We start from the raw sequence: 288,358 nt of genomic DNA on the forward strand, positions 1-288,358 counted from the left end.
AGTCTCCAGCAATGTGTAATAAATGTTGGTGGAACTCAGCAGGTCAGGCTGCATCTATGGAAGATAATAGTTAGTTAATGTTTTGAGATAAAACCCTTCATCGAGACTGGAAAGAAGTCATAATAAAGGGGCATGGGAAGAGGAGGAACATAAGGTGACAGGTGAATCTAGGTGAGAGGAAGCTGGAGGGGGACTAAAAGGAATGATGCGAGAAGCTGGGGGGTGATAGGTGGAGAGTTAAAAGGATGAAGATGAAGGAATCTGATAGGAGAGGGCAACAGATCACAGAATAAAGGGACACACATCAAAGTTGCTGGTGAGCGCAGCAGGCCAGGCAGCATCTCTAGGAAGAGGTACAGTCGACGTTTCGGGCTGAGACCCTTCGTCAGGACGAAGGGTCCTGACGAAGGGTCTCGGCCCGAAACGTCGACTGTACCTCTTCCTAGAGATGCTGCCTGGCCTGCTGCATTCACCAGCAACTTTGATGTGTGTTGCTTGAATTTCCAGCATCTGCAGAATTCCTGTTGTTTACAGAATAAAGGGAAGCAGGTGGAAACCAGAGGGAGCAAGATGTTCAAGAGGGTGTGGGAGGGAAAGAGAATGGATAAGGAAAAGCAAAAGTAGGTCGGTGGGTTACATAGGGCAGAGAAATTGATGTTGATGCAACTAGGTTGGACACTACCAAGATGGATGGAAAGATTACTCTTCCAATTTGCATCCAGCCTCAATGTATGAGTAATGAAGACCAAGGACAGACATGTTAGTGTGGGAAATGGTAGTGGAATTGAAATGGCTGGCCATCAGCATATCCTGGCCTTTAGAGCAGATGAAGAAAACATACCCTTTAATCTGCATTGGGCCTCACTGATGTAGAAGAGGCCGCACCAGGAGCACTAGATTCAATAAATGGCCCAATGAATTCGCATGTAAAGTTTTACCTCACTTGGAAGGACTTTTTAGGACCCTGAGTGGTGGTGAGGGAGGAGGTGCAGGAGCAGGTATAACACTTAGCATAATTGCAGGGATAAGAGCCTGAAGGGTAATTGGTAGGAGGTACGAGTCAGAGAGAGAAATGCCCACAGAAAGTAGAAAGGAGAGGGGAGATGTGTCTGCTGGTGGGATCCTGTTGGATGTGGCTGGAGTCATAGACCAAGATGTCTTGGATGCAGAAACTCACTGTGTGGTAGATGAAAACAATGAGAGTTCTATCCCCATTATGTTCAGAGGGGAGAAGTGTGAGTGTGGATAATAGCTTTTCTTTTTTTACCTGACCATTGGTTATTCTGATCTGATATTGTAGGCTTCTTTAATGACAACTTTTTCTTGTAATTGGTTAAAAATCTAGAGAATAGAGGTGATAAACTTGCTCTGTGCTTCAAGCTCCATCTGGATTCTAGAGTGCTGAATACCAAAAAATAATTTTCCAAATACAAATAAACACCAAAGGTAAGAACCTTGATCTTGTATAAGAACTGCCTATTGTAAGTAAGAGTCCATGCTAACAATAAATGAACATTCTACCTTTCATGTTTACACAGAAAATGGTATATTTGTCATAACTCCTACTTGAATCCTTCAATCTGCATAGACACTATTCAGGTTAGAAACACTGCTGTTAATTTGAAACTATACTTTAAAAGTCAGATTCAAAAGAAAGGCTGATGTGATTGTTTTTAGTCAATTTATCCATTCTACCTTTCATTCCTTTTCTCTGTAACCCTCTGTTCCATGTCTCACCATGCATCAAAATCTGAATAAATCCACAAATGATTCAAATACTTTCTAATTCTGATACATTCAACTTTTTTTTTCTTTTAAGATCAAACATTTTTATTTATTTTGTTTCTAAGATGAAACAGGAAGCAATTGAATGTGGCAGAATGTGGATTTCTAACACCTGCATTTTGTTGTTTTGTATTTACATTTCAATTAAATTTAATTCAATGGTTTAAAACCAAAAGCTTTGCAAAGTTCAAAGGCTGAGCAATTCCCTGTTGCGATGTGGAATATAAAATCTTTGAGCCATGGAATCACTGTGAAAATTAGGACCAGATATGAAAAGAATTTAATCTTTACCCATGGAGTGGTGAATTGTTGACATTCCCTGGCCGAAAATTCTATGGAGGATCTGTCACTGAGGATATTCAAAACTGAGATTTTTAAGTTTTGAGATACAGAGGGAAGCAAGTGATATGGAATTAAAGAAGGAAAGATGCCTGAGCTAAAGCATTAACCATGATTGGGCATAAGGAAACAAATGGCTTCTCCAAGCTTCGCCTAGCACCTACGCTCCGTCTGTCAGAAAAAGAGGGATCTCCCAGTGGCCATCCATTTTAATTCCACTTTCCATTCCCATTCCAGCATGTCCATCCATTGCCCCCTCTACTGTTGTGATGAAGCCACACTCAGGTTAGAGAAATAGCACCTTATATTTTAGCTGGGTCGCCTCCAAACTGATGGCATGAACATTGATTTCTCAAACTCCCGGTAATGCCCACTCCCTCTCTCTCTATTCCCCATTTCCATTTCCCGTTCTCACCTTATCTCCTTGCCTGCCCATTCCCTCCTTCTGGTACTCCTCCTCTTTTTTCTTTCTTCCATGGCCTACTGTCCTTTCCTATTAGATTCCCCCTTCTCCAGCCCTGTATCTCCTACACCAATCAACTTCTCAACTCTTTACTTCACTCCTCCCCCCCACGACAGTTTCACATATCACCTTGTGTTTCTCCATCCCCTCCCCCAACCCTTTTACTCTGTATCCTCATCTTTGTTCTCCAGTCCTGCTGAAGGGCTTCGGCCCGAAACGTTGACTGTACTCTTTTCCATAGATGCTGCCAGGCCATTTGAGTTCCTCCAGCATTTTGTATGTTAAATGGTTTCTCCTGCCCTATTTCTTATTATCTACCTATATGTTAAACCAGCATCAAAGAATGAACAATGATGTATTTCCAAATCAGAATGCTATGCAAAATGCCACAACAGATCTACAACATTCATTATCTTGCTGGCTCTTCTTTATGCTTTGGACCATCTGGACAACTGGAATACATATGGAATGGTTCATTGACTACAGCTTATCATTCAACACCATCATTCCCCCAAAACTTATTATCAAACCGCAAGAGCTCCCTCTGCATTTGGACCCTCAGCTTTCTTACTGGGAGACCACAATCAGGTAGGAGGTACAGAAGCCTGAAGGCACACACTCAGTGATTCAGGAACAGCTTCTTCTCCTCTGCCATCTGATTCCTAAATGGACATTGTACCCTTGAACAAACAACAGGAATTCTGCAGGTGCTGGAAATTGAAACAACACACATTAAAGTTGCTGGTGAACACAGCAGGCCAGGCAGCATCTCTAGGAAGAGGTACAGTCGACGTTTCAGGCCGAGACCCTTCGTCAGGAATAACTGAAGGAAGAGTGAGTAAGAGATTTGAAAGTGGGAGGGGGAGGGGGAGATCCAAAATGATAGGAGAAGACAGGAGGGGGAGGGATGGAGCCAAGAGCTGGACAGGTGATTGGCAAAGGGGATACGAGAGGATCATGGGACAGGAGGTCCGGGAAGAAAGACAAAGGCGGGGGGAACCCAGAGGATGGGCAAGGGGTATAGTCAGAGGGACAGAGGGAGAAAAAGGAGAGTGAGAGAAAGAATGTGTGTATAAAAATAAATAACAGATGGGGTACGAGGGGGAGGTGGGGCATTAGCGGAAGTTAGAGAAATCCATGTTCATGCCATCAGGTTGGAGGCTACCCAGACGGAATATAAGGTGTTGTTCTTCCAACCTGAGTGTGGCTTCATCTTTACAGTAGAGGAGGCCGTGGATAGACATGTCAGAATGGGAATGGGATGTGGAATTAAAATGTGTGGCCACTGGGAGATCCTGCTTTCCCTGGCGGACAGAGCGTAGGTATTCAGCAAAGTAGTTTCCCAGTCTGCGTCGGGTCTCGCCAATATATAGAAGGCTACATCAGGAGCACCGGACGCAGTATATCACCCCAGCCGACTCACAAGTGAAGTGTCGCCTCACCTGGAAGGACAGTTTGGGGCCCTGAATGGTGGTAAGGGAGGAAGTGTAAGGGCGTGCGTAGCACTTGTTCCGCTTACAAGGATAAGTGCCAGGAGGGAGATCAGTGGGGAGGGATGGGGGGGACGAATGGACAAGGGAGTCGCGTAGGGAGCGATTAAACTGTTGTTGCTAAGTTGAAAACTTTCATGACACATGCCAGTGATATTAAATCTAATTCTGATCAGTACAGTTCAGAAATCCCAACTCCTTCTCACTGATCATCAACACAGGTGCAGCTCAGGTCTGCCTGCTTAACCCCTGTTCTACTCATTCTATATCTAAGATTGTGTGTTCAAGTATAGCTCTAATGTCATCTACAAATTCACTGATGAAACCACCGTTGTTTTCAGTTGCAAAGAGGTGCACTGGAATGACATAGGTCAGCTGGTTGAATGGTGTTGCACTCAATGTCAGCAAAACCAAGGAAATGATTGCAGTCTTTAGGGAGATGAAGTCAGGTGAACTAACACCAGTCCTTATTGAAGGATCTGCAGTGGAAAGGGTGAGCAGCTTTAAGTTACTGGGTGTCAACATCTGTGAGGACCCATCCTCGACAAGGCTCATGGATGCAACTATGAGGAATACAAGCCACTTTCACAGCTTTCTTAGAGGTTTAAGGAGATTGGCTATATTACTGCAGACTCAGGAAAACTTTGAAAGATGTACAGAGGAAAGCATCCTGACTGGTTTTATCATGGCCTGGTAGGGACTCAGGGACTGTGGTGGAGGAGTCTGCCAAATTGTCTGTAAGATATGAAACCATAAATGTGACTATGTCAAGCTATTAATTGACTGGCCTGTGAGGCATCTCTCCCAATTATACACATGTCCACTGACTGTTTAAGAGGAAGAATTTGTAATGTCAATTTGGCTAGGATCAACTTCCATTTCTAATTTCTAATTTATACATCAGGGAGTCATAGCATTATACAACATGGAAGCAATTTGCTTAGATCTATTCATTGACGTCAACCAAGATGCCTAACAGAGTTAGTCCCATTTGCTTGCATTTGGCCCATATCCCTCTAAACTTTTCTTCTGAATGTACCACATGTACCCATCCAAATGTCAGATGGTCCATTCAATTGTATTCTTTCTTTCTTTCTTTGAATTTAACAGTAAAAGTACAACTGAGTGGTGCACCAGGCTGTGTAAGAATCAACTACATGTGTGGACTGGGAGGTCATTAGTGAATTGGATATTTTTATGACTGCTCATTAGCTTTCATAGTTTCATTGCAGGTTCTAAATTCCAGAATATGAATTGGAAAGTTGCGTAGGTACCAGGCTGGTATTTGAATTCATGTCTCTGGATTGCTGGCTGGAGTTTCTTGATTATTAATATGTAATTTAACAACTGGGATTCTACTGTAATGTTCTTCCAACACCAGGACATGTAATCTGATAATTGTCATACTACCATGTCTTGGTTGGCATTTGAATGGATAGTGAGCTGGCTAATCATTATCATGAAAGGATGTAGAGCTGGTTTTATCAAACCCTGTGGAAAATGCCCAGGTAAAAGCAAAGGTGGTGGTGTTTGTCCCCCATGAGCTCAATGCCTTTCACGCATACTTTTAAATGGAGAATAAAGTTGCACCTACGCAAATTCCCTCTGCATCTGGCAATCCTGTGATTTCTGTCTCAGAAGCCAATGTCAGATCATTTTTTAAGATGCTGAAACCTTACAAGATGTCAGGCTCAAATTGTGTACAAAGCAGAGTGTGCTGAAAACTTGTGCTGACCTTTTGGCCAGAGTATTCATAGACATTTATTTATTTAACGACAGAGTGTGGAGTAGGCCCTTCCAGCCCTTTGAGCCTTGCTGCCCCAGCAACCCCTAATAACCCCAATTTAACTCTAGCTTAATCATGGGACGATTTAAATAACTAATTAACTTACCCTCAGTGCCCAGAGAAAATGCACGAAAGTGGATCCTTGATTTTCTCATTGGGAAAGCACAGTCAGTGTGGACTGGTAATAAATCTCTTCCCCAATGGCAACCAACGCAGGTGCACCTCAAGGATGTGTGCCTAGTCACTGCTCAACTCTTTCTACACCAGTTGTTGAATTCACGTCATCAAGGACGGGTGTGGAGTACCTAGTTGACTAGGAGAGGTACGGCCCAGAGGAGGTGGTCTTGGGTGCCGTCCAGTTTCATCTTGGAACCATCACTCATTGAGGAGTTCCACCGAATCCATCTGAATTGTCCTGGGCTACTGGGTACCAGCCGTAGGAGGGGAGTCCTGCCAAGCCTGCACAGGTACCTACCAGTCTCCACCCAGCTTGCAGGAGTCACCTGCCACTCATTTTCAACTCATCACCTGCAGCCTATTTAAACCCAGGGCTCATTCACAAACCTTATTCACTCATTGAAGTAGCCAGTCTCAGTCAGTTTCTCCTAGCCTTTAGTCACCTTGTTCTTTGTTGTGCTAAGTATCTGCTCTCTTTGTTTTGTGGCTGCTTATAGCTTGTTACTTTGCAGTTTATTAGGAAAATATCATTTACTGCTAAACTATCTCTGCTGCACTGCTTTTTGGGTTAAGCCTCCTCCACATTTCCTGATAGGACGATAGTACCAATGATTGACCAACAGAATTGCTTGCCTAAAGGAATTCATCCATTGACGGAGGCACACAAACCTAAAGCAGCATAAAACCATTGACCATCTTCTTGCTACTCTCAACCAACTCTCCATCTCGATACAGCAATACCACACTAGTCAAACTCTTCCCTTGGAGCTCAGGACTCCAGTGCCCAAATGCATCAATGCATCCTCAAACCAATGCCACAAACTTCTGTTTCAGTACGTCTTGTACTTCAAGATCCAGCTATCTTTGTATCCTGCGGACCAAGTCCAAGATTGCCTTCATCATCTCTCTGCTGACTGGGCCACCATTACCTGGGAAAATAAAACCACCACTTGCAATAAATATAGGGAATTTACGGCTGAGATGTGCCAGGTTTTCAACCATCCGGGAAGGAGAAGTGGGGGAAGAAGTAGATCAGATACATCACCTGCATCAAAGGTCAGCTTGGTGCTAGATTACACTGCAGAATTCAGGACACTCGCGGTGAAGTGCACCTGAAAAGCAGAAATGCTGCTGGCCCATTACCATCATAGCTTCTCATAGTGGTCTACCCAGGAGATGCCCACTGACTTGAAAGTCTCATTGTGCTGGCTCTCCAAATTGACAGGCATCTTATGGCATCATCATCCAGATCATCAGCTGGAATTCCAGTTCTGTTGCCAGAACCATTTCAGGCTGCAGAACCCCCATCGGTAAAGCTTCCAGGACCCATGCAGTTAGAGTGAGATCCCTTGGTGGAGAAAGAACTTGTGCACTTACTGTGGAACTAGCAATTACTCACACTTCGAATGCCCACTGTGTCAGGGAAAACAGCACCACCTGGTAGAGATGAGGGGCCTTCTGTCTGGTAAGCTCCCAAACACTTTTTGTTTTTTCTGCACCATAGCCCGACTCACTTTCTCTGTCCTCCTTCACATCCTGATGGCACTACATACACGGAGGCTCTGGTAGATTCCAACACAGCAGGCAACTTTCTGGACCAGACTCTGTGTGAAGCTTGCACTCCCTACTGAGCCTGTCCATCACCACTTCTGCATCACGGATATCCTGTGGGGTCGGGGATAGTCAGGGCAAGCAGATAGCCTGAGAATATGAGCATTGGAGAGCACTGCAAGGTCATCCAATTCTTCCTTATCAACTCACCCAACACTCTTCGCATCTTGGGTTACCCTTGTCTCTCCAGTCACAACTCTTACTTCATCTGGTTATCTGGTTCACTGCAGAGTTAGGGACCCACCTGTCTAACCACCTGCATGCAACATCAGCTGAATTCACCCTGTAAATCCATGGAGATGGATGAAACTCTCAACCTTACCAAACTTCCATATGAATACCACAACTTAGCCATTGTCTTCAGTAAATGGGAATCCGGAGCCCTGCCGACTCACAGATCTCACAACTGAAAAATCAACCTCCTCCCTGAGATAATCTGTTCGCCTCTTCTTCTCCTGAGACCCAAGCCAGCCATGAATATCTACATTGCTGAATTGCTACAGGTCTTCATTTGGCAATATCAGTCCTAGGCCAGTGCAGAGTTCATCTTTATCAAAAAGAAAGATGGGGATCTTGGTACCTGTGTTGACAATCATGAACTCAACAAAATCACCATGAGGAAATGCTAATCTCTCCCCTCCATGGATAGCACATTCAAACCTCTCTGTGTAGATCAAACTGGTTTTACAGAGTGTGTACAACCTGATGTGCATTCGCAAGGGATATGAGTGGGAGATGGCATTCATAACACCCACTGGCCACTACGAGTAATTGGTGATGCCTTTCAGACTTCCCAGCAGTCCAGTTATTTTCCAAACCTTCATCAGAGAAATCCTCCAAGCCAAGCTACACAGGTATGTGTTTGTCTCCCTCGATGACATCCTCAACACCTCCAAGGACCCAAGACCCTTGTCTGTCATGCCCATTCAGAATTTCAGCATCTCCTTGAAAACCAGCCGTATTGCAAGTGAAAAATTGTCTGTTCCACACCCTAATAATTTCCTTCCTGTCTTGTGTAGCTTCCCCCGAGGCATAACCAAGTACCCAGAGACAGTGAGTGCCATTGTTGATGGCCCCAACTGTGTTCCCTGAAATATGTGCATCACTTCTTGGGCTTCTGCAAATTCTGCCACTACATCAGCCTGGGGATCATGCCTGGCTGTCCACCCAAGATCTGCCTGCGCACATCGACTCCTCCAAGCTCTTGCCCCAGTTTATTGGTCTCTTTAAGATTACCCATCATATCAACCCAGCCACTTACCATCAGCAGCTGCCACTGTCCCTCAGAATTACACCTAACTTCTACATACCCTGCCTCAAGCCAGTTGTTCATTGACCTCTCAAACCACCTGGATCTGCACCTGCAGCACCAATGATTCAGTCATGCAGACTTACAGCTCTTATTCCCAACCTGACTACAAGAGTTCAATTGCAATGAAAAAATACTCCATATTTTGGTTGATTAATTTAGCTGCTGTCTTCATTGGGAGGTCACTCCTGAGATCAGAGATACCGTCATCTTCGGAGTGCCAGCCTGGCAATTTGTCATCTGAGGAATTCTGAAGAGATTAAAGCTTCAAATTTGGCCAAGAATTTTCTGGTGACTTAAGCAGCAGTCATTTCTGCACCTTCATATGCTTCTAAGACAATAACAACATACAGTGGAGTGGTACCACCATTGCAGTCTCTGTAAAATCCTTGTACTCCAGGAAAAATGTCAGTGAAGGACAAAGACCCTATTTTCAGAGGACTATGTACATGCAGCCAGCTCCAGTGGGCAGCCATATTGTGCACTTGCCCTACAGCAGAATCTTGAAAAAGGCACACTATTCCAAGCTTTGTTATGTTGAGAGATTAGTAAGTGGACATGGGCAACACTTCAATTATGTTCTCATAGAATCTTTGAAGCAGTGCAACTTTTTATGGGAAATCTTGGCCCAAATGTTTTCAAAGATGAAAAGGGGCATTCATGGTGAGATTGAAATCTTTTTAACCTTCTTTATCTGGAGAACACTAAAGTCCAGTGATAACAGGAGTAGAACTATACCACCTCCAAAGTACTATCTACCTGTTCTGGCAGGCATCTGTGGCAGAGACTGTAGATCCCCTATTAAACTCAACAGTCAACTTACAATGCTGAAAAACCTGGTGTGAAACCAAGTCATCCTCAATCAGAAGGAAGAAACAGAAGACTTTATTCACTTCTTTAATTAATACTATATATTCAAAAGACCAGTCAGTTGTGCCAGTGCCTCTGTGCAAATAACTCTAGCTTTTCATCTCACCAGCTTGATTTAAGCATTAATTTAAATGTTCTATTGTTTTTTTTGCAGTTATTAGCCATGGTAATTTTTTATATGTGAATACCACAAAATTGCCTTTAAATTACAGCCACCTGGCTCCTTTAATTTGATCTCTCTATCTGTAAGCCTGTCTACAGGCAACCATTGTTCATGCTGTTGCTGGAGAATCCTATTTCTGTAGTAGTGTGTTGTATTAAATTTGGTAAAACATTGTATGAATGTCTGAACAGTTCATAATGACAATTTAACTCTTTTTCTGCTTGCAGCATGTAGAGTGTCTGTACAAGGGAAACACTGCAGGTTTGTTAATGTCTAATGTTTGTTGATAGCAGCTGGATTCCTCCTTAGTCTCAGGTCCCATTAACATCAGGATGTTTGTTAATGACCGAATGTCTGCTGCTCACTTTGAGAGCTAGGATGATGGATCCCTTCTTAGCATCTATCAATTGGCTTAATGGATTTTTTTTTGATTCAGGCTTGTCACTTATATGTAATATTAATGTTCTTTTGTAACTAAAGGAAAGTTAAGTCCAAAACATTGGGACTGATAGAAAAGGAATGAAAGTGTCTATTTGATTTATAAGGGTATGCTGAACCCTGTGTTAATGAACGCAGGTATTGTTTGAATGAAAGGAACCAGACTGAGTTAATGGCATAAAAACAAAAGATCAAAGATTTTATATCTCTGTGTCTCTCTCTACACTTGCAGAACTCATATTTATTGTGGTACCTTCCCTGGGTTTGTTGGACTACGCCTAGATCAGAAATCATGGTAAGTGCCTACAACCCAGGGTTAGTTTCATGAGTAAATGGGAATTCGGAGTTCCCCCAACAACAGCAACAATCAAGTGCTGACTAAGAATCATGAGCCCTGAAATTTTCTGGAAACAGAAACCATGGAAAAACTACAGCACAGAAACAGGCCTTTTGGCCCTTCTTGGCTGTGCGGAACTATTTTCTGCCTAGTCCCACTGACCTGCACACGGACCATATCCCTCCATACACCTCCCATCCACGTATCTGTCCAATTTATTCTTAAATGTTAAAAAAGAACCCGCATTTACCACCTCGTCTGGCAGCATTCCATACTCCCACCACCCTCTGTGTGAAGAAGCCCATCCCTCCATGTTCCCTTTAAACTTTTCCCCCCTCACCCTTAACCCATGTCCTCTGTTTTTGTTTTTCTCCCCTTGCCTCAGTGGAAAAAGCCTGCTTGCATTCACTTTATCTATACCCATCATAATTTCATATACCTCTATCAAATCTCCCCTCATTCGTCTACGTTCCAGGGAATAAAGTCCTAACCAATTCAACCTTTCTCTGTAACTGAGTTTCTCAAGTCCCGGCAACATCCTTGTAAGCCTTCTCTGCACTCCTTCAACCTTATTAATATCCTTCCTGTAATTTGGAGACCAAAACTGAACACAATACTCCAGATTCGGCCTCACCAATGCCTTATACAACCTCATCATAACATTTCAGCTCTTATACTCAATACTTTGATTAATAAAGGCCAATGTACCAAAAACTCTCTTTACAACCCTATCTACCTGTGACACCACTTTTAGGGAATTTTGTATCTGTATTCCCAGATCCCTCTGTTCTACTGCACTCCTCAGTGCCTTATCATTTACCCTGTATGTTCTACCTTGGTTTGTCCTTCCAAAGTGCAATACCTCACACTTGTCAGTATTAAACTCCATCTGCCATTTTTCAGCCCATTTTTCCAGCTGGTCCAAGTCCCTCTGCAAGCTTTGAAAACCTTCCTCACTGTCCACTACACCTTCAATCTTTGTATCATCAGCAAATTTGCTGATCCAATTTACCATATTATCATCCAGATCATTGATATAGATGATAAATAACAATGGACCCAGCACTGATCCCTGTGGCACACCACTAGTCACAGGCCTCCACTCAGTGAAGCAATTCTCTACTACCACTCTTTGGCTTCTTCCATTGAGCCAATGTCTAATCCAATTTACCACCTCTCCATCTATACCTAGCGACTGAATTTTCCTAACTAACCTCCCATGCGGGACCTTGTCAAAGGCCTTACTGAAGTCCATGTAGAGAACATCCACTGCCTTCCCTTCATCCACTTTCCTGGTAACCTCCTCAAACAACTCCAATAGATTGGACAAACATGACCTACCACGCACAAAGCCATGTTGACCCTCCCTAATAAGTCCCTATCTATCCAAATGCTTGTAGATTCTGTCTCTTCGTACTCCCTCCAATAACTTACCCACTACCGACGTCAAACTTACCAGCCTATAATTTCCCAGATTACTTTTCGATCCTTTTTTAAACAACTGAACAACATGAGCCACTCTCCAATCCTCCAGCATCTCACCCGTAGACACCGACATTTTAAATATATCTGCCAGGGCCCCTGCAATTTCAACACTAGTCTCCTTCAAGGTCCGAGGGAATACCCTGTCAAATCCTGGGGATTTATCCACTTTAATTTGCCTCAAGATAGCAAGCACCTCCTCCTTTTCAATCTGTACAGTTTCCACGATCTCACTACCTATTTCCCTTAATTCCATAGACTTCATGCCAGTTTCCTTAGTAAATACAGATGCAAAAAACCCATTTAAGATCTCCCCTATTTCTTTTGGTTCCGCACATAGCCGACCACTCTGATCTTCAAGAGGACTAATTTTATCCCTTACAATCCTTTTACTCTTAATATACCTGTAAAGGCTCTTTGGATTATCCTTCACTTTGACTGCCAGGGGAACCTCATGTCTTTCTTTTAGCCCTCCTGATTTCTTCCTTAAGTATTTTCTTGCACTTTTTATACTCCTCAAGCACCTTATTCACAATACTTTGGACTTACTGTGCAGTATTTTGTGTGGCTTATTTGTGCTTTCTATTTTTATGATAAGTTAGTCTTAAGTTATTTTGTTGTGCTTGTACACCTATTACCACATCTCCTGGACAATTGAATTACCAAGGTCTGATCAATAAGTAGTGAGATCTCATCAATGTAACAAGTATTGAATCCTTTTATAAACCATGCAGATCTTTTAGTCAAATAAGTCACAACACATAATACATCTTGTTCTTAAAGATATATATGCTGCCAATATATACAGAAAACATAAATCATTGATCAAGGGGCTAAAATCAGAAACAAGCAGAAGACCACAAAATGGAAATTTTACACAAATTGCAGGAACTCTTTGTCATACATCTGAACATTTAGTCATCAGAAGCAGTTCTTATATCCTTTTTGATGTCACAGATAGTATCACACTTCACAGCTTCCCTTCCCAGCATAATGCTGTTTAAATATTCATTCCATTTCATCAAAAAATCTACCAAACATTTTTTGAAGCTTAGTGTGAAATCTTACTGAGTTTTTTCACTAATACCTATCCTACCCAAAGGTATTCCTTTTGGCTGCCTGACAGGAGGCAAGGGGTGGGAATAAAGAGGCCTTTTTCTAGTTGGCTGCCTGTGATCATTGGTGTGCTGCAGGGGTCGGTGTTGGGAACACGTCTTTTCATGTTATGTGATTGTAATGATGACATAGATAGCTTTGTGGCCATGTATGTGGATGATACATATGTTTGTAGATAGGTGCAGAGGCAGAGAGTGTTGAGGAAGCAGGGAGTCTGCTGAAGGAGTTAGACAGATTAGGAGAGTGGGCAAAGAAGTGGCAGATGGAATATAATGTATGGCCAAGCACTTCTATAGAAGGAATAACGGTGTAGGCTATTTTCTAAATAGGTAGAAAAATCAAAAAATGTGTAAAGGAACTTGTGAATCCTCAAGTGGGATTCTCCAAAGGTTAACTTACAGGTTGAGTCTGTGGTGAAGAAGGCAAAGAATAAGAAAATCAAGAATGTAATGTTAAGGGTTTATAACGTATTGGTCAGACCGATTTTGATAATTGTGAACAGTTTTGGGCCCCTTACCTCAGAAAACATCTGGCATTGGAGAGGATCCCGAAGAGCTTCACAGACATGATTCTGGGAAACAAAAGGTTAATGTATGTGTAACCAGGTGACTGCTGATTTTTTTTTATTGCTAAAGTGCACATATGGCATGGATAGCAGATTGTCTGACAGGCAGGAGGCAGTGAGAATGAATAAAAGGGGCCTTTTCTGGTTGGCTGCCAGTGACTAGTGGTGTTTCTCAGGGGTCAGTATTGGAACCGCAATGTTGAGAAAGGTGGGAGGCTTATTGATGACTTTATTGAAGAAGTTAAACATGTGCTTTGTGCTAGAAATCAGTCTGACCAGGGTCAGTATGACTTTGTTATGTCTCTGTTCAGGGGTGCAGCTCTAGAAGAAGCACATATGTGCAGGATTCTGAGGAAGACCAGGCTGATGACATGTTCACCTATCTCAGGAAAGCTTTTAGTGATAACCAGAGTGCACACCAGCTGCCGCATAGCTTCTATAGCCGCAAACAGCGTGAGGGTGAAGACATAAGAGAGTTTCTTCATGCCCAAGGCCAAGCTATTAACGTGCTACTGAAGCATTCCCCTGAGCTGTGGCCATTAAGAGGTGGTGCTCACAGATCAAGGGGATCAGATATCCTACCCATAGAAGGGAGCTTCGCAAATATGTGCAGAACAACCCTGATTCCTCAATGATAGAAGTGCAAGAGAAGGCTCATCTTTGGTTTTTAGAAGAGTCCTCCGGAAGTACAAAGGCTGTAAAGTCATAGTGTAGCAGTAGCCAGGCACAGTGCTCAACTCTTAAAGCTCAGGAATCTCTGTCACTCTAGCTGATGTCCTTCTAGTAGTCACAGAGCAGGACAAAGCCATGACTGAGCTGACTCAAGCAGTGAAAGATCTTGCTGTGCAGAGAGGTGGTGTACGTGCTACCCGCATTAGACCTAAGTTACAGCCAAGGCTCTCAGAGGATGGGCAACCAATATGTTTCAACTGTCAGGTGGGAGGGCATGTGGCCAAGAATACTCCACAGAAGCAAAGTGCAAAGGATGTAGAGCCCACATCTTACAGCCGTCAGGTTGCTGTGAGTCGGGCAATTTGGAAAAACGTCATAGACTCAGATATTGTAAAGTTATCCCGTGACCAGTTGCTGCAACGTGCCATAGGAACATGTCCTGTTGTTGAGCTTAAGATATCAAGTGTTGCTGTTTGTTGTCTGTTGGACACAGGTAGCCAAGTGAACACCATGACAGAGCAGTTCTTTTGAGAACACCTGAATGGAGAGGATGAGGATATGTTGTCCATTGCTGGCTGGCTTAGCTGATGTTCCTTTCCTTGGGTATCTAAAGCTAGAGGTGCAAGGGATCAGCATGGAGATACTCAATTGTGGTAGTAGAACAGGATCCTGTTAGCATTGAACAACCCGTCCCATGCATTATAAGCATGAACATTATAAACCAATGTAGACAACTTGTCTATAGAGAATTTGACATGGCCCTGGAAGAAATGTTGGGTTCAGATTGGAGAGATGCTTTCCAGAAAGTGAAAATGTGCACAACCGAAAAGAAAGCCGTAATCCAAGTATCAAGAAAAGATACCTGATGAATCTGTAGTTGCCATGATGAGGAAGGCCGCTGGAGATGCTGATTCTGACCATACGATGTTACTTGAGCCACTCAGCACCCCTCTACCGGGTGGTCTTGTAGTTATTCCAATGCTTCTTGACTCTCATTGACATACTGTACCAGTAAAGGTTTAAAACCTCTCTCGAGAGGATGTATGGCTCTCACCTGGGACATGGCTGGGTATACGGTCAAAGGTAGAGTATGCAGAGACAGTGATCAACAATGTGCTGTAAGATTTCAGCGGATCTCAGCTGACATTGAACAAGTGACAGTTGGTGTAAAGAAGGAGTGTAGTAACCACAAGTTAAAGTCAATTCTAGACAAGCTTGACATTGGGGGTGGTGAAGAACACCAAGGTCAGCTAAGCGTTTTGCTGGCTATGTACCTGGATTTTTTTGCAGCTGAAGATGAAGACCTTGGGTACACTGACAACATCAAGAATGAAATTCAGTTTATTGATGATGAGCCCGTTTCACAGCCTTACAATTGCATTCTGCCCAACCAGTACCGTGATGTGAAAGAGCACATCTCAAAGTTGTTGAAGAAAGGTGTGATTCAGGAGAGCAATAGTGCGTATGCTTCTCCTGTGGTGTTGGTACGGAAGGCTAATGGTAGCATATCAGAAACTGAATTTTAAGACTAAAAAGGACGCATTCCCGCTCCAGCATATTGATGAAAGATGTGATGCTCTGCAGGAGTGCAATATTCCTCAACTATAGACCTCGCAAATGGTTACCATCAAGTGGCAGTAGAAGAGTGTCATAGGCATAAGGCTGCTCTTTCGACCCCATTTGGTCTATATGAGTATCTTCACATGCTGTTAGGGTTCTGTAATGAATCGGCAACTTTTCAAAGACTCAAGCAGGCAACCATGAATGACTTAGTCTTCCAAATTATGCTTGTGTACTTGGATGATATTCAGGGGTATTCACAGACTTTCCAGGAACACTTGGAGAGGCTTGACACTGGTGCTTCAGCACCTCAAGGAGACTGGTCTGAAGATGAAAATGGAAAAATGTCATTTTCTGTCTGCAGTCAGAGGTCAAGTCCTTAGGACACCAGATATCAGCCAAGGGCATAAGCATAGATCCAGAGAAGGTTTTGGCTATTCACCAGTGGCCAGTATCATCTCTGGTCAAAGGCTTAAGATCATTTCTCGGTTTTTGTAGTTATTATAGTCGGTTCATTCAGGGATTCTCAAACTTTGTTGGTCCACTGCATGATGTAGTGTATTTGTGTCTTAGCGTAGGGAGTCCTAGTAAAGCTAACTAGCTGCTGAAACAGTCTTGGACAGAAGAATGTCAAACTGCCTTTGATTTGCTCAGAGAAACTGACCTTTTCACCCATCCTTAGCTTTGCTGATGTCACACAGCCTTTCATAGTGGACACCGATGCAGGCAGTCATGGACTAGGAACTATTTTATACCTGCAACAGGCACAGGCAAAGAGGGTTTCGGCATATGCAAGCAAGCAATCGAGAAATGATGAAAAGATTTATAGGAATTATAGCAGCATGAAATTAGAGCTGCTTGCACTTAAGTGGGCAGAAGTAGAGAAGTTTTGTGGTTACTTATTGGGTTCCAAGTTCTCCAAAATTACTGACAGTAATCCGTTATCCCACTTGAAATCTGCCAAGTTGGGACCATTTGAGCAGAGATGAATCTCACGGCTGTCAATGTTTGACTTTGATGTTCAGTATTGTCCAGGTCAGAGCAATAGCATAACTGATGCTCTCTCTAGGCAGCCATTCGCAGGACAGCCTGAGCCTATCTCAGAGAATGCTGACTTTGACGCGTCTGTGGCGATCAGTAGTCTGATCAATCGCAGCACTGCTCTTGACTTGGCTCTGGTTACATCTGATCTTAAAAGCTGTAAGGTTAAGCAAATTTGAACTTTTGAAGCTGGTACTAGTGATGTAAGTGATCTGATGCAAGGAAACACCCCAGCCTTCCTGGGTTACTCTGCTGGGGACTTGAACATTTTTCACCAGCAAGACCCTGTGCTAATTGTCTTCAGAAATTTATGGGACAAAAAAAGAAAGTCGAATGGTAAGAGACGTTGAGCTCTGCCTAAACCTGTTTTGACTCTGTTAAAGTACTGGGACAGTATCAAAGAGAGTAAGGAGTTACTGTATTGTGTAGTTGAGGATGAGAAGCACGGGGAGTGCTTTCAGCTTCTGCTACTTACTGACTTGAGGAGTAAAGTGTTAGGATATGAACATGACTCTATGGGCCATCAAGGCATAGATGTTTTTGGGTGGGCATGCACGAGGATGAGGCATAGTGAATCAAAAATTGTTTACATTGTATGTTACCTAAGATTCCGCACCCTAAGATCCATCCCCTCATGAAATCATTTCTTGCTTCTAAGCCCCTCAAAGTTGTTTCTGTAGATTTCACTATGCTTGAGCTGGCTGCTGGTGGATATGAGAATGTCTTAGCAGTCACAAATGTTTTTACAAAATTCTCCCAAGCATTCTCAACAAAGGTGCTCTTGAGGGAATGATTTATGAAGTACAGTATTCTTGAGAGGTTGCATTCTGACCAGGGTTGTAACTTCAAAAGTGACTTCATAGCTAAGCTTTACAAACTGTACAGGGTAAAGAAAAGCCATACCACACCCTATCATCCCACTGGCAACACTCAGTGTGAGCATTTCAGCAGGACGATGCATGATTTGTTGCGTACATTGTCCCGGAAAAGTAACACAGGTGGCCAGAGCATCTACTTAAGTTAGTGTATGTATATAATGTGACACGTCATGCAACCACCAGATATTACCCCTATTAACTACTGTTTGGTGTTGGTCCCCATTTGCCAGTGGATGCTCTGCTGGGCTGAGAACAGTCTGTAGACTGGAAAGATGACTGGTTAGCCATACACCAGCAACAACTGAGTGATGCTCATGCCAGAGCAAAGGACTACTCTGAACAGAAGGCTGCAGAACACATTGCCTTATAGGAGGATAAAAATCACTGTCCTAAGATTGACACAAATGCACTGGTAAGATTGAGGATACTTGGCAATCAACTGCCTACAGGGTGATAGCAGTGCTAGACAACACAAACAATGTGGAACCTTTGGAGGGAGGGCCTATCAAGAGGGTAAACTTTATACTTTATACTTCATTGTCACCAAACAATTGATACTAGAACGTACAATCATCACAACGATACTTGATTCTGCGCCTCCTGCTCCCTGGATTACAAATCGATAGTAAATATTAAAACTTTAAATTATAAATCATAAATAGAAAATAGAAAAATGGAAAGTAAGGTAGTGCAAAACAAAACCGAGAGGCAGGTCCGGATATTTGGAGGGTACGGCCCAGATCCGGGTCAGGATCCATTCAGCAGTCTTATCACAGTTGGAAAGAAGCTGTTCCCAAATCTGGACGTACGAGTCTTCAAGCACCTGAGCCTTCTCCCTGAGGGAAGAGGGACGAAAAGTGTGTTGGCTGGGTGGGTCGTGTCCTTGATTATCCTGACAGCACTGCTCCAACAGCATGCGGTGTAAAGTGAGTCCAAGGACGGAAGATTGGTTTGTGTGATGTGCTGCGCCGTGTTCATGATCTTCTGCAGCTTTGTCTGGTCTTGGACAGAACAACTTCCATACCAGGTTGTGATGCGCCCCAGAAGAATGCTTTCTACGGTGCATCTATAAAATTAGTGAGGGTTTTAGGGGACAGGCCAAATTTATTTAGTTTTCTCAGGAAGTAAAGGAGCTGGTGGGCCTTCTACAGGGTAGCCATCGGGCCCTGTGAGAACGTTCCCACCCTAGCTCCTCAAAGGAGACTGCAAACTCCTGTAATTCAGGATAGTCCTTCCCTAGGACATGAATCAGATTCTGAGGATTCAGAGAATGGTCTGATATTGGGAGAAGATGTATCAGAACAGGGTGTACAGAATCTTGACCCTAGCCTAGACAGCAAAACTTCTGGACCTGAGACTACAGCACCTGTGAGTGCTGATACAGGGTCAGATTTTGGTAGTCTTCCTGTTGCAGCACCCCACAGGAGTAAAAGAGTAAATGCTGGACAGCACTCTAATCCACATCCCAAACTAAGGTCTGTTTTAGATGTGGCCTCCATAAGTTCTGCAGCAGTATCATAGATACTGGCTAGTCCAAGTTCAGTTCTCTTCAGAGAAGCAGTTGAAGAGGTTAATGGTACCTTTGCAGTGAGTGAGTAATTGAGAATGCCTACTTGTATGCAGGGGAGAATGCAACCAGCTGACTATTGAATATCAATATTTTTATTGTTAAAGTGACATATATATTCACCCTGGTAATGCTAAAATCGCTGCCTGTGCCTTTAAGAGAAAACGGTGTTGTCGTTATGCATGTGTAGAGTAGAAAAAAGAGTAACAATGTTCTAGAAAGAATGTCAAGTTCTGGTTGTATGGTGAGGAAAAATTTTCATCAGTAAGGTATTGGCACTGGATAGCATGGCTGTGCGTAGTTCCTTTTTGGCCTAATAGTGTGAGCGAGAAGAACTTGTTTCAGGGTCTATCCTATATGTATTTGGAAGTTAAGCATGTGTGTGCAAAAGTGATTAGACCTTGTAGTTAAGATGAGATGTACTTATTCATGTTTTTGATGTTGTGTATAAGGTACGGGGTTGGTGGGATTCTAATGTTTATTTGTATTGTATTTTTTAGAATTGCCACGACTGTATTGGGTTTGTATATTTTGTTTAATTTATTTTCATACTGCATATGTAACTAGTTGATACACAAGAGTGTGGACAGTAATTAAGCTCAGATTGTACCAGCAGGAATTGTGTTTTTTTTAAATTTATTTTGTTATTTTTATTTTGATACCCTCTTTCTGCATTAAAATTTCTGAAACAGATAAAGGAATTAAAGACCCAAAGAAAGTATTTTTTGTCCTGAGTGTGTATTTTTCTCTGGGCTACATATTGATGCATTTGTTTGCTCTGGGCCTATACTCACTGGAGTTTAGATGAATCTCTCTGGCCCTCATTGAAACTTATCAAATATTGAAATGTCTAGATAGAGTGGATGTGGAAAGCATGTTTCCTGTTGTGGAGGAGTCTAGACCAGAGGGCACAGCCCAGAATAGATTACATCCATTTGGAACAGTGATAAAGAATAGCTCCCCCCTCCCCCAGAGGGTAGTGAATCTGTGGAATTCATTGCCACAGACAACAGTGGAGACCATGTCTTTGGGTATATTTAAGATGAAGGTTCTTAATTGGTCAGGATGTCAAAGATTACAGGGAGAAGGCAGAAGAATGGAGCTGAGAGTGTTAATAAACGAGATATGATGGAATTGTAGAGCAGACTCGATGGGCCAAATGCCCTAATGCTGCTTCTATGCCTTAAACTCTTAAGGTCTAAAGTTTTTCTTTTACATTTGACATTCTTTTGTATGTCTGTTTACTGGGCTACTACATTGCAACTTCCACCAAATGGATTTTTGTGGTGCATCTGAAGGAGTTAAACTATTTCCTTAGAATCCCACCAGTAGAACTGAATCTTCATCTCCACCTGACTACTCGCTACACACCTCTGAGCTCCGGAAACCACATGATCTCACTTTTTCCAGGGGCGACTTCTACATCTCTCAAGTTACATTCTCCATGCATATTCATGTGTATCTCTTCACCAAAGACACACAACTGATGACTAATCTAAGCAGGATGTGTTTTGACTGATTTGAAGAGATGTAGGAATTATAGTCGACCTGGTGCCTTTCTCTCTAGACTTGCCCTGCTCTGAAATTGGTGGTTGAATCAGGTGGCAGGCATCGGTATTGAAGTCCTCACAGAAGAGCAAATGTTTCAGCAATTTAGGTCATGTATTGCTCACTCCCTTCCCTTTCCTTCTCCGCCCTCTTTTAGCTTTTCTGAAGCAGATTTTGAGGATGGCTATCAAGATAAGAAAAAAGGGACAGATAAAAGCATTGAAGAACAGTTAAGAGTTGTTACATAGAACTGAAACTGACAAAAGAGCGTTAGAAATGTCCAGGAGAAATAGTTATGTCCATGGGAAAAGGAAGACTGTTAATGTTGGAGATATATAACAAAGGTAGACCTGTTGCGTTCTGATACAAACAGACACGGCAAGTATGTGAAATTGCTGAATTAGATTAGAAGCTTAAAGGTTGAATCATGACCCAGCAGAAAATAAGGTGCTGCTGTTCAGGCCTACATTTGGTTGTATTTCAACAGAGGAGAAGGTACCAGACAGATCTGAGTAGCTGTTGACATGTATACCACCTCACTCTTTCTTTCTGCTCTCTTCAACCAGAAGGTTTTTCTGAACAGGTAATTCTGTCCACAGCATATCACAGCTATTCATTTTTTCCTCTTTGCAACTTAACCCTAACATCAATCAGCAACTGAGCTGCATGTCGTCGAGATTCTCTTTAAGCATTGCTTATTAGTTGACTTTTCTGCTACTGGACACATTTTAAGGAACACTAATGGACCAAGAACCACTGTTTGAAATGCACTGACTTATCAGTTTGGTGGCCCAGATTTCACTGACTTTTGGTACAATCTCTGCAGAGAATGCACTCACTCTGTCACTGCATGGGTTTTCTCCGAATGCTCTGGCTTCCCCCTCATTCCAAATGTGTGCTGATTTGCTTGGATATTTGGCTTCCTAGTATAGGTAACATGTGGGAGAATCAGTGCATGTTCATAGGTGTGTGCAAGTAAATAGACTGCAGGTAAATGACTAGGGGGATGTAATTGATGGGGTGCTCTGACAGCCAGCATAGACCTAATGAACTGAATGGGCTTTTCCTATCAGTGCAAAGTATGAAATATCTAAAATATTAGCTGGAATGCAAGTTCAAAAATGGCAGCCATAATTATCAGTGTAATCTGCATAGGCAATATACAGTATCTGCAGTGACATAACAGATATGCATTCACATACCCACCAAGGGAGAGCACAGCTCAACATCTACCCCAAATTTGTACATGGGGTGGATACTATTTACAACAGCAGATATCATGGGGTTAAACTTTGCATCTAACAGATTTAGCAATTTTCCATTAATTAAACTAAAACTTTGACTGTTTCTATATTCACAATTCCTGACCTGAACTGCTGAATATTTCCAGTTATTTTCTATTAAGCTATGGAAGTTGCCTGTATGTTTTTCATATTATTGTGGTAATACTTTAAAAATATACAACTGGCTGTGGAATAAATAAATAAATAGATAGATAGATAGATAGAGAGATAGATAAGATAGAGAGATAGATAGATAGATAAATAAATAAATAGAAACCAAAGAAGTCCACCCCCCCCCCGCCCTACAATGAAAACATGCAAGAAATAGCTCAGCTCTGCAGAAGATCTGGTTATGTCAATACCTTCAAGTTTTTTGTCAAGGGCCATCTGCATTGTGGAATTATTCATCTTGCTATATAATTATACACCAATGATGTTGGTTGTCTGAAGAAACTGTTGACTACTAATACATTCATCTATCTAAGTGTGTCTTTTCTTTTAGCAAACTAAATATTGAATGAAGGAAGGAGAATAGATTGATTTTTACTGCAAAATACAAAGTTCAAAGTCAAAAAGTTCAGACATTTATTATTGAAGTATGTATACTATATATAACCTTGAGATTCAGCTCCTTACGGGCAGCCACAAAAAAAAAAGAATGCCAATAGAACCCATTAAAAAAAGATCAAACAACCAATGTACAGAAAAAAGCAAATTGTGCAAACAATTAAAGTAAGAAAATAACATCCAGAACTGAAGTTCAGGAAAGTCAGTACATAGCCACGAAGCCAATCATTACTGCAGCTAATCCAGGAGACCAATAGTTGCAGGACACAGCCTCAGTTCAGAGCAGAAACAAGTAAAGCTTGTGGAGCAGCAAGCTGTACACTGACCCATCCCTTGCCTCCATCCCTGATACAATCTAGCCTGGTGCTTAAGCTGGCAAACCTCGGGTTGTTCCTTACTCTGGGACCTGGGCCCGGGTACCACCATCTCAACTCTGCCTTACCTCCACTCACCCAGCTTCAGTTCTGCGGCACCAAATTGCCTCTAAATCCACTCCAGCAATACCCAAACCTTGGCCCATTTCCCCCTCTCAGGCCCAGGCTCTACCATATTGAATTGGCCCTTACTCGCTATGCTGTAACAGTCCAGCACCTTCTAGACTTCAGTCCACACGGCAAAAATGTCAGCTTATACAGGCAGGGCAGAACCTCAGCTCCAAAAGGGAAATTACAGACCACTGACTACAATGATCATATCCGAGAAAAAGTGCGATTAATACAGTAATTTATAGCACCATTTTAAACTGCAGAATTGTCAAGATGCTGAAGCAGGGATCCAATCGCAGACACAATATTGTGCACACAGTGATATTAATTGAGTAACAAATCCCAAGGTGCAAACAAAGTCAGCGTCAAAGTTCAGGCAGAGATCAAAACATCCAGAGAAATCCAAAAACCAGAATCAGGGAACAAGCAGAGTCAATATTAAGACAGACAGAGTACAGACACAAATGCTGGAAAGGCTCAGGAAAATTCACTAGCACAATCTGGCAACAAACAGGTGAAAACACAGGACTGAAATACACTGAGCAATAAACAGAGAGGCAGATGATGGGTAGGACACAATGAGACACAGGTGGCAGCGAAACAGGTAATAATGAGAAACGGATGAGAGACGGAGAAGAGCAGGAGCAGGGACAGGAGCACATGGCAATACAAAACCACAGACTGATACCTACGGGGAAACACACAAAAAGACAGAGTTCAACTGGAGGTACTGACAAGGATCAAACCGAGCTTCTCAGTAGCTGTCATTGAGAGATTTGCCACAGTTCCTTATTTTTCAACTCACTTTTGCTCATTGCAAGCAAGCCAGTTTTGAAATTTAGCTGAGAAATTTGAGGCCAGTTGGAAGCCCATAAGTGCATTAAGATGTCAAGCTGTGCAAATCAGCAATATGTGGGTCTGATGTCCAGTTTAGCTTCAGTTTGGGACTTGGAAGAAAATGCTTGCATTATTGAAATCATGGCCAGCTGTATCATAAGATGGGTGATGGCAAACAGTTATGATAGTAAGTGGGTAAGCCCCTTCCCCTTGTAATGTGAATTTAGAGGGATGTTTTTTGACTCACACAAAATACTCAAGGAACTCAGCAGGTCAGGGAGCAAACAGTCGACATTTTGGGCCAAAACTCTTCATCAAGACTGGGAAAGAATGGGGAAGAAGCCAGAATAAGAATGTGTGAGGAGTGATTTAACAATCTTTGCCTTTGAATCTTGCTATATAAAATGTTACCTTATGAAGGGTCCAATGGCAACAGCTTCCAAGAGACTGAAGGTGTGGATGTAAACTGGATACAGCATAGCAATCCAGGTCACAAGGTGTTGTTATTATATATCTTTATGTATGTTGGGCATAGGGAGTCAATGTCCATTTAATAATCAAAAGAGTGGGCATCTTGGTTGTACACTTAGCAGACCTGAATTTGACCAGACATAATGTACAATAAAACTTACCATGTAACATAAATGATTACAACTGAGACTTGGTCCTTCCAGTAGTTCAGCAAAGTTGGAAAAAATAATCAGTGACCATTACAAAAGACGTTATGATATCTGTTTCATTTTTCCTCCCATGCCTTGCACATAACAAATAATGATAATTGACTAATTTTACTCAACAAAAAAAATAAATGGGCACACAAAGGGGCTAATCAGCCCTTCATGCCTGCTTCTCTGTTCAACAAAGAAACCTTTTGCCTTAGCACCAGTCTTCTGAGCAAACTCCTGTACCTTTGTTTCACTTACTATCTAAAAATCTATTAAACTCTGTCTTGAATATTCTTTGTAACTGAGTCTCCATTGACCTCAAGGGTAGATAATTTAACCTTCTACCTGAAGAAATGCTTCTCTCTATTGATTTTCTACCAAAAACCTACCAACATTGCACCAACACTGTGACAGGAGGCTAGAGAGAAGAAAGAGTCCCTTTAATGTTCAGATCCAGATCATTTGGAAGTGTCTACTGCTTTGAGGTAAGCTTTGACATTCAAGAAGTAGAAAACTAGATGAAAGTAAAACATCATGTGGTCTGTTTCAAAGGCTCTCATAGGAATACTAAGAGCTCTTTAATATCTCCAGGTTGAATACAGAACAGAGTAGTGACAAACATTTGATTGACATTCAATCACTTTGGGATTACGTGTCAAATTTTTACCTGTGTAACTGCTTTGTTATTAGAATGTCTCCAAAGAAAATAATTTTCATTACCATCAAAGCATCTTCTTGAAGTTATGTTATCAAATTAACCTAGCCAGCAATAGAATGGAACTTTTTTCAATTCAATGAGATACAGTACAGAATAGGCCCTTCTGGTCCTTCAGATTGTGCTGTGCAGCAACTGTTGAATTTAAACTTGCCAAACCATGGGACAATTTACATTGACCAATTTACCTCCCAACCTGTATCTCTTTGGACTGTGGTAGTGTCCTGTGAGGGGCATGACTTATTTTGGTCAAAAGCCACCTCCGCTGTGTTGATCAGGAACTTCCACGTCACAATACACATTTCCATTTCCGGGAGCATTGGTGGTTATAAAATAGCATGTGCAGGAAGCTTCATCTCTTTCCCCTTTTTCCAAGGCACACTGCATAAAACCTTTGGGAAGGTATGCTCCATGTACGTTTTTAACTCAGTATCTGTTTGTTGAAAATTTAGTTCAGTAGTCTGTGAAACTTGGGGGGACAAATGTTTGGTCGAATTTTTTACTGTTTGAAATAAATGATTATTATACTTAATTGAAGTCAGTGTTTTCTCATCAAACCTCCAAACCTTATTCAACATTACATTTCAGTGCAGCAAACAAGATTTGTAGTTTGAGGACTGGGTTGGACAGAAAATAGCGCATGCTTTAGAAGTCTTGTGAAACTACTGATGGCTTATGGGATGCCAGTAGATTGGTCAGACGAGTTAGATTTCACCAGGGTTGAAATGGGACAACACATTGTGTCCATAGTTAAAATGTTAGCTTTTCCCAGGAGAAAGGATAGCTGCTGGGATGCTTTCTGGCTGTTTGCATCTGTCTTACAACACCAGAATATAATGATTGTGGTTCTTAAGAATGAGTTGGAGGAACTGAATCAGCGCTGTATCATTATGAGAGAAACACTGCTGTTAGCTCAGACTCAGGCTGCAAAGCTAGGCATCAGAATATAGAGGTAGCTTGCCAGCTGATGAAGTTACAGCAATTGGAGGCTGCTACCGGGCTAACTGGCGGATTGATCCTGTTAAGCTGCGAGCTTTAATTGGGCAGAGTGATGATCCTACTGTGGGGCTGTCTGGCAGATGATGAAAATGAGGGAGAGAGGGTAGCATGGACCCCCATGGTTTATCCCTCAAAATGATCGACTTCACCCCTTCATACCCAAACAATGTGGCCCAGGCCAGTGATCACACGCTCCCACACCCACAATGGGGGACATGGCCTGCAGCTTCTTCCTCTCTGCATGGAGAGGAGGAAGAGGATCAGGAATATGTGGGTGATGGTACAATGGGCCCCTTTGAGACAACAGGGATAACGGAGTTCTCTGCTAAGGAATTAACGAGTTTGGATGATGGGTAGAAACAGAAACCTGGAGAGTCTCTGGCCCTGTGGTTGTTGAGGATATGGAGGCGTGGTACTGGAGTGAGCCTAATTAACAGAGAGATGGGTGTTTTTAGGGAGCCTGTCGTCCCAACACATGATCAACAATGCCCTGAGAATGCTTCTTGCTTCCCCTGAGCATAATGCATCACAATGGGATTGAATAGTAGCAGTGGTTAAATTCAGGTACCCTCTCTCTCTAAGTGGAATGGAACACAGTAGATGGAGGGCACTAAAGTTCTATGCCAGTGGGCTCTTATTACAGAATTATACAGCAATAGTGATAACCCACCAGAGGATGTAGAATTGACTTCTGAAATGATCGGACATGTGGTTAAAGCAGCAGCTTCCCAAATTATGTGGGCAGGGCTGTCTTTAATAGCACCAGCTGTTGGTCATCCTGTAAGTACAGAGGTTCAATTATTATAAGGTTTGGAGTATGTATTGGGGGGGTACATAGTCATGTACGGAAGTTGAATTAGCAGATGGGGCCCCCATATCCTGCCCCCTCCCTCTATGCATGAGGTGGGAGTACTGCCAGGGGATGCAATAAAGAGTGCAATAAGGGAGAAGAGTCATTCTTCAAGCTCTCTCCTGTGAAGGGCTCCTTCTTCCCTCTGCCAGATTCCTCACATTCTATTTAGGATTCCCTATATTCCATGCTGGAGGCATAATGAAGGTCTGGGGCTGGCCTTCAGCAGCAATGAGAATTGGAGGGTAGTGAGCGTCTCATCATCATAGGAAGGGGATCGTTCAACCTGCAGCCCTCTTTCACTGTAAATAGTACCAATGATTTGAATGCAAGGAAATGTAACCTGTGGCTACACATGTCATTTGCTTTTGAGAGAGAGAGAGAGAGTGTGTGTGTGTGTGTGTGTGTGTATGTGTGTGTGAAGACTTTGCCTTAATGAGACTGCATAAACGTGCTGGGTCCCACCAAGTTGCTATTTCATTCTCTTTGGTTCTCCAATAAGTGTACTATTTCCCTATGGGAAATTAACTGCCTGTTTTAAGTTTTATAGTTCTATGTGAAGTTTTTAAACGAGAGGAGTACAGCTTGCGTTTTGTGTCCTGTTTTTCTAACCTGTAACCTTGTTTTTGTGTTCTAATCTGTTACTTTGCTTACTGCATCTTAATATGTTATTTTGGCTCTTGCGATTTTTGTTACTTGTTTCCAATGCAATTGGTTTTAGCGATAACTCACATTCCACACTGGCTATATGAAATTTGAGTTGCTGGGGTAGAACTTAATTCTGGATATGAGATGCCCATGTTTCAGAGGGACATAGCATCTGGAGAACAAATTTAGAAGTTTCTGTTTTTGTGTTTTTAATATAACCAGTGACTAATCAGGAGCAAGTGAAATAACATCTCCCTGCATTACAGAATTGCAAAGTGGTGGATGCTGACATGTGGTGGGAGATCCTGTGATACAGTCATGATACAGCCCTGGGAATGTGCAAACCATCACAGATTACTAAATTTGTATTATGACTCATGTCACGTGACCAGCAACAATGAATATAGAATTGAGTCAGGTTTTATAAAAACAAACAAATACTTATTAGACTCTGCTCAAAAATAGCAAAATGTATTTAAGCGACAAACTTAACTAGAAGTTAACTGTTATACGGCAACTGTGGAACAGTTCTCAAAAGGGTAAATGCAAAAACTGTTCTTAAAGTGGTAAATTCAAACACAGTTCTTAGAATGGTAAATTCGAAAGTCCAAGCGATTTATACAGTCAATTAGGAGAGACTTTCCTGAAGTAAAGAATTCCTCGAAGATGTGACATTACTGCTGATCGCAGCCGGAACCTGCCTTGTCCGCAGGATTCACGACGACAGAAATAAAATGGTTTAAGGGAACTGACCTTTTCCTCTGGAGAATAGACAGTGCACAATCCTTCCTGCTTTAGCAGAGGATATCTCATGCAGGTCATTATTTCTTGAACGAAGATTCAATAAAGGTGGATCCTCTCCAAAACCGCCAAATGATATCAGCTTTACTTGACTCGGCGAATTCCTGTACTTTGGGTAAGGTCTTCACTCTCCAATACTACTCTCAATAGAAAGTAGAACTCCACTTTAAAACGAAACTGCATCAGAAGACGAATACGCAGCATAACGGAGTATCTGATGAATTAAATAACGAACTGAACTTAAAACTTAACTGGAAAAACTAACTGCATCACACCAGGGGTCCCCCTTTATATACCTGGTGAGAACATGTCATCACATGACCTTACATCGGCGGGAAAATTATATCATGTGACCGCCACAAGACCATTATAACATGCTCATCAGATGCTCAATTACATCATGGTCATAAGACAGTCACAAGATACCCATGAGGTATGTAACACTCATTACTACATTGTGAAAGGGATGCCACTAATATTGATCCCTTTTGCTGACAATGAAAAACGCTGTTGGCTTCTTGGGGTTTGGCATTCTGTTTTGAGGGGAGCAGGTGGGAGTAGTCTATTCTAGCTGACCTTGACCCAGAGTATGGTAACAGCCTTAAGGGACTCGAACCTTAATAGCCTCTGTGGAGTAAGTGTTTTAACGCCTGGTATTTCCCTACATACCATTCGTTTAACTGACCGGTCCTGACACTAAAAGTGAGTTCCCCAGCTGTCAGGGAATGTTGCTATAGTAAACACAGATACAAGCTTGATGGTTAGTCTCAGGAGGAACAGTATCCTGACACATCTGTGTCTATGCCAAATGGTGTTGTGAAGAAGGCCATTTGCTGGACATTTACTGGATATGCAGTTCATAGGCCTATCCATGGTTCCCACTGAGTGGTGTGGTTGATATATGGTGCCATGCATCTGCCACCCCAGTGCCCTAGGTGAGCAGCTTGCCCATGCTGGTCAGTGTAGTAAGGGCAGTTACAAAGGAAGGAGGGTTTTGATGATAGCCTTTCCCAGCATGGTACAGCCAGACTGTCCCGGGAACTGATCTCAATGGCCTTAGATTACCTGCTCATGAAGGAAAGTGGCCCTTGTACTGTCACTGGCCAAGGATGCTGCTCCTACATTCCTGACAAGTCGGGGGACATCACTCACCAGGTTGGTCACATCTGAGAGTCGGTGTATAAGATTAAGTGGAGAACCAGTTCATTGGCTATGACACTCCGGGGGAGGACTTGTGGCTTTCTGGGCCTTTTGATGCTTCCCAGGGTTCAGTATTGGAATTGCTACTTTTCACATTGTCAATGATTTAGACAGTGGAATTGATAACATTGTGGCAAAGTTTATGGATGATAAGAAGATGGGTGGAGAGGTAAGTAACGCTGAGAAAGCAATGCATTTACAGCAGGACCTAGACAATTCGGAAGAGTGGCAGATGGAGTACAGTTTTAGGAAATATATGATAATGTATTTTGATAAAAGAGATAGTAGTGCAGCCCATTATCTAAGTGGGGACAAAATTCAAGCATCAGAGGAGCAAAGGGACTTAGGAGTCCTTGTGAAAGACTCCCATAAGATTAAATCACATGTTGAGTCTGTGCAACATTGGCATTTATTTCAAGGGGAATACAATATAAAAACAAAGATGTAAAGCTTCAGCATTATAAGACACTAGTCAGGCCACACTTGAGGTATAGCCAACCGTTTTTTGGCCCTTTATCTCAAAAAAGATGTATTGTCATTGGAGTGAGTCCAGAGGAGGTTCACGAGAATGATTCAGGGAATGAAGGGGTAACATATGTAACAGTTTCTTCTTTTATGTTACTGCTAAGGTGAATAAAATGGCTTCTCTGTACTGTTAACTGCTGAGACAGTGGTTCTCTATAGCTGCATGTTTGGGTTATAATTAGTGATAATGGGACTTGCATTCATTTGCTAACCAATTGAGATAGATATTATTCTTTCTGCCTCTGTGAAATTTGCTAGTTTGTGCAGGTCTGGGGGAGAAGACGTGAGGAGGATGAAGAGAGAAGACATGGCTTGAGGAGACAGTGGCCGAACCCGCTGGGCCTGGGCTTGGGGCGGGAGCCCAGGGGCTGACTAGCGAAGGAGGATCAGCGACAGGGAACCCTTGAGCTCCAACATTTGTACACTGAACATGTTTATGAGATTACTGGCACCTTTTATTTGTTTTCCTTTTCTTTTGTTTCTCTACTAACCCTGTACTTGAATATAAAATCTTAATCGTTCAACCACACGTTGTGGACTGAATGTTATTTCGGGGTACTGATGTTATACAGGGGACACAACACACAGCATCCACCCAAACAAGAGTGCTAAAGATTGGTCATGGAGGGGGCTCCACCCCCAAGATCATGCCACTAGATACAATGAGTCTTACACATGAGGACCATTTGGCAGCTTTGGGTCTCTACTCACTGGAATTTAGAAGAATGCGAGAGGATCTCATTGAAACCCACCAAATGTTGAAAGGACTAGATAAGGTGGATGTTGAGAGGATGTTTCCCCTGGCAGGGTTATCCAGAACTAGAGGGCACAGCCTCAAATTTGAGGGGTGACCTTTTAGAACAGAAGTAAGGAGGAATTTTTTCAGCCAAAGAGTGGTGAATCTGTGAAATGCTCTGCCACAGACTGTGATTGAGGCCAAGTCTAGGGGTATACAAAGTGGATGTTGATAGATTTTTGATTGGTCGGGGCATCAACAGATATGGTGAAAGGGCAGGTTGAATGGGATCTGCAATCAGCCATGATGAAATAACAGAGCAGACTCGATGGGCTGAATGGCCTAATTCTGCTCCTATGCTTATGGTCTTATTGTCTTTGTAAGTAGACTGGTGGACTACTGTAGTACATTGGGGGTGACTATTGGGTTTTCAGTACTGAGTATTGCACTTGTGTTTTACAGTATATGTAGCTTATTTGGAAGTTCACGAGGGTCATACTAGTCTGAAGGTTGGATTGTCATGGTGTCACAACTTTTGAGGGGTGATATGTCCTGTGGAGGGGGGGAGGGCATGGTTTACTTTGGTCACAAGCCGCTTCCATCGTGTTGATTAAGATTGGTTCAGTTCAAGTCTACAAGGCTCTTTTCCCATTGGTTAGCTTTCACACCATGATGCCCATTTCTATTTTCAGGAGACTTAGACATTATAAAATAGCACGGGCAGGAAGCTTGCTCTCTCTCTCCTGTTTGTCTAAGGCACACTGCACAAAACCATTGGGAAGGTGTACTCCACGCAAACTTAGAACTGAGTGTCCATTTGTGCAATATTTAGTTCTCTCGTTTGCGTAACTTGGGGAACAAATATTTGGTCAAATTTTTTACTGTTCGTAAATAAATGATTAATATCCCTTTTCACAATCAGTGCTTTATATCTGACTCACCAAACCAGTGAACTTGATTCAATGTTACAAGGAGGAAACCAGAGAACCAGGAGGAAATCCACCCGGTCATGAGGAGAACGTCCAAACTCCTTACAGGCAGTGGTAGGAAATGAACCCGGGTCACTGTTACTGTAAAGTGTTGTGATAACCGCTATGCCACTGTGCTGCCTGAATTTTCATCCTGGATGAGGCAAGCGGATAAAATTGAATTTCATTTAGAACAGAAGAACCATTTCACTAGTTATATGCACATTAAAGTTTTCAAAAGTAGAACATAATGACAAGAAATATAGAAGAGACTTGATCCAAATCTAGAATAATGAAGATAATTTAGTGGTGAACGATAAATTTAATAACAAGCCACGAGGGGCCACAAAACAAGAGAGAACAGGTAGTTAGCATGACAAGGCAACAAAGTAACTAAAGGCAAAGAGCAACTGGTTAAGTCTAGCTGGTTTGTATGAGTGGAGAAGGATTGTGGATGAGAGCAGGGTTTAAATGGGCTGCAGGTGATGAGTTGGAAATGAGTGGCATGTGACTCTTATTAGGTGGGTGGAGACTGGGAGGAGCCTGCATGTGCAGAAATGGACCCCCCACCACAACAGGTGGCCCCAGAGTGCCCAGAAGTACCAGATAGGTCTAGTGGAACTGGATGGCACCAACAATCTCTCCTCCAGGACCTACACTTGTCACTTGACCAGGTATTTCACACACCATCCATGTTAAAGTGAATCCAACAAAATGTGTATGCTGAACCACATACCACTATCCTTGGTTCTGGAGGCGCTGGCTCAGGTAGGTTGAATGCTCCATGGACAACAGGCTTGAGACAGGACATGTAAAAATTAGGTGTGATTCTGAGGGATGGTGGCAGCTGGAGACAGTAAGAGTCTAGATTGAAACAATGGATAATCTTGAAGGTACTAATGAGCCAGGGTGAGAACTTACGTTAGTCAGTGTGCAAAGACAGATATCTTGTGGAGAGCCTGAAATGGTTCCCAGCCTGGAATAGTCTGGCTGGGCACTAACAGTGGTTAGCCTGGCAGCAGTAGGTACGATTGACAGTTAGGATATCCCTCCAAGCCCTCTTCTAAGCATTCTGGCAATGGTGAACCAGGAAAAGGCAGACAGGACCTCCACTGTTGACTCCTCTGTGGAGAGCAACAGGGACTGGTAGCCATGAATACTTCAAAGGGTAGCATGCCTATGACAAGGGAGGCGTGAAGATTTTGGGACAGCTCAGCCCAGTGCAGACACTTCTTCCATGTGGAAGGCTTACAGATGGCAAAACATAGCAGAAAATTCTCCACTTGCTGATCGGCTGTTTCTGACGTTCCATTGGTCCGTGGATGATAGCCACAGGACAAGCGCACCTAGGTGTAGAGGAGGGAGCGGAAAGCTTGTGAGGTGGGAAACAAATTGTTGGCCCTGGTCCGACACAAATCATGGAGGTGAATTACATGCTGACGAACCAAGTACACCAACTCAGCAGCTGCAGAAGTTTGGAGACTGCAGTGATTTGGGCCGCCTTGGAGAACTGGTCCACCACTGTCATGCTCACTGTGACCCAATTGGAAGGTGGCAAGTCCGCAATGAAATCCATGCTGATGCAGGACCATGGCTGTCAAGAGACTGGAGTGAGCAGCAGGAGCTCGGTGGGCTGTTGGAGGAAATGGACTGGGCACATTGAGGGCAGTGATGAACTGGTGTACATCTGAGATCATGCTGGGCCAGCAGAATCAGCATTGCAGAAAATCAGGCTGATCTCAGAGCCGCTTGAATGCCCCTATTACATTTGCTTCCAACGTCATCCCAGGCAGCACATTCCAGGCACTCACAGATTCCAGGCATCTGTAAAAAAAAAACTTACCTTGCATATCTTCTTTGAAATTACACATTAACAAATCCTCTCCACTAAATTCACTACCGCTAATGTGAAACTCACTGGTCTGTGGTTTTCAGGATAATCATGTTTTCCTGTTTTGAAAACATGAGCTATATTAGATGCATGCCAGTTCTCTGGGACTTGCCTGTGGCAACAGAGTATATGAAGGTATTTGTCAAGACCCCAGCAATCTCATCTTTTGTCTTTCTCAATAACCTGATGTATATCCCATCAGGCTACTGGGGACTTAACCACCTTAAAGATCTTTAAGAGGCTCCACATGGCCTCTCCTTTATCTCAAAATGCCCTAGCAGATTTGACCTTTCCATACTAATCTTCTTATCTTCCACATCCTCCTTGGTAAATACTGACACAAAGTACTCATTTTATACTTCACCCACATTGCCTGCCTGCAAGCACATTTTCTCTCCTTTTTCCTTGAGTGGTGCTACCTGGTAGATAGTTATCCTCTTGGTTTTCATCTAGAAATTGATAGTCTTGTGATTCTCTTTAATCCTACTTTCCAAGGAGTTTTCATAGCCCCTTGTGACTTTTCTACTTCTCACCTTGAGTACTTTTCTGGCTTCTTTATAATCCACAAGATCTTGGTTTGATTTTAGATTCCCAAATCTTACATAGGTTTCTTTTCCCTTCTTGACTAAATTCATCATTCTTTCAACATCTAAGGTTGCATTACATTGCCATCCTTGTCCTTCCTTCTTACTGGAGCATACATTTCATAGAAAATAGGAAAATAGGTGCAGGAGTAGGCCATTCGGCCCTTCGAGCCTGCACCGCCATTTATTATGATCATGGCTGATCATCCAACTCAGAACCCCGCCCCAGCCTTCCCTCCATACCCCCTGACCCCCATAGCCACAAGGGCCATATCTAACTCCCTCTTAAATATAGCCAATGAACTGGCCTCAACTGTTTCCTGTGGCAGAGAATTCCACAGATTCACCACTCTCTGTGTGAAGAAGTTTTTCCTAATCTCGGTCCTAAAAGGCTTCCCCTCTATCCTCAAACTGTGGCCCCTCGTTCTGGACTTCCCCAACATCGGGAACAATCTTCCTGCATCTAGCCTGTCCAATCCCTTTAGGATCTTATACGTTTCAATCAGATCCCCTCTCAATCTTCTAAATTCCAACGAGTACAAGCCCAGTTCATCCAGTCTTTCTTCATATGAAAGTCCTGCCATCCCAGGAATCAATCTGGTGAACCTTCTTTGTACTCCCTCTATGGCAAAGATGTCTTTCCTCAGATTAGGGGACCAAAACTGCACACAATATTCCAGGAGTGGTCTCAGCAAGGCCTTGTACAACTGCAGTAGTACCTCCCTGCTCCTGTACTCGAACCCTCTCGCTATAAATGCCAGCATACCATTCGCCTTTTTCACCACCTGCTGTACCTGCATGCCCACTTTCAATGACTGGTGTATAATGACACCCAGGTCTCGTTGCACCTCCCCTTTTCCTAATCGGCCACCATTCAGATAATAATCTGTTTTCCTATTTTTGCCACCAAAGTGGATAACTTCACATTTATCCACATTAAATTGCATCTGCCATGAATTTGCCCACTCACCCAACCTATCCAAATCACCCTGCATCCTCTTAGCATCCTCCTCACTGCTAACACTGCCACCCAGCTTCATGTCATCCACAAACTTGGAGATGCTACATTTAATTCCCTCATCCAAGTCATTAATGTATATTGTAAACAACTGGGGTTCCAGCACTGAGCCTTGCGGTACCCCACTAGTCACCGCCTGCCATTCTGAAAAGGTCCCGTTTATTCCCACTCTTTGCTTCCTGTCTGCTAACCAATTCTCCACCCACACCAATACCTTACCCCCAATACCGTGTGCTTTAAGTTTGCACACTAATCTCCTGTGTGGGACCTTGTCAAAAGCCTTTTGAAAATCCAAATATACCACATCCACTGGTTCTCCCCTATCCACTCTACTAGTTACATCCTCAAAAAATTCTATGAGATTCGTCAGACATGATTTTCCTTTCACAAATCCATGCTGACTTTGTCCGATCATTTCACCGCTTTCCAAATGTGCTGTTATCACATCCTTGATAACTGACTCCAGCAGTTTCCCCACCACCGACGTTAGGCTAACCAGTCTATAATTCCCCGGTTTCTCTCTCCCTCCTTTTTTAAAAAGTGGGGTTACATTAGCCACCCGCCAATCCTCAGGAACTAGTCCAGAATCTAACGAGTTTTGAAAAATTATCACTAATGCATCCACTATTTCTTGGGCTACTTCCTTAAGCACTCTAGGATGCAGACCATCTGGCCCTGGGGATTTATCTGCCTTCAATCCCTTCAATTTACCTAACACCACTTCCCTACTAACATGTATTTCGCTCAGTTCCTCCATCTCACCGGACCCTCTGTTTCTGGAAGATTATTTATGTCCTCCTTAGTGAAGACGAACCAAAGTAATTATTCAATTGGTCTGCCATGTCCTTGCTCCCCATAATCAATTCACCTGTTTCTGTCTGTAGGGAACCTACATTTGTCTTTACCAGTCTTTTCCTTTTTACATATCTATAAAAGCTTTTACAGTCCGTTTTTATGTTCCCTGCCAGTTTGCTCTCATAATCTTTTTTCCCCTTCCTAATTAAGCCCTTTGTCCTCCTCTGCTGAACTCTGAATTTCTCCCAGTCCTCAGGTGAGCCACTTTCTCTGGCTAATTTGTATGCTTCTTCTTTGGAATTGATACTGTCCCTAATTTCCCTTGTCAGCCACGGGTGCACTACCTTCCTTGATTTATTCTTTTGCCAAACTGGGATGAACAATTATTGTAGTTCATCCATGCAACCTTTAAATGCTTGCCATTGCATATCCACCATCAATCCTTTAAGTGTCATTTGCCAGTCTATCTTAGCTAATTCACGTCTCATACCTTCAAAGTTACCCCTCTTTAAGTTCAGAACCTTTGTTTCTGAATTAACTATGTCACTCTCCATCTTAATGAAGAATTCCATCATATTATGGTCACTCTTACCCAAGGGGCCTCTCACAACAAGATCGCTAATTAACCCTTCCTCATTGCTTAAATCCCAGTCCAGAATAACCTGCTCTCTAGTTGGTTCCTCAACATGTTGGTTCAAAAAACCATCCCGCATACATTCCAAGAAATCCTCTTCCTCAGCACTTTTACCAATTTGGTTCACCCAGTCTACATGTAGATTGAAGTCACCCATTATAACTGCTGTTCCTTTATTGCACACATTTCTAATTTCCTGTTTAATACCATCTCCCACCTCACTACTACTGTTAGGTGGCCTGTACACAACTCCCACCAGCGTCTTCTGCCCCTTAGTGTTACGCAGCTCTACCCATATCGATTCCACATCTTCCCGGCTTATGTCCTTCCTTTCTATTGCGTTAATCTCTTCTTTAACCAGCAACGCCACCCCACCTCCCCTTCCTTCATGTCTATCCCTCCTGAATATTGAATATCCCTGAAGGTTGAGCTCCCATCCCTGGTCACCCTGGAGCCATGTCTCTGTGATCCCAACTATATCATAATCATTAATAACAATCTGCACTTTCAATTCATCCACCTTATTACAAATGCTCCTTGCATTGACACATAAAGCCTTCAGGCGCTCTTTTACAACTCTCCTAGCCCTTATACAATTATGTTGAAAAGTTGCCCTTTTTAATGCTTGCCTTGGATTTATCGGCCTGCCACTTTTACTTTTCTCCTTTGAACTTTTTGCTTCTACCCTCACTTTACACCCCTCTGTCTCTCTGCACTGGTTCCCATCCCTCTGTTGTGAACTAACCTCCTCACGCCTAGCCTCTTTAATTTGATTCCCACCCCCCAACCATTCTAGTTTAAAGTCACCTCAGTAGTCCCCGCTAATCTCCCTGCCAGGATATTGGTCCCCCTAGGATTCAAGTGTAACCCGTCCTTTTTGTACAGGTCATGCCTGCGCCAAAAGAGGTCCCAATGATCCAAAAACTTGAATCCCTGCCCCCTGCTCCAATCCCTCAGCCATGCATTTATCCTCCACCTCATCGCATTCCTACTCTGTCGCATGGCACAGGCAGTAATCCCGAGATTACTACCTTTGCGGTCCTTTTTCTCAACTCCCTTCCTAGCTCCCTATATTCTCCTTTCAGGACCTCATCCCTTTTCCTACCTATGTCATTGGTACCTATATGTACCACGACCTCTGGCTCCTCACCCTCCCACTTCAGGATATCCTGGACACGATCAGAAATATCCAGGACCCTGGCACCAGGGAGGCAAACTACCATCCGGGTCTCTGGACTGCGTCCACAGAATCGCCTATCTGACCCCCTTACTATCGAGTCCCCTATTACAACTGCCCTCCTCTTCCTTTCCCTACCCTTCTGAGCTACAGGGCCAGACTCTGTGCCAGAGGCACGGCCACTGTCGCTTCCCCCGGGTAAGCTGTCCCCCCCAACAGTACTCAAACAGGAGTACCTGTTGTTAAGGGGCACAGCCACAGGGGTACTCCCCAGCACCTGACTTTTCCCCTTCCCTCTCCTAACCATGACCCACTTGTCTGCCTCCCGTGGCCCCAGCGTGACCACCTGCCTTCCACTCCTCTCTATCACCTCCTCACTCTCCCTGACCAGACGAAGGTCATCGAGCTGCAGCTCCAGTTCCGTAACGCGGTCCCTTAGGAGCTGCATCTCGATGCACTTGGCGCAGATGTAGACGTCCGGGAGGCTTGGAGACTCCAGGGCCTCCCACATCCGACACCGAGAACAGCAAACTGCCCTCACACTCATAATGCCCCTCTCCTCAAATAACAACAGAAAATGAACGTCAAACCTTCCTCGCCTCGCCCGCTTCCGCCTAAGCCCGGTGAGCCGAAGCCCTTAGGTCTTCACTCTGCTCCCGGCTCACTCCGCAGCCCGCAAACTATGCTGCCCACTCTATGAGGCTTTGTTCCTTTTAAATCTGCCGCGCTGCACAGCCCGACGTCACACGCCTGCGCAGTCCCGCCTCTCAGAATTTCCCTAGTCTTTGCCTAATAGTCTCATTAATTTCCCTGCTCCAATTTAGAACTTTCCCGTGATGTTCATACTTATCTTTATATATACACTCAGTGGCCACTTTATTAGCTATACCTCTAGATTGCTCGTTCATGCAAGTACCTAATCAGCTAATCATGTGTGATCAACTCAATGCATAAGAGCATGCAGACATGGTCATGAGGTTCAGATGTTGTTCAGATGAAACATGAGAATGGGGAAGAAATATGATCCAAGCAATTCTGACCAAGGATTAATTGTTTGTGCCAGACAGGGTGGTTTGAGTATCCCAGAAACTACTGATCTCCTGGGGTTTTCACACACCTGACCCCAGGTTCAGAACCCCTGCTCTCGAATTTAAAGGGAATATTGTAAAAAAAAGTCATCCAGTGAGTGGCAGTTCTGTGGGGGAAAACACCTTGTTAATGAAAGAGGTCAGAGGAGAATCAACAGACTGTTTCAATCTAACAGGAAGATGAAAGTAACTCAAATAAATACATGTTACAACAGTGCTGTGCAGAAGAGCATCTTTGAATGCACAACACCTCAAATCTTAAATTGGTTGGGCTAGAGCTGCAGAAAACCACAAAAGTACACTCAGTGATTACTTTATTAGTCACAGAGGATACCAAATAAAGTGACCACTGCATGTATATCTGTCTTAAAATTTAAGGAGTTATGAACACCATTCTCTGGCCAGGTTCGTTATCCATTCCCAGGTCTAGTATGGCCTCTTCTTTTGCTGGACTATCTACAGTTGATTTAAGGAACACTTTTTTATGCATATTGCAAATTCTGCTCTATTTAAACCTCTTGCATTAAAAAGGTCCCAGTTGATATTAGGAAAGATGAAGTTACCCGTGACAATTTCCTTGCTGTTTTTACACTTTTCCCTAATCTACCTGCTCCTGAGTGTTCTGGTGGAGTGCAACCCTGGAAGAGTAAGCACTCATAGCTGTCCTTCTCTCAGTGAAGTTTCTGTCATAGACTCAACACCAAATTAATTTTCAAATCACATAATTACAAGTTATGATATCCAATTAGCTCGCAATGCCGCAATTCTTTGGGATATGGGAGGAAACTAATGTTCCTGGAGGAAACCCTTTCAGTCATAGAGAGAACACGTAAAGTTCACAAAGACAGCTCTGGGGTGTGGGGATCAGAATTGAACCTAGGTCAATAGGGCTGTGAGAAAACAGTTTACTATCTGCACCCCAAAATCTGGAATTAAAACCTGCTGGAGTAAGGATGATCCAGGAAACTACTATTTATATTATAGCTGGTTAAATGATATCAAAATGACAAAGAAACTGCATGGTCTGGTGTTCTGATGTTCTAATGTTTTAAGAACCTGGACATTTTAATCTTAGCGGCCCTCTGAAAAGGCACAAGGTCTTGGTGAGACCACACCTGGAGTATTGTGTGCAGTTTTGGTCCCCTAATCTGAGGAAAGACATCCTTGCCATAGAGGGAGTACAAAGAAGGTTCACCAGATTGATTCCTGGGATGGCAGGACTTTCATATGAAGAAAGACTGGATGAACTGGGCTTGTACTCGTTGGAATTTAGAAGATTGAGGGGGGATCTGATTGAAACGTATAAGATCCTAAAGGGATTGGACAGGCTAGATGCAGGAAGATTGTTCCCGATGTTGGGGAAGTCCAAAACGAGGGGCCACAGTTTGAGGATAGAGGGGAAGCCTTTTAGGACCGAGATTAGGAAAAACTTCTTCACACAGAGTGTGGTGAATCTGTGGAATTCTCTGCCACAGGAAACAGTTGAGGCTAGTTCATTGGCTATATTTAAGAGGGAGTTAGATATGGCCCTTGTGGCTACGGGGGTCAGGGGGTATGGAGGGAAGGCTGGGGCGGGGTTCTGAGTTCGATGATCAGCCATGATCATAATAAATGGCGGTGCAGGCTCGAAGGGCCAAATGGCCTACTCCTGCACCTATTTTCTATGTTTCTATGTTTCTAAAAATATATAAAATTGTTAATACCATAATCACATAAACTGCAGTAGTTCAAGAAAGCAGCTTACAGTCATCTCCCAAGAGAGATGGGCAATCACTTCTCAGCTTTCCGGTAAAACCTATATCCTGTAATAGAATAAAAAATGAGAAGATAGCAGCATAATTGAATAATTATTAATTTCCTCCATACTTTAGCTACATTGCTTTCATGGCTTTTGCAATCTGATAATGATTGATGTGCTTTATTGACTATTTTATTCCAATTATCTATTTGAAAAAGTAGTCTAAAACATATTGAAATTGGTGAAGATTGTTTTGGCTCATCAGGTCAGAGAGAGAACTCAAAGAACTGCAATAGTCAATTGCTTCACCTTTCAGGAACATGCAGTTTTTAAAGATACAGAGGTTCAACATAATGTTCCTGCGAAACTTTAAGAATTGTTAGCAAATAAGTGAATCCGGGGAATAGGAATATACAGGCATGAGAGTTTTGGAATAAGGAGCAGAAGAAACTTGGGAGTAAGGCACCAAGTTATTATAATTTTAGATTTGGCTATTTGTATTGTGACAAGTGTTGATAGTTGGATACGGACCTCCCCACTTTCCACCAATATTAAAGGAGTCATGAAATAATGTTACCAGTGGAACTCCACCAGGCCCCAGGCTGGAGACGAGTTGCTGTAAAGTCCAGAACAGCAAGAACTTGTTTAGCCTTAACCTGAGTGTTTGCATCGAAGAGACTATGGATGAAGCATGGGAAAGTCAGAAGAAATGCATTGATCTCCATTCCTTTCCATTGATGGACTCCATCAAGACGTGATTTTGATGTTTGTCATTTACTTGGGAGTTTGATTTTATTACATCCAAGTTCCACCATCACAGTTCTTTTCTGACTTGCACCTGTATCCAGCCACTATAACTGCCAGTCAAACACTCTTTTTCATGTCTTTACACTCACACCAGCTCCAAGTCAACATTATCTTTGTGCTGACTGACACTTAATTCTGAGCAAAAAGATGGCTCAGGTTTAAATTTTTTCTTTATTTTTTTGCTGTACATGAAACCTTACATAGCATCAACCTCCTTTAATCCTGGCACTGTGAGACTATAATCATGGCCTCTAATGCAATTTAGTTTAGCTTAGTATCACTGCTACAAATCCCAATCTCTGAAGTTTCCAGTGTAACCTTTCTTCCTCATTCTCCTTCCATCACTGCTTAGTTAACCTTCAAATTTAGAGTATGCTTTTGATCATTACAATCAAATTTTGTTTGGTTTTATGCTCTTGAAAGTTTTAACAGATTAAAGGCTTCACCTAGATACAAGCTAGAATTAATCTTTATGTTGGCATTTTTAAAACCTTGGTCTTGAGGTTCAACAACCACTGAAGGACTTTTGGGGGTGAAGCAGAGACTGCAGAGTTGGGATTCCAGGCAGTATTAAAAGATCAGTTCCTGGTCCTTTTATCCTCTTACTTATCAATCATCTATGAACCTTTGACTTAAAAGTATTCAGACACTGCTTCTGTCACCTGAAAGAGAGAAAAAGAGAGAAAAAGAATATACCTCAGCTCTGTTTTAAACAGGAAACCACTTGTTTGTAAACAGTGACTCTCTACAAGAAAAATCAACTCCAGATATCCCTGTCAACTTGCAGTGCCATCCAGAAGGGTGCCTTGCTAGTAGAAAGTACTGAATGGAGCCTAATACATAGTGTTCAGCATACAAAGAAAATAGATGCCGCATTGTAATGTCAATTAGTGTGGAAACATGTCCTTGCACCCATCTAGTCTCCATCAGCCATCAGTTGCCTACTTCACATTATCCATTTCATTCTTTGAATGCTTACATGATTTTCTTCAGATACTACCACTCACTGATACACTAGAGGTAATTTACCATGGCCAATTACCCTAACCACCCACCTGGAGGAAGTCAACAAAATCACATGGAGAATTTGCAGACTTCACACATTCTAGATCCAAGGGGAGGACAGAATATGGTTTGCTTGAGATATGAGGCATCGCTTCTACCAACTGCATTACCACCCTATTTGATGTCTGATCGATGAACACCTAAGTTTATATATGGTTTCAATATGAAAATGGATTTTGAAATGTAATAAACATTCCTGAGAAAGACATTGATGCAATTTACAAAATGGTTAGGAGAAACTAAGTGCAATAAAGGAGCTTGTTCACCATTTTATTTATTCTCCCTTCTAAACTGAAGGTGTTACCACTTGTTGTGTCATGTCTATGCAGACAATTGCATCATTCCTTTATTTTACCCAAGTAGCCATTTTCTGCGAACATGGCCGCAAAAGGTATGTGCAAGTAACTGATTATGTGGAGGTGAAAGGGCAGCAGCCGAGCCAATATCCGATAACCAAAGCTGCCCATTCCAGGAAGAGAACCTAAACACTGAATAGGAAGCTTTTCAGAACCCGAAATAAACACAGTGGTCATAAGCCATGGCCTTTCAATCAATAGTGTTATCATCGCAGGTTTCAGCATTCTTCATCTATATGGTGATTTATACACCATCCAGTGGACTTAGCAAATGAAACCGAGGTCAGACTGAAACATTTCACGAGCCCAGCCTTTAACTATGCATACAGGCTGGTATTAGCTGAAGCTGGTAAGTAATGCCTGTCTGCATATCAGCCTGAGGGAGGAGTCTGATCACTGGAATAAAGGGAGATTAGTGGTTTCAAAGTGGAAATGTTATCACAGATTGCCCTCCAGAGACTGAAAATGTATCCCAGCAGTCTGTACATTGCTTGAAATATTTTCAGTGACAAAGAGCTGAGAGCCTATAAGAAAAAAGAATGGGACTGCACATCTATCAGAAGAAACCTCTGCTGCCGTAGTTAGAAGAAGATGGTTAAACGTAAATAAGGAAGAAAGTGAAATGTCGATAAGGCAAGACAGCAACTTGGGCCAAGAAATTAGAAAAATGAAGAGGTAGCAAGTGGAGTACGTCACTGTTATCTGCGACAATGGAAAGGGAATACAAAGCCAGGCAGCACACTGTGTCATCAGAAACCTAATACCATTCTAAGAGCTGATGACCTGACACTGGTAGCTGAGAAATTCACCGTGAAATTGGATGCAAATAGTCTCTAAATCCGAGAAAAGTCTACTTTCATTGGAAGGGCCACAGATTTCTAATTTTCCTTGAACTGAATTGATTGATAATGGAGAGAAAAGAGTCAGTAATATTGTTCAGATCTTGCGGAAAGCAGAAACTGAATGCATTAAGTTTGTCAGTTCTAGCCATGATCCTATGAGTTTTCCCCAGGTGCTCTGGTTGGCCTCAACCATGCCATCGAAAATAAGTCTACAGAGACTGAAATTATGTTTTACCACTTTTTTTTTACCATCCAGATCTTCACGCAGTTTGTGATCAAAGATGATAGCCCCTAAAGAAGTTTAAATAGGGTTATCTTTCTTCCAAATTATTAATTGAACCTGTCAAATCCTGATGAAGGGTCTCAGCCCAAAACATCATTCACTCTTTTCCATAGATGCTGCCTCTCCTGCTGAGTTCCTCCTGCATTTTTGTGTGTAATGTTTGGATTTACAGGATCTGCACATTTATTCGTATCTGTCAAATATTTCGACAGGAGGACCAAATTATTCCAAGGTAAAGTTCAAATAACAGAACAAATTCTCTTTTATCAAAGGTTAGATTCCTGGCTGTTAGGTTCCTGGCAGGGTGACTTAATTTATAATAAAGGTATCTGCATCTGAACATTAAGTCAATTTCTTTACGGAACTGTTTATGATAGGTCCTGCTGCACAAAGAAAAACACTCAAAGTGTCAATAAGCATTTTCAGGCATGTTTGGTACACAAAGCAAGATTGATATTTTTCATAGATGAGCCATGTGACGATAAGAGCAGGAGATTGACAACAGAATCAATGCATTTTTTAAGTTGTGTATGAGAGTTAGAAAGAACCAGCAGTCACAAATGTACCAGAAGAGTTGAAGAAGGAGCATCAAGTAGAAATGATACAAAGCTGTTTCCATTATCTCACAAAAGTCAGAACTCCAATTCCAACCATCATGCAGAAGGTCCTATAGCATTCGGATAAGGACCTAAATTTTCCTCATGAGACTACTGAACCCCATGTCAGCACACAGGTTTCTATACATATGAAGTGCCACTGGAGTTGTACTGTTCACTTCTTAACTTGTGTCATAAATGCACCTTGTGCTAAATTTCAAACTTCTGGAATATACTTTATTAGCAGCCAGTTTACTTGTGGTAATATTACTTTATGTGTTGTCTGTGAGTTATATGCACTGTGTTGTGCACCTTAGTCTGGAAGAATGTTGTTTTGTTTGGTAGTATATACGTGTGCAGGCTGATATATGGCAAGATTGCAACCAGTGGGATGCGACTAAGTGTAACAGGGGACCAAATACCCAAAAGGATGATGAATACAAAAATGAAGTTGTTATATTTGAATGCATGCAGTATATAGAATAAGATGATCTTGCAGCGCAGTTAGAGTTTGGCAGCTGTGATGCTCTAGGCATCTTTGAATCGTGACTGAAAGAAGATCATTGTTGGGAGCTTAACAGTCAAGGATGCATATTATATCAGAAGGACATGTAGGTAGGCAGATTAGATTAGACTAGATTATGACGACACGCAGTTCTCTTTTATTGTCACTTAGTAATACATGCATTAAGAAATGATACAGTGTTTCTCCAGAATGATGTCAGAGAAACACATGACAAACCGACTGAAAAACTGACAAAAAACACATAATTATAACATATAGTTACAACAGTGCAAAGCAATACTGTAATTTATAAGGAACAGACCATGGGCATGGTAAAAAGTCTCAAAGTCTCTCAAAAGTCCCATCATCTCATGCAGATGGTGAATCTCCAGCGTCACAAACTTGCCGATGCAGCATCCTGGAAGCATCCAACCACAGTCCGACTCCAATTCCGTCCAAAAACTCCAAGCCTCCGACCAGCTCTCCGACACCGAGCACCGAGCACCATCTCTGCCGAGCACTTCGACCCCGGCCCTGGCAACAGGCAATAGACAAAGCTGAAGATTTGGGGCCTTCCCCTCCGGAGATTCCCGATCGCACAGTAGCAGCGGCAGCGAAGCAGGCATTTCAGAAGTTTCTCCAGGTGTTCCTCTGTGCTTCTCACGGCTGTCTCCATCAAATCAGGATTGTGCTCCGCCCCCTAGTTAACACATACGATATCGTTCGGAACGGTCAGGCGCACTGCGTCACGCGACCATCTTCTCCTCCCTCCAGGCAGAGGGAGTGTGGTGGCTCTGTTGGTAAAAAAATTAATCAAATCCATAGAAAGAGGTGACATAGCATAGGAAGAAGTAGAATACTTGTGGATCAAGTTAAGGAGCTGCAAAGGTAAAAAGACCCTGATGGGAGTTATATACAGGCCTCCCAACAGTAGCCAGGATGTGGGCTACAACAGTGGTCCCCAACCTTTTTTGCACTGTGGAACGGTTTAATTTTAACAATATTCTTGCGGACCGGCCGACCGGTGGGGGGGGGCGGGGGGCGGGGTGGTGTTCAAGTAGGGTTAAACTCACCTCAACATGTCTTTTACTGTTAGTGTTGCCAACTTTCTCACTTCCAAATAAGGGACAAAAGTAGCAGTCAAATACAGGATACTTGTGTTTACCCCGAGAAAGACTATCACGACGATGAAGCCTTCGCGCGGGTACCTGTGTGTGGGTGCGTGCCGATTTTTTTCCACAAATCGGTTTTGGCTTAATCTTCCCGACTATACTGTACATACATTTTTTCTACTTTATATAGGCTGTGTATTTATCATATCATTCCTGCTTTTACTATATGTTAGTGTTATTTCAAGTTTTATGTGTTATTTGGTATGATTTGGTAGGTTATTTTTTGGGTCTGGGAACGCTCAAAAATTTTTCCCATATAAATTAATGTTAATTGCTTCTTCACTTTATGCCATTTTGGCACAAAAGGTTTCATAGGAACGCTCTAACTTAGTGGGGGAAATACGGAACATGGGCGGTCCTGTATGGGACAAACCAATTTAGCCCAATATACGGGATGTCCCAGCAAATGCATGACAGTTGGCAACCCTATGTTCAAGTTCAACAGTGCGTGATAGGGAATGAGGAAAGGTGCAGCTGACTCATATTGGTACCTCGCGACCCGGTAGGACATGCTTTGCGGCTCGGTACCAGTCCACGACCCGGTGGTTGGGGACCGCTGGGTTACAAATTACAACAGGAGATAGAAATTGCATGTGAAAAGGGCAATGTTATAATAATCATGGAGCATGTCAATATGCAGATAGATTAAAAAAATCAGGTTGGTGTTGGATCTCAGGAGAGAGAGTTTGTAGAATGCTTATAAGATGTTTTTTTAGAGCAGCTTGTGGGTGAGCCCACTAGGGGAACAGCAATTCTGGATTGGGTGTTATGTAATGACCCAGAATTGATTAGGGAGCTTAAAGTAAACAACTCTTAGGAGACAGTGGCCATAATATGATAGAACTCACTTTGCAGTTTGAGAGGGAGAAGCTTAAAGGCAGATGTATGAACATTACAGTGGAGTAAAGGGAATTACAGCAGCATGAAAGAGGAGAGCGCAATGTTGATTGGAAGGGAACTCTACCAGGAATGATGGCAGACAAAAATGACTGGTGCTGAAGATGAAGAAGTATTCCAAAGGAAGAATGAAGCAAACGAGGCTGGCAAGGGAAGCCAAAGTCAGCAAAAGAGCAAAAGAGAGGGTATAAAATAGAGCAAAAAATAGTGGGTAGTTAAAGGATCGAAAAGATTTTAAAAATCAACAGAAAACAGCAAAAAAGCCATAAAGAGAGAAAAAAAATGAACTATAAAGATAAGCTAGATAATAATATAAAAGAGGTTACAAAAATTGCTTTCAGATATATAAGGAGTAAAAGAGTGACATGAGTGGATATCACACCAATGGAAAATGACTCTGGGGAAGTAGTAATTGGGGCACAGAAATAGTGGACGAACATTAAGTATTTTGTGTCTATTTTTACTAAGGAAGTCACTAGCAGAATGCCAGAAATGCGAGAGTGTCAGGAGGCAGAAGTGAATGCCATTGCTATTACCGAGGAGAGGGTGCTTGGGAAGCTGAAAAGGCTGAAGGTAAGTGAGTCACCTGAACCAGAAGAACTACAACACAGGGTTCTGAAAGGGAAAGCTGAAGAGATTGTGGAGGCATTAGTAGTAATCTTTGAAGAATCACTACATTCTGGAATGGTTCCAGAGGACTGGAAAATTTCAAATGTCACTCTATTCTTTAAGAGACAGAAGAAAGAAAATGATAAGCCAGATAGCCTGACGTTGTGGGTAGAAAGATGTTGGAGTTCATCCTTAAGCATAAGGTTTAGCCATACTTCGAGGCACGTGATAAAATAGGCCAAAGTTAGCATGGTTTTCTAAAGGGTACATCTTGCCTGACAAATCTGTTGGAATTCTTTGAGAAAATAACAGTAAGGATAGGCAAAGGATGGTGCTCATTTGGATTCTCAGAGAGGGGGCCCTCTTGGGTTTGCTGCTGACGTCTAGTGGTGTTCTTGCATGGGTCGGTGTTGAGATTGCTTCTTTTTATTTTATATGCCAATGACTTGGATGAATTGATGGCTTTATGGCCAAGTTTGCGGATGATACAAAGATAGGCGGAGGGGCTGGTGGAGTAGAGGAAGTGAGGTGTCTGCAGAAAGACTTAGACAGATTGGGGAATAGACGAAGCAGTGGCAGATGGAATATAGTGTAGGGAAGTGCACGATCATGCACTTTGGTAGAAGCAATAAAGGCGAAAATGGGGCAAAAGTTTTAAAAATCAGAGATGCAAAGGAACTTGTGAGTCCTTGTGCAGGTTTCCCGAAGGGATTAACTTGCAGGTTGAGTCAGTGGTAGGGAAGAAAGTGAAACGTTAGCATTCATTTCAAGTGAACTAGAATACAAAACCATGGATGTAATGCTGAGGTTTTATAAGGTATTGGTCAAACCATACTTGGAGAATTGTGAGCAGTTTTGGTCTCCTTATTGAAAAAAAAATGTGCTGACATTGGAGAGGGTATAGAAGAAGTTCACGAAAATGATTCAAAATTGGAAAGGTTATTGTATTAGTGGCTTTTGAATGCTCTGGGACTGTACTGGTTGAAGTTTAGAAGAATGAGAGGAGATCTCATTGAAACCTAACAAATATTGAAAGACCTTACTAGAGTGCTTAAGGAGAGGATGTTTCTTATAGTGGAGGAATCTAGGAGCCGAGGTCACTGCCTCAGAATTGAGGTATATCCATTCCCAAATGGACTAATTCTGCTCACATGTCTTATGGTCTTATGGTTAGGTCTAAAGAAGGAAAAAGGCCAGAGCGAGGGGGTTCAAGGGACTGGGAATTCTGTAGATAAAAGAGAGAGTCTATAATCTCAGGGAGATCCTGCGCAAATCAATTACAAAGTCACAAAATATGCGGCAGTTTTATAAAACTCCGGCCATTTTGCATCTGGAGTGTTACATAATTTCTAGTTGTCCAATTATAGGGAGGATGTGAAGGCTATGGAGAGGCTTTAGAAAGGTTTTACTCGGATGCTTCCTGGTTTGTAGGACATGTGTGATAAGGAAAGGTTGGGAAAAGGGTTGCTATCTCTGGAACAGCAAAGGCTGAGAATAGATCTAATAGAAGTTTATAAAGTTATGAGAGTTATAATTATAATTAAAACTATAGTAAAGACAGATTATCTTTTTCAAGGATCAAAAATTACTTCAGATACATAAAGTGCAAAAAAAAGAGGCGAGAGTGGATATCAGACCATTGGAAAACAATTCTGGAGAGCTGGTAATGGGGACAAGGAAATGACAGATGAACTGAATAAGTATTTTATATCATTCTTCGCTGTGGAAGACACTAGCAGCATGGTGGAAGTACCAGGTGTCAGGGGTCATGAAGTGTGTGAAGTTACCATGAGTAGGGTGGAGGTTCTTGGGAAACTGAAAGGTCTGAAGGTAGTTAGGTGGTGTACACCCCAGGGTTCTGAAAGAGGTGGCTGAAGAGATTGTGGATGCATTAGTAATGATCTTTCAAGAATCACTAAATTCTGGAATTATTTTGGAAGACTGGAAAATTGCAAATGTCACTTCACTCCTCAAGAAGGGAGAAAGGCAGAAGATAGGAAATTATAGATCAGTCAGTCTGACTTCAGTAGTTGGGAAGATGTTGGAGTCAACTGTTAAGTATGCGGTTTTGGGGATCTTGGATGCACATGATAAAATAGGCCATAGTCAGCTTAGTTTCCTCAAGGGAAGATCTTGCTTGATAAATCTGCTGGAATTTTTTGAAGAAATAACAAGCAGGATAGATAAAGGAGAATCGGTTGATGTTGTGTACTTGGACATTCAAAAGGCCTTTGACAAAATCCCACACTACAAGCCCGTTGTATTACAGGAAAGATTCTAGTATGGATAAAGCAGTGGCTAATTGTCAGGAGGCAAAAAGCGGGAATACAGGGAGCCTTTTCTGACTGGCTGCAGATGACTCGTGGTGCTCCACAGGGGTGTCTGTGTTGGGACTGATTCTTGTTATGTTATATGTCAAAAATTTGTATGACGGAATTGATTGCTTTATTGCTGATGATATGAAGAGAGGTGGAGGGGCAGGTAGTTTAGAGGAAGAAGAGAGGATACAGATGGACTTAGATTTGGGGAATGGGCAAAGAAGTGCCAGATAGAATACAGTGTCAGGAAGTGTATGGTTATGCACTTTGGTAAAAGAAATGAAAAGGTTGATTATTTTTAGAGAAAATACAAAAAAATTACTGAGGGGCAAAAAGATTTGAAAGTTCTTGTGCAGGATTCCCTAAAGGTTAATTAGCATGTTGCTTCTGTGGTGAGGAAGGCAAACACGATGTCAGCATGCATTTCAAGAGGACTAGAATATAAAAGCATGGATGTAATGTTGAGATTTTATACAGCACTAGTGAAGCCTCACTTGGAGCATTATGAGCAGTCTTGGGTCCCTTACCTTAGAAAGGATGTACTGAAACTGGAGAGGGTGCAAAGAAGATTCATGAAAATAATTCCATGATTAAACACTTGCCATTTTATGAGTGTTTAATGGCTCTGTGTCTGTGTTTACTGCAATTCAGAAGAACGAAGGGTGACATAATTGGTGAAATACCCTGATAGAGTGGGTGTGGAGAGGATGTTTTCTGCGGCAGGAGAATATAAGACCAGAGGCACAGCCTCAAAATAGAGGGGCCTCCTTTTAGGAGGGAGGTGAGGAAAATTTCTTTAGCCAGAGAGTGGTGAATCAGTGGAATTTATTACCACAGGCAGTTGTGGAGGCCAAGTCTTTATGTAGGTAGATAAATTTTTGTTTGGACACAACATGAAGGGATATGAGGAGAAGGCAGGAGATTGGGGCTGAGAGGAATAATAGATCAGTCATCATGAAATGGCGGAGCTGCCTCGATGAGCCAAATGGCCTTATTCTGCTCCTATATCTAATGGTCTAATTGTCTTAAGTATCTAAAATCAGAGGGCATGAATTTAAGTTGAGAAAAGGAAAGTTCAAAAGAAATGTATGGAGCAAGTTTTCTAGGAGTGGTCAAAGCCTGAAATGTGCTGCCAGGGGTGATGTTAGAGGCAGATACAATTGAGGCTATTAAATGCTTCTTAAATAGGCATGTGACTTTACAGAAACTGGAGGGACATGGAGAATGGCCTGGCAGAGGGGATTAGGTGTCATTAGCTTAACTAGCTTAACTAGTTTAGCAAAGCACTGTGGGCTGAAGAGCCATTTCCTGTGTTACACTGTTCTATGTTCTATGAATGAGCTCAGAGGCAGACACAGCAGAAGAAGGTTTCAGCATCATATCAGGCTTGGAATTCATGAAGGTGGGATGTAAAAGGGGAAGAAACTGAGGTCTTTGCTGAGTATTGATCAGGCAGGGTCAGAGTGAAGAGCACGGGGATGATGAATGGCTTTGGAGGTAAAGACCTCTGTGTTACTCCATTACAATAATTTTACCACAGAGAATGTTCTTCGTTTTCAAGTGTTCTGTATCATTTCCTTGATGATTGGCTCCATGCAGAAAAAGAACACCATCAGCTTCATTATAAACTCAACTGTTTTGTGTGAAAGAACTCACTTTGGCATTTCAAGAGCTATATAAAAATTTCATAAATCTAGTTTTTAAAATGAGCAGTCATGGTAAATCATTCCATGATATAATTTTTTTTTTCTTCAGGGAAGCATGTTTTGATGAGTGATTCCAAGAAAACATTTTGCTTAGAAATTGAGAGGTAAAAGGAATCACCTTACTTATCTTTTTTTTTTGTAATTGAGTCCTTAGCAGCCACGTAAAATGCTACATTAGATTTCAAATCTGAGAGATCTCTGATGTATAGATTTTAAAATGGGCAAATCCAATGGAATCCAGCTTTAATACTGCAAATCCAATGGAAGCCTCTGAGTACACCTTACATATTGAGCCATAATTAAGCCTAAAATAATATGATTTTACAAAATCTAGCATCTTCCTCAACTATTGGATGTCTCGGAGAGTTGCTGATAGAACATTGGAAATGCAGCGGTTACCTTGCAGACAACAGAAGTTTCAAAATAGCAGAGTGATCTCATAATATATTTTAGTGAGTTTCATTGAGGGGTAGATACTAGTCAGGACATCATGGTCAAATTAGCTGCAAGTAATAGCTAAGAATATAAGAATGTAAGAAGAAAAAACGGGGGATCTATCATCTTCCCCTCTCCGCTATACCATTCCATTATATCATGGTTCACTTTTATCTCAGTACTACTTTATTGCACTAATCATATTTCCTTTGATTCCTTAATATATAAAAATGCAACAATTTTGAATATATTTAGTTACTGAGCCTCCACAGATTTTTGGATCGTAATTGCAAAAATTCACTACTCTCTTCACTATTCTTATCTCTATTCTGAATGGAGAACCAGTACTCTAAATCTGCAAACCGGGAGAAACATCAGCTCCACCATCTACCCTGCCAAAACCTTCAAGAATGAAATGCTACTAAAGTGCTGGCATGTGCATGAAGTTAAAGTCTACCAGATACCACAATACATGTCAACTTTTTACTGTAAAAAAACTGAAGCTGAATTGGGCAAAGAATAATTTGATTTTAAAAAAAAACAAAGAAAGATAGCTAACTGAAACCCTGAATCATCTTCAGCCACTGGATGTTGAGAGACATTGACAGAATGCTTTCTACATTGGTCTCATAGCAAAACCCCATAAAACCTGAGTGAAGCAAATCCTCTTGAAACTAGAGGAAATTTACGTAAGAAGTTGAACTTCTGCTGTCAATCAGTACACACTAACAAGAGCAAAGTGTACAAACAGTAAAATGATTATATACAACATTTTACTAAATTAGGCTGCTCTCAGAATTGCTTCGCCATCAAAGCATTATTCTAACCAATGGATCCACAAGAGAGCCAACCTCCAGATGAATTTGTGCCAGGCAAGGCTGTATCAATGCCATAGCTTTTTTTCAGTCTTTGCCCCTCTGACAAATCTCACTTCAAGGACTGTATATTATGCAATGGACTGGAACTCTTCTGTGCTTTCCATCTTGTCATCATGAGTCACTTCAAAATTGGCTGTTGAAACAAGTCATCCCTGAGAAAACACACTCCTAAGGAAATTTCCATAAAGTAAAGTGTAAATAATGGAGGCAAATAAATATTTGATGCAGAGAAGGAAAATTCTTGATTTCAATCTGAAGGAAATGATATTGTCAGGCACTCTGTAAGGATTTATTATTTGTGTTTTGATGGGAATAAGGTACTTCACATTCCAATCATAAAACTGAAGAAGTCACAGGAATGTAATGCAAAGATAGTTGAAGTTAGGAGGTTGTGGTTAAAAAGTATATTTTATAGGTCACATCACAGTCGAGGCAAAGATGAAAACCATTAAAATAATATTCATCAGTTTGGAGGTAATAAAATTTAAGTCCATTTCAGAAAGTACAAATATCTACAGCAAAGTGAAACTAATTTTCAAAGAATTTAGTCTAATATAATACAAATCAGGAGAAACATTCTCCTAAGTCATTCCATGATAACCTTATTATATATTTGCCAAGATCGTATTCTGCTTCAATAAAAGGAAAGGGGAGAAAAATGTTATTAATATATCCCCTTGGCATTATAAACCATATACTCACCACAGCACTCTCTCCTGAAGAGAAATATTAATGAAACTAGACAATAAGAATATTCACATATTTCACTTGATCAAACTGTCAGAATAACAACTGTGGAACAAAAAAAGATCTTTAGAAGTGTTCAAGCTCTAAGCCCATTTAGCTCATTGAGATTCATTGTAAAATCCTGGCTTCATGACTTGAGAGAGTATTCAAGGTCATAAGGGACCTTGTTCAGATTAGCTTTATTAAACAGCATAAGCTCATGGTTTTGTAGGTTCTGTACTTACGCACCAAGTACGGACAATCATTGAAAGTAATCAGCGGACACATACAAGAAAACATTTAGAGATTATATAAGCCTTTCATGATGTCAGGATTTACCAGTATTTTATATTCAATCAAGCAGATTTTCAAGTATAGTTACTTAATTGCTGTAATTTAGAAAAAAAAGCTGTCAATTTGCACACAGCAAACTCCACAAACAATAAAGTTGCAAAGAGCAGATAATCTACAGTTATGCTAAATGTTAGCCAGGACATTGGAGGCAACTTTCCTTTTGTTTTTTTGATTATGCTATGTGATCTGCTGCATCACCGATGAAGACTGACAGAATTAGAACATAGAACATGAAACACAGAGCAATGCAGAACAGGAACATTGGCCCACAATGTTGCACCAAATCAATTAAATTAGTGATCAAATAGCCAACTAAACTAATCCTTTATGCCTACACAATGTCCTTATCCCTGAATTTTCAACACATTCATGTGCCTAATGTATCTGCCCTTATCACAACTTTAGGCTATACATTCTAGGCACTCACCACTCTTTGTGTAAAGAACTTGCCTCTCATATCTCCTTTAAAATTACCCCCCGTCATCTTAAATGCATGCCTTTTGGTATAAGACATTTCAATCCTGGGGAAAAGATACTACTTGTCTACTCTTTCTGTGCCTCTCATAATCTTATAAACCTCTATCAGATTTTCCCTTAGCCTCTGCCAGTCTATAAGTAATAACCCAAGTTTGTCCAACCTCTCATGAAAGCACATGCCCTCAAACCCAGGCAGCAACATATAAGTCTTTTCTGCACTGTCTCCAAAGTCTCGGCATCCTTCCTATAATAGGGTGACTGGAACTACATGCAATACTCCAGATGCTGTCTAACTAGAATTTTTATAAAGCTGCAATATAAGTTCCTGATTTTGGAACTCAGTGCCTTGATTAATAAAGGAAAGCATGTCATAAGGCTTCTTAACCACCATACATATCAACCACTTTCAGGGAGCTATGAACTTAGACCCTAAGATCCCTCTGCTCATCAACGTTGTTAAGGGTCTCGCTCTTAAAGTATACTGTTTCTTTACATTTGACCTAGCAAGGTGCAACACTTCACATATGGCTGGGTTGAATTCCATCTACCATTTTCCCACCCATTTCTGCAGATGATCTATATCACACTTACTCTTTGTTGGCCATCTATTCTATCCACAGCACCACCAATCTTCATATCATCCACAAACTTACTAATCCACTGATATGTACTTTCACCCAGTTCACCTACACTATTTACAATACAAATAGCAGAGTATATGGAAGATAGAATTTAACTCACTGAAGTATGAGATTATGTATTTTGGAAAGTTAAAGCAGGACAGGACATGCATGATGAATGACAGGACCCTGGGGAGTATTGTTCAACAGACAGTCTTTGGGATACAAGTACATAGTTACCTGAAATTAGTAATGAAGGTAGACAGGGTGGGGCTGAAGACGAGTGACATGCTGTCATTCATTGGCCAGGACACTGGATTCATGAGTTGGAACAACATGTTACAGTTGCACAAAACATTAGTTAGGCCTGGAAAAATATGGAACTAATGTATGCAAGTGGGGTTAGTAAGGGTAGGCATGGTGATAGGCATCTGTGCAGTGGGCTGAAATGTCGTAGTAACTGTCATCACCAATGATCAAATAACATAAAATAACTGGGCCCAGAGCACATGTTCTCTTATGTCACAGGCATTCTTTTTATTTGCTTGTGCACAAGAAGAACAGGATGGTCCCTTGACCCTCACTGCTCCGAAGTCATAAAGCCATGGGATCATAGAAAAGCACAGCACAAAAACAGGCTTTTAGGCTCATTTAGTCTGTTCTGAACCACTTAAAGTGCCAACTCCCATATTCCTGCTCCCAGACCATAGCCTCCATACCCCTACCATCTATGTACCTACCCCTACACAAACTTCCATCACCTGCCCTATCTCAAACCCTAATAGCAGATCAAGTATCACAGAGTCTCTTATTGGGACTACTACGTACTGATAAAGTGAACTTTCCTGCTCACGTTTGACAAACTCCTTCTTATCTAGTCATTTTACAGTATGGGAGTTCCAGTAAATATGTGGAAAGTTAAAATCATCTGCTATAACAACCTTATCTTTCTTGCAACAGTCTGTTATCTCTCTGCAAATTTGTTCCTCTAAATCTCACAGACTGTTGGGTTTTGTATAATATAGCCCCATTAACATAGCAATATCTTTCTTATTCCTCATTTCCACCCATAGATCCTCATTTGACGAGTTCTTCAGTCTGTCCTGATGATAATCCGGAATATTAAGATGCCACTCCTGCTGCACCTGTAACCAAGTCTCACTAATGGCGATAGTATCATAATTCCATGTGTTGATCCATGCCCTGAGCTCATCTGTCTTTTCTACAGTACTTCTTGCATTGAAATATGCAGTATGTGCCTCAGGACGTTAGTTTGCCGTGCTCACTTTTTGATTTCTGACTTTGTCTGAGGTCTTAACATCTGTCTCCATCACCATTGCAATATCTGTTCTGGCATTCTGGTTCTCAACCCTACGCGGCTCTAGTTTAAACCACCCCTCCCCATCCCATTGAGCCCTAGCAAACCTTCCTACTAGGATATTACCCCCCCCCCCCACCACAGTTCAGGTGCAAACCATCTCTTTTGTACACATTCACTGACGAGAGCCAAAAATCTGATGCTGTCCCTCCTGCATCAACTCCTTAGCCACATGTTAAACTGTATGATCTTCCTACTTCTGGCCTCCCTAGCATGTGGTATGGCTATCAATTCTGAGATCACAGCATTGACCATCCTGTCCTTTAATCTAGCACCCAATACCCTGAACTTTTTTTTATCGTGTCGCACCAGACAGTCAGCCATTCTTGTCTGGCGCGTGGTGTCAGGATTGGTCTCCTTTCGGATTAACGGGGTCACGATATGAACGTTTCTGGCTCAACCTTCCTTTTCTTTACGAGGTCGAGTGGCTAGCTCGACCTGCAACCTGGCTCAGATGGAAAGCGTGCCTGGTGGGGGGGCGGGGTGGGGGGGGCGGCGGTGGATTCAAACTCAGGAACTTTCGCTCCGGAGTCCGGCACTGATACTGATATCATTGCACCACCAGCTGGCCATCTTGAACTCACTTGACAGAACTTTGTCACTCTTTCTAATTATGTCATTGATACCTACCTGGACCACAACCTTTGGCTCCTCACGCTACTACTTAAGAATACTGAGGACATGAACTGAGATATCCCGGATCCTGGCACTCAGGAAGCAAAATACCATCTGGGAATCATGTTCTCATCCACAGAACTTCATTTCAGTTCCCCTAACTAATGAATCTCCCATCACCACTTGCTCGTCTCTCCTCCCTCTTTCCCTTCTGAGTCACAGCACCAGATTCAGTGCCAGAGACCTGTTCACTGTGACTTTCCTCTGCTAGGTCATCCCCCTAAGAATATCCAAAGTTGTATATCTATTGTAGACGGGGATGTCCACAGGGGTACTCTGCACTGGTGTTTCCTGTATCCTACATCTTGGGTGTAACTACCTCTCTGTATGTCATATCTATCACCATTCTGCTATTCAAATTATCTGGAGTTCATCCATTTCCAACTTCTATTCCATAACACGGAGTGTTAAAAGCTGCAGCTGGATGCACTTTTTGTTGATGTAGTCTTCAGAGAAACTGGAGGTCTCCCTGCCTTCCCACATCCCACAAGAGGAGCATTCAACTACCCTGCCTGGCATCCCTACTGTTCTAACTGTGCAAATATAAAGGAGGAAAATGATAAATAAAGTGAGGAAAAGATCTACCTCCAGCTTTTTCACCTTCTCTCACTCAACCCTCTCCTTGCCGATGCCTCAAAAATCCGCACTTTTAACACTGTCCACTCCAACAATGGCTGCTCCAACAAAGGCCATTCTGTTTGCTCCTGATTGGCCACTGCTCAAAACATCAAACTGACACGAATTGATGCCTTATGAACTAATTTGGTGAACCTGAGTGAGTTACATCTTCTCATGCTTCAGTTCACTGATTGGCTGATGCTTAAAAACACCAAACTGCCGTGAATCACTGCTTATACACTCAATAGGTGAACCTGAGTGATCTACGTATTCTCACGCTTCAGATCACTGCTATTTTTATTCATAATTGGCTTATTAGTTACAGATATTGATGATTGTAAATTATATATGTTTAAATTCCTTACTCACAAGATCAATTGCCATTCTCAATAGAGTTGTTAAAGTCAATCAAAACTTCAAGCAGATAGTTGATGATGTTTTGAAGTTAGAAAGGACAATTATTCATTTGTTACGTGCCATATTGTATGACATAGTCGATATTGGTCTTTCCGTGACCATGATTGTTCTTGGCAAATTTTTCTACATAAGTAGTTTGCCATTGCCTTCATCTGTGCAGTGTCTTTATAGGATGGGTGACCCAAGCCATTATCTTCAGAGATTGTCTGCATGGCATCACTGATTCCAAAGCCAGGACTTCTGATGTGCTCCAGATGCTATTTGGACCATCCACCATCCACCCCCGACCCCCGTGGCTTCATGTGACCCTGATCTGGGTGCTACACCTTGCACAAGGGTAACCTGCAGGCTTGCAGAGCGAAGAAGCACTTTACACCCGCTTTGGTAGAGACGTATTTCCACCCCACCACCCGAGTAAGGACAATAAAGTTAAAAGTCAATCAAAACACCAAGTGGATAGCCGATGATATTTTGAAGTTAGTAACGACAATGGACCCTTAGTTTTTGGGATCTATTTTCTTTACTAACTTCACATCCTTCTGTTACCTTGTCTGTCTCCAACACTGCCTTTTGTCTAAGGTGATGTTATGTTTTATGAAGACCTTTCTCACTGCAGTGGCCTCACTCGTTTGGCTCGAGTACATACTGCCGCAGTCTATTTGGTCTGTAGTCAGCGGAGGGGTCTTTGGTAGTCTCACTTCAAAGGCCCAACTTGACTACAAATGCCCCAGGCTATCTTTGCCTTACTGCAATTTCCACACTCCTTCCTCTTTGCCCTGCTGAGGACAGCATAAATTATACAGAATTCCAATAGCACTGAGTCACTGAAACTCTGAGTTTTGTCAGGGGCGATTAGCTGTACTATTATGATGGAGGCTGCTGCTCTGTGGGCTAACATTCCGCAGAGCAGTCTCAGACAAGTGATGAAAAGGAATATGACAAATAACAAGAAAGCAGCTTCCATTACCCATTGTACAATATATTTGCCATATTGCCCGAGTAAAGAGTGAAGCCAGTTAAATGATCACCAAGGTGAGGATGAATTTTAGTGCAGCTCTTTCTCAATCACCTGTCATGGTTCCATTTGGCTGTTCCCCTTTAATGGTCCTTTCTTCCTGATTATGCCCTAATTTCAGCCATTAGATTTCCAATTGCTGCTAGTTTACTTAATTACAGTACACCTGGTTTGCATCAGAGACTGTGAAATAAGTACAATGGCCTCACTGCACGAGTTGCCAGTTTGTTGGTCCATTCTCAAGTAATACTTTGTTCTCTTATCTGATTAGAACCGTTAGTTCTAAGTTTAGTTCCAAGTTCAGTTCTAGTTTCCAGATAGTCCCTGTAAATCCCGTCTCGTTGTCAAGATTCTTCCGGGTTGCTCGTCTACGTCTACGTCTACGTCTACGTCTACGTCTACGTCTACGTCTACGTCTACGTCAGCATCCCCAACTCATTCGACATGCCGGTGTCCTGCACTTGGGTTCTCCTCAGTCGCCCCGTGCAACAGAACGAACTGGCAACCCGTGTAGTGAGGCCATTGTACTTATTGCACAGTCTCTGATGCAAACCAGGTGTACTGTAATTAAGTAAACTAGCAGCAATTGGAAATCTAATGGCTGAAATCAGGGGGAAAGGAGCGTTAAAGGGGAACAGCCAAATGGAACCATGATAATAACCCTCCCTCAACGGGAGCCTCCTGGTGATCCCTCAGTCTTGTCTAGATGGTCCTGATGGAAATCCCGGATGAGGGGAGGGTCTAGAATGTAGGAGCGGGGAATCCAGGAATGTTCCTCCGGGCTGTACCCCTCCACCCCACCCCCCAGATCATCAACGACCATCCGGTGTACACTGTCCGACGGTTATTGGATGTCTGCCGTTGGGGCAGGGGTCTCCAGTGCCTGGTTAGCGGGGGGGACCTGAATGTACTGAATGTACAGGACCTCTCTGGAGCCTGCCCTAAAACCTGACTGGTCAGTAATCAACGTATATTCAGAACTAAGGTGAAGTGTGTTAGGAGTATTAGTGTTGTGGGATACTTCCGCACTTAGGCAGAAAACAGATGTCCAGTGTTATGTTTTGTAATTTTAAAACATTAAACTAATTCAAAGCAACACGCGGGTGTCTGAAATGCAGGTCTAGCTTCATCTTTTCTTTAAGCAAGGCATGCATGTATCACTTGAGAGCTCGATGACATGTGCAATTAATGTATTTTTACATATAACCTGTAATTAATGATTTAAACAAACAAGAATGCTTCATCAAATAATATATATACAAGATTACTCAAATATTATTGAAATATCAAATATACAATATTACTCCCTTCTTAGCTAAAACTACAACTCAATAGAGAATGCGTCAATTACTATACAGTGATCTTCATCATAGCAAATCTTTAACTTGCCCCATTCAGGCCTAAAGACTTAACCACTGTGGAGGATTTCTTACTCTTGTAGGATATCATCTTGCCTAATAAGGGGGTTCACTCTGCTTGGTAGGTGAGACGTGGCTGTGAAACAATCTGAGGTTCTGGGGTCTCCTCCATGGTATTGGTAGGAATTGATTCTGAGACTGCAGGAAATGGATCTGTCAGCAGTATCCACCTTTCTTCTTCTTCTTCTTCTTCTTCTTCTTCTTCTTCTATTTTCTTCTTCTTCTTCTTCTTCTTCTATTTTCTTCTTCTAGTTTGCGTATCTGGTCTTAGGAAGGTGCATTTAGCTCTTTGGAGTATTCTCTTATTAATCCTTCATTTCTCCCATTACAATTTCATCTTTCCTCCTGTTTTCCTCATCCACATCATCTGACAAATCCTCTGTTTCCATTTCTCCATTGACTCCTTTCTTTTTGGCCTTCCATTCATCCGGCTGGGCTTTGGTCTTTGCACCTACTTTTATGAGCAGCTTTTTGTGTTCCACTTGAACTTCATGCAGCTTAATACACACAGAGTAGAACCTGCTTCTTTATACTCATAAAGTATGGTGGTCTACCAGCTCTCTCACTTCGGCCAGCAGCTTAATATAGGGGATGGTAGCCCCCTACCCAGCTAAACTTAAGAAATCTCATTTGGGTGGGTGCTGCGCGATGTGTCCGCTGTTACAAATCAGTACCCCGAAATAACAAACAGTACACACTATGCGATTAAATGATTGAGCTTTATAATTCTTACTTTGACTATATGGCTAGTAAAGAAAATAAAAAGAAAAATGGCCCATTTTAAGAGAAAAGTCAAAAGTCCATGTTGGTAGCACACAAATACAGCTATTCGTCAACCATTGACCTTCTCCGAGCATCACTGACCTTTGGACCCTTGCTCCCGGTCCACCCCATCCGGTGGTCTACCAGCTCTCCCCACATGCGTCTTCCTTCTTCTCCTCTCACTGACCAAAAAAAATCGGCAAAAATCTCTTTCAGACTTACAAGAAACAACAGCATATCTCTTATTGGATAGCCCCCCCCCCCGTGCATTTCAAGTCCTGTTCCCTCCAGTCATAAACCAAACATTGCTGCTACAGAGAAACCATTACATTAGCAGTGAAACCCTAGAGAGAGACCATTACATGAGCAGTGAAACCTTACGGTGCATTACACCCACAAAAGCTGAATGCTTGCAATTTTCCTGAAGCTCCTTGTATGCTCTTCCATCTTAAACTCAAGCCACATTTCACAAGTAACTGTCTGATTAAAGGATCAGAAGCATTCTTAGATATGTCACCTACAAAAACAGTTGCAGTGGGACCACTACTTTTGTCACTTCCACTCTTCTTCTGAGCAGCATGGTTCTTTCTTGATCCAAAATGCTCTCCAACCAGAGTCACAGAGGTTGGCATCAACACCTGTTTGTCCTCAGTTGAATAACAGTTCATGGTGCTGGGCATGGAGACAGTTGTACCTTTCTTAAGTAGCTTTCAGTTGATTTTATTGTAGGGAATTTGACATTATTGCAATTCGTAGGTGGATCTTCAGTCAAGTTGTAGTTGTCTCAGCCAATTATGCCCCCATAATGCTAGTTATTCTGTTTTTACCACATAAATGCCCAATGTGGCTTGTTGGTTGTTCTATTTCACTGTTACAAATGTCATTCCCACAAGAGTTATCTATTCTCCAGTATAAGTTCTTAGTTGGATATCTGCAGGCTTCAGTTTGGTATGTTTGAAATGCCATTGAAACTCATTTTGTGGAATGAATGACACAGCCAAACCACTGCCAAATTCCATTTTAATTAATTTTCTGTTCATTTCTGGCATAAGTCATATTGCATATCTATTGTTAATTTTACACTCAAGGCTACAAAATTCAGTGTCACCTTTATCATTATCAGATTTTTTTTTTCAACAACAGCTTGCAGTTTAGTGTCTTTTTGAAACCCTAATTTGACTTTTTAGCTGCATCTCTTCCCTGAGCAGTCCATTTATTTTTGTCTTCCCAACATGCTTTTTTGTATGTGTCCTATTTTGTTGCATTTTCTACAAGTTTCAACTTTAAATCTGTATTTGTTTGGTGTATATGCATCCCTGCCACGTTAGTAACAGAATTTGTTTGGCCAGGCCAATTTCTGTTTAGACAAAGCAACTTTATTCACACTCACTTTCATTTCTGTCTGCAACTCAATTGAGTCCCTGTCTGTGGTTTCCATCGAAATAGTAGTTTCCACTGCTTGCTTGAATGGAAGCCATGCTTCAGTTAGGAGCCATTTTTTAATTCTTTCTGAAAGATTCCACAAACTAAACAATCGCTCAGTACATTATTAAGCCTATTACCGAACTAACAATGCTCAGGCAATCTCTTCAATTCAGCCACGTATGTTGAAATACATTCCCCTTCCTTTTGATTCCGCTTTATGAAACCTAAAGTATTCAGCAATCAACAATAGCTTTGGTTCTAAATGTTCCTGCATCACTATGACAATCTCAGGAAAGCTAATTTCTGCAGGTTTCGTTTGAGCAGTCAAACTTTGAAGTAAAATGTATGCCTTTAAACCTAATGAACTCAGCAAAACTGACACTTGCTTCTCATTTGTTATTTCAGTTGCTACAAAATATTGTTCTAATCACTCAGTATACATGAGCCAAATAACTGTTGTGTAATCAAACTCATCAATTTTTCTGACTTACCCAGCCATTATTATCACCTGGTACTCACTCAGAATACACCCTGAATTCTTCTGTTTGTGGTTTTTTTAAACAAATACCTTGATCATGTCTTCACTTCCAAAGAATATGTGCTGGTTGCTTCAGTTTTAAACTCGTCTATCTCTCCATGTGCTGGGCTTTTAGACTCAACCATCCCTCATAGCATTTTTTTTCAGTTCGAATGGCCCACTGCACTTTAATAGGTTGGTAGCCGTGTCAGGATCATTTAAAAAAAAACACCATGCCAATGTTGTTTTGTAACTGTAAAACAATGAACGAGTTCAAAAGGACACATGGGAGTCTAAAATTCTGGCCCAGCTTCTTTTTCACTTTAAGCGAGGTGCACATGTATGGCATGGTGGCATGATGATGCATGCAATTAACATATTTTTACATGTAATCCATAATGAATTACTTAAACAAATAATATACGTATGTATGTACAAGATTACTGAAATATTATCAAAATATTAATGCACAACATCCAGATTACTCAACATATATTATGCATGCTGGTTTCTTAAGGTGAAAAATAGCAAAGATCAAGAGTTCAGTCCATCTGTCCTTATCATTAAAGTTCTTCTAAACTAGTCACTTTTTGCTTGGTCCGGTGCCAGCTTTCCTTTGATCTTTAAAATGGTGTATGTGGCCAGCAAAACTTGAGATTGACCTTCCCAATGAGGCTCAAGGCTGTTGTTTCCTTGGTAAACTCTTACCCTACCCAATCTCTCAGTTGGTAGGTATTGCACTCTGCAGTTGTCATGACTTTTTGGGTTTCTGATACCCGGTGATGGAACCCGTTAAGAGTTTGCATTAATGCCATACAAAATGTACCATATTTTCACACGGAGTAGGGATGTCCACCTGTTTTATCAAAAAGGAAGTACAGACTGGCAAGCACATGGTACATCACAGTAATATTTCATGTAGACATAGTCCTGTTACATGCTTTAGAGCACAGCACATTGTCATGAGGGCCAGTGGAAGTGTCACTGGCCACTTCAGTTCACGTCGCTCACACAATTTGCCCAGCTTGCTTTTCAGGGCCCTATTCTGTCTTTCAGCTGCCCAAGTGGAGGCTGGTAAGGACAGGTGAAATGGCACTTACACTGTAAGGCTTTCATTAGTTCCTTTATGACCGTGCCTGTGAAGTGTGCGCTGTTTTCACTTAAGATCTTTTTGGAAATTCCAAACCTAGGAATAGATTCTTGCAATAAGAGTTTAGTGACAATAATAACTTTGTTTCTATGAGCTGGATATGCTTCTACCCACCAAGAAAACAAACATACAATGAAGAGCACATAATTATAACCTATACATATGGGTAATTACATAAAGTCCATTTGGAAATGCACGAGTGATCCCCAGGGCAAGGGTCCAACAGTGGCTGCTACCGGCAGTGTTTCTCCAGGACTAAGTCTCTAACAAATCATACAGCTCGCCACTACTTTTCTTGCTAAGGCCAGAAATCCTGGAGCATACCACTCATTTTCAATCATAACCAGTGTTCCCCATTTTCCCACGTGTCAAATCATGTGCTGTACGGGCAAGCCAGGGGAGGAGAGCAAAGAACGCAACAGAACAACCATTGGGGTGATGCCAGAGGCCCTTAGAGTCCTGTACATAGTGTGCTTTAGTCCATGAATGTTTTTATGGCCTCAGGTGCTTCAGACTGAAATTGTATAGGGTCATTAATCGAATTTGTAAAAGAACTGACAGCCTGACTCAGTGGGGTACCTTATGCCCATAAAGATCCACTGCTGCCCTGGTATTGGAATCAGCCCATTTTTTATATTTAGATATTTCATCACTTCTGTCAGTGTGAGCCCTCCACTTAATAACTGCAGTACAAGAAGGTAATTGAATAGCGGAGAGAATCAACTTTCCATGTTTTTTTTTGAGTTCCCCAAGAGTTTAGAAATCTACATAGCTCCATAATTGCCCACCATCATATGACACTTTGAAGGCATAACAGGAGCCTGTATAGAGTAATATTGGCTGAAAGGATGCAAGCTCTTGTTAAAGCAAAGATCAGGAGGAAGAGTCATCCATAAAGAAAATTAAATCCATGTTTTGCAATGGTTTATCTCGTAGGTTTGGTCATGGAAGGCTGGTAGTTTGAATCACTCATGTAGTGTGAACCAATCATGCGGTTCCCGTTCATCTTCAATTGGCAAGAGCGTGGCCAGATTCAACATCATGTGGTGGATGATAGCAATGCAGTCTCATAATAAGTCACTAGAGCAGCTGAACGATTGAGTAAAGAGGCAACAGCATGAGGCACATAAAACACAACTGGGTAGGCCAAGGCCAGATTTGGAGATGAATTTATTGCATGGTAGGCTGCAGCCTCAGCTTTTGTGCAACCAGGATAACCATGAGCTTCTGGGTCCAGGTAAGTACTGTAAATAAGGTACCGGACGATAGGTGTCGCATGTCATCGAATAAGTACTGCTTTAGAAAAATCTCTGATTTCATGTATAAACAGATGTTATAATCTGGGAGTCCAAAGGTTGGTGCAGACGTGCAAGCTGTTAAGGACCTGTCAGCTTCAGTCGACCAATTCAATTGTTTTGCTGCAGACAGTGAAGCGAGGTCCTGAAAGGGGTCAACTAAGGTTGTCATAGTTAAGAATCTACCATTAGCAGCTTTAGTACATTTTCTCTACTTTTTCTACCGGATTCATCTAACCGTTTCTGCATTAAACAAACATACAGCACCCTACGGTCTTCTCACATTTTACTTTCCCTGACACATGTCTGCAGACACTCACATAGTCCACACAGTTCAGCATACTTCTGAACATACTAGATACTTACTGGTATAGACATGCATGTGACTGGAGTTATTTAGATGTCTGGGACAGCAGACTTTCTTGCTTCCATTCACGCACACACAATCAGGTTGCGTACACAGACACACACATTTTAGAATTACTTTTTTTTTAAAAACGCACTTACCAAATTTTCCTGTGCCTCTTGTAGGATGCCAACAATGGCAACACCTCATGCGGGATTCCAACGAGGCCTTTGACAACCTCACCATATTCTTTAACATTGCAGTTATCCAATGTCGACAATTAAGGTGGCATATCTTGACTACTCCACACAAGAGGGAATAAGCGTTTCAGCAATAGATTCAGTCCCTTGCTCAGATTTAAACAGCCTAGGATTTAGGACTGATCAGCTACCGGGCATGAACCCCTTTCTCACGCATAACAAAGCTAAGCGTTAGCCATTCCACTGGAACTTGCAAGTAACTGTCGAAGTAAATATCACTGCCAATAGTAAAATAAAAGAACTAAAATAACTGTGCCCAGATCACAGGCACTCTTATAAATCAAGCATCCTTCCTATTTTAGTTGGGCCCTTGTCACCCATTCTGTTCTGAGGTCTGAACAGTAAGCTGCTGATATTTTTATACAGAATTGGCTTCTCAGTTATGGATGTTAATTATTGTAAATTGAAGATGTTTGAATTCCTTACTCACAATATAAATCAGCATTCATAATAGAGGTATTAAGGTCAATTGAAACCCCAATGGCCACCTGATGATATTTTGAATCAGTAAAGACAATAGAGCCTTACTTGTTGGGTATGTTTCACATCCTTCTGTTATCTCGTCTGCCTCCAGCAACCCATATTGTGCAAAAGTTCAAGGTTCAATGTAAGGTAATTATCAAAGTACATATATGTCAGCATATAAAACCCTGAGATTCATTCTCTTGTGGGCATGCTCAATATATTCATAATAGAATCACAAGCATAATAGAATCAATGACAGTCAATCTGAGAAGCTAAACATGAGTAATTCTGCAGATGCTGGAAATTCGAGCTACACACATCAAAGTTGCTGGTGAATGCAGCAGGCCAGGCAGCATCTCTATGAAGAGGTACAGTCGATGTTTCGGGCCGGGATCCTTCGTCAGGACTAACTGAAAGAAGAGCTAGTAAGAGATTTGAAAGTGGGAGGGGGAGAGGGAGATCCAAAATGATAGGAGAAGACAGGAGGGGGAGGGATGGAGTCAAGAGCTGGACAGGTGATTGGCAAAAGGGATACAAGAGGATCATGGGACATGAGGCCCAGGGAGAAGGAAAGGGGGGAGGGGGGAAAACACAGAGGATGGGCAAGGGGTATAGTCAAAGGGACAAAGGAGGGAGAGAGAAAGAATGTGTATATATAAATAAATAAATAACGGTTGGGGTACGAGGGGGAGTTGCCCCAGAGAAAGCAGGATCTCCCAGTGGCCACACATTTTAATTCCACATCCCATTCCCATTCTGATATGTCTATCCATGGCCTCCTCTACTGTAAAGATGAAGCCACACTCAGGTTGGAGGAACAACACCTTATATTCCGTCTGGGTAGCCTCCAACCTGATGGCATGAACATTGACTTCTCTAACTTCCACTAATGACCCACCTCCCCCTTGTATCCCATCTGTTATTTATTTATATACACACATTCTTTCTCTCTCTCGCTCCTTTTTCTCCCTCTGTCCCGCCGACTATACCCCTTCCCCATCCTCTGGGTTTCCCCCCCCCCTTTTCCTTCTCCCTGGGCCTCCTGTCCCATGATCCTCTCATATCCCTTTTGCCAAACACCTGTCCAGCTCTTGGCTCCATCCCTCCCCCTCCTGTCTTCTCCTATCATTTTGGATCTCCCTCTCTCCCTCCCACTTTCAAATCTCTTACTATCTCTTCCTTCAGTTAGACAAAGGGTCTCTGCCTGAAACGTCGACTGTACCTCTTCCTAGAGATGCTGCCTGGCCTGCTGCGTTCACCAGCAACTTTGATGTGTGTAGTGAGATGCTAAAGATGGTCCTATTAGGGTGATTTCTCACAGTTCATCTGCAAAACTGTTTAAATTTCCTGCTCTCATGTTTCTTTATTCCTTTCCAAGGTGGCGGGGGTCCTATCTGAGTCCATGATCTACAGCTGCTCTCAAATTACGTTCTCCACGGACAGTGGGTTCTTGTTCTTCAGAATTTGCTGAGCGGCCTGCATTTCGGTATCTCCAGGAGTGGCTTGGAAGACGTGCACTTTTGGGGTGAGGCCCTGAAATGACCTAATTCATCGCCGATGCGGCTGACTTAAGCATCATGGGAGATTGAAACATTGAGACAGCAGGTGCAGCTGTTGGTGGCCTCTGCACTCGAGTGGTCTCTATCTCTCTCTCTCTCTCACACACACACACACACACACACACACACACACACACACACTTGATGATGAGAGAGAGTCTGCTGGTTCTTGTGTCTGGGGGACTTGGACAAGAAACACTGCAGTCTGTAACATAGAAACAGAGACCTTTTGTCCTCCGCTCTCGCTGTGGTGGGAGCAATATCTCTCCCTTGTTAGTGAGAGAGAGGGCCTGTTGGGATATCAAATTGTGAGGATGGACAGTAGTTTTTGATGGTCTATAGATCATGGTCTCTGGGAGCCTACAATTACATGGTAGGTGGTGTGGGGGGGCTGACAGTTTTGCTGAAGTGATTAGGGGAAGGGAAGGGGGGAGGTTTGATGCTTTTGCTGCTACCTGTGTATGGGAGGGGGAGGGGTCTTTGGGGTTTTAACAGTTTTCTGTCATTCTTTCTTCAGGTTTTTTTTTCGCTCTGTTTTGTGGATGTCTGCGAAGAATAAGTGTAACCCCCTGGAAAAGGTTTCACTGCTAACGTAATGGTCTTTCTGTAGAAGCAGTGTTTGGGTTATGGTTAGAGATAACGGCTGCTTTGGAATGTGAGGTGTCCAATGAGGGGAGTGTGTTTCTGTGCCTGACACTGGTGTGAGCAGGGTCCTTTGTTCAGTAGGACATGAAAAGAGAAGACACAGGAGAGAACCGGTCGTAGGATTCAACCCGGTGGGGGACCGTGATTCAATGGAGCAAACTGCCGGGGTCTACTGAGGATCACTGAGTATGTATGACCTTCGGAAGACTTGAGCTCCAACTTGTGCACATTTGACTACTGAATTATTATGGGCGTTTTTTTTTGTTTTTTTTTCTTTTCTTTATTAATTCTTTAGTTAAGATTCATAAATATAATTCCTTTAATTGTAGGCAGTATGCTGTCTGTTGTTTCTTGGCACTGAGTTGTAACAGTGTAACAACTCACACAACATCAACACAAACCAGGGTGTGAGACAGAACGCCGTCTCCATCTCACTGGTTTGGCAGGACCGGAGTGTGTATTCCCTAGACTTACACAGCTAAGGAAACCAGGTGGTTTCATAAGGACTTCAGGTTGTTTACTACATACATTCCCTGATATTAAATTGAGCCATTGACCCATTGAAGTTGGCATTCAACCAGTATGCAAAACACAACAAGCTATGAAAATACAAAAAGAAAGAAAGAAATATCATAAATAAATAAGCAATAAATATCAAGAACATGAGATGAAGAGTCCTTGAAACTCAGTTCATCGGTTGTGGGAAGGTTTAGGCAAGTGAACTTGAGTGAAGCTATCCTCTTTGATAAAAGAGCCTGATGGTTGAGGAGTAATAATTGTTCCTGAACCTGGTAGTGTGAGTGTTGAGGCTCTTGTACCTTCTTCCTGATTGCAGCAGTGTGTTGGGGGGGTGGGCGCCATTGATGATCGTTGCTGCTTTTCTGCAACAACGCTTCATGTAGATGTGCTCAATGATGGGGAGGGCCTTACCCATGAATGACTGGGCCACATCTGCTAATTTTTGTAGGAAGTTCCATTCAAGGGCATTGGTGATTCCATTGAAGGCTGTGATGCAGTCAGTTAATATACGCTCCTTTGCACATCTATAGAAATTTGTCAAAGTTTTAGATGTCATGCTGAGTCTACACAAACTCATAAGGGAAAAGAGGCTCTTCTATGCTTTATTCAAAATTCCACTTATGTGCTAGGTCAGGGTAGGTCCTCCGAAACAAATAACACTGAGGAACTTAAAGTTGCAGACCCTCTCAAGCTCAGATGAGGACTGGCTCATGGATCTCTGGTTATATTCTTCTGAACTCAATAATCAGCTCCTTTGTCTTGTTGACATTGAGTAAGAGGTTGTTGTTTTGGCACCACACAGCCAGATTTTCAATCTCCTTCCTATATACTGATCCGTCATCACCTTAGATTTGGCCTACGGCAGTGGTGTCGTCAGCAAACCTGAATAGGACATTTGGGCTGTGCTTAGCCACAAAATCATAAGTGTAAAACGAGGAGAGCAGGGTGCTAAGCACATAGGCTCAAGCTGCACCCGTGCTGACGGAGACCATGGAGCAGAAGTTGTTGCCATTCCCAACTGACTGGGGTCTGCAAGAGAGGAAATTGAGGATCCAATTGCACAGGGGGTATTGAGGCCTACTTGATACCTTATTAAGGAAGTAATAAGGTATTGATTACCTTATTAATAATATTAAGTTTATTGATTAGCTGAGGGGATGATAATGTTGAATGCCGAGCTGTAGTTGATAAAGAGCATCCTTTAGTATGCATCTTTGTTGTCCTGATGTTCCAGGGTTGAGTGAAGAGCCAATAAGATGGTATTTGCTGTGGACCTGTTGTTCTAGTAGGCAAATTGGAGCATATTCAAACACTTCTCAAGAAGGAGTTAATATGTTTCATTGCCAACCTCTCAAAACATCATCACAGTGGTTGTAAGTGCTAATGGACATTTTTCATTGAGGCAGGTCACCAGGTTCTCCTCAGGCATCAGTATAAGTGAAGGTTGCTTGAAGCAATTGGGCCTTCAGACTGCCAAAGCCAGAGGTTAAAGATCTTTGTGAACACTCCAGCCAGTTGATCAGCACAGGTCTTTAGTACATGGCTAGGTATCCCGTCTTGAATAGATACTATTTGTGTGTTCACTGTCCTGAAGGCTGCTCTCACATTAATGTCAGAGACTAATTCACAGGATCATCGAGGGCTGTAGGAGTTTGTGATGGCTCCTTTGTGTTTCGACGATCAAAGTGAACATACAAGGCATTGAGCTAACCTGGAAACTAAGCCCTGCTGTCACCTATGTCAATTGTTTTAACTTTATAGAGGTAATTGTATTGAAGCCCTACCACAATTGGTGAGCATCCTTTGTTGATTCAAGTTTAGTCCAGAATTGCCACTTTTCCTGTGAGATACCTTTCTAGAGAATGTACCTGGACCTCTTGTAACTTTCTTGGTTACCAGACTTGAATACCTCTGACTGGCTATCAGCAGATTGCAGATCTCATGGTTCATCCAGGGTTTCTGATTGGGGAAGACGCCGAATGATTTTGTGTGGACACACTTGTCCTACAACTGTTTTAATAAAGTTCGTGACAACCATGATGTATTCATTCAGATTCACAGATGAGTCCTTAAACATCGTCCAGTCCACTAACTTGAAGCTTCCCCATAGCCACTCCTCTACCTCCTGCAACCACTTCTTTGTTGTTCTCATCTCTGGAGCTTTGCTCGTTAGCTTCTGCCTATATGCAGGTAGGAGAAGAAAAGCCAAATGATCAGATTTACAAAAATGCAGTCTGGACATGGAATAGTAGGCATTCCTTATCTTAGTATAACAGTGGTTAACTGTGTTGGGACCTCTAGCGCTACAGGTTATGTGCCGATAGTAACTGGCAGGGTTTTCTTCAAACAAGCCTGGTTGAAATCCCCAAGTATGATTGAAATGCATCGGGATAGACTGCTTCTTGTTTGAAGATGACATCATGCAGTATCTCAAGTGTTGATTATAGCTGGACATTAGTGGTGCATAAACTGCTCTCAGGATTATGGAGGAGAACTCCCTAGGTAAACAAAACAGTTGACATTTGACCGTTTTTTGTTCTGGATTGGGAGAACACGGGTTTGACAAAACCACCACGCACTTCAAAGATTTCTTCTGACTACAACTATCCCAGGCTATCTTTGCCTTATTACTACTTCCACAGAGCTGTACTACTCTATGACTCTGTTAAATTTTGAAAAATGGCAAGAAACAAAAATCTTTAGACTGCCCATAAAATAAGTCATCCAGAATTCTGCATTCTTTGTTGGAGATGTTTTGAATGAGACCTTTGGATTACTATTGACTTATGGATAATATTGAACAAAAATAGGAAATAAAAACATAATACCTTTCAAATATCAGCATATCTTGAAATATTCTGTTGGCTGAGTTCTAAATATTAGTCAGGATCGTGACCAAGCCTTCAGAGACATCGGACTTCTTGCATGCAACCAAAAGGACATGTTCAATGTCTCATCCACAATCCCAAGCACTAAACTGAATTCTCAGCCTAGATTTTGTACTAAAGTCTTTGGAGTGGAACTTCTGATTTACCACCAAAGAAACTCAATTATAGTTGGATTGAATCCCAAGGGATTAATAAACTGTAGGTGTTTAACTTCTTAACTGGCATTAAGTCCAGGTTTAGCACTCATCCAATGTCAAAAGCAGAAGTGAAAGACTAACTAATTGTTTCACAGCACTGAATGATCAGTTTATTTCTTCAATGGACTTGTTACTGGATTCTATGTCTTATAATTCACATGAAGTCCAGTGGTAAAGTTTGGATTTGCTGTGATCCCACACCATTAAAAAGTACAACTGCCTGATAGACCCCTGGTCCGGGTAATAATAGTGTGGGAACAAAGACCTCATTGACGACAATAATGATAGAAAAGCTGTGCATCTGGAAGCAAAAGGGAAGATTTTGTTTCTGAAGTATACTCTATTGTTGCCAAACAATTGATACTGGAACGTACAATCATCACAACGATATTTGATTCCGTGCTTCCCACTCCCTGGAGTACAAATCGATAGTAAATATTAAAAATTTAAATTATAAATCATAAATAGAAAATAGAAAATGGAAAGTAAGGAAGTGTAAAAAAAAAACGAGAGGCAGGTCCGGATATTTGGAGGGTACAGCCCAGATCCGGGTCAGGATCCGTTCAGCAGTCTTATCACAGTTGGAAAGAAGCTGTTCCCAAATCTGGCTTCAATTGAATGTTTTACATTTTTGTGTGTCATCAGATTATTTTGATTAACTGGTTCAATAACTTATTATAATGACTACTTTCAACTCTATTTATTTATTTTGTTCAGAGACAGTGCAAAATAGCTCCATCTGACCCTTTGAGCCACACGGCCCAGCAACCCCCCAACAACCTTGACTTAACCCTAACCTAATCATAGGACAACATACAATGACCAATTAACCTACCTGGTACATCTTTGGATTGTGGAAGAAAACCCACACGTTCTATGGGGAGAAGGTACTGACTCCACGATTGAACTCCGAACTCTGAAGCCCTGAGCTGTAATAGCATTGTACTAACCACAACACTAGCGTGGTGCCCCACCTTAGGTGTCTCTGAATGCCAAAAGTTTTTTAAAAATCAAACTACTTTTAGATTCTACAAACAGGTTGTGGGTTTTTTTCACTGGTAAAGCTTTCAGGAACATTTCAGTGCTGCAGTAACTCATGCCTCTGTGGGACACTCTGGTACTTTGCAGACATCACAGTTTGAGGCCAGGATACTGTGGTTCAGCAAAGCTAATTCTCCACAGTCAGACCAGGCAAGTATGTGCCTGATGCCCGTGGGTAGAGGTAACAGGTGGGAGGATTAAATTGGATTGGCAAGATATGATGTCTTTAGGAATCTTGCCCACTGCTGTATCCAATGATTCTATTAGTTCTGCTGCGGAGCCAAACAAGCCAGAACTACCATGCTGAAAGAGTGGTTGCAAAATCTGGCAGTTGTGTGCAAGCATCCGTTTCATAATAAGCAGGATACACCATGTAGTCATTGCTAAGGCCAAATCATACAGTGACTGGGATGCGACCAGGATGGATGAAGTAGAATTATGATTCAGAATTGAACAAGGAGGAAGGAAATAGAGGAAAGTGGAAGCACATATTCAGAGGAAGACCTGCAAATAATCAATGTGAACAGATTATAGGAAGGAAGAAAGAAATGGAAGAAATTTTTAAAAAGTCTTCAGTCTTGAAGACAATGATGTAAAGCTGCTGACACCTGGGATAAAAGATAGAAAAAGGCAGGAGTTGGTGTTATTAGGATAGAAGCTAATGGTTTACATTATGTGGAGGGTGTGGCAAAGCAGTCTGTAGTGTTTCCATGTTACCAAAGTGCACCCTGCAATATATAGTCAAATTCCATTAGATCAACAAGACTGAAAGCACTTCCCTCAGAGAAAATTAATCACTCTTTGATCTTTGTTTTACCAACCCATCAATGCATGACTATACTATGCCAGAGGCCTCTATGAATTATTTTCCAACCAGTTGAATACATTTTGATGTTGAAAATATTCTAAATTCTGAGGGAAGGTAGCTATTTGGTAAGTTAAGGGGTGAAAAATTGTGAGTAGATGGAGTTCAGGTTGCAATTGGAACTCCACTCCACCCCCTGCCCTGTCTTTATAAGTTAAACTGGTGAGGCAGGCTCAAGGGGTTGACTGGATTGGATGCACTGCTGGATATGGTCCATTCAGTGATTATGTACTTATAGCATAACTTCAAGATGTCTTGAAATAAAATCTACCATTGAGCTGGTACTTACTGACATTTAGGATAATGAGGGAGTCACAACGAGAATTCACACAGGGTTAAACAGAACAGATGCAGAGAGGATAGTTATCCCGTCTGGAGTGTCCACAGGGTTCAAAGCTGCCATTGAAAGAAGAGCCTAATATCAGACACTCATCCCTACTCAGGCACCTCTGAAATCTTATTGCTATCAAATTGACTTTCGTTGAGTTTTCAATGATACTCAGTGGCATTTACCACCAGCTAAGGCATGGAGTCATAGAAAGGTATAGCACAGAAACAGGCCTTTCAGCCCATTTAAACACTTTTTTTTACAATAATACTATCCTAAATCCATTTTATTCTCTTCATATACCCATTAACTATCCCCAGATCCTACCAATCAGCTACACATAGGGACAAGTTAAGTTCAAAGTTCAAAATTCAAAGTAAATTTATTATCAAAGTACCAAAAGGTTACCATATATTATCATGAAAATCATTTTCTGCAGGCATTTAAAGGAAAAAAGAAGTAAAATTGAATTTCAAAAACAAAGAGATATAAACAGACAAAGACTGTCAGACAACCAATGTGTGAAAGAGAGCAGACTCTCCAAACAAAAATAATACTGAGATCATGAGCTGTAAAGAGTTTCTGAAAGTAAGTCTGTAAGCCATAGAATCAGTTCAGAATTGTGGTGAATGAAGCTATCATACTGTTTCTGGAGGCTGATGGTTGCAAGACCAGAAGACCATAAGACATACAAGCAGACTCTGCCCATCAAATCTGCTCTGCCATTCCATCATGACTGATTTATTTTCCCACTCAACCCCAATCTGCTGCTATCTCCTTGTAACCACCCTTACATATCAAAACCCTATCAATCTCTGCTTTAAATTTCCCAAACGATTTAGCCTTCACAGAGCCTTAACACAGAAACAGGCACCTTGGCTCGTCTAATCCATGCCAAGCAATTGTTCTGTCTATTCCCATTGTACTGCACCTGGACCATAGCCCTTCATACATCTCCCATCCATGTACTTATCCATGCTTCTCTTAAATGTTCCACCACTTCCATTGGCAGCTCGTTCCATACTCTCATCACCCTCTGACTGAAGAAGTTCTTCTCATATTCCTCTTGAACATTTTACCTTTCATCTTTAACCCATGACCTCTAGTCCCAGATTCACCCAAACTCAGTGGAAAAAAGCCTGCTTACATTTACCATATCCTATCCATTCCTCAGATAATATTGTATATCCTTATAAAACTCCCCTTGTTCTCCTTTTCTCCAAGGAATAAAGTCTTAAACTATTCAATCTTTCCTCATAACTCATGTCCCGACAACATTCTTCCTAAATTTTCTCTGCACTCTTTCAATTTTATTGATATCTTTCCTATAAGTAGATAGGTGACCAGAACTGCACACAATACTCAAAATTAGGTCTCATCAATGTCTTATACAAATTCAACATAATATTCCAACTCCTGTACTCAATACTTTGAAATACAAAGGCTAATGCGCCAAAAGCTCTTTTTATAATTCAATATACCTGTGATTCCACTTTCAAGGAATTATGTGTCTGTATCCCCAGATCCTTTTGTTCTGCCATGCTGCTCACTGATCTGCTGTTCATCATGTACGTCCTACCCTAGTTTGTCTTCCCAAAATGCAACACCTCACACTTGTCTGCATTAATTTGCATTTGCATATTTTCAGCCCAGTATTCCAGCTGGTCCAGATTCCCTGCAAGCTTTCATAGCATTCCTCACTGTCCATTATGCTCCCAATCTTGGTGTCATCCACAAATTTGCTGATCCATTTTACCACATTATTATCTGGATTTTTGATATAAATGACAAATCGCTATGGACCCAGCACTAATCCCTGTGACACACCACTAGTCATAGGCCTGCAGTCAGAGAAGTAAACATCTACAACAACTCATTGGCTTCTCCCACAAAGCCAATGTCTAATCCAAATTTCTTCCTCATCCTGAATGCCAAGCAACTGAACTTTCTTTTCCAACTCCCAACTGGGGCCTTATCAAAGACCTTCCCAAGGTCCATGTAGACAACACCCACTGCATTTCCTTCATCAACTTTTCTGGTAATTTCATAAATCTCTATAAGAATAGTTAGACATAACCTACCACCTCAAATCCACAACCCATTTATGTCTATCCAAATATTTATATATCTAGTCCCTTAGAATACCTTCCAATAACTTATCCACTGCTGATATCAGACTGACTGGCCTGTAATTTCCCAGCTTACTCTTCAAGCCTTCCTTAAACAATGGAACAACTTTAGCTACTCTCCAATCCTCCAGCAACTCACTCATGGCTAAGGACATTTTAAATATCTCTGCAAGATCCCCAGCAATTTAAGCACTAGCTTCCTTCAAGGTCCAAGGGAATTTATCCACCCTACTTTGGCTGAAAAAAGCAATGATCTTCTCCTGTGGAACCTGCATATGGTCCATGACCTCTCTGCTGCCTTGCCTCAGTTTTATAGATTCTGTGTTCATCTCCCAAGTAAGTACAAATGCAAAAATTCCATTTGAGATCTCTCCCCTCTCTCTTGGCTCAATGCATGGATGATACATTCAATAGTTTCACCAGCATCTGCATAAAGAAATTCATTCTCAACCTAGTTCTAAAGGACATCCTTCTATTCTGAGGCTGTGCCCTGTTTTCATATTCTCTCCCAATAACAGAAACATCCTTTCCACTTCCACTATATCCAGGCCTTTCAATATGCAGTAGGTTTTAACCTGATGCTCCCTTCAATCTTCTAAACTCCAGCAAGTATAGGACCAGAGCCTTCAAACCCTCTCCTTTCCTGTATCATTTTTGTAAACCTCCTCTGAACCCTCTCCAGTGCCACTACATTCTCTCTTAGATATGGGCCACCAAACTGCTCATAATACTCCAAATGTGGTCTGACCAATATCTTTAAACCCTCGGCATTATATCCTTGCTCATGTTCTAATCCTTGTGAAATACATGCTCAAGGACCTCCAGCTTCAAATTCCCAAAGGCGAAATTTAGCTCTTTGATTTTTGTAGCTGTTATGGCATCACTCAACCAGATTTTACATCGCCTTCCTATATGCCGACTTTTCACTGTCTTGGATTCAGCCAACAACTGTGGTGTCATCAGCAATCTTATATAAGGCATTGGAGACTAATTAACAGACCAATTAACTTAACAGGCCTCATATATTTTTGATGCTGAATGAAAGTAAAGCACACAGATAAACTAATATTATCACAGAGCACACCTACAATATCTACAGCTTACAAAATTGAACCATAATTGCCAGAACTGAGAGGCAACAGCCCTACCTGCAGTCGCTATGATAAATTAAAATATTTTCCAGAGAATTTAAAGACAATGCAACTAATTTACTTTAATACAATGGATTGCTCTAAAGGGATTTGTTTTATATTGCTTACAACAATAAGTTTCTGTAGACTCTGTTAGCTTCATCATAGCAATAGCATCCTCACCATTCAGCACATCTTCAGAAAGCAAAGCTTCAAGAAACCAGCATCAATCATTAAGGACCCTCACAAACCAGGACATACCCTCTTGTCATTACCATCATCAGGGAGATACAGGACATACCCTCTTGTCAATACTACCATCTGGGAGATATAAGACATGCCTACTTGTCATTACTACCATCAGGGAGGTACAGGATATGCTTACTTGTTATTAATAACATTAGGAAGGTTACAGGACATGCCCACTTGACATTACTGCCATCAGGGAGGTATAGGAGCCTTAAGCAACACAACCAATATTTTAGGAACAGGATATTCCCCTCTGCTTTCAGATTTCAGAACAATTCATGGACCAATAAACACTGCCTCAATATTTTCCTCTGTTTTTACATAATTTAAATATTTTAATATTTCTCAATGTAACTGATATTAATCTTTACGTATTACAAACTACTGCTGCAAAACAACTAACTTCATGACATAGGTCAGTTATATAAATGGGGGATTGTGTTTTTGACATGCGTATCAGTTGAAATGAAAATATCAGAAAAATATTTCAACTGAATCTCATTGTTAATGAATATCTATGCCCATTTTAAATCAATGGGAGTTCATACTTGCATACTAGCTGGGTGTAAAGCTAAGGGGACTTGTTCCAATTTTATCTGACCTTTCAACATGTTTCAGGACTAGAACTGTACTCCATTGTGAGTCCAAAAGCAGAGCAATAGTGTTGGTGTGTTGGTGTTTATCATCTACAGTGCTGCCAACATCTGCATTATGGCACCTGGATACAGAAATGCGCATAGGAGGGTGAACGTGAAGACGCTGCTCAGACGGGAGCTCAGTCCAGTCCTCAGTGCTTAACTTCAAAACAGATGAGTTCCTGCTTCTCAACACTGAATTCTATCTGTCAAGGCCTTGCCAACCCATTGTAAGTATATCTTGGCAATTTTTTTGCTCTATTTTAAATAAATGATTGAGTCATTCAACTTAATGCTTGTCATCATTCTGCCATCCATATTTGTCGGTGGAAGCTCACCTCCCATGTCGAAACAACTGAGCACAGCTTCAGCTTTAGCACGTGCGTTGAATGCTGGCTATTGATTGAGATAAAAGATCTGCAGGCTGAAAGGGCCACAAAAATAACTTCTTTTATTCACATAGAGAAGTAATTTATTTCATGCTGTTATGCAGTTCAGTAGGTTTGCAACACAATAATTCCCATGGACTCTCATCTCTAATGGTTGCATGCAGGGAGATGTGGATAGAATCCGTATTACTTCAGGTCAGATAATATTGGGCACTGCTATGGGAATCCATAGGCATTGGTCATAGCATCAGTGGAGTGGTTCTAAATAATATATACCATGGTATGAATGTGCATTTGTTCCCCACTGTCCACATATCCCAGCTGAATTTCACCATTATCACATTCTTCCTTAGGTGTATTAGGATGAATATCTCTGTCAGTTGTAAAATCATGTAATATGTGATGAGCTTCAATAAGTAATGATCCCATATGATTGTGTGTTGAAAGGTCATTGAATCTTTAGACTGGCAAATGCAATTTCTTTCTTTCATGCAAGACACAATTGTTAATAAATAACACTTCATATTACTTGGTGTGATAAAACATTGATGCATGTAGCACTAGGCTAGATCAGGTCCCCATCTACAATGGCTGTAAGGTTGGCTAAAACTAGTATGCAACAGAATTAGCATGGCGTCTGGCCAAAATAATACAATAATGTGATCCATGTGTTCATGGCTGAGTGTTCCAATTTATCACAGCTGCCACCTGTTTGCTGTGCAGAACTCAGAAAAGTGCATTAGCAAATGGTGACCTCTTAGAACTCAGACTTCAGCTAAAGTTAAAGTAAGCTGGAGAACAAAATCTAGAGATTTTAAAATAAGCTCGAATAAACAGAGATGGAATGGTGAACTGATACAATGAAGCATTAACCAATATCAGCTCTCAGACATAGACAGTGATCTGCTGAGGAATGCAATACATGAGAACATTAGAAGCACAGGAGTAGCAGTGGAAGGCCATGGCGGTCGGGTCTATAGAGCTGAGTCTGGCTCTGTGACGCAGAAGGGAAGAGGGGAGAAGAGGGGAGCTGTGGTGATTAGGGATTCATCAGTTAGCAGAACTGATAGGAGTTTCTGTGGACAAGAAGAAGATTCCCAGATGGCATATTGCCTCCTGGGTACCAGGGTCTGGGACATCACAGATCAAGTCCACAGCTTTAAGTGTGAGGGTGAGCAACCAGCGATTGTGGTCATGGTCCATATCATTGGTCCACCAATGATATGATATAAAGGGTGACATTGCTTGCAAAGTGATTTTGGAGAATTAGGTGCTAAGTAAAAGGACAGGATGTCCAGATTTGTGATCTCAGGATTGCTAGCCATGCCATGTGCTAGTGAGGCCAGAAATAGGAAGGTCAAACAGTTTAACACATGGCTAAAGAGATGATGCAGGAGGGAGGGCTTCAGGTTTTTGGATCATTAAGCTCTCTTCCAGGGAAAGTGGGGCCTGTAGAGGTGGGACAGTTTGCACCTGAACTAGAAGAAGATTAATATCCTTATGGGATGATCTGTTAGTGCTGAAGGTGGGGAAGGGGGTGGGATATTTAAACTAGAGTTGCTTGGCGATGTGAACCTGAGCATCTGAGCAGATGGTTGTTGGGAAGGATGTTATTAAACCTACACACAAAGTCAGGAATTGAAACGTTGAGCATGGTGAGACAAATGTTTCAAGATGTGTATATTTCAAACAAGGAGTATTACAGGAAAGGCGAATGAACGTAGGTCTTGCACATGGAAGTATGGTATTGTAACCATTGGTGAGATTTGGTTGGATGAGGGGCAGGACTGGCAGCTCCATGTTCTGAGTTTCCATTGTTTTAGACATGGTAGGGCAGATGGGATTAAAGGGGAGGAGTGGTATTACTCTCAGGAAAAATGTCACAGCAGTGAGCTGTCAGAACAGATTATCTACTGAGCCAATATGGGTGGAATTGAGGATTAAGAAAGGGATAACCATTCTGATAGGATCCTGCAATATTATAAATCTCCCAATAGTGAGTGAGATTTAGAGAAGCAAATTTTTAACAGACAATTATATTAGGTTGTAATTGGAGAGATTTTAACATTTTGTATATTGACCGTGATGCTCATATTATACAAGGGCTGGATGGGAAAGAGATCCAGAAAGTTTCTTCAATCAGTATTTTATGGTCCCAGCTAGAAAGAGTAGAAAGAGTACTTACTTACTTACTGCCCCTTACAACACTGGCATTTAGGGCGGCAATGACGGTCATCCATCTCTGACAATGTTCAGGGCTTCCTTCATCATGTTAGTAGATTCCTCTTGGGTTTCACTACTGTCAGTCATGCAAGTCCTGGGTAGAGACTCAGGAATACCATTGCACTCAGATATAGAAGGATACTTCATTGCTGTTTCTGTAACTAGTTTGTTTTACCAGTCAGGGTTGTTAGCCTTGAACTGAACTTCCGAACCTGGAGGACCAGTTCTTAGTTTGTCCTCTAGCTTTCGACCTGTTTGGCTTAGGTGACCCTTCCAAAAGCCAAAGCATAAAACCCTGACTTCAGCTAATATAACTCTCTGGGTCAGTGAGGCACGCAAGCCTTCAAACCATGACAAGGTTTTTGTCCTCTTGGAGGAGAGAGAGTGTACAATGCTGAGTTACAGAGTCACAGAGTGATAGAGCACTACAGCACAGAAACATGCCCTCAGGCCCATCTGGTCCATGATGAACTACAATTCTGACTAGTCCCATTGACCTTCACCTGGTCCATAGCCCTCCTTAGCCTTACCGTCGCTTGAACTTGCATCCACAACTTCTGCTGACAGACCATTCTACATTTGCACCACCCATTGAGGAGAAAAAGTATCCCCCACCCTCCTCCATGATGTTCCCATTAATAAGTTTTGCATCTCTATTTACTCAAGAGACAGACACAGAGTCAAGGGAAGTGAGGCAAAACAGCAGTGAGGTCATGGACAGTATACAGATTACAGGGGAGGAGGTATTTGCTCTCTTCAGGCATATTAGAGATTGTAAATCCTTGGGACTTAACAAGGAGTTCCCTGGGACCCCATGGGAGGCTAGTGAAGAATTTACAGGGCAGGGGCTCTAGCAGAGATATTGAAGACCCTTGAAGTACCTGAAGATTGGAGGATAGATAATGTTGTTGGGTTGTTTAAAAAACGCTCTATTAATAACATAAAAATTATAGGCCAGTGCGCTTGACATCAGTAGTAAATTATTGGAAGGTATTCTAAGAGACCAGATATATAACTATTCGGATAGACATGGATTGATTAAGGATAGTTAGCATGGCTTTGTGCATAGTAGATCATGCCTAACCAATCTTTCAAGGATTTGATGAAGGTAAGGCTGTAGATATTGTCTACATGTTCTTTAGCATGGTCTTTGACAAAGTCCTATCTGGGAGGTTGGTCAAGAAGGTTCAGTCACTTGGCATTCAATAAGAGCTAGTAAATTGGATAAGACATTGGATTCACGAGAGAAGCCAGAGGGTGATAGTAGATGAATCCCACTTTGACCGGAAGCCAATGACTAGTGATGTGCCACAGGGATCACTGTCAGGTCCATTGTTGTTTGTCATCTATTATCAACAAGAGGAAGGGTAAGCTCTGAGCTGGACATCCTGCTCACTTAGGGAAGTTGAAGCGTCTTCCATAGCCCCTCCTTTCCAGGTGTAGTGCTTGCTGCAGGACCACTGTTTGGCTTGCCATGCAGGAGGTCATTCACATCTGGCCTCTCCTACACTACTATAGTGCATAGCCACACCTCCATGTGGTGCCCTGTTCTTACTGAGTTTGTAATGTCATGTTGCGACCAAGTGTCCAGCAGTATAACTGGGTGAGCTGTGTGGGCTCATCAGCCTTGGTTAGCAGCCAGCCTAGGAGAAGAGCAATCCTGATTCCAAACCCGGGTAGATGGGACTCATTAGCATTGCCTGGCAGTCTGTCAAGGAAAAGGAAAACTCCAATACTCAACCTATTGCTTTGCGGTCGCTGCAGTCAGTGCAGCTTGCTGTGCCATTGTGGAATGTCCCCGGGCGAAAGAGTGGAATCAGTCCACACACTATAAACCTATGCAGTACAGGCAGGAAGAAAAGTCCTACAGCGATGGAGTTTTCCCTCCTGATCTTCACAAGCGAAGATCGGGCCATCATTATCAACATCTGGATGATAATATGGTAACTGGATCAGCAAATTTTCAGATGACATCAAGAATAGGGGTATAGTAGACTGGGAGGAAGACTATCAAAGCTTACATTGGAATCTGGAGCAGTTCAAAAAATGAACTGAAAAATGGCAGGTGGAATTTTATGCAGACAAGTGTGAGTTATTCCACTTTGGGAGGACCAACAAGGGTAAGACATACACAGTGAGTGGTAGGGCACTGAGGAGTGCAGTAGAAAAGAGGGATCTGAGAATGCAGATCCATAATTCCCTGAAAGTAGTGTCACATGAATTCAGGGTCGTAAAGAAAGTTTTTGGCACATTGGTCTTCATATTCATGATCCATCTTCCAAGCCTTCCATGGTAACACTCCACAACTCTCCTTCTGCTACATTGATGACTATATTGGTACCGTTTCATGCACCCATGCTGAGCTCATCAATTCATCAACTTTGCTTCTAACTTCCACCCTGCCCTTAAATTCACCTGGTCCATTTCTGACACTTCTCTCCCCTTTCTTGAACTCTCCACCTCCATCTCTGGAGACAAACTGTCAACAGACCTCTTTTATAAACCTACTGAATCCCACAGTATCTTGACTATACCTCTTCCCATCTGGTCTCCTGTAAAAACGACATTCCCTTTTCTCAGTTCCTTCGTCTCTGGTGCATCTGTTCCCTGAATGTGGCTTTCCTTTCCAGGACATCAGAGATGTCCTCCTTCTTCAATGAACAGGGTTTCCCTTCCACCACCATTGAAGCTGCCCTCACTGCACTCACCCCATCTTCCCACCACTTTAATAGTGACAGAGTTCCTCTAGTCCTTACCTGGCACCCATGAGCCTCTGCATCCAACAAATCATTCTCCACAACTTTCACCATCTCCAAAAGGATCCTACATCATCAACTACATCATCGTACGATCTCGGGACCAACAAGATGTACCGATGGCAAGAGTTGTTACTGGTGCCGATGAGTTCTGGACATCAACTCATCTCGTCCACCATGAGAATGAAGATTCGGCCCAAAAGGAAACACCAAATTCAGAACACTATTAAGAAATTTAATGTTGACATCCTTCAAGACATCAATCGTGTACAGAAGTTCCAACAAAATCTTCAAGAACAATTGCCTCAACAAATCCCACCATCTGTAGAAGAACACTGGAATCAATTGAAGAATGCTATCATCACCTCCTGCAAAGAAGCAATTGGGTTCAAGAGGAAAAAACATCAGGACTGGTTGGATGATAACGACAAACTACTCCAACAGCTCATTGACGAAAACAGAAAAGCTTTCATTACCTTACAAAATGACCAACAATCGGCTACCAAAAGGAAACACTATCAGGAATGCAAGGCTGCACTCCAGAAGAGCACCTGAAACCTGAAAAACCAATGATGGAGGAAGAAAGCTCAGGAAATCCAACAACTAGCAGACGCCAACGACACTCGAGGCTTTTTCAACGCAACTAAAGCTATTTTTGGCCCATCCACGCACAGTCAAGCCCCTTTCAAAAGCAAAGATGGTTCAACCATCCTGAAGAGCAGTGCTGATATTAATTCGAGATGGAGGGAGCACTTTGAAGATCTTCTAAATCAAACCATCTCATTTGACAGGAATGTGATTAACAACATTCCAAAATGCAAACGTGAGGAAATCTGCAGATGCTGGAATTTCAAGCAACACTCGTAAAAGTTGCTGGTGAAGGCAGCAGGTCAGGCAGCATCTCTAAGAAGAGGTACAGTTGACATTCTGGGCCGAAACCCTTCGTCAGGACTAACTGAAAGAAGAGCTAGTAAGAGATTTGAAAATGGGAGGGGGAGGGGGAAGATCCGAAATGATAGGAGAAGACAGGAGGGGGCGGGATGGAGCCAAGAGCTGGACAGTCGATTGGCAAAAGGGATATGAGAGGATCATGGGACAGGAGGCCGAGGGAGAAAGAAAAGGGGGAGGGGGAAGCCCACAGGATGGGCAAGGGGTAAAGTCAGAGGGACAGAGGGAGAAAAAGGAGAGAGAGAAAAAAAGAAAGTGTGTATATAAATAAATAAATTATGGATGGGGTACGAGGGGGAGGTGGGGCATTAGCAGAAGTTTGAGAAGTCAATGTTCATGCCATCAGGTTGGAGGCTACCCAGACGGAATATAAGGTGTTGTTCCTCCAACCTGAGTGTGGCTTCATCTGTCCCCCATTTTACCATTGCTGCATCGACGACTGCATTGCTGCTGCTTCCTGCATGCATGCTGAGCTCGTTGACTTCATTAACTCTGCCTCGAACTTTCACCTTTCCCTCAAGCTTACCTGGTCCATTTCCGACACCTCCCCCCCCTTTCTAGATCTTTCTGACTCTATCTCTGGAGACAGCTTATCTACTGATGTCTACTATAAGCCTACTGACTCTCACAGCTATCTGGACTATTCCTCTTCTCACCCTGTCTCTTGCAAAAATGCCATCCCCTTCTTGCAATTCCTCCGTCTCCACCGCATCTGCTCTCAGGGTGAGGCTTTTCATTCCAGGACGGAGGAGATGTCCTTTTTTAAAGAAAGGGACTTCCCTTCCTCCACTATCAACTCTGCTCTCAATTGCATCTCCCTCATTTCACGCACATCTGCTCTCACTCCATCCTCCTGCCACCCCACTAGGAATAGGGTTCCCCTTGTCCTCACCTACCACCCCAGCAGCCTCCGCGTCCAACATATAATTCTCCGTAACTTCCGCCACCTCCAACGGGATCCCACCACTAAGCACACCTTTCCCTCCCAACCTCTCTCTGCTTTCCGCAGGGATGGTTCCCTATGCGACTCCCTTGTCGATTTGTCTCCCCCATCCCTGCCCACCGATCTCCCTCCTGACACTTATCCTTGTAAGCAGAACAATTGCTACACATGCCCTTACACTTCCTCCCTTACCACCATTCAGGGCCCCAGACAGTCCTTCCAGGTGAGGCGACACTTCACCTGTGAGTCAGCTGGGGTGATATACTGTGTCTGGTGCTCCCGATGTGGCCTTCTATATATTGACGAGACCAGACGCAGACTGGGAGATTGTTTCACTGAACACCTATGCTCTGTCCGCCAGAGAAAGCAGGATCTCCCAGTGGCCACACATTTTAATTCCACGTCCCATTCCCATTCTGATATGTCTATCCACGGCCTCCTCTACTGTGAAGATGAAGCCACACTCAGGTTGGAGGAACAACACCTTATATTCTGTCTGGGTAGCCTCCAACCTGATGGCATGAACATTGACTTCTCAAACTTCTGCTAATGCCCCACCTCCCCCTCGTACCCCATCCATAATTTATTAATTTATATACACACTTTCTTTTTTTCTCTTTCTCCTTTTTCTCCCTCTGTCCCTCTGACTTTACCCCTTGCCCATCCTCTGGGCTTCCCCCCTCCCCCTTTTCTTTCTCCCTTGGCCTCCTGTCCCATGATCCTCTCATATCCCTTTTGCCAATCAACTGTCCAGCTCTTGGCTCCATCCCGCCCCCTCCAGTCTTCTCCTATCATTTTGGATCTACCCCTCCCCCTCCCACTTTCAAATGTCTTACTAGCTCTTCCTTCAGTTAGTCCTGACAAAGGGTCTTGGCCCGAAACGTCGACTGTACCTCTTCCTAGAGATGCTGCCTGGCCTGCTGCGTTCACCGGCAACTTTTATGTGTATTGCTTGAACAACATTCCAAAACAGCCCGTTGACAACTCCCTAAGCAAAATACCAACACTTGAAGAAGTCAAGGAAGCCATCAAAAACTTGAAAAACAATAAGGCCGCTGGACTCGATGGAATACCAGCCGAGGTCTACAAAATTGGAGATAACCTGCTTCATTATCAACTGCATCAACTTCTCATCAAGATCTGGATAAATGAAGATGTGACAGCAGACTTTAAAGGCTCTGCAATAGTTACCATCTACAAAAGGAAAGGTGATTGATCCGAATGCGGAAGCTATCATAGAATTTCCCTGTTAGCAACAGCAGGAAAGATCCTTACCCACATCATGAACAACTGTTCAAGCCTTTAGCTGAGAAGATCCTTCCGGAGACACAAGCCGGTTTTAGACCATCACGTGGAGCAAATGACATGATCTTCACAATGCGATAACTACAAGAAAAATGTTGTGAACAACTTCAACCTTTGTACATGGCATTCATCGTCCTAACCAAAGCCTTTGACTCAGTAGCTAGGGAACTCCTATGGGATGTCCTATCCACCTATGGATGCCCTGAAAAGTACATTCGAATCATGAGACTCCTCCACGATGGCATGCTTGCCATAGTCATGGTCATCAACAGTAACTGTGAGCCTTTTCAAGTTAGATCAGGAGTAAAACAGGGATGCGTGATTACCTCAACTTTGTTCACCATCTTCATTGCGACGATCATCCACATTACCAAGGATGACCTACCCGCAGGACTCAAAATTGTCTACAGAACAGATGGTAGACTTTTCAATATTGCCTGTCTCAAGTTCAAAAACAAGACATCCACGAGTTTCCTCATGAAGTTCCAATACGCAGATGACAACAGTGTTGCAGCTCTTTCAGAAAACCACCCACAACAGATTCTGACTGCCTTCAACCATGCATACACGAAACTTGGGCTTGCCATCAATTCCAAGAAGACTCAGATCATCTACCAACTGTCACCAACTGAGACAAATCAGATAGAACCATCAATTCAACTTGGCAAAATAACCCTGGAAAACGTGGACCACTTTCCATATCTTGAAAGTCACCTCTCCTCCAATGTCGACGTTGATGAGATCCAATGTCGTCTTAAATGCGCTGGAACACTCTTGCACGTCTCTGAGCAAGAGTCTTTCATGATCGTGACATCCGAACAGACACCAAAATGTTAGTATACAAAGCAGTGGTAATCCCAATACTCCTGTATGCATCAGAAACCTGGACAACATACTTTATACTTATACTTTATACTTTATTGTCACCAAACAACTGATACTAGAACGTAAAATCATCACAGCGATATTTGATTCTGCGCTTTCTGCTCCCTGGATTACAAATATTAAATATTAAAAATATTTAAAATAGTAAAAATTAGTAAATATTAAAATTTTAAATTATAAATCATTAATAGAAAATAGAAAAATGGAAAGTAAGGTAGTGCAAAAAAACTGAGAGGCAGGTCCAGATATTTGGAGGTTATGGCCCAGATCTGGGTCAGGATCCATTCAGCAGTCTTATCACAGTTGGAAAGAAGCTGTTCCCAAATCTGGCCGTAAGAGTCTTCAAGCTCCTGAGCCTTCTCCCGGAGGGAAGAGGGACGAAAAGTGTGTTGGCTGGGTGGGTTGTGTCCTTGATTATCCTGGCAGCACTGCTCCGACAGCGTGCGATGTAAAGTGAGTCCAAGGATGGAAGATTGGTTTGTGTGATGTGCTGTGCTGTGTTCACGATCTTCTGCAGCTTCGTCCGGTCTTGGACAGGACAACTTCCACACCAGGTTGTGATGCACCCTGGAAGAATGCTTTCTGTGGTGACTCTATAAAAATTAGTGAGGGTTTTAAGGGACAGGCCAAATTTCTTTAGTTTTCTCAGGAAGTAAAGGCACTGGTGGGCCTACTTGGCAGTGAACTCTGCTTGATTGGACCAAGTCAGGTCATTTGTGATATTGACCCCGAGGAACTTAAAGCTTTTGACCTGTTCCACTTGCTCATCCCCGATGTAAGTTGGGTTTTTACGGTCCGTGTCTCCTTCTGAAGACAACAACCAATTCTTTCGTCTTGCTGAGGTTGAGGGATAGGTTATTGTCTTCGCACCATGCCACTGGGTTCTTAATTTCCTCTCTGTACTTAAACTCATCATTACCCAAGATACGACCTACCATTGTTGTGTCATCAGCAAACTTACATATTGAGTTTGATGGAAACTTGGCTACACAATCATGGGTGTACAGTAAGTACAGCAAGGGGCTGAGTACACAGCCTTGTGGGGCACCGGTGCTCAGAGTGATTGTAGAGGAGAGCTTGTCCCCTATTTTTACAGCCTGGGTCCTGTCTGTGAGGAATTTGAAGATCCAGCTGCAGATCTGAGTGCTAAGGCCCAGGTTCCGGAGCTTAGGAATCAGTTTATTTGGAATGATGGCATTAAAGGCAGAGCTGTAGTCAATGAAAAGGAGCCTTACGTATGCGTCTTTATTCTCCAGGTGTTCTAAGGAGGAATGTAGGGCCAGAGAGATGGCATCTGCCGTTGAACTGTTGCTCCAGTAGGTGAATTGCAAAGCATCGAGGTTGACCGGTAGGCTATGGTTAATGTGTGCCATAACCAATCTCTTGAAGCACTTCATAGCAATTGATGTCAGAGCCACAGGTCGATAGTCATTCAGGCATGCCACCTTGCTCTTCTTTGGCACTGGGATTATCATTACCTTCTTAAAACACGAGGGGATCTTAGACTGAAGCAAGGAACAGTTGAAGATGTTGGCAAACACTCCAGCTAGCTCACTTGCACAGGCCTGGAGAACCTGTCCCGGGATGCCATCTGGGCCCATTGCCTTCCTTGGATTTATCTTCAGGAAGGCCCTTTTAACGTCCTCCTTGGTGACGATGAATCTTGATGCCACCAGGTCCGGTTCATTCGGAGGGAGCGGGAGGCTCCTCTTCTGTTTGAATCTTGCGTAGAATACGTTTAGTTCATCAGGAAGAGAAGCGCCACAGTTATTGATATTCCCTGCCTTTTCCTTGTGCCCAGTGATCTCATTTAGACCCTGCCATAATCTACTGGCATCCCTCTGGTTAGCGTGGACTTCCAACTTGACTCAATATTGCCTCTTGGCACCCTTAATGGCTTTCCGGAGTTCACGCCTGGATTCCGTGTAGTGACTGGTATCCCCAGACCTAAAAGCCGCAGCTCTAGTCTTTAAAAGGGACTTGACCTCATAACTCATCCAAGGTTTCCTGTTAGGGAATACTCGGATCGTCTTGCGAGACACACAGTCCTCCGTGCATTTCCAAATAACGTATGTGACAGCTGAGGCATACTCATCGAGGTTAGCTGCCGAGTCCTTGAATACTAACCAGTCCACCGATTCAAAGCAGTCACGGAGGACCTCATCCGTTTCCTCCATCCAATGCGACACTACCTCTGACACCATGACCTCCCGCTTCAGTTTTTGCTTGTAAGCCGGGAGGAGGAGTACGGCCTGATGGTCCAATTTTCCTAAGTGAGGTCGTGGGACGGAACGGTAGGCATCCTTGACTGCTGTGTAGCAGTGGTCAAGTATACTTGGGCCTCTAGTGGGGCAGGAGACAAGTTGGTATAACTTCGGCAACACCTTTCTGAGGTTGGCCTGGTTAAAGTCCCCGGCTGTAATGAGCAAAGCCTCCGGATACCTGGTCTCAAGTTCACTGATGTTGGCATACAGTATGTTCGGAGCACACTCCATGTCCGCCTGGCGGCGGATGTAGACTGCTGTCAGTATGACCGAGGTGAATTCCCGTGGCAGATAGTAGGGACGACAATTCACCAGCAGGTGTTCCAGGTGCGGGCTGCAGGAGCTTGTCAGTGCCACTGTGTCTGAGCACCACGCAGTGTTGATCAGTAGGCAGACACCACCTCCCCTTGTCTTGCCCGAAGATGCCGTGCGGTCCATCCGATGGTCCATACGGTCAGATGGCACAGTCGGGGGTGGCAGGGGTGAGCCTGGTCTCGGTGAAACAGAATACACAGCAGTTCTGAATCTCCCTGCAATAGGTTAGTCTCCCTTTAAGATCATCCACCTTGTTCTCTATGGCTTGCACATTAGCTAGTAGGATGGTGGGCATAGGGACCCTGAAGCCCCTCAGCTTCAATCTGACCAGCAGCCCAGCATTTTTCCCATGCTTCCTCGGTAAATAGTGCATCTTTCCAGGTTTCCATGGATGCAGTGTGTTGTTGTCAGCTGTTTGAGGTTGGTGGATGCATCCTGCGGGGATTGATCAGCGGGTCGCGTCGTCGGGCGCTCCAAGTCAGGCTGAGTGACAGGAGAGGCTCCACTGCCACTTCTAGCTGCCGGGGGCCTGGGCTGTCGATTGGGTCAGGCCCCTAAGCCAATACTTAATCCCGGATGGCCGGGCTCCTGGCTGAAACAAGTCCTTAAGCTGAGTCACGGTTGTGGAGGCCTGCGCTCCAGCTGAGCATTGGGCTCGATTTCTGAGGTCAGCGGCGGAGGCCTCACTTCCAGCAGCTGTGGGTAGCCACCAACGGGGCTTTATGGTGGTCGCTCCGGGGAAGTGTCTGGGGAACCTTGAGGTCTCTGTCGTCACTTCTGTGTGGTCATCTGCTCCGGAGAGGTACTGGTTGGAATGGGCCGTGTCTCCAAGCTGTCTGGCACAGTAGCAGACCGCGGGTCTCCGGGAACGTGGTGGGCCTTGCTGGTCGGGTCCAGGAGGGGTCCGGAGTTTAAGAAGCAATTCTGGCGCGGTGGTCTCCAGCTGGGTCAGTAGCTTCACCAGGGCGTAGTTGATTTTGCTAGAGGTAGCAGATTGGAGGTTTAGAAGGGTTTCTCGGGTATAGGATGCCGACAACATCTGAAGCCACTTGAGAAGTTCCGTCAACGCTGTCTTCGAAACATCTTAAGTATCAGCTGGGAAGATAGAAGAACCAATGTCAGCATGATAAATGAAGCAAAAACAACAAGCATTGAAGTCTACGTCATCAAGAACCAACTAAGATGGAGCGGTCATGTTGTTCAGATGAAAGACGAACGTCTGCCGAAACAAATCTACTCCCAGCTTAAAGAAGGCAAACGTAAAAGAGGCAGACAACAGAAGAGATCCAAAGACATCTTAAAAACCAACATGAAGAAATGTAACATCGACATCAACAATTGGGAAACCAATGCCAAGGACGGGAAACTCTGGCAAGCCATCATCCGAGAAGGAACAGCAACTTTCGAAGCCAACAGATGTGCAGAATTAGAAGAAAAAAGAAGAAAATGGAAAGAGAAGCAGCAACAACCAAAGCTCGATCTGCCATCTGGAACTACCTGTCGTGAAAGTGTAAGAACTTTCAAAGCCAAGATTGGACTCATAAGCCACTTGAGAGCCCATAAGTAGATCAACAGAATGAAGACCATCATCCTCGACCTCGAGGGGTAGCCATGACGACAATGACCTACCACTAAACATAGCTTTACCTCAGCTCCTCTCTCCACTTCCTGCAGGGATCATTCCCTCCATGATTTCCTTCCCACTAATTTCCCCCCTGGCACTCAACCCCGAAAGTGGACAAAGTGCTACACCTATCCATTCACCTCCACCCTTATCTCCATTCAGGGCCCCATGTAGTCCTTCCAGGTGAGGCAACAGTTCACCAGTGAATTTGCTAGGGTGCTTCTGATGCAGCCTCTTCTACATTGGTGAGATCCACCATAAATTGGAGGGCCGCATCATTGAGTACCTCTGCTCTAACCGCCAAAAGCGGAACTACAGGTCATCAACCATTTTAATTCTGATTCTCCTTCCAACATGTCGGTCCACGCCTTCTTTTGTGTCAAGATGAGGCCACCCTCAGGGTGGAAGAGCAATACCTTATAAGAACATAAGAAATAGGAGCACGAGTAGGCCATCCGGCCCATCGAGCCTGCCCCTCTATTCAATAAGATCATGACTGATCTGTCCGTAAACTCAGCTCCATCTACCTGCCTTTTCCCCATAACCCTTAATTCCCTTACTATGTAAAAACCTATCTAACTGTTTCTTCAATATATTTAGTGAAGAAGCCTCAACTACTTCCCTTGGCAGATAATTCCACAGATTCACCACTCTCTGGGAAAAACTGTTTCTCCTCATCTCCGTCTTAGATCTTCTCCCCTGATTCTTGAGGCAATGTCCCCTAGTTCTAGTCTCATCTACCAATGGAAACAACTTTCCTACTTCTACCTTATCTATCCCTTTCAAAATTTTGTATGTTTCTATAAGAACCCCTCTCATTCTTCTGAACTCCAGATAGTATAGGCCCAGGCGACTCAAACTCTCCTCATAGGTTAACCCCTTCATCCCTGGAATGGACCTGGTGAACCTCCTTTGCACTGCCTCCAAAGCCAGTATATCCTTCCTCAAGTATGGAGACCAGAGCTGCACACAGCACTCGAGGTGCGGCCTCACCAGTACCCTGTATAGTTGCAGCATGACCTCCTTGCTGTTAAATTCAATCCCTCTAGCAATGAAGGCCAACATTCCATTTGCCTTCTTAATAACCTGATGTACCGGCAAGCCAACTTCAGTGATTCATGCACAAGCACTCCCAGGTCCCTCTGCACAACAGCATGCTGCAATCTTTCAACATTTAAATAATAATCTGCTCTTCTATTATTCCTTCCAAAGTGAAGGAAATCATGCTGACTTTGCACCATCTTGTCCTGTGTCACCAAGTACTCCATGACCTCATCCTTAACAATTGACTCCAACATCTTCCCAACCACTGAGCTCAGACTAACTGGCCTATACTTTCATATCTGCTGCCTTCCTCCTTTCTTAAAGAGTGGAATATCATTTGCAATTTTCCAGTCCTCTGGCACCATGCAAGAGTCCAATGATATTTGAAAGATCATTTCTAATGTTACCACAATCTCTAACACTACCTATTTCAGAACCATCTGGTGCAGTTCCTCTGGTCTGGGTGACTTATGTAGCTTTAGGTCTTTCAGCTTTTTGAGCACCTTCTCTCTTGTAACAGTAACTGCACCCACTTCTCTTCCTTCACACACTACAGCATCAGGCATACCGCTAATGTCTTCCAGAGTGAAACCTGAATCAAAATACTCATTTAGTTCATCAGCCATCTCCTTGTCCTCCATTAAGCTCTCTAAGCATCTCCAGTTCATTACATAATTCCTATCCAGTTTAGCTGATCCCCTAGTACGCTGAACGACGAACTACTCTAAAAGGCTATCTCTTAGGCATTCAACAAACTCACTTTCTTGAGATCCATTACCAACCTAATTTTCTCAATCGACCTGCATGTTAAAATCTCCCATGACTACCATAACATTGCCCTTTTGACTCGCCTTTTCTGTTTCCTGTGGTCCACCTCCCAGCCACTGCTGGGAGGCGTGTATATAACTGCCATCAACACCCTTTTACCCTTACAGTTTCTTAGCTCAACCCGCAAGGTTTCAACATCTTCCGATCCTATGTCACATCTTTCTACTGACTTGATGCCACTCTTTACCAGTAGAGCCACAGCACCCCCTCTGCCTACCTTCCTATCCCTCTAATCTAACATGTAACCTCGGACATTCAGTTCCCAACTGTTCATCGACTGATTACTCTTACTCTGCTTGGCCTGCTGAGTTCCTTCAGCATTTTGTGTGTGTTGCCTGGATTTCCAACATCTGCAGATTTTCTCATCTTTAAGAGACAATCAATTTGCCTTACACCAGAAGTGAATGGAAAATTAATTAAAATGGAATTGGACACTGACTTGGCTGTTTCAGTTATTCCACAAAAAGAGTTTGAATGACACTTCAAAGATACTGAACTGAAGCCTACAGATGTCCAATTAAGAACCTATAAGGAGATAAGATAATTCCTGTGGGAATGACATTCGTAAAAGTGAAATACAACAAACATCAGCCACATTGGGCTTGTATGAGGTATAAATAGGGGGCACAGCATTGTGAGGATGTGATTGGTTGAGACAACAACTTGATTGGAGGTCCATCCACCCTTTGCATGCTAAATTCCCTACAAAAGGGTCAATTGAAATTGAATTAAGGAAGTAGCGGATGATACACAACAGTGTTCAAGAATAGCATTGGAAAACACAAACATATCAAGGGTAAAATAGTGCTAAATGAAAATACCACAATGAAGATTTGCAAAGCCTCTCAAGTTCCTTATACTATCCATGATAAATTAAGCAGTGAGCTAGATTGCATTGAGGCTGAAGGAATGCTTTCCAAGGTTGAGTGGAGCATACGGGCAATGCTAGTGGTCCCAGTAGCCAAGAAGAATGGGTCAGTCAGTATTTGTGGTGATTTTAAGGACACCATTAACCCAGTACTAAATGTCGATCAATACCCACTACCTAGAATAGAGAATATCTTTAAAAAGCTTTCTGGCGGAAACCCTTCAGCAAAGTGGACTTAGCTGAAGCCTACCTAAGATGGAGATGGAAGAAGAGTCCACCATAAACACTCACAAAGGACACTATTACTATAATAGATTTACATCTGGAGTTGCATCTGCACCTGCACTCTGACAGAAATCTATGGACCAGGTACTGCAAGGCTGTCCATGAACCCATTGTTACCTGAATGTCATCTTTGTTACCAGTATGGACGACAAGCAACATCTCCAAAAAGTCAAGGCAGTCTTATAAAAATTAATAGAATATGGGCTTAGGGCATGACACAACAAATGCAAATTCCTTAAACCAGGCATCACTTACAGTGGTTACACCATTTTTCGCAAGAATGCTGGTGGTGGATGACCCACTGCCAAAGGATATGTCACAGTTGGTGTCCTTTTTAGGATTTGTTAATTACTATAACAGGTTCAAGCCAAACCTGGAAACTGTGCTCCATCCTTTGAAATCATTGGGAAGAAATGGCAATGAGCAAAGCATTGTGAGGTGGCTTTCCGAAAGGGAAAGGAAGTGGTGACATTGGACACTGTACTCACACGTTATGATCCACATTGTCCAGTGTAGCTTGTCTGTAGCTATGCATTATGGGTATAGCTGCAGTCATTTCACACGTTATGAGTGATGGAAGTGAATGTCCCATCTGCTAGAAAGAAAACTTACACAAAGATTGACAGAGACCCCTTAAGTCTGGTTTGGAGTGTCAAACATTTCAACCAATATTTGTCTAGAAGAGAGTTTACTCTCATTATTGAACATCAAGCACTAGTGTCCGCTTTCAATCTACAGAAGAGTTTTCCACTAAAAGCAGACACACATATGCAAAGATGGTCTCTGTTTCTTGGAGGACACAATTACAAGATCAAATTCAAGGCAACATGTAATCATAAAATTGCTGATAGATTGTCCTGCTTACTTTTGGAAAGGAAATACCTGAAAAATTTACAAATCGAAAGTTTCCCTATTACCAAAGAGAGATCCAAAGAGGAAGTGGAAAAGACTCCATACTGGTTCAGGTGTATAAGGCCACCCAATAGATGTGGGAACATGCAGCAGAAATTCCAGGTCCCCTATTATTACCAGTGCCACGATGAACCTCGCCCTGAAGGGGGCTGCCTTAATTGGGGATTGAGAGTTGGTGTTCCATCCAAGCTGAGAGCTAAAGTGTTGGGGGAGCTGCATGCCAGTCATCTAGGTGTGGTCAAAATGAAAGCGTTGGCTCGAAACTTTGTCAAAGCCATGGAGGAGGTGCCAGAAACTGAGATTGTTTCACAGCCACGTCCTACCTGCTAAGCAGAGTGAACCCCTTGTCAAAAAGGTAATATCCTACAAGAGTAAAAAGTCCTTCACAGTGATTAAATCTTTAGGGCTGAATGGGACAATTTAAAACGTACTATATGGTGGATGTCTATGTAGTAGTTGTATGATATAGTAACAGCATATGTAAGTATATATATTTATTTATTTATTAATAGAGTGCAGACCAGGCCCTTCTGGTCCTTTCAATCCAAGCATGGGAAAATTTACAATTATCAATGAACCTACCAGCATATCTTTGCACTGTGGGAGGAAACCAGAAAACCTGGAGGAAACACACATGGTCACAGGGAGAAGTAAATCTTCCTTACCAGCAGTGGTAGTATGCATGTATGTGTTGAGGTTCATTCTGTCTTGAGCTTTGGTGTTTATAGCTAAGCAGGAAAGAGTGTTATACATTTAATCTCTAGGAAGAGGTACAGTCGACGTTTCAGGCCAAGACCCGTCGTCAGGACGAAGGGTCTCGGCCTGAAACGTCGACTGTACCTCTTCCTGGAGATGCTGCCTGGCCTGCTGCGTTCACCAGTAACTTTGATGTGTGTTGCTTGAATTTCCAGCATCTGCAGAATTCCTGTTGTTATACATTTAATATTTCCATAATATTTGAGTAATTCTGAAATATATTGCTTGGTTAAGCATTGTATGTTGCTTATATAATTCATTGCATTTATATGGAAAAGTATGTGAATGGCATAGACATCATGCCACTACAGTGTGTGCCTTATTAAAACAAAACAAGACTAAAGGAACACACTTCTCCTTGCTCCATGCCTTCGTTTTGATTTGTTTTGGAATATCACAGCATCCACTACGTTACCTCTAGTCTCTATCACTGACATCTTTATGAAAGAGTTCAATTTCTGAAACTCAAGGTATATAAACTGTTCACAAGATGTTTGAGCAGACAAGAGAACACCTCAGAAAGAAATCAGGAGGAGGCTGCTCTATCAGATAACGTGAAGGTGAATCCCAAGGGCTTCTACAGGTATATTAAAAGCAAAAGTACAGCCAAGGGGTCAGTGTGGACATGGTGGAGGATTACAAGTACCTGAGGATACGAATTGACAATAAACTGGACTGGTCAAAAGACACTGAGGCTGTCTACAAGAGCCGTCTCTATTTCCTGAGGAGACTGAGGTCCTTTAACATCTGCAGGACGATGCTGAGGATGTTCTACGAGTCTGTGGTGGCCAGTGCTATCATGTTTGCTGTTGTGTGCTGGGGCAGTAGGCTGAGGGTAGCAGACACCAGCAGAATCAACAGACTCATTCGTAAGGCCAGTGATGTTGTGGGGATGGAACTGGACTCTCTAACGGTGGTGTCTGAAAAGAGGATGCTGTCCAAGTTGCATGCCATCTTGGACAATGTCTCCCATCCACTACATAATGTACTGGTTGGGCACAGGAGTACATTCAGCCAGAGACTCATTCCACCGAGATGCAACACTGAACATCATAGGAAGTCATTCCTGCCTGTGGCCGTCAAACTTTACAACTCCTCCCTTGGAGGGTCAGACACCCTGAGCCAATAGGCTGGTCCTGGACTTATTTCCTGGCATAATTTACATATTACTATTTAATTATTTATGGTTTTATTACTATTTAATTATTTATGGTGCAACTTGTAATGAAAACCAATAAAGTATGACTATGACTATGACTATGACAATGACTATGTGACAAAACTGGCCCTTTTGAAGATCAGAGAATTTATCTTTACATGGAGCTGAAAGAGATGGAGATCTTACATGTTTTTTTTGCATCTGTATTTATTCGGGAGAAAGGCACGGTATCTATAGAAGTGAGGGGAAACAGCAATGAGGTCATCAACTGTTTACAGATTATATAGGAGGAGATGTTACTGTCCTAAGGTAAATTAGGGCAGATAAATCTTTGACAAGGTGTTCTGTCAGACATTGTGAGGAGCTAGTGCAAAAATTGCAGGGGTCCTAGCATAGATATTTAATAACATGAGAAAACATGTAGATGCTGGGAATCCAAACAAACACACACAAAATGCGAGAGGAACTCAGCAGGCCAGGCAGCATCTATGGAAGAGAGTAAACAGTCGATGTTTCAGGCCGAGACCCTTCTTCAGCGCTGGAGAGGAAATCAGAGCAAGCAAATGTGGGAAGGGGCCCTAAATAGTAGTGAAGGAAGAGATGTAGGGACAGGTGTGACACTTGTTCCACTTGCAAGGATAAGTACCAGGAGAGAGATCGGTGGGGAGGGTTGAGTAGACAATGGAGTTGTGGAAAGTGGAAAGTGGAGAGGTGGGAAAGGTGTACTTGGTGGTGGGATCCTGTTGCAGCTGGTGGAAGTTATAGAGAATTATGTGCTAGACGTGGAGGCTAGTGGGGTGTTCATTATCCAAGTTCCTAGCCGACATCAGCATCACTCCTGAACTCTACCTACGCAACATCAACGATTGTATTGGTGCTGTTTCCTGTACCCGAGCTGAATTTGTTGATTTAATCAACATTTGCTCTGACTGCCACCCTGCCCACAAGCTTACTTGGTCCATTTCTGATAGCTCTGTCCCCTTTCATGATCTCTCTGTCTCCAACTCTGGAGTCAGTCTATCTACTGATAACTTTTATAAGTCCACTGTTTCACACAGCTATCTGGACTATACCTCTTCCCTTTCTGTCACGTGTAAAAATTCCTTCTTCAAAGAAAGAGGCTTCTTCCCTTCATTCACAAACAATGCTGCCCTCACCCACATTTCTTCTATCTGCCCTCACTCCATCCTCCTACCACCCCACCAGAGATAGGGTACTTCTTGTCCTCACCTACCACCCCACTAGCCTCAACGTCCAGCACATAATTCTCCGTTACTTTCACCATCTCCAATGGGATCGCACCACGAAGCACATCATTCCCTTCCCCCCTCCACTTTTCATTTTCCATCAGGATTGTTCCCTACATGACTCCCTTGCCCACTTGTATTGCCCCTCTGATCTCCCTCCTGGCACCTATCCTTGCAAGCAGAACAAGTGCCACATCTGCACCTACATCTCCTCCTCCCTCACTACTATTCAGGGCCACAAACAGTCTTTCTAGGTGAGGCGATGTTGTACCTGAGAGTCTGTTGGGGTCATATACCGTATCTGATGCTCTCAGTATGGCCACCTGCATATCAGTGAGACCCGAGGTACATTGGGAGACTGCTTCACCAAACACCTTCGCTCCGTCCGCCCCAAAATGTCAGGTCGCCCGGTGATCACATATTTCAGTTTTACTTTCCATTCCTATTCTGACTTTCCCATGGCCTGCTCTACTGCCAGGATGAGGCCACACACAGGTTGATAGGAGCAACGCCTTATATTCCATTTGCATAGCCTCAAATTTGATGGAATGAAGATCGAATTCTTGAACTTCTGATAATGCATCCCCCCACCTTCAGTATTCCCCATTTACGTTTCCGTCTCTCAGCATATCTCCTTACCTGCCCTTCACCTTCCTCGAGCACACATTCCTCTTCCCTTTCTTGCATGGTCCTCTCCTATCACCCCCTTTTCCAGCCCTTCTTCTCTTTCACCAATCAACTTCCCAGCTCTTTACTTCACTTCTTCTTCCTCTTCTGGTTTCACATATCACCTGCCACCTTATACTTCTTCCTCTCTCCCCCAGTCTTTTTACTTTGACTTCTCCCCTTCCATTTCGGTCCTGAATAAGCAACCCAGGCTCGAATCATAGATTCTTTTCCATAGATTCTGCCTGACCTGACCTGTGAGTTTCTCCAGTATTTTGTCTATGGTTCTAGTCAAAGTCTGGAGGATAGCTAATGTTGTTCTGCTGTTTAAGAGAGACTTTAAGATTAATCTATAAAATTATAGGCTGGTGAGTCTGACATCAGTACTGTATAAGATAATAGAAGGTTTTAAGGGACTGTTTATATAAGTATTTGGATAAATATGGACTGATTGGAAATACTTTCTGTATCTCCAGAAAATATTGATTGGAGATTAGAGATTGGATTACTGGAGATGGCTTTCTGCGTGGCAGGTTGTGTTGAACCAGTCTTAGCAAGTTTTTCAAGGTTACCAAGAAAGTTGATGAATGAATGACAGTGGATTTTTTCTACATGGACTTTAGCAAGGCCTTTGACCATGTCCCACAGGGAGATTTGTCAAGAAGAATCAGTTGTTTGACATTCAGGATGAGATAGCAAATTGGGTTCGACGTGTATTTCATAGGAGAAGCCAGAGATCGAGGCCTGTGACTAGTAGTGTCTCATAGAGGTCAGTTGGGTCCTTTGTTGTTTGTCATCTGTATCAGTTATCCAAATGACAATATTGTAAAATGGATCAGAAAATTTGCAAACGACACCAAGATTGGTGTTTAATAGACAACGAGGAAGGCTATCAAAGCCTGCAGCAGGATCTGGACCAGCTAGAGAAATGGGCTAAAAATAGGAGACAAGTGTGGGATGTTGCACTTTGGAAGGACAAATCAGGATAGGATTTAGACAGTGAGCAGTAGAGCACTTAAGAACGTGCTGGAACAGAGTGATCTGGGAATACAGTTGCACAATTCCTTGAAAGTGGCATCACAGGTAGATAGGGTCAAAGCGAGAGATTTTGGCTTCAAGATTCAAGATTGCTTAACGTAATGCGTGCATGCGAGCATGCGAGCCTGTGCGTGTGTGTCTGTGTGTGCGTACTTGCGCGTCCATGTGTCTGCGTCTGCGTGTCCACGCGTGCATCCGCGATGATGTCTTTTTCATGGCTTTTACAAGGTGCGGAGTGAGAAAGAGACTGTGTGGCGTGCCACTCCACACAGACATTTTCGCAGTATTTTCCCTTTATTTTACGAGGTCGAGCTGCGTTCTCGACACTCAACCCGGCACGGATGGAAAGCGTATTCGGGGGTGGACCCGACTAGTTTCGAACCCGGGAACCTCCGCTCCCAGGTCCGGCACCGATGTCGTTGCACCACCAGCTGGCCCGCTTAATGCAATTTCTAGTGCACAAGTGCAAAAGAGAACAAAATAATTGTTACTCTGACTCCAATGCAGCACAAAAATAATGCAATAAGATAAACAAAACAACAATAATAAATATATGAGGTAGCTTATATAGTGTATATAGTTTGATTGCACGTTCACAAAGTGACAGACAGGAACTGATAAGGTAATGGTGGTTGGGGGTGTGGAGGGATTTGTTAGTGGGTGGAGGTGTTGATCAGCCTTACTGTTTGGGGAAAGTAACTGCTTTTGTGTCTGATGGTCCTGGATGTTATATGCTCTTCTCCCTGATGGGGAGGGGACAAACTGTTCATGAGCAGGCTGAGTGAGATCCTTCATGATGTTACTGGCCTTTTCTGGCATCTTTCTGCATATACTGTATGTCCTTGATGTGGGCAGGGTGGTGCTGGTAATGCAATGGGCAGTTTTGACTATTCATTGTATAACCTTTCTGTTTACTGCAGTGCATTCTCCATACCATGCAACAACGTATCTTCTTAGGATGCTCTCTATTGCACATATGTAGAATGGTATGAGTATGGACATGCATAGACCAGCTCGCTCCAGCCTCCTTGAAAAGTTGAGACGTCGGTAAGCTTTTCAGACTGTATAGAATGTGTACTGGGACCATAAGAGGTTGTGCGAGCTGTGCACTCCCAGGAATTTGAAACTGCTCACTGTACCGCCAAGGCAAAGAGGGGTGTGAGTAGCGCAATGTCTCCTGAAGTCAATGACCAGCTTTTTTGTCTTGTTGACATTGAGGAAGAGGCTATTAACCTGGCACCAGGCCTCGAGCTCTTCCTCCTCCTCTCTGTAGGCTGTTTCATTGTTGTTGGTGATAAGCCCCACCACTGTCATGTCATCTGTGAACTTGACAATGTGATTGCTGGAATGTTTGGCCGTGCAGTCATGTGTGAGCAGAGCGTACAGCAGTGGGCTCAGCACACAGCCCTGGGGGGACACCTGATGGGAAGGGAGGAGTTGTTATGCATTCTGGCTATCTGAAGTCTATTGGTCAGGAAGTCTAACACCCATTTGCACAGTGGCATATTTAGACTGAGGTGTAAAAATTTGTTCACTGAAGTCTGTGGACAATAGTATTGAATGCCAAACTGAAATCCAGAAGCAGCATTCTAACATAGGTGTCTTTGTTTTCTCTGTGTGTCAGGGCCAGGTGTATGACAGATTAGATTAGATTAGTGCGCCAAGGTTTAAAAAGCAGACCACCATATACAGCGGCCATCGTCGGAGTGGACTGAGTCAGAGTGGGACGGCTTTGGCTCAAACAGGCTTCGGCGAGAACAGGCAGAGGCCAGGGTAGGTTCCGATAAGTTTTTTGTTCAGATTGTTTAGTGCAGTGAGAATGCCAGGCGGGATGTTGGAATGCTCCTCTTGCAGGATGTGGGAAGTCAGGGAGCCCTCCAGTGTCCCTGACAACGAGACCTGCAAGAAGTGCATCCAGCTGCAGCTCCTGGCAAACCGCGTTAGGGAACTGGAGCAGGAGCTGGATGACCTGCGGATCATTCGGGAGAATGAGGAGATTATAGATAGTAGCTACAGGGAGGTAGTTACGCCAAAGGAGCAGAGGACAGGAAATTGGGTCACTGTCAGGCGAGGTAAGAGGAAAGGGCACGCAGAGCAGGGTTCCCCGGTGGCCATTCACCTTAACAACAAGTATACCGCATTGGATACTGTTGGGGAGGATGACTTACCTGGGACTAGCTGCAGTAGCCGGATCTCTGGCACTGAGTCTGGCTCTGCAGTGCAGAAGGGAGGGGGGAGAAAGAGGACAGTGGTAGTGATAGGGGACTTGATAGTTAGAGGTGCAGATAGAAGGTTCTGTGGTCATGACAGAGAATCCAGGATGGTTTGTTGCCTCCCAGGTGCCAGGGTCAAGGATGTCTCTGATCGATTGCATGACATTCTGAAGTGGGAGGGTGACCAGCCAGATGTCGTGGTGCACATTGGTACCAATGACATAGCAAGGAAGAGTGAAGAGGTCCTGGACAGTGAGTATAGAGAGCTTGGTAGGAAGTTGAAAAGCAGGACCTCCAGGGTGGTAATCTCAGGATTGCTACCTGTGCTAGGTGCCAGTGAGGGTAGGAATAGGATGCTCTGGAGGAGGAACAAGTGGCTGAGGAACTGGTGTAGGGGGCAGGGTTTCAGATTTCAGGATCATTGGGACCTCTTCTGGGGCAGGTGGGACCTGTACAAGAGAGACGGGTTACACTTGAACCACAGGGGGTCCAATATCCTTTCAGGGAGGTTTGTTAGTGCTGTTGGGGAGGCTTTAAACTAGATTTGCAGGGGGATGGGAACCAGAGTGCCAGAGCTGACAGTGTGGCTGGGGTGAAAATAAATGATGTTGAAAGTTTAAGCAAATCCGCTGATAGAAAGGTTGTGAGTGGTGGTAAAAATCTTCTCAGGTGTATAAATTTCAATGCTAGGAGTATTGCGGGGAAGGCGGAAGAGCTGAGGGCGTGGATTGACACGTGGAATTATGACATCATAGCAATTAGTGAAACTTGGCTACAGGAGGGGCAGGACTGGCAGCTTAATATTCCAGGGTTCCGATGTTTCAGATGTGATCGAGGCAGAGGAATGAAAGGTGGGGGAGTAGCATTGCTTGTTAGGGAAAATATTACAGCAGTGCTCAGGCAGGACAGATTAGAGGGTTTGTCTACTGAGTCCTTATGGGTGGAGTTGAGAAACAGGAAAGGTATGGCCACATTAGTGGGATTGTATTATAGACCACCCAATAGTCAACAAGACTTGGAAGAGCAAATCTGCAGAGAGATAGCAGGCAACTGCAGGAAACATAAAGTTGTGGTGGTAGGGGATTTTAATTTTCCATACATTGATTGGGACTCCCATACTGTTAGGGGTCTAGATGGTTTAGAGTTTGTAAAATGTGTTCAGGAAAGTTCTCTAAATCAATATATAGACGGACCAACTAGAGGGGATGCAATATTGGATCTCCTGTTAGGTAACGAATTAGGGCAAGTGACAGAAGTCTGTGTAGGGGAGCACTTTGGTTCCAGTGATCATAACACCATTAGTTTCAATTTGATCATGGACAAGGATAGATCTGGTCCTAGGGTTGAAGAAGGCCAAATTTGAAGAAATGAGAAAGGATCTAAAAAGCGTGGATTGGGAAAGGTTGTTCTCTGGCAAAGATATGATTGGTAGGTGGGAAGCCTTCAAAGGGGAAATTTTGAGAGTGCAGAGTTTGTATGTTCCTGTCAGGATTAAAGGCAAATTGAATAGGAATAAGGAACCTTGGTTCCCAAGGGATATTGCAACTCTGATAAAGAAGAAGAGGGAGTTGTATGAAATGTATAGGAAACAGGGGGTAAATCAGGTGCTTGAGGAGTATAAGAAGTGCAAGAAAATACTTAAGAAAGAAATCAGGAGGGCAAAAAGAAGACATGAGGTTGCCTTGGCAGTCAAAGTGAAGGATAATCCAAAGAGCTTTTACAAGTATATTAAGAGCAAAAGGATTGTAAGGGATAAAATTGGTCCTCTTGAAGATCAGAGTGGTCGGCTTTGTGCGGAACCAAAGGAAATGGGGGAGATCTTAAATAGGTTTTTTGCGTCTGTATTTACTAAGGAAGCTGGCATGAAATCTATGGAATTGAGGGAATCAAGTAGTGAGACCATGGAAACTGGACAGATTGAAAAGGAGGAGGTGCTTGCTGTCTTGAGGAAAATTAAAGTGGATAAATCCCCGGGACCTGACGGGGTATTCCCTCGGATCTTGAAGGAGACTAGTGTTGAAATTGTGGGGGCCCTGGCAGAAATATTTAAAATGTCGCTGTCTACGGGCGAAGTGCTGGAGGATTGGAGAGTGGCTCATGTTGTTCCGTTGTTTAAAAAAGGATCGAAAAGTAATCCGGGAAATTATAGGCCGGTGAGTTTAATGTCAGTAGTAGGTAAGTTTTTGGAGGGAGTACTAAGAGACAGAATCTACAAGCATTTGGATAGACAGGGGCTTGTTAGGGAGAGTCAACATGGCTTTGTGCGTGGTAGGTCATGTTTGACCAATCTGTTGGAGTTTTTCGAGGAGGTTATCAGGAAAATGGATGAAGGGAAGGCAGTGGATATTGTCTACATGGACTTCAGTAAGGCCTTTGACAAGGTCCCGCATGGGAGGTTAGTTAGGAAAATTCAGTCGCTAGGTATACATGGAGAGGTGGTAAATTGGATTAGACATTGGCTCAATGGAAGAAGCCAGAGAGTGGTGGTAGAGAATTGCTTCTCAGAGTGGAGGCCTGTGACTAGTGGTGTGCCACAGGGATCAGTGCTGGGTCCATTGTTATTTGTCATCTATATCAATGATCTGGATGATAATGTGGTAAATTGGATCAGCAAGTTTGCTGATTATACAAAGATTGGAGGTGTAGTAGACAGTGAGGAAGGTTTTTAGAGCCTGCAGAGGGACTTGGACCAGCTGGAAAAATGGGCTGAAAAATGGCAGATGGAGTTTAATACTGACAAGTGTGAGGTATTGCACTTTGGAAGGACAAACCAAGGTAGAACATACAGGGTTAATGGTAAGGCACTAAGGAGTGCAGTGGAACAGAGGGATCTGGGAATACAGATACAAAATTCCCTAAAAGTGTCGTCACAGGTAGATAGGGTCGTAAAGAGAGCTTTTGTACATTGGCCTTTATTAATCAAAGTATTGAGTATAAGAGCTGGAATGCTATGATGAGGTTGTATAAGGCATTGGTGAGGCCGAATCTGGAGTATTGTGTTCAGTTTTGGTCACCAAATTACAGGAAGGATATAAATAAGGTTGAAAGAGTGCAGAGAAGGTTTACAAGGATGCTGCCGGGACTTGAGAAACTCAGTTACAGAGAAAGGTTGAATAGGTTAGGACTTTATTCCCTGGAGCGTAGAAGAATGAGGGGAGATTTGATAGAGGTATATAAAATTATGATGGGTATTGATAGAGTGAATGCAAGCAGGCTTTTTCCACTGAGGCAAGGGGAGAAAAAAAACAGAGGACATGGGTTAAGGGTGAGGGGGAAAAGTTTAAAGGGAACATTAGGGGGGCTTCTTCACACGGAGAGTGGTGGGAGTATGGAATGAGCTGCCAGACGAGGTGGTAAATGCGGGTTCTTTTTTAACATTTAAGAATAAATTGGACAGATACATGGATGGGAGGTGTATGGAGGGATATGGTCCGTGTGCAGGTCAGTGGGACTAGGCAGAAAATGGTTCGGCACAGCCAAGAAGGGCCAAAGGGCCTGTTTCTGTGCTGTAGTTTCTATGGTTTCTATGGTTTCTATTAGATTATGAGGACATCAGTCCTCTTTTATTGTCATTTAGTAATGCATGCATTAAGAAATGATACAATTTGTTCCTCCAGAATGATATCACAGAACACAAGACAAACCAGAACTAAAAAAAACTGACAAAAACCACATAATTATAACATATAGTTACAACAGTGCAAAGCAATACTGTAATTTGATGAAGAACAGACCATGGGCACGGTAAAAAAAGTCTCAAAGCCTCTCGAAAGTCCCATCATCTCACGCAGACGGTTGAAGGGAGAAACTCTCCCTAACATGAGCTTCCAGCGCTGCAAACTTGCTGATGCAGCATCCTGGAAGCACCCGACCACAGCCCGACTCTGAGTCCATCCGAAAACTTCGAGCCTCCGACCAGCCCTCTGACACCGAGCACCGAGCACCACCTCTGCCGAGCGTTTTGACTCCAGCCCCGGCAACAGGCAATAGGCAAAGCCAAAGATTTGGGGCCTTCCCTTCCAGAGATTCTTGATCACACAGTAGCAGCAGCAGCAAAGCAAGCATTTCAGAAGTTTCTCCAGATGTTCCTCTGTGCTTCTCATGTCCGTCTCCATCAAATCAGGATTGTGCACGGCCCCTATTTAACAAATATGATATCAATTCGGAGTGGCCATGCAAGCTGCAACGCGCCGCCATCTTCTCCTCCCCTCCCCTCTCCCAAATGCCATGGTATCTGCCATGGAGTGGTTCAGCCCCTAAGTACTGTAGCCTTCATAAATGGAAGTATTGAGTACTGGAAACAACAGGAATTCTGCAGATGCTGGAAATTCAAGCAACACACATCAAAGTTGCTGGTGAACGCAGCAGGCCAGGCAGCATCTATAGGAAGAGGCGCAGTCGACGTTTCAGGCCGAGACCCTTCGTCAGGACTGAAGTACTGGAGTTGGGATGTTATGGTTGAAATTGTAGAAGATGCTTTTGAAGCTTAATTGGAGACTTGTGTGCAGTTCTGGTCACATAATGACAGGAACAATATCAATGAGGTTGAATGAGTGCAGAGGAATTTTAAACGAATGTTGCCAGGACTTGAGGACCTAAATTATAGGGAAAGGCTGAATAGGTTGGGACTTTGTTCCCCAGAGCGTAGAAGAACAAGGGCAGATTTGATGGAGATGTCCAAAATTATGTGGGTTATAGATGGAATAAATTCAAGTAAACTTTTTCCACTGAGGTGGGATGAGACTAGAAGAAAGGGGTCATGGGTTAAGGGTGAAAGTTGAAATGTATAAGGGGACATGAGGGGGATTTTCTTCACTCTGATAGTGGTGAGAGTGTGAAACGAGCTTTCAGTGGAGGTGGTGGATGCAGGTTCGATTTCAACATTTAAGAGAAATTTCGATAGATTCATGCACGAGTGGGGTATGGAGACTGTAGTCTGAGCACAGATCCATGGGACTCTGTAGATGAATAGTGTAGCATCAACTAGATGCACCAAAGGGCCTGTTTCGGTGATGTAGTGTACTATGACTCCATGATGCTATAAGTCTATTGTGCTCATGCAAGGTACCAATGACCCACATGTAATGTACTGACCAGTATTTCATAAAACCTTCATGGATGGGGTGCACTACTAGGATTACACAAAGTCGAATTTCACTGATGATGTCATTATCCCAATTAGCCACCAATCAGATCATAATTTGTACTGATTTTGGTTTCCTTGAATATTTGTTCTGAGGGATACATTATATACTCTGAGCTATAAGTCATTACTTTTTGTTCATGTATCAAAGTCACTCATTTTTTTTCATGTGGAGTAAAGTCATGCAACTTGGAATTTTTCAATTTATGAATCTTTTGTTGATGAACTGAAACAGTCTTGTGAGAATCTCAGATTTTTAATTCCATAGATTTAATTTCTAGGAAACATTTTTAATGAAAATGAAGGATCCTGGACAGTATTCTGGTGGCACCAAGTGAAGCGGATCTTTGCCCAGCAGACAACATAATAAATAATGAATAGGCAAATGATGTCTGATTCATCTACACATTTGCCATTCAGGCCTGGGTAGACAGCAGGAATGCAGCTTTGAAATTATTTCTAATGTACTATTTATTATTGATATATGTAATACTGTATTAGGTTTGAACTTCTTTTTAATCACAGATATACCAACTTGGATTTCATTCAGCAAGGATGTTAAAGGATGCTTTCGAGTAAACCCTTTGGCTTTAAAATAACATACATCAAAGTTGCTGATGAACGCAGCAGGCCAGGCAGCATCTATAGGAAGAAAATAACTTGGATTTGTAGAATTCATAAAATCTACATACAGTGGTGCTTTTTTACTAACACAGTTAATAACAATGGAACATCTAATCAAATATCCTTTACTGAAGGTGAGCAACATGTAATGAATTGACTCAACTGCATGACTAAATCAGAAATCCTTCCATATTATCCTTAAAAGTATATATAACATCAATATATCACAGAAATGTGATGTTTGTTCTGAGGAATTAGGAAATTTGTGACCTAATTGCCTGTCACTTTGACAAATTAAATTTATAGATTGAAACTTTATCTTTGTGTAAGAGGGTTAACTGGTCATAGCAATTAGTGAAAGAGAATGAAAGAAAATGGGTAAACTGAAAGATAAGAGCAAGAAGGGGAAAAACAAATGGAAAAATGTCAATAAAAAATTCCTTGCTACAACTGATAATCTCTGGGAATATGGCTCAGATGTTTTAAATATTCTTTTGTTTTGGGTTTGAGAGACCAATTGCTAAAAATGCTCTTTGTTAATACTGACACCAATTAACCTAATTTTCTTTGGCATTTAAGGACAGTTAATAGGCAAGTTCAAGAAGTTTTAAAACACAATTACGTGTGAGAAAACAGATTTGTGGTGCAGTGTAAATTAACTAACAGCTCTGAAGTCATGCTGTCTCTGTCTTTGAACTTGTGACTTTCACTGCTCATTAATAAGATGTAGAATTGTTACACTCTTACTTATTAATCATGTATGTGACCATGGCAGGAATACAAGACATCTTATCACCCATAAATATAATATGCTTTTGTTCTCATTGGTTGAAGTAATCCCTTCATTTGATTGTAAGAGCAACTGGGCCAAATCATACTGAAAGTCATCGTTAGAGCTCTCCATGTGAATCAGTAAACAAAGACTAGGTAGAACAATTTAATTTAAGTTGTTAAATTACAGGAATATGGGAAAAGACAAAGAGGAAAGATTTCATAATTCTTGAGTCATAAAATCACAGAGTCACATTAGGCTTTTCGGGCCATTGTGCCCATGATGACCATCAAGAACCCAGCCATGTAAAACCCATTTTCTTGCCCACATATTCTATATCTTGGAGTTCATTTGTTTGTCCAAATACTTCTTAAATGTTGTGAGATTACATGCCTCCATCATCTCTCAAGGTCATTGAAACTTTGAAATGAAATAGAAACATAGAAAACCTACAGCACAATACAGGCCCTTCGGCCCACAAATTTGTGCCGAACATGGCCTTACCTTAGAAATTACTAGGGATACCCATACAAAATGCTGGTGGAATGCAATAAGCCAGACAGGCATCCATAGGAAGAAGCACAGTCGACGTTTTGGCCCAAAACGTTGACTGTGTTCTTCCTATGGATGCTGCCTGGCCTGCTGTGTTTCAACAGCATTTTGTGTGTGTGTTGCTTGAATTTCCAGCACCTGCAGATTTCCTCGTGTTTGAGGGTTACCCATAGCCCTCTATATTTCTAAGCTCCATGTACCTATCCAAAAGTCTCTTAAAAGACCCTACTGTATCCGCCTCCACCACCGTTGCCGGCAGCCCTTTCCACGCACTCACCACTCTCTGCGTAAAAAAACTTACCCCACCCATCTCCTCTGAACCTACTCCCAAGCACCTTAAACCTGTGCCCTCTTGTGGCAGCCATTTCAGCCCTGGCAAAAAGCCTGTCACTATCCACACAATCAATGCCTCTCATCATCTTATACACCTCTATCAGGTCACTTGTCATCCTCCGTCACTCCAAGGAGAAAAGGCCGAGTTCACTCAACCTGTTTTCATAAGGCATGCTCCACAATCCAGGCAACATCCTTGTAAACCTCCTCTGCACATTTCTATGGTTTCCACATCCTTCCTGTAGTGAGGCGACCAGAACTGAGCACAGTACTCCAAATGGGGTCTGACCAGGGTCCTATATAGCTGCAACATTACCTTTCAGCTCCTAAATTCAATTCCATGATTGATGAAGGCCAATACACCGTATGCCTTTTTAACCACAGAGTCAACCTGCAATGCTACTTTAAGCGTCCTATGGACTTGGACCCCAGGATCCCTCTGATCCTCCACATTGCCGTCAGTCTGACCATTAATACTATATTCTGCCATCATATTTAATCAATCAAAATGAACTACTTCACACTTATCTGCGTTGAAATCCATCTGCCACTTCTCAGCCCAGTTTTGCATCTAATCAATGTCCCACTGTAACCCCTGACAGCCCTCCACTCTATCCACAACACTTCCAACCTTTGTGTCATCAACAAATTTACTAACCCATCCCTCCACTTCCTCATCCAGGTCATTTATAAAATTCACGAAGAGTAAGTGTCCCAGAACAGATCCCTGAGGCACACCACTGGTCACCGACCTCCATGCAGAATATGACCCGTCTACAACTACTCTTTGCCTTCTGTGAGCAAGCTAGTTCTGGGTCTGCAAAGCAATGTCCCCTTGGACATTCGCAATCAGCCTTGCATGGGGTACCTTATCAAATGCCTTGCTGAAATCCATATACACTACATCTACTGCTCTTCCTTTATCAATGTGTTTAGTCACGTTCTCAAAAAATTCAATCAGGCTCATCAGGCACAATCTGCCCTTGACAAAGCTATGCTGACTATTCCTAATCATATTATACCTCTCCAAATGTTCATAACTCCTGCCTCTCAGGATCTTCTCCACCAACTTACCAACCACTGAAGTAAGACTCACTGGTCTATAATTTCCTGGGCTATCTCTACTCCCTTTCTTGAATTAAGGAACAACATCCGCAACCCTCCAATGCTCCAGACCCTCTCCCATCCCCATTGATGATACGAAGATCATCATCAGAGGCTCAGCAATCTCCTCCCTAGCCTCCCAGAGTAGCCTGGGGTACTTCTCATCCAGTCCCTGCGATTTATCCAACTTGATGTTTTCCAAAAGCTCCAGCACATCCTCTTTCTTAATATCTACATGCTCAAGCTTTTCAGTCCGCTGCAAGTCATCACTACAATCACCAAGATCCTTTTTCATAGTGAATACTGAAGTAGAGTATTCATTAAGTACCTCTGCTATTTCCTCCGGTTCCATACACACATTCCCACTGACACACTTGATTGGTTCTATTCTTTCACCTCTTATCCTTTTGCTCTTCACATACTTGTAGAATGCCTTGAATGCTCCTGCCCGCCAAGGCCTTTTCATGGCCCCTTCTGACTCTCCTAATTTCCTTCTTAAGCTCCATCCTGTTAGCCTTATAATCTTCTAGATCTCTTACATTACCTCTCTGAACCTTTTGTGAGGTTTTCTTTTCTTCTTGACTAGATTTACTACAGCCTTTGTACACCATGGTTCCTGTACCCGACCATAACTTCCCTGTCTCATTGGAACGTACCTATGCAGAACTCCACACATATATCCCCTGAACATTTGCCACATTTCTTCTGTACATTTCCCTGAGAACATCTGTTCCCAATTTAAGCTTCCAAGTTCCTGCCTGATCCCTCATAATTCTCCTTACTCCAATTAAGCACTTTTCTAACTTGTCTGTTCCTATTTCTCTCCAATGCTATTGTAAAGGAGATAGAATTATGATCACTATCTCCAAAATGCTCTCCGGCTGAGAGATCTGACAACTGACCAGGTTCATTTCCCAATACCTAATTAAGTACAGTCTCTCCTCTTGTAGGCTTATCTACATATTGTGTCAAGAAACCTTCCTGAACACACCTAACAAATTCTACCCCATCAATTAAGTGCGCATGCGCCGGTCGTGCATGCAGCCTGGTACAGCCGTTCCGATCTATTCTTACTTTTTTCTTGTTACTTTTTAATTTACGTTATTTTTTGTATTTTTTTTTCTCATGGTAACATGTCAAAGCTGCACCCTCTCTAACATGCTGGTAGAGAGAGTTTTATTTGGGTTTTCTTTAGCGCTGGAAATGGTTACATCCTGACATGTGGGACAGAAGCAAGGTCGCATTGTGTATTCCGGGGACCAGCCAATGCCGGCCGGTTTAGTGAGCAGAGTGGTGGACACCCCTGCTGAAACCTGGAGGAAAACACACAGAGGGTGCAGAGGGGGAATCACAAGGTCAAGGAAAGAGGACCGGGTCGAGACAACAGAGACTTATGGAGAAGAGGAGTTCGGTGGGTAATACCGTTCCGGCTGACCGGAAGTGCACTGAGAGCGGTAAGCGTAAAGGAGTTGGGTGCTTACTGATCTGGTTAACAATGGATGGTGCAATCCGGGTCATATTACAATCGAGGAACGTGTTTGCAGACTGGATATTGAACTTTTTACTGTTGGACTTCGGCCACATTCCACTGTGATACAACACTGGGCGGCACGGGAGGTTGTTCCTGCCTGTGGCCATCGAACATGCAGCTCCTCCCGTGGAGGGTCAGACACCCTGAGCCAATAGCCAATAAACTTATTTTCCATCTGGCATAATTTGCATTTTGTTGTTTGGTTGTTGGTGGTTTTTGTATTGCTATATTTACGCTCTATTCTTGGTTGGTGCAGCTGTAACGAAACCAAATTTCCCTCGGGATTAATAAAGTATATCTATCTATCTAAACCCATTGCTCTTGGGAGATGCCAATAAATATTTGGGAAATTAAAATCTCCACCACAACAACTCTGTTATTATTACACCTTTCTAGGATCAGTTTCCCTATGTACTCCTTGATATCCCTGTTACTATTGGGCAGCCTATAAAAAACACCCAGTAGAGTTATTGACCCCTTCCTGTTCCCAACCTCCACCCACAAAGACTCCGTAGACAATCCCTCCATGACATCCACCTTTTTGCAGCTGTGACACTATCGCTAATCAACAGTGCCATGCCCCCACCTCTTTTGTCTCTCTCCCTGTCCTTTCTGAAACATCTAAAACCCGGCACTTGAAATGACCATTCCTGTCTCTGAGCCATCCAAGTCTCTGTAATGGCCACCACATCACAGCTCCAAGTACTGATCCATGCTCTAAGCTCATCTGCTTTGTTCACAATACCCCTTGTGTTAAAATAGACACATCTCAAACCGTCAGTCTGAGCGTGTCCCTTCTCTATCTCCTGCCTATCCTCCCTCACACACTGTCTCCAAGCTTTCTCTATTTGTGAGCCAACCACCTCTTCCCCAGTCTCTTCAGTTTGGTTCCCACCCCCCAACAATTCTAGTTTAAACTCTCCCCAGTAGCCTTAGCCACAAACTAAGAATCCCAGGGATATGAATCCCTGCCCCCTACTCCAATCCCTCAGCCGTGCATTTATCATCACCTCATTCTATTCCTGTGCTCACTGTCACGTGGCACAAGCAGTAATCCCGAGATTACTACCTTTGCAGAAATACACAACATATTTCAGGACTTCACAAAGTTCTATGCAGTAGACGGTATGTTTTTAAAACCTAATGATTGCCAAAATGGATTAAAACATAACAGCCAATTTTCATACTATAAGGAACTAATAGTAAGCACTGGAAGAATAAAGTAGCACTCCTCTTCAATCATGATAGATGTTCAGAGGTGCAAGATGCAGCCATGGTTTAGCATTTCCAGTTTAGTATTTCAACAGAAGGATCTGGTCATGCAGCGTTCTTTCATAAATGCTAGGTTCAGTGGTCAAATCTCTGGTGTGGAACTTTAGCTCACAACTCTGAGGCATACATAATACAGCGGAGAGATTCCATGTAAAATCTACAAGGAATTAAAATTTCAATACTTAATTGTATTGTAATGAAGTACTGAAATTACAATTACTTTCAACTACTGTAAGTATTTTTTAACCAAGTTAATATGATGCAAATCACGAGCAGTAGATAATTTATTCTGGTAAAATACACAGTAAATTGTTTATGATTGTCCTTTAGGCCGGTTACCTGACACACAATAGCAATATGTAATATAAAGACTATCTTTTCCATCATTAACTATTGGCAAGGTCTTTCTCTTAACTTTTGTCAGTTTGTCAATGGCACATTACACAGAGGAATAAGTTATGCTTTGAAGGCAGAGGTTGCACTACCTTTCTCTGAGAGCATTGTGACACTCCAACATACGCAAAACTACCTGATCTTTGAATAAGGGAACACATTACAAGTTTAATGCCATTAAAAATGGTAATTTAAAAAAGTGAATTTCTTCTCACAGACTGTGCTGGTCCTTACTGTTATGAGACAATGGCACAAAACAATGTAACAACAGGTTATCGGCAACCTACAGTGGTGTAGCAAATAAATCTGTGGATGGATGCTCAAGATGTCCTTTTGATGCAGTTATACACAGAGCTCCACCATGCTTCCCAACCAACAATTGTTTTTACTTCAGATTCCTGGTATTTCTATTATTTTCCTTTGATCATTCCAGATTATGATTGATTCTGTCAGCTATTGATCCTCAAGAATGCTATCATTATCTGTTCCAGTGCCACCCGCTCTCGTAATACACCATTATCTCTTTAACTCATCATAAACCTTTCCTCATGACCGTTTTCCCCTCTTTCTTTTCTCTGCATCTCTCTATCTCACTTGTTTCCAACTATTTGTGGTTAAAACAAAAGGTTTTTGACACAACTATTAACTCTTCTTCTCTCCTCATCAATGCACTTTGACCTGCTGAGTTTATCATTATTTTCATTTGGGATTTTTAGCAACAGTAGTATCTTACTTATGTATACTTTATAAATGGGTCCTGACCCCTTACAGTTTACAGTGTATCTTGGGTGGTATGAATGTACCTTCTGTGTGCAGAAAACTGAATGAAATTAAGAATCACTCATTTAAAATCAGCTAATATTGTACAGCAGTGTTTGTACTGAAGAGATCACAGCCACGTAGCTTTCAAAGTCAGGGGACACCTTTAACAACAGTGGATACCAAAGATTATAGAAAATCCCTCTACTCCCTAAGAATGGAGATGGCATCAAATGTGTTTATTCTCTTTTTTTTGTATGCTATTTTAGCAGATTTACAGTAGATGCTTATCTTCAGGATCTGAGCAGTAACCTGATAGGGGTGTGAGATTGTGATGCCGATGATGCTGAAACAATAATGGATTGAGAATACCACACTTTCTGGTTTTCATTTAACTTTATGATAATGTTAAGGTCAGCTCTGGTGGATTGTATAAAGGTGGGGGTGACTAGTTCTCAAAGCAAGTACCTGTCCTAAAGTATTTGTGTTCAAGCTTTACTCAACACACTGATGTGACAGGAGCTGATGTTTGTCTAAAAAATCCACTATAATGATTTCTCTATTAAGTCAGATTACCAAGCTTTCACGGATGTGTAGACTGAAAATTTAGCCTCATTATTTTCTGTCTCCCATTTTTGTTGCTTCATTTCTTTAAAGAATCTCTTCAAAGTAATAAATAACCTTATCTTTGTGTGAAAAGTTCAGATTTTGTTTAATGTGTAACTATAGCCAACTTAATGCATTTTGTTCTTCTCACCGGTCACACTGGAACAATAATATTGGTCAGTGGCACTCTTATTCCTCTTTACCGATCCAGGATGTTGTTCATCTGTTAAGCTACACAGATAGATTTATTTAATTATTGAGAAACACAGATATCACAATTATAATCTTAAATACTATAATATCCAAATAACAGCTTAATTAGTTCTTCTAGATGTTACTGGTGGGATAGCTGGAGTCAAGCATTTGCTTTATATTCAAGCAGAAAGGTGTTGGGGCTAAATGCAATTTAACACTACAATGATGGTATCTCTCAGTATTATACAGTGGTTTGTTGCAAGATGCATGAGATAGAAAGCTAAGTCATTGAGATATTCCCCTGCATGTTCTAAGTCCTCTATGAATGCCATTTAGTATATAAGTCACTCCAATTACTTATTCATATTACCTGGATGTCACTGGTGGAACCAAATTTTCTGACCCATTCTAATTACCTTGCCTCACATAGAGTCAGTTAGGAGTTAACTACAAAGCTGTGTGTCTGGAGCTGCAGATGGTGTCCTTCTTTCCCTAAAGGGAGTTAACGAATCAGCTATCTATTGTAAGAACATAGTGGTTTCTTTGTAGAGATCATCTTTAAAACAAAACATTTCAGTTTGTTTAATTAACTGAACTTAAATCTTCCATATGCTCTGATGGCATTTAAGCCTATGTTTCCAAGATTTGTGTCCTCATGTTAATAGTCTAGTAGTTTAACTCAGACTAACAGCAAGTTCCAACTGAGTATTTAGCCTCTTGGGTTCTTACTGTTCCTTTAATTCCCACACTTGCTTTGTACATATATGGATGGACTAACATTACACCATTGGCTTAAATGAGCCATCCCATTAGATAGTGTTTGTTAGAGTGAGTTTTTGGGCAGATGATTCATTTACCAAATGACTTTGGCTACCAGCCCTCTGTTTGACAAAGTACTGTGGATTGAGTTCACAACAATTCATTTCCTAAAAGCTGTGAATACCAGATGCTGCTGACACCGTAGTTTGATCAGATGCTGTAGTTTTGAAGACAGTAGTATCTATACTTTATAAATATGAATTGTCCTCTATGTTAGCATGCAAAATACGGAATAAATGTATTGTAGATTTAACTTGCATTCCTGAAGACTGTGAGTACCAACCCAGACATGCGGGTGTCAGGAGGAAAGGATGAAGTCAGAAGGTGTGATGTTTTGTATGTAACTTCAAAAGAAAGCATTGTCTATAACTTTGTAAATAGGGATTGTCCTTTGTGTTTAGCAAATAAACATCAAGCCTACGTTGGGCTAGCAGACCTTTCCACCAAAAGGTCTCCGTATGATGCTTGCTGTAACTTGTTGTGTTGACTAAAGAAGCTGCTTTGTATCTACCAGTAACTCTGTCTCTCCAGTGATTTCATCCACGCTACAACAGTGTTTATTATTCCAGTTTTCTAATCTGCTCATGAATTGGACACAATAATGGATGGGTTGAGAAATTATAGCTCAAAATTTCCTGAAACATAAATCACGTTAAATCTGTACATGCCAATATATATATATACGCATATCAACATTATTCTTTAAAGAACCCAACAATTCTTAGAAGGAATATACTAATTTAAAATCACTTGTCACAAATCTCACAAAAGGCTAGAGGTTTCAATGTAACAGTAGTTTGCATGGTGATTAACAGTTATACCTTCCTGCAGAAAATGGGCAACACGTCTTCACCAAAGCCCTCCTTTGTGGCTCAAGGAAACAACCCTACCTCTCCAGCCAGGGAGCAATTAATTGTATTTTAACAAGATATGACCATTACCATCAAGATGCGGCAATTATGAAAACTCAATCAGAAAGTTAATAAGTTGGTCATAACACATTTTATTTAGTTTTTTTCTTTGTATTTACTTTCTGTATCTAACCAATGTAGATTAATTAGTTGAATGATTTATTTTTGTGCTACATGTTCTTTGTCATTTGATTCAAATTCGTCTTTTTCTTTCTCAACAAAAAGCAATTAGAATGCTAGATGTCAAACCATGCTTCTTTCTACTGACAAATAACTTTCAAAAACAAAAGTTTTTAAGCTGAAGGATGCCAGGAATATGTTGCCCGCTCCTGCTAATTTTTGCCTACAAGCAGGGTTTCTTTTTAATACAACTGCAATGTGTGTACAATGTGCACTCACAATGGAAGAGGAAGGGATGAGGAAAACTGCACTTGTGTGACACAAGCTATTCAATGACGGTGTGGCCAATATTCATTAATTTCTTATTCTTGAAAGCACACAGGCCAGGACAAAATAAATTTTATACCTTTTAGTATTGATTGTTAGGAGGTCGAGCATCATCATGGTGCCATATTGGGTTATTAGGTATCCTTGTGTTCTTAACACAAAGCTGAGAATTTCAGTCCAATTAAATAGGACTTAATCTGTGACAAATTCTTCAGTCCTGAAAATAGAAAAGGCTAAATAAACCTCTCAGCAGTTTTCCAATTACTGTTATATATTTGTTTCCCAGCAGGAGGAACATCATTAGGACTCTCATTGTTTGAATTTAAGCCCAAATAAGTTAGCCAAGCAAAGGTCTGCCCTGGGCACAGGAAGATGTAGACAGAAATCCTCAGAGTATGGGCTTTGGTGAGTGTGAGGGATGAGAGTAAATAGGTTCTTTGGGAACTTTTCAACTCTGTCTGAGAGTATGACATGGCACCAGACGGATAGGTGGGTGGTGAGATAAACAACAAAGGACAGAGACTCACAGAGGTTACACATAATGAAGTCTCAGTGGCTGTGTATGATGTGATAGTTATTAGAATCGGATAAGCTTTTAATATATTTTACTAGTGCAGTTTATTATACAAAGTAAAGGCAAAGTTTTGACATAATAGTTGGCAGTACTGGATTGGATCTTTAGCTTCACTGAGATTTTTTATTTAGGGAGCAAAGAAGAGATTAGTTTAAACCATGGGGGGTTATGATGAGAGCTCAGTTTGGCTGCTACACATCTTGCAGCAAGGAGTTTAGAGATACCTTGATGGCTAAATCTGCAGAAAAAACAGCTTGAGTGCTCACTTTCAAAAACTGGGACTCGCTGCAGGCACTACAGTTCACTGGTAAGGCTGAGAGCTATGTAGACAGCTGGGGTAACTACAGGTCTCTGATCAACCAGCTACAGGGAGACATGGGTATGAAGTCAAATCAAAGAAGTTTAAAATATAGTGTTAAAATAGTCACGGATTTCAATTTCCTCAATATTAACTGGGATCAGCTTAGCTTGAAAGCCTTAGAGGTGGTTGGATTTTGAAGTGCATCCAGAAGAGCTTTTGGAGCCAATATACAGACAGTCCTACTGCAGACATGGCAATACGGGGCTTACCGTTTAGGAATGTAGTTGGGAAAATAACAGGAATGCCAGTGGGAGAGGATTTTGAGAACAATGTACAACGCAAGTTTTAAGGTAGCTATAGAGATGAACAAGTACAGATTGATGATTAAAGTTCTTAATTGAGGAAAGTTGAAACTTCACTATGATACAACTGGAATTATTGAAAGTGGACTAGAGTTATTCAAAACTGAAACAGTGGGAGTTTAGGATACAGGTTCCTACAAAAGTGAAAAGTGAGGCCCAAAAGACCAAGGAACCCACAATTATCAAGGGATGTTTTGAAATGAATTTTTAAAAAATTGGTTAACAAGGACTGTAGGATATTTGTCTTTATAGAGCAGGGACAGTATGTTACAACTATTAAGTTAGAGCGTAGTAGGAGTACTGAGTGCAGTGGAGGTTCACAACAATGTTGCTTGGGATGAAACATTTATGGCATAAGGAGAGACTGGATAGAGGAGTGTTTGTATTCCGTTGAGCTAAGATGACATATTCAAGGTAAAGAGAGAAGACTGAGAACTTTTTCTCACAGCAAGAGGTGTCCAGATTCAGAGGGCATAGATATAGAGAGGATCCAGAGAAGAAATTTTTCACTTTCAGGGTTGTTGAACTTTGGAGGAATGGGTAGTGGAGGTAGGTACTCCTACAATATTGAATGGGTACCTGGGACAGCACGTGAATAGAACTGTTTTCAGTAGTATTTGATCTTATTTATAACCTGAGCATTTATACTACTGAGTAAAGACAAAATGTAACAGTACATGCTTTCAAAAGCAATCACATTTATGTAATGACAGACCAGAATTGGGAATAGACAAAAGAACATAACATGGCTGATCATTTACCTCTGTGTCACTTTCACAGAGTAACCACATCCCTTGATTCCATCCATCGCCAGAAATTCTTTCATCTCTCTTGAATCTATCCAGTAACAGAGCCTCCACAGTGCCCTTCACTAAAGCATTCCAAAGATTCATGACCTTAGGCTGAATAAGTGTTTCTGATTTTTTTTTCCCTCTATGACTGACACTTTATGTTGATGCCTGGTTTTAAATACCCCAGGTAAAAAAAAGCACATCGACCTTGAAGCTACCTTATTGAGAACTTCAGGAATTTTATGTTTCAAAGTTCGAAAATTTGAATTCGAAGTAATTTTCTTATATGTGACCATATATACCGATGTCATTTGGTTTTTTGTGGGTGTACTCAGTGAATCCAAGAACCATAATACAATCAATGAACGACCACACCCAACAGGACGGACAATGAATGTGCAAAAATAATAGTAATTGTAACACGCTGTTAAGGTTTCACTGCTAACGTAATAGCCTCTCTGCAATGTTCCACTGCTAAGGAAATGGTTTCTCTGTAGCAACAATGTTTGGGTTATGACTAGAGATAACGGGACATATTAGCCAATGAGAGGGATGTTGTTCTTTCTACTGAGTCTGGGAGCAGCAATTCCGCGGACTTTTGCCAGGGAGAGATGAGGAGAGAAGACACGAATGGAGAGAGTTGGTAGACCGCTGGACGAAGTGGACTTGGAGCGAGGGTCCGAAGGTCAGTGACAATCTGAGGAGGTTGATGGTGGATGATCGGTCTTATCAGTGAACTCCAACATTTGCGCTTTAGACTGTTTCATGAGAATGGGCTCTTTTTTAATTTTAGTTTCTTTACTAACCATATAGTCAAATTAAGAATTTAGAAAATGGTTCGGCACAGCCAAGAAGGGCCAAAGGGCCTGTTTCTGTGCTGTAGTTTCTATAGTTTTCTATAGTTTCTAAGAATTAGCAAGCTCAATTGCTTGCTTGCATACTGTGTACTGTTTGTTATTTCAGGGTACTGATTTGTAACAGGGGACACATCACGCGGCATTTACCGAAACGAGATTTCTTAAGTTTGACTGAGCCGGGGGCTATAATCCCCTATATTAAGCTGCTAGCCAAACCGAGAGTCACATAATAAATAAACAAACAATCAATAGCAAGAACATGAGATGGAGAGTCCTTGAAAGTGAGTCCATAGGTTGTGGGAACAATTCAGTGATGAGGTGAGTGTAATTATCCCCACTGATTCAAGAGCCTGCTAGCTGAGGTGTAATAATGGCCCTGAACTTGGTGGTGTGAGTCTGGAGGCTCCCTGTTGGCAACAGTGAGAAGAGACCATGACCTGGGTGGTAGGGGGGTCTTCGATGATGCAAGCCACTTTCTTCTGACAGTGATCTGTATAGATGTGCTCAATGGAGGGGAACGTTTTACTCGTGATGGATTGGGCTATACCCAGTACTTTTTCAAGGAGTTTCCATTTGAAGGCATTGGTGTTCCTGTACTAGCCTGTGATGCAGCCAGTCAATATACTCTCCACCACACATCTATAGAAACTTGAAAAAGTTTTAGATGTCATGTTGAATTTTTGCAAATCTACAAGGAAGTAGAGACACTACCATGCAACACACACAAAATACTGGTGGAACGCTACAGGCCAGGCAGCATCTATAGGAAGTAGTACAGTCGACGTTTTGGGCCGAGACACTTTGTCAGGACTAACTGAAAGAAGAGATAGTAAGAGATTTGAAAGTGGGAGGGGGAGGGGGAGATCCAAAATGATAGGAGACAGGAGGGGGAGGGATGAAGCTAAGAGCTGGATAGTTGATTGGCAAAAGAGATACAGAGCTGGAGAAGGATCATGGGACGGGAGGCCTAGGAAGAAAGAAAGGGGGAGGGGAGCCCAGAGGAAGATGGAGAGCAGGCAAGGAGTGATTGTGAGAGGGACAGAGAGAGAAAAATGAGGAAAAAGAAAAAAAAAGGGGAGAATAGTAGATAAATAAGGGATGGGGTGAGAAGACCAAGTAGTTAAGGCATTGGTCTCGAGATCTGAATGTCGCTAGTTCGAGCCTCAGCTGAGGTAGCATGTTATGTCCTTCAGCAAGGCACTTAACCACACATTGCTCTGCGACGGCACGGGAGCCAAGCTGTATCGGCCCTAGGGCCCTTCCCTTGGACAACATCGGTGGCATGGAGAGGGGAGACTTGCAGCATGGGCAACTGCTGATCTTCCATACAACCTTGCCCAGGCCTGTGCCCTGGAAACCTTCCAAGGTGCAAATCCATGGTCTCATGAGACTAACGGATGCCTATATAAGAAGGGAAGGAGGGGCATTAACAGAAGTTAGAGGAATCAATGTTCATGCCATCAGTTTAGAGGCTACCCAGACGGAATAGAAGGTGTTGTTCCACCAACCTGAGTGTGGCTTCATCTTTACAGTAGAGGAGGCCGTGGATAGACATATCAGAATGGGAGTGGGACTTGGAATTAAAATGTGTGGCCACTGGGAGATCCTGCATTCTCTCGCAGACAGAGCATAGGTGTTCAGCGAAATGGTCTCCCAGTCTGCGTCGTGTCTCGCCAATATATAGAAGGCCACATCGGGAGCCCCGGACGCAGTATATCACCCCAGCCGACTCACAGGTGAAGTGTCGCCTCACCTGGAACGACTGTCTGGGGCCCTGAATGGTGGTAAGGGAGGAAGTGTAAGGGTACGTGTAGCACTTGTTCCGCTTACAAGGATAAGTGCCAGGAGGGAGATCAGTGAGGAGGGATGGGAGGGACGAATGGACAAAGGAGTCATGTAGGGACCAATGCCTTGTGGAAGGCAGAAAGGAGGGGGAGGGAAAGATTACACTTCCTCACTCACCACCATTCAGGGCCCCAGAGAGTGAATCACGCAGCCTTTGTTGTTTTTCTGTGTTGATGGAGACCATGGAGGAAATGTTGATCCGAACTGACTGGGGTCTGTAAGTGAGGAAATCATGTATCCGATTGCACAAGGAGGTATTGAGGCCAAGGTCATGAAGGTTATTGATTAGCTTTGAGGAGACGATAGTGTTGAATTCTGAGCTGTAGTTGATAAAGAGTATCCTGATGTATACATCTTTGCTGTCCTGATGTTCCAGAGTAGAGTGAGGAGCCAAGGAAAGGTTTCTGCTGTCGACCTATTGTGCTGGTAGGATTATTGGAGCATATCCAAGTCACTTCTCAGGCATGATTTGATATGTTTCATTACATACCTCTCAAAATATTTCATTGCGGTGGATGTAAGTGCTACTGAATGATAGTCATTGAAGCTGGTTGCCATGGTCCTCTTAGGCAATGGTAAAATAGAAGGCTTCTTGAAGCAAGAGGTTAAAGATATTGGTGCAAACTTCTGCCAGTTGCTCAGTTTATGTCTTTAGCACTTGGCTAGCTACCCTTTCTGGGCCGGAAGCTTTTCACCCTCCTGAAGAATGCTCTTACATTTGTCTCAGAGACTGATATCACAGGGTCATTGCGGGCTGTAGGTGTTCCTGAAAGTTCCTCCATGTTATGACAGTCAAAGTGAGCAGAGAAAGCGAAGGCTTGTTGTCACCCATGTTGCTTGCTTTCACTTTGTAAGAAATAACAACGTTCAAGCCCTGCCACAACAGCTGGGAATCTTTCAGTGATTCGAGTTCAGTCTGGAATTGCCATGAGAACACTTTAATTATTAACTTAAAATGCTTAATCTTTCTTCATAGTGCAACCTAATCTGAAGAACTCTTCTTGCTTCCCTCTATTTAAGTATATCTTTCCTTAGGCAGGAAGATCAAACCTGCAGATAATACTAGGTATGCTGTCTTACCGGAGCCCAATATAATTGGAGCAAGACGTTTTTACTTATATTGAAATTCTCTTGCAATAAAGGCCAAAAATCCTCACTTTAATGACCTCTCACTTCATTTGCACATTAAATTTCAAAGGCCCATGTACAAGGACACAAAGGCACATCTATTAAAGTTACTGCCTCACAGCTTCTGCTTTCATGATTCAGTCCTGACCTTGTGTGCTGTCATATGGTACTCTTCTTGTGACTGTATAGATTCAGTTTCAGAGTCAGACTTATTCGTCAAATGTACTTCAAAAATATAGTGAGATGTGTCATTTACATTAACAACTGACAGATGCAAGGATGTGCTGGGAACAGTCCGCAAGTGTTGCCACGGATACTGGCCGCAACATAGCATGCCCATAATGTTCAACACAACACAACACAAGCAACAACAACAACAGAACAAATGAGACAACAAATGCAAAAGAAACTCCTTTCCCACCCCTGACATACCCAGGTCTTCAACCCCAGGACATGCCACATCAAGCCCTCCAGTCCTTGCCCCTGGACTCTCAAACTTGCAGATATCAGACCTTCAACCTCAGGTCTCTGACCTCGACTCCCAGTCTTACAGGCATTGGGCCTCCAGCCTCCAGTCTCTGGCCCAGTTTCCTCCTCCACATTGGGTTGGTAGATTAATTGGTCATGACAAATTGCATCTGGTTGTTAATGAGTGATATAATCTGATGATTAAATAAACACTGCATAGTAAATTAACTCTACTTGCTACAGAGCACACAGAAGCTCTCTTCATATGGATGCATTTTGCGCAAAAAATGGATTGCAAGATAAAGCTTTGCTCTAAATTTTGTCCCACCTCCAATTTATGGACTGAAATTGACCAAATTATGGGCTGCCACACTGATGCTAAAAAAATCACTCTGAATGTACAGTTTGAAAGAATATTAAACATAAAGTAAAAGAAGGGAGCTTGTTTTTGACCTTGCTCGGTCAAAGTATGCTAATTAGAACTTCAAAAATCCCCAGCTCATCCTTTTCATGTAAATTACAATGTAGTGGCCATTATAATTTGAAAAGTAAATTTACATAAAGCCAGCTGTCAGTAATCCAGTGATCAGCTTTCAGCACCTGGGAAGTGCAATGGTACAACAATCCATATGTGACATCCACTCTCCTATTGTGGTTTATTATCTCCCTCTGGTTTTCTGACCAGAATCTCACATGTTCTTACCTCTGGTTATAGGTGCACATTATCATTTGCACTGCTTCCCATTAATCCCCTGTGTCTATTGGAACACAGTTTACTCTTCTCAAAGGAAAGTAATTTTTCGCTTGAGAAAAAAAATCACATTATCCTTTAGTGCCAATTAAGTCATTTTAATGAAACAGTACATCACAGAGACTTCAGAAAATGCCACAAAAGATCAAAGCAACTATTCAACTATAAGTGATGGGCAAATTGTAGCATTTCCAAGCTACAAAGGGCATACATTTCTCTACTCAATGATAATAGTTTGCTACTTAATGGGTAGAACAGATAACTGCAAAATCAGGTGTTACAGCATAAAGAAATATTTTATCAAAATCTGATTGCTCACCACATCAGCAGTAATTATAGAGAAGTCACCCATCAAACAATGCCAATGCTGTTTCCTCTGCTTGGTCTGTTTGATGGAACTACTTAAACAAGGGAAACAAAAGTAGGCCATTCAGCAAATCCTGCAAGATCTGTTGCTTAATAAGGTCATTCCTGACCTTCTACAAAGGTGCCACTTTCTTGTATTGATTGTATATCTCTAAGATTCTATCAGCATTTGTAAGAATATATTCAGTAACGAGGCATCTACAGCCCACTTGTGTCCTTTACACTATGTGTGAAGAAACTTCCATTTCTCTCTTGAATGATCAACACTTATTTTAAGCTGTTAACACTTTGTTTTGGGAATTATACATCAGTGATTTTTACATCAGGATGTGTTTTCTTCTTATTACTACCATCAGAGAGGAGGTACAAGAGCCTGAAGACATGTACTCAATGGTATAGGAACAGCTTCTTCCCCTCTGTCATCAGACTTCTGTGCAGACAAAGAACCAACCCTTGAACACTACCTCACTATTTTCGCTCTCTTTTTGCACTACTTATTTAATGTATTTTTGTACGTATTTCTTAATGTAATTTATAGTACATTTAATATCGGAAGCTCTGATACAAAACTCTGCATGTTCTACTAGTCAATCCTTGCACAAGGATTTCAAGGTGGCAGTTTGAGGAGCGAGAAGTGGAGGTACAGAGGGCTGCTATTTTCCTTCTCCTGCCTCCCTTACCGAGTTGTAATATCATCACTTCTACAAATGGGTGCTGGAGAGGGGCCAGTGAAGTGTCAGATTTCTGGATTTTTATCGTGGACCACCAGCTGCAATTGGATACAATTTGTGCAAGGAGTATCCTCTATTGAGGATGCTCCCAAGCTCTTATTTTACATAGCAGGATTGCCATCTAAATTCAGACAGTATTACATGCAGGAATCAGTTCAGGTGAATGGAGTGGGACCGGTTAAATCTCCAAAGACAAAGGCGATGATAGCTTTCCAATTTCAATAAAGTTAAATTTGGATTGGTTCACTGCTGCTAGATGCAACAAAAAAATTTAAAACCAAACTGGTCAATGGTTTTGGTTATCAGACCACTGACCTAAATAGCGATAGCTGCGCAGCAGCTTCTACACTTTTTGAGGACATTTAGGCATTCCAGGCTCCCCATCCTCATTCTAACAATTTTCTACAGGAGCACCATTGTGAGTGACTACCCAGGCTGCATCACTGTGTGGTGTGGAAGCTGCAAGATTTGAACCACAACTCCGTACAGAGGATGTGATTTTTTTTTTTGTAACTCCAGAAACGAATCAAATGAAAAGCACGGTAACCAGGGATACTCGTGTAGTTTGTTTTTCTTTAGTGACGCATACACATGTGATGCAGCGGTGGAATGATGTATGCTGATCACCTACTTCTTAAATATACTGTAACGGATCATGAATTATGTGAACAAAGAATGCTTGATCAAATAATATATTGACGAGATTACTCAATATTACTGAAATATGAAATACACAACACTCCTCCTTGCTTAGCAATAAACTCCCTCAATAGAGAATGTTTCTCAAATCAGATATGTAACATATTGTCTCCAGTTATCCAGTCATATATATATACACACACATCAGGATATATATATATACATACACATATGCACGGTATACTATATAATGCAACTACATTACAGACATCCATAGCATAGTAAACATTAAATTGTCCCATTCAGGCCTAAAGATTTAATTGTCATGGTGGATTGCCATCTTTTCTGATGTCCTAGCACCTCTACTTCTTCAAGAGATTGTGAAGATTCAGCATGGCATCTAAAACTGACAAACTTTGATTGATGTGTGGTGAAGAGTATATTGACTGGCTGTATCACAGACTGGGATGGAAACACCAGTGTTCTTGCGCAGAAAATCCTACAAAAGTAGTGGATATGGCCCACTCCATCATGAATAAAGCCATCATTGAGCACATCTAAACTGAGCGTTGTCATCGGGAAAGCAGCATTCATTATCAGGGACCCCCACCACACAGGCCATATACCCTTCTTACTGTGGCCATCAGAGAGAAGGTATAGGAGCTTCAGGACTCACGCTACCAGGATCATGATGAGTTATTACCTCTCCACCATCAGGCTCTTGAAGCAAAGGGGCTAACTTCTCTCAACTTCATTTGGGCCGTCACTAAAAGTTCTCACAGCCTATGAAGTCAATTTCAAGGACCCTTCATCTCATGTTCTTGATATTTATTATTTATTTATTTATTTATTTTTCTTTTTCTATTGGAACAGATTATTGTCTTTTGCACACTGATTAAATGCCAAAGTTAGTGTGGTCTTTCATTAATCCTATTATGGTTATTATTTTATTATTATTACTATTAGGTGTCAAAATGGTTGTTGTGACACATCTAGTGTGGTAGTGTAGTGGGTAGTGCTTGTCACTCTCACTTTCAGCTCCCACTGCTGGCTAGCAGTCTGGCAAAGAGAAGAGCTGAATGCGTAAGTCTCTCCTTGCCGGTATATACCTCTCCAACAGCAATCCTCATGTAGTGTCTCCTCGATGGCGACACATGGAAATTGAACTCCTTTCAGATTCAGGCTGAACTGCAGAGGATAGAGAGGTCTGGCTCTTGCACACGTAGCATGCAGGCCCACTGGTGTGAGGACATGCCCTGGTGCTTGTGAACCAGATCACCGGTTATGGGTAAATAACCCCACTGCCTTGTGGGAAACCTCAGGAGAGACAAAAGCTATGGGAGTAAACCCAGTTAGAAGATCCTGAGTGGCTCTCGTAAGACGGCTAGACAAGAAAATGAATCTCAGTGTTGTATATGGTGATATACATATTGATAATGAATATACTTTGAACTTTGAACTATGGCAAGGGAGCCACTCTGCGTTGCATTTAAGACTTGTAGCTATGAAACAATTTCAGGTTCTGGTGTCTCCTCTGTAGTGATTGTAGGACTTGACTATGGGACTTCTAGCAGTGGTTCTAACAGATCAGGATGCCTTTCTCCTCTAACAATTGACTTTGTTCTCTTCAACTGATCGATGCATCATCTTCACATGACATCAGACACAATCTCCACAGTATAAGTGAGTGGTGCAGTTCTATCCCTTATCTTTCCAAATACCCACTTTTGATCACCACTATAGTCCCTTGTCAGGACTGCTTGTGCAGGAGTGAAACATTGAACCTGGTTATTTGAGGAACTCTCAATTTGTCTCAGCTGTTTGTCCTGCACACTGCTTGTGAAATTGGGTTTGAGGACATCCAAGCATGAACACAAGGGATGAACCTGGAACAGCATAACTGGTGAGTTGTTGGTTGTGGAGTGTGCTGCATTGTGATGTGAAAGGAGGAAATTGTTGAGTTTCTCATTACTACTTGAACTTTCTCAGCACATTTGTGTGTAATCACAGTGTGTCTATGGTGTGATCACAAGAAGTGATGCTTGGTTTGAAGAATTCACACTTGCTGTGTTGTGCTCTGAGCCTATTATCTTCTAATCTTTTTAATACTGTCTTGAAATATGAAGATGATCCTTGTCATCCTCACCAATAATAGTGATGTCATCCAGGTAAGACTGCGTGCCTGGGCAACCTTGCATCACCTGGTCTGTACCTTTCTGCCAGAGTACTGGTGCAGACGCTATTCCAAAAATAAGACCATTACAGCGACAAAGTTTGTTTTGAGTGTTTATGGTGAGAATCACTTTGGACTCTCTTTCCATTTCCATTTGTAGTTAGGTCTCAGCTATATCCACATTGCTGAAGAGTTTCCTTCCAGATAGGTTTGTAAATATATCCTCCTTCCTGGGTAGAAGTTATTGATGCACTTTCAGTACTGGGTTGATGGTGACTTCAAACTCCCCACCGATCCTGACATCCTTCTTGGCTACTGGAACCCCTTTTATTACCTATGGGCTCCACTCAGCCTTGGAACCTTGGAAAGAATTCCTTCAGGCTCCATGTGATCAAGCTCGCTGATTATTTTATCATGGATGCTTTAACAAACTGAACAGGTTTTCTAAGTCTAGGGTGTGACATTTTTATTTAGCACTATTTTACCCTTGATATGTTTGAGTTTTCTAATCCCATCCTTGAACACTGACTTGAAATCATCCAACACACATAAAAGTTGCTGGTGAACGCAGCAGGCCAGGCAGCATCTCTAGGAAGAGGTGCAGTCGACGTTTCAGGCCGAGACCCTTCGTCCTGTTGTTTGCGTCTTGAAATCATCCAGTACCTTTTTTAATTCACTTTCAATTAACATTTTGCAGAGGATGTGGCATGCAATTGGCGGCTGGATCTCCAATCAAGTTGTAGTCTCAGCCAATCATGATCCACAATGTTGGGCCTTCTGTTCTGGCCTATTAGTTATTGTATTTCACTGTTACAAATGTAATTCCCACAGGAGTTATCTTTTCTCCTGTATAACATCTCAACTAGTTACCTGCTGGTCTCAGTCCAGTATCTTTGAAATGGCATTCAAACTTATATTGTGGAATAACAGAAACAATTGAACCAGAGTCCAATTCCATTTTAATTAATTTCCCATTTACTTCTAATGTAACCCAAATTTTCTGTTTCTTGATCGTTTTCACATTGTAAATCTCAGTCCTGTGTCACTCTCATCATGTCATCGTCCGGTCCGTGAAGTCTGTGTTCCGGTTCACGGTCTGGTCCATGGTTCCTTGTTCCGGGGTTTCTGGTTTTCACCTGTTTCTGTTGTTGGCAGATGATTCTCGTTTCGGGGCTGAGATATAAATACCTCTGCAAACCAGGGATTCCCTGCTGGACTGTCCTGTTCCCCTCCCTGTCTTTTTCCTCCTTGTCTGACTCTGTGCCTGGATACTTAGCCTGACTCTCTGCCTGCTCACCTAGCCTGGATACCCTGCCTGTATTGCTGAAGTTTTACTGCCAGAGCAAGACCAGAGCCTTGTTAGGTCAAGATAAGGAACTGCCTTTCGTTGTGTGGAATTGTCTCTCTGTGTCCATGCCTTCGCTAGGTAGGTCTGGCTGTTTGCCACTACCTAGGGTTGGGAACTGTCTCTGTGTCCTTGCCTTCATTAGGTGGGTCCGGCCACTTGCCGCCAACGTGTTGGGATCTGTCTCTTCATGTTCAGTGTTCTGTGTATGAGTCCCGGCCCCACGTCCTGTTCCCAAGGAGGGGTCCCGGCTCTGTTCCATGCTCCTGTCTCTTCTAGTCCAAGGCTCCGTGCTCCTGAAGGCCCTCATCCAGTCCGTGCCTAGTCCAGTCCTATCTGAGTCCTGTCCTTGTGTTTCGCCCTACCCAGGAGTTCCTCATCCAAGCCATGCCAGTCCTGTAGCCTCATCTTGTCCTCGCCTAGTACTGGAGTCCGAGCTCGAGTCAAGTCCCAGGTTCTGGGTTCTTGCCCAGTCTCTGGCTCGGAGTCCATACACCAGGTCTATCTCCAAGCCTCAAGACCCCAGCCTTCAGTCCTGCAGTCATGTCATGTCCTTGCCTGGTTCTGGGGCCTGAGCCCGAGGCAAGACCCAGGTTATAGGTCCTTGTCCAGTCTCTGGCTCGGGGTCCAATCCCAAGTCTGCATTCTTGTCCCTGCTCCTTGTCTGTATCCTGTCACGTCCCCACTCTAGTCAAGATTTGTTCCTTGTACTTCAGTGTCTGTGCCTTGCATTTGGGTCCGTTCCCAACTGTGACACATCATTATCAGAATTTTCATCAAAAGCATGCAGATTGGTGCTATTTTTGAAACTGCAACTTGATTTTTTTTATCTTTTTCTCTTTCTTGTGCAGTCCATTTATGTTTGCCTGCCTAACATGCACTTTGTATGTGTTCGACTTTGTTGCATTTTCAGTTAGTTTCTCCTCTAAACCTGCATTGGTCCAGTGTATTTGAGCCCCTGTCAGAATGGTAACACAATTTGTTCAGCCAGGCAGTTCTCCGCTTAGACATTGTAATTTTGTTCGTGTACACTCTCATTGCTGACTGCAACTCTATTGCATCTCTGGTTGTTGTTTCCAGTGATACAGCAATTTCAACTGCTCTTTTAAATGTAAGCTATGCTTCAGTTAGGAGCCATTTTTGAATGCTTTCTTGTAAGATTCCAAACTAAGTGACCTTTCAGTGCATTGTTAAGCTCATCATTGAACTGACGATGCTCAGACAATTTATGAAATTCAGCCACGAAAGCTGAAATGAATTCCCCTTCCTTTTGATTCCACTTATGAAACCTAAACTATTCTGCAATCAAAAATGTTTTGGGTTCTTAATGCTTTTGCATTATGTTCATGATATCAGCAAAACTCATTTTGGCTGGTTTGGTTGGAGCAGTTAATCTTCTAAGTAAATTATATTGTGACGGGATCCTGAATTATCCCTTATGAACTGTGCTTTTAGAAAGAGAGTGAGAGCTGTACAGCACAAACACTTTGTTATTAAGAGAGCTCACAGTTTGTTTGGAATTTCTGCAATGACATTGCCAGCTTGAGTTCCTACAGAGTGAGAAGGGCGGGGCTACTTGATGGACAGCTGGTGTTCAGCACAACAGTGTTTAAACCAGCGTAATTGCTTGTTTTGCAGGACATGCAGACACACTACGGTGTGGTGAAGTTACCACCATTCTGTTCAGGTGCCCACGAGTGTGGGACTCGGGATCGATTGTGAGGAATCGATCTGCGATTATTGCTGTGTGAAAAAGCGACCCTGTGGAGTCTACTGGTGTGTCTAACCTTTGCCTGGGTTGGTAGGCTATCACTTGAAGACGGTGCTGTTAAGTTGGTGAAGTTTGGCTAACTTGGAAGTTTCGGAGGACAACGGGAAGAATCGACAGCATCGTCTTACTTGGACAACCACAACACCTCTCTCTCTCCACCACTACTCAACTCAATACCACACACGGAACTGAACTGAACTTTACCCCTCATCGTAAGACTGTATCCATTTACCCCTAGGCTTGATGAAACTTGTTTTTTTATATTTCCACATATATAATCTTTGCTAACCTGTTTAATATATCTGAACTTATATTACTGTATTGCGTAGTTACTAATAAATAGCATTAGTTAACAGCAATACCAGACTCCAAGGTGTTTGCCATTTCTGCTGGTTCTTTAACCTGTCACGGGGTACTTGACAGTATGCTTTTTCACCTATTGTATTCAGCAACACTGGTGCTCATTTTTCATCAGTTACTTTTTTCTTTAAAATACTGCCCAGCTTGTTCAGTACAAAATCATTCAGTTATCTGTTCTGCAATCAAATGCATCTTTCTTTTTGATATAGCAAGACATTTCTACTTTTATTTATTTTTTATCTTTATCAGCCGGTACTCAATGTTCATGAACCATGGCCAAACTCGTTTGCTAATTTTTCTCCATTTTCTGCCTTTTAAAAACTTAACTGTCTCTCTCTCCCCTTCCAATGAAAAAGGTGCCATGATTTTTGGTTATATACTTGAAAAATCTCTCTCTGCATTTACCAAAGAAAAACATGCTGTGCTTTTTTTTAAACTCGAACATCTCGCTGCACTTCATCAGGTAGGTAGTCATCTCAGGTTCATTATAAAACTACCTCATCTTCACTGTTGTGGTTCTAACTCCAGAACTAATGGAAAGAAAATCAGACGAACCAGGTATTCTTAGTTCTGTTAGTTTTACTTTAGTGAGGTGCTCACATATGATGGGATGGGCATATTGACGTATGCTATTCATGTACAGTACTTCTTACGTATAACCTGTAATGAATTATGTGAACAAAAATGCTTAATCAAACAATATATTTACAAAATTGATCAAATATTACTGAAATACTAAATCCACTACAGAGGATAGTAAACACAGCTGAGAGGATCACTGGGGTCTTCTTCAGCCCTACTTGTGACATTAAACAAAAGTGTTGTATACCAAGTGCCCAATTCATTGTTGAGGATCCCTAGTGCCTATGCCACCATCTCTTTGACCCATTACCATCAGGAGGCAGCAAGAGGAGCATCAGGACTAGGACTGCCAGACTGTGTAACAGCTTCTCCCTTCAGGCTGTGAGAATAATGAACACACTGCCACCACAGAGATCTCATCACTAGGACACCGAGCTGTTTATTGTTTAACTGCGCTGTGCACTACATGCAGTTTGAATTATATTTTATTAATTATTTGTGCTAGTATTTTGTTTTATGTGCTGTGTGTGATATATGTGTTTTGTGCGGGGGGAGGTGGGGTGGTAGAAGGGGTACCATGGTCCGGTGGAATGTTGTTTCATTTGGTTGTATATATGGACAGTCAGAGGACAATAAACTTGAACTTCAACTTAATAACTTTTCAAAGTTTCCTGCCAGTATAGATGAATCTGAATGTAAAGAAATTCAAGTCTTCTGCTGACAGAGATGAGCAGGATAATGTTAGGGCTATCCAGATGGGTTAGAAAATTTTAGTTGCAGGTTTAAATAGAGGGAGATTTATGAGATGCAAGACTGTTCCTCGATGTTAGGCTCTACAAGAAAATTGCTCAATTGTGCTCCAGTTAATGATGTAGGTCTGGTCTGTCCTAAGGGATGAGGGGAAAAAAATGAAAAACATGTGATTGAAAATTAATTACTGTTTAAATGAAGAAAGAGGCAAAGTAAAGATCATCTATATTAGGAAAGAAAATGGAAAGGTGAGAGAAATGAGTAAATTAGAGAAATAGAGGCATTATTTAATGCATTGGACTTAAGAAATCCAGATCACGAGAAGTTAAAAAACTACTCTTCTATTTCTTTTGGGGTGTCTCTAAATGCCTTAAGGCCCTTAGTATATATTAGAGGGGATGCTAAAAACTGAGCAAGATATTTGTGCACAGGAATCTCCATTGTAATACAAAACTATATGCTTTTATCAATTGCATGTGAGAGATAAATATTAGCCAAGACAGAACAGTGGATATCTTTTCTTTAAACAATCATTACCTTGTGTCAGTGCTGTAAGCGATGATAACTGTTGGTAAACATCTCAAATATCCAGTTTAGTAAAAAGTATAAAAAATTGAAATTAATGATTAAGATCAAAATTGTTGAGAAAAATCTAAGTAAAAGTAAGTAATTAATTAAAATCACACAGAACACCTAGACGTTGAACTAAAGAAACACAACCTTTAACCCAGGCAACCTGTTCATATTCTATACCTTCACAGTATGGTCCGGGTCAATATTGACCCGGCCCAAGGATCCCTTCATAACATGTGTCTATACCAAATTTTGAACCACAGATCTATTTAAAATGCATAAATAGCCTATCTGACATTAATAAATGGGTGATTAATCCATAATTAATGTTTCAGAGATCTAAAATCCATTTCAATAGATTTGGGTCAAATTTGACCCATAACAGCCTCAATGTACAAACATTTGTAGCATCTGTACAAAAGTATAAAATTTTTAAATATTTTCATTTTTGACATTTTTGGTCACTTGAAAAGTCATCAAATTTCAGCTAAAAAAAATGGCATTTAGGGTTTTTTTACTGCTGTCAAATGTCAAAACGGGTCAAATTTGACCCGAACAGTATGTAAGGGTTAGGAGGATTACTTATATGCTTTCTCCTTGGTCTCCAAACAGCAGGCCTATTAAATCCCTATTAATATCAATCATGTTTCCAAGTCTCCTTCAAGTCTGACCTTTGACCTTGGAATGGTGACTTACAGTATCCAGAGAAATGATGTGAAATCATACCATGACTTAGCTCTGCACGGAGACCAACAGCAGATTACAATTATACAGGCTGTAGCCTCTGTAACTCAGGACACATATAATTTCTGTGGATTTTGTATGTGTTGGTCCGGAACTTTCCAGCAGCTGAAAGCTAATAGTTCTGATCAGAACCATTAGTTCCAGCTGTGAAGATTTATCACAATGGTTTGTTTAAGAGAACTTTTTTTTTGTAACAACCTTCAATAGTCATGCTCCAGATGACTTAATGAAGCAAGTCCTGCAAAATTTCTGGTAGAAGCTCTACAACAGGTGAAAAGATAATTAATTGTATTAACATCTATTGGTGGTGCTTATAATAAGAACATAGACCCAAAGGCATATGAGCAGAATTAGGCCATTCAGACCATCGAGTATGCTTTGCCATTTCATCATGACTGATTCATTTCCTTCTCAACCCCATTCTCCTACATTCTTCTTGTAAACTATCACGCCCTGTCTAATCAAGAACCTATTAACCTCTGCCTTAAAGACACCCAATGACCTGACTATGAATTCCATAGATTCACCACCTTCTGCGTAAAGAAATTTCTCCTCATCTCTGTTTTACGTGGACATCCTGCTATTCTGAGGCTGTGTCCTCTGGTCCTAGACTCCCCCATTATAAGAAACATCCTCTCCACATTCATTCTCTCTTGGTGTTTCGCCATTCGATAGGTTAAATGCAATCCCCCCCTTCATCTTCTAAGTTCCGGTGAGCTCAGACCCAGATCCATCACATGCTCCTCACATAGTAACCCTTTCAATCCCAGAATCATTCTCATGAACCTCCTGTGTACCCTCTGCAATGTCAACACATCCATTCTTAGATAAGGGGCCCAAAACTTCTCACAATACTCAAAATGCAGCCTGACCAATGGCTTAGAAAGCCTCAGCATTATATTCTTGCTGTTATTTTCTAGTCCTCTTGAAATGAATGCTAACATTGCATTTGCCTTTCTCACTAATGACTCAACCTGCAAGTTAACCTTCAGGGAATCCTGCATGAAGACTCCTAAATCCCCCTGAATCTCAGATTTTTGAAATTTCTCCCCATTTGGAAAATAGGAAATTTATTCCTTCTTCCAAAGTGCATGACGTATATTTTCCGGCACTGTATTCCATTTGCTACTCCTTTGCCCATTCTCTTAATCTGTCTAAATCCTTGTGCATCCTTGCTTCTTCCTCCACATTACTTGTTCCTCCATTTATCTTCGTATTGTCTGCAAACTCAGCCTCAGAGCCATCAATTCCATCATCCCAGTCATTGAGGCACAATGTGAGAAGAAACAGTCCCAATACCTAACCCTACAGAATACCGCCAGGCAACAACAGCCAATCAGAAGTGGTTCCCTTTATTCCCACTCTTTGTCTCCTGCTAATCAGCCAATACTCTGCTTATGCTACACACATCAAAATTGCTGGTGAACGCAGCAGGACAGGCAGCATCTCTAGGAACCGGTACAGTCAACGTTTCGGGCTGAGACCCTTCATCAGGACTAAGTGAAAGAAGAGCCAGTAAGAGATTTGAGAGGGGGAGGGGGAGATCCGAAATGATAGGAGATGACAGGATGGGGAGGGATGGAGCCAAAAGGTGGACAGTTGATTGGCAAAAGGGATATGAGAGGATCATGGGACAGAAGGCCCAGGGAGAAAGAAAAGGGGGAGGGGGAAAACCCAGAGGATGGGCAAGGGGTATAGTGAGAGGGACAGAGGGAGAAAAAGGAGAGAGAGAAAGAATGTGTATATAAATACATAACGGATGGGGTACGAGAGGGTGGTGGGGCATTAGCAGAAGTTTGAGAAGTCAATGTTCATGCCATCAGCTTGGAGGCTACCCTGACGGAATAGAAGGTGTTTTGTTCCTCTAACCTGAGTGTGGCTTCTTCTTTACAGTAGAGGAGGCCATGGATGGGAATGGAACGTGGAATTAAAATGTGTGGCCACTGGGAGATCCTGCTTTCTCTGGCAGACAGAGTGTAGGTGTTCAGTGAAACGATCTCCCAGTCTGCTTCGGGTCTCGCCGATACGTAGAAGGCCACATCGGGAGCACTGGATGCAGTATACCACCTCAGCCGACTCACAGGTGAAGTGTTGCCCCTCCTGGAAGGACTGTCTGGGGCCCTGAATGGTGGTGAGGGAGGAAGTGTAAGGGCATATGTAGCACTTGTTCTGCTTACAAGGATAAGTGCCAGGAGGGAGATCGGTGGGGAGGGATGGGGGGGGACGAATGGACAAGGGAGTCACGTAGGGAGCGATCCCTGCGGAAAGTGGGGGGGGGGAGGGAAAGATCTGTTTAGCAGTGGGATCCCGTTGGAGGTGGCGGAAGTTACAGAGAATATTATGTGGGACCTGGAGGCTGGTGGGGTGGTAGGTGAGGACAAAGTGAACCCTATTCCTAGTGGGATGGCAAGAGGATGGAGTGAGAGCAGATGTGTGTGAAATGGGGGAGATGCGTTTGAGAGCAGAGTTGATTGTGGAGGAAGGGAAGCCCCTTTCTTTAAAAAAGGAGGACATCTCCTCGTCCTGGAATGAAAGCCTCATCCTGAGAGCAGATCCTCCCTTACCACCATTCAGGACCCCAGATAGTCCTTCCAGGTGAGGCGACAATTCACCTGTGGGTCAGCTGGGGTGATATACTGCGTCCGGTGCTCCCGATGTGGCCTTCTATATATTGGCAAGACTCGATGTAGACTGGGAGATCGTTTCACTGAACACCTACTCTCTGTTCACCAGAGAAAGCAGGATCTCCCAGTGGCCACACATTTTAATTCCACGTCCCATTCCCATTCTGATATGTCTATCCACGGCCTTCTCTACTGTCAAGATGAAGCCACACTCAGGTTGGAGGAACAACACCTTATATTCTGTCTGGGTAGCCTCCAACCTGATGGCATGAACATTGACTTCTCAAACTTCCGCTAATGCGCCACCTCCCCCTCATACACCATCCGTTATTTATTTATATACACACATTCTTTCTCTCCCTCTCCTTTTTCTCCCTCTGTCCCTCTCACTATACCCCTTGCCCATCCTCTGGGGTTCCCCCCTCCCCCTTTTCTTTCTCCCTGGGTCTCCTGTCCCATGATCCTCTCATATCTCTTTTGCCAATCACCTGTCCAGCTCTTGGCTCCATCCCTCCCCCTCCTGTCTTCTCCTATCATTTTGGATCTCCCCCTCCCCCTCCCACTTTCAAATCTCTTACTAGCTCTTCTGTCAGTTAGTCCTGACGAAGGGTCTCGGCCCAAAACGTCGACTGTACCTCTTCCTAGAGATGCTGCCTGGCCTGCTGCGTTCACCAGCAACTTTGATGTGTGTTGCTTGAATTCCCAGCATCTGCAGAATTCCTCGTGTTTCTACTTATGCTAGTATCTTTCCTTTAATGCCATGGGCTCTTAACATGCTAAGCAGCCTCACATGTGGCATATTGTCAAAATCCCAGTACTTCCACTGATTCTCTCTTCTCTATCCTGCTTGTTATTTCCTCAAAGAATTCCAACAGGTTTGTTAGGCAAGATTTCCCATTAAGAAAACCATGCTGACTACAGCCTATTTTATCATGAGCCTCAAAGTACCCTGAAATCTTATCCTTAACAATCAATTCCAACATCTTCCCAACAACTAAGGTTAGGCTAGCTGGCCTATAATTTCCTTTTTTCTGCCTCCCTTCCTTCTTGAAAAGTGGAGAGATATTTGCAGTTTTCCATTTCTCTGGAGCCATGGCAGAATCTCGTGATTCTTGAAAGATCATTACTAATACCTCCACAATTTGGGAAGAACTAAGATGACGCCAGAGGGCAACTTCTTCAAGCTCATTTACAAAACAACGTAAATGCCTCTCTTTAATGTCTCCTTTCTTCTTTTTCAAGGTGGCTGTGGTCATGTTAGAGTCCATGATCTACAGATGCACTCAAACTGCAGTTCTACATGGTGGGGGTTTCCCAGTTTCAGAGATGCGAAGGAGCATTATGTTTTTGATATCTCCAGGAGTGACCTGGAAGATGTGTGCCTTTGGGGCTGTTGGGGTTGCAGCCTCAGGTGGCCCTTAACAAAAGTGGGTGTCTCTATTGTGTCCAGAGAATCTCGTCTCTACTTCACTAACTGTGGAATCTCCTTTCACCACTGCAGCACGCTTCGTCCCCCTTCCATTCTGAGCCAGAGCACCAGACTCAGTGCCAAAGAGCCAGTTATTGGAGATCCTCCCCCCCCCCACCCCCCCAACAGTGTCCAAAATGGTACACTTATTGTTGAGGGGAACAGCCACAGGGGTAACCTGTATTGCCAATTTCCTTTCAGTCACCTGACAGTCACCCAGGTACCTGTCTCCTGCAACTTAGAGATGACTTCCTCTCTTTGGCTCCCATCTTTCACCTCCTCAGTTCCCAGTATGAGCCAAGGATATCTCGAGCTGCAGCTCTATATAGATAGATAGATACCTTATTGATCTCAAAGGAAATTACACTGTCACAGTGATATTACAAGTACACAGATATAAATATTGGAAAAGAAGTAGAAAAAAAATCAAAAATGAGTTACTTTAAACAGTCTAACAGGTGGGGGTCATCACTTTCCCGGCTATAAGTTGACTCATTATAGAGCCTAATGTTCAAGGATAAGAATTATTTCATATAGCACTCCTTAGAGCAACGTAGATGTCTTAGTCTATTATTGAAAGTTCTTCTGTTCAGCCAAGTGGGCCATGCATAGGGTCAGAAATATTGTTCAGAATTGCCAGGAATTTCTGTAGGGGCCTTTGTTCTACCACAGCCCCCAGTATGTCCAGTTTGACTCCGATAACAGAGCCAGCCTTTCTAATCAGTGTATCGAGCCTGTTGGCATCACCCATGTTGATGCCATTGCCCCAGCACACCACCACATAGAAGACTGTACTGGTGACAACAGACTGGTAGAACATGTGAATGAAGGGCCTGCATACTCCAAAGGACCTCAGTCTCCTCAGGAAGTAGAGGTGACTCTGACGCTTCCTGTACATAGCCTCTGTGTTGGTGCTCCACTCGAGTATGTCTTTTAGGTGCACCCCCAAGTAAATGTAGGTCCTCACCACATCCACATCCTCACCATCAATAGTAATAGGGAGCGATGCAGGCTTAGTCTTCCTATAGTCCATCATCATCTCCTACGCCTTACTGATGCTGAGCTGCAGATGATTCAGCTTGCACCATTTGACAAAGTCCTCCACCAGGGCCCTGTATTCATCCTCCCATCTTCCCTTTATACACCCAACTATTGCTGAATGATCAGAGAATTTCTGCAGATGACATGACTCAGTGAGCCCATTGCTGCTTACATCTATGTCTGACACACAGCTCTGAAGCCACACAAACTAGTCTGCAATTCAGTTTCTTAACACGTTCTCTGAGATGCTGCACCTGGTGCAAATGTGGTTATCTGGGAGGCTGGAGGTCTCCCTGAATTCCTACATCTCACACAAAGAACACAACATGGCCCCTGGATCCAGTCTCAGCGTCCTAACTATACATGAACAGATGAAGAATGAAGAACGAAGAAGAATCATACCAGAAAGTTATCTCACTCAAGCCTGTACTCATCAAAGCCTGATAAGCCAAAACCTTCCCATCCTAAAACTGGTCTGCTCCAACAATGGACCCACTGCTTGTCCCTGCATTATTTTTATTTGTCCTTGCTAATGAATTGCGATTTGATTGGACTGCTGGAAAACACTGAAAGCCCATGAATGCTCTTTTTTAAATGTCTCTCACTGAACTGAGTCACTTCCTCTCTTGTTCCCAAATGTGATTGGAACACTGGAACTGGAGTTGTCACAAGTACACTATATGAGCTAAAGTTATGGCAGAAGTATGTCAGAAGTATCTGGGACAACAGGACCCACTCAGTCCTTGAAAAAAAGAATGTGCGGATATCTGGTTATTTTATCTGGTGGCATAATGGTATGATGGATCACAATGTCTATCCTCTCTACAAATTAACACGATTGCCTTCACACTTTTTAGTTCTGACGAGGAACTCTTGCCTCAAAACTTCAATTCCATTTTTCTTTCCATGCTTGTGCTCCACCTTCCAGCATTTTGTACTTTTGCATCTGGTATTTGGAATAGTGATTCGATGGTACATGTTTTAAGCAATGGAGAGAGTGTTGAACATGTATTCTGTTAAGAATCAAAGATTGTATAGCTGAGAATCATAATGTAAATAACACACAACATAACTGTTTAATCAAGATGTATTTTTAAGAAAAAGAGATTTTATTAGAGAATATTTTGTGCAAATCTTCACTTAAAGCTATACACATTGAAAATAATTTGGAATCCTGTTATTCATAATGGGTTTGCACCAGGATATTACATATTTTATTTCAGTAATCCATTGTTAGTATTAATTAAATTTATGAAGGCTATATTCCAGTAGTTTATCTCATGAAAACACTTCAACTTGACGTGTACCAGAGTGAAAATAAAACTGCTGGGAGAACTCTGCAGGTCAAGCAGCGTCTGGAAAGACAAAGGGATGGTCAATATTTCAGACAGATCCTGCATCAGGACTGATGGTGTAAAGGGAAGATAGTCCATATATAGAAGTGAAAGAGAGGATGTGAAAGGGGTCTGACATGATACTTAGAACCCTTAGAATACTTAATGAAAATAATAACTAGAGATGGGACAGAGATAGGAGAGAGTTGAGACAGAGGTTCATGAGTGATAGGTGGAAAAAAAGAGGCAAAGACAAATGGAACTCTGTTGGGCAAAGGATGAAGAGGATAGAGACAAAGGCAGGAAAGTGATAGGAGGAACCAGATAAGGAAGAGATAATGAGTAGGTTGCACCAAGCAGTAGAGATAGAAAGGAAAGAAGAAATCCAGGATGATATAGTTAAGAGAATGACACAACTGTTGCGACAGCATCTCAGATAATGACAGGGAGGGGTACAGGAGTGAAATAGATCAGCTAGTTGAGTAGTGTTACAACAACAACCTTACACTCAATGTTGGAAAGAGCAAGGAAGCGATTGTAGACTTCAGGAAGGGGAAGTAGGGAAAACATACAACAGTCCTCACTGAAGGATCAGCAGTAGAAAGGGTGAGCAGCTTTAAGTTCCTGAGGTGTTAACATCTCTGAAGATATATCCTGGGCCTGAGATATTGATGCAGTTAAAAGAAGGTGCACCAACAGATTTGGTTCATTTGGAGAATTTGCAAGTCACTAAAAACTCTAAAAAAGACCTACTGAAGTTCCATAGTGAGCAGTTTTTCTGGTTGCACCACCATTGGTATGGAGGCACCAATGCACATGAGGGTTATAAACTCAGCCAGACCCATCATGGGCACTAGTCACCCCACTGTCGAGCACATCTTCAAAAGGCAATGTCTCAAGAAGGTGGCATCCATCATTAAGGACCATCACTAGCCAGGACATATGGTTACAAGTTGGGATGCTTGAGTACTCAAAGAAATTGCCTTTGCAACATTAATTGTGGATGATTGGAATCTCTGTCACCAGAAGCTTTTAAAACCATCTGTGTCAGTTACTTTGTCCCAGCAAAGATACTGAAAATATGCAAATTATGTCAATTAGTCAAAAATAATATTGGAGATTATTAGGAATGACAAGGAGAACAACAAAAAGTTGGGGTTCCAGAACGGAAAACTAAAATTCATTCTATAATCTTTGGTTTCTACAACGGTCGATTCATTCACCTGCAGCTCATTGGTATGTTCTTCTAGTTCATAAGAATTGCACTTATAAATTGTTTGTGGTTTGTAAATATTTTGTAATTCAGAAATCTTCTGTGGGCATTAGATGTGCATTAAATAGTACTCTAACTTTAAATGTGTATCATTAAAAATACAATAACTGTGTCTAAACTGCTTCATTAGCTTCAATTATCACCTCCTCGGTAGTGAGGATGAACCTATTACTCAAGTAGTGGGTATGTCGGCTAAACTTTGCTGCAGAGCCTAACTGGGAAGTAAGCTGGTTCTTGAAGAGCAGGTGGATACAGAATATCTGCCCTATATTGAGGACACCCATAGATATCAGTATCGAATTGGGTTTAAAATCTTCTTTTGAAGTTTCAGGTTTGTCAGACAGGGAGCCCTATAGCATCACAATGCCTGCACAGTACTGCTGCCACAAAACAAATTAACAAACTGCAAGTCATATAAACCTGATTCTGTTTATGAAACAAGGACAACTAAATGTATGAAAATAACAAACTTCCTAGACTTGACAGTGTTTGATTTTTACTTTTTTTTTGCTCATGTCTATTTATAGTACTGAGGACACTTTAAATATAACGTTCCATGAAAATGTCAAATTCTCCTCTGATTTTCTGTAAGGACAATGCCCTATTCAGTTTTCTCAAGGGTTCATGAGGTCAGCACTCTGCATACTGCAGTTACATGTATATACCCACACAATATGGAACTCATCTTTCGACAAAGTCAATAAATAGATAAATAATACAAGCTATCAGTCAGTGAAATCATAAGGTCATTATTCCTGGCTCCAGTACAAGGTGTTACGAGAATACACATAAAATTAAGATGTTTGCTGGCCTGGGCTAGCATCAGTGGCATCAGCAGTTGGTCTGCCACCTGCCCTCAGGGGAAGGAGAGATAAGGAACAATGGAGCAGCGTCTGGAGATGTGTAATGAAGGGATGTGGGAGGGAGAGCTGTCTGGAGCGGCTCCCCCCTTTGAACCCTGAACTGTTTGAAGTGATGGACAGGCGATACCCCAGCAGGGGGATAAAAAGGGACAGGTTCGCTAAGACAGACACACACGCCACCCGAGGTAACGAGACCCTGGAAGCGGTGCGCCTCTCACGAGTGGTGAGAAGTACCGGACAACGCACAGGGTGGAAAGGTACGATCAGCGGGAACCCGGTGTGTGTCCGCCCTTGCCTGGGTGCCGGGTTCACTGCAGAGGATCGACCGCATCTGGAGGAGGGGTCACAGTCGGTGACCTCAGGTGACATCACCAAGGACCTGCCCAAAAGTTGCTCGTGAGCAATCTCGCTGGTCTGTGAGTGAAGCTGTGCTGAATGATGAGTTGTTCTCTCTGTCTCTCTTCCCCCACCTTGTCCATCGCCATGGCAACGATTACTGCGAACTGAACTTTGAGTCATTTTGAAATTGGTCATTTACCCCTAGACAACGATAGAGCTTGATTGATGCTGTTATCTTAATTCTGTGCATATGTGTGTTTATCATCACTGAACTGTTGCATTTATTATCCTTTCGATTACTGTGTTGCTTGTTTCCTTAATAAAACTTTCTTAGTTCTAGTACTCCAGACTCCAACTGAGTGATCCATTTCTGCTGGTTTGGCAACCCAGTTACGGGGTACGTAACAAAGGAAAGAGTAATTAGTGAGTTACATTTATCCTGCTACATTTAGGTTCACATTGGTCCCTTTATTATCTGGTAGTTTATAAACTTGCATTTGGTGGTCAGTTGTTTAATACCCTGGTATTTTCATTGTGCATATCATTTGCTTATGATACTCCTATAGCAATGCATTTCTTTATCTTTCTTAGAAGGAATAGTATATCATCAGTTCTCGTTCCCTCTTTCAACTCACTGGACAATCCTTCACCAAAACTTTCAACGCAGCAGGGCAAACCTATGGCATGCAGGCCCAAGATGTGAAATCATTCTGCTGGCACACAGCATGCAGTGCCACCCCTTGATTCTTTAAACACCACCGACAGATAATATAAAGATACATAATGATTATCTTTACTGCCAAATGAAGCAGTAAATTATTTTTACAATCCAAGAGCAATGGAATGTTTTCACAGGAAACGTCTCATGCTGGCTTGGCGCCAGCTAGATGGATATGGTAACAAATGATATTGAATGATATATTTTGAAATCCTTGCCGACCTGGTGTACACACCAGTATTTGGATAGTGAACTGTTGAGCCAGATGGCATTGACTTATATTTTTTATTCTGTCATTCAGGAGTGAACAGTGATCATTGTGGTAAATCCTATATCTAGTTTAACACCTCCAGGATTTTTTTTGTTTGCAATAAACTTACTTTATTTGTATTAGTAAAACTATGTTATGTCAGTTTATTGGTGAGATATTAATTGTGTTCACCCTTTTCAGCTTGTTCGGAATGTCAGATACAGCAGCAAAGGAACACAAGGCGTGGAGTGAAAAGGGTGATTAAAATGGGTGATAAAGTATGATGTATCTTCTGTTCTGAAACTGCAGTGTGTAGGACTTCCTCCATAAAGCAGCATTAAGAAGCTGTTCGTAAAAGGCTCGGCAATAAAAGTGAGCAAGAACGAAAAGAACACATTTCTTCAGAAATTAGCAACAAAAATGTGTCAAATATGATAATTTGATAATATTTATTTCAGGTAGTTCTAACTTTGCCGCTGCTACTTTTGAGGTCTGGAAGATTATTGCTCAACATAGAAAAACACTCAGTGATGGGGACTATATTAAAGAATCATGCCTTGTATGTATGCCTTTCCTTTTTGACACTTTTCCAGATAAAGATAAAAATATGCAGCACATTAAGGATTTGTTAGTGAGCAGAAAAACAGCAAAATGTGTATTAATTATGTAAACAAACATAGCAGAATAACTAACATAAGATATGAATTCATGTAAATTTCTTTGCATGATGAGAGCACTGATCACTAGGCTAGCCATTAATGCTCGATTTTATAGGGATAATGATAATGCAAAGAATTGGTTGATTTGATAACTTTTCCTGAACTTACCACAATGGTTGAAATATGTAAGGCAGTAGTAAAAGAATTGGCTGGTTGATAGGTTAATCTTTCAAAATGAGTTTCTTTGACAACTGCTTGTGCACCTAGCAAGATTAGGAAAGAGGGAGGTTTGTTCAATCTCATTGCAAAGTGTGTTGATAGTTTTTCAATGTATACACAAGGAGCCTTTGTGTGCAAATGTTGGCCTTGAGAAACTTGAAGATGAGAATGAAGAATGCAAGGTAATTAATTTCATTTCTGTTATGTTTTGAAATGAAAGAATTTCAGAATTTACTGAGAAAAGTGAATTTATTGTACAGGGGGCTATTTATACATAACAATAGTTCATTGGCTTAGTAGAGTTTCTGCTTTTAAATGATTTGTTGAATGATTGGATAAAATTTGCTTGATGCTGATAAAAGAAAAATATTCTTGTCAAGAATAACGTTGGTCTGTAGACTGACGATCTTTTGCAGATTTCTCATCACATTTAAATGACCTGAACACCATATTACAGGGATCAATTGATCATTTTGATATTATGTTTGACGATATAAAAAGCTTTGAAATCAAACTGGAAGTATTTAAGCACAATGCTTAAGTGACACTAAAATATTTCCCAAACTTAAAAAAAACACGTGCCAGATACTTAAATTCCTGAAAAGATTTTAGAGCCTTCCAATGCAATTTTTGAGTGTCATTGGTTCAAATACTGAAAAAAATTCTCTAAGATTCACTAAGTTCAGGTCATTTGAAGAAAATGCTAAATTCATAAAGTGTGTGACTGTAACATTAGAAAATCTGAATTTGGAAATGTTGCAGTGGATTGATTTGGATACTTTTGAAATGCAATTGATTACTTTATCAAGCAGGTCAATTTGGAGGCAAACATTTGGCAACTTAAGAACTGAACTAGAAAATATTGGTTAGTGGCTAGATCAAAGCATTAAAATCAAGACAATGACATTCTGATAGGCTGGACTTCCATTCCTGAAGTTTTTAATTGTTTGAAAAATGTTGAGATGCAATATTAACAATATTTCCACTGATATATTTATGTGGATCAATTGTATTCAGTGATGGACTTGGTCAAGTCTAATTATAGGAGTAGACATTGATGAAATTCATGCTACCTGCATCACTCTTAATATAACCAAATACAAGCTGGATATAAAATATTTGTCATTTTTATTGCAGCAGCAAGTCTCACTGAGAGTGAAGTGTGTTTATTTTCCTTTCCTTGACCTTTATTTATTCAGCAAAGTCACAAGTTTCACATTCATATTTCTATGTTATATATGAGGTACAATACTAATTCTACTTTAGAATTAATGATATTTTTAAATTGTTAAAAGATTAATATTTCAAATTTTTGTACAGGCTTTTAAAAGTTCGTCTTTTACTTCAAACTATCTCTGTAATACTTTTACTAATAGGAAAGCAATGAATAAATGTAGATAAGCAACAGAACTCATCATTTTTTCTTAAAAATATTTATAATTATTGTTACTAATTCATTAAACAATGATAATCTCTGCTCAAAGTTACCATGGCATGTGAGAGAATTTTTTTAAGAGGTGATTGCCAATTTGGGCACACAGCATCAAAAAAGATTTGCCACTTCTGAACTAGTAAATAAAATACTGAGTTATAGAGCCTTCGTAGAGTGAGGAACAGAAATTAGAGGGTTGGTTATCATTACACCAACCCCAGTCCTAAGTGTTTTACCCTGTAGCCTGAGACTGAGATCCCTTATTTTGGACCCTCAGTTTTGGGAAATAATATCTCTGTATTCAGTAAGTATTGCCTTGAGAGAACATAGTATGTTTCAATGAGATCTTGTCATAGTCTCCTAAACTCTGGTGAAAACAGATGTGGTGGGCCCAGTCATTTCTTATCCCAGGAATAAGTCTGGTGATCTCTTATTGCTCTATTGAAGGCAAGTATAACCTTTCTTACAAAACAGCAGAACCGTGCATAATAGGCCATGCATGTTCTCACTGTATATTTGCAGTAAGACATCCTTGCTCCTGTACTCAAAATCTTTTGCAATGAAGGCATTATGCCATTCGTCTTCTCAACTACTGGCATACAAGGATTGTTAGATCACATAACATATTAACATTTCGCAATCTGCCATCTCTGCAATAATACTCTTCCCTTTTGCTTTTCCTACCAAAGTGCATTTGCCAAATATTGCCCATTTACTCAAATTGTCTAAATTACATGAAGCTTCTTTTCATGCTTACAACTCACTATCTTATCCAGTTTCATGTCATTTGAAAATACAAATATATTACATTTTGTTATTTTATCTAAATCATTCATGTCTATTGTGAACAGTTACACCACCGAAGGTCCAAGGATTCTTCATTACTGTTTCTGTAACATTTTTTTTAACCAATCAGCATTGTTAGCCTTGAGCTGAACCCTCAAACCTGGAGGGCTGGTGGATCACTCTTAGTCTGGTGTCTCCCCTTTGACCTGTTTGTCATGGGTGACCCTACCAAGAGACAAAGCATAAGGCCCTGACTTCAGCCAACATAGCTCTCTAGGTCATTGAGGCATGCAAACTTCCAAACCAAGGTTGTGGTCCTTTTGGAGCATATTGTGAACAACCTGAACTCAAATACTGATCCCTGCTGTACCACACTAGCCATTACCAGTCACCCCTGCAGATAAATACTTATTCCAACTCTGTTTCCTATCTGACAGCCAATTTTAAATCTATGCCATTATAACTGCTTTAATATTACATACTAAGCTAAAATATACCACATCCATAGCTTTTCCCATATCTTTTCTCACAGTTATGCTTTGAAAATTGTTGTCACATACAATCTTCCTTACATATTGTAAATCCACTTTGCTTCTCTCTAAATCCATTTTATGAAATCCTTATCACAAATCCTAGCATTTTCCTCCCAACTAATGCAGAATCCAATACCCATACCATAAAGAAGAAAAGATTCTGGCCTAACCTCAAACGAAGGAGTTGATGAAAATCCAAAGCAACACATATGAAATGCTAGAGGAACGCAGCAGGCCAGGCAGCATCTATGGAAAAGAATACAGTCAACATTCATTGTTTTTGAGGATCATTTTAAACAATTTATGATGTTAAATTAAAGTTGAGCCACTGGAAAGTTTCACAATTCGAAGTTATCAACTCTGCTAACCTTCATCTAAAGTAAGCTCTGTTTGATTAATTTCACAAGTTTATTATCTCAGCATCTGTTCATAATAACATTGATTCTCAGTATTTTCAAGAGCAGAATTACCATAATTTCCTTTATGAACTCTAAACATAAAAAAGGAGATTTACTGCTACAAAGTTCAGTCAGCTCATTTGCTGGAGCAAAACCCGTTCATCAGATCCCTTGATTGAAAAAACACAGTTTTCCCATCAAAAACCAAATTTATTTAACCCAGTATTATGTGTGTGATAATGATTGAGCGTCAAATCAGGAAAGTTTTCCCTTAAGTGGGCAATGGGTTACATCGTTGACACAGGAGAGACCTCACTGTAAAGGATGTGTAACATCCCAGAGTGTAGCTGTAAATTTTGAACTGGAAGGACTCTGGAAAATCCAAATGTCTAAGGAAGTGGTATGCGACAAGTGTTGGGGAAATGGGCTGGCAATTTTCCACAAAAGCAAATGGAGATGCAGAGATGAGTTTGCAACCAACATTAGACAAGATCATATTAAATGGTACTGCAGGCTTGAGGGACAAGTTGCCTATTCCTGTTCTGAATTTTATGTTTTCATGGGCCATTTTATAGACGTATAATAGAAAGTCAAGATCAAGCTCAAGGCATAGGAATGAGAATAACTGTGAGAGCAGGTGCATACATTGAACAGGAGAGAGTGGTGAAGACAGAAGGACGTTCTTTTGAGTATTCACCATCTCATGGGCACCACAATTAGAATATTCCACAAAGTAATACACAGTGGTGGCAGAGGCACGGTGAGTAGGTGAAAATTCCACTACTATTACAGTTTATTATTTTAAACTAAAATAAGTACAGGGAGATTTGTCATGGGATTTGTTTGACTTAATTAAGAGGGCAACTCAAAGGATTGAAATATTCAAAGCACATTTATTATCAAAGAATGCATAAATTAATGAAGTACTTCACAAGTGCCATCAACATTTTAATTTAAAACTACAGTTGTTAATTTGGACACACCAATCTTCCATGAGAGTCAGTTGATCAGAACTGGGTAATGATTTAGTGTGGAAGAGACATTGACTTGGAGAAAGTGGGAAACTACTCAAGTGTTATTTGAAATGGAAACAAAGTGCTTCTGGGGAGAGAAGATGGGATCTTGGTTTCATCCGTAGCATCCAAGACATCTTCAAGGAGGGGTGCCATAGGAAGGTGGCATCCATCATTAAAGATCTCCTCTACCCAGGACATGCCCTCTTCACAGTGTTATCATCGGGAAGGTACAGAAGCCAGAAGGCTCAGCTATTCAGCAACAGTTTCTTCCTCTCTGCCATCTGATTTCTGAATGGACATTGAACCATTGAACACATCTTCACTACTTTTTTATTGCTGTTTCTTTGATTACTTAGTTTATGTTAACTATTTAATAGACATATATACTTAATGCAACTCTATTATTTTTTCTCTATATATTCCTTTATCATGTATTACATTGTACTGCTGCTACAAATTTAACAAATTTCATGACATAGCCAATGATTTCAAATCTGATTCTGCTTCTAATACTTACAACTGCGCAGTACTGGCTCAGTAATCCACTGGACAGCCAGCACAGAAGTTTTTTGTCTCTTTTAAAACATTTTCTCAGGGTTGAGGATGATGTTCTTCCAGTCAGCTTCTGTGGATTCTGAGTTAACTAAATAAGCCAATGTTGGAATGGCAAACTCAACCAGAGATGTGGTTTACACCAGAACCATTCCCTATGAGTGGATACAGCCACAAGGCAGCAGAGGTTTGAGATCAGAGTTTTCCTTCACCTAGATGAGCTGCCAACCACGGCTGATGATCCAACCTGCCTGAAGTGACTGCAACTGATTATAAGGCACCAATAACATGCCTTTGCCTCTTCTCCTGACAGTAGGAATGGTTCCACCAGGCTCAATAGCTAAGCCACACTTGAAGGCCAAGAGGTGAACTTAGTTGTCAGAGGCTATTTGAGATGCACGCCATTGGGAGCATTTAAAAGGTTGTGGGAGCTTATTCCTGCTACCTCCTCTAGCTATGACAACCTCAGGGAACTAGGACAAGTAAATAATGCCAAACAGAAATTAGGCATCAGTGATTAGGTATCGGTTTGGGAGAAGACATTAATATGGTTCACTTAACCTATCAGTGAGGTTGAAGGATTTGGCGGGGAGATGATGCTGTGCAATGGGGCAGGCTACTGTGTTCACTTGTTTTGAGGATATTTGTACAAGGGATTTGAATCTACTGAGTCAGACATAGCAGTACTACCAATCTAGGACAGCTGTTTGGCAATGGTTCATACCAGGGAAATTCCTCCTCATCTCTATTTTAAATGGAAGTTCTTCTATCCTGAGGCTGTGCCTTCTGGATCAAGACTCCCCCACTCCCCCAAGAAAGGAAGCATCCACTCGATCTAGGCCTTTCAATATTTGATAGGTCTCAATGAGATCACTCCTTATTCTTCTAAACTCCAGTGAGTACACGCCCAGAGCCATCAAACACTCCTCATACATTAACACTTTCATTCCCAAGATCATTCTTGAGAAACTCCTCTGTACACTCTCGAATACCAGCACACACTTTCTTAGGTAAGGGACATAAAACCACTCACAATACTCTAAGTGCTGTCTGACCAATGCTTTATAAAGCCTCAGCACTATGATACTTCCTTACATAGTCTAGTCCTCTTGAAATGAATGCTGACGTTTCATTTGCCTTCCTTATCACCAACTCAACCTACAAGGGAATCTTGCACAAGGAGTTCCAAGTCTATTTGCACCTCTTATTTCTCCCTGTTTACAAAATAGTATACGCTTTTATTCCTTCCACCAACATGCATGACCATACACTTCCCCATACTATATTCCATCTGCCACTTCTTTTCTCATGCTTCCAAATCTGTCTAAGTCATTCTGCAGCCTCCTGCTTCCTCACCTATCTTTGCACCATCTGAAAACTTGGTCATAAAGCCGTCAATTAGTTAGTAAAGGCAGGAGGAGAGAGAGCAGCGCGCCTGCACGTGCGCAGCACTCCGGTGAAAAATGATATCGTATCTTTTAAGTAGGGTCCGTGGACAATTCTGATTTGATGGAGAATGGTCGTGAAAGCACAGAAGAACATCTGGAGAAATTTCTGAAACGTTCGTTCGCTGCTGTCGTTACTGCGTGGTCGGAATCTTTCGGAGGGTAGGCTTCAAAATCCCTGGCTTTGCCTGCTGTTGGCAACCAAGGTTGAGGTCGAATAGTTCGGACAGAGATGGCGCTCAGTACTCGGTGACGGAGAGCTGATCAGAAGTTTTCGGATGACTCAGAATCGGACTGTGGTCGGCATGGCAGGGAGAGTTTTTCTTCCTCCTCCTGTCTGCGTGAGATGTCGGACATTTGAGAGACTTTGAACTTTTACTGTGCTCATGGAATTCTTCATCAAGTTATGGCATTGTTGCACTGTTGTAACTATATGTTATAATTATGTGGTTTTATCAGTTTTTCAGTCTTGGTCTGTCCTGTGTTTTGTGATATCATACCGGAGGAACTATTGTATCATTTCTTAATGCATGCATTACTAAATGACAATAAAAGAGGACTACGTGTCTTCATAATCTAATTCCATCATCCAAATCATTGACATATAACGACCCCTGTGGAACACCACTAGTCACCTGCAGCCAAGCAGAAAAGGTTCCCTTTATTAGAACTCTTTACCTCCTGCTGGCCAGCCAATCTTCTTTCCATGCTAGTACTTTTCCTGTAATCCCATGGGCTCTTATCTGGTTTAGTATTCTCTTGAAGACCCTCTCAGCAGAATCTCCCCAAACTCAAATTCATCAAATTCTTACGTTCCTAAAAACAAGGGTAACAGCTGTTAATTGAATACAATTTTAATCACTGCAATGACATTGCTTACTTCAGTATTTTGAGTCTGACTAAAGTTTCCTCTGAGTTAAACTGTATATTTACACTGGGAGCACACTGTATTTGCAAGACACCTCTGAATGTTCAAAATATGGGAGGAACTCGGCAGTTTGCTGTATCTATGAAAAAGAGTAAAGAACTGATGTTTCAGGCCAAGACTTTTCTTCGGGTCCCCACTGAGTCCTGAAGAAGGGTCTCAGCCGAAAATATTGACTGTTTACACTTTTCCGTAGATGCTGCCTGATCTGAGTTCCTCCAGTGATTAGTTCTATAGTTTAATGGTTCTATTTAATATTAGAGTATAATAACAACCTGAAATTTTTACTCTTTGCAGACAGAGTTGTGGGTATTGCTGTGGACTTCCAGCATCTGCTGACTTTCTTGTGTTTCTGGTTGTTTGGGCATGTCAGTTGGGACTACGTTATTCATATGGATGATCTAAAAGCTTCTGAGCACATAAAACCCAGATACCAAAAATTGCAGCTTTCCATACATTCAACAACTGCAGCTCCATTGGTCTCCTCTTAATCAATGATGTGCTTTGCTGTGCCTGAAGCACAGCTTCCCCTTGCACTTCATTCACATGCCTTAATGTCCTTTTCTCACAGGACAGAGTTTCCCATCACCCACCATACCCAATTTGAATAGTTTCCACTTACACAATCTCACACAATATGTGATGTGCAGGGACTTTAGTGCCCTTAAACAAGCCACAAGAAATTTATAAACATTTCATCTGGCAGTGACAGGCAGGTTGGCTCAAGGACATCAAAAATTCCATACCGTTCAACCTTTAGTTCAAAATCTCAAATTAACTAGAAAATAACTTTGCATCTTTTTGACAATGTTAAATCTTTTTGTTAAAGACCTTGGTCAGACCCCACCTGGAGTATTGTGTTCAGTTCTGATCACCTCACTACAGGAACGCTGTGGATGCTGTAGAAAGAGTGCAGAGGAGATTTACAAAGTTGCTGCAACACACGCAAAATGCTGGTGAAATGCAGCAGGCCAGATAGCATCCACAGGAAGAAGCACAGTCGACGTTTCGGGCCGAGACCCTTCGTCAGGACAAAGTTGTTGCCTGAATTGGAGAGTGTGCCTCATGAGAATAGGTTGAATGAACTTGGCCTTTTCTCCTTGGAGCAATGGGATGAGAGATGGTCTTATAGAGGTGTATAAGATGATGAGAGATATTGATTGTGTGGATAGCCAGAGGCTTTTACCCAGGGCTGAAATGGCTAATAGGAGGGGGCATAGTTTTAAGGTGCTTGGAAATAGGTACCGAGGAGATGTCAAGGATAAGTTTTTCACACAGAGAGCGGTGGGTGCCTGAAATGCATTGCTGGTGATGGTGGTGGAGGCAGATACAATATGGTCTTTTAAGAGACTCTTAAAAGAACTTAGAAAAATAAAGGGCTATGCACTAGGGAAATTCTAGGCAGCTTCTAGAGTAGGTAACATGGTCAGCACAGCATTGTGGGCTGAAGGGCCTGTAATGTGCTGTAGGTTTCTATATTCATGAACATAATTCCAGCCTTCAGGAAATCTAGCTTTACTTCAAGGGAAGACATGCCGGCTCCAGCCAATAGGCCTTTGTGAGTCCCGACCCTGTCCAGTTCGGGGTGTGCTGGAACTAGATCTCTAGTTCAGGAGAAAATCAAGGAGGTGCCCAAGAAGTATGAAATTCTAACAGCCAAACCAAAAGGTTCCAGTTGCCACATCCCATCTAAGGGGAAGACTCCACAATGGAGACTCTTGGAGCCTAGTCTCAGAAGCACAAGGACCAGTTGTCGCATCTTGCTGCTGATGTCTGAGGAGATGGACAAGGAATTGGACTGTAATGTGGCCTTTGTCTTCACTAAAGACTCTTGTGGACCTATGGGGAGACTGGATTCTGCCAAATCACCCCCACTACCAAAAGAGGCTCAGGTGTAGTCCTTGGAAGAAGGTTCGGGGTACTTGCCGTATCCAGGCCGGTAGAAATCCCTTCCATCCACAAGAATTTGGAAGAGGTCTTCAGTAAGGGAAAGGCTCGACTCTTCCAACACACCGAACCTACATTTGCGCTATATATCTACTGCCTGGTACATGTCCTCCATGGAGTTAATTATACACGCTCTCAGGCCCGGAGAGAAACGTTATGCTGGAATACAGTATATAAAGGAGGCTCTTGCTCTGGGATTCATTCGGCACTCCACCTCCCCAGCTGCTGCTGGCTTCTTTTTTGTGCAGAAAAAAGCTGGGAGCCCGCAGCAATGCATTGATTATAGAGGGTTGAATTGCTTAATAGTCAAGAATCGTTACTCTCTTCCACTCATTAACACTGTCTTCAGGATTCCCCAAGTGGCAAGAGTATTCTCGAAGCCAGACTTGTGGAGTGCGTACAATCTGGTTTGCAAAAATGAGGGTGACGAGTGGAAGATGGCATTCAACACACCGACAGGGCACTATGAATACCTGGTCATGCCTTATGGCCCTGTGAATGCACCAGCAATTTTTCAGGCCTATACAAATGACGTGCTCCAGGATGTGCTCCATAAGTACATCTGCGTTTATTTGGATGACATCCTAATTTTCTCCAAGTCCATGGAAGAACATATTACCCATGTCAGAGATATTCCAAAAAGGCTTCTTGATCATGGACTTTGTCAAGCTGGAGAAGTTGGAATTTTATGTAACTATTTTGAGTTTTCATCATCCCAAATGGCAATCTCAAGATGCATCCTGGTAAGACATGGGGAGTCAGAGCTTGGCCACAACCATCCAGCGTGAAACAAGTCCAATAATTCCTTGGATTTGCCAACTTCTCTGAAAGTTTATCAGAAACTTCAGCTCAGTGTCATTCCGCTAAGACAGTGGTCCCCAACCACCGGACCACTGACTGGTACCGGGCCACAAAGCATGTACTACCGGGCCGCGAGGAAATGATATGATTTGGCGATATGAGTCAGCTGCACCTTTCCTCATTCCCTGTCACACACTGTTGAACTTGAACGCATGCGAGGTTATTATGCATGCGTCATCCATGTCAGCGCGGGAAGAAGATCAATTCTTCGAGCTTGCAAATGACGACAGGCTGAAAAGTATGTTTGACGTAATATCTCTGTGGGCATTCTGGATCAAAGTCAAGGCTAAATATCCTGAGATAGCCACAAAAGCACTGAAAACACTGCTCCCATTTCCAGCGTATCTCTGCAATGAATGCAATGAAAACTGAATTGCGGAATAGACTGGATATAAGGAACCCCATTCGAGTATCGATGTCTCCCATCACCTCTTGATGGGACTGTCTTGTTGCAGGGAAACAAGCCCAGGGCTCCCACTGATTCAGCGATATTGGTGTGTTGTCATGATTTTATATGTTCATACGGGGAAAATATGTGCTGTGTGTTTAATATCCAAATGTTACTTAAAATGTTATGATGCTATTGACTTATAAATGATTTATATAACCATATAACAATTACAGCACGGAAACAGGCTACCTCTGCCCTTCTAGTCCGTGCCGAACGCTACTCTCACCTAGTCCCACCGACCTGCACTCAGCCCATAACTCTCCATTCCTTTCCTGTCCGTATACCTATCCAATTTTTCTTTAAGTGATAATACCGAACCTGCCTCTACCACTTCTACTGGAAGTTCGTTCAACACTTACTTCAAGCTCCCCTGTCCTCCCCTAATAATTGACTTATCACTATATTCATGCGAGGAAAATATGCGCTGTGTGTTTAATATTAAATTCGTTAGATAAACCCTTTTCGAAACGAAATTGAGTGTATTAGCCACTTATCACCTATATTCGGGTCATGATTAACAACACTCCCCCCCCCGAACAGAATCGCCAAAAACGATTTGTAGGAAAAAAAATCGGCATTTACACGCATGCGCAGGTCACGCATGCGCAGGTCACGCATGCGCACAGGTGCCCGCGCAAGGCTTCATGGTCATTGTAGTCTTTCTCAGGGTAAACACAATGTATTTGACTGCTACTCTAGTCCGTTGGGAACCCAACCCCCCCCCCCCCCCCCAAGGGCCAGCCAGTCTGCAAGAATATTGTCAATAATAAACCGGTCGGCAGTGCAAAAAAGGTTGGGGACCCCTGCGCTAAGAGCGCTAATGAAAAGATCCATGGGTGCTTTTGTTTGGACTACCAAAGTGGAAGCTGCTGTCGTAGAGCTCAAACAGTGGTTCACAACAGCTCCTTTTTGGTTGCACCTAACCTGGACCTTCCCGTCATCATGGAGATGGATGACTCAGACATTGGAGTGGGTGCAGTGTTGTCTCAAAGGACACCTTCGGACAATAAACTGCACCCTCATATCCATTCTTTTCCAGGCGGCTATCCCCAGCAGAGGTGAACTACGATATTGGAAATAGAGAGCTGCTCTGGAAGAAAGGCATCACTGACTTGAGTGGGCCAAGAACACATTTATCGTATGGACAGACTGCAAGAACCTGGCTTATATTCAGGAGATCAGGACACTGAGTTCCAGGCAGGGCAGGTGGTCTCTTTTCTTTAATCACTTTAATTTCGTCCTGACCTGTCAACTGGGATCAAAGAACCAGAAGCCTTGTCCCTTCAGTTTGACAAACCTGAGTGAGAGAAGCAGCCTACCACTGTTTTGCCCCAAGCCAAGGTGACAGCGCTAATTTATTGGGGAATCAAAACACTTGCTTGCAAGGCCCAGGCGCAAGAGGAGATTCCTCAGAATGGCCCTCTGGGTCAGCTGTCCGTTTCAAGTTTGGTCCGATCTCATCTTCTTCAATAGGGAACTATGTCCAGAATGATCACTTACCCAGGGATTGCCAGGACCCTGGAGTTTATTTAGAGAAGATATTGGTGGCCTGGAATAGTGCTGGAGGACTGTCAATATGTGCAGGCATGCGGAATGTGCACCTGGAACAAAGAGCCCTGCATCCAACCTCAAGGAATCCTTCATCTTCTACCTGTTCCAGACAGGTCATGGGCTCAACATCTCCATGGAATTTGTCATTGGCCTTCCTCCTTACAAGTGGAAGACCATTATTATGGAAATTGTGGATCATTTTTTGAAGATCTGCAAAAGCATTGCCTTGGACAGCCTACCATCTGTGGTGGAGACGGCCAAAATTGTCCTGCACCAGATCTTCAGGATCAACGGTTTTCTGGTGGACATTGTTTCGGATCACGGTCCACAATTCGCATCATGCTTTTGGAGGGTGCTCTGTAAGCTGACTGGGGCAACAGTGAGTTTTTCTTCTAGGTTTCATCCACAGTCCAATGTCCAGATGGAGCAGGTGAGCCAACATTTGGAACAAACCCCAAGGTACCTGTCCAACCTCTGAAAGACAGGATAAGTGTTGCGCCCATTTGATGTGGACAGAGGTCGCCCACTACCCATTACAGCATTCAGCGCATGGGATATGACCGGTTGAATGCCATTTTGGGTATTTTCCATCGTTCTTCCCTGAGCAGGAGACCAAAGTTGGGATTCCTGCAGCCAAAGATCTAGTCTGACGCTGCAAGGAAAAATGGACTAGGGCAGGGGAGATTTATTTATCTTGTACCCGGAAGGCTGAAGTAAAGGCTAACTGCAAGAGAAGACAGGGACCAGTTTTGTGCCTGGGCAACAGTCCTTGCTGTCGACTCAGGACTTGCCTCGCCAAGTGGAGTCCAGGAAATTGGCACCCAAGTCCATTGGATCCTTCAAGATTCCCAGGAAATCTGATGGCTTACATCTTGCAGCTCACCAAGACCCTCATGATCAATCCCACTTTCCACATTTCCAAATTAAAATCTGTGAACACCAGCCCGTTAGCCACACCACCATCAGTCCTGCCACTGTTTATTGATGGGGCAAAGGTCCTCATGGTGAGAAGATAGTACCTCATGGACTGGGAAGGATTCAGACTCGAGGAGATGTATTGGGAGACTGAAAGAGACATCTTGGATCCAAATCTTATCCATCACTACCACCTCCATCTTTCCAAGGAGCCAGGGCCATCAGGAGTCGGCCATAGGGGAGGGGGTTGTCTTATAAGGCATTCCCAAACATGCCACCTTCAAGGAATTAGACGATCTAACTCTCCAGAGTATGGATAGCTGGTGCAGTCGCTTTAAGAGTGCAGGATGGTCCAACTAATTGGCATTCAAGTTTTGGGTGCCAAGAATTGGGTACCTAAAGAGCACCTGAACTACGGTTCAGCACTCAATCCTAAGCCTAATAGTGATATTGTCTAGCGTTTATTTTATGCTCAGTTCTTGATCCAGTTTGATGCCTTCTCTTGATCCTTGCTTCGGATACTCAAACTTTTGGGTCCAACCATCCTCGCTAAGGACTCTCATCACAACACAAGGTTTATTAGGGGGCTGGCAATGTGAAATGTTAGTGGAAATAAGCTCATCAGTATTGATAACTGATCGACTCTTGCCCGTGACTAGACTGGTACTCACAATGCCAGGACAGGAGGGGAAACAATGAGGGCAGAAAGAAGTCTGCCTGAAATACTTGAGATTGAGGGAATGCAGTTTCCTGTAGATTTCTTGGTGTGCCCAAACAATGAAGGTACTGTCCTGGGAATAGACACACTGAATAAGGCAGGTGCGATCATTGGCTCAGGAAAAAGAGAAATAACATGGACAACAGGGACATCATCGAACATGTGTGACCCACAGAGCAGTTCACATGGCCCACAGAGAGGCAACAGTCCCAAGCAGAGAGGAGAGATAGAGTGATGTGTGGCAAAGATGTCAGGATATCCCAAGGGTAGGGATCAAGCACAGTCAGGAGGTGTTAGAAGTAGTGCAGCTGTCTGAGGAGGTAGCAGTGATTAAAGTAAGGGCTCACCAGCAAGGAGATGGTAAGGAGCAGAAAGGGAACAAATGGACAGACGTCAGTGTGAGGAGGGGGGCTGGATGAACAAGAAGCATCAGAAATTATGAGTGTACAGAAAGAAACAACAACTGCCAAGTTAGTAAGATTACATGGAGATGTGAAGGACCACTGTAACCATGGTAATACATTGAGGGATCGAGCAAAGCAGCAGCAGCATACCGCTGATCAGGGAGAGCCAGAGGGAGAGAAGGTGATCCTCCCACAGGCAGGTGAGCAAGTCATGGTAAGGGAGCTGGCTGAAAAGACAGGTTTCGCTCCCAGCTGAATAGATCCCCAGGTAGTGCTCCAGACGAGCGATGCTTGTGCTGTTGTACAGTCCCAGCGAGGCAGCCAATGGAAGTATTGGACTCAAGTTAATCTGTACGGCTCAGATTCTTGTTGCCCCCACAGATAGAGCGAGAGATCAAGTGTACCCGGTAACAGTGTCATCACAGAGGACCTAAGTGATGAAAACCATCCTGCTGCATCTGACTTGACCACACCTGATGGAAGAGGACCCACAGTAAATGCAAAAGCAGAAGACACTGACAGACCATGACAGCTTGCTGTGAACAACATGTTAAAATCTAATAGTTACTGTACTCTAATGAAGGCTGGTTGCTGAAGGTAGGTGATTAGTTGTACAGCATAGAATAGAAGATACTGGGGAAAATAGATGGGAAGGGATCCAAGTTACAGCAGAGGCATCAGGTTCCACAACTTTGATAGCATGGCAGACTGAGAAAGGACAATATGAGTGAGGTTGATGTTCTGGAGCATGTTGATAATAAGGGAGAGGAGGTGTTGGAGTTGTTAAAATACATTAGGACGGATAAGTCCCCGGGGCCTGACGGAATATTCCCCAGGCTGCTTCACGAGGTGAGGGAAGAAATTGCTGAGCCTCTGGCTAGGATCTTTATGTCCTCGTTGTCCATGGGTTTGGTACTGGAGGATTGGAGGGAGGCAAATGTTGACCCCTTGTTCAAAAAAGGTAGTAGGGATAGTCTGGGTAATTATAGACCAGTGAGCCTTACGTCTGTGGTGGGAAAGCTACTGGAAAAGATTCTTAGAAATAGGATCTATGGGCATTTAGAGAATCATGGTCTGATCTGGAACAGTCAGCATGGCTTTGTGAAGGGCAGATTGTGTCTAACAAGCCTGATAGAGTTCTTTGAGGAGGTGATCAGGCCTATAGATGAGGGTATGCAGTGGATATGTTCTATATAGATTTTAATAAGGCATTTGACAAGGTTCCACAAGGTAGGCTTATTCAGAAAGTCAGAAGGCATGGAATCCAGGGAAGTCTGGCCAGGTGGATTCAGAATTGGCTTGCCTGCAGAAGGCAGAGGTTCATGGTGAAGGGAGTATATTCGGATTGGAGGGTTGTGACTAGTGGTGTCCCACAAGGATCTGTTCTGGGACCTTTACTTTTCGTGATTTTTATTAACAACCTGGATGTGGGGGTAGAAGGGTGGGTTGGCAAGTTTGCAGATGATGCAAATTTGGTGGTGTTGTAGGTAGTGTAGAGGATTGTTGAAGATTGCAGAGAGACATTGATAGGATGCAGAAGTGGGCTGAGAAGTGGCAGATGGAGTTCAACCCGGAGAAGTGTGAGGTGGTACACTTTGCAAGGACAAACTCCAAGGCAGAGTACAAAGTAAATGGCAGGATACTTGGTAGTGTGGAGGAGTAGAGGGATCTGGGGGTACATGTCCACAGATCCCTGAAAGTTGCGTCACAGGTGGATAGGGTAGTTAAGAAAGCTTATAGGGTGTTAGCTTTCATAAGTCGGGGGATAGAGTTTAAGAGTCGCGATGTAATGACGCAGCTCTATAAAACTCTGGTTAGGCTCGTTGGAGAGAAGGAGGATGAGAGGAGACATTTTAGAGGGATACAAGATATTAAGAGGAATAGATAGAGTGGATAGCCAGCACCTTTTCCCCAGGGCACCACTGCTCAATACAAGAGGACATAGCTTTAAGGTAAGGGGTGGGAAGTTCAAGGGGGATGTTAGAGGAAGGTTTTTCACTCAGAGAGTGTTGGTGTGTGGCATGCACTGCCTGAGTCAGTGGTGGAGGCAGATACACTAGTGAAATTTAAGAGACTACTAGACAGGTGTATGGAGGAATGTAAGGTGGTGAGTTATATGGGATGCAGGGTTTGAGGGTCGACACAACATTGTGGGCCGAAGGGCCTGTACTGTGCTGTACTAGTCTACTACACACATCATCTGAAGGCAGTCACCCCAGTCTGCATGAGGAGTGAACGCAAGTGAATTGGGCCTTTTCAGTGGTTAGGCCGGTGATCATCTGGATAGTCTGGAAGGGATTGTCATTGGAGTGAGGTCCTTGCAGTCATTCAAATAGAGACCATGACAACCCCTCATGTACATTGAAGAGAGAATCTGAAAAAGTAGTTGTGAAGATTCTGTCATGACATAGAGTGTGAACTATTGCCTGTGAGCCTGATACAGTCACTGTGCTGGTGCCCTGACCAGACAGTGACCTGTCTTTGCTAACAGAGAATACAAGGGTGGACAATGAGTTTTTGCTACCAGAGAATACAAGGGTGAAAATGAACATGACTAAAACACAATCAGCCAGCAAGGAAGGAGACAACGGGCATATACATGACAAAGCTGTATTTTAAAGGCAATTGGTCAAATTTCTGGAACAGTCTCTGTTTAAGGTCTTGTAGGTAGACATTAGGGATGATAGCATAGATACATAGAGGGATATGATAGGTAATTTGGGAAAGGGGTCCAAAGTACAGGGCATCTTTTCTGCAGTATTTACTTAGATCCTTCTTTCAGTTTGGTCTTTCCTGAAAAAAAACTCATTTTTGTCCAGAAGGCCCAAAAGGATGAGCCTCTGTTAGGGCATATTCTGGAGATATGCATTATAGCAAATATTAATTTCAACAGCAACCAGTCTTAAGATCTGAATATGGATTGCAGATTGAATTTAAAATGCAGCTTGATACAATGGTCTTCCTGGAGCTGCAGTTTAGAGTAAATTGCAGACTAGGAAATAGGTCATTGACCTGAAATACATGAATGCAAACAATACCCCATTTTTTTTTCAAGCAACACACATAAAAGTTGCTGGTGAACACAGCAGCCCAGGCAGCACCTATAGGAAGAGGTACAGTCGGCATTTCAGGCCGAGACCCTTCATCAGGACTAACTGAAAGAAAAGCTAGTAAGAGATTTGAAAGTGGGAGGGGGAGGGGGAGATCTGAAATGATAGGAGAAGACAGGAGCGGGAGGGATGGAGCCAAGAGCTGGACAGGTGATTGGCAAAAGGGATATGAGAGGATCATGGGACAGGAGGCCCAGGGAGAAAGAAAAGGGGGAGGGGGGGGAAAGCCCAGAGGATGGTCAAGGGGTATAGTGAGAGGGACAGAGGGAGAAAAAGAATGTGTGTATATAAATAAATAAATAAATAACGGATGGGGTACGAGGGGGAGGTGGGGCATTAGCAGAAATTTGTGAAGTCAATGTTCATGCCATCAGGTTGGAGGCTACCCAGACGGAATATAAGGTATTGTTCCTCCAACCTGAGTGTGGCTTCATCTTTACAGTAGAGCAGGCCATGGATAGACATACCAGAATGGGAATGGGACATGGAATTAAAATGTGTGGCCACTGGGAGATCCTGGTTTCTCTGGTGGACGGAGCGTAGGTGTTCAGTGAAACGATCTCCCAGTCTGCGTCGGGTCTCGCCAATATATAGAAGGCCACATCGCAAGCACCGGACGCAGTATATCACCCCAGCTGACTCACAGGTGAAGTGCCGCCTCACCTGGAAGGACTGTCTGGGGCCCTGATTGGTAGTGAGGGAGGAAGTGTAAGGGCATGTGTAGCACTTGTTCCACTTACAGGGATAAGTGCCAGGAAGGAGATCGGTGGGGAGGGATGGGGGGGGACGAATGGACAAGGGTGTCGCGTAGGGAGCGATCCCTGCGGAAAGCAGGGGAGTGGTAGGGAAAGATGTGGTTAGTGGTGGGATCCCGTTGGAGGTTGCGGAAGTTACGGAGAATTATATTTTGGACCCAGAGGCTGGTGGGGTGGTAGGTGAGGACAAGGGAAACCCTATTCCTAGTGGTGTGGCGGGAGGATGGAGTGAGAGCAGATGTGCGTGAAATTGGGGAGACGTGTTTGAGAGCAGAGTTGATGGTGGAGGAAGGGGAGCCCCTTTCTTTAAAAAAGGAGTACATCTCCTTTGTCCTGGAATGAAAAGCCTCATCCTGAGAGCAGATGCAGCGGAGTCAGAGGAATTGCGAGAAGGGGATGGCATTTTTGCAAGAAACAGGGTGAGGAATAGTCCAGATAGCTGTGAGAGTCAGTAGGCTTATAGTAGACATCAGTAGATAAGCTGTCTCCAGAGAAAGAGACAGAAAGCCCTCTCCCTCTCCCTCTCTCTCTCTAAAAGAGATTCACTAAAATAAATGAACTCTGTTTAAACTACATTGTTAGCTGGAAGTATCTCCTCCTTGTCCTCTTTGGCATGGGGTGGGGCACTGTTCGAGTAGAGAGAATACCCATGTCACAGTCAGCGAACCCAGTACCATCACAATGGAGGGAGGATGATTAGCTTATGTTAATAATGTATTAGGGAGTGCATGTTGAAAGAAATCAAAGAAGCACATCTGATATATGTATCTAATAGAAACGTAGAAAGCTACAGCACAATACAGGCCTTTCGGCCCACAAATCTGTGCCGGAGATATCCTTACTTTAGAAATTAACTCGGGTTACCCATAGCCCTCTATTTTTCAAAGCTCCCTGTACCTAACCAGGAGATTCTTAAAGACCCTATCATATCCACCTCCACCACCGTCGCTGGCAGCCCATTCCATACACTCACCACTCTCTGCGTAAAAAATTACCCCTGTCATCTCCTCTGTACCTAGTTCCAAACACTTTAAAACTGTGCCCTCTCATGTTTAGCCATCTCAGCCCTGGGAAAGGCCTCTGACTATTGTTACGTACCCCGTAACTGGGTTGCCAAACCAGCAGAAATGGATCACTCAGTTGGAGTCTGGATTACTAGAACTAAGAAAGTTTTATTAAAGAAACAAGCAACACAGTACTCTAATCAAAAGGATAATGAATGCAACAGTTCAGCAATGATAAACATACATGTACACAGAATTAAGATAACAGGATCAATCAAGCTCTATCATTGTCTAGAGGTAAATGACCAGTTTCAAAGTGACGCAAAGTTCAGTTCAATTGAGTTCAGTTCAGTTCACAGTAATCACTGCCGTGCCGGTGGACGGGGGGGGGGGGTGGGGGGAGGAGAGAGAGCAAGAAAGCAAATGAATATTCAAAACGGCTTCCACACAGACCTTCGATATTCCTCGCAGTCAGCTTTCGGGAGAGCCCTTTGTAATGTCTTCTGAGGTCACCGACTGTGACCCCTCTGTTTCAGATACGATCATTCCTCAGCGGTGACCCCGGCACCTAGGCAAGGGCGGACACACACCAGGTTCCCGCTGATCGTACCTTTCCACCCTGTGCGTTTCTAGCTTGGTCCTGCGACCAGCCCTCCAAAAACTCCCACCGACTTGTGGGAGGCGCATCGCTTCCAGGGTCTCCTTACCTCATGGTGTCGTGTGTGTGTCCTGCCTTAGCGAACCTGTCCCTTTTTATCCCCCTGCTGGGGTATCGCCTGTCCATCACTTCAAACAGTTCAGGGTTCAGAGGGGGAGCCGCTCTTGACAGCTCTCTCCTTCTGTTACTCTCTCTCCCGTCCCTTCATTACACATCTACAAATGTTGCTCTACTGTTTTCCTTATCTCTCTCTCTCCTGAAGACAGGTGGCAGACCAACTGCTGATCCCACTGGTGCCAGCACAGGACAGCTACATCTTAATCTATGTGTATTCTCGTCACACTATGCACAGGATCAATGCCTCCCATCATCTTGTACACCTCTATCAGGTCACCTCTCATCCTCCATTGCTCCAGGGAGGAAAGGCTGAGTTCACTCAATCTATTCTCATAAGGCATGCTCCCCAATCCAGGCAACATCCTCCTAAATCTCCTCTATACCCTTTCTATGGTTTCCACATCCTTCCCGTAGTGAGGCGACCAGAACTGAGCACAGTACTTCAAGTGGGGTCTGACCAGGGTCCTATATAGCTGCAACATTACCTCTCAGCTCCTAAACTCAATCCCACTCTTGATGAAGGTTTGCGACCAAGTTCTGTATTAATAATACAGGGTCGTCTTGAAAGTTTTCAACAATTAGCTGTGGTCGGGCAATTTGTTCTATCTTTTTTTATGATGCTTCAAAAGGAATGATGTTGTCTCATATGGTACTGCTGTAGAAATTGCACAAGTTTTGTAACACCAGAAGAGCTTATTTAAATTTCATGGTGACATGTAAAGCCTCAGAAACTTTCATTATTCCACTTAATTCAAGGTAGTAATATTAGTTACATATTGCTGGGAAGAAATGTTATACAATTGGATTCCTATTCCATGGTATATCATTTCACTATATGTGGGTTCTGCTTTAAGAAGACAGGAGATGGAATTATACTGAAAAGGGAGCTGGATAAAATGTCTCTGCAAAGCAAATGGCCAAAAAGGTGTTAACTTTATCACAACAGGATTTCTGAACCAAGTTTCTTTGTTCTCTCAAGTGAGCGGAATGGGAAAGATTAGAGGTGAACGAAGTTCACAGAATCTTTTAAATTTAATGTCAGTGTTTTTTTTCCCATTACTACAAGGGTTTTTTCTTAAACACTTCATGGATTATCTGATGATGAAAGAGCACTTGAGCTGGTACCTTGTGCTTTCCTTTACATTTGCTTGGCAGAGACTATTTGAATTAGAGAACTGGAGGATAACAACACAATCAGGTGATGTTCATTCATTGTTTAAAAGGCACAACAAAACGTTTGCAAGTCAGTGCTAATGATATGGTAATAAAATCAAATCTAGTAAGCATGGAAAGAAATAACATATTTAGTGCTTTTTAACCCTGAGATTCTGACTATGAGACTTTGATAACTCTACCAATAACTGCAAGGAGCCACAACACAATTCCAGACAAAGTAAACCTCAGAATGTGCAAAAATAAATTATTGAATTAATATCACAAAAAATGTAATTGAAACAAAAGTGCTCTGGTTTTATGGGTCACTGAGGGAGAGGTGCCAGACTCCAGATGTGCCAATGGGCCAAAGGCTTGCTTTTATCTTCTTTGAGTCTATGATTCTATTTGGGACGTGTGGGAGGGTTAACAGGAAGTGGAAGGAGGAGCAAGGGAAACGAGGTTTTAGGGTGTGGATGGCCAAGAGAAGGAGGAAGAAACTTCGTATGGAGATGGGAGGGATTTAGGTAGGTTTGGGGAAAAGATGTGTATGAGAAAAGGCGGTCAAGAGAGAGTATGAATGCATTTCATGTGGCATAGTGGCATAGTACGTAGAGCTGTTGTCTCACAGTTCCTGAGAATTTGGTTCAATCCTGACCTAGGGTGCTATCTGAATGAAGTTTGCACGTTTCAACTGTGACCACATTGTTTTCATTCAGTGTCTCCATTTCCTCCCACAGTCCAAACAATCACAGGTTAATAAGCTGATTGTCCATTATAAATTGTACCTAGAATTTGGAGACAGAGAATGGGAATGTGATGAAAACAACATTCTCAGAGAGAGTGTGTAACACTTGATCTTCCATTAAGAAATGAAACAGGGCAGGTGACAGATTTATGTGGGGAAGCACTTGGCATCTAGTGATCACAATATTATTAGCTTCAAAGTAAATACAGGTGTCCCCAGCTTTTTGAACGTTCGCTTTACGACACCTCACTGTTACGAAAGACCTACATTAGTTACCTGTTTTCGCTAACAGAAGGTGTTTTTACTGTTACGAGAAAAGGCAGCGCGCACCCCGAGCAGCCAAGCTCCTCGCCTGGAACTGAATTCTAGCTGGCATTGCTTAAACACATGCCTGTGAGCATCTGTGCTTTATGTCGATTTATTTTGAGCATCTGTTAGCAAGATGAGTTCTAAGGTATCAGAAAAGCCTAAAAGAGCTCGTAAGGGTGTTACACTTAGCGTAAAAATAGACATAATTAAGCATTTTGATCGTGGTTAGCTAAGTAAGGACAAAGTGAGTTTGGCTTGTGGAAGTTGACGAAGATGATGTTGAAGAGGATTTGGCATCCCGTGACCAGGAACTGGTATATGAAGAGCTGATGCAATTAGAAGAGGAAAGGATTTCAATCGAAACCGAATGTAGTAGCGAATGGACTGAAAGTGAACTCATCCAGAAACTGAACATGAAGCAACTGTGTGAGATTTTTGCTCCAATGATTGCAGGAAAGTATGACTTTAATTTTGAAGGGGTACATAGGTTTAGGGTATATTTTCAGGATGGTTTGAGTGCTTACAAAGAACTGTATGATAGAAAAATGCACAAGGCTAAGCAGTCAAGCTACTGTAATTTTTCAAGCCTTCCACATCAGGCACAGCAGATGATGAACCTCAACCTTCGACATTGAAGCAGGCAGACATACAAGATGACCTACTTGCCCTGATCGAAACAGACGACCATGAGATGACACCCCAGTGTCCCACCACTCCAAACTCTAGGCCGCGGACCGATATATTGCCGCGAAGAATGCAGCAGTGCAGCAGTAGCCGGAATGCACCCAGCACATATTTAAGAAAAAATCCTAAATAAACAAACTAATTAATTAGGTGCTGCTTGGCAAGTGAATGTTGGCCCAGATCAGAGGCGATGCAATCGGCAATCGCTCGTGATATCCTGATCTAGGCCAACATTTACTTGCCAGGTGGCACCTAATTAATTAGCTTGTTTATTTCGGCTTTTTTCTTGAAGATGTGCTGGGTGCGTCCTGGCTATCGCTACACTCCTGCAAGCTTCGCGGATCGTTAACAGTCTGCGGCCCGGAGGTTGGGGACCACTGCACCACCCCAACCTCCGACAACTCAGCCTAACACACCATCATCAGTGTGCTTGGCACTGTCTTCCCAATTCCGGTAAGTGATACTACACTGTACATACATTATTTCTACTTTATATAGGCTGTGTATTTTTATGTGTTATTTGGTATGATTTGGCAGCTTCATAGCTTAAAGGTTACTGGAGAGAGTGTTTCTGCCGAGAGCTCTTGCGTGAAATTTCTGCTACGGAGAACAGTGTGGCAATGATTGTAGAAAAGTATTTCTACTTTATATAGGCTGTGTATTTATCATATCATTCCTGCTTTTACTATATGTTACTGTTATTTTAGGTTTCATGTGTTATTTGGCATGATTTGGTAGGTTATTTTTTGGGTCTGCAAACACTCACAAGTTTTTCCCATATATATAAATGGTAATTGCTTCTTCACTTTACGACATTCCGGCTTACGAACCGTTTCATAGGAATGCTCTACCTTCAGATGGCGGGGGAAACCTGTACACTCATTATTCTGCCCCCCATTCCGTATATACAAGAATAGACTATTTCATAACATTTGGAAAAGATAGAGAAAATAATCACCTGTGGAATTGGGACAATGGATGTAAGTGACCATGCACCTATATATTTATCTGTTGATTTTGACCTACAACCAAAGAATACTATTTGGAAACTAAATTCAAGTCTACTCAATGATCCCTATTTTAAGGAACAAGTTAAAAAAGAAATTGGTCTTTACTTAGAATTCAATGATAATGGAGAGGTTTCACCTCCCATTCTATGGGATACTGAGAAGACTGTCCTAAGAGGGAAAATTATAGCAATGTCTTCATATAAGAAAAAAAAAGGAATAAAACATTAGAGGAATTACAAAATAAGCTGAAGGAACTAGAAAAAAAACACAAATTGAGTTTGGCACAGAATACACTAGAGGAAATTTTAAAAATTAGGAATGAAATTAATAGTTTGGCTACACAAGAAATTAGAAAAAAAATTAATGTTTCTGAAACAGAGACAATATGAAAGTGGATCTAAATTTATGAAAATATTGACGTGGAAACTGAAAAAAAAGATAGCAGAAAATACAATTCATAGAATTAGGGATCCAAGAACAAAAGTGATAAAAAAAATAAGCAAAGTGAAATTCAAGAAGCATTTGAGATGTTTTACAAAACTCTATGTTCCAAAGTTTGAGAAGGAAGCATAACCCACATTGACACCTTCCTGAATTCTTTAGAGTTACCCACTTTAAGCAAAGAACAAAATAGAACGATGACTGCTGAACTAAAAACGGCAATTAGTAGGCTTAGATTAGGCAAGTCACCAGGATCCGATGGATATACGGCAGAGTGGTATGAAGAGGTTAGAAGTGAGTTAATTCCTATTTCACTCCGTACACTGAACTGGGCCCTAAGAAAGGCGCAAATGCCACCCGGCTGGAAGGAAGCGATAATCTCGGCTATACCGAAAGAAGGGAAGGATAAAATGGAATACAGGTCATTTAAAACAATGTCTGTTCTTAATGTGGATTATAGAATACTTACCTCCATCATGGCCAAATGATTAGAAGAGTTTCTACCCACTGATACATAATGATCAACAGGTTTTATACAACAACACCAAACACAAGACAATATACGAAGGACACTTCACATTATGGATCATATAAAAAAAATGAAATTGAAGCAATAGTGATAAGCGTGGACACAGAAAAGGCATTTGATTCGGTTAATTGGTATTTTCTTTACATAGTTTTACATAGATTTGGTCTACATGACACAATTATTAAAACTATGCAGGCACTATACGACAATCCTACTGCCAGGATTAAAATCAATGGATACTTATCTAATAGTTTTACCCTAGAAAGGGGCACGAGACAGGGTTGTGCATGATCACCACTAGTCTTTGCATTATATCTGGATCCATTAGCTCAATACATCAGCCAAAATGAACTACCAAGAGAAATTGAAAGTAGATATCCTTGGGCATGGCAAACAGAGTCCGTCAAATATTTGGGCATCATTATGCCAAAAGATTTGGCAAAATTATCAGAATGCAATTATCAGCCTATATATAAAATATAAGTATAAGTATATATAAAAAAATTAAGGAAGATATAACAAGGTGGAATCTACTTCCTTTTCTTGTCCTCAGTTCAAGGATTGAATCTATTAAAATGAATATACTGCCCAGACTACTATATCTCTTTCAGACCCTACCAACAGAGATTAACCAAAATCAATTCAATGAATGGAACAAGATGCTATCAAGATATATATGGCAAGGTAAAAGGCCTGGGGTCGTCACAAAACTTTGCAATTAGCCAAAGAAAAGGTGGGATGGGACCTACCTTCTCTTAGAGATTACTATTTTGCAGCACAGTTGAGAGCCGTGATATGCTGGTGCAACCCATCATATGACACTCAAGGGAAAAACATTGAGGAGAGGATACTTTCCATTCCCATACAGGCAATTTTGGCTGATAACAACCTGCAAAGTTACATAAATAGTATTGACAACCCATGGGTGAATTGGACTCTTAAAATATAGAAAACTATTATAAAAGAATATAAACTAGAGAGAGACATCGGAATTCTTAAATGGTGTGCATATGACTCAGATTTTATGCCGAATAAACTGGATGCTAGATTTAAGGACTGGACAGCTAAAGGAATAACAGCTATTTGCAATATAATGAAAGAAGGAACGCTGTTCAGTTTTGAAATGCTCAAAGAGAAACACTATTAGAAAAACAAGACTTTTACCGGTATTTACAGATGTGACCGTATGTTAATAGGATGGTTAAAAATGTAACCAAGGCAAGTATATGTCTGATAGAGCTATTTAGAAAAGCATATAATTCAGACAACAGTAGTAGAATAATTTCAAGCATGTATAAGGGTTTGTCAAATCTTAAAACTCATTCAACTTCTTACATTAAAACAAAATGGGAGAAGGAAGGAGGGATAATAATATATGAGGAAGACTGGACAATAATATGGAGGTATCAATGGAAGTGTACCAGTTCACAGAAATGGAGGGAGTTTGGGTGGAAAGACTTGATAAGATATTTTATTACACCCTCTCAGAAATCCCATTATGATAGTAACCCCCTGCTTGCTGGAGAAATTGTGGAAATCAAAATGCAAACCATTATCATATTTTCTGGGAATGCCCCGTTATCAAAGACTATTGAAGTGGGATACATAATGCCTTACAAGACATCTTTAAATGTGAAATACCTTTAGAGAGTAAGACCATACATTTTGGGTATATACCTCAAGAATGTTTGAAAACAGATAAATATTTAATGAATGTACTGCTGGTGGCTGGTAAACCAGGAAATGGTTATCACAGGAGAGCCCAACTTTAAATGTATGGATGGAAATTACAATGGACATTTACAAAATGGAGAAGATAACAGCATCTGTTAATCATAAGTTGGAACAATTTTATTCATACTGAAAAACATGATTTAACTACATAACACCTCATAGGCCTGATTTTATTCTCACAAGTCAATGAATATGTTGTAAAAAAAGATCACTCCCTACTCTGTACGCAGTTTTCTTCTTTTGATTGTTCTTTCTTTCCTCTCCCTTCTATAAGTGTATACCTCAGATAAATATTATGTGGAGATTTGTTACAAATATGATTATATGATATATATGTACAGTATCTGAAATACATCTTATGGAAAGGTTTGTTTGGTGAAATTCAATAAAAAATAAATTACAAAAAAAAGAATAAAGATGGGGAGGAATTTCCTTTGCATGAACCATTGCCAACCAGCTGTCCTAGATTGGTAGCACTATTCATACTGAGTCAGTAGATTCAAGTGCTTTGTACAAATATCCTCAAAACAAGTGAACTCAGTAACCTGCCCCTGTTGCACAGCACCATCTCCCTCACAAATCCTCCAACCTTATTGGTAGGATAAGTCTTCTCCCAAACCAATATCAAACTGCTTTGTTTGCATGCAGTATCACATTACTTACTTGTCTCAGTTCCTTATGGTTGTAATAGCTGGGTTTTTAAAATATTCTGAAAGGTTGAAAGGCACTATATAAAGGTGATTCCTTTTTATAATGGCTTTCGACCTTTTCTGCATACAAGCACCACTTGCTTGCATTAACCACTTGAATTCCTTCGTGTTTAACACCAGTCAGACTTTAGAATATATTTTAGCATCGAGCCCTCACAGTAGAAAATTTGGAATATTCAACTCCACAGTTGAAGAAATATTCACTTATCTTGTTTAGTTATCTAATATTTACTTAAGAAGGCCTGCAAAGTAAAACCTGGGAACTAAAGAACAGTAATCTTAATATCGATGGTAGGAAGATAACTAGAGGGTAATTCCAAAGAGTTAGATAAATAACCCTCACAACACGCTGGAGGAACTCAGCAAGTTGGGCAGCATCCGTGGAAAAGATCAGTCAACATTTCGGGCGGGAACCCTTCGTCAGGATTGTAGAGGAAAGGGGCAGAGGCCCTATAAAGAAGGTGGGGGGAGGGTGGGAAGGAGAAGGCTGGTAGGTTCCAGGTGAAAAACCAGTAAGGGGAAAGATAACTGGGTAGGGGAGGGGAGGCAGGGAGGTGATAGGTGGAAAAGGTGAAGAAAGAATAGGGGAAAACACAATGGGTAGTAGAAGGAGGCGGAACCATGAGGGAGGTGATAGGCAGGTGGGGGAGGGGGCAGAGTGACATAGGGATAGAGGAAGGGAGGGGGAGGGAATTACTGGAAGTTGGAGAATTCTATGTTCATACCAAGGGGCTGGAGACTACCTAGATGGTATATGAGGTATTGATCCTCCAACCTGAGTTTAGCCTCATCATGGCAGAAGAGGAGGCCATATATGGACATATCTGAATGGGAGTGGGAAGCAGAGTTGAAGTGGGTGGCTACTGGGAGATCCTGTCTGATTTGGCGGGTGGAGCGGAGGTGCTTGACGAAGCGGTCCCCCAATCTGCGTCGGGTTTCACCAATGTAGAGGAGGCCGCACTGGGAGCACCGAATGCAATATATAAGATAAATAACCATTTGGAGAAACAGAATCAAGCTTAATATCACCGGAATATGTTGCGAAATTTGTTGATATTGCGGCAGCAGTACAATGCAATACGTAGTAATAGACTTTAAAAATTATGGATTACAGTAAGTATAGATATATTAAATAGTTAAATAAGCTATTCAAAAATAAAGAAAAAGTTGTGAGGTCATGTTCATGAGTTCACTGTCAATTCAGAAAGCAGATGGCAGAGGAGGAAGAAGCTCTTCCTGAATCATTGAGAGTATGCCTTTAGGCTCCTTTACCCCGTCGTAATGGTAGCAATGAGAACAAGGCATGTCCTGGGCGATGGGGGTCCTTAATGATAGAAGCTGCCTTTTTGGGGCATTGCTCCTTTTAGATGTCCTTAATACTACAGAAGCTGGTGTCCATAATGGAGCTGACTAACTTTACAAACTACTCAACAAGGATTGATTAGGGATAGTCATCTTGGCTTTGCTCACGGGAGAACATGTCTCATGGATTTAATTATTTTGAACAAGAAACCAAGTTTTATCATGCCATTGTGGTAGATGTAGGAAAAATTGATTATTTGGTAAGTTGTTAGGGGAAGCTAGATTGCACAGAATCCAGGAAGAGTTGGCTAATTGGATGTACAATTTGCTTGATTGTTGCTCATTGATACACACAATGCATTTTACTGTATGTTTTGATAGACATATACCAAATAAAGCTCATCTGTAAATCATAATCTTTTCCTGGAGAGCAGAGATCCCTGGTCACCTTCATGAAGTAAATAACTTTGTACTAGAAGTGTTGTCAGGGCCTTATGGAGAGACACCAGGGAGGTAGATACATTAGACTGTTCACTGGATTTATGCGGAAGGCACAGCTCCTCAGTTGATAAACCAGAAGAAAAGTAATTCTTGTCATGTTCTTCATCAACAAGTAGGCATTGTTTCAGGAAGTAGGTATTGTTTGTGGATGGGAGGGGAGGAGGAGGGGATGGATAATCTGAAAGCTCTTACCTAAAACAAAGCTGAAGTGGGTGCAAATGACCAATGCTTAGTGCATTTTTGGTCCAAATGAAAGACAATTATTCTGACAGTTTCTGAAAAATCTTTTTTTTTTCAGCATAATAGTTCATCATAATTCATTTAAAGCAAGGAAATTCTGTAGTGCTTTACTACCAGCAAATGTGGGTAATATGGTCATTTTGAGTTTAAAATCAGAATGTAAAACCTGGTATCATTGCATGATGAGAAAGACTAATTTTTTTGAAGGGGCTTATTTCAGCCAAATATTTTCCATGGAAAATGACTCAGCGGTACTTATCACAATTTAGAAGTTCTTTTGGCGCTAAGTTCTCCTTCATTTGATTCAATACATCCACTTCCTCCTTTTATCCACATTCTTCCATAAAGATGTTGGTTCTGTCACAACCATGGACGCTACTGTGGTGTTTATGTGTCCGCAAAGGTAGGCTGTGCAGTAGGCTCGACAACTGGGTTCATGAGTATGTACCTTCCAACTAATTACTGTTTCATTATAGTGGTATTTAACTCCCTTCTTTTTGTTCTAATCTTGTTGAGACTTGACCAAAAGCACAGCAACATTTACACTCCCTGCTTACCCTCAGCCTTGTCCGGGAAAGTGGACTACCATTTCAACAGACACTGCATAGGGGCAGTATTTATTTAGTATTTAGTGATTTGTTGCAGCCCCAGTGCTGGCATTTAACTTTCAGTTTGAGAATTTCAGTTAACAGCCCTATTAGCCTAACATTTATTGTTTTTCTTTTCCTGTAAGTTCTGCAACAATTCTCATTAAAGTCAGTGAACTGTTGACCCATTTCTATCTCTCTCTACACTTGGGCCATATCCGAACATGCTGACAGGTCCAAAGCATTCCTAGATCTATCCTGATGACCGTCTATTAATTAGTTAATGTATAATGAAGATCTGTTCAATTTTCAATCATTGACAAATGCTTGTTCCTTGCACTTCATGCATAAGTATGGATTAAATTTAACTCATTTTAGTGGCATAATTTACTTTCTAATTGACAAGCTGTAACATGTAATATAAACAAGGTGAATCTTTCAAGGTTAATTTGGATAATTAGCAATAATATGTTTAAAGTTCACAGTGGTCAATTAACCAATGCTCTCTGCATCCAATACTGCATCAACAGCTGGTTCCACACTACAAACAGCACTAGTTATCCTTTTGACTACTCAGCAGAGAGCACAATTTCTTTAGTTATCAGTTGTTCTTAAACCTAGTTGGTACTATTAAATCCTGCTTTTAAAGGGAGATACACCATACTGGAGAAGGAAGAGAGAAAGTTTTTTTTTGTTGAAAACACAATGATTCAGGAACAGCTTCTTCCCCTCTGCCATCTGATTTCAAGATGCACATTTAACCCATGAACACGACCTCAATACTTTATTAGTTTATTATCTTTATTTTTGCACTACTTGTTTAATTTGACTATATAGTTAAATTAAATAAGTAGTGCAAAAATAAAGATCTATATACCGTATATACTGACTGAAATTCACATTTTTTCTATTATTATGAATTGCATTGTACTGCTGTTACTAAGTAAACAAATTTCATGACATATGCTGGTGATCTGGTGATATTAAATCTGATGCTGATTCTGAAGCTGACATTGGAAATGCCAGGAGTATCCTTCAACTGCAATTTCATTTGCTTTCAATCGCAGGAAAAGTATCATACTGGTCTAGCCCCAGATTCCTTCGGAGTTGTTTTAATGCTACAGCTGTGCATCTCCCTAATCTATTTTCTGTGAGATCCATAATTAAGGGGTGATTGCCAGGCAACAAAAGATAAGTAGTACTAACCAGCTGGGGCAGCATGATAGCATAGTGGCTAGCATAACACTATTATTGTGCCAGTGACCCAGGTACAATTCTGTCACTGTCTGCACATTCTCTCATGACTGTGTGGACTTCCTGAGTACTCCAGCTTCTTCCCACATGCATGGGATAGAAGGTTAGTTAGCCACATGTGTGTAATTGGGCAGTGTCGGCTCATTGGGCTGAAGGGAATGTCACCTTTCAGTATCTATAAATATGTCATAAATACAAGTACCTCAGATAAGCCGATCAGTACATATAATGCATGCCTAGAATTTTGGGTAAGTTGTCAAAAAGAGCTATTGGCATGCCCAAGAACTACTATGGGTGTCTGAACCAAACCAAAGATGGTGATACATGAGTATATAGGAAGGAGATTGATAACAACGACCTTTCACTCAACATCAACAAAACCAAAGTGCTGATTATTGACTACAGAAGGAAGAAATCAGCAGTCCATCAGCCATTTTTCATTAGGGAATCAGAGGTGGAGAGGGTAACTTCAAATTCCTTGGTGTGGATTTCTCTTGGGACTAGCACATACAAGGGGTGATTGATAAATTTGTGACCTAGGTAGAAGGAGTCAATTTTAGAAAACCTAGCACATTTATTTTTCAACATAGTCCCCTCCTACATTTACGCACTTAGTCCAGCGGTCATGGAGCATACGGATCCTGGGCCTCCAGAAAGAGTCCACAGATGGGTGATTGATAAGTTCATGGCCTAAGGTAGAAGATGAGTTATACAACTCTTGTTACATGCACATGCGGGTCAACTCTTTGAGTGATTTTGCAGAAAGTTTGAAGTTAATAACTCATCTCTTTCTACCTTAGGCCACAAACTTTATCAATCACCCCTTATAAGTGCCATTACGATGAAGGCCCAAGAATGAAATATCGACAAAAGGTGGTGGATACAGCCCAGCCTATCACTAGAAAAACGCTCCCCACCTTTGAGCACATCTACAAAGAACACTGCCACAAGAAAGCAGTATCCAACTTCAAAGATGCCCGCTATACAGGCTATGCTCTCTTTTTGCTGTTGCCATTGGTAATGAGGTACAAGAGCCTTAGGTCCCACACCACCAACTTCAGGAACAGTTATTACCCTTCAAGCTTCAAGCTCCTGAACCAATGTAGATAACTTCATTCACCTCAACTCTGAACTGGTCCCACAATCTATGGACTCACTTTCAAGTACTCTACAACTCATGTTCTCGTACTATTTATTTAATTATTTAAGTATTGTTATTTGTTTTTGTATTTCCATAGATAGTCTATTGCACATTTGCTGCTTGTGTTTGTCTGCAGATTTTCATTGATCAAATTGTATTTCTTCACCCTACTTTGAATACCTACAAGAAAATTAATCTGAAGGTAGTATATATGGGGATAGCATAGTAGTATAGGTAGGATACATATGCAAATTCTTTGATAATAAATTTACCTTGAACTTTGAACAAAATGGAATCATGCTTCATTTTTCATTAGTGAATGGCTATAGGGTAATTTTAGTGTATTGAGTAATGAGTAAGAGTTTCTCATGGAAGTGGTTATGATTGATCTTCAAAGCAAATATGCATCCAGTGTGCTTGACAATCAAATTACTACATTGCCAATAGCATAGCTGTGTATTTGGCTTTGTGTGCTATGAGCTAATTGAGCTGACCTGAATAGGTGAAAGACAAAAAAAGCAGGTGGAAAAGAAGTTGAAAAAAATCAAATGCTGAATCCTAAATGGTTGTAAAGAATGATGTGCTGGAGTCTAGTGAAAGGTATGCATTCAGGAAAGTGTATGAAGGGTCGCTGATGTGAACTCAATAATGTTCCTGCAGCTGTGGCTTCATTGGGTCAATAAACCACTTCTTAGCTTTAAGATATTGAGTACTCTAGTCCTTCTACCCATCTTCTCAACCATCAGCTGTCAAGACCTTTTATTGATGTAGGCTGATTTTTGTTATGTTTAGGATGTAAATCCTCATTCTGGACCCTTGCTGTACTCAGAACATTGTAACACTGAACTGAACATGGCTTTTTCTGATGCTATAGAGCAGGGATTCCCAATATGGGGTCAACAGACCCCTCAGTTAATGGTAGGGGTCCATGGCATAAAAAAGATTGGGAACACCTGCTATAAATTGTCAATCTCTTCTGCAACTCCTCCAAGTTACCTTTAATTTGATTGTTTAACTATTCCGACTATTATTTTACCGCATGTGTGCTCCTTGCATTTAATCACTGGCAATAGATACTTCTATTCCTCTTTCATGATCTGAGCCTCATTGGCATGACAACCGCTTATTACCAGTTCCTAATTTCTCCTGAGAAACTGAACTTAAATGAAAAGCTTTCTTCGACTGCTGAAGTTCATCTGATGGGAGTGATCCCACCATACTCCTGATTAAATAGACCCAGGACCGGTGAGATGGTGGCATGTGCCATCACTGTGGATTCTACATGGTCAACCAAAGGGGTTATTGTCTTTTTAACCAGATTTTGTATGAAAAAGGACCTAGTGCTTTCCCTGGATATATGATCGATAACCTCATTTTGGGCTTCAATTATAAACAACATTCTGATGACAAACTCTGCCATCTTCATCAGGGATGATCCCTGGGTATGCCTGGTAGTACTTGTAGCCCCCCTCCCCATAGTTCATCCCTCCTGATTGGTTTGATAGGTTTCCTGTTTTTCTGGCAGCCTTTTTAAGAGCCTGATTGATTTCCTTCACCTTGCAGTCATTCTGTGGGAATGTCATGTGTAATCATCCTACTTCAGCTGTGAGACTCCCTGGGTTCTAACAATGAGGAGGAATCCATTACAACTGCCTGTCTTTCCTATTTTCCCATGGTTTCTGGAAGGATTTCCAGGATCCTGAAGAATTATCGGATGAATACCATCCACAAAACCATAAGGAAGCTCAAATCACGGCTTATATAGGTCAAAGATTACTTGGGACTCAGGTGGGCTGGCATTTTTCAGGATTGGCTCTGGAGAAACACTGTTCTGTTTGGTTGTATTTGTGGGTATACATGTATGGTTGAATGACAAATAAACTTGAATTTGAACTTGACTGAAGTCCAGTGACAATAAAAAAAATGATATGCTTCCATTTGAAAGAATTTGACTGATCCCAAAGACAATGAGGCATTAAATTATACATTGCAGCGCCCTAATAATCTCCTGAATTTCTTGACCACGATCACCTTCTCTGACACATTATTACTCTTTTTATAGCCTCCCATATTTAATTTTCTATACTATAAGACTAATGGCCTTAAATTTTGGTTCTGCACATACATATTGTTGTTTAAAGCATTTCAAAAGCTAACATGAAAGATAACAGTCAATTGCATAAGTCAAATGTCTTTCTTGACCTTTTTTTCATTTTTTGAAATTCCAGAATCAAGCTACTGTATATTATTGCTCCATTAACACACATTGCAGTTGGATATGACTGACCTTAAGTTTCTAGCCACGGAATTAATGGTGCAGTATGACATGAAATTTGTTGTTTTGTGTCAGCACTACAATGCAAAGTCAAAAGTTACTGCAGAATACAAAAATAAATAATGTAAACCAAGAGGAATAACAAAGTAGTGTTTATGGGTTCATGGACTGTTCAGAAATCTGATGGCAGAGACGAAGAAACTATATCTGAATTATTGAGTGTGGGTCTTCAAGCTCCTCAAGACTCCTCCACCTCTTCCGTGATGGTAGTGATGAGAAGAGACAATGTCCTGGATGGTGAAAGTTCTTAGTGATGGATGCCATCTTCTTAAAGCATTGCCTCTTGAAGATGTCATTGACAGGCGGGAGGGTTGTGCCTGTGATGAAGTTATGCTGAATCTACAGCCCTCTGCAGTCTATTGCAACCCTGTGGACTGGAGCCTCCATACTCAGGTTGTGATACAACAAGTAAGAATGCTTTCCAATTTATAGACATTTATAAGTAACTCTCCTCAATTTCTTGCAAACTACTATGACTAACTACTGATGTCCTCCACTATTAGATATGTATCGGATAAAATACAGGCAGCATCACAAACTGTGTATGGCAACAAGCTTGTATATGTTAGGTTAGCCCACCCATATTAAGAAAAAGACATAATTTGGGTCTGAAGTCCAAATCAGAAATGAAAGATAGAAAAATTGAGCCTAGGATAGTTAAACATTATTTTATCAACTACAAAGAAAACAGATTTGATTGCATTATACAAACCTTTTACTACCACTTCAAAAGTTGCACCTTTTAAACCCAAAATTTGAGAGTGTGTCAGAAGAAGGGCTTTCATTTTGACTCGAGGTCAGATGCTGCAATCTCCATTCAGTGAAACTATGTGTTCTATCTTGAAAATTCTGTGGAGAACAAGTAAAATTACCCACTGAATTTTTTGGGTAGTAGAGGGTTATTCCTTATAACAGGTAGGCATAATTATGCTATGTCCAAACAACATGAGCCAGTTCCTTACAGAAGAATGCTAATTTCGCTGTAAGTACCTCTAAAAGGAATTGGCACAACTCACATCAACTGACTGTTGCCTCGCTGACTGTTGTATTTTTCTACATACAAGACAAGGGAACAACTAGGGAGATCACTGAGAACTGTATAGAAAAGGAATATTTGTGTTCTCATCTGGAGAACATACAGAGTGTTTTTGTTAATTTTGCTCTTCAGTCATGGGAAACATTAAACAAAACATTATGTGTTGGTCCTCTCCAAATCACATGGATTGGGTAGGACAGGCAAGGGAATATTCTTCATTTTTGACTGTGCATATGAGCCTGGTCCCTTGATATGGAATGGGATTCCATTTTGCAGTGAGATGGATCGTCACTGATTTTGGAAGCCAAGTATCATAAATATTGAACACTGTCAATTGATTCTACCATTGTGATTAAGTCCGACTTTGTATCTAAATTCAGTTTGCCCACTTGGTCACCCTGCTTATACTCAACGTGCACAAATCTATCAGTTTCACATGCATAACTTCCGATAAAAGGTTATTGACCTAAAATATTATCTATATTTCCCTGAAATGCTGCCTGACTTACAAAGCATTTGCATCCTTTTCTACTGTAATTTCAGATTTGAATATATTCAACATCAGAGAATCCATAGAACTCTTGGTGGTGAATCCCAAAGATTTAAAATGACAAGAGTGAGGAAATGTTTCCACATCCTAGCCTCATTTTCCCAGACCATGGCTTCAAGTCCTACAGTTTACAGAGTGGATAAAGCAGTCTTTTTTGATTAATCTTTAAGAAAATTAATGAGAATCAGGTTTAATATCACTGGCAATACATAATACTAAAAATTGTAAATTACCATAAGAAAAAAAATATATAATATTTTTTAAAGTTAAATTAAATAAGTTGTGCAAACAGAGAGAAAAACAAAGTAGTGAGACAGGGCTACACACAAAAGATGCTGGAGGAGCTCAGCAGGCCAGGCAGCATCTAGGAAAAAAGTACAGTCAATGTTTTGGGCCGAATCCCTTCAGCAGGACTGGAGAAAAAAGCTGAGGAGTAGATTTAAAAGGTGGGAGGAGGGGAGAGAGAAACACAAGATGATAAGTGAAACCGGGAGGGGGAACGATGAAGTAAAGAGCTGGGAAGTTGATTGGTGAAAGTGACAGAATGCCATGGAAGAAAGCAAAGGGGGGAGGAGCACCAAAGGGAGGTGATGGACGGGCTAGGGGATAAGGGTGAGAGAGGGAGAAGGGGATGGGAAACGGTGAATGGGGAGCATTACTGGAAGTTTGAGAAATCCATGTTCACGCCATCAAGTTGGAGGCTACCCAAACGGAATGTAAGGTGTTGGTCCTCCAACCTAAGTGTGACCACTTCACAGCAGTGGAGGAAGACATTGATGGACATATTGGAATGGGAACAGGAAGTGGAAGTAGATGCTTGGTGAAGATTGAGAGACTGCTTCATGGAGCACCTACGCTCCATCCGCCAGAAAAAGTGGGATCTCCCAGTGGAAGTTTGGCAAACAACACCTTATTTTCCATTCAGGTAGCTTCCAACCTGATAGCATGAACATCGATTTCTCTAACTTGCGGTAATGCTCCCCATACTCCCCTCTTTCACCATTTCACATCCCCTTTTCCCTCTCTCACCTTATCTTCTTGCCTGCCCATCACCTCCCTCTGGTGCTTCTCCCTCCTTTTCTTTCTTTCATGGCCTTCTGTCACTTTCACCAATCAAATTCCCAGCTCTTTACTTCATCCTTCCCCCTCCAGGTTTCACCTATCACCTTGTGTTTCTTTCTCCCCTCCCCCACCTCTTCAATCTACTCCTCAGCCTTTTTCTCCAATCCTGTTGAAGGGTTTCGGCTTAAAACGTGGACTGTACTCTTTTTCAAGATGCTGCCTGGCCTGCTGAGTTTCTCCAGCATTTTGAGTGTGTTTCCAGCATCTGCAGATTTTCTCTTGTTAGTGAGGTAATTCTCATGGGTTTAAGGTACATTCAGAAGTCAGATGGCAGAGGGGAAGAAGCTGTTCCTAATTCATTGAGTGTGAGCCTTCAGGCTCCAGTACCTCTTCCTGATGCTAGCAATGAGAAGAATTTCCTTGGTGATGAGGGTCCGTAATGATCGGTGCCACATTTTTGAGGCATTGCACCTTGAAGATGTTCTGGATGCTGGGGAGGCTAGTGGCCATGATGGAGCTGACTGAGTTTACAACTTTCTGCAGCTTATTTCAATCCTGTTCAATGCTTCCCCGCACCCCCCCCCCCGCTATAACAGACAGCGATGCAGCCAGTTAGAATTTTCTCCATGTTCCATTTGTGGAAATTAACAAGTGTCCTTGATGAAATACCAAATCTCCTCAAAATCTAAATGAAATATAGCTGCTGTCATGCCTTTTCTGTAATTGCATCAATATGTTGGGCCCAGGATAGATCCTCAGAGATATTAGCTACCAGCAACTTGAAATTGCTCACCCTTTCCAATCTGATCCCTTGACAATGACTGTGTGTTCGATTTCTTACCTTTTCTAAAGCCCACAATCAATTCTTTCTTCTTACTAACATTGAGTGCAAGGTTGTTGCTGTGCTACCACTCAACCAGCTGACCTATATTGCTCCTGTATGCCTTCTCACCATCTGAGATTCTGCCAACAATAGTTGTGTTGTCAGCAAGTTTATAGATGGCATTTCAGCTGTACTTAGCCACACAGCCATGGGAGCAGACAGTAGAGCAGTGGGCTAAGCACACATCCTTGAGGTGCTCCAGTGTTGATTATCAGCGAGGTCAAGATGTTAATTCCAATCCACACTGACTGTGGTCTTCCAGTGAGGAAGTCAAGATTCCATTTGCAGAGGAAGCTGCAGACACCCAGGTTTTAAAGCATTTTGATTAGAACTGTAAGAATGATTGTGGTAAACACTGAGCTGTAGTCAATAAACAGCTACCTGATTTGGTTTTCAGAGTCCAAGCAAGTACACCATCGGAGCATGTCGACTTAAGAGGGTTCACCCTCTTGAATGACATTCTGACGTTGGCCTCCGAGACAAAAATGGTCATCGGATGCTGCAGGGATCCTCTCAGCTGTAGTTTTATTCTCCCTTTCAAAGCATGAATAAAAAGCATTGAGCTCATATGGGAGGCAACTCTCCACTGCACATGTATAGAAGTTTGTCAACGTTTTAGATGTTATGCCAAACCTTTGCAAATTTTTAAGGAAGTAGAGCTGCTGCAATGCTTTCTTTGTAAACTTATGTACTAGTCCCAGGACAGATCCTCTGAAATGATAACACCAAGGAATTTAAAGATGCTGACCCTCTCCACTTTGTTCCCTTAATGAAGACTGGCTCATAGATCTCAGGTTTCCTCCTCCTGGCTTCTATAATCTGCTCCTTGCTCTTGATGACATTGAGAGGCCGTTGTTGTGGCATCACTCAGCGAGATTTTCAATCTCCATCATATATGCTAATTCGTCACCACTTTTGATTCAGCCAATGACAGAGGTATCATCAGCAAAATCAAGTATGGTAGTGGTGCTCTGCTTAGCCAGACAGTCATAAGTACAAACTGGGTAGAACAGAGGGCGAAGCACACAGCCTTGCACTGCATCTGTGCTGATGCAGTTTGCAGAGGAGATATTGTTGCCACCAATCTGAACTGACCAGGATCTGCAAGTGAGGAAATTGAGGGATCTAAATGCACAAGGAGGTATTGAGGCTTCTTGATTAGCTTTGAGGGGATGATAGTGTTGAATGCCGTGTTATAGCCCATAGAGAGCATCCTGATGTATGCATCTCTGCCATGCAGATGTTCCAGGGTTGACTAAAGAACCAGTGAAATGGTATCTGTCATGGACCTGTTCGGTCAGTAGGTAAATTGGAGTGAATCCAAGTCACTTCTTAGGTCGGAGTTGGCAGATTGGCACTGGTGAGCCATGGTGACACATTGCAGGCTGATAACAATCCTTCTAAATATACCTCTTTTGAATTACTCTCACTACAGTCTGCAGTCTGTAATTTCTGTTTATGCAACATATATTTGAACCATCTTAATCAACGAACGATTTCACGATCTTCTGAAGGACTCAACGGACTTTCTTCTCTCGGTCTATTATGCTCTGAAAAATGTAGTCCCTGCCTCTCTGATCTAATGTAGTATCTGTAGTCACTTATCCCAGCAACTAATCTCATAAAACTTTAGTGCACCCAATCCAATGTCTCCACAGTAACACAAACAAAATGCTGGAGTAACACAGTAGGTCAGACAGCACATACGGAAAGGAATAAACAGTTGGCGCTTCATCAGTGTAGGAAGGAGGAACACAATAGAATAAAGGAAGGGGAAGGGGAAGAGTACAAAGGTTGTATGTCCCTGTCAGAATATAAGGTAAAGATAGCAAGTGTAGGGAACCTTGGTTCTCAGGAGATAATTAGGCCCTGGTTAGGGGAAAACAGAGGTGCATATCAGGTATGGGCAAGTAGGAACAAATAAGGTGCTTATGGAGTACAAGAAATGCAAGAGAACATTTAAGAAAGAAATCAGGAAGGCTAAAAAGAAGGCATGACATTGCTCTAGCAGACAAAGGGAAGGAGAATCCTGAGGGATTCTACAGGTATGTTAAGAACAAGAGGATTGCAAGGGACACAATTAGTCCTCTGGAAGGCCAGAATGGTCATCCATGTGTGGAGGCTAAACAGATGGGCAAGATCTTAAAAGTATTTTTTGTATCTGCATTCACTCAGGAGACAGTTACAGAGTCTATAAAAGTGAGGCAAAGTGGCATCAACTCAATGGATATGTACAGATTACAAAGGAGGAGGCATTTGGAACCCTGAGGCAAATTCCCACGTCCTGGTGTTCCTCTGGAACCTGCAGGAGGCAAGTGCAGAAATTGCCAGAGCCTTAGTAGGTTTAAAATACACTTTGCGACGAGAGAGGTACCTTGGGATTGGAGGATAACCATTGTTGTTCTACTGTTTTAAAATGGCTCTAAAGAGAAAGCAGGAAATTATAGGCTACTGAGTCTGACTTCAGTCGTGGGAAAGTTACTGGAAGATATTCTAAGCGACTAAATATACAAGTATTTGGATAGACAATGACTGATTAAGGATAGTCAGCATGGCTTTGTGTGTGGTAGGTCTTATCTAACTGATCTTATAGAGTTTTGCAAGTAAGTTACCAGGAATGTGAATGAAGACAAGATAGTGAACTTTCAAAAGGCATTTGACAAGGTCCTGCATGACAGGCTGATCAAGGAGGTTCAGTCATTTGCATTCAGGATGAGGTAATAAATTGGATTAGACTAGTGGTGTGCCGCAGGGATCAGTGTTGGGTCCGTTGTTGTTTGTTATCTATATCAATGAACTGGAAGATAATATGGTTAACTGGATCAGCAAATTTGCAAATGACACCAAGAATGGGCATATAGTGAACAGTGAGAAAGTCTATTGTGGATTGCAGAGGAACCTGCATCAGCGGGGAAATGGACTGAATATGGCAGATGGAATTTAATGCGGACAAGTGTGAGGTTTTGCACTTCGGTAGGACCAACTAGGGAAAGTCTTACGCAATGAATGATAGGATACTGAGGAGTGTGGCAGAGCAAAGGAATCTGGGAATACAGGTCTATAATTCATTGAAAGTGGTGTTACAGGTAGATAGAGTCGTTAAGAGAGCTTTTGGCACATTTGCCTTCATAAATTAGTGTACTGAGTACAGAAGATGTGATGTTATGCCAAAGTTGCAGAAGTTGGAGAGCCCTAATTTAGAGTACTGTGTGCAATTTTGGTCACCTCCCTAGCAGAAAGATGTAAACAAGGTTGAACGATTGAAAATTTATAAGGATGTTGCTGGGTCTGAATGACCTGAATTATAAGGAAAGATTGAATGGGTTCAGAATGTATTTTTTAGAACACAGAAGACTGAGAGGAGATTTGATAGAGGTATGCAGAATTATGAGGGTTATAGACAGAGTAAATGCAAGTAGGCTTTTTCCACTGAGGTTGGCTGGGACTACAACTAGAGGTCATGGGTTAAGGGTGAAGGATGAGAAGTTTAAGGGGAACCTGAGGGGAAAAAAGTGTGGAATGAGCTGCCAGCGCAAGTGGTGAATGTGAGCTCAATTTCAACATTTAAGAGTAGTTTGGATAGGTAAATGGACAGTAGGGATATGGAAGGCTATGGTCCAAGTGCAAGTAGATGAAAATAGGCAGTTTAAATGGTTTTGGCATGGATTGATAGGCCATACAGCCTGTTTCTAACACTTCTCTGTTACTCTATGCCAAGCTAGAAGGTGATATATAAAGCAAGGTGAATGGGGATGGGTGATGAAATGAGAAGAGGGTAGGTAATAAGTGGAAAAGGTAATGGATCGAAATCTGAAGGTCTCCCATCCACTGACAGCAGGTTCATAGTTCAATCACCCCACGCTGCTCGTTTCTACCTCCTATTCAAGATCCATTAACCTGATATCCAGGTCAGCTCATTGTTATTGCCTGCTCGTGCCCCACTGAACCTGTATCCTCACACCTCAACTCCATTTTACCCTTCTGGTTCTGTCCCTTCCAGCCTACATCCACAATTATTCACATGCTTCTGATCTCCTCAACAAATTGGAATTCCATGGCCTTGATTATCTCAGTTTTACCTTGGATGTCTAGTCTCTATGCACTTTTACCCTCCATCTCCCTTCTTTTTAGAAAACTGACCCAACCAGCTCCCCTCCACCAACACCCTCCTCCATCTAGTGGAAGTGGTCCTCACCCTCAACCATTTCTCTTTTGGCTCCTCCTACTTTCTCCAAACTCAAGTGGTAGCCATAGGCAACTACATGTCTTTGAGCTATGCCTGCCTTTTTGTTTGCTGCATGGAACATTCCATGTTCCAAGCCTTCCCTGGTAGTGATCACCAATTCTTTCTGTGCTACACTGACAACTGCATTGGTGCTGCTTCATGCACCCATGCTGAGCGCATTAATTTTATCAACTTTGCCTCCAACTTTCACACTATCCTTACATTCTTTTGGTTCATTTTTGACATCTCTGTGCCCTTTCTTAATCTCTCTGTCTCCATTTCTGGGGACAAACTGTCAACCGATATCTTTTATAAACCTACCAAATTCCATAGCTATCTTGACTATACCTCTTCTCACCCTGTCTTCTGTAAAATGCAATTCCCTTTTCTCAGTTCCTTTGACTCCTGCACATCTGTTCCCAGGATGTAACTTTCCTTTCCAGAACACCAGAGATGTCTTCTTGTTTCAAAGAATGGAGATTCCCTTCCTCCATCAGTAATGCTGCCCTCAGCCACATCTCCTCCATTTTCCAGACACCTGCCCCCATCTTCCCGCTGCCTTAATAGGAATAGAGTTTCTCTTGTCCTTACCTACCATTCAATAAACCTCTGCATCCAGCACATCATTTTCTGCAGCTTCCACCATCTTCAATGGGATCCTACCACAAAACAGAGCTTCACCTCCCCCAGACTCTCTGATTTCTATAGTGATCGCTCTCTCTATGATTCCCTTATCCATTCATTCCTCCCCACTTATCTCCCTCTTGTCACTTATCCCTGCCATGTCCATCTATTCACCTCCTCTTTCACCTCCATTCAGGGCTCAAGGCAGTCCTTCTAGGCGGGGCAAAACTTCACTTGCAAGTCTATTGTATCTAGTGATTCTGATGCAGCCTTCTCTGCATTGGCGAGACCTGATATAAATTTGGGGATCACTTCATTAAGCACTTTTGCTCCCTCTGCAAGAAGCAGGATTTCACAATAACCAACTATTTTAATTCCAATTCCTAATCAAACATGTTGGCCCATGGCTTTCTCTTCTGCCATAAAGAGGCTACTCTCCAGTCAGAGGAGCAACACCTCATATTCCACCTGGGTAGCCTCTAACCTTATGGCATGAACATCAATGTCTCCAACTTCCGGAAATGACTTCCCCTCCCTCTTCCCTTTTCTTCCATTCCCCACTCCAGCTCCCCTCTTAACTTTTCTCTTCTCACATGCCTATCACCTCCCCATAGGGTCCTTCTCTTTCCCTTCATCCCTGACCCACTCTCCCGTCAGATTCCTTCGTGTTCAGCTCTTTACCTTTTCCAACTATTACTCTCCAGCTTCTCACTTCATTCCCCCTCCTCACCCGCTCAGCTTCACCTGTCATCTTCCAGCTTGTAATCCTTCCCTTCTCCACACCTTTTTTATTCTGGCTTCTTCCCTCTTCCTTTCCATTCCAGATCAAGGGTCTCAGCCTGAAATGTTGCCTGTTTATTCTGTTCCATAGATGCTGCTGAACCTGCTGAATTCCTCTAGCAATTTGTTTCTGTTACTCTGGATTTTCAGTAACTAAAGAATTTCTTGTGCTAATGCTCCACGTCATTATCATAACTCTGTGATCGTATTTGGACACGTTGAGGCCAGCTCAGTATCTTATACATGTTCACAAGATCTCCCTGCTTTTATGCTCAATACATTCTTTAATGAAAATCAGAATTATGTTATTCTGTAGAATTATTAGTTGTTCTCTCAAGCTCCTTGTGTCACTTCCAGTGACTTGTTTACCATACTCAGGACTTTCTGTTCCTGCATCCCTTTTAGAACACATTGCCTCTGCCCATTCTTTCTCCCAAAGTGCACCTACTCAGTTTTCTCTACACTAAATTAGAGATGTTGCTTCCCAGCCTCTCAGCCTGTTTACATCTTGCTGCAAATTATCACTATCCTGTTTGCAGATCACAATACTGTCAACTTTTTCATTGTCCATACAATTTACAAGCTGCATTGTGCAACTTTGGTCCACGTCGTTAATATAAATCAAAAGAAACAATGGTTTGAATACTGATCATTGGAGAAATTCACCACAACTCTGTTATTTGTTATTTAGCCAGCTTAGAATCCATGTCAGAGACTGTTTGCAACATTTAGAGAAAAATAAAGTTGTTGATCAGGCCATATATCATCTCCTCTGTCTGGGAGATGCCATCCCATCCTTATATCGACTCTCCAAGGTCCACAAGCAAGGAGTACAGTACCTCTCAGGCCAATTATGAGCAACATTTACTCAGTTACATACAACATTGCAAAATACCTTAGCACCATTCTCACCCTTTTGGTGAGCAACACTCGACAACACATCCAAAATTTTAAGGACTTTGTCAAGAAAGTCCAGCATCTGAAGCTGAATACAGACAAGACCATGGTGTCATATGATGTTACATCTTTATTCACATCCGTGCCCAATTTTGAAGCAATCCCTGAAAGTTGCCTCACAGGTGGATAGGGTTGTTAAGAAAGCTTATGGGGTGTTAGCTTTCATAAATCGAGGGATAGAGTTTAAGAGTCGCGATGTAATGATGCAGCTCTATAAAACTCTGGTTAGGCCACACTTGGAGTACTGTGTCCAGTTCTGGTCACCTCACTATAGGAAGGATGTGGAAGCATTGGAAAGGGTACAGAGGAGACTTACCAGGATGCTGCCTGGTTTAGAAAGTATGCATTATGATCAGAGATTAAGGGAGCTAGGGCTTTACTCTTTGGAGAGAAGGAGGATGAGAGGAGACATGATAGAGGTGTACAAGATAATAAGAGGAACAGATAGAGCGGATAGCCAGTGCCTCTTCCCCAGGGCACCACTGCTCAATACAAGAGGACATGGCTTTAAGGTAAGGGGTGGGAAGTTCAAGGGGGATATTAGAGGAAGGTTTTTTACTCAGAGAGTGGTTGGTGCATGGAATGCACTGCCTGAGTCAGTGGTGGAGGCAGATACACTAGTGAAATTTAAAAAACTACTAGACAGGTATATGGAGGAATCTAAGGTGGGGACTTATATAGTAGGCAGGGTTTGAGGGTTGGCACAACATTGTGGGCTGAAGGGCCTGTACTGTGCTGTACTATTCTATGTTCTATGTTCAATCAAGACAGTTAGGAAACAGCTACGTCAGGATGGTACCCTGGACAGTAGAACCACACTCAACCTGGATCAGGTACTGTATGTACTTTACTCGACCTCTGTCTCAACACTACCTATTTCAAATACAAAGGTGTCTTCTACAGGCAGAAACACGGTTGTGCCATGGGTTCACTAGTGTCTCCTATTGTAGCCAGCTTATACATGGAAGAAGTAGAAAGGACAGCCTTGAATACCTTCCATGGAACATCACCCAAGCATTGGTTCAGGTATGTGTATGATACCTGGGTCAAGATCAAAATCCGTAAAGAACAAGCCTTCACAGAACAACGATGGATAATAACATCAAATTTACACAAGAAGACACCGGGAACAATAGACTGGCCCTTTTAGACTGTGCAGTACTTATCAAAGGAAATGAACATCTAGATATTGAAGTTGACAGGAAACCAACCCACACGGATCAGTATCTATGGTGTGATTCTCATCACCCATTAGAACATAAGTTTGGGGTTATCAGAACACTAGATCACCGCGCTGACAATATGCCCACTAACATTACTGTGCTGTACTATTCTATGTTCTGAAGACAAGGAGAACAGGTATTTGAGAGAATCCTTGAAAGCTTGTGGCTACCCTGACTGGGCCTTCACCAAGACAGCAACAAAAACCAGCAAAGACATCTGCCCAACAGACAGAGATAAGGAGCAGATGGAAAAACATAGTCATCCCATATGTAGCTGGAGTTTCTGAGTTTGAACAAACACCGAATCCCTGTGTTTTTCAAACCTACAAACACACTCAGACAGAAACTCACTCACCCCAAGGATCCTACACCCAAACATAAACAGAGCAATATTGTATACGCTATCCAATGCAATGAGAACTGCACAGATCTGTCAACAGTGTGACAAAAAAAACACTTCACAAACGGATGGCCCAAACACCTCAGCTCCAGACTCTGCTGTATATCTGCACCTAAAGGACAAGAGACACTCCTTCATGATAACGTGAACATTTTGGACAGGGAGGACAGGCAGTCTGAAAGAGCGGTTAAAGAAGCCATCTTTGTAAAACTGGAAAATCCATCCCTGAATAGATGGGGTGAGGTATGACACCACCTCTCAACTACTTGCAATGTAGTCTGAACATCTTTACCCCAGCATCTCCACAACAGTTCACACCCTCATTCATGCAAAGATAAAACTAATGACCCTCTCATTACCTCTACAAATCTTAACAACCCTCATGTGATTGCTATACCTTTAAACTCACAGAGTTTATAGCTGGAAAACTACCCACCATGGAACAGAACTGAAGAAGCCTCTTGGATAAGTAGCAAAATATCTTCTAGACAACAAAGCATGTCCAGTTGCCTTGATTTATTTCTGATTGATATACAATGACCTGGCTGACTTTGACTTACAATGAATTTGAATGTGTTGCATTTGTTAATTCTATTGCTTCCTTAAAAAAAAATCACATCAGTTCAATACGATTTGCCCTAAACAATACTGCTCCAGTTTGCCTTAAGCAACCCATTTCCTTCCACTTAACTATTAATCCTATCTCAGCCAATGATCAAAAAGCTTTCTCAACTTTCCGGTTTATAAATATAAATCTTAACCTTACTCCCTTTTACGAAAACACCAACTTAACAAGTTGTTATATTTCTGTGCCCTGATACCACTTCTGTATCCAAAAAGCTGATAACTATTATGGTCAGTGCCCCACGACTTCCTCCTGCACTCCCCTCAAAATTCTAGGCTGCACCTCCTCTGGTCCTTGTGACTTAACTGTTTCAAGTTCTGCTATATCTTCTAAAACATCCATGCTATATTTTTACAAATATCTAGTGTTTTAACTACCTCGTCCTTCACATAGCAAGGACCTGATGAAGATAGAAGCAAAGTCTTCATTTAGTAGCTTAATGCAATCTGTTAACGCTTAAACAACAAAGACAAGATTTTCTTTCACTTTAATACTTTACTTTCTCCATTCACATTCAGTACACAAGGGCTGCTATTTTCTTACCCACAATCCACTCTCCCCCTTGTGTGCATACCCATAACAGGGACAGTACACATCCCAACTAAATGCTCACATAGCTCAAATGAACAGAACTTTTATAGATGCACCGTAGAAAGCATTCTTCTAGGGTGCATCACAACCTGGTGTGGAAGTTATCCTGTCCAAGACCGGAGGAAGCTGCAGAAGATCGTGAACACGGCGCAGCACATCACACAAACCAATCTTCCGTCCTTGGACTCACTTTACACCACACGCTATCAGAGCAGTGCTGCCAGGATAATCAAGGACTCAACCCACCCAGCCAACACACTTTTCGTCCCTCTTCCCTCTGGGAGAAGGCTATAAGACTTGCACGGCCAGATTTGGGAACAGATTCTCTCCAACTGTGATAAGACTGCTGAACGGATCCTGACCCGGATCTGAGCCGTACCCTCCAAATATCCGGACCTACATCTCGGTTTTTTTGTACTACCTTATTTTCCATTTTTCTAATTTTCTATTTACGATTTATAATGTTAATTGTTAGTATTTACTATTGATTTGCAATCCAGGGAGCGGGAAGCGCAGAATCAAATATCACTATGAAGATTGTACGTTCTAGTATCAATTGTTTGGTGACAATAAAGAATAAAGTATAACATTATCCTCAGATTTGATGTGCAAATTCCTGTTTTAGTTCATAAACATGATCTCATCCTCTTTGTACAACACTTTATTATTTATTATACTATCATAACACTTCTGGACTCCTCTCTATGTTTCTCCATTATTTGTCTCTCCTTTTTTGGTTAGATTTTTTTTCTTCTGCCTGCAGCTAGTTGCAAATCTCTGGAATTCTTTGCTCCTAAGTGTTATTAGAAATAACTCATGAGAAATATTTTAAAAGAAGAGAGATTTTTTTCTGAACTATCAGTGATTGAAAGATATAAAAGAGGAGTTAAGGGCCTGAGGTAGATCAGCCCCTATCATATTGAATGTCAGGGAAAGCACAGGAAACCAGGCTGCCTATTCCTGCTCCCATTTTCTATGATCTCTAATCCTTCTGTAAGAAGCTTGGTTCTTGCTGATAATTACAGCACTCCAGATAAGCAGCATTTCTTTTGCCTTATCTTCCTCTGCATCTCTTTGTCATCCAGAGTCTGGATTTGTTCAGCCTATGATCCTCCTGGGAATATAATTCAATTTAATCTGAACTTCCTCCTCTTTAAAGGCAGCCCACTCTTTAATGGTTCAAAGGTTCACTTATTATCAAAGCATGTATCTACATGCAACTCTGAAATTTGTATTTCTCAAATGTTATTAATGAGTTAATTTGCAACCTTGTTAATTTAATTGCACACATTAAGTGCAATTACTTGGCACTTCTGTCACTTGCATGCAACAAATTCACAGGGATCTTTTCAGAGATTGTATAGCAAGTGCTTTGATTAGTTTCAAGGTAATAAATGAATAATGGAAGTGAAGTTGGGTTCAATTCTTCTTTGTAGCAGTGATCAGTGCTGCATTAGTGGGCAAGCACATTTTTCGTGTGCTCATTAAAATTCCCACCAAATAACTTTCCATTAATAGAATATCAACTAAATACTCCTTGATATTTAGTCCAATCACGATGAACCTTCAGATAACTCCTCCCTATTTGTGCACATTAACAGGGTGGATTCCAACATCTACATTTCAATTCACGTGCTGGTTGCTTGCTATATTCACTTGACCATCACTATATTTCCATTTTTGTCTCATTTTATAGGAGTTTACAGGAGTAAGCAGCAAGTACCAAAGGATTCTCTGATGACTTGAAACTCTGTTTCAACTTAATCAGAAGTTAGAAGCAAATGTGCAATGAATTTCTAAAATCTGATGCTTGGCCTGTAGTGTTTGCCATCGTGGAAATTTTAAAAAGAAAATGTATTTTATTACAGAGGCAACATGAACATGATTTAATGAGGATAGTTAAAATGAGCTTTAACAGAAAAATGTATTCCAAAGCTTTATGCATGGTGCTATAAAATACACTATAATGTTTTGCTACATTATGTGATTGGAGTTTTCCTAAAGGCCAGTTGCTAAATGTCATTGGGTACTTTGTGAATAAGTAACGCATTTGTGCAAATTTGGTTAAGGTCATCTATGCATATATAAGCATACAAACACACAGAGTGACTCAAACTGCATGGACTTGTCAATTAGATGGTTTGCATGATATTAATAGCTCTTCACTGTTGTGAGATGTGTGGAGATAATAGTGAAGAGATTTAGTTTACATGTCATCCAGCTATATCATGCCATATCTAATTGTATCCATGTAGTATATGGGATAAAATAGTATAGAATATAGTACTGAAGCTATAGGGAAAGCACAATGCCGGTAAACAAATATTGTCCAAGGGCTGTAACAGGGTGATTTGGGAGATCAAAAACTGACCTTCAGTGTATGAGAGGACCTCTCAAGATTTTCAGAATAATGGGATGGAAGCTGGTCTTAAATCTGGTGGTATGTGCTTTCAAGCTTTCGATTCTTCTAACCAAAAGAAGACAGAACGACTTTCAAGACTCATGAATGATATGGGCTATGAACATCATCGCCTGAAGAGCCAAGGTGCGGCAGCCACCACGGTACATGGTTTATTTTGGTTTTTATCAAACTTTAGTAAACTGCAAAGGACTATGGCGCATCTTGTGACTGGGTATGAAAATAACATAAGAACATAAAACATGGGAGCAGAAGTAGGCCATTTGGCCCAACAAGTCTGCTCTGCCATTCCATCATGGCTGATATTCTTTCCCTCTCGACCCCATTTCCCCACATGCTCCCTGTAACCTTTGACATCCTACTAATCAATAACCTACCTACCTCTACTTTAAATATACCTAATGACTTGGCCTCTACATCCATCTGTGACAATGAATTCTACAGATCCACCAAGTCAAGTCACTGTTTATTGTCGTTTCAACCATAACTGCTGGTACAGAACACAGTAAAAATGAGACAGCGTTTTCCAGGACCATGGTGCTACATGAAACAATACAAAAACTACACTGAACTACATAAGAAAAAACACAAAAACTACACTAGACTACAGTCCTATCCAGAACTGCATAAAGTGCACAAAACGGTACAGGCATTACAATAAATAATAAACAAGACAATATGCACAGTAGAGGGCAGTAGGTTGGGGTCAGTCCAGGCTCTGGGTATTGAGGAGTCTGATGGCTTGGGGGAAGAAACTATTACATAGTCTGGTCGTGAGAGCCCGAATGCGTTGGTGCCTTTTTCCAGATGGCAGGAGGGAGAAGAATTTATGTGAGGGGTGCGTGGAGTCCTTCATAATACTGTTTGCTTGCGGATGCAGCATGTAGTGTAAATGTCTGGTCAAAGAAATTCCTCCTGGTTTCTGTCCTAAAGGGATGTCCTTCCATTCTGAGACATTACTCTCTGCTCCTAGACTCCCCCATGAGAGGAAACATTTTCTCCATCATGAGATTCCCCACCTATTCTTCTAAACTCCAGCACGTACAAGCCCAGAGCTATCAAACACTGCTCATACAGTAACCCTTTCTGAGCCAGGATCATTCTTGTAAACCTCCTCTGGACCCTCTTCAATGCCAGCACATCCTTTCTTAGACATGGGGCCCAAAACTCAGAATCAGAATCAGAATCAGATTTATTATCACCGGCATATGACGTGAAATTTGTTAACTTAGCAGCAGCAGTTCAATGCATACATAATCTAGCAGAGAGAGAGAGAGAGAGAAAAATAAATAAAATAAAACATAATAAATAAACAAGTAAATCAACTATGTATATTGAATAGATTGTTAAAAAATGTGTAAAAACAAAAATACTGTATATTAAGAAAAGTGAGGTAGTGCCCAAAGCATCAAAGTCCATTTAGGAATTGGATGGCAGAGGGGAAGAAGCTGTTCCTGAATCGAAGAGTGTGTGCCTTCAGGCTTCTGTATCTCCTACCCGATGGTAACAGTGAGCAAAGGGCATGCCCTGGGTACTGGAGGTCCTTAGTAATGGATGCTGCCTTTCCGAGACACCGCTCTCTAAAGATGTCCTCCCGCGTACTTTGTAGGCTAGTGCCCAAGTTGGAGCTGACTAAATTTACAACCTTCCACAGCTTCTTTCGGTCCTGTACAGTAGCCACAATACTGCTCGCAATACTCCAAGTGCAGCCTGACCAATGTTTTATAAAGCCTCAGCATTACATCCTTCTTTTTATATTCTATCCTCTCAAAATAAATGCTAATATTGCACTTCCCTTCCTTACCATTGACTTAACCTTTAGGTATTAGTGATGGGGGTTTCATTACCAATGTCAGTCGTCAATACGAGATAGCTCTAGATACATATTGTTAATAGTTCACATTTTTCACGGTCTCAGGTGGATTTTTGCAGTTGAGTGTTTGTGTTGCATAGTGGTACAAATTGATATTCTCCGCTGATTCACAGATATTGAATGAATAGCCCATTTTCAAATTTATAGCACACAGCTAACATTGCAGAGGTAAAATGTTAACACCAAAGAAACAAGTTATATTTCAGGATTTTAGCATGCCTCTCTGAAAAAAAGTTCTGTTAATGCCAAAAAGACTTCAAATTAGTGATTTCATCCATTGCTGAATCTTCCAGTAAGATGGTGGTGCACTTGGACACAGTGCTTCGATAGGATTAATCATAGGTGTTATTGTCTTTTTTGAACCTACTTTTTATGATTGCAAAACCCTGCTGGACATTAAGAGCTCGGACTTGGAGAAGCCGGACTTGGTGCAGACCGTGATGCTGCCTGTGACGCTGCCTGTGACAAAAAGGCATTAGTACACAAAGGAGGTGTGTATTCTTGCAGCCAGTGATCATCTTAGTCACTTTTCTTGTAACCCTCCTGGACATTAAGAATTTAAAATACTGCAGGTCTACCCCATTGGTGGAGCAACTGAAGAAGCTGAACTTGCTGTGGTCTGTGATGCTACCTGTGACAGAGAGACACCAGTGCACAAAGGAGGTATGTATTCTAACAGTGAGTGTTCGTCTTAGCTACTTTTCTTGTAATCACAAGACCCTGTGGTCTACGATGTTACAAGTCCAATTCATTGATTTATTTGCAAATGGCAGGTGAGCTGTATGACCTCAGTTGTAGCAAGGACTAGGCCTCAAGCCGTGGTGTTACCTGTTTGCAGCCATCTCGGGAGAGGCGTCAGAGTCAGGAGCTGCATTGGGGTGCTGGACGTGGCGTGGCACAGCATTCATACTGGAGTCTGTGCTGCCCCCACTATTCGCTTGGCATAAGACAAGCTGTATTGTGCTCAGTTGCAGACTGCTGCAACATTCACGTGCTTAGGGACTTGGACTACATTTGTTTGTATGACTGTATTTTACTGCAGTCTTACATGTGCTTGCTGTCAAACTTTCAGAGTACATTTATTATCAAAGTATATATACAGTATACAACCCTGAGATTCCTCTTCCCACAGGCAGCCGTGAAACAAAGAAACACTATGGAACCCATTTAAGGAAAATATCAAACACCCAATGTGCAAAAACTAGAACAAATCATTCAAAAAGCAAAAAGTGAGCAAATAACACACAGAATATTGAATATCTAAATGTCGAGTCGCCGAAGCGTTCCGGGAGTGACAGCCACTGATACAGTTCCGTTTAGCACCATGTTGATATGTGCAGGCCACAACCACAGAGACAGCTCTGCACCAAAGTGCCTGAATCCAATCATACACATAGCAAATAAGAGGAAGTGGAAACACATGCAACATGAACGGCAAAGTCCTCCAAACAACAAGTCCATAGCCGAGGATACTAAACGTCAAACAGCAGAGTGCCCTGAAAAAGTGTCCCACAGACAAGAGCCGTGATCGAACCTTGCAGCGTGGGAACCAAGCCTCCTGCAAATTCCTCCGGCACTAGCGACAAGAGGAATACCGGTCAAACACAGGCGGGCGCCGCAGAGCACGTGCTTGCCTTCCGCTCTCGTCCTTGTCAATTTCAATCTTACTTGATTTCAACCTTCCTTAATCAGTGAGGAGTAACGGAGCTGAGCACGGGTTCACGTTCCGCTATTAGGAAATGATGGGCACACACTCCACTCTCAACCTTGACAATTTCCCCAGGAGATAGCAAAAGCACCAGATTGCTCAGTCAGGTCAAAAAATACATCATCAAAATGGAAATTAAAGACTGCAATGAATTGCAGTTCAGGAGAAAAAGCATACTTAAAAGAAGAAGAAGTAGTTTTATGAGCTCTCTGCAGGATGTCGCTGATGGTTGTGTTGGTCCCTGGTGCCATCTCAAACAAGATCTTATATGTGCTTGGTGTCTTATACAGTATGTGTTCTATTTGCCTTGTGCTGTGTGTGACTGTTGGTACTGTGTTTTTCACCTTGGCCCTGGAGTAACTCTGTTTCATTTGGCTATATTCGTGGGTATTCATGTATGGTGAAATGACAATTGAATTTAACTTGAGCTCAAGTCAAGTCACCTTTCATTGTCATTTCAACCATAACTGCTGGTACAGAACATAGTAAAAATGAGACAACGTTTTTCAGGACCATGGTGTTACATGAAACAATACAAAAACTACACTGAACTACGTAAGAAAAAACACAAAAACTACACTAGACTACAGATCTATCCAGGACTGCATAAAGTGCACAAAACAGTGCAGGCACTATAATAAATAATAATAAATAATAAACAAGACAGTAGGCACAGTAGAGGGCAGTAGGTTGGTGTCAAGCCAGGCTCTGGGTATTGAGGAGTCTGATGGCTTAGGTGAAGAAATTGTTACATAGTCTGGTCGTGAGAGGCCAAATGCTTCAGTGCCTTTTTCCAGATGGCAGAAGGGAGAAGAGTTTGTATGAGGGGTGTGTGGGGTCCTTCATAATGCTGTTTGCTTTGCAGATGCAGCGTGTGGTGTAAACGTCTGTGATGGCGGGAAGCAAGAACCCGATTTTCTTCTCAGCTGACCTCACCGTCCGCTGCAGGGTCTTGCGATCCGAGATGGAACAATTTCCGAACCAGGTCGTGATGCAGCTGCTCAGGATGCTGTCAATACAACCTCTGTAGAATGTGGTGAGGATGCGGGGTGGGAGATGGACTTTTCTCAGCTAACGTAATAATGACTGTTTTAAAAATTGCTTTAAAAACAACAACTGAGATTGAGTATTTCTCCATTGGAATTTCATTCAATCAAGATTTAGTCACAAGATAAGATCATTTTATTAACACAGAACCACAAGTACGTGCTCCCACATTTTACAAAGTGAAAGGGAGAGAGCAATGACAGGGTAATAACTCTAAAAGTTCATTTGGATGTAACCTCATCGGAGTCTTATGTATTTACTTGTGTAACAAATACAGAAAATGTTGGAAATGCATGGAAAACTAGCATCCAGGAAAAGTACAAGTTGGTTATACTACTTCAGGTACTCGTCTTCCAACAGATGAAGATTTTGAACGTTTACAGTTTTTTGTAATTTTCATTTAATTCAATAATGTTCCTTCCCTCATCTGAGTGTTGAATTTTAATGAGAACCTCTAGAGATCTTTCAGCTAAGGGAGCAGTTAGCAAAAGTCCAATTGTGATATGAATATCAGATGGAAAAATCTGTATGACAAGTTGCCAGGAAACTGGAGTTTAGCTGCACAATGTACAGTTTGATCAGAAAAAAAGAATGGACAAAGGAAAGACAGATGGCAATTCTAACCATTTTTTAGATTTATCTGCAAATTGGAACAAAAGTCATCTGAGTTTTTAAGTAAAATCTATGGAAATATTTATTGGAATTAAGATATAACTTGTTGTTTATGTTGCTCTGATGACAGCAGTCGTTTATAAGTACAGATTAAACTTCAATACAAAAATGGAAATAGGCCCAGAAAACCTTGTGCTTTTCAGCTGCAAAAGAGTCATAACAGTTGGTGGACATCATGTTTTATTTTTAAACATCCATTGCTAAACTAAATTTCAAAAGTAAATTGTATAGTGTGGCGGCCCGCACATGTGGGACTCGAACCTCCAACGGGAGCCGCGAGCAGACACGCGGTAGCGCGTTTGGAACTACCCGCTCGGAGCGGACCTTCTGGGGACAGTCTGACGTCACATCTGCCCCGCGGGTCGCAGGGACCCATGGGAGGAGAGATTTAAGCGCGCAATTTTGAATCAGTAAAGGCATTCTGAGTTCAGCTCTCTCTGCCTCCATGTGTTTCTTTAGCAGCGCATTTGCACGCGACTACATTGCTGACCCCGACGTTCCAGATGGCACCTGGAGCCGGCGACTCAGCGACCAGCCATGAGCTCGAGCAACTCACACAGCACGGTCTCTCTGAAGCTCCCAACTTTCTGGGCCACTCAGCCCCACGTTTGGTTTGAGCAGGCTGAGGCCCAGTTCAATATCAGAGACATTACAGCTGATGCCACGTGGTACTACTACGTGGTCAGCACGCTCGACCAGGAGACGGCAGGCCAGATCATCGACTTCCTACGCCAGCCACCAACGGAGGACAGGTACACTAAGCTTAAGGTGCTCCTGATCCGTACCTTCGGACTCTCCCACCGCGAACGGGCCGCGGGGCTCCTACACGTGGACGGCCTGGGCGACCGCACGCCATCCGAGCTCATGAATGATATGCTGGCGCTCATGGATGGCATAAGCCGTGCCTTTTATTTGAACAGTTGTTCCTCGAGCAAATGCCAGAGGCCATTTGCCTCCTCCTCGCGAGTGAGGATTTCAGCGACCCACGCAGGGTCGCTGCTAAAGCAGACGTCCTTTGGCAGAGCAAGCAATGTGGAGCAGCCTCCATTGGCCTAGCCACGATCGCGTGCCCCAAAGCCCAGGCCCCGCAACCGAAGCCATCGAGTCCCACGAAGGAAAAAGACGTTCAGAGCAATGGTGTTTCTATTACCAAAGATGGGGTTCAGGCACGCGCCGCTGTCGTCCACCATCTGCTTTTCCAGGAAACGCCGGGGCCAGCCGTCACTAATGGCTACGACGGCTGGCCACTGAGACAGCATCCTGTACCTCTGGGACTGACACTCCGGGCAGTACTTTCTGGTAGACACCGGGGCAGAAGTCAGTGTATTCCCCTCCCACGAACATGGACACTCGTAACGCAGTCCCAGGCCCCGAACTCACTGCTGCAAATGGCACCAGTATTCGGACGTACAGCCCGCGAACTATCTCACTGCATTTCGGGTCCAACCGTTTCTCTTGGACTTTCACGTTGGCAGCAGTGTCACAGCCACTACTAGGGGCAGATTTCCTACGAGCCAACTGCCTCCTGGTTAACCTAAAAGGCCGGCGTTTGGTCCACCGGAGACGTTCTAGACTTTCCAGCTCGGAGAAGCCAAGCTACCGGCCCTCCACCTGGATTCCGTGACCCTTTCATGTAACAAATTCACCAGGGTGTTGGCGGAATTCCCCTCCATATTCACCCCGCAGTTCTCCATGGCCGACCCAAAGCACGGTGTGCAGCACCACATCCCCACGCAAGGACCACCGTTGCACGCCCGAGCTCGCAGGCTCCCACCCGACAAGCTCCACCTCGCCAAGGAGCAGTTCCGTAAGATGGAAGAGATGGGAATGGTACACCGCTCAGACAGCCCGTGGGCATCCCCGCTGCACATGGTGCCCAAGTCTGCAGGAGGATGGAGGCCCTGCGGAGACTACAGAAGACTCAACAAAGCCACAACCGCCGACAGATACCCGGTACCCCACATCCAGGACTTCACGGCGAACCTGCACGGAGCGACCATCTTCTCGAAAATCAACCTGGTCAGGGGATACCATCAGATCCCAGTGCACCCTGACAACGTGCCTAAGACAGCCCTCATCACCCCGTTCGGCTTGTTCAAATTCCTGAGGATGCCCTTCGGTCTCAGGAACGCAGCCCAAACTTTCCAAAGGCTCATGGACTCGGTGGGACGTGGACTGGATTTCGTTTTCATTTACTTGGATGATATCCTGGTGGCCAGCAGTTCGCACCAAGAGCATGTGGCACATTTGCGCCAGCTCTGCCAATGCCTGAGTGACCACGGACTGGCAATCAATCCGGCAAAGTGCCAGTTCGGGCCGACAGAGATCGACTTCTTGGGCCACAGAGTCAACCGACATGGCGCAGTTTCCCTACCGGACAAGGTCCGGGCCATCCGCCAGTTCCCCAAGCCCAGCACGGTCAAGGGCCTACAGGAGTTCGTAGGGATGGTCAACTTTTATCATCGGTTCGTGCCGGTGGTGACACGCATCATGAGACCCTTGTTCAGCCTGATGGCCGGCAAGTCCAAAGAAGTGGCATGGGACGCGGAGTCCACGGAGGCGTTTGAGCAGACCAAGGAGGCGCTGGCAAAGGCGGCCCTCCAAGTACACCCGAGAGTTGATGTACCCACGGCACTCACAATCGACGCTTCCGACATGGCAGTCGGCGGAGTCCTGGAGCAGCTCGTCGAGGACCAGTGGTGACCACTCACTTTCTTCAGCCGGGACCTACGGCCACCAGAGGTGAAGTACAGCGCTTTCGACAGAGAGTTGCTAGCGCTCCACCTGGCTGTCTGGCATTTCCGGTACTTCCTCGAGGGAAGGGAGTTCACCGTGTATACAGACCACAAGCCCATCACCTTCACACTGGCCAGGCACCGGTCCTTTATTTCAGAATTCACCACGGACGTCCGCCACATCGCAGGGAAGAGCAACGTCGTCACCAACACACTGTCTTGTCCCTGCCTCCACTCAGTAGGCATATCATCCTCAGGAATAGACTATGCAGCACTGGCGGAAGCACAGTGGTTGGACACCGAGATCCTGGCTTACCCCACCGCCGTTTCGGGGCTCCAGTTAGAGGACGTCCAGTTGCAGCAGATTGACTCCCGTGCGACGTGTCTACCGGCAAACCCCGACCTGTTGTACCAGCAGCATGGAGGCACCGGGTGTTTGACACGCTGCACGACCTGGCCCACCCATCCATCAAGCAGTAGCGGGCAGATTCGTCTGGCACAGTTTGCGCAAGCAGGTGGAACACTGGACCAGGACCTGCGTACACTGCCAGACTGCCAACCAGCAGCACGTGAAGGCTCCCTCCAGCAGTTCCAGCCGACGCACAGGAGGTTCCAACACATCCACGTGGACATCGCCGGCCCCCCACCAGTCTTCCGAGGTGCCAGGTGAATCTTTACCATGGTAGACAGGTTCACCAGATGGCCGGAAGCCGTCCTCCTTGCAGACACGTCCACTGAGTCCTGCGCCAGGATGCTCATTGCAAACTGGATCGCTGGGTTTGACCGCCCAACAAACATCACCTCCGACAGAGGGGCACTGTTCACGTCTGGTTTGTGGACCGCACTGGCGCAGCTCCTGGGCACCCAGCTGCATCACACCACAGCGTACCATCCCCAATCCAACAGGTTGGTAAAGCGATTCCACTGGCATCTCAAGTCGGCCCTGATGGCGCGTCTCAGGGGCCCCAACTGGACAGATGAGCTTCCCTGGGTCCTACTGGGCATCCCCACAGCCCCCAAGGAGGACCTGGACGCCTCCTCGTCGGAGCTGGTCTACGGCGCCCCCCCTGACAGTCCCAGGCGAGTTTGTACCAGAGGCCCGAGGTTCGGAAGAAACTCCAGCAGCAGTGGTAACGAGGCTGCGGAACAAGGTAGGGACTCTGGCACCGGTCCCGACCTCCAGCCATGGTCCCACGCCATCCTTCACCCCAAAGACCTCCGATACTGTGAGTATGTTTTTATTCGCAGAGGCATGCACAGGTCACCTCTACAGCAGCTGTACGAGGGAACCTTCAAGGTGTTCTGGCACAATAGAACCACGTGTGCCTTGGAGGTGGGTGGCTGGGAAGAAACTTTTACAGTGGACCACCTCAAATCCGCGCACTTGGACATTGAGCAACCAGTGAGGGTACCCGCACCGTGCCAGCGAGGCCGGCCACCCAGGCAAGCCACACAGACTGGGGGCTCTACGCTCCCGATGGACGTTTCTGGGGGGGTGGGGTGGTGTGGTGGCCCGCACACATGGCTCTCGAACCACCATCGGGAGCCGCGGGCAGACATGCGGTAGCGCGTTTGGAACTACCCGCTCAGGGCGGACCTTCCGGGGACAGTCTGATGTCACATCTGCCCCGCGGGTCGCAGGGGCCCATGGGAGGGGAGATTTAAGCGCGCGATTTTGAATCAGTAAAGGCATTCTGAGTTCAATTCTCTCTCTGCCTCCGTGTGTTTCTTTAGTAGCGCATTTGCGTGCGACTACAATGGTATTATTTAGTAAACTCCAAGTGCCTTTCTTCCAGCTATTTGAGCAATTTTCAGGCCAGTAACAGCTATATTGATTTTCATGAAAAAAAGCAAACTTGAAGATGAGATATTGAGGTCCAGCAATCTGATTTACTAAGAAACTACAACCTGCTCTGTCTCATCCTCAATGAACCCACTTAGAGAAAAAACTCTCAAAAGCTGTGTCACACAAAATGAAGTGAGTTGCAAAGAATTCAAGAGGTGAAAAATATTTGAAATGCATAATAGTTCAATCAGAACATACAAGGAAAGATAACACAACAGCTAAAACCCATTGTCAGAATCAGAGATTTACCTTCAATTCCAACAGATGGTTATACTGAAGATAATTATTCCCTTAGTACTTCTTAATTATTATCTAACCTATTCTGCACTTCTAACATATATATATATGAGAAATAATTAGTGATAGTGATAATTCTTGCTGCAGTTGATTTTGTAAAGGAGTTGCTCAGTGCGATTATCAGAACTAACACGTTGATCTGGAAGGTGATCAAATTAGACATCTGCATGTTCAGGTAATGATGGTCAATTTTATTTATCTTTAATTCAGTTTATTTCTATTTTTTTCCACTTCTGATGAAAGGTCTTGAACTTTAAATAGCAATTGTATTTTCCTCTTCAAAGATTCTGCCTAATCTGCTATTCTTATTACATCATTTTAAAATATGCCAAGGGGGATAGCTCACTGCCTCATGCAGCCTGGGATGGGAGCTCCAATGCACAGGCTCACAAGAGGCCTCAGATGGTTGTAAACATAGCCAGTTCCATCACAGGCACAACCATCTCTGCCATCCAGAACATCTTCAAGCGCTGGTGTCCAAGAAGATGACACCTATCATTAGGGAGCCTCACCATATGGCACACACCCTCTTTTCATTACCACCATCAGGAAGGAGGTACAAAAGCCCAAAGTCACACTGTCAATGATTTAGGAAGAGATTCTTCACTTCTGCCATCAGATTTCTTGACAGTGCAAGGACACTAGCTTGTTTTTTTCACAATATTCGTAATTTGTAGTTATAAATTTTTGTCTTTGCACTGTACTGCTACTGCAAAACAACAAATTTCATCATACAAGTCATTGATAATAAACGTAATTCTGATTCTGAAGTCCAGGAAGGAAGAGTTGAGTAGATAGAAAATTAATTATGCTAAGTTAATAGCAATTTTAATATTGTTGATAATCTATGGGAATTTTAGTTAGACTAACATATATTCACTTTCTTGTCTTAAGTTAATTTACATTAATTGAACAGTGCAAATCTACTGTAAAATAAGCATTCTAATAATACAGGGGTTTTGAAGATATTATCATGTTATACATATTAATCTTTCAAAATATGTAATGAGTTGCAGGATGATGGAATACATCAAAAATTATATTGATATAAGTAATATTTAGTAGATACTTCCAAGAAATAAACAATTTTGGCTCCCAAATCATGTTGTCTGGTTAGAACAGAACATAAATGTTCAAATCTAAAACGTTAGAAAAATTTATATATATGTAACTGGGTGACCGTCGAATCATATTCAGTACTGTATCGTTAAAAGTGCACTTAGGCATCCATCTGGGTAATGCTAAAATAGTTGTCTGTGCCTTTAGTTGGAGACGGTGTTGTTATGACACACGTGCGGGATAATGGGAGAGACCATTTTGTTTTCTGCTGAAGAAACTGTTGGGGCATTGGAATTCAGGTTCCTCCCAGAGATGCTGGGCATGGTGAGGAAAGGTGAGCATTAATTGACAATATCCATGTGAATTCATTTATGCTTGTTGGTGAATCGAGAATATCGGTAATTTGACATGTTCTACATGTGGATGCTTTAGATTTTCACGAGTGAAAGCATCAACACTGGGTAGCATGGCTTGTGCAAACTTCCTCACCAGCCGAGTAGGTCAGTCTTCCTGTAATTTACCTACCAGGCAATACCTTGTAAAAGTTGTGCCAGAATGTACCTTTTGTCTAACTTTATTGTATCATGACTGAGTGTGCATGTAACAGCATAACGTGAATGGTTAGTCTCTGTTCGGAAGTTCAGCACGTGTGTACTAAAAAGTAGTAGACATCTTAGATGAGATGTATTCGCTTACATTTTTCACTGCTATGTATAAGATACAGGGTTGGGGGGATTCTAATGTTGTTTGTATTATGTTCCTTCAGAATTGTCACTACTGTATTAGTTCTGTATTAGTTTTGTGCTGTTTGCTTTATGTATTTTTATACTGCATACGCAATTTGCCGCTACACAAGGGTGTGGATCGAAAGTTAAACTGAGATTGTAATGGCAAGAACTGGTTGTAAATTTGTTCGTTTTGTTTTGAGACCCTCTTCTGGCACTTAAACATCTAAAATAGATAAAGGAATTAAAACCTGAAAAAGTATTTGTTGTCCTGAGTGTGTACTTTTCCCCAGGCTACGTATAGATTGACAGATCTATCTACATTTCTATAAACAGTGTATTGTGGGAATATCAGCATATCAGATAACAACTGTGGAGAACTGTGAGATCAGAAATAGCAGAATTATTAGCATTATGAAATTACAGCACCGACAACGCGGTTTCACTTCATCTGCTGTTGTAAGGAGATTGTACGTTCTTCCTGTGACTGCATAGGTTTCTTCTGTGTGCTCTGGTTTTCTCCCACATTTCAAAGACATGTGGGTTAATAGGTTATTTGGTCAGCTGGGTGTAATTAGGCTGTGTGGGCCAGAAGGTTCGGTACTGTGCTGTGTTGCAGTCTTCCAGGCTCAACATCTAATTTTCCAACTTTAGATAACTCATTCTTTCTTTCTGTCTGCATCAGACTGGTCATTTCTGACTGTCATTGTTTTGGCTCAGTTTTACTCTTTCTGTTTGTGTACTCTGACCTGGTTTGTCATTTACTACAGCCAGCTCCTGGCAACATATATCATTGACATAGAGACATTATGGGATTTTTAAAGTCATTTGGCATCACACTATCAGAAATATTCTAACTGTTCCTACCCGTCCCTACACCATATTCTTTGTTCGTAAAAACTAATTCCCTTTTCCAGGTCTGATACAGACCCAAAATATTACCCGTTTTGCTTTCCAGAGATGCTGCCTGGACTGTTGAGTATTTCCAGCAGTTTATGTTTCAGAGAAGATGGCGGCTGTTCCGAATGAATATTGATTATGTGTAACTAGGGGCCCGTGCACAATCCAGATTTGATGGAGACAGCCGTGAGAAGCGCAGAGGAACATCGGGAGTAACTTCTGAAATGCCTGCTTCGCTGCCGCTGCTACTGTGCGATCGTGAATCTTCGGAGACAAAGGCCCCAAATCCTCGGCTTTGCCTATCGCCTGTTGCCGGGGCCGGGGTCGGGGTCGAAGTGCTTGGCAGAGATGGTGCTCGGTATCGAAAAGGTAGTCAGAGGCTCGGAGTTTTCGTATGGACTTGGAGTCAGACTGTGGTCGGATGCTTCCAGCATGCTGCCTCGGCAAGTTGGCGGCGCTGGAGGTCTACCGTCTGCGTGAGATGATGGGACTTTCGCGAGACTTTGAGGGTTTTACTGTGCCATGGTCTGTTCTTATCAAATTACGGTATTGCTTTGCACTGTTGTAACTATATGTTATAATTATGTGGTTTTTGTTAGTTTTTTAAGTCGGTTTGTCATGTGTTTTCATGATATCATTCTGGAAAAACATTGTATCACTTATTAATGTATGCATTACTAAATGACAATAAAAGGGGACTGTGTGTCCTCATAATCATAATAATAATATTTCAAATTTCGAGGACCTGCAGAGTTTTGATTTGCATCTTCATTATATAAGTAGTATGCGATAGCATGGGAGGTATTATCTTAAGCAATGAAACACAATAGACGCAACCTCAGAATCGGTCAGTATCAAGTAGGGCTACGTTATTAACATGACACTTTTCTCATACTTTCTCATTGCAACACTTGATCCATGTCCAATAAGCTTCCTGTGCACATGGGACTGATCTATTGAATGAATGGGAAGTTTTTCTCACTTGTCTGTGTTCCAGTCCAGAACCAAAGTCTCTTCAACATCAGTTATTGAACTGCAGTATTGAACATTCTGTGTATGTGCATGCTTGGGGGGACTCTTCGTTGTTGACACTTTCAGAGAGGCATTCAAAAGAATGAGGTTTACATTCAACATCTATTAAACAAAGGTCATCTGTTAACCATCCCCCTCTATACAACACCAGAGTCCAACAACATAGATCCACAACAAGAAATGAAGACCACAGAGCACATCCATACCTTTAGAACCTTCACCGAGTAAAGGCAGGCATCAGTGATAAATTGCCCCCTGTCCCAGCATGCTAGTTCAAACTTTGTTCACCTGAGGAAAGAGATTCTAAAATCTGGCACAAAACATCATATCCTCATTGATTCTTGCCTTCCTGTACACTTCCGAGCCATGGACTAAAGTAGTCACCTCAAAGTACTGTCTCTTCAAGATGCTCCAAATCCACTAAGCAAACCAATGTCATGCCCTCTTCCATGCCAATATTTCTGGTGTTGAGTCCTTCATTACACTAAATGGGCAGATCACATTGTTTATATACCTAACTTCAGACTTCTGAGAGATACTCTGTCTCTCAAGAACAAATTATTGGATGGACAAATGAAAAGGTTCAAGATTGTGCTCAAATACCCTTTGAAACCTATAGATCTCCAACTGACTGCTAGTAATCAGACCCATGACAAGTCAAAGCAGAACACTGAAAATCTGAGTTCATGTACTGGGCGCATTCACAAGCCTAGCAGAATGTTTGAATGCTCCCTCAACCTACTCGTTCACCAGCATGGTCAAGTACTTCTGCCCCATCCATGGCAGAGTTGGTGGATTCAATATTGCCCACATCAGCCATTTTATGATCCACAGGAAGTCATTCTCACTCCCCCAGCAACAATTATGAGATAATACAAAAGAGAAGACTTCATATCAGGAGAAAAAAAAATAAAATCTGGGTTTGTCCTGCCTTGAACTGGAGAGACTAAGAAGGATGGTAACAGGAATTTCAACTGTACCAAGTTGAGTAGCCTGGGAGTACAGATTTAAAACAATTGTTTAATAAATACAGAAGTCAAATGCCAAGTGTTTGCATTGCTACTGTATGAGAAGCATTTCCTGGAAGGCTGGTTGAAGAAAACTTAATAATTGTTTTTTTTTAATTGGATAAATTAAAAGGAAAAACATTCTGATAAAGTCAAGACTGAATAAAGTACGTTATCATTGATTTAGCACTGAACACATGAATACACAGCAGAGAGGCAAATCTCGTCTGGCCTGTTCTGTTCCATTTAATTTCAACCTCCTTAACTCAAAATGTAACAGTTCACTGCTTCATATGGATCAATTGGGGGTGATCATATTCTGTGTATACTCAATACTAAGCCTTGTGCTCTTAAACTTAATAACATTCTTTTATATGGGAATCAGTATGATAGAGCTGAGGATGAGCCAGCAGGTTTACAAGTAGATGTTGGATGTCAGATGAATGTAAGGAAGAACAGGTCAATAATTGGGTACAAATGCAGTTAGAGCGAAGAGTCAAATTGTACCACAGAGGCAAAATTTAAAAGGGCGAAGAATTCAGGACTGCAGGCGCTGTATTTAAATGCACATAGCATTTGGAATAAGGTGGATGAACTCATGGCGCAATTAGAGATTGGTTGCTATGATATTGTGGGCATCATTGAGTCGTGGCTGAAAGAAGGTCATAATTGGGAGCTTAACATCAAAGGATATACTTTGTATCGAAAGGACAGACAGGAAGGCATGAGTGGTGATGTGGCTTAATTGGTAAGAGATGAAATTACGTCTTCAGAAAGAGGTGACAGGGTCAGATAATGATGAACCTTTGTGGGTGGAGTTAAGAAACTGTAAGGGTAAAAATAAACATTATGGGAATCATATATACTGTAGGCCTCCAAATAGTAGTCAAGATGTAGGGTTGAAATTGCAAAGGGAGCTGGAAAAGGCATGTAATAAGGTTAATGACACAATTGTAATGGGGAACTTCAATATGCAAGCGGATTGGGAAAATCAGGTTGTTGTCGGATCGCAAGAGAGGGAATTTGTTGAATGCCCATGAGATGGCTTTTTAGAGCAGCTTTTTCTTGAGCCTACTCAGGGAAAGGCTATCTTAGATCCAGTGTTGTGTAATAACCCAGATCTTATTAGGGACAATGTAAAGGAATCTTTAAGAGGCAGTGATGATAGTATGGTTGAATTCATACTGCAACGTGAGAGGGAGAAGCATAACTCATGTGGATCAGTATTGCAATGGAATAAAGGGAATTACAGAGACATGAGGGAGGACCTTGCTCAGGTATATTAGAAGAGGATACTGGCGGGGATGACAACAGAGCAGAAATGGCTGAAGTTTCTGGGAATAGTTCACAAGGCGCAGGATAGATATGTCCCACAGAAGAAGTTGTCCTCAAATGGCAGGGTTAAGCAGCCGTGACTGACAAGGGAAGTTAGGGACTGCATAAAAGCCAAAGAAGGGGCATATAAGGTAGGAAAAGTGAGTGGGAAGTTGGATGATTGGGAAGATTGTAAAATCCAACAAAAGGCAACTAAAAAAACAATTAGAAGGGAAAAGATGAAATGTGGAGCCAAACTAGCCAGTAATATAAAGAAGGATAATAAAAGTTTTTTCAGTTATATAAAGAGTAAAGGGGAGCTGAGAGTTGATATTGGACCACTGGAAAATTATATTGGTGAGGTAATAATGGGGGACAAGGAAATGGCAGATGACCTGAATAAGTACTTTACATCTGCCTTCACTGTGGAAGATACTAGCAGTGTGCCAGAGGTCCGTGAGTGTCAGGGAGCAGGAGTGAGTGCCATTGTTATTACAAAGGAAAAAGTGCTAGGCAAGTTCAAAGGGCTTAAGGTCAATAAGTCACCTGAGACAGATGCACATCCCAGATTCCTGAGAGAGGTTGCTGAAAAGATAACGGATGGATTGGTCATGAACTTTCAAGAATCACTTGATACCGGTATGGTCCCGGAGGACTGGAAGATTGCAAATGTCACTCCATTCTTTAAAAAGAGAGGAAGGCAAAAGAAAGGAAATTATAGGCCAGTCAGATTAATCTCAGTGGTTGGGAAAGTGTTGGAGTCTAATATGAAGGATGAGTTTTCAGGGTACTTGGAGACTAACGATAAAGTAAGTCAAAGTCAGCATGGTTTCTGTAAAGGGAAATCCTACCTGACAAATCTGCTAGAGTTCTTTGAGGATGTAACAAACAGGGTGGAGAAAGAAGAGACAGGCAATGTCATTTACTTATATTTCTAGAAGGCATTTGAAACATGAGACTGCTTAATAAGATAAAATTCTATGGATTGCAGGAAAGATACTGGCATGGACAGAGGAATAGCTGACAGGTAGGAGGCAGCAATTGGGAATAAAAAGGGCCTTTTCTGCTTGACTGCCAGTGACTAGTGGTTTTCCTCAGGGGTCAGTATTGGGACCGCTGCTTTTCACATTTTTTGTCAATGATTTAGGTAACGGAATTGATGGCTTTGTTGGAAAGTTTGTGAATGATACAAAGGCAGGTGGAGGAGTAGGTAGTGTTGAGGAAGTAATGCGCCTGCAGCAGGACTTAGAAATATCGGGCAAAATGGTGACAGATGGAATACAATGCTGGGAAGTGTATGATAATGAATTTTGGTAAAAGGAACCATAGTGCGGACTATTATCTAAATGGGGAAAAGGTGCAAATATCAGAGGTGCAGAGGGGCTTAGGAATCCTCGTACAAGACTCCCAGAAGGTTAATTTACAGGTTGAGTCTGTGGTAAAGAAGGCAAATGCAAAGTTGGCATTTCTTTTGAGCAGGATGGAATATGAAAGCATGGAGATAAAGTTGAGCCTTTATAAGACATGTCAGGCTGCATATGGAATATTGTCAACAGTTTTGGGCCCCATATCTCGGAAAGGATGTGTTAAAATTGGAGAGAGTCCAGAGGAGATTCACAACGATGATTCTGGGAATGGAGGGGTTAATATATGAGGCGCGCTTGGCAGCTTTGGGCCTGTACTCACTAGAACTTAGAAGAATGCGTGGGGATCTCATTGGAACCTACGAAATGTTGAAAGGACTAGACAGGGTGCATGTGGAAAGGATGTTTCCTATGGCTGGGGTATCCAGAACTAAAGGGCACAGCCTCAAAATTGAGGGGTGACTTTTTAGAACAGAGTTAAGGAGGATTTTTTTTCTTAGCCAGACAGTAGTGAATCTGTGGAATGTTCTGCCACAGACTGTGGTGGAGGCCAATTCCATGGGTATATTTAATCTGGAAGTTGATCAATTTATGATCGGACAGGGCATCAAAGGATATGGCAAGAAGGAAGATGTATGGGGTTGATTGGGATCCAGGATCAGCCATGATGGAATGGCAGTACAGACTCGATGGGCTGAATGGTCAAATTTTCCTTTGTCTTATGGTCTTATATCCAGTTTGGAGTTTCTCATTTCTCTGCAGGCACTTTCAGCACCAACTTGCACCTGTGTTTTCATCATTATGCACATAAACTAAAATGATTTATAGATCAGGACCGGGTATGTTATATAATTTACAGTTATAAAGTTATGGTTTTATAGTCCCAAATGTGTAATTGAGTTTATTTCATGTTCAGACAAAATCCAGCAGATAAAAATAGGCTATCTTTTTTTTTTGCTTATACAATTAAGTTAAATAAATACCAAAGCTGTTCTATATTCCCAAACAGACCTGGTATTGTTCATTATAATCTGCTTAATAGATGTCAAGGAATTATCTTTTAGGATTTGATAACCATATATATTCAGTCAGAAATATTTAGTCAGCTCAAACATTTAAACTGACAGGTTTTTCAAAGTCCTGATGATATCTCTTTGGATTCCAGTGGAGTGATTCTGTTAAGCTGCTGTATTTCATGGGAGATGAGATTTCCCTTCAAAGAGTGGGAACAATAGCTCCAGTTGTGTTCTTTTTAGTGTAGAAGAAATTTTAAAATGACATAGGAGTCCTCACCAATCTCTTGTAAGGTTCATGGACAATGCTGCTAGAGTCTGTTACAGTATGGTTTTGGCTTAGGTGCTCCAATTTCTTCCAGCATGCCAACTTTGCACAGGTTAGCAGACTGATTGGCTACTGCAAAATTTCCTGCTTTGTAGGTGGGTGGTATAGTACAGAGAATTTTGAGAATGAGGGGAGAATGGGCAACTGAGGCAAGCAGTAGAGAAATGCCACCTTCTCTGTCATCTGCAAGTCTGGGTATCTGAGACAGAATACACCATGACATACTGAGAGAGTGGAGGGTGTTTGATAAGCGATTAAGCTGAAGTGTCATCAAAGAGAGCCTTTGAGCTCAATACATTCAGTAGCCTCTTTATTAGGTACATCTATACATGGGCTCGTTAACACAGATAACTAATCAGCCAATCATATGGCAACAACATGATGGTATAAAAGCAGAACCATGGTCAAGAGCACACGTAAAAGTTGCTGGTGAACGGTTCAGTTGTTGATCAGACCAAACATCAGAATGGGGAACAAATGTAAGCTAAGTGAATTTGACCCATAAATGATTGTTGGTGACAGACGAGGTGGTTTGAATATCTCAGAAACAGCTGATCTCCCAACGCCAGAGTTTATAGAGAATGGCGTGAAAAACAAAAACAAAAATGCAGTAAGCAGCAGTTCTGGGGACGAAAAGCCCTTGTTAATGAGATAACTCAGAAGAGAATGGTCAGGCTGGTTCAAGCTGACAGGAAAGGAAAGGTAACTCAAATAACTATGTGTTACAACAGTGGTGTGCAGAAGAGCATCCCAGATCACACAACACATCAAACCTTGAAGTGGATGGGCCAGCGCAACAAAAGACGAAGTGTGCACTTCATTAGATACAGGCGATACCTAATAAAATTGCCACAGAGTGTAAAATCTGTGGTCTTCTTTGAAGAAGTAAAAGGGAAATTACCTGGTGACCGGGTCAATATTTATCACTCAACGAACATTATTAAAATGCGATGACCTGTTTATCTGTTTGCGATGCTTTGAGGAATCTTGCTGTGTGAAAACTAGCAACTAAGCTTCTCATGATGACCACATAACAGAAGCACTCCAACATTTGTAAGGAACGTCTTTTTATAAAATATACTACTTAAATGCAAACTTTTTTCCCCTCCAAATTTAGGCACTGCAAAAGGGGGTGTAAATGTGCTGAAAAGGAAAGGAGCTAAATCTGTTTGGGAAAGCAGGCTTAATTTACTTGCTCAACAGATTGCAGTATTTGCTGGGATATGAGTATCTCTAACATAAGAGGTTGCACTGATTTGCACAGAATGAACAGAGTAGCAGTGCAAGACTTGCACCTGTTCTGACATTCTGTAACAGATGGGAGATTTAAATTCAGTCAATTAAATAGACTGCCTTTTTTCTAAATGGTCTGGTGATATAAATGCTAAGTGATGTAATTTAGGGGAAAAATTGGTCTGGTTTGTATCTGCATCCAGATCCACAATGATGTTGGATTTTAACTCTCTGCAGAAGTATTAAGTACAAGAGTTGAGATGTTATGTTGAAGTTGCATAAGGCAATGGAGAGGACTAATTTGTAGTATTGTGTGCAATTTTGGTCACCTACCTATAGGAAAGATAAAAATAAGATTGAAAGAGTACAGAGAAAAATTACAAGGATTTTGCCAGGACTGTAGGACCTGAGTTATAAGGAAAGAGCACATAGGTTAGAACATTATTCTCTAGAATGTAGAAGACTGAGGGGAGATTTGATAAAGGTATACTATGTTATGAGGGGTATGGATAGGGTAAATGCAAGCAGTCTTTTTCCACTGTGGTTGGGTGAGACTAGAACTAGAGGTCATGGGTTAAGTGTGAAAGGTGAAATGTTTAGGGGAAACATAAGGGGCAACTTCTTCACTCAAAGGGTAGTGAGTGGGGGTACGAAGGACTATGGCCCAGATGCAGGTTGATTGGACAAGCCAGTCTAAGTTATTCAGCATAGACTAGATGGGCTGATGGGTCTGTTTCTGTGCTGTAGTTTATTATGACTTCATGATTGGATTACCTAACATTGACCCATTTGTTGGACCTTGAAGCAGTAAATTTGACCCCGGTTAGGAAAGGCTGGTCCGTCCAAACTTGGAAATCTGTCCTGAACAACAGCATAGCAACAGCCCCACTTAGTCTTGCAAACAGAATTACTCCTTACAATATGAAAGGTTCGTGAATCCCAATCCTTGGGTACTTTGAGTTTGATCATTGATCAGTAAGATGGCACAATAGTCTACAAGCAAGAAAGAGTGATGCAAAGAATCTTTGATGTTGGCTCCAGACCCCATGGCAGTTTTGGTGAAACATGAGTAAGGAAATCTTCAGATTATCACAAGCTCTTCAAGTTCTTCCAGTTCAAGAATATTGTCCTGGGCATGCATACCCAGGGTACAAGTACCATGAAAATTAGTTTTTATTTGCAACAGCCTCACAGTATATTAGATCATGACAGGAATGGCAGCCCACCAGGGATAGGGTTCCTCTTGTTCTCACCTTCCACCCTGGTAGCCTCCACAACTAGCACATAATTCTCCATAACTTACACCATGGAATCCAACCACTAAGCACATCTTTCCCTTACCCGCGCTTTCTACTTCCCGCAGGGATTGCTTCCTATGCAATTTCCTTGTCCATTCAGCCCTCTCAACTGATCTCACTCCTGCTACTTATCCTTACAAGTGGAACAAGGGCCATTTTTGCCCCTACACCTCCTCCCTTACTACCATTCAGGGCCCCAAACAGTCCTTCCAGGTGAAGCGACTCTTAACCTGTGAGACTGTTGGGGTCATATATTGTATCTGGTGCTCCCGGTGTGGCCTCTTGTATATCCACGAGACCCAACGTAGTTTGGGAGCCTGCTTCGCCGAGCGTCTACGCTGCATCCGCCTCCCACTTCAATTCTACTTCCCATTTCCATTCTGACATGTCAATACATGGCCTCCTCGACTGCCACGATCAGGATACACTCAGGTTGGAGGAACAAAACCTGATATTCCATCTGGGTAGCCTCCAACCTGATGGCATGAACGTTGAGTTCTTGAACTTCTGGTAATTGTAACCCCCCTTCACCATTCCTATTGGCATTTCCATTTCCCTCTTTCACCTCATCTCCTTACCTGCCCATCATCCCCCACATCCCCCTCTAGTGCTCCTTCTCCTTTCCTTTCTTCCATGGTCTTCTACCCTCTCTTATCAGATTCCCTGTTCTCCAGCCTTTATCTCTTTCATCTATCAGCTTCCCAGCTCTTCAGTTTTCTCCTCCCTTTCTTTTAGTTTCACCTATTGTCTCCAACCTTGTACTTCTTCCTCCCCTCCCCTACCTTCTTGCTCCAACTTATCATCTGTTTTTCTCCAGTCCTGATGAAGGGTCACGTCATGAAATGTTGACTGTTTACTCTTTTCTATAGATGCTGCCTGGCCTGCTGAGTTCCTCCAGCATTTTGTGTGTGCTGCTTACATAAACTTAAATTAACATTAATTACATGCATTCAGTGGTACACCTGCTCATTAATGCATATATCTAATCAGCCAATTATGCGGTAGCAACTCAATAAATAAAAGAATGTAGATATGATCAGGAGGTTTGTTCCTTGTTCAGACCAAACATCAGAATAGGGAAGAGATATGACCTAAGTGACCTTGACCATGGAATGATTATTGGTGCCAGATGGGGTGGTCTGTGTATCTCAGAAAATGCTGATCCTCTGGGGTTTTCATGGCAACGGTCTCTGGAGTTTACAGAGAATTAGGCAACAAACAAAAAAAAACATACAGTGAGTAGTAGTTCTGTGGGTGAAAATGACTTGTTAATGAGAGAAATCAGAGGAGAATGTTCAGGCTTGTTCTATCTGACAGGGAGGTGACATTAACTCAGATAACCATGTGTGGCAACAGTGGAGACCAGAAGAGCATCTCTGAATGCACAGCGCAGCAAACCCTGAAGTGGATAGGCTACAGTAGCTATCACTCTGACATACATACATACAGTAGACATACATTCTGTGGCCACTTTATTTGGTACAGTAGGTACCTAATAAAATGGCCACTGAGTGTATCACTTACATGGTAAAACAAACAAATAAGAGAAAAATAATGTAGTATAAGGTAGTCTAAGGTCTAAGGGATTTTCAGGTAGGTTCTGGAATCTAATGGCAGTGCAGAAAAAACTGTTTTTGGAGCTTGTGGTGTGGATTTTCAGGCTGCTGTAGCTTCTGCTCAATGGCAGCAATGAGCCGAGGCTATGACTGGATGGTAAACATCTATAATGATGGATGTCATCATTATGTGACTTTGCATCTTGTGGATATCCCCGATGATAGTGAAAGCTGTACCCATGATATAACTGGTTGAGTCCATTACTGTCTGTAGCCTCTTGTATTTATCATGTTTATAGTAATATCTAATGATACTTTCAAGCTCCTTACCATTTCTGAATTGCAGTCATTGTCATCGTGCTGGAAATGAGGCAAACAGTCTACATCTGCTGGAGACTGCAGTGTGATAATTACCAGACCATCTGCTTTGCTGATTTTAGTTGCTGTATAAACATTAAGCAGAGCTCCTCTGCTCTTTCCAGAGTTATCAACGACCCAGAAATTATGAAACATTAAATCAACCTTTAAAAAATTCCATAAAAGGACAAGTGGGAGACAATTTAATGATTGTTTTGACCACAGAATCTCTGAGGTGGAAGAAATAGTTGCCAGTCTCAGCTCCCTAAAGGGTACTAATGTAGATTATATTGTTTAAAAATAATGCAGCTGAGATATTTCAGCAGGATTTTATCAATCAACTTAATACCCTTGTTTAGAAAACCAAACTAATGCATTCAGTTGTAGGTGTAACGTATTTCTCCATGGACAAAGAATATGTTCCACTGAGCACTAGGAAAGGGTAGCACAGTGACACAGAAACTAGTGGCTGCTGTGTCACAGCTCACTTCAGGTCAATGCTGATACTGACTGCATAAAGTTTGCATATTCTCTTTGCGATTCTGTGGGTTATTCCTGGATGTTCCATTCTCCTATCTCATACTAGATATTAATAGGTCTGGGGTTCTTTGGCCACTATAAACTGGTCCAATGTGTAGCTGAGATAATCTTTGGCGAGTTGACACAAATGCAGGGCCAGTAAAAAAGAGGTGATAAAGATAGTCAGTATGGACCAGATGGGCTGAAAGGCATTATATTGTACACTGAATTATGAAATTGTAGAATCCCTAATTTATATTTCACCTTGCTCTATATCAGTTGTACTCAAGATTTTCAAGATTGTTTATTGTCATTTTTCAGTACACAGCTATAAAGAAGAACAAAATGCTTGTACTCTAGATCCAATGCAACTTTATAAACAACACAATAAGCATAAAGAGCACAGTTAAAAAACACAAAACAAGATCTCCATGATTGTAGCAACACACATCAAAGTTGCTGGTGAACGTAGCAGGCCAGGCAGCATCTCTAGGAAGAGGTACAGTTGACGTTTCAGGCCGAGACCCTTCGTCAGGACTAGCTGAAGGAAGAGTGAGTAAGAGATTTGAAAGTGGGAGGGGGAGGGGGAGATCCAAAATGATAGGAGAAGACAGGAGGGGGAGGGATGGAGCCAAGAGCTGGACCGGTGATTGGCAAAAGGGATATGAGAGGATCACGTGGACTGTACCTCTTCCTAGAGATGCTGCCTGGCCTGCTGCATTCACCAGCAACTTTGATGTGTGTTGCTTGAATTTCCAGCATCTGCGGAATTCCTCTTGTCTCCATGATTGTTTTACTTATTATTTCCCTTCATGCTTATTAATGGACTAAATTGCACTGGCTAAGTTCAGACTGCTAAGGTTTAATTAGGTACATAAATTAATGGACTTGAGTAAACCCTTTGAAAAAGTTACATATGTTTCGTGGTGAATAACCCACAGTGGTGCATCTATCACTCTACCCTGCTGTAATGATAGAAGTGTTGGGATAACTCCGCCTTATGTTGGGCAAACTGTTTCCCTGTTCTTAATGAAACGTGGCTAACATCTGCTTCAGCTGTACCATACTAACCATGGGCTTCTCAATTTACAGGGTGGATGGATGGCGGCGTCCTTGGGCAAAGATAAAGAATAAGGGCGGGGTGTCCACTTCCTAATCAACTCTTCATGGTGCCCAGATGACAGTCTCACAATGAGTTGCTGCTCACTTAGCTTGGAATACCTGAGGGGGAAGTGTTGATGAGCCACCTGCCATAAGAGTTCACCTCAGCTATCATGACAGCAGTCTACGTTCCATCCCATACGAGCATGAAGCCTGTATTCAATGAAATAGCTTTGAAGTGGGATACCCTGAGGTCCCCTTCATCATAGCTAGTGATTTCAACCAGGCCTCCTTAAAGGATATGTTACCAAAATATCACCAACACATCTCTTGTCCAGCCAAGGTTCCTAACACGCCTGACCATTGCTACACCACCATCCACTACAACCTATGGACTCACTTTCAAGGACTCTTCATTTCATGTTCTCAATATTTATTGGCTATTTATTTATTATTGTTATTTTGCTTGTTTTTTTGTTGTTTATTTGTATTTACTGTAAATGCCCACAAGAAAATTAATCTCATGGCTGTATATGGTGACATATACAGTGCCTGTAAAAAGTATTCACCCCTCCAGAAGACTTAATGTTTTCTTGTTCAACAAGACACTGATCAACAGAAAAAGTCTACTTTGTGTCAAAGTGAAAACAGATCTCTACAAAGTGATCTAAATTAATTACAAATATAAAATACAAAATAATTGATTGCATAAGTATTCATCCCCTTTAATATGACACACCAAATCATCACTGGTGCAGCAAATTGATTTTAGAAGTCACATAATTAGTTAAATGGAGATCACTGTGTGTCGTCAAAGTGTTTCAATTGATTGTACTAAAAATACACCTATATCTGGAAGGTCCAACTGCTGGTGAGTCAGTATCCTGGCTAAAACTACACCATGATGACAAAGGAACACTCCAAGCAACCTTGCAAAAGGGTTATTGTAAAGCACACGTCAGGAGATGGATACAAAGAAATTTCCAAGTCACTGATTATCCCTTGGAGTACAGTTAAGTCAGTCATCAAGAAATGGAAAGAATATGGCACAGCTGTAAATCTGCCTAGAGCAGGGTGTCTTCAAAAACTGAGTGACTGTGCATGAAGGGGACTAGTGAGGGAGGCCACCAAGAGACCTATGACAACTCTGGAGAATTTTCAAGCTTCACTGGTCGAGATGGGAGAGACTGCACATACAACAACTGTTGCCCAGGTGCTTCACCGGTCACAGCTTTATGAGGGAGTGCTAAAGAGAAAGCCACTATTGAAAAAAATCTACATAAAATTTCAGCTAGAGTTTGCCAGAAAGCATGTGGGATGGGGGACTCTGAAGTCAGCTGGAAGAAGGTTATATGGCCTGATGAAACCAAAATTGAGATTTTTGGCCATTAGACTAAATGCTATATTTGATGTAAGCCAAATATTGCACATCATAAGAATAAGAATAAGAATATCTTTATTGTCATTGTTGTGGAGCAATGAAACACAGTTTAGCAGCTCAACGTTTTGCAGCATGACAAAGAATATATACATAAAATAAACTCTAAAACTTCAGGAGTGCAGTCCAAAATTAATAATATATGGATGGGGGGGTAGGACTATTGCACACCTGCCATTCCTGGAAGTGTGATGCATTTAGCTGCCACCATCTTAGGAGGGGGGCAGGAGAAGGGAAGGGGGTGTTATACATTTCACTGCCTGTGGGTAGAAGCTGTTAAGGAGTCTCTTTGTTTTTGTCCATAATGCTCTGTATCTCTTCCCAGGAGGTAGAGGGGAAAACAGGTGATGTCCAGGATGAGTGGGATCCTTTGAAATACAAGTAGCCTTCTTTTGAAGTCTGCCAGTATAAATGTCTCTGAAGGAGGGTAATGTTGTGCCAATAACCCGCTCTGCTACCCTCACCACCCGCTGCAAGTCCTTCCTGTTCTGTTCTGTGCAGCTGGCAAACCACACTGCACAGCAATACATCAGGAGGCTCTCTATAGTTGTCCGATAGAAGTTGATCAGCAGGTGATGAGGGCGGAGAGCGTACTTTAGCTTCCTTAGGAAGTAGAGCCTCTGTTGGGCCTTCCCCACCTGATAAGAGGTATGGGCAGTCCAGGTGAGGTCAGCTGAGATGTGGACGCCGAGGAACTTGAAACTCTCTACTCTCTCCACCTCTTTCCCGTATATGTGCAGAGCAGAGTGTTTGACGCGCTTTGATTTCCTGAAGTCTACTATCAGCTCCTTGGTTTTTGTGATGTTCAAGTCCAGGTTATTACAACAACACCATTCTGTCAAATGCTGTACCTCCTCCCTATAGGCTGTCGCATCACAGTCTGATATGACACCTATTAGGGTGGTATCGTCAGCAAATTTGACAATGGTGTTGGTGGAGTGAATGGTAGAGCAGTCATGGGTGAAAAGAGAATAGAGGATGGGGCTGAGAACACACCCCTGTGGTGTACCGGTGTTCAGGATGAGAGCAGATGATGTCTGTTCTCCCATCCTGACACTTTGGGGTCTGTTACTCAGAAAATCCAGTATCCATGAGCACAGTGAACTGCTAAGGTCCAGGTTGCTCAATTTCTGCTCCAGTTTGTAGGGGATGACTGTATTAAAAGCTGAGCTGTAGTCTACAAACAGCATTCTTATATAGGTGTTATCCTGCTCCAGGTTTGTAAGGGCTGTGTGGAGAGATGTGATGACTGCATCCTCTGTCGATCTGTTTGCACGATACGCAAACTGGTATTTATCAAGGTCAGCAGGTATGGAGACTTAATATAAGACAGTATGAGTCTCTCAAAACATTTCATGATGATAGGAGTTAGAGCAACTGGGCGATAGTCATTCAGTTCACTGTACTTTTCTTTGGTATGGGTATTATTGTGGCAACTTAAGGCAGGTGGGGACTACAGACGGTAGTAGCGAGAGGTTGAAGATGGTAGTAAATACTCCCACTAGTTGATCTCCGCAGTCCCTAAGAATCCTTCCGGTGACTCCATCTGGGCCAGCTGCTTTCAAAAACATATCATCCCTACCTTGAAGCATGGTGGTGGCTGCATTATGCTGCGGGGATTCTTCACTGCAGCAGTGCTGAAAGGCTTGCAGAGGTAGAGGGTAAAAAGAATGCAGCAAAATGCAGGGAAATCCTTGAGGTAAATCTGTGTAACCCTCAGACTCAGCCAGCTTGTATTCGTCTAGGGGAAAACAGCCTTTGGCCCCGCCAAACTGAGAAATCACGTTTGTGTGGATGCTGTGCAGTGTACCGCCCAGTAACAAACCCATTGCTTCAGCAGTGCAACTTTACAAAGAAGCTATTACATTAGCAGTGAATCTTTACAGCGTGTTACACTCTCCCCCCACCAAATTAAGTCATGTCCTCATGACATTGAGATAATTCGCCAACCCTTCCTGCAGAACACAAAGCCCAATCCAGGTGCAAAAGGCAGTGACGTAGCTCCCCAAAACAGTAGAGATCACGGCCTGTTCCCCAGGTGCTACATAGGCCAACCTATCCGGTGGTCTTCTACTTCCCTGAGACCTCTGTACCTCCTCAGCTAACTCTTCAAGCTCAGACACTACAGGGGATACTTCTCTACTTGAATCCTCCCCCGATCTAACACTCGTGCCCTCCTGCAACTCGGAGCCCTCTGTTCTGTGTCCAGGCCCCGCTTCCTCTCCTTCAGGGTCCTGCTGTAACCCGGGCTGTCCACAGATAGCGCTCCCCACTTCACCTGACTCAGTGGGAGAAGGGCCAAGAGTCTCTTCCTCAATCACTGGGGAGTTAGCGAAAGGCAGCATGAACCAAACATCCAGATCATCACCCTCCGAATCAGTATCCCTCTCATGGACGGGGCCCAGCCCAGCCTCTCCTGCTGGGGGCCCTGTGTTTTCGCAGAGTCCTCTTACTAGGTGTAGGCTCCAAATCGGGCACTGTGTCTACCTGCACCTCTTGTCCCAGGGGCAGCAGGTTGTTCCAATGGAGAATCTTGACAGGCCCATTCCCATCCTTTGGTTTCACCCGGAAAACTGGTAGGTTTGGCACCTGACTCTCCACCACATAGGGCGTAGCCACCCAGCGGTCAGCCAACTTATGCTTTCCAGGTAGCCCCAAATTCCTCATGAGGACTCTGTCTCCTGGCAGGAGTTGGGAGAACTTTACTTTCTGGTCATACCTCCTCTTATTTCCACGATTCTGCTTGGCGGCCATAACCCCAGCCAATTCATAAGTCCTCTTCAGCTCTCTCCTCATATTAGACACATACTTCAGATAAGTCTTCGGTGGTAATTCACCCTCGTCAGCCCCAAAACAAAGGTCAATGGGCAACCTTGCCTCGCGCGCAAACATCAGATAATACGGCGGGTACCCAGTAGCTTCATTTTGTGTACAGTTGTAACAATGAACCAGGTGCCCAATATGTTGAATCCACCTGCTCTTCTTGCTGACCTCCAGGGTCTGGAGCATGTCTAGCAAGGTCCAATTAAACCTCTCAAGCTGGGGATTGCCCTGCTGGTGACAGGGCGTGGTCCTTGACTTCTCAACTCCAAGCACGCCCAGTAACTCATAGATGAGTCTGCTCTCGAAGTCCCGTCCCTGGTCATTATGTATCCACCTGGGAAGGCCATAATAAACGAAACATTTCTCCCATAACACTTTTGCCACCATAGTCGCCCTCTGGTATTTGGTAGGAAAAGCCTGAGCATATCTGGTGTAGTGGTCCGTGATGACTAAGACATCCGCCATGTTGCTGGCATTGAGTTCTATTAACAAGAAATCCATACACACCAGGTCCAGGGGCCCTGCAATCTGCAAGTGGGACAAAGGAGCTGCCTGTGTAGGCAGTGTCTTCTGCCGTATGCAGCAAATGCACAACTTGCAGTGTTCTTCGACCTCTGACTTCATTCAGGGCCAGTAAAACCGGTCTCCGAGCAATCCATAGGTCTTGTCCACCCTCAAATGTCCAGAATCATCATGAGGTGACTTCAAAGCAATCTTCCAATACTTCTCAGGCAGAACCAGCTGGCAATGCCGAGGTCGGTCCGGGGGTGACGTGACCCGGTATAAGAGCTGGTTCTTCAACTCCAACCAAGGCCATTCTTTCAGTAATGGAGGTACCGAAACGTGTTTCGTCTTCTCCACCTGATCCATGTCTCCCTTTTTGACTGCTGACTAAATAGTGCCAATGCCTGGGTCATCTCACTGAGCAGCTGCCACTTCCCCAGATCTCAATTCCGGCAGCTGATTTGTCTTCAGAGTAGTTAGGTTACAGTAAACTTGGGGTATGGCATCATCAGAAGCACCCAATTGATCCACTGCCTCTCCTTTTCCTCTGCCTTCACGGTGATGGCAAATTGACACATGGCCTTCACCCCAGGGGCAGGAACGCCCTCCCACTCCTCGTCCCTGTCCAGTCCCTCATGCACCCGTCGAGACAAAGCATCCACATCAATGTCCAGCCTCCCCAGCCGGTACTTCAGACTGAAATCATAGGCAGACAACGCTGCCAACCACCGATGGCCTGTGGCATCCAGTTTCGCCAAGGTCAGGATATAAATTAGGGGGTTGTTGTCCATCCTCACCTCAAACTTGGCCCCGTAGAGATAGTCACTCAGCTTATCCACCACCGCCCATTTCAACACCAGGAATTCCAACTTGTGCGTGGGATAGTTGCTCTCAGAGGGCAACAAACTCCGGCTGACAAATGCCACAGGCCTCAACCTAGTGCCCTGATCCTGATACAGGATGCCCCCTAAATCCTCTCGGCTTGCATTTGTGTGCAGCAATCGTGGGTCCACAAAAGCCAGCACCAGCGCCAGGGTCAGCAACTTCAGTGACTGAAAAGCCTCCTCACATTTTACATCCCACCTCTGTCCAAAGGGCTCTGATGGGTTAAGATACTCTCCACCCTCTTGTCCTTCTTCCTTGTCCCTTTCTTCCTCAAGGGAGGTTAACCACACAGAAGCTGATTCAAGGGGTGACTCACTTTGGCGGAGCCCTTCACGAATCTCCAATAGTAACCACAGAACCCAAGGAACGAGCGCAGAGCGCTCACAGTCTGGGACCTTGACCAAGTGGTCACCGCTTCTATCTTAGACGGGTCTGTAGCTACTCCATTCCATGAGATTATGTGTTTGACATAGCTATCAGATGTTTTGCAGAACTAGCACTTGTCCAGGGAAAGTTTTAACCCTTCAGCTTTCAGGCAGCTGAGCACCTTCAGTATCCTCGCTTTATGTTTTTCCAAGGTGGATCCAAATACTGTGAGGTCATCCAAATACACCAACATCGCAAGCAAGTTCATATCCCCCACCATCTTCTCCATGACCCACTGGAAGTTTGCAAGGGCTCCTGATATGCTCTGGGGCACTCTTTCAAACTGGAAGAATCCCAGGGGACATATAAAGGCCGTCTTCTCTTTGTCGGCCTCACTCATAGGGATCTGGTAATATCCACTCCTCAAATCCAGCACACTAAACGCACTCAGATGGGCCAGTGCGTCTTCAACCCTCAGGACCTTATACTGGTCAGGGCCTGTTCAGAGTCCTATAGTCCACACACATCCATACCTTCCTAGCCACTACTATTGAGGATGCATAGAGTCTTCGGGACTCAGTGATGATCCCAGCTTCCTTCGACTTACACAAATGCTGCCGTACGTCTTCCATGTCTGCAGGGTCCAGTTGCCGCGATCTGTCTCTAAACGGCGTGTCCTCGATCACCCAGATAGAGTGACGTGTGCTCTTGGAACAACCCACATCAAACTCGCCAATGGAAAAGACACCTTTCAGTTTCAATATCTTCTCTATCAGCCTCTTCTTCCAACCTGCAGGAACCGGGAGTCCCTGAAGTTAAATGACTCGGCGGTCAAGTTTCCCCCCTTTTCCAATAGTTTCTCCCTGGCTTGTCTCACAGGGGCACTAGACATTACCGTCAGTCGGAACAAATGTGCCAGGGGCATCCCCCCACTTGAAGGTGACCTCCCTCTTCGTAGTGTTCCTGACGATCACTGCCATCCTGTTCGCCTGTACAACTGAGGGCGTCTGCAATTCGGGCCTCACCAGTACCCCAGCCGGAAATCCTGACTCCCCCTTGTGGTCTTCCGGAGCGTCCACTAAGAGGGCTTCGCCCTCAGGCACTCCGGGAAATTTGGGGGTCCCCATCACTCTCACTACATCCCCAGGCTGTACCACCATTGCCTTCGACTGGGTGAACCACATAGTCCCTCGTTTAAATTCGATATCCAGCCCAATGCTGCCATGCACTTCCTCAAAAGCAGCCTGAAACACCGGGTGCATGGACAATGTCCCCAAAAAGTTCTCACCAGCCTTCCCCTTGCAGGCTCCTATGAGCCTCCTCACAAGAGGGGTGTTGGTCCCCACCAGAATTGAAACGTCGCCCTTCTCACCGGGGTCCGGACAAACCAGCACTAATGTATCAAGAACCTCAGGCACTCCCACATCGACCTCCGAGGACTCCAGTTTAACTGACAAATAACCGTTGTATGGATAACCTCCAGTGCACTGAGACCCCAAATCTCCAGAGCACTGAACGGTGTCAAGGGTAAATGCTTCAGATACCCAGTTGTAAAACGAATGGTATAGTAACGTGACCTGTGACCCGGTGTTGAGTATGTCTTTATTACAAATACCCTCTACCCGTAGTGACACACTGGAGTGTGGTCCCACTAAGCCTTCAGGAATAGGGTCTTTTGCTTTCGGGAGTTCCTTGGTACATTGCTGGGAACATGTTCCTCTAGAGACACGAGGCCATTGTCTCACTGGGTCTCCTCTAAGTTTCCCGACACCTCTCCCTGCTTAGGTACCCGGGGGCTCGCTCTCTGAGGGGGTTCCTGCTGCTCACATTCCCAGTGGAAGTGTCCCTCTTCCCCACAGTTATAGCACACGCTACCAGCCGCCCCTCTTCTCGCGGAACCCCGGCCACTTGCAGTCCTCTGCGTAGTCAGTTCCCTTAGGATTTATCCACCTCAGCCGCCTGTATGACCACCCCCCCTCCACCCCCTGCGGCACCGCAAACAGTTTAGCTGCCTCTCTAGCTGAAAAATGTAAGCAGAAAGCTTCTCCCCCTTCTCCTGATGCACGTTTTGAAACCCCCGCCATGAGGTCCAGTGGGCTCCGTGTCACACCAAACGCGCTCTCTAATGTGTCTAGAAACTCAGCAAGGGTAGCAGAGGGTTGGCTAGCTTTCACGGATCTCACTACATCAGCTGCCAAGCCCTTCAAACTTTCAAACAATCGCTGTCGCTTTCATCATCAGAGCACCGCCACTCATCTAACAACTGAGAGGTCTGCTCCACCCACGTCTCGTACTCCTCTTCCCCCTTGGGGGTGGGCGTTTTTCCAGAGACCATTCTTAGCTTCTGTCGGGGACCCGCTGCCTATGCACTGGGCCACTTATTTACCAGGGAGGTAAGGGCTGATGCCAATTCAGAACCCGTACTCTTCACTGGGTGACGGGGACTAATTAGACATTCCAAATCTGACGACTCTTTCCCCTCACTCCTCAGAAACAATAAAACCCTGTCTCTGAAAGCTCTGCCCCCAGCTGCGGGCAACTCAGCTTGTGACCCAGCTTACTGGGCTCCCTTCTCCTCCTCCCTGACAGTATAGACAGGCCATGGCCCCGCTTCATCTGGGGCATTGATAGACACTGGCAGTCCCACGGCCGTTACGCCAGCGCTAGTGTGAACTAAAACAAGGTCTGAGCTTGTCATTTTATCAAACCTTCGCACTACGATTTCAACTTTGCCAACGGCTTTAACCATACTTAAAAATCGAATTAACAATTCATCCGGGGTACAAATATCCACCCCACTCAACATGCACAGCATCCAACGGAATCAATCCCGAACGTAGCCCCCACAATTGTAACCCACAGGCTTGGCCAGCTCGTGTTCGTCTAGGGAAAACAGCCTTTGGCCCCGCCAAACTGGGTAAGCATGTGTGTGTGGATGCTGTGTGATGTACCACCCAGTTACAAACCAACAATGCAAAATATCAGACAGTACACCATATGCAATTAAATGTTTGAACCTTATGAATCTTAATCTGAATATAGGGTTAGTAATGCTGCTACAGGGAAACCATTACCTCGGCAGTAAACATTACAGAGAAGCCATTGCATTAGCAGTGAATCCTTACAGTGCATTACACCTGATACAATCTGTAAGAGAAATGCGAATTTGGAGAAGATTTGTTTTCCAGCAAGACAATGACCCCAAGCATTAAGCCAAAGCTACTCAAAATTGGCTTAAAAACAATAAAGTTAATGTTCCAGAGTGGTCAAGACAGAGTCCAGACTTCAATCCAATTGAGAATTTGTGGCTGGACATGAAAAGGGCTGTTCACCCATGATCCCTGTGCAATCTGACAGACCTTAGCAGAAGAATCAGAATCAGGTTTATTATCACTGGCATGTGATGTAAGATGTGTTAACTTAGCAGCAGCAGTTCAATGCAATACATAATATAGCAGAGAAAAAAAATTAAATAAAAATAGTAATGATAATAATAAATAAACAAGTAAATCAATTATGTATATTCAAAAGAGTTTTAAAAACGTGCAAAACCAGAAATAGTGTATACTGAATTAAAAAGTGAGATAGTGTCCAAAAATTCAATGTCCATTTAGGGATCGGAGGCCAGAGGGGAAGAAGCTGTTCCTGAATCACTGAGTGTGTTTGTTCAGGCTTCTGTACCTCCTTCCTGATGATAACAGTGAGAAAAGGGCATGTTCTAGGTGCTGGAAGTCCTTAATAATGGTCGCTGCCTTTCTGAGAAACTTCTCCCTTAGTACCCAAGATGGAGCTGACTATATTTACAACCCTCGGCAGCTTCTTTCAGTCCTGTGCAGTAGCCCCTCCATAGTAGACAGTGATGCAGCCTGTTAGAATTCTCTCCACAGTACAACTATAGAAGTTTTTGAGTGTATTTTTTGACATGCCAAATCTCTTCAAACTCCTAATTAAGTATAGCCACTGTCTTGCCTTCTTTAAAACTACTACTCGATATGCTGGGACCAGGTTAGATTCTCAGAGATCTTGACACCCAGGAACTTGAGGCTGCTCACACTCTCCACTTCTGAGGATTGGTATGTGTCCCTTTGTATTACCCTTCCTGAATTCCACAATCAGCTCTTTCGTCTTACTGATGTTGAGTGCCAGGTTGTTGCTGCAGCACCATTCCACTAGTTGGCATATCTCACTCCTGTAAGCCATCTCGTCACCACCTGAGATTTACCAACAATGGTTGTATCGTCAGCAAATTTGTAGATGGTATTTAAGCTATGCCTATCCATACAGTCATGTGTATATAGAGAGTAGAATAGTGGGCTAAGCACACACCCCTGAGGTGCGCCAGTGTTGATTGTCAGCGAGGAGGAGATGTTATTGCCAATCCGCACAGGTTGTGGTCTTCTCATTAGGAAGTCAAAGATCAAATTGCAGAGGGAGGTACAGAGGCCCAGGTTCTGCAACTTCTCAATCAGGATTGTGGGAATGATGGTATTAAATGCTGAGCTATAGTCGATGAACAGCATCCTGACATAGGTGTTTGTGTTGTCCAGATGGTCTAAAGCCGTGTGGAGAGCCATTGAGATTGCGTCTGCCATTGACCTATTGTGGCGATAGGCAAACTGCAATGGGTCCAGATCCTTGCTGAGGCAGGAGTCAGTCTAGTCATGCCCAACCTCTCAAAGCATTTTATCACTGTTGATGTGAGTGCTACCGGGCGATAGTCATTAAGGCAGCTCACATTATTTTTCATAGGCACAGGTACAATTATTGCCTTTTTGAAGCAAGTGGGATCTTCCGCCCATAGCAGTGAGAGGTTGAAAATGTCCTTGAATGCAACCGCCAGTTGGTTGGCACAGGTTTTCAGAACCTTACCAGGCCCTGCCAGAGTTCCTGTGCATCCGATGTTGCCCCCAGCCTAGTTCAAAATTGTCTCTTCACCCTTGAAATAGCCCTCTGCAAATCATACCTGTTTTTTCTGGTACAGGCTTGGGTTGCCAGACTTGAATGCCACAGATCTAGCCTTTAGTAGACAATGTACCTCTTGGTCCATCCATGGCTTTTGGTTTGTGAATATACAGGAAGTCTTTGTGGGCACACAATCATGCACACAGGTTTTAATGAAGTTGGTAACAACTGCAGCATACTCATTCAGGTTTGAAGATGAATCCCTGAATACAGTCCAGTTCACCAATTCAAAGCAGTCCTGTAGGTGCTCCTGTGCTTGCCTTCTCCATACCTTCTTGATCCTCACTGCTGGTGCTGCAGTCTTCAGTGTCTGCTTATACTCAGGGAGTAGAAGTACACGTAGGTGATCAGACTTCCCAAAGTGAGGGCGTGGATCAGCACGGTAGGCATTCTTCATGGTGGTGTAGCAATGGTCCAGTGTGTTGTTTCCTCTGGATCTGTTGATGGTAGTTGCTTAGTGATTTTTTCAGACGGGCCTGGTTAAAATCTCCCAAAACAATGGAGAACGCATTAGGGTGCGCTGTTTTGTGCATGTTGATCCCATTATTCAGATCATCTCAATCCTGCTTGACATTGGTCTGAGGTGGAATGTAAACTGCTACCAAGATGACACCGGAGAACTCCCGTGGTAGGTAAAAAGGACGGCACTGTACTGCGAGATATTCTGGGTCTGGTGAGCAGAATTGGGACAGCACTGATATATTTGTGCACTAAGAAGAGTTGATCATGAGGCTTGAGCAGTTTTATAAAGATTGGGGAAAAATTGCAGTGTCCAGATGTGCAAAGCTGATAGAGACTTATCCACACAGACTCAAGACTGTATTTGCTGCCAAAGGTGCATCTACTAAAAGCTGACTTGAAGAGGATGAGTAATTATGCTACCAACCTTATAGTTCTCACACCTCACACTTCCCGTTTCTACCTCCTACCCAAGATCCACAAACCTGCTTGTCCTGGCAGACCTATTCTCTCAGCTTGCTCCTGCCCCACCAAACTCATTTCTGCATACCTCGACACGGTTTTATCCCTCCTTGTTCAATCCCTTCCAACCTATGTTCATGACACTTCTCGCGCTCTTAAACTTTTCGATGAATTTAAGTTCCCTGGCCCCCACCGCTTTATTTTCACCGTGGATGTCCAGTCCCAATATACTTCCATCCCCCATCAGGAAGGTCTCAAAGTTTTACGCTTCTTTTTGGATTCCAGACCTAATCAGTTCCCCTCTACCACCACTCTGCTCCGTCTAGCGGAATTAGTCCTTACTCTTAATAATTTCTCCTTTGGCTCTTCCCACTTCCTCCAAACTAAAGGTGTAGCTATGGGCACCCGTATGCGTCCTAGCTATGCCTGCCTTTTTGTTGGCTTTGTGGAACAATCTATGTTCCGTGCCTATTCTGGTATCTGTCCCCCACTTTTCCTTCGCTACATCGACGACTGCATTGGCGCTGCTTCCTGCATGCATGCAGAGCTCGTTGACTTTATTAACTTTGCCTCCAACTTTCACCCTGCCCTCAAGTTTACCTGGTCCATTTCCGACACCTCCCTTCCCTTTCTAGATCTTTCTGTCTCTGTCTCTGGAGACAGATTATCCACTGATGTCTACTATAAGCCTACTGACTCTCACAGCTATCTGGACTATTCCTCTTCTCACCCTGTCTCTTGCAAGAACACCATCCCCTTCTCGCAATTCCTCCGTCTCCGCCGCATCTGCTCTCAGGATGAGGCTTTTCATTCTAGGACGAGGGACATGTCTTCCTTTTTTAAAGAAAGGATCTTCCCTTCCTCCACTATCAACTCTGCTCTTAAACACATCTCCCCCATTTCACGTACATTTGCTCTCACTCCATCCTCCCGCCACCCCACTAGGAATAGGGTTCCCCTGGTCCTCACCTACCACCCCACCAGCCTCCGGGTCCAACATATTATTCTCCGTAACTTCCGCCACCTCCAACGGGATCCCACCACTAAGCACATCTTTCCCTCCCCCCCCCTGCATTCCGCAGGGATCGCTCCCTACGCAACTCCCTTGTCCATTCGTCCCCCCCATCCCTCCCCACTGATCTCCCTCCTGGCATTTATCCGTGTAAGCGGAACAAGTGCTACACATGCCCTTACACTTCCTCCCTTACCACCATTCAGGGCCCCAAACAGTCCTTCCAGGTGAGGCAACACTTCACTTGTGACATACATCAAAGTTGCTGGTGAACGCAGCAGGCCAGGCAGCATCTATAGGAAGAGGCGCAGTCGACGTTTCAGGCCGAGACCCTTCATCAGGACTAACTGAAGGAAGAGTGAGTAAGGGATTTGAAAGCTGGAGGTGGAGGGGGAGATGCAAAATGATTGGAGAAGACAGGAGGGGGAGGGATGGAGCCGAGAGCTGGACAGGTGATAGGCAGAAGGGGATACGAGAGGATCATGGGACAGGAGGTCCGGGAAGAAAGACGGGGGGGGGTGACCCAGAGGATGGGCAAGAGGTATATTCAGAGGGACAGAGGGAGAAAAAGGAGAGTGAGAGAAAAAATGTGTGCATTAAAAAGAGTAACAGATGGGGTACGAGGGGGAGGTGGGGCCTAGCGGAAGTTAGAGAAGTCAATGTTCATGCCATCAGGTTGGAGGCTACCCAGACGGAATATAAGGTGTTGTTCCTCCAACCTGAGTGTGGCTTCATCTTTACAGTAGAGGAGGCCGTGGATAGACATGTCAGAATGGGAATGGGATGTGGAATTAAAATGTGTGGCCACTGGGAGATCCTGCTTTCTCTGGCGGACAGAGCGTAGATGTTCAGCAAAGCGGTCTCCCAGTCTGCGTCGGGTCTCACCAATATATAAAAGGCCACATCGGGAGCACCGGACGCAGTATATCACCCCAGTCGACTCTCAGGTGAAGTGATGCCTCACCTGGAAGGACTGTTTGGGGCCCTGAATGGTGGTAAGGGAGGAAGTGTAAGGGCATGTGTAGCACTTGTTCCGCTTACACGGATAAGTGCCAGGAGGGAGATCAGTGGGGAGGGATGGGGGGGACGAATGGACAAGGGAGTTGTGTAGGGAGCGATCCCTGTGGAATGCAGAGAGAGGCGGGGAGGGAAAGATATGCTTAGTGGTGGGATCCCGTTGGAGGTGGCGGAAGTTACGGAGAATAATATGTTGGACCCGGAGGCTGGTGGGGTGGTAGGTGAGGACCGGGGGAACCCTATTCCTAGTGGGGTGGTGGGAGGATGGAGTGAGAGCAGATGTACGTGAAATGGGGGAGATGCGTTTAAGAGCAGAGTTGATAGTGGAGGAAGGGAAGCCCCTTTCTTTAAAAAATGAAGACATCTCCCTCGTCCTAGAATGAAAAGCCTCATCCTGAGAGCAGATGCGGCGGAGACGGAGGAATTGCGAGAAGGGGATGGCGTTTTTGCAAGAGACAGGGTGAGAAGAGGAATAGTCCAGATAGTTGTGAGAGTCAGTAGGCTTATAGTAGACATCAGTGGATAAGCTGTCTCCAGAGACAGAGACAGAAAGATCTAGAAAGGGGAGGGAGGTGTCAGAAATGGACCAGGTAAACTTGAGGGCAGGGTGAAAGTTGGAGGCAAAGTTAATAAAGTCAACGAGTTCTGCATGCGTGCAGGAAGCAGCGCCAATGCAGTCGTCGATGTAGCGAAGGAAAAGTGGGGGACAGATACCAGAATAGGCACGGAACATAGATTGTTCCACAAACCCAACAAAAAGGCAGGCATAGCTAGGACCCATACGGGGCCCATAGCTACACCTTTAGTTTGGAGGAAATGGGAGGAGCAAAAGGAGAAATTATTAAGAGTAAGGACTAATTCTGCTAGACGGAGCAGAGTGGTGGTAGAGGGGAACTGATTAGGTCTGGAATCCAAAAAGAAGTGTAGAGCTTTGAGACCTTCCTGATGGGGGATGGAAGTATATAGGGACTGGACATCCAAGGTGAAAATAAAGCGGTGGGGGCCAGGGAACTTAAAATCATCGAAAAGTTTAAGAGCGTGAGAAGTGTCACGAACATAGGTCGGAAGGGATTGAACAAGGGGTGATAAAACAGTGTCGAGGTATGCAGAAACGAGTTCGGTGGGGCAGGAGCAAGCTGAGACAATAGGTCGGCCAGGACAGGCAGGTTTGTGGATCTTGGGTAGGAGGTAGAAACGGGAAGTGCGGGGTGTGGGAACTATAAGGTTGGTAGCAGTGGATGGGAGATCCCCTGAGCGGATAAAGTCGTTGATAGTGTGGGAGACAATGGCCTGGTGCTCCTTAGTGGGTTCATGATCGAGGGGTAAATAAGAGGAGGTATCCGCGAGTTGTCGCTGTGCCTCGGCAAGATAGAGGTCAGTACGCCAGACTACAACAGCACCCCCCTTATCAGCGGGTTTAATAATAATGTTAGGATTAGTGCGGAGGGAGCGGAGAGCAGAGCGTTCCGAAGGAGTGAGGTTGGAATGGGGACAAGGTGCGGTGAAGTCGAGACGGTTGATGTCCCGTCGGCAGTTGGCAATAAAGAGATCCAGAGCAGGCAGAAGACCAGAGCGGGGTGTCCATGAATAAGAGGAGGGATGAAGACGGGAGAAGGGGTCATCGGTGGGGGTGGAAGAGTCCTTGCCGAAGAAGTAGGCTCGGAGACGGAGACGGTGGAAGAAAAGTTCCGCATCATGGCGAACACGGAACTCGCTGAGGTGTGGGCGAAGGGGGACAAACGTGAGGCCCTTACTGAGAACAGAGCGTTCTGCCTCCGACAGTTGAAGGTCGGAGGGGATGGTAAAGACCCGGCACGGATGAGAGCTGGGATCAGAGGGGGGAGGGGGGAGGCTGGGGGTGTCAGTGGAGAGGGGAGGGTTGGGGTGAGAGGAAGGTGGAGCCTCTGAGGGCCCAGGAGTTGATGGTGGGATCTGAGGAAGACGGGGCTGCGGAGTGGTGGTGGGGGAAGGGGAGACGGGAGTCACAACAGCAGCACATAAAGACCCGACCTGGAGTTCAAGGCTGGAGTCGCAGTTGGTGGTTGCGCGATCGCTTTGAATGTCTCCATGGTCGTTGCTGGAGTCCGGGTTTTGAATATGTCCTGAGGTGTTGGAGCCGCCGAGACCAACGGCAGGGGCCGCAACCGAAAGTTCATGCCTGCTAGCGTCGGGGCCGGCAGGCTCTGCAGTCTTCACTTGTGAGTCGGCTGGGGTGATATACTGCGTCCGGTGCTCCCGATGTGGCCTTTTATATATTGGCGAGACCCGACGCAGACTGGGAGACTGCTTTTCTGAACATCTACGCTCTGTCCGCCAGAGTAAGCAGGATCTCCCAGTGGCCACACATTTTAATTCCACATCCCATTCCATTCTGACATGTCTATCCACGGCCTCCTCTACTGTAAAGATGAAGCCACACTCAGGTTGGAGGAACAACACCTTATATTCCATCTGGGTGGCCTCCAACCTGATGGCATGAACATCGACTTCTCTAACTTCCGCTAATGCCCCACCTCCCCCTCGTACCCCATCTGTTACTTATTTTTATACACACATTCTTTCTCTCACTCTCCTTTTTCTCCCTCTGTCCCTCTGAATATACTCCTTGCCCATCCTCTGGGGCCCCCCCCCTTGTCTTTCTTCCCGGACCTCCTGTCCCATGATCCTCTCGTATCCCTTTTGCCTATCACCTGTCCAGCTCTTGGCTCTATCCCTCCCCCTCCTGTCTTCTCCTGTCATTTTGGATCTCCCCCTCCCCCTCCCACTTTCAAATCCCTTACTCACTCTTCCTTCAGTTAGTCCTGACGAAGGGTCTCGGCCTGAAACGTCGACTGCACCTCTTCCTATAGATGCTGCTTGGCCTGCTGCGTTCACCAGCAACTTTTATGTGTGTTGTTTGAATTTCCAGCATCTGCAGAATTCCTGTTGTTTTCATATCTCCCCTGTAATTTTACTTGTGTTACACAAGAGACTGACCCAGAGAAGATTTGGAGTGTCTGAAAATTAAAGCCTGATTTATACTTGTGTGTCAAATGTACGCCATAGGTACAGCATAGCAGCAAATCCTATGTTGTATCTATGCCGACCCCTATGCTGTAGCCTAACACGCACCTCTCCCAAAATGTAACTACACGTCGCGGACCGAAAATACTGTGATTGGTCCGCTTGGTAGCATCACATTTCCTCCTACTCTGCAATAGCTTCCCGTTGGGCGACTGAAGGGCAGGGAAGGAACTCTGGCTGCAATGCTTTCCATAACGCTTTACAGACCTCCGAAATTATGGAGGACCCTGTGCTTGACGCCAGTTCGTAGCTAGCTGCTACAGCCTGTTGACTTCCACCTGAAGCTAAAACTTGAATGGTGATTGCCAGTCTCTGAGTATACTGTGTGTACACTGATGAGAAGTAAATAGTTGGAGACAATGAACCAAATCGTCAAATCAACCTGCCAACATCCGAAAATATTTGAAATGCATTTCCTTGTCAATGTCTTTCAGTGGCCGGACAAGCACAGAAGATTCACCCTCCTTCAGTTTCAGGCGCCATTGTTTGACGTCTGAGTTTCTTCGTGCTGAGTTTCAACATGAAGAAACTCAACACAGTGGCATAGAAACCCCACCGCCAACTAGAGTTTTGGCGGTGAATTGCAGAGAGACGTAGACACACCAACGCACAAGTAAAAATGCTCGCAACGGCATAGCCCACTAGTACAGGCAGGAGCTAGTATAAATCAGCCTTACAATCCTGATCAGAAATTTGAGGCGATCTGAAAGCATTGGAGAAGGGGCCTTCTCATGTTTCTGATTAACAAAAAGTTATGCGTGCATGTAATCAAATCCCGGTTATGCACAACAACTACACATAGCAACACACATCAAAGTTGCTGGTGAACGCAGCAGGCCAGGCAGCATCTATAGGAAGAGGCGCAGTCGACGTTTCAGGCCGAGACCCTTCGTCAGGACTAACTGAAGGAAGAGTGAGTAAGGGATTTGAAAGCTGGAGGGGGAGGGGGAGATGCAAAATGATAGGAGAAGACAGGAGGGGGAGGGATGGAGCCGAGAGCTGGACAGGTGATAGGCAGAAGGGGATACGAGAGGATCATGGGACAGGAGGTCCGGGAAGAAAGACGGGGGGGGGGGGTGACCCAGAGGATGGGCAAGAGGTATATTCAGAGGGACAGAGGGAGAAAAAGGAGAGTGAGAGAAAGAATGTGTGCATTAAAAAGAGTAACAGATGGGGTACGAGGGGGAGGTGGGGCCTAGCGGAAGTTAGAGAAGTCAATGTTCATGCCATCAGGTTGGAGGCTACCCATACGGAATATAAGGTGTTGTTCCTCCAACCTGAGTGTGGCTTCATCTTTACAGTAGAGGAGGCCGTGGATAGACATGTCAGAATGGGAATGGGATGTGGAATTAAAATGTGTGGCCACTGGGAGATCCTGCTTTCTCTGGCGGACAGAGCGTAGATGTTCAGCAAAGCGGTCTCCCAGTCTGCGTCGGGTCTCACCAATATATAAAAGGCCACATCGGGAGCACCGGAAGCAGTATATCACCCCAGTCGACTCACAGGTGAAGTGATGCCTCACCTGGAAGGACTGTTTGGGGCCCTGAATGGTGGTAAGGGAGGAAGTGTAAGGGCATGTGTAGCACTTGTTCCGCTTACACGGATAAGTGCCAGGAGGGAGATCAGTGGGGAGGGATGGGGGGGACGAATGGACAAGGGAGTTGTGTAGGGAGCGATCCCTGCGGAATGCAGAGAGAGGGGGGGAGGGAAAGATATGCTTAGTGGTGGGATCCCGTTGGAGGTGGCGGAAGTTACGGAGAATAATATGTTGGACCCGGAGGCTGGTGGGGTGGTAGGTGAGGACCAGGGGAACCCTATTCCTAGTGGGGTGGTGGGAGGATGGAGTGAGAGCAGATGTACGTGAAATGGGGGAGATGCGTTTAAGAGCAGAGTTGATAGTGGAGGAAGGGAAGCCCCTTTCTTTAAAAAATGAAGACATCTCCCTCGTCCTAGAATGAAAAGCCTCATCCTGAGAGCAGATGCGGCGGAGACGGAGGAATTGCGAGAAGGGATGGCGTTTTTGCAAGAGACAGGGTGAGAAGAGGAATAGTCCAGATAGTTGTGAGAGTCAGTAGGCTTATAGTAGACATCAGTGGATAAGCTGTCTCCAGAGACAGAGACAGAAAGATCTAGAAAGGGGAGGGAGGTGTCAGAAATGGACCAGGTAAACTTGAGGGCAGGGTGAAAGTTGGAGGCAAAGTTAATAAAGTCAACAAGTTCTGCATGCGTGCAGGAAGCAGCGCCAATGCAGTCGTCGATGTAGCGAAGGAAAAGTGGGGGACAGATACCAGAATAGGCACGGAACATAGATTGTTCCACAAACCCAACAAAAAGGCAGGCATAGCTAGGACCCATACGGGTGCCCATAGCTACACCTTTAGTTTGGAGGAAATGGGAGGAGCAAAAGGAGAAATTATTAAGAGTAAGGACTAATTCTGCTAGACGGAGCAGAGTGGTGGTAGAGGGGAACTGATTAGGTCTGGAATCCAAAAAGAAGCGTAGAGCTTTGAGACCTTCCTGATGGGGGATGGAAGTATATAGGGACTGGACATCCAAGGTGAAAATAAAGCGGTGGGGGCCAGGGAACTTAATCCCTTACTCACTCTTCCTTCAGTTAGTCCTGACGAAGGGTCTCAGCCTGAAACGTCGACTGCGCCTCTTCCTATAGATGCTGCCTGGCCTGCTGCGTTCACCAGCAACTTTGATGTGTGTTGCTTGAATTTCCAGCATCTGCAGAATTCCTGTTGTTTGCGTTTAAATTCACTACTGCGAAGCCTCTTCCGGTGATGCCTACACCGAAGAAGTTTAGATCCTCTCTTCGACGGGAGTTCAGTGAAACCATCTCTCACTGCTCCCCATCTGTGATTTCTTCGGCTCTTCAACTTTTCGACCAGACTTTGACTCAAACTCGCTATCACTGCCATGTATCCTTTCTTGGAACGTGCCTCCGTCGCCAACTTACTCCAGTTGGCTTTAGGATTCGTTTCCAAGCCTCTCAATTTGGACCTTCTGAGGATCCCAGGTACTCACATTTCATTGACTCTGCCTCTCGCCGCTTCTCCCGTCAAGCTCTGAAGGCGACGCTCTCCGCCATGAGGAGGTACTTGGTGTCCCTATCCTAGACCCTTCCACACCTTCGGGACACTTTCTTCGCCGTCTGTAATGGTCCTACCCGCTATTTCATCCTCCGTCGGATCCACGCCTGCAATCGCCGTTTCTTTGACTTTGTCATGTTAGGCAAAGATCGCAAGATCTTACATCTACGGACTGCAGAGCCTGCCGGCCCCGACGCTAGCAGGCATGAACTTTCGGTTGCGGCACCTGCCGTTGGTCTCGGCGGCTCCAACACCTCAGGACATATTCAAAACCCGGACTCCATCAACGACCATGGAGACATTCAAAGCGATCGCGCAACCACCAACTGCGACTCCAGCCTTGAACTCCAGGCCGGGTCTTTATGTGCTGCTGTTGTGACTCCCGTCTCCCCTTCCCCCACCACCACTCCGCAGCCCCGTCTTCCTCAGATCCCACCATCAACTCCTGGGTCCTCAGAGGCTCCATCTTCCTCTCACCCCAACCCTCCCCTCTCCATTGACACCCCCAGCCTCCCCCCTCCCCCCTCTGATCCCAGCTCTCATCCGTGCCGGGTCTTTACCATCCCCTCCGACCTTCAACTGTCGGAGGCAGAACGCTCTGTTCTCAGTAAGGGCCTCACGTTTGTCCCCCTTCGCCCACACCTCAGCGAGTTCCGTGTTCGCCATGATGCGGAACTTTTCTTCCGCCGTCTCCGTCTCCGAGCCTACTTCTTCGGCAAGGACTCTTCCACCCCCACCAATGACCCCTTCTCCCGTCTTCAACCCTCCTCTTCTTCATGGACACCCCGCTCTGGTCTTCTGCCTGCTCTGGATCTCTTTATTGCCAACTGCCGACGGGACATCAACCGTCTCGACTTCACCGCACCTTGTCCCCATTCCAACCTCACTCCTTCGGAACGCTCTGCTCTCCACTCCCTCCGCACTAATCCTAACATTATTATTAAACCCGCTGATAAAGGGGGTGCTGTTGTAGTCTGGCGTACTGACCTCTACCTTGCCGAGGCACAGCGACAACTCGCGGATACCTCCTCTTATTTACCCCTCGATCGTGACCCCACTAAGGAGCACCAGGCCATTGTCTCCCACACTATCAACGACTTTATCCGCTCAGGGGATCTCCCATCCACTGCTACCAACCTTATAGTTCCCACACCCCGCACTTCCCGTTTCTACCTCCTACCCAAGATCCACAAACCTGCCTGTTCTGGCCGACCTATTGTCTCAGCTTGCTCCTGCCCCACCGAACTCGTTTCTGCATACCTCGACACTGTTTTATCACCCCTTGTTCAATCCCTTCCGACCTATGTTCGTGACACTTCTCACGCTCTTAAACTTTTCGATGATTTTAAGTTCCCTGGCCCCCACCGCTTTATTTTCACCTTGGATGTCCAGTCCCTATATACTTCCATCCCCCATCAGGAAGGTCTCAAAGCTCTACGCTTCTTTTTGGATTCCAGACCTAATCAGTTCCCCTCTACCACCACTCTGCTCCGTCTAGCAGAATTAGTCCTTACTCTTAATAATTTCTCCTTTTGCTCCTCCCATTTCCTCCAAACTAAAGGTGTAGCTATGGGCACCCGTATGGGTCCTAGCTATGCCTGCCTTTTTGTTGGGTTTGTGGAACAATCTATGTTCCGTGCCTATTCTGGTATCTGTCCCCCACTTTTCCTTCACTACATCGACAACTGCATTGGCGCTGCTTCCTGCACGCATGCAGAACTCGTTGACTTTATTAACTTTGCCTCCAACTTTCACCCTGCCCTCAAGTTTACCTGGTCCATTTCTGACACCTCCCTCCCCTTTCTAGATCTTTCTGTCTCTGTCTCTGGAGACAGCTTATCCACTGATGTCTACTATAAGCCTACTGACTCTCACAACTATCTGGACTATTCCTCTTCTCACCCTGTCTCTTGCAAAAACGCCATCCCCTTCTCGCAATTCCTCCGTCTCCGCCGCATCTGCTCTCAGGATGAGGCTTTTCATTCTAGGACGAGGGAGATGTCTTCATTTTTTAAAGAAAGGGGCTTCCCTTCCTCCACTATCAACTCTGCTCTTAAACGCATCTCCCCCATTTCACGTACATCTGCTCTCACTCCATCCTCCCACCACCCCACTAGGAATAGGGTTCCCCTGGTCCTCCACCTACCACCCCACCAGCCTCCGGGTCCAACATATTATTCTCCGTAACTTCCGCCACCTCCAACGGGATCCCACCACTAAGCATATCTTTCCCTCCCCCCTCTCTCTGCATTCCGCAGGGATCGCTCCCTACACAACTCCCTTGTCCATTCGTCCCCCCCATCCCTCCCCACTGATCTCCCTCCTGGCACTTATCCGTGTAAGCGGAACAAGTGCTACACATGCCCTTACACTTCCTCCCTTACCACCATTCAGGGCCCCAAACAGTCCTTCCAGGTGAGGCATCACTTCACCTGTGAGTCGACTGGGGTGATATACTGCGTCCGGTGCTCCCGATGTGGCCTTTTATATATTGGTGAGACCCGACGCAGACTGGGAGACCGCTTTGCTGAACATCTACGCTCTGTCCGCCAGAGAAAGCAGGATCTCCCAGTGGCCACACATTTTAATTCCACATCCCATTCCCATTCTGACATGTCTATCCACGGCCTCCTCTACTGTAAAGATGAAGCCACACTCAGGTTGGAGGAACAACACCTTATATTCCGTATGGGTAGCCTCCAACCTGATGGCATGAACATTGACTTCTCTAACTTCCGCTAGGCCCCACCTCCCCCTCGTACCCCATCTGTTACTCTTTTTAATGCACACATTCTTTCTCTCACTCTCCTTTTTCTCCCTCTGTCCCTCTGAATATACCTCTTGCCCATCCTCTGGGTCACCCCCCCCTCCCCGTCTTTCTTCCCGGACCTCCTGTCCCATGATCCTCTCGTATCCCCTTCTGCCTATCACCTGTCCAGCTCTCGGCTCCATCCCTCCCCCTCCTGTCTTCTCCTATCATTTTGCATCTCCCCCTCCCCCTCCAGCTTTCAAATCCCTTACTCACTCTTCCTTCAGTTAGTCCTGACGAAGGGTCTCGGCCTGAAACGTCGACTGCGCCTCTTCCTATAGATGCTGCCTGGCCTGCTGCGTTCACCAGCAACTTTGATGTGTGTTGCTTGAATTTCCAGCATCTGCAGAATTCCTGTTGTTTGCGTTTAAACTACACATAGTTTGTGTTAAGTGTATATTTGATACCAGGCTCTCATTGTGATTAGAGCACTTAAAGTGACAGTTCCTAAGTGGAACAACTACTGGGGCTAAGTTGGGAGTAGACATTGAAACAATGTTTGCACTGTTCTAGCAGCCCCTACCCATCGTCAACAAAAGTAATACGCAGTGGGGAATTCAATATTCTATTGCCCAGCAGCCTGTCTTCCTGGTTGAATCCCACATGGTTGCATGCTTTGTTTTTGTAGCATTAGTGTCACACATGCACTTAATGCTATTTCATGCCACTGCTGCATTGGAAGATCACCTGCGAGGATATCCCTGACTCAAACTCACATTGTGCACTATAGACACTTCATATTGTGGTCTATATGTAATGACTATGGCTGGTAACAATCGAACTGGTTGATCTTGTCCTTCTACTTGGTTGTATGATTCCCCAATAACATGTGTTGGGCCATTGATTTACTTAATCGGGTCGGGCGGGAGGAGAAGATGGCAGCGCAACGCAGCGCGCGCGGCCTCTCTGGTGAATGGTATCTGTTATCTGTCAAACAGGAGGCCGTGCACAATTCTGATTTGATAGAGGCAGACGTGAGAGCACGGAGGAACATCTGGAGAAATTTCTGAATTGCCTGTTTTGTTGCCGCCACTACTGTGTGATCTGAAATCTCCAGAGGGGAAGGCCCCGAATCCTCAGCTTTGCCTGTTACTTGGCAGCTGGGGCCAGGGTCGAAGTGCTCGGCAGAGATGGTGCTCAGTGCTCGGTGTCGGAGGGCTGGTCGGAGGCTCGATGTTTTCGGACGGACTCAGAGTCGGACTGTGGTTGGGTGCTTCCAGGATGCTGCATCGGCAAGTTTGCGGCACTGGAAGCTCATGGCAAGGAGAGTTTCTCCCTTCTACCATCTGCATGAGATGATGGGCTATCGGGACTTTGAGACTTTTTTTTACCATGCCCATGGTCTGCTCTTATCAAATTACGGTATTGCTTTGCACTGTTGTAACTATATGTTATAATTATGTGGTTTTTGTCAGTTTGAATCTTGGTCTGTCTTGTGTTTCTGTGATATCATACTGGAGGAACATTGTATCATTTCTTAATGCATGCATTTCTAAATGACAATAAACGAGGACTGAGTGTCCTTATAATCTAATCTAATCTAATCATCACATTATTTTTTTTATTAGTCCTCCCTTTATGAATGGATGTTTCATAAAATTAGCAATGAAGGCTAATGTTCCTGATACAAAGGCCTTCCATTTTCCAGATACACTCAGTGGCCACTAAATTAACCACATCTGCTTGCTAATGCAAATCATGCTCATCATGCATAAAAAAAATGTAGACATGACCAAGAGGTTCATTTGTTTGGACCAAACATCAGAATGGGGAAGAAATGTAATCCAAGTGAATTTTGGTGCCAATTGGGATGGTGAGAGTGTCATGGAAACTGCTGATCTCCTGGGATTTCTTGCACAACAGTCTCTCGAGTTTACAGAGGATAGTGTGATATGCAGAAAACATCCAGTGAGTGGAGCTCTGAGGGCAAAAGCACCTCATTAGTGAGAGCGGTTAGAAGGGAATGGCCAGACTAGTTCAAGCTGATAGGAAGGCAACAATTTATTGGCATGTGCTCAAGCAAATGTATATGTAGGAGCAATGAATAACTTCCTTGCAGCAGCATCACAGGCATAAAGCATCATGTAAGCAGCATTTGCAAGAAAACAAATTAAATATAAATTACACAGAAATTTTACAAGAAAGAACACAACTGGAACAAAAACTTCTATTTCCATTTTCGGACCAACATGTAATTGCATTTGTAAACAACAGGAATTCTGCAGATGCTGGAAATTCAAGCAACATAGCTGCTGCGTTCACCAGCAACTTTGATGTATGTAATTGCATTTGTTACATTTTTGGCAAGAAGGGCTATTTTATTGAAAGGGAAAGATACCCCTGTCCCTACATTAATTCAATGGTTTTCCCAAGTACTGTTATGTCTTAGCTTGGAAAAAAATTAGAAGTAGAACTTTTGATCCTCGATTCGATTTTGAGAGAAGATGGGGTTCTTTTGCCAAATATTATCATTTAATTTGAATTAATTTATGTAAGGGGGTTTCGATTTTATGTTACTGCGGAGGCTAATTAAAATGGCGTCTTTGTTATGTTAATCTGGGGAATGCGGCTTTGTTGTGTTAAACACTGAGAAAGTTTGCGCTAACAGTTTGTTTTTGCCTTAGAGTCTGATAAGAGAGTGCTATTAACCAATTGGGATAGTTGTTATGGTTTTGGTGTATTTGAAGACACTGTATGCGCGGGGTTTTAGGGGAGAAGGCGGGATAGCGAGACAGAGGATGAGCGAGGTGCTGTGAGTCCGCTAACGGGGTCGGACCCCGAGCGGGACGTTCGGCGAGGAGACGGAGACGGACTCGTGTGGAGCGTCTGGTCGACCACCGTTGTTGGTCCCAGGCGGCCGGTCGAGGTGGTCCGAGGGGGGTCGCAGGGTGAAGAAGAAGGTCCTTGAGCTCCAAAGGTTTCTGTGCATGAAGAGATTGAACTTTGATAAGTGTGGCGCCTTTTATATTTTATTCTCTTTTAATTATATAGTTCCAGTAATATCTATAAACTGTAAATCATTTAATTGCATCTGGTGTATTGTCTGTTATTTGGGCGGGGTGGGGTACCTCACATAGCATCCACACAAATGAATTATCCAGTTTGGCGGGGCCGAGGCTGTTTCCCTAGACAACCGCGAGCCGAGCGATCCTGAGGGTGGCCGGGGGGGCTACATTTATATGGTTTCCTTCCAATCTTATTTTATTTAAATGCAAATTGGCTGTTGATTCTTCTTTATATATATAGATGATTGTAAGACGTCTTGCTTTGGGAGTTGGTGGTTGCTAATTTTTTTTTCTTTTTTCTCTTTTTTTCTTTTTTCTTTGTTTTCTCTTGTAGTTAGTGATTTTTTTTCTTTTAGTTAGTTGGGGTTCTCTTTTTTCTTTTTTTCTTTATAAAGATTTTCTTTTTCATTATCATATATTATTCTTTAAGTTTTTTTCAGCTTTAACTGTATATATATCAATTTGTTGAAGTCTTGTATCATTTTATAGCTGTAGAAGATTATGTATCAACAAAGAGATTTTTAAATTGAAAAAAATCTATTTCAGTGCAAAGTGATCAAAGTAGTCAAAGTGCTGTACCTCTATTTAAGAAGGGAACAGGAAAAATCCAGGGACCTATGGACTGGTGAGTCTCACATTATATGTAGGGAAACAACTGGAGGAAGTTCTTAGAGATAGAGCATATGAGTATTTGGGAACCCATGGCCTCATTACGGAGATCCTGCATGGATTTGTGAGGGGCAGGTCATGTCTTACCAACTTGATTGATTTTTTTGATAGGGTGATGAGAGAGATTGATGAGGGTTAGGCAGTGAGTGTTGTCGACATGAATTTTAGTAAAGCATTTGAAAAAGTTCCTGTTGGCAGGCTAATTCAGAAGATTAAGATGCACGGGGTCTACAGCAAATTGTCTGTTTTGAATTCAGAACCGGCTTGCGCATAGAAAACAGAAGGTAGTAGTTGAAGGGACATTTTCCAGCTGGCGATCTGTAAATAACGGTGTTCCCTAGGGATCTGTGTTGAAACCTCTGGTATTGTTATGTACATAAATAACCTGGATGAAAATGTAGATGGGTGGGTTAGTAAATTTGCAGATAATAAAGTGAAGAGGGTCACACTAAGTGTTTTTCAGACACTAACAATGATATTTTGCATTTATGCTCTTTCCTCTCTCCACTTTCATCATTAATATAGCAGTACTTAACATGTTTGAAAGTAGTTTTTGAGGAGAAGGCATACATAATCTTGGATCCTGTTCAAGTTAAAAGATGTACAGTTAAAAGCAAGCTGTTTGCACTTGACAAAGCTTAATAAAAAGAAAGACAGTAGACAGTTAGTCTGAAAGCCATGGACAACTATCTTCCTTCCTGAAATCAATTAACTTAATGATACTTTAAAGCCAAAGCAAACGGTTTTAAAAGTAATAGAAGATTACAGCGAATTGTGCTCATTCCCAGCAATTGTGAATTAACTGGTGTCCAGATGGCCTCATATTGTATTATTAATAACCAATTAACAATCCGTTAGGAGCTGAAGTTTAAAACTACTATTATTATGCAATGACTATTGTAATATTGACAACTAATGCAATCAAGGAGTTTGCTCAGACTTTTATAGAGGCATAGCAATTATTAAGGAGGTATTGCATGGTTGTTATCATGCAGTCTATCAGCAGAGGGGATGCGAAGGTTCCATTATTTTTACTTTGTTCTGTTCCAGCATGAGTGTTAGAGTGGGTGGCAGGGGTACAGCAGGTAGTGCTGCTGCAGTTCAGCTCCTGTGACCCAGGTTTAATCTTGACCCCTGATACTCTTGGTGTAGAGTGTGGAGTGTGTAGAGTGTAGAGTTCACACATTCTGCCTTTCACGTAGATCATGGTAATGGGCCCTTCCTCACCAATGAGCCTGTGCCGCACAATTAGGCCCATATGACCAACTAACCTACTAACAAGCATTTTTTGGATGTGCACAGAAACTGGAGCACCCGTAAGAAACCCATGCAGCCATGGGGAGGATGTACGAACATGTTTCAGGCAGTGGCGGGAATTGAACCCAGGTCACTGGCACTGTAAAGCGTTACATTAAGGGGTATGCTACCATACTGCCCCATTGACAGACTTGCATGACCAGATACACACCAGGGAAATATGTGGAGGGGATGGGGACTGATGGCATGGCACAGAGAGCCCACACGGAATGATGATCTGAAGCTCCTCCTTCTATGTTGAGAAATTGACCATTTAGTATATTTTATGAGGTATTGCAAGGTGACAGGTGCAATTCATGATTCATTGTAGCTGACAAGCGGAGTTGCAGGGACCCGACAAGTCAAATAACAGGAAGTTTAATGGATTTAAGTTTAATATATTTTCTAAAGTTAATTTGAATAGGATTTTACTCTTGTTATTATAACAACTTTTCAGAGTTTGTCCTAGTAATTTCAAATTATTACTTTGCCTTCCAACATCTACTTAGCTCTGTTGGATCTGTCAGTAAGAGTTATTTAAGTCTGTTCATTCCAAAGAGCAGAAACATTGAATGGTAAACACAAAATACTCTGTAGATGCTGGGGTCAGAGCAACACTCACAACTCACTGGAGGAACTCAGCAGCTGAGTCCCTCCAGCGTGTTGTGAGTGAAACAATGAATGAATCCTTGGTAGGTCAAGCCACCCACATAGAACTCTGTGTTCTCTTGCTGTTCGCTCAGACCCAGCTATGAACAAAGATGGGAGTTGAAAACTTTTCCATTAAGCATAGAAGCAGACCCTTAGGCCACTGAGTCCATGCCTGCCATTGGCACTTATCATACTCCAATTCCGTGTTTTTATTCCAGGAAGTTGCCATCATCTTTGCAGTGGTTTTTATCCATCGTCAACATGCAAACTGCAATTTACAATGACCAATTAAACTATCTACTGCATTTCTTGGAAATCAAGCAGCATGAGGAAACTTATACAATCACAGGGATATCTGCACAAGGAGCTTGCTGTATGCAGAATGGCAGATGCTTTATTACAGAGATGACATACCAAGATATTTCCTTGGTTTCAAAGTACTTAGCAACATAGAATATGCAAGGCCAAAACAGAGAGTATCAGGGATTAGGATTGAAACTGTGTCACTGGAGCAGCAATGTAACAGCCCCACTAGATGTACCACCATACCACCCAAGATAGTCTTAAAACTGTCAGAGGATCCCCCATCGAAAAATAAATTTCAGCAGTTTCCAGAATAAAGAAACTTCAAAGAAATGATCTGACTGGTGTTTACGCTTCGATTTTCTTCTGAGTTTCCTGAAGGATAGTATGTCATGAGTCATGAAAATTGGGCCAGATCACGTGAAATATTCCTCCCAAAATCCCTTTGAATTTGGAATCAGAGAGTGGATTTTCAGAATCCAAGGCAGAAATGTGATGTATGGAAACTCGGTGTTCTGTCCTCTGAGGTATTTGCATGCACCACAACATACAAAGGCTGCACAGAAACAAGGGTCAGAAGATATCCGAAATATACCTACAACCGTGCATCAGTTAAAAAAAGGGTGTTTCTTGCAGCATTGCTGCCTTTACCTGTCACCTTTAAATCCCAGCAATCCACTGCCTTAATTTCTATACAACATGTTTTAATTCACAGCTCTTTCACACATTTAAACATCAATTAATCGATTCAGAGATCTGCCCAATTATCATCAGCATATAACCTGTAGCAAGGGAGGTTCCAACATTCTTGATCACTGTTATACTAAGGTAAGGAATGCCTACCGTTTCATGCAAAGACCGCATTTCAGTAAATTGGATCACTTGGCTGTCCTTCTCAAATCTGTATACAGGCAAAGGCTAGCAAGCAAAGCTCCAGAGATTAAGGCAACAAAGAAATGGCTGCAGGAGGCAGAGGAACTGCTACGGGAATGCCTCGAGTCAATGGGTTGGGTCATGTTCAAGGACTCATCTGTGGATCTGAATGAAAACACCATGGTTGTCATGGACTTTATTAAAAGAGTTGTAGACGAGTGTGTCCCCACAGAATCATACAAAGTCTTTCCCAGTCAGAATCCCTGGTTGAGTCACGAGATCTGCAATCAGCTGAGTGCCAGATCAGAGGCATTAAAATCTGGCAACCAAGAAAATTACAAAAGGTCCAGGTGTGATCACTGGAAAGCCATCTCATGGGGAAATGGCAATTCCAGACCAAACTTGAATCAACGAAGGATACTTGACAGTAGTGGCAGGGCTTGAATACTGTTGCCTCTTATAAAGTTAATTCAAGCGACATAGGCAACAACAGGGCTTTGCTTCCAGATGAGCTCAATGCCTTCTATGCTCACCTTGACCATCAAAGCATGGAGGAACAATCATGAACTCCCACACTCCTGATGACACTATGATTTCAGTCTCTGAGGTCGACGTGCAAGCAGCCTTCAGGAGGGTGAATTCACAAAAGCATCCAGCCCAGATGGGGTAGCTGGTCAAGCACTAAATCCCATGCTGATCAACTGGCTGGAGTGTTCACTGAGATCTTTAACCTCTCAGTTCATCAGACTGATGTACCCACCTGTTTCAAGTGGGCTTCTATTTTCCTGGTGCTGAAAAAGAACCTGCCTCAATGACTGTCATCCAGTAGCAATTACATCCACGGTGATGAAGTTTTTTGAGAGGTTTCTGATGAAACATATCAACTCATGCCTGAAACACAACTTAGATCTGCTGCAATTTGTCTAGTGGAGCAACTGGTCCACAGCAGATATCATCTCATTGTCTTTTCACTCAACCCTGGAACATTTGGACAGCAAGATGCATACATCAGGATGCTCTTTATTGACTACAATTCAGCATTCAATACCATCATCCCCTCAAAACTAAACAATAAAATCCAGGACCTTGCCTCAGTACCTCTTTGCGCAATTGGATCCTGGACTTCCTTACTTGCAGACCCCAGGCCCAATCAAAGGTGGTGAGGAATCAGCGTAAAGGAGGGAGATTGAAAATCTGGCTGAGTAGTGCCATAGCAACAACCTGAATAATATCAGAAAGACCAAGGAGGAGGAAACCCGAAGTCCATGAGCCAGTCCTCATCAGAGTATCAGAGTTGGAGAGGGTCAGCAACCTTAAATTCGTTGGTGTTATTAATCTAGAGGTCCTGTCCTGGGACCAGGATGTAAGTGCAATTACAAAGAAAGCACAATGGTGCTTCTACTTCATTGGGAGTTTGTGAAGATTTGGTATGATGTCGAAAACTTTGTCAACTTCAGTAAATGTATAGCAGAAAATAGATTGACTGGCTGTGTCACAGCCTGGTATGGAAACACCAATGTCTTTAAACAGAAAATTCTGCAGGAAGTAGAGGATACAGCTCAATCAATCATAGGTAAAGTCCTCCCCACCAATGAGTACATCTACATGAAACATTGTCACTGGAAGATAGCATCCATCGTCAGGGACCCCCACCACCCAGGACATGTTTGCTGCTGCAATAAGAAAGAAAGGTACAGGAGCCTCAGAACTCACACCACTTGTCTCAGGAATAATTATTATCCCTCAACCATCAGGCTCTTGAACCGAAGGGGATAACCTCACCCAACTTCACTTGCCCCATCATTGAAATTTTCTGACAACGTATAGACCCACTTCCAAGGACTCTTCATCACATGTTCTCAATAATCTATTGCTTACTTATTTATTATTGTTATTTCTTTCTTTTTGTATTTGCAGATTGCTGTCTTTTGCACACTGATTGAATGCCCAAGTTGATGCGGTCTTTCATTAATTCAGTTATGACTATTATTCTATGGATTTATTGAATATGTCCACAAGAAAATAAATCTCAGGGTTGTATATGGTGACATTTATGTACTTTGATAATAAATTTATTTGATTTTCATAGTTCCATACTTGCCTCAATACTTTTGACTTTGCAATTGTTTATCTTCCTTCCTGCTTGGCTGCCACCTTAGTCCTACCAGAACCTGTCACAAAAATAAGGTCAATTGGTTTAGACTTGTCTATGGCTGTATTTGGAGGTGACAACTTACTCAGAGTTGATGCAGAATTGTAGGGGAAACTGTAATCTGACTTTCTGAAAATTTACTGTATGAAAAACCAGGCTTAATAAAGAGTTGCATTAATACATTGCCTTTTACATCCTTTTCAATGTGTCATTAAGTATGTAGAAGCCTTGAAATATTTTGATATGTGGTCTTTATCATAATGACAAAATGAAGCCACCAATTTAGACACAGCAAGATCCTTGCAAGCAGTAATGAGTTTCAAATTTATAGAGTCTTAGAATTATACACTATATGAAAACAGGTTTATTGGACTGACTTGTCCATATTGTTCAAGTTATCTACGTGAGCTAGTTCATTTGTCCACGTTTTCCCTATGTCCCTCTAAACCTCTTCTATCTATGTACTTATCTACGCCTCTTCTGTAGTAGCACAGTAGTGTAGTGGTTAACACAGCGCTTTACAGCACAGGTGACCGAGCTTCAATTCCCACTGCTGCCTGTAAGGAGTTTATACATTCTCCCCATGACCGTGCGGGTTTCCTTCGGGTGCTTCGGTTTCCTCTCACAGTCCAAAGACGTGCAGATTGGTAGGATAATAGGTCATTGTAAATTGTCCTGTGATTTGGCTAGGATTAAGTCAGGGTATTATTGGGTGACATGACTCAAAGGGCCAGAGGGCCTATTCTGTGCTGTATCTCAATAAATTAACGTAATTGTACCCAAGTCCAGTAGTTTGCGCTATATGCCTGATACCCACCATGTGAAAAAGTTGCCCTTTGGGGTTTCCTTTTAACTCTTCCCCCCCCACGGTAAAACTATTCCCCCAAATTCTAGACTCCCCTTCTCCAGGAAAATGACTCTGACCATTCACCTTATCTTGTAATTTTATCACATCTATAAGGTCACACCTCAGCCTCCTATGCTCGAGGAAAGAAAATGCCTTAACCTTTTGAACCTCTCCTAATAACTCAAATCCTTTCAGTTCCAGTAACATCCTTGTGACTCTTTTCTGTACTATTTCCAGCTTCGTATAGCTAACCAACCAGAACTGCACTTCAAGTGTGATCTCACTGAATCTGAGATAGCTGTTGTTAACATGACATCCCACCCTTGTACACTATGCCCTGACTGATGAGGACAAGCAAACTAAACACTTTCTTCACCATCCTATCTATCTGTGTCAGCACTTTAAAGGAACTATATACTTGCACCTCTAAGTCTCCCTGCTGTACAACACAGCCCAGGGTTTTGTTGTATACTGTGTCAGAAATACACTGATTTAACTTCCCATAATGCAACACTTTGCACTTGTCTGAGTAAAATTCCAACTTCCCAGTTGACTTAAATCCTGTTGTAACTTTAAATAAACTTTTTCACTGTCGACAATGCCACCAAGTTTGGTTACACCCTGAAACTCACCAGTCATGTCGACTACATTCTCATCCGATCTGTAAGATACATGACAAGCACTAGGAAACCCAGCACTGATCCCTGGTGGCATACCACTGGTCACAGGCCTCCAGTCTAGAAAGCAATTCTCCACTATCATCCTCTGCCTTCTACCAGCAAACCAAATGAACCAATGTTCTGATAACTTGCTTCAATGGTGTTAAGTGAGGAATTAACTCAGCTGTTTTACTTTGAGCCAATGGCATGGGATTTTCTGAGAAGTGAGTCAGGGCTTCTCCTTTTGGAGTGCAAGAATTAATGATAGACTAGATAGTCAAATCTGAAAATAAACGTGTAAATACAAACACGTGGAATTCTGCAGATGCTGGAAATTCAAGCAACACACATCAAAGTTGCTGGTGAATGCAACAGGCCAAGCAGCATCTCTAGGAAGAGGTAAGGGCGACGTTTCGGGCCGAGACCCTTCATCCTGACTGTACCTCTTCCTAGAGATGCTGCCTGGCCAGCTGCGTTCACCAGCAACTTTGATGTGTGTTGTGTACATCAGAAGTGTATTTTGAATATACACACATTAGTATCTGCTTTTGCAGTGGGTAGCAATGTGAGTACTTGAAAATAAAACAATGCCTTTGCAGGGAGAGTGTGTAAACTCCACACAGACAGCAAAGGAGTTGAGTATCAAATCCAAGTCACTGGAGCTGTGGGATAGATGCAGCAGTTACAATATCACTGTTTTATTTCAGTTAGATGCGTAGTTTGTGCAGATTTTAAATAATATTAAGGGTAAAATCATTGATGTGAAATAAGAACTGAGAAATTTGACATTCACAAAATGATTCTGGTAGATATATATTTTCACAGATATGTCAAGGGTGAAGAACGTGCTAAATAGAAGGAAATAGCAGTGGGTTCAGCTTTTTCTTGGTGTTATTGAAAAGGCCAGAGATTTTTATCAGGATCATCAATTTCAATCTGTTCCCTTCTTCTTGAATGTCTCATTGATATTCTTGTTCTAGCTTTTCAGCTGAGGTGTAAAATGTATGATTGCCTCAGATTGTAGAAAAGTTCTTCAATATTACTTAAGGTAATCTGAAATAAAATATTTCTGGTTATCTCCACAGAGACAATCAAGGACAGATGACAACAAGAATGAGCATTTCTTCCCCCTCCCCTGTCCCAAGCCCCTCCTTAGCTCCTTGGCCCATTGATATTCCAACATTTGTTTATTTAAGGAGGACATAAATAATCTTCCAGAAATAGTAAGGGACAGAGGGTCCAGTGAGATGGAGGAACTGAGTGAAATACATGTTAGTAGGGAAGTGGTGTTAGGTAAATTGAAGGGATTGAAGGCAGATAAATCCCCAGGGCCAGATGGTCTGCATCCTAGAGTGCTTAAGGAAGTAGCCCAAGAAATAGTGGATGCATTAGTGATAATTTTTCAAAACTCGTTAGATTCTGGACTAGTTCCTGAGGATTGGAGAGTGGCTAATGTAACCCCACTTTTTAAAAAAGGCGGGAGAGAGAAACCGGGGAATTATAGACCGGTTAGCCTAACGTCGGTGGTGGGGAAACTGCTGGAGTCAGTTATCAAGGATGTGATAACAGCACATTTGGAAAGCGGTGAAATCATCGGACAAAGTCAGCATGGATTTGTGAAAGGAAAATCATGTCTGACGAATCTCATAGAATTTTTTGAGGATGTAACTAGTAGAGTGGATAGGGGAGAACCAGTGGATGTGGTATATTTGGATTTTCAAAAGGCTTTTGACAAGGTCCCACACAGGAGTTTAGTGTGCAAACTTAAAGCACACGGTATTGGGGGTAAGGTATTGGTATGGGTGGAGAATTGGTTAGCAGACAGGAAGCAAAGAGTGGGAATAAACGGGACCTTTTCAGAATGGCAGGCGGTGACTAGTGGGGTACCGCAAGGCTCAGTGCTGGGACCCCAGTTGTTTAAAATATATATTAATGACTTGGATGAGGGAATTAAATGCAGCATCTCCAAGTTTGCGGATGACACGAAGCTGGGTGGCAGTGTTAGCAGTGAGGAGGATGCTAATTGGATGCAGGGTGACTTGGATAGGTTGGGTGAGTGGGCAAACTCATGGCAGATGCAATTTAATGTGGATAAATGTGAAGTTATCCACTTTGGTGGCAAAAATAGGAAAACAGATTATTATCTGAATGGTGGCCGATTAGGAAAAGGGGAGATGCAACGAGACCTGGGTGTCATTATACACCAGTCATTGAAAGTGGGCATGCAGGTACAGCAGGCGGTGAAAAAGGCGAATGGTATGCTGGCATTTATAGCGAGAGGATTCGAGTACAGGAGCAGGGAGGTACTACTGCAGTTGTACAAGGCCTTGCTGAGACCACTCCTGGAGTATTGTGTGCAGTTTTGGTCCCCTAATCTGAGGAAAGACATCTTTGCCATAGAGGGAGTACAAGGAAGGTTCACCAGATTGATTCCTGGGATGGCAGGACTTTCATATGAAGAAAGACTGGATGAACTGGGCTTGTACTCGTTGGAATTTAGAAGATTGAGGGGGGATCTGATTGAAACGTATAAGATCCTAAAGGGATTGGACAGGCTAGATACAGGAAGATTGTTCCCGATGTTGGGGAAGTCCAGAACGAGGGGTCACAGTTTGAGGATAGAGGGGAAGCCTTTTAGGACCGAGATTAGGAAAAACTTCTTCGCACAGACAGTGGTGAATCTGTGGAATTCTCTGCCACAGGAAACTGTTGAGGCCAGTTCATTGGCTATGTTTAAGAGGGAGTTAGATATGGCCCTTGTGGCTACAGGGGTCAGGGGGTATGGAGGGGAGGCTGGGGCGGGGTTCTGAGTTGGATGATCAGCCATGATCATAATAAATGACGGTGCAGGCTCGAAGGGCCGAATGGCCTACTCCTGCACCTATTTTCTATGTTTCTATGTTTCTATTTAATAAACGCATACTGAAATTATTAACAATGGATTCATGTAATGTTTAATATAAACATTCTGTTTAATATTTTTTCTTCTGCTCTATATATACGAATGAAAGGAAAACATCTGCGAAAGCGACTTAAAACTTGAAAATTTGTTGATATATAAATATGACCTGAGCTGTAATGATTATGCCTGGACTCTTTCAATGACTTTGTGGGTTGGTGTTTTATATTCTGTGTTCATCACTCGTTATTTTTTTGCTGTTTGTGCAAGATGCTTTTTTGCACGTTAGGGCTTTGATGATTTTCTTTGGACAGTTTCCATGGTTTTCTTTGTTTCGTGGCTGTCTGTGGGAAGGTGAGTATCAGGGTTGTATACTGTAGATGCACTTTGATAATAACTCTGCTTTGGATCTATCTTTGAATCTTTGAATTTGTCTGTTCTGGTGACTGGAAGCATTCAAATGGTATATTGGATTAGAAGCCTATACTCATGAAACTTCAGTACTACCAAAAATACAAGTCATTATATCATAAAAAAGTAATTATATTTATTATCAACATACGTCAAATTCTTGCTTTCTGTTGTTGGCCACAGAGAACTACAGTCTACAGATCAGTGAATTTGGATGAATCAAGGACAGTGGAAGCAGACAAATTTATTGTCCTTGTTCTTTCTTGAAGTTGAAGGTATGGAGCAGCCATTTTGTGAAGAGACTCTGTGTCTTTCATTTTGTGAGATGAAGTTGCTTGACTTGATCAGTGTTTCAAAGTAAGCACAATGATGCTGCAGGTAATCTGCTGAACTGGAGATCTTTTCTAAATAAGAAGCTATTTGTGAGGCATTTGTTGGTTTGCTATAACATGTAGGTTTGTGAATGTTTGGCTCGGTGTTAGTTCTGCATGATTCAAGCTGATTGCTGATTGAGAATGAAGAGCCATAAATTACCGATTGTCACTTGCTGGGAAGAAGGCAATAAATGGGTGCAGGCTTGGAGCAGAGCCATTTAAAGGTGTCAAAGGTCAGTCACATGACCTATAGCCAATGAGACTGAAGCACAATATTTGAATTGGTAAATAACAAATATAAAAGCAGATGTTTGAGGGTGCTGTCAGTGATGACTCTAGTAGATTCACCATCGTGGATGTGAGCTGCCCAATGGAGAATCAAAATGGGACTATGAGGAACATGAGACCAACTGAGCCTCTTTTTTCACTGGTAACATTTTTCTATTCCTTGACTGTTTTTGAAAAGTCAGGAAGTTTAGTAGGTGTGCATACAGGTATTTGGTTGTGTAAGTTCATATGTCTTTCCATTGAGACAATAAAGGTACTGTCTATAATTACAGATTCTCTCTGTGCCTCCCTGATCATTATTACAAGGGGTGTTTTTTTTTCTTTTATCTACACTCTTTCAACTTTACCACAGCTGCATATGACACTTGCGTAGTTACCAAGGAACACTCTAGCATTTAATTTTGGTACCAAATGTGTTCACATATCAGAACTCCCATTCAGATGAGCAGAATTTTGAACCACCTATTGCATTTCATTGTAATAATCCAAATTAGTCAGTCATTGAATAGACCAGAGAATCGAAATACACTGTTGTCCTTACAAACAGTGACTGATAATAAACTATCTTCTAATTATCTGTTATCTAATCTTCATGTCACTCAATACAGTCAACATAAAGAGAAGCATCATTCATCAAACATCTAATCAGCTATGTGAAATCTATTGTATTGTAAATTTTCTCTGCTGTGTTTTGTTTGACTTGGATATTTGAATAGTAGATTAATTGGGCTGTTTGACAAAGCTTCTTTTTGTCTGATGTGATTAGCAATCAAAGCATAAATTCGCATGGCAATTTTTATATTTATTTCTAGGTCTTCAACTATGATATGACAAGGGTAAAGATGTGAAGGTACTCAAGATTATGGATGCTGAAATAGGTGGAAAGACTTCAGTTGAATGAAGGCACCATTAACTCCTCTTACATCAAGGACTGTAGTTCCCCCATAAGATGAAATGTGACAGATTTCAATTTGCAACTGGATAGATCTTAATCAGCACAATGCATTATGGACCCAAATTATGGAATTTAGTATTCTCCTAAAGGTACTCCTCTGCTGTGTATTTAGTACTTCAGCAATATTTGAGTAACATTGTAAATATATTGTTTGAATAAGCATTCTTTGTTGCTTACATAATTCATTACAGGTTATGCAGTACTGTGCAAAAGTTTTGGGCACTTCCACTAAACTCATAGTTCTCATACCTCAGTCTGCTCACTTCTACCTCCTACCCAAGATCCACAAACTTTGACTGAATAGGTTTAGGACTGTATTTTTGACATAGAAACATAGAAAACATACAACACAATACAGGCACTTCAGCCCACAAAGCTGTGTCAAACATATCCCTAACTTAGAACTATCTAGGCTTTACCTATCGCCCTCTATTTTTCTAAGCTCCATGTAGCCATCCAGGAGTCTCTTAAAAGACCCTATTGTTTCCGCCTCCACTGCTGCCGCTGGCAGCCCATTCCACGCACTCACCACTCTCTACGTAAAAAACTTACCCCTGACATCTCCTCTGTACCTGCTTCCGAGCACCTTAAAACTATGCCCTCTCATGCTACCCATTTCATCCCTGGGGAAAATCCTCTGACTATCCACATGATCAATGCCTCTCATTATCTTGTACATCTCTATCAGGTCACCTCTTATCCTCCACTGCTCCAAGGAAAAAAGGACAAGTTCACTCAACCTATTCTCATAAGGCATGCTCCCCAATATAGGCAACATCCTTTAAATCTCCTCCGCACCCTTTCTATGGTTTCCACGTCCTTACTGTAGTGAGGCAATATGAGGGGAAACTATTCACTCAGAGGGTTCTGAGATTGTGAAACAAGCTGCCAGCACAAGTGGTGCATACAAGCTCAATTTCAATACTTAAGAGATGTTTGGATAAGTACTTAGATAGTAGGGATATGGAGGCCTATGGTCCCAGTGCAGGACAATGTGAGTACACATTTTAAATGGTTTCGACATGGACTAGATGGGCCATAGGGCCTGTTTATGTGCTGTACTTCTCTATGACTATATGACTGTATAACTGGACTCTCTGGGTAGACCTACAGACCTAGCCTACTCCTGCCCCATTAAACTTGTGTCCTCATACCTCGATTCCGTTCTTTCCCCTTGGTTCAGTACTTCCCCGCCTACATCCATGACTCTTCACATGCCATTGATATCTTCAGTAACTTTCAATTTCATGACCCTGACCGCCTCATCTTCACCATGGATGTTCAGTCCCTGTACAATTCTATCTCTCAGCAAGAAGGCCTCAAAGCTTTCTGCTTCTTTCTTGACAAAAGAATCATCTAATTCCCCAACTCCACCACCATCCTCCTCCATCTGGCAGAACTCACCCCGAACAATTTTTCCTTTGGCTTCTCCTACTTTCTCCAAATTTAAGGGGTTGCATGGGCCACAACTGTGTCTGCTTTTTCATTGGCTATGTAGAATAGTCCATGTTCGAAGCCTTCCCCAGTAATACTCCCCAACTTTTCCTACGCTACATTAATGGCTGCTTACTGCTGCTTCATTCACCCATGCTGAGCTTGTCAATTTTATCAACTTTGCCTCTAACTTCACTCCACCCTTAAGTTCACTTTGTCCATTTCTGAAACCTCCCTCCATTTTCTTGATCTCTCTGTCTCCACCACTGGAGACAAACTGTCAACTGACATCTTTTATAAACATACTGATTCACACAGTGATCTCGACAAAACCTCTTCCCACCCTATCCCCTGTGTACATGCTATTCCCTTTCCTCAGCTCCTTTCCCTCAGCCGCATCTGTTCCCAGGATGCTGCTTTCCATTCCAGGGCATCAGAGAACAGGAATTCCCTCCCTCCACAATTGATACTGCCCTCATCCGCATGTCCTCTATTTCCCAAATATCCCGGTCATCCCATCTTCCTGCTGCCACCTACCACGCCATCAGCCTCCAACAAATCACCCACCACAACTTCCGCCATCTCCAATGAGATTCTACCACTCCACATATCTTTATCCCCAACCTCACCCGCTTTCTGCAGGGAACATTCCCTCCACAATTTCCTTGTCCATTCATCTTTCCCCAGTAATCTCCCTCCCTGCAAGTGACCTAAGAGCTACACCTGCCTACACAGCTCCTCCCTCACCTCCATTCAGGGCACCAAACATTCCCTTTCCTGTTCCGAAGTGTTGGAGTATAGCGTCCTCTTGTACCATCCAAGATGAGGGCTAAAGTATTAGAAGAGCTACATGCCGGTCATCTAGGCATGGTCAAAATGGAAGTGTTGGCTCGAAGCTTTGTCCTGTGGCCTCAGATAGATCAGCAGATCAAACAGCTTGCCATTTACTATTTAGGATGCCAACACATCCAGAAGATGCCAAGAGCAGGACCTCTCCATCCATGAGAATTGCCTGCATTGCCCTGGCAGCAGAGTCTTGTGGATTTTCCCGCATCATTCAGGGCACAGATTTCTTGGTGACAGTGGATGCAGCTACAAAGTGTTCCCAATTCCCTCCACTACAGTCTTGCAAAATGTTGAAGTGTTGGGAAGCTTCTACTCAAGGACTGATGTTCCAGAACACTTAGTTAGTGATAATAGACCTCAGTTTGCGATGAAACAGTCGCAGTCATTCCTGAAAACGAATGGAATAAAGCATACTTAATCTGTACCATACCATCCAGCTGCAGACGGCTTGACAGAAAGGTTTTCTTAGAGTCTAAAGAATGCACTGTGAGCAGTGTAATCAGAACACATTACAATGACACTGAACCAGAAGCTTGCCAATCTCCTCCTTGCATATCGCAATGCAACACAATCCACAAATAACAACTCACCAGCTATGCCGTTGCTGGATCATCCCTTGCTCATGCTTAGATCTCCTCAAAACCAATCTCAGAAGGAATATGCAGGACAAACACAGAGACAAATTGAAAGTTCCTCAAACAAGGAATTTCAATGTTTCATTTCTGGACAAGAGTGGGTACTTGGAAAGATTAAGGACAGAACTGGACCACTCTCCTACACAACTGGAGATGACTCATTGATCTGTTAAGGAGAACAGAGTCAATTTTTAGAGAAAAAAGGTGTCCAGAGCTGGCAGGACCACATCCTGCAGTCTCAGAGTCAACTCCTGCAACCACCACAGAAGAGGCCCCAGAACCTGAGATTGTTTAATAGTCTCATCTGCCAAACAGAGTGACCACGCCCACCACTCCCTTCTCAGGAAAGACATTATCCCATAACAGTAAGAAACCTCCAGAGTGATTAAGTGTTCGGGCCTAAATAGGACAATTTAAAATTTACTATGCTGTAGATAGTATGTTGAAGTATGTGAATAGCCTGTGTCTTTATGCTACCACGTCATTTGTGTGCACCTTACTAAACCTAAGAGTAGACGTATTTGTTCCCGGGATCCCTTATTTTTCTTTCAATAAGTCTTTTGCTTTGGTGTTACAAAACACAACATCCTTCATACACATTTTATAAGCAGCTGTCAATAAGGAAGTAATACTGTATGGTTTTAGTAATTTCTGCTGCCTATGATGCTGCCATGTTCTAAATTATTATGTCCTGATTCAAGTTCTACCTACTTAGAAGTTTGTGAAGATTCAGCATGACATCTAAAAGTCTGACAAACTTCTATAGATATGCGGTGAAGAATAGATTGACTGACTGTGTCACTGCCTGATACAGAGACACCAAGACTTTGCATGTCCTTGGATGGAAATTTCTACAAAAAATAATCAATATGGTGCAGTTCATCACAGGTAAAAGCCTTCCCACTATTGAGCACATCTACATGAAGCACTGTCAGAGGAAAGTGCCTCCATCATCAGATTCCCCATCATCTAGGTCATTCCCTCTTCTTGCTGCTGCCATTAGAAAGAAGGTACAGAAGCCGTAGGATCCACCACCAGGTGCAGGAACAATTATTACCCTTCAACCATCAGGGTTCTTGAACCAAATCGGATAATTTCACTCAACTTCATTTGCCCCATGATTGAAATTGTCCCCCAACCAATGGATTCACTTTCGACGACTTTTCATCCCATATACTTGATATTTATTGCTTGCTTGCTTATTTATTTATTTATTTATTTATTTATTTATTTATTTATTTATTTATTTATTTATTTATTTATTATTATTTTTCTTTTGTATTTGCACAGTTTGTTATCCTTTGCAGACTAGTTGTCCACCCTGTCTTTCATTGATTCTATTATGGTTATTGAATTTATTGAGTATGCCCACAAAGAGCAGATCTCAGGGTTCTATATGGTCACATATACAGTATGTACTTTGATAATAAATCTACTTTGGAATTTGAACCTTTGAACCTATAAATGCCTTCTGGGCCTTGGGGTGTGTCTATGTGTAACATATTTTCTTGTGGCACACCTGAGACATCTGAGATTTCATGTTTGCCTGATAGCACCTCACAAGCCTTGGGATAGATGCAGGTACCCAGAGATGAGACATCCAGGGATGATGTCATGCTTCGTGGGATCTTCTGAGCCTGAGGACAGGTCCAGGACTAGGACCACAGCCAGTTCTAGACTAAGAGATATTACAGTGGGCATGGGTCTGTCATCACAACATCAGCTGGGCAAAGGCTGTTTCAGTGTAACACGGGAGAACAGTCTCTGTCACTGGTCTCGCAGTGGGGTGCAATATTGCTGGCAATAGATCTATTTTGTACAACACTGGATTACAGTATTTCTGGGTATAGTTCTGTTGTGTATAGCATTGGATTACTCATCTGACAATGTTCAATGCAAGGGAAGCAGCACTGAGTGGAATTGGTTTACCTTTGAGTAACAACAGTACTGATGGACAGAGGATGGTGGCTATGACACAGTGTAACACAATTTATTTATATACTGATCATCATTTATCCCAAATCACCTCTCAACAGGGGAGGTAGTGAAACAGCCATTCTTACATGGTCTGGTCGATACATGAACCAGGCCAGCAATAAGTTCAAATTTTCTTTCTCAAAGGATATTATTGAACCAATTGGATTTTAACAGTTTGCTAGAAGATTCTTTTTTTAAAAATTCAGATTTGTATCATGATTTAAAGTTAATGGCCCCTCGCCACATTGGTATGATTTGAACTTGCGGTTCTTGATCATAAGTTGAGAAATCTGGTCATTATTCCGGTAATTTCAGCATATCACCATGCAATGTTTGTACTATTAAACGGATGTTTTGGTTTCAACCTTCCTTTCTGCATGCTGTCTAATAATTTCCTATGTAAATAAGATTTTACTGGGAATCCTTTAATGAGACTGACCACTCAACTTGATGATAATACAAATATTGGATACAAATTTCTGTAGTCTTTTAGCAACTGATCCATGCAGACACATATACTTTGAGAGCTTTCTCCAGTGTTAACAGTAAATTCTGTTGTTTAATCTCTGAACAAACCACTGGCCATTGAAGTTCATATATTATGGGAAAGGTTTAATTTCCATGTCTACAGAGATTTGTTATTTCTTCAGAAGCTTGAACAGGGCACGACTGCGCAAACGCGTGGAAGTCAGCCAATGGGAACAGCGAGAAGAGCTTAAAAGGGAGAAGAGTTCAGAAGGTGACTGTTATTTCTTCAGCAATTTAAACAGGGCACGACTGCGCAAGCGCGTGGAACGTCAGCCAGTGAGAAGAGTTTAAAAAGGAGACAGCCTTATAGAGTGGGCTGAAGAATGAAGACTTTGGCTCAACGGGGCTTCAGCGATACAGGGTCGACAAGATACAGGATACAGGCAAGGCAGATTATCTGTGTAGAATACAGAAATTATGTGTGTGAGATCGGTTTTCTGTGCTCGGTGTCAGATGTGGGAGGTCCTGGAGACTCCCAACCTCCCGGACGACCACATCTGCACCATGTGCGTCGAGTTGCATCTCCTTAGAGACCAGGTTAGGGACCTGGAGATGTAGCTCAATGACCTTTGTCTGGTCAGGGAGAGTGAGGAGGTGACAGAGAGGAGCTATAGGCAAGTAGTCACACCGGGGCCTCGGGAGACAGATAAGTGGGTAACAGCCAGGAGAGGGAAGGGCAAGAGGCAGATGTTAGAAGAGTACCCCAGTGACTGTTCCCCTTAACAATAAGTACTCCTGTTTGAGTACTGCTGGGGGAGATGGCCTACCCGGGGGAAGCAACAGTGGTAATGCCTCTGGCACAGAGTCTGGCCCTGTGGCTCTGAAGGGTAGGGAAAGGAAGAGGAAGGCAGTAGTGATAGCGGACTCTGTAGTTAGGAAGTCAGACAGGTGATTCTGTGGATTCAGGAAAGAAATATGGATGGTAGTTTGCCTCCCAGGTGCCAGGGTCTGGGATGTTTCTGATCACGTCCACGATATCCTGAAGTGCGAAGGAGAACAACCAGAGGTTGTGGTACATATTGGTACCAATGACATAGGTAGGAAAAGGAAGGAGGTCCTGAAAACAGACTATAGGGAGTTAGGAAGGAAGTTGAGGAGCAGGACCTCAAAGGTAGTAATCTTGGGATTACTGTCTGTGCAACGTGACAGTGACTATAGGAATACAATGAGGTGGAGAATAAATGCGTGACTGAGGGATTGGAGCAGGGGGCAGGGATTCAGATTTATGGATCATTGGGACCACTTTTGGGGCAGGTGTGACCTGTACAAAAAGGATGGGTTGCACTTGAGTCCCAGGGGGACAAATATCCTGGCAGAAAAGTTTGCTAAGGCTACTGGGGAGAGTTGAAACCAGAATTGCTGGGGGGTTGGAACTGAACTGATGTGACAGAGGAAAGGGAGGTTGGCTCACAAATAGAGAAAGCTTGGAGACAGTGTGCAAGGGAGGATAGGCAGGTGATAGAGAAGGGACGTGCTCAGACCGACGGTTTGAGATGTGTCTATTTTAATGTGAGGAGCTTAGAGCGTGGATCAGCACTTGGAGCTGTGATGTTGTGGCCATTACAGAGACTTGGATGGTGCAGGTGCAGGAATGGCTACTTCAAGTGCCAGACTTTAGATGTTTCAGAAAGGACAGCGGGGGAGGCAAAGAGGAGGAAGCATGACACTGTTGATCAGAGACAGTGTCACGGCTGCAGAAAAGGAGGAAGTCATGGAGGGATTGTCTACGGAGTCTCTGTGAGTGGAAGTTAGGAACAGGAAGGGGTCAATAATTCTACAGGGTGTTTTTTATAGTCCACTCAATAGTAACAGGGATATCGAGGGGCAGATAGGGAGACAGATTCTGCAAAGGTGAAATAATAACAGGGTTGTTCTGGTAGGAGATTTTAATTTCCCAAATATTGATTGGCACCTCCCTAGAGTGAGGGGTTTAGTTGGGGTAGAGTTTGTTAGGTGTGTTTAGGAAGGTTTCTTGACACAATATAGAGATAAGCCTACAAGAGGAAAGGCTGTACTTGGTCTGGTCAGGTGTCAGGTCTCCCAGTGGGAGAGCATTTTGGAGATAGTGATCAGAATTCTATCTCCTGTACCGTAGCATTGGAGAGGGATAGGAATAGACAAGTTAGGGAAACATTTAATTGGAGTAATGGGAAATATGAGGCTATCAGGCAGGAATTTGAAAGCATAAATTGGAAACAGATGCTCTCAGGGAAACGTATGGAAGAAATGTGGCAAATGTTCAAGGGATGTTTGCGTAGATATGTTCCAATGAGACAGAGAAAGGATGGTATGGTACAGGAACCGTGGTGTACAAAGACTGTTGAAAATCTAGTCAAGGAGAAAAGGAAAGATTATGAAATGTTCAAAAATCTAAGTAACGATAGAGACCTAGAAGATTATAAGGCTAGCAGGAAGGAGCTTAAGAATGAAATTAGGAGAGCAAGAAGGGGCCATGAGAAGGCCTTGGCAGACAGGATTAAGGAAAACTCCAAGGCATTCTACAAGCATGTGAAGAGCAAGAGGATAAGATGTGAGGAATAGGACCAATCAAGTGTGACAGTGGAAAAGTGTGTACGGAACCGGAGGAGATAACAGAGGTACTTAATGAATACTTTGCTTCAGTATTCACTACGGAAAAGGATCTTGGTGATTGTAGGGATGACTTGCAGCAGATTAAAAAGCTTGAGCATGTAGATATTAAGGAAGAGGATGTGCTGGAGCTTTTGGAGAGCATCAAGTCGGATAAGTCATCAGGACCAGACAGGATGTACCCCAGGCTACTGTGAGATGCAAGGAAGGAGATTATTGAGCCTCTGGCAATAATCATTGAATCACCAATTAGGACAAGAGATGTTCCGGAGGATTGGAGGGTTGTGGATATTATTCCATTATTCAAGAAAGGGAGTAGAGATAGCCCAGGAAATTACAGAGCAGTGAGTCTTACTTCAGTGGTTGGTAAGTTGATAGAGAAGATCTTGAGAGGCACGATTTATGAATATTTGGAAAGGCATAATATGATTGGGAATAGTCAGCATGGCTTTGTGAAAGGCAGGTCATGCCTTACAAGCCTAATTGAATTTTTTGAGGATGTGACTAAACACATTGATGAATGTAGAGCTGTAGATGTCGTGTATATGGATTTCAGCAAGGCATTTGATAAGGTACTTCATGCAAGGCTTATTGAGAAAGTAAGGAGGCATGGGATCCAAGGGGACATTGCTTTGTGGATCCAGAACTGGCTTGCCCACAGAAGGCAAAGAGTGGTTGTAGATGGATCATATTCTGCATGGAGGCCGGTGACCAGTGGTGTGATTCAGGGAGCTGTTCTGGGACCCCTACTCTTCGTGATTTTTATAAATGACCTGGATGAGGAAGTGGAGGGATAGGTTAGTAAATTTGTTGATGATACAAAGGTTGGGGGTGTTGTGGATAGTGTGGAGGGCTGTCAGAGGTTACAGTGGGAAATTGATTGAATACAAAACTGGTCTGAGAAGTGGCAGATGGTGTTCATCCCTGATAAGTGTGAGGTGGTTCATTTTTGTAGGTCAAATATGATGGCAGAATACAGCATTAATGGTAAGACTCTTGGCAGTGTGGAGGATCAGAGGGATCTTGGGTTCCAAGTCCCTAGGACACTCAAATCTGCTACACAGGTTGACTCCGTGGTTAAGACTCTGTGCATACAGTGCATTGGCCTTCATCAACTGTGGGATTGAGTTTAAGAGCCGAGAAGTAATGTTGCAGCTATATAGCACCCTAGTCAGACCCCACTTGGAGTACTGTGCTCAATTCTGGTCATCTCACTACAGGAAGGACGTGGAAACCATAGAAAGTGTGCAGAGGAGATTTACAAGGATATTGCTTGGATTGGGAAGCATGTCTTATGAGAATAGGTTGAGTGATCACGGTCTTTTCTCATTGGAGCAACAGAGAATGAGAGGTGACCTGATAGAGCTGTACAAGATAATGAGAGGCTTGATCCTGTCGATAGTCAGATGCTTTTTCCCAGGGCTGAAATGGCTAGCACAAGAGGGCATAGTTTTAAGATGCTTAGAAGTAAGTACAGAGGAGATGTCCGGGGTAAGTTTTTTTACGCAGAGAGTGGTGAGTGCGTGGAATGGGTTGCCGGCAGCGGTGGTGGAGGTGAAAATGATAGGGTCTTTTAAGAGAGTGCCTCCTGGATAGGTACATGGAGCTTAGGAAAATACAGGGCTATGGGTAAACCTAGGTAGTTCTCAGTTAAGGACATGTTTGGCACAGCTTTATCGGCAGAAGGGCCCTTATTGCGCTGTAGGTTTTCTACGTTTCTATGTTTCTATTTTTTTTTAGATTATGAGAACACTCAGTCCTCTTTTATTGTCACTTAGAAATGCATACATGCATTAAGAAATGATACAATGTTCCTCCAGATTGAGGACGAACCAAAGACTAACACTAACAGAACCACATAATTATAAGATATAGTTATAGCAGTGCAAAGCAATACCATAATTTGATGAAGAACAGACCATGGGCACGGTAAAAAAAAGTCTCAAGTCCGGATCGACTCCTGAGTCCCTGATAGCAGGCGGCAAAAGGGAGAAACTCCCTGCCATAAACCTCCAGGCACCGACAACTTGCTGATGCATTGGAAGCAGCCGACCACAGCCGACACCGAGTCCGTCCATCCGAAAACCTCGAGCCTCCAACCAGCCCCTCCGATACTGCCTCCCGAGCACCATCCTCTGCCGAGCGCCTTCGAGCTCTCCCCGGCCGCTGAAACACGCAAAGCCGAGGATTTGGGGCCTTCTGCTCCGGAGATTCCGGTTACCACACAGTAACAGCAGCAGCGAAGTGGGCATTTCAGAAGTTTCTGCAGATGTTCCTCCGTACTCTCACGTCTGTCTCCATCAAATCAGAACAATGCATGGTACCCTACTTGACAGATTACAGATATCATTCACCGGAGAGGCCGCGCGCTGCGTCGCGCTGCCATCTTAATGAGATTTGCTCCATAATTTATGTTAAAGGAAACAGAATTTGTTTATTACTTCTCAGAATATGTTCAAAACCAAGATCGCTCCAGTTGTTATTCATCATTGAATTTCCTGATTAAGTGAACTCCTGCAGGGTGTTGTATAGTTCTGGTACGTGCTGACCAAGATGCCCCATCCAAGTTACTCTCCTTTGCCAGCATTTGACCCGTAATCTTCTGAACCTGCCAATCCATGTACCTGTCCAAGTCCCTTTAAAAATGGTCATTGTGCCTGTCTCTGGCAGCTGAGTCCACACTTTTGTTCAAAATACCCAATGCAATATTTGCACTCATGCAAATTCATCTATATTTTATTAGTAGAAGGAAAACCACAATATTCAAAGCAAAACTAAATAATATCAGTGACCCAAGTGTTATAATGACATCCCGACTACTCTCAATGCCATGTTACCTTCAGGCTGCTTGACATACTGAAGGCTTCACATTTGACTGATCAGATTAGAATTCCTGCCTTATTTATTATTTGGCAAGTCAGGGTACTGTGCTAGTCCTTGCATGAGTCAGAAGTCTGCTTATGTATTGGGAATGAGATTTAATTGGATGTGTTTTGAGACCATGGCATTAATATGTCAATCTATCTTCATTTTCAGAAGCCTGTCCATTCAATGCAACTGCCCTTATTTTCTTCTACTCCTCGAGCAGAAAGAACAATGCATACTCGGTGTTTAATATTTAATTTTGTATTTGACTGGATTTATGCTTATTAATATTCAACATGAGAGTTACCTGTGAGAGCATTTGCACATCATATAAAATAACAGCAGAGGAGTCCGAGAGCAGCTTTGCAGATCAGTGTGCTAAGATAGTAGAACAATCTGAGCTTCTGAAAGCCTGACTTTTCCAAACATTTTGTCTTACGGCCCTTTACCGTTGTCATTCCAAAATTCCTGCCACTCAGTAGCAGCGTTCAAAAATAAAGCACAATTTAGGAAGCTAGTTATCTTTTCTTCACAACTGTGAGTAAGGTAAAGTGACAGATGTAGCATGATTGGGCAATTTTGATCCATTAGTTCTTGTCAGTTCACAGGTGATCATAGGCAGCTTTTACTTTAGCTTGTCATATTTGACAGAAGAAAAACACCCATCAACAGCCACATATATCCTTGCTGATCAATTCTCAGGAATTACTGATGGAAATGAACAAAAACAAAAATATCACCAGTATTACTTTAACAAGTGTCCGTCTTCTGCAAATTCATGTATACTAAGCAGTTATTCAAGTGGGGATTGACAGGCCGGAACAACTAAAAGTGTTATTCCTTTTTTTGTCTTCTAATCACATAGAATCAGGTGAAGACTACACAAAACCACACGGAGTGCTAACTTGATTGTTACTGCATTTTAACAACAACTTCACGGAGTGACTTATCCTATTAGCATGTTATCTTCATTCTCCGCTGACATATCCAGGACTATCCAAAGCTGCTGAATGGGTTCCAGGTCAAATGAGTGTTGATGTTTGAAGGAACGAATTTGACAATTTGAGAGGAAGATACCTAATTCAATTCATTGTATTCTTGGTAATGGAAAGTCCTACATTTTGATCTTAATTTCAGAGATTTTACACAGTGAATATAACTACCATTTATGCAATTTGATCACCCTGAAGTCCAAATATTCCTATGAAAGCAAGAATTATCCTGAGTGATTGTCAGCTGTATGCAATGTTATCATGTTTAAATGATAGGGATGGTGTCAAATGCAATTGACATTTTACGGAAACAACAGGAATTCTGCAGATGCTGGAAATTCAAGCAACATACATCAAAGTTGCTGGTGAACGCCACAGGCCAAGCAGCATCTATAGGAAGAGGTGCAGTCGACGTTTCAGGCCGAGACCCTTCGTCAGGACATTTTACGGCATAGTTTAAGGCAGGATTACATTGTACAAGAATTCTAAATGACAGATGTAACACTGTCAGATTTAGAGCATATAAAATAAATACTCCAAAAATAAACAGCAAGTAACATTAGGCTGGTTGTGTGTCTTACGCTGCCTTTACAGGTTTATCATTAGCCAATGCCATCATGCAAATGGCATAAAATAAAGTATTGGTTTCCATTGTCTTATAGCTTTGTCAGCTACAGATCTGTCAAATAATTCTGATCTCCAAGTCTGAATTGTGCAAAATCCTGTACCTGTTTTGACTAGTACCACAACTTACAGACTCAATTTCAAGACTTTGCAACTCAAAATCTCAGTATTATTTAATTTATTTATTCTTTTGTCTTCTTTTGCACATTGGTCATGTCATTCTTTGTTGATGTGCAGTTACTCATTGATGTTATTGTATTTCTCTGTTCTACTGTGAATGCTTGCAATAAAGTAAATCTCAAGGTTGTATATGGAGACATCTACATACTCTGATAATAAATCTACTTTAAAATTTGAACAATGAGTATTTTCAACTCATTTCTATTGAAATTCCTGTCTACAGTGAAAAAAATGTTGACCAATGCAATGCCTCATTTTGTCTTTATTGCTTCTTTGAGAGCTACTCTCCTCTGGTGGAGATGGAGGCTATTTGGCCCATTGAGTCAATGCTGAATCTCAGAACCACCAGAGGGTTATTTGCTTGAAATATCTTCTGTTTTACATGATTAGCAACTTACTCTTGAATCTTCTTCCTCCAGTTTAGACCAGAAGTCTTTACAGTAGCTAATGAACTTACCAAGCAGTATTTTCTTAGTGTCAGTAGAAAACCACTCCATCCAATTTAAAGAACTGTTGAAAGGTTTTGAATTTTAATAATTAATGAAAATAATCAATCAAAATCAAAGATACTAATTCAATCAAAGTTCAAAGATACCTTGAAGTGATATGAATTACTTAAAAATCTACCTTTTCTGTCAAGGTCAGTGAACCAACTCAGCTGAATAGAGCTGTGCAACATACACCAACCATCCCCAGAAAGATAAATCTGTATTTGACTCTTCAGTTCAGGGAGATTGAGCACTGCCTGTGAACACAGGGCTGAGCCCAGCAGCAGAACAGAAGGTCATATACACTGGTACGTAACCTGCAGCTTGTCTCAAATTTCCACACAAAAATGTATAGGGATGAAGGTCAGAAACAACCTCATCTGTGATTACAGTCTTGCTGATGGTTCGTTCAGGACCAGCCAATGCTGCTAAGTATATACTGAGCCTGTATTTAGAATGTATAGTATAAAAAGGAAAATACAGGGAAACAGGGCTGTGTTACTGTTTATATTGCACATGAGTTTCATTCAACCTCCCTTCATCTCATTCTGTTAGCACATTACTACATTTATTTTTTCTGTCACATGTTTATTTCATTTCTTGTAAACACATCCTTTCTGATCAGCTTGGATCAAACAGTACCCCTTCTTCAGGACTCCATGAGCAAGGAAATAAATCATGAATTCACTATTGCCTCTGAATTTATGGCCTCTAGTTTAGGTATCCTTCATCCTTTTAGAAGTTATTGATCAAAGCGAAGTGAATATCTACAGGGTTATAAACACAAGGGACTCTGCAGATGCTGGAAATCTCGACCAACACATACTAAATGCTTGAGGAACTCAGCAAGTCAGGCAGCATTTATGTAAATGAATAAACAGTCCATGTTTTGGGCTGAGACCCTTCATCAAGGACTTTTGATCTACAGGGTGATATGTTAATTTGTTTATTAATAGGATAATCCAGGTGTTGAGATGGTAATAACAATAAATTCTGAGCCTTCTGAACATTTTGAAGCACACAGCTACGTCCTACACCTGCACATCTGCAGCTAAACTCAGAAATCCAGAAAAGTAGTAATGGGAATGTTGGAAAATTGAAATAAAAGATTTATACAAATGGTTGGATATACTCATCAGGTTAAAATCAAAGTATATTTATTATCAACTAATGTATAAATTATACAACCTTGAATTTGCCTGCTTAGAGGCAGCCGTAAAGCAAGAAACTCAAAAGAACCCAAAGACCAACCACCAATGCGCAGAAAAAAAAAACACAAGTCACGTAAGCAATAGAGGCGAGCGACAACAACAGCATTCTGAACCAGACTGAGTCCTAAGATCCAAATCCCCAGGGCAGCCTGGTGCAGGCCCAGAGACTCAGTACTCAGTTCAACCTATGAGCGGGGCAAATCATCGCAAAGTTCGCAGACACAAAGCACAACAGTCGGTGGCTGTTTTACGGCCTCAGAGTCACAGAAAGAGAAGCCCCCAGTCTATCTGGGCCAGCATTAAAATTGTCCGAACAGCGGATCGTACCTTACATTAGAACCCAGGCTCCGTCTTCGTCGCTTTGTTCCGGCCCTAGAATATGCCGCTGAAACAGTGAACCAATGGGTTGCAGTCATTACACCTGACTTCATCTATCAGCTTTAAGCTTCTCCCCCTTCCTTTCCAGTCATGATGAAGTGTTTCGACTCAAAATGTAGACTGAGTTCATTGCCATAAATTATAGAGCATATTGCTTATCCTAAACAAACCATGAAAATAAAATAATTAAAAATGTAAAAATAAATTGGAAATAAAATGTCAGCTCCAATTTCCCTATCACTAACTTGGAAGGTGCCAAATTTAGCACATGCATTTTAATCATGCCATTGGCCTGTTTGTGTAATTCTAACAGGGTTTGGAAACTATAAATGTAACTGACAGTTCAAGTTGAATTTCTCTTATCTGCCTACACATTGTCATGCAGCTGAGAGCTCATCTGCCAGCTCTTGAAGAGAGAAGCGCACAGCACCAAATCCACAGACGAGTACAGTTTACTTCACAGTGGAAACTATGTCCTTGCGATTCCTGAGTGCAGTCTGATTTCTGACAGATGTTGCAGGGTCATATCATTCACAGGGGAATGCAATCTGAGCAAGTCAGATACTTCTGAAGCAGATTGCCGGAAGGTTTCTGTATGCTCACTAGTCTTCGGTTGCCCGCACTCTGAGGAATTTGCTAATTTCTTGAGAATTTAGGTCTCATTTTTCCTCTTTCATTTCCATAGCACTTATGTCATTCTTTCTTTTCCTATTTCTTCCTTCTAGTTTGGGCACTTTGATCTTGGGAAGGTACATTTAGTTCACTTGTGTATTCTCTTATTAATCCTCCTATTGCTCCCTTTAGAATCTGATCTCTCCCCTTGGTTTCCTGATCCACAACATTATCTGAAGAATCCTCTGTTTTCGTATCTCCATTGACTCCTTTCTTCTCGGCCTTCCATTTACCCTGCTGCGCCTTGCTCTTTGATTCTGCTTTTACACATAGCTTTTTGTCTCCCACTTGATATTCATGCAATTACCTTAATGCACACAGAGTAGATTCTAGTGCTCACAAAAGTCAAATGCTTGCAACTTTCCTGAAGCTCCGTGAACTTTCTTCCAGCTTAAAATCAAGCCTTATTTTGCAAATAACTACCTGATTAACATATTAGGGACTTTCTCAGACAGGCTTCCCACAAGCCTGTTGTAGTTAGACTACTGCCTTCATGACTTATACAATCCCTCTGAGCAACATGATCCTTCTTTAGTCCAATATGCTTTCCAACCAGAGACTCAGAGGTTGGCAGCAACAGCTGTTTACTCTCTGTTGGGTATTATTTCATGGTGTTCTGCATGGAGATGGTTGTGGCATCATTCAGCACTTTACTTAATTTGCTTCAAATGAACTCTATTACAGAGGATATGACATGTAAATTGTAGATGGATCTTTAATTATTAATTTGCCGTTCACTTCTGGTGTGAACCATATTGTTTGTCTATTGTTAATTTTCACATTGTAGATCTCAAAACTACTCAATCCTACATCACTCTTATCATTTTAAGATTTTGTATCAATGGCATGCAGATTAGTGCTCTTTTTGAAACGACAACTTGGCTTTTATCTTTTTTCTCTTCCCTGTATAGTATATATCTTTTTTGTCAGCCCGACATACCCTTTGAATGTGTCCTACTTTGTTTGATTTTCTTCCTGCAACTCAATTGTGTCTCTGTCTGCTGTTTTCAATGATACAGCTATTTCAACTGCTCTTTTAAATGTAAGTTATGCTTCAGTTAGGCACCATTTTTGAATGCTTCTTTGTAAGATTCCACAAACTAAATGATCCCTCAATGCATCATTAACCCCATTACTGAAATGTTAATGCTCAATATCTTCAATTTAACCACATAAGCTGAAATGATTTCCCCTTCCTTATGATTTCACTTATGACACCTAAAATGTATTCCAATCAACAATGGTTCTGATTCAAGATGTTCCTGCGTTACTTTCATGATATCAGCAAAGTACATTAAGGCTAGTTTTGTTGGACTAGATAAATCTCCAAGCAAACTGTACCACCTTTAAACTCAATGCACTCAGAAAAACTTGTTTCTCAATGGCTATTCCATTTGCTTCAAAATTCCATTTCACATCAGTCTTCACTGTCTTCACACTAGCAGCGTGCCAGATGTTGTACTGTGTGAAGGAAGAGAAGTGAATTCAGTTACTATTACAAGTGAGAAGGTTCTCAAAAAGCTGAAAGATATAAGGATACATAAGTCACCCAGACCAGGTGCACTGCACCCTAGGGTTCTGAAAGAGGTAGCATTAGAGATTGTGGTGGCCTTAGAAATGATCTTTCAAAACTCCTTTGCCAGGAGGCATTTGAACGTCTGAAAACCATCCTGTGTTATCATCCTGTTCTCAAAGCAGCCGTTTTTCTCAAAACCATTCTCGATAGCAACAGATGCTAGTGACGAAGCTGTTGGGGCAGTTCTGTTACAGGAAGGAGTGAATGATATTGAACATCCAGTAGCTTATTTCTCAAAGAACTTTAAGGTACACCAGAAAAAATAAATCAACTGTTGAAAAGGAGTTATTAGCACTTATTCTGGCCTTACAACATTTTGAGGCCAATGTTCAAAAAAAAAGACCTCAAAATCTTTCTGTTGTCCAGAGACCACGTGGTTTACATGGGTTATAATCCGTTGATCTTTCTAACCAAGATGAAGGATAAGAATTGAAGGTTGTTAAATTGGAGTCTGATATTGCAAGAATGTGACTTAAAAATCAAACATGTGAAAGATACTGACAATGTTATAGCTAATTAGTTATCCAGATATTAAGTTGGAAATTGTACACATTTTTGCTCTGTCATCTGATGATTTTACCTGTATTGTTTCAAACTCTGTACTTTACATTTAGACTAAGAAATTCGTCAGCATTTTTTTCCCCTGAGGAAGGGGAAGGGGAGTGTGACAGGAGTGTAAGAGAGTTATTTAACACCAACATGTTGTTTTGAAAGAGAGAGAGAGAGACAAAGACTAACTGTTGGACTGTCATTTTAAGGCACTGGAAGTAACTTTTGGTTTTCTGCTGAGTTGGAGTTGGAGATGGCATCGAGCAGTTCGTAAGTTGCTATGGTGACCGAAGGCGGTGTTATTTAACGGACATTCGATGTTATGATTTTCAGCAGGTTGTTGACACTTCTCAGGGACTTTTGCCTGCTTGCAATTCTTACATAGAGAGAGGAAGGAGTTATTTGAATGAAAGCTGATGCTCAGCACAGGAAGATAAAATAGGAGGTCAGATGATAGATCTCAGACACATGTTTTGGAAACTGAATGAACATTGTTGTGTCCGCAGGAAAAGTAGGTTTTGGAGGATCGATCAGGCGGATCAATCTGTCGCTCTTGCAGTGGAAAGGAAAAGGGTTGACTGGTGGGGAGTTGTCCATGTGTCCACCCTTGCCTGGGGGATAGCTCCACCACAGACAACCGGTCCCCTTTGCTAAAGTCACAATCAGTGACTTTTATAGGATTTCGAAGGACAACAAGGAGAATGACGGCGTCAGCTCACCTGAAGACTCAAATCTCTCCCCCCTCTTTCTCTATCACTACTAAACTCAATACCACGAACTGAAATGAACTGAACTGAACTTCACTCATCATCGTAAGACTGTATCTTTTTACCTCGAGACTTAAAGAAACTTGGTTTTTCATACATATGTATTTCCACACTTACTGATATACTGTACTTACTTATATATATAATCATTGCTAACCTGTTTGACTTATCTACATTTATATTAATGTATTGCGTAGTTACTAATAAATATTATTAGTTTATAGCAATACTGGACTCCAAGCTGTTTTCCATCTCTGCTGGTTTTTTATTCCCGTCACGAGGTACGTGACACTAGACAGAATAGACATGGAAAGGCTGTTTCCCATGGGGAAGTCCCAAGAGGGCATAGCCTCAGGATAGAAGGGCGTTCATGTCAAACAGAGATGCGGAGAAATTTCTTTAGCCAGAGAGTGATGAATTTGTGGAATTTGTTACCATGGGTAGCTGTGGAGGCCAGGTCATTGGGTGTATTTAACAAAGAGATTGATAGGCTTTTGATTGGATGCTGCAACAAAGGTTACGGTAGGAAGTCCGGGTAACGGAGTTAAGGAGGGGATAAAAGGATTAACCAGGATTGAATGGTAGAGCAGACTTGATGGGCTAAGTAGCCTAATTCTGATCCTATGTCTTATGGTCTAAGATACAGCTCAATTTGCTCAATACACAAGGGGTGATTGATATGTTCATGGCCTAAGGTAGAAGGAGTCAATTTTAGAAAATCTAGCACATTTAATATTCAACATAGTCCCCTCCTGTATTTACACACTTAGTCCAGCGGTCGTGGAACATACGGATCTTGGACCTCCAGAAAGCGTCCACAGCAGGGGTGATTGATAGGTTCGTGGCCTAGGGTAGAAGGACACGAGTTATACAGCTCTCTTTACATGCACATGCAATTCAACTCTTTGAGTGATTAGGCAGAAAGTTTGAAGTTAATAACTCATCAGGGGTGATTGATCAGTTCATGGCCTAAGGTAGACGGAGATGAGTTATTAACTTCAAACTTTCCGCATAGTCACTGAAAGAGTTGACCTCGTCAAAATATTTGCCACCACTGTTATGTTTTGTAACTCTAAATCAGAAAAATATTTGGAAGGAAAAAGATGGGAGCCCAGGAGAACTGGTTAGTCTTAGTCTAATTTTTTTTTACTTTAAGCAAGGCATTAATGTATCACACGGTGGCATAAAGGCGCATGCAATTTACATACTTTTACATACAATCTGTAATGAATTATTTTGATGAACACAGAAGCTTAATCAAGCAACATATTTACAGTCTTACTCAAATATTACTGAAATATTAAATACACAACTGTTCTGTCAATGAAGAACATCTATTTTTTTTCCAAACCATGTAGTTCAGATTTTTCCTCATCCTTAACTTCAGGTTCTTGACAACATATAAGTGAATTTGGTACTGAAAAAGCAAGATTAATGAACACAGATGTATTACCTAAAAGTAACCGTAAGTTGCTCATGAATAACACTAGCACAGCCAGAATTCTGTGCAAAGCTAAATTGTTTTGCTAAGCATTATGCCGTTTTCATCATCACATCGATGTTTTGGGCCCCTCATCTAAGAAAGGATTGCCAGCATTGGAGTGGGTACAGAGAAGATTGAGGAAAATGATCCCAGGAATGTAAGGGTTAATGTATGTGGAGTGTTTGAAGACTCTGGGACTCTACACTCTGAAGTTTAAAAGAATGAAGGGGATCTCATTGAAATCTATTGAATATTGAAAGGCCGAGATAGACATGGAGAGGATGTTTCCTCCACTGAGGGAGTCCAAGATCAAAGTGAACAGCCTCAGTATAAAAACGTGTCCCTCTAGAACAGAGTTGATGAAGTATTTCTTGAGCCAGAGGTTGGTGAATCTGTGGAATTCATTGCCACAGATGGCTGTTGTGGATATGTCATTGGTATATTTAAGCAGAATGTTGATAGGTTCTTGATTATTAAGAATATCAAAGGTTATGGGAAGAAGGCAGAAGAATGATATTAACAAGGATAATCAGTCAACCATGATGGAATGGCGGAGAACTCAATAGGGCAAATAGCCTAATTCTGCTACTATGTCTTATGGTCATTACCTTTTTTCTGATATTTTATGGATGAATTTTTCACTTAGAGCCCTTTCACTTACATCTTTTTCCCTCAATTCAAACAACGGGCCTTCTTTATCAATGTCCACTAGCATTGAGCAGATGTAGCGCGTAGATTCCCCATTGTATCTGTTGGAGAGTTCAGCTGCTCCACCATTGCAAAACCATGAAGCAAAATTAAAGCATGGCTAAGCAATTGCGCACTTCATCCACAACTCATCAGGAGGGTGTGAAGCTGCTCATTGTTATAGGAGTAAATTCCAAAATTTTGCAACTACCAACAGTACTAAGCAAGTTCTTTCTGTGGAATTTCCCTCTCATAAATAATGACTTATCTATTAAGCAGAATTTTCATTTTTTCAATATTGCAGAAGTTTGGAAGTTGCTATTAGTAAAACTCTAAATCCGACATGCAATCAAATCAGTGATTTTATGACTTCTTTGGCTGTCCATCAATTTTCGATGTTGACTGAGGCCTGGGCAAGGTTGTATGGAAGACCGACACTTGCCCATGCTGCAAGTCTCCCCTCTCCACGCCACCAATGTTGTCCAAGGGAAGGGCGCTAGGACCCATACAGCTTGGCACCAGTTTTGTCGCAGAGCAATGTGTGGTTAAGTGCCTTGCTCAGGGACACAACACGCTGCCTCAGCTGAGGCTCGAACTAGCGACCTTCAGCTCACTAGACCGACGCCTTAACCACTTGGCCATGTGCCACACATCAACAATGAACTCATTTATTTCACAATTTATATCTTATTACAGAGTGCAAATGTCTCATTGAGGGGCACATAACTGATTGTATTAATGTGATCCAAAAACCAAGTTACAGTTCAATAGCTTCCTTCATTTAAAAAAATAACTAAAACACACAGAGTTTGCATCCATCTGAAAATTATATAAATTGTAAAAAATATTTTCGTAATCTACTTTGCTCTGTGGAAGAAGATGACAAAGTTATGCCAAACAGCATTAGATTCTGTCTGAGAAAAAAATATATAAAAAGCATATATGAGATGTGGCACTTTGTCAGGACAAACCAGGACAGGATTTACACAGGAAATGGTAAGGCAGTCAGTTATGCAATAGAGCAAAGGAACCTTCCAGTAAGATGGCAGTACATACGGATGCAATGGCCTCTCGGGGGCCAACCAAAGGTGTTTTTTTCTTTGTTAAATGTCCTTTTTATGATCACAGGACAGTGCTGGACTCCAAAAACTCAGGGTACCACAGGTCTGTCTGATCATTGAGCCGCTCATTGATAGAGGAGTTGGACTGAGTGCACACCTCGTTGCTGCCTGCTACAGGAATGCATCAAAGAGATTGGAGTCAGTGCATAAAGGCGGTGTGCAGTGTAACCATGGGTGATTGACTTGGACATTTCTCTTGTGATCGCAAGACCCTGATAAGACCTTGATAACGTAAGATGCCCCAGGCCTGTTTCACTTATTTGGTGGCACGACAGATGGCATGGGAGATCCGTGATGTCAGTTGTAGCAAGTATTAGGCCTCAAGGCACAGGCTTGCCTGCTGCTTCAGTCCTGGAGAGGAGACACTGGAGGTGATGTAGCATAGTGTCCGTGCTCAGTTGGGGCCTGGCCTCTCCTATCAGTGCTGCTTTCCAATGTTTGATTGATGGAATGACAGGCTGGATTGTGTGTGTATGTTTGCACACTGCTGGGAACTGAACCATCAATTTGCAGGACATTTCATTCATGGATTTGGGCTATATATACACACACACACACACACACACACACACACACTCACATATATATATATATACATTTATTTATTTGTGTGTGTGTGTGTGTGTGTGTGTGTGACTTTGTGTATGCTTCTATGTTTTGCACCTTGGCCCTAGAGGAAAGCTGTTTCATTTGTCTGTATAAATGTATGGTTGACTGATGTAGGCATCCGTTAGTCTCGTGAGACCATGGATTTGCACCTTGGAAGGTTTCCAGGGCGCAGGCCTGGGCAATGTTGTATGGAAGACCGGCAATTGCCCATGCTGCAAGTCTCCCCTCTCCACGCCGCCGATGTTATCCAAGGGAAGGGCATTAGGACCCATACAGCTTGGCAGCAGTGTTGTCGCAGAGCAATGTGCCTTGCTCAAGGACACAACACGCTGCCTCAGCCAAGGCTCGAACTAGCGACCTTCAGATCACCAGACGAATGCCTTAACCACTTGGCCACGCGCCAACACAGATGACTGATAACTAAACTTGAATTTGTATTGATTTGATTTTGGGAATACAGATCCATAATTCATTGAAAATTGCACCACAGGTAGATAGATTTGTAAAGCCAACTTTTGGCACGTTGTCCTATTAAAGGTTCGTCCATCGTCATCGATGAAGACCTCGACACCATTAGTATTTTTTACGAGGTGGAGTTGCTAGCTGGACACTCAACCCCGCACGGATGGAAAGCGTGCCCGGGAGCGGCCCGACTGGATTCAAACTCGGGAACCTTCGCTCCCGGAGTCCGGGGCTGATGTCACTGCGGCATCAGCCAGCGTGATGGTGTCAAGACTAGCGCTTGATTTGGATTTAAGTGAGGGAGAGTTGCGCAGCATCAGCCTCACTCTCTCTTCTCAATTCCCATCTGGATCCAGTGGCAAAACCGAGCTGAGGTGGCTGGAGATGGGACTAGGCACAATGGATGACCAGGACATCTTCTGTGTCTTGTCGTGATCTACTCGTTCTACGACGCTTGCAGAGACCGCCTTCTTGACCGTTGTACCTACCACTGGTCTCGTCCGCTCAATCCGCCGGAATCTGTCTTCACATGCTGAGATAGACAACTCCCTATCTCACCGAGGGTTAGAGACCCATTGGCTACCCTCACCTGGTTTAGCCAGCTTGTCGAAGCCGTTGCCCGGGGTGTGGCCGCTGTCGCATGCAAACAGCTACGGGGAGCCACAGGTGAGAGCTGAGTGCCAGGTGGGGACCAGAGGTGGACAATCTGCCTTGAAAAAGACGCAACATGTTCCCCCACCAGAGGTGCTACCCCTCCCTGATGCCCCATACACCCCATTGTCTTATACAGTATATATCAGAGCACTGAGTTACGAAGCTGGGATTTTATGTTGAAGTTTTGTAAGATGTTGGTGAGGCTAAATTTGGTATATTGTGTACATTTCTGCAGGAGAGAGTGCAGAGAAAATTTACAAAGGTGTTGCCTGGACTTTAGGACCAGAGTTAAAGGGAAAGAGAAAGGTTGAATCCTTGACTCCTGCCCAGAAATAGGAGAATCAGGGAGATCTTATGGAGGTAATTAAAACTATGGGAAGTATGGATAGGGTGAATACATGCTGGCTTTCCCCCTCATTTTCGATAAGACTCAAACTAAAAGTCATAGGTTTAGGATGAAAGGTAAAATAGTTAAGATAAACCTGAGGGGGAGCTTCTTCATTCAGACTATGGAGCAAGTAAAGAACGAGCTACCAGTGGAGAAGGTAGATGTGGGTTCTATTACTACAAGTAAGAGAAGTTTGGATATGTACACGTTTGGGAGGGATATGGAAGGCTCTGGTCCAAGTGTGGGTAGATGTGAGTTGGCAGAGAACCAGTTTATTGTTGTCTAGATGGGCTGTAGAGGTTGTTTCTGTGATGTAGTGTTCTATAACTGTATACTCTGTGATTTTATAAATCATTTTTAAATCAATTTTATTTATTTATTGAAATACAGCGTGGAATAGGCCTTTCCTGCCATTGGAGCCGTGCTGCCCAGCAATCCCCCAATTTAACCCTGACCTAATCACGGGACAATTTACAATGACCAATTAACCCTTTGGACTGTGGAAGGTGGCTGGAGCAACTGCAGGAAACCCAGATGGTCACAGAGAGAATGTGCAAGCTCCTTACAGGCTGCTGTGGGAATTGAACCCAGGTCGCCTGTATTGTAAAGCATTGTTCTAACCACTACGCTACTGCGCTACCTGGTTTGCTCTGCCCCCTTGCTGACAATTTCGTTGTTGGACCACAAAGCCAACTCAAAGTGTAACAGCTCTTTTCATGATTCAGAGGCACGCAAGGCAGCAGGTCACAATGGAGAACTGGTAAGGCTCTGAATCTTTGTGCCAACTAACTGGTGGGAGTATTCAAGGATATTTTCAATTTTTCACTGCTAGTGTCAGAAGTTCTCACCTGCTTGAAAAAGGCAACCATTATACCAGTGCCTAAGAAGAGCAGTGTGTACCCTCTCAGTGACTATCATCCAGTAGTACTCACATCTATGTTGGTGAAATGCTTTGAGAGGTTGGTCATGGCTAGAATGACCAGCAAAGACCTGGACCAACAGCAATTGGCCTATAGCCACAATAGGTTTATGGCAGTCGCAATCTCAATGGCTCTTCACACAGCCTTAGGTCACCTGGACAATGCAAACACCTATGTCAGGATGCTGTTTGTTGATTGTAGCTCAACGTTTAATACCATCATTCCCACAATCCTGACCAATAAGTTACAGAAACTCGGCTTCTGTATCTCCCTCTGTAATTTGACCCTTGACTTCCTAACCAGAAGACCACAATCTATGTGGATTGGTGATAATATCTCTGCCTCACTGATGATCAACACTAGTGCATCTCAGGGGCGTGTGCTTAGCCCACTGCTCTACTATCTCTATACCCATGACTGTGTGGCTAGGCATAGCTCAATACCATCTACAATTTGCTGATGATACAACCATTGTTGGTAGAATCTCTGATGGAGATAAGAGGGTGTACAGGAGTGAGATATACGCGCTAGTTGAATGGTGTCACAGCAACAACCTTGCATTCAATGTCAGTAAGATGAAAGAGCAGATTGTGAACTTCAGGAAGGGTAAGACGAAAGAACACAGACCAATCCTCATAGGACGATCAGAAGTGGTGAAAGTGAGCAGTTTCAAGTTCCTGGTGTCAAAATCTCTGAGGATCTAACCTGGTCTGAACATATCGATGAGCTATAAAGAAGGCAAGTCAGTAGTTTTATTTCATTAGGAGTTTGGTGTGTCAAGTAAAATACTAGAAAACTTCTATTGACGTACTGTGGAGAGCATTCTGACAGGCTGCATCACCTTCTGGTATGGGGGACTACTGGACAGGACTGAAAGAAGCTATAGAAAGTTGTAAAATTAGTCAGATCCATCTTGGGTGCTAACCTCCATAGTACCCAAGACATCTTCAAAGAGCTGAGCCTCAGAAAGGCGATGTCTATCATTAAAGACTCCCTTCACCCAGGACATGCCCTCTTCTCATTGCTACCATCAGGAAGGTGGTACAGAAGCCTAAAGGAACACATTCAGTGATTCAGGAACAGCTTCTTCCCTTCTGCCATATGATTCCTAAATAGACATTGAATCCATGAACACTAAATCACTTTTTAAAATATATATTATTTCTGTTCTTGCACTATTTTTATCGATTCAGTATGCATATAAATATTTATCATAATTGATTTACTTGCTTGTTTTCTATATTTATCATTTGTTAACTGCTTCTGCTAAGTTAACAAATTTCACGACATATGCCCATGATGATAAACCAGATTTTGATTCTGATTCTGATTATCCTTTTACTCTTGACTAGGCAACTCAGGCCATTATCCGCTAGAATACTAAAAGAATAATATTTTAGAGGTCCTCCTATTCGACTAAGAAAATAACTATTCAACTATTGAAGCTCTCATTGACCTCTACAAGCTCTGGAAATTATAAATACAATTTTCAGGAGAAAAAAGCAATCTATAGTTCCCTTCTCACAGAAGCTAACCAAACTGCTGAGCATTCCCAGCACTTACTGTTTTTATTTCAGGTTTCCTGCGTCTGCTTTATTTTACTTTTGCCGTAATCACCACTGCTTTTGTTTGTTTCTTTACTCTTGGCATATGTAAGATGGTACGGGATAACAGAAGTTGATTCACGATGTTTTCATAATCAACTATTGATTTCATCACTTTAGCTCAAAATTCAACTGACGTCGGCATGGAAACAAAACTTTATGCTTCTTATGCATAATGAATATCTGGTCTACTTTTATTTCATGGAACTGCATACAAAATTGGTTGCATATAATCTTAGTGTGAACCTTGACAGATTTCAAAACATCCATCCTCAGCGTAATGCTACTATTACCAAAACATGACATGAATAACAGTCTACTGCTCTAACTATGATCTGATTACTTAAATTGACTGAAATACCTCAATATAAAAAAGGCCTCTTGTTGTGATAAATACCATTGAAAGTAAACAGAATGAACTTATAATTTGCTAATGGCATACTGCAGTCTGTTCAAGCAACATGCTAAGTTCTCCTGGTGAAAGCAGGAGCTTATTTTATACTCCCACTCAAAAAGGAAAAAAGAAGAATCCACGGTAATAGTCTCTAGTTACTGTGACATATAGTCAGTCTGAAATGTTTTATTAAGAATACTCAGCAGTAATAATAAAAAATGTATATTATACACCAGGCAGAATCACATGCTGCTCTTTATTGAAACATAGACCTTCAAGACAGATGGGGGCACTGCTTGTCAGGAGAAGGGGTTAAAGATATTAACGATAACCCAAAAGAAGATGGCGCCAGCGAACAACGCAGCCAAGTGCAACGTCCTACAGGTGGTTCATGAAACTATTTCCTTCACTTCTTTTACATCTTTTTTGTTCACGTGTTTTGTGGCTGTCTGTGGGAATATGAATCTCAGGGTTGTATACTGCATAGACACTTTGATAATAAAACTGTTTTTTGAACCTTTGAATAATATACTGGGTCATCAGTGCTCTTGCACTTCTAGTTTACATGGAGGAATATTGAGGTCTCAATTGGAGGAGGCAAAGCAATTGGTAGAATGGTGTGAGCACAATAACTTGAATCTTGAGGTGAACAAGACCAAAGACAGATTGCGGACTTTAGAAAGGTGCACAGGCATGACCACTCTGTGAAGAGAGTTAGGAGCACCAGGTTCTGGGAGTGTACAGAATAGACAATCTCACCTGGTCACTCAACACCATCTCTTTGGCCAAAAAAAGCACAGCAGTGTCTCAACTTCCAGTGCGGCTTTTGGCAT

This window comes from Mobula hypostoma, chromosome 5 (assembly GCF_963921235.1).
Source record: "Mobula hypostoma chromosome 5, sMobHyp1.1, whole genome shotgun sequence".
In the NCBI taxonomy this organism is placed as follows: domain Eukaryota; kingdom Metazoa; phylum Chordata; class Chondrichthyes; order Myliobatiformes; family Myliobatidae; genus Mobula; species Mobula hypostoma.